Genomic DNA, 241,255 nt, shown 5'->3' with positions numbered 1-241,255 from the left:
TGTTTCTGCACAGGGACCAATGTTGCCAATTGGTCCCACAAAGCGGAAACGCTATTTTTAAAAGTGCTATCTCGGCGTTACGCATACCTGCTTTTTTAGTGGAATCCAGTAGCGTTTCATTCGTTTCCCACAGGTTTCCGGTCTTGCAAAAATCGCTAGCCAGGAAGCGATTTTTCCTGTGCTTTGTCCCGCCCCTGGCCATCAGTCAAACGAACAGCCAATGGGCGGTTGGTATCATGCTCCAGGAAAGCCCCTTTCCCTTTAAGAAAAGTTTTTAAAAAAGCACGTTGCAACGAATATGCGTTAATTCGTTGCAACAGAGAGCCCCATTTAGCTGGCAGCTGGCGTGTGAGCTGGCGATTCATCATTGCCACACTCCCCCGAGTGAAAAGAAAAATCCCCCCCATGCACGGGCGCGAATTTTGGCCGAAAATTAAGGGAACTGGCAAACGGGGCTGTGTTGTGCTTGGGGACTTAGGGGAGCTTTAAAGCACTTAAGTGGAGGGACTGTAGCCGGAGAAGCCTCACTAGGTGAATGAAGGCTCACCTGTTCGTTGCTTTCTGCTCGCTCCGAGAAAAAAAAAATGGCGATCGCTTCCCTGGAAGTTCGGAGGAGAGAGCCAGGGGGAGGGACTTTGTTGGAACCGCAACAATGGGAATGCACAGGTCTTTTTCGCTACTATTCCAGATTGGTTGCAAGAGTGTAGCGCTTTTTGGAGGGTGAATCCACTTTTCCCGATTTCCCTTTAAGCGCTACAACAAATCGCTTTTTGCAGGACTGTTTCAGGAGTGTGGCAGATTGTGTGCGACGTTTTGCAGAACTGCAAATTAGTAGCATTTACAATTTGCAACCCTTCTGCTATTTTGAAGTCGTGCGGAATGGACCTATGACTCTATGATTCTTAAAGACAGCCATTCATTGGAGTTGACTCCCCGTCTCCTCCCCCCCCCCCGTCCAGCTAGCAGTCCGGAGCTCTTTCCTTAGGAGTGAGGGTCCTGATCTCGCCGGCTCTAGGGGACCCTCTGATGATAATTCTCTTCTCAATAAAAGGGCTTTATTCTTTCAATCCACATGGCACATCTCTTTGCACATTTAGGCTCTGCCAACACCAACACAGCCGTTTCCTGCAAGGGAACTGGTCCCTGTAGTCTGGAGCCCGACTCACCCCCTGCAGTGCTTGCCACTACTTGACGTTGGGTGCCATTGGGGGACCCCTCTGGACTGGCCACCCTAAAGGTCACCCGGACTTTCCTTCCCCCCAGGACACCGGTGCATGTGCAAAGGGCAGGGTTAGCGTTTTGGGTTTTGTTTGAGTGCCCCTAATTAATTTTTTAAAGTCCTGTTTTCCTGCAGACCCAGGGTGTCTTAGGCTTGGAATGGAGAAGGGACAGCGAGGGCTATTCCATAAGATAGATATAGAGGGGGGAGCAGGTAGACAGAACGTAAGCACCCAGGAAAGGGGGGCTTGTCTCAAAGCAGCGTTGGTCTTCCCCCCAAGTAGCCCTGGAGCCTCAAGAAGGCCTGCCTGGACAGCCTGAGGTCTTCTCTCACACTCTGCTCTTTCCAGTCCATGTGTTCTCTCACCGGCCTCTCTGGCTTCTCGACTTTTCCATCCCTTTCTGCTGCGCTCCTCTAAAGTTGCCCCTCTGCCTCCAGGAAGCAGACTTGGATGTCTCCAATGCTCCCCTTTTATTTCTTCCCTGAGGACATCAGAAGAGCCCTGCTGGATCCGACCAGTGGTCCTTCTATTCCGGCATCCCGCCTCACCAGCGGCGGACCTGGAGAGCCAACTACAGGGCTTAGAGACCGAGGCCTTCCCCTCATGTCGCCTCCTGGTTCTGGGAGTCAGAGGATTAGTGCTCCTGAACATGGTCACCTCGGTCACCTCGGCTAGTAGCCATTAACAGATCACTCCTCCATGAAGCTGTTGACTCCTGAGGTCGCCACTTACATCCCTGGGCAGTGTATCCGTATTTCAGCCCCTCCCTGTGTAAAGTGGTGCTTCCTTTTGTCCCTCCGGAACCTACTGCCCATCAGTTTCATGGGATCCCCTCGAGTTCTAGGTGTAAACTACACAGAGCTTTTATTCCAACCCCAGATTGATTCAGTCCCTGCCCTCTACACAGAATGCGATTTCCGTTTGGATTTGGGGCGATTTAAATTTTCCTTCTGCAGCAAGAAGGATTGATCCGGAGTGACCCTACCTTTATTGTGCGATATCTTGGAGTGCTTTTAATGCTCAATATATTTTAAAATCCGAATTGGGAAACCAAGCTCTGTGGTAGAGAGCCTCTGATAGGCCACACCTGGCCATGTGACAAGCTTGCCTTAAAGGAGAAGCCCCTAATTTCTCTCAACTTCTGTCGGTCCTTGATTTTTCCTCCCTCCTCTGCCTTTTTCGATCTTCTCTCTCCCCTTCAAGAAAAGAAAGAAAGAGGCTTGTTTCCCCTCCCTTCTGAACTATCCTAACCATGTGCAGAAGACTTTCCTTTTTCAAAGGGGGGGGAGAAAGACCTGAGTTCAAAGCGATCTGAATTCAACAGGACTGACAATGGAATAAAGAAAGTAAGTGCAGACTCTGCCCTGATCTTTTGATAGAGGGAGAGAAAGTTCTCTTTGTCAACATGCAGCAACAGGTAGTCTGTCAGGGAAAGGGCAGAAACCGTCACAGATATCTTTATTTCCTTTCTGTCACGCCCCTATTTGTCCTTGTTTCTTTAATGAATTTCTTTTCTTGTTTAAGGAGCGTGTCTCCCTTCTTTGCCTTGGCAGATTGGGCAGCATCTCAGCTGTGGTATAAACAGAGGTCCAGAGCTCAGCAAAGAATACTAAAATGCCCATCGTGGACACCTGGGTGCTGTGAAGCCCCTACCCACTGATGGTGACCCCGTCCAAGAGAGCTGTGAAGGCTGTGAGCGGCAGGGGTCGTTTGCCCTGGCCTCCCTCAGCAGGGTCTTTCTCCCACCCCATCCCAACCAGGGCCAATCACGCTTAGCGCCTGAGGTCTGGGGAGGGTGAGGTAGCCGGGGCCGTCTCAGTTAGGGTGTCCCAACCACGTAGCCGTGTCGAGTGCGCCCAAGTTGCAGCCGTTCCGTCCTGGGATGGGAAGCGTCTCTCAAGGCGGCAGAGGTGGTCGGCCGTTGCCTTCCTCGACGGAGCCTCCCTCTGCGGTCTCCCCTCCGGGTACGGACCCTGCTTGGCTTCAGGGATCCAACAAGAAAAGGAGAGGCTGCGCCACCCGCCCTAAAGGCCCCCAAAGGGGTCAGTCCTGACTCCCACCCTACCCAGCCCTACGGAACCCTGCCCTGCCACCCTGCTCTCGGAAGGGATGGCCTTTGAGCGCCAGCCTCCGCCTGCCTTTGGAGAATGATTTGCCCCAAGTTGCCCAAGTTGCCCGCTCGGCCCAGCCTGGTTCTGGCCCCCTTGCCCCCATCCCCTGCCAACGGGCAGGGTGGTCCCGGCAGCCCCAGGATTCAGCCCCTCCTTCGAATCACCACTCAAGAGGAGCCACGTGCATCTCCATTTTTATTGACAGGCTGGTTCTGTTTCCTCGGGCGTCCTTGGCGTCCCCATCCAAATCCTCTTTGGCCAGTCAAATGAGAAGCCTGGCAAAACTCAAACGAGGAGAGAGCAGATTGGATTTTTGGGGAGTGCTGCGGGACCCCCTTCTAGGGGACAGGGACTGCCTCTGCCCCTTCGATGGGCTGCTGCGTCGCAGCCTGGACGCTGTTGATCCAGTCAACGTAGGGCGGGATCCGAGTGTAAATGCCGGGCTTTTTCCAGTTGCCGCAAACGCGGGAGCCCGTGGCCACCACGCCTTCTGCCACCCCGTTGCAAACGAGAGGTCCGCCAGAGTCTCCCTGCAAAAAGAAACCAAATGAGCAAGGTGGGACTCCCAAGGGAGCTCCCCCCTAGTTTGTGGGGCACGGCTACGCTTAACAAGAGCTGTTCCGATAGGCAAGCCCATGGCGGTCGTCCCCCACCCCCACTTCCAAACGGGGCTGTATTTGTGGGCAGAGTTGGAACAGGCAGTGAGGGCCCAGCACCCGGCTGCTTAACCAACAACTGGTGAAGAGAAACCGCTATGCATAGAAAGAGAGAGGCCAAACTAGCTAGCCGTTCTTCTGCTCAACTGCTGTTCTGGAGGCAAGCAGGGAGGGAGTGCGCTCAAAAAGTCTCCTGTTGAGCCAATCAGGGCAGTGGAGGAAATAATGTGAAGATCATCCATAAACTCCTACCAACTTATCCTCAAAGCCAGGAGTAAGAAAAGAGAGAAAGACCGAATTAGACCTTTGGTCAACCAAGGCTGGGATCGTGTATTTAGACTGGCAGGGGCTCATGGCAGGGGCTCATGGGGCTCATGGGAACGGTAGTCCATGAACACCTGGAGGACCACAGGTTGACTACCCCTGGGCTAAGACACCTACCCAAACATAATGGCTGCCACCGTTTAACTACAGGGACGCAGCACAGATCCTGGCGGTGCGGGGGACCTGCTGCTGTCCAAGCCAAATTCTGCACAGAACAGGACATCAAATCTCCAAGGGTCCAAATCCTTGTTGGGCAAAAGCCGAAAACAGTGTTCCGAAAACACTGGGCGGGTGCCAGACAAGGTGTCTGTGGACATCACAGCCGGAGATCTCTGCCCTAGAGGATCACCTCGGTTTGCTCGGTGGATGGATCAGCCCCGACTATCGATAGACCGGGTCCTCCTTCAATCCATGGAAACCATCTCAGCCAGACCTCTTCCTGCAAACGTTGGGGCTGGCCTCTGTGGCTAGATGGGTCTGGTTCTAGCTGGGCGGCTCTGACACTGTCAGCCCTCATGGCTAAATGGAGCTTCCACACACTTCGGCAGTCTACCTTTGGGTTGTCCCTTTCACTCCCTGATTGCACACTCTAAGAGCCCACTAGGGCCGGCTTTCCCCACATGGTACCACAAAGGCCCCTCAATGATAACGCAGCGTGGCTGGGGAGAGCACCTGGAAGAAAACGTTTTAGGCTTTTTAAAATTAGATTCTACCCTTGTTTGGGCAGGTTAATCTGCCCCCTCCCAATGATGGGCCTGGAGGGAGTGGGGAGGGAGGGGGCCCTGACCATTAAACCTTTGCTCCCCCTCTCTCACTTTTGGGAGGGGGGCGTGGCCAGCTGATGTCACTTCCTGGGACCTTGACGTCTGGACAATATTTCCGTGGTGCCAGTTCCTAGGTGCTGCCTGGAGAGTCTCTGGAATTACAATTTCTTCCCCTGGAGAAAATGGCTGCCATGGAAGGGAAGTGGACCCGATCCGTCATCCCCCACTCAAGTCCTTCCGCTCCTCAAAGCCCTCCTCTCCAGGATCCACCCCCAAAACCTCCAGGTATTTCCCAACACAGAGTTGGCAATCTTCTTTCCCCAGGCGGAGCTGTTGGGGGAGGGGGGGACGGTTTCTGCCGGACCCAGTACCTTGCACGAATCTTTCTTCTTGGATTCGGTACACATCAGTTTCTCTGTAATGCTGCCATCGTAGTGGATCCGTGTGTTGCAGAGGGTCCGGCTGATGACGGCCAGCTCCACGCGATGCAGCTTATCTGGAAGCCTGCCGGTGTTGCTGATTATGCCCCAGCCGGCCACCTCGCACTGGGTCCCCACCGGCACCTCCCTGTCTCGCCTCTGGAAAGGCAGGATCTGCACATGGGCGTTGGTTGACACTCTCTCTTCCAGCTGGTTTGGAGAAGGGCACAAGTGGCAAGAGAAAGAAATTTTCCTTACAAAAACAGAAGCATGTCTTACATCAGTGGTCCCCAACCTTTTTGAGGCTGGGGACCGGCAGGGCAACTGCCCGCCTGCGCATGTGTGGCCGGGCCGCGCATGCGCAATGCGAAAGTGCTGCACATGCACGATTTTGGCCGCGCATGGCGCATGTGCGCATGCGTGATGCGCGGGCACAGCCCTCATTCCCTCTCCCTCTCCTCCCACAGTAAGAAGCTTCCCGGGTCGCAAGCTTGCGGCCTGGGAAGTTTTTTACTGCGGGGGGGGCGGGGAGAGGGAGCCGCGGCCCGGCGCCATGGCCCACGGGTTGGGGACCACTGTCTTACATCACATAGTCACATTGGCACCTTGAACTTATTGTGAAAAAAAAAGGTTAATTTGCTAAAGCTCCAAGCCCAGGTAAGAGAGAGAGAAGAAGAAAAGTCCTATATAAGAGGAAACACAGAAATCAAGCAAAGACCAAAAGAGCTGCACAGCAGGGCCAAGTGCCACATGCACCTCAGTGAGAAAAGTCTTTAACCCTTTCCTTCCCAGTTCTTTTTGCTTGCAGTTACAACATCCGACACTTACAAGGATGCAAGGAGTTCCCCTTCTCCCCACGTGCTCCCTCGGTAGTCCAGATATCTTCTTCCAGATAACCATGCATAAATTAGTGGCCTTCCTTACCTAAATAAGTACTCTGTCACCCACCTGTTCGTTTCAGGAAAAAAGAGAGTCTGACTTGGGCAGAAAGGCATCTAATTAACACGTGAATTATGTCTTAAGTAACTAGCTTCAAATCCCGTTCCTAAGAATGGGCCCTGAAAGGGTCCCCTCCCCTGGCCCCTGGCCAGGCAGCTTAAGGTGGCTTTGGGCCGCAGCTGCAGCCAAATCAATTGGGGCAGGCGGGGGCTGGGCAGTTCATAAGCAGGGCTGAGACAGAGCTCCTTAGCAGGCAGTCAGCAGGCCGGGAGGCCCTCGTCAGCAGGCCCAGCCTTGCAGGCCAAGAGGCCCTCATTAGCAAGGCCAGCCTAGCAGGCCAAGATACCCTCGTTCACAAGCCCTCCACCATGACCCTTTGCCCAGGGCCCTCTCCCCTTACCTGCTGCTGGCTCCATGCACTGAGGCATCTGAGAGCAAAGAGGCTAGAGTCCAGGGATGGAGGGTGGGAACCACAGGGGCAGGGCCAATCAGGGCAAAGCTGGCTGCACCCTGATTGGCCCTTTTCCAACTTGGACAGCCAGACATGTCCCACCCCCTAGGCTGTTTCACAAATATATAGAGGAACAACAATGGATATGGCAACGTAATAATTGCCTCTGTTTCACTAGTTATAAAGGAGAACCTTTACTGACCAAAAGTTATTTGGAAAAATCATAACAAGATCCATAACTATATAAAGAAATAGAGGAAAGCCTCGGGCTATGATATAAACCCAAGGGTTTAGTCTTACCTACTATTTTGGGTTGCCAACTCCAGGGTGAAACCTGGGGAGTGCTGGGTTTGAGGAGAGACAGTGGGGTTCGATGCCACAGTCCACTCTCCAAAGCAGTCATTTTGTCCAGCAGAAGCAATTTCTGTCCCCTGACAACCAGGTCTAATTCTGGGAAATCTCCAGGTTTCACCTGGAGGCCGGCAATCCCATATGGTTCTGAGTGATCTTGGGCAAGTCCAAGTTCTCTCAGAGCTCTCTCAGCCCCACCGACCTCACAGGGTGTCTCTTGTGGGGAGAGGAAGGGAATGTGGTTGTAAGCTGCTTTGAAGTTCCTTCAGGGACTAAAAAGTGGATAACAAAAAAGCAGCCTTTCTTCTTTTAATCCCCCCCCCTTCTATATACTCTTTTGAGGGATAACACACCTAATATATAGAGCCTCTTGTGGCGCAGGGTGGTAAGGCATCAGAAATGCTGTCTGAAGCTGTCTGCCCATGAGGTTGGGAGTTCAATCCCAGCAGCCGGCTCAAGGTTGACAGCCTTCCGTCCTTCCGAGGTTGGTAAAATAAGTACCCAGCTTGCTTGCTGGGGGGTAAATGGTAATGACTGGGGATGGCACTGGCAAACCACCCCATACTGAGTCTGCCATGAAAACGCTGGAGGGCGTCACCCCAAGGGTCAGACATGACCCGGTGCTTGCACAGGGGATACCTTTACCTTTTACATCTAATATATAATAGTAATGGCATTTGTCCCCGTTCGCCAAGGGATGATTTTCAAAAGAGTGGCTGGGGAGAGCCCTCCTACCCAGTGCCTGCCATTTCCAGCTCCAAAACCGAGGCGCCGATTGTACCCTCATTTGGAAGGCTGACCCGACCCCTCCCCAAGTGGCCAATGAGGGACCTGGAAGGTGTCGGAAGGGGAGGAGCCCCAGGCATTTAAACCTTTGCAGGCTGGGGCCATGCTGACTTCTGGGGGATGTGGCAGGGAGGCGTGCTCTGCTCTCCACTTCTGGGTATCTCAAAGCCTGAAAAATATTTCATCACTGCATCCACAGTCAAAAGATCAAGAAGTGTTGGTTTTTATACCCTGCTTTTCAGTGCCCGAGTGAGTCTCAAAGCAATTCACAACTGCCTTCCCTTCCTCTCCCCACAACAGGCACCCTGTGAGGGAGGTGGAGCTGAAAAGCTCTGACAGAACTGCTCAGCGAGAACAGCTCTAACAGGACTGTGTCTAGCCCAAGGCCACCCAGCTGGCTGCCTGTGGAGGAGGAGCGGGGAATCAAACCCAGCTCACCAGATTAGGAGCTGCTGCTCTTGACCATGACAGCATGCTGGCACTCTTGAAAAGGGCTGATTCATGGTATCCACTACCCCGTGCAAAGCACTTTATGGCCTTGGCTCTCATATCCATCAGAACACATCTCCTCCTATGATCCGCAAAGGGGACAACAACCGCCTGAACCTGTGGCCCCCTCTATGGGGTGGCCCCCACCTTGTGGAACGGCCTGCCCAAGGTGGTCAGGAAGGCTCCTCCTCTCCTGGCCATCTGCAAGCTGTGCAAATCTGAATTATTCAGGGGACAATAGTGCGTATAGCATGCTAATAGTCGTATCTTCCTAGGTAATTATGGTTCCTTGACCAGATTTCCATGGGGCCGTCCACCAAACTCTGCATCATTTCCCTTAAAGCCCAAGTGAGAAAGAAGACAAGTGCTAAATAAAGAAAACTTTAAAAAATTATCGGGATGGCAGAAGACGAGTCCGTCGATGGTTTGGATAGCCGGGCGGAACCTCCACGTTCAGAGGCAGTCTACCTTGCAGAGTCCTAACGGGAAACCAAAGGCGGCTATCATCCTTGTGAGCTTTGAAGCAGGGTCAGGGGAGGCCATTGCTGGAGACAAAAGGGTAGAATCACTGGACCTCCAACCGGCACGGGACACTCCAAAAGGAATATGGATCTTGTACCTGCTTTGGGGTCTGGGCCATTGTCTGGAGACGCTAACCTGAAGGACACCCACCTGGATGAGCAAGAGGTCGTCGTGGTAGTTCTCCACGCTGCTGTTAGGGTGAGGGAAGAGCGCTCGGACTCCCAGCAGGCGCTTGTTTGGTTCCACCTCCGAGAGGGAGTGGGCCCCCACCAGGACCTGTAGTGTTTCGTTGCCCCTGCGAATGGTGCCAGAGGTTAGCTGCTTGCACTTGGCATACACCCGGGCTGATTCTGCACTTACTTTGCTTATTCTGTTGTGGATCCTGCTGAATTCAGATCGATTTGAACTCGGGTCTTCCTCTATCCCCCCCTCCCCATTGAAACAGAAAATGTTCTGCACTTGATTGGGGAAGCTCAAATTGGGGAGGGGGGGGAAGACAAGCGCAGCAGGAGTCTCTCCCTTTCTTTTTGTTAAGGGGGGGGGAGAGGATTGGAGACAGCAGAGGAGGGGAAAATAAATCCAAGAGGCAAATCTCCGCTAACAATGGGCTGCACATATACTCATGGCCGTTTTTGAAATATCAAACCTTATATCCACCCCAGGATATCACAGGGGAAAGGTAGGGTCACTCCAGATCAATCGTGCATGTTGTGGGGGGAGAATTTAAATCTCCCCAAATCAAGATGCGAATCGAATTCAGTGTAGACGGGAGGGATTCATTCGAATTGGGACTGGGTCAAAAACCCAGTGCAGACTATACCAAGGACTCCAAATCCAGAGCAAAAAGCCACCTCTGTTTCCTTACCTCAAGAGGAACATAGCATGCCTTAGTCCCTAGGGTTGCCAGACTCCAGGTGGTGGCTGGAGATCTCCAGCTATTGCCACTGCTCTTCAAGCAACAGAGATCAGTTCACCAGGAGGAAACAGCATGATACTCCTTAGAAATCCCTCCCCCCTAAAAAGCTGTGACCTCCTCCGATGCCAACTCCAAAATCTCCAGGTATCTCCGGACCCAGAGCTGGCAACCCTGTTTGTCCCCCTAGCTGAGGCTCTCCAAGGTCTGGGAGCAGAGGAAGATGGTGGGTCCCCAGCACCCCAAGACCCCTCCCCAGGGCTGTGCCCACCAGCCCACCCCAGAGGGCAAGCGGGAAATACTCACGCATCCTCCAAGCAATGAGCCGCGCTCAGCACCCACTGGTCAGCGATGAGGAACCCCCCGCAGATGTGCTTCCCTGCCACTTGCAAAGATGCCATGTGCGGTCGTTGGTGGGGGAGCGCTTCCTGCCCCCGCAGAATTCGGCCTCGGGGCCGGGCCTCTGTGAGGGCGGCAGCAGAAGAGGGCAGCACATACACTTAACCATAAGGCAGCTTTTTTCAACCTTTTGACCACAGAGGGACCCCTGGAATGTTTTCCTGGCTTTGAGGAACATTGAAAGTGGGGCCATGCCCCTTCCGAGAAGGAAGATGCGGAAGCCAGCCAACTGGTCAATTGATTTACCATTTTTCCCTTGTGGAGAAAGAGACAGGGCCTGTCGAGCAACAGGGGACGTAGAGGTCCAGTGACCTCTAGCGGTGTTGGTGGCCATCTGAACTTCTGGGGAAGGCTGTGGAACCCCTGGAAGCTCTTGTATAACCCTGGTTGGGAATCCCCACCATAAGGCTTAGCCCTTTCACCCAACTACAATTCCCAGGATCCACTGGGGAAGACAGGGAAAGCCAAATTAGTTAAACACATATAAAATCCATACTGGTCTGCAGCAGAAATAAACCTTCTCGGCCACTGGAGCACAACCAGGAATGCATTAATTGCATTCTTCAAAAGCATCCTGTGACCCTCCAAACCACTGTGGAAGAGTACCTGGTCCCCCCTGGCCACCAGTGCAGGATGGGAGGTGGAGGTGGCCAGGTCCAGGCTAGAAAACTCTTGGTGATGTGCGGATGGAGCCCAGGGAAGCCGGGACAATGGTGGCTTGCAATGCCATAGAGCAGCGGTCCCCAACCCCCGGTCTTGTGACCGGTACCGGTCCATAAATCAGTTGGTACCGGGCCGCAGCTCCTCCTCATCCCCAGCTGCTGGCGGGAGGGCTGCCCTGCCACTCTGCCACCGACTCACCTTTGGGCTCTCTCTCAGCATGGCACTGCGCAGCTGCTGCTGGCAGCGCCTCCCAACGGGCAGCGGGAAGTCAGAGGTGCTGGCGGGAAAGCAAGTGGAGCAGGGGCTCAGGTGGCGGCAGCGATGTCCCTCGGCAAAAGACTACCCCCACCTCCCTGGGCCTCAGTAAAATTGTCAAGCACTGACCGGTCCCCGATGATAAAAAGGTTGGGGACCACTGCCGTAGAGTCTACTCTCCATGGCATCTGTTTCCTCCCAAGGAATGGGTCTCTGCATGCTGGGGATGAGCTGCAATTCCAGGGGATCTCCAGGTCCCACCCAGAGGTTGGCATCCCTGGTCTATTTCCATCCAATCCCAATCTCCTGCTAGGAGGGCATTTTGATGTCCGAGCAGTGAGGTGGCGACTCAGGGACATTCCGCACAATGAAAAAACAGCGAGACTCTTACCTTCCGCAGATGCACTTTTGTTGTGTGGTTTTAAATGATATCACCAACCTCCCACCTCCTCCCAGCGCTGCTCTCGATTTGTAGCAAGATCAGGGTAATCCCAAAAAGTGGATTCCCCTGGGGAAATCCTGCCAGTTGCCGCAAGCAGCCAGCCAAGGGAGAGTCAGGAGGCGAGGATAGTAGTTGTCACACAAGGAGATGTCCCACCCTCGTTTCCACCCTGTTTATTTCTGGCAGCGGGGTTTTGCTGTGTTTTAAAAATGGCAAAGCTGCTGGAGCAAGAAATTTAGGGTGCTTTAGGATCCATAGGGCTGATCCTGCGCTGAGCAGGGGGTTGGACTAGATGGCCTGCATGGCCCCTTCCAACTCTATGATTCTATGATTCTATGAATAGGCATTTGTGAAGCTGCAGGAAGGTTTAAAAACATGTCCCAACCAATGCATATGTGGATAAACGGATTCTCGTTTCATCCCATAATTCATATTTTTTTATTTTAAAAAAAGAGTTAGTGGCAAGCCGAGGGGGGTGTTTAAAGCGCCATGCTGTGAGGTGATTGGTTGTCAGGAGTGATTGATGGGCGCAAGCTGGGGGAGGCGCTGGAAGCTCGTAACGTGTTCCTCACTCCTCGGAAGGAGGTAAGGAACCCTGAAATTGCTATGATCGCATAGAGAAAGCGGGAGGGCTCCCTAGTGTAAAATGAAGGTAAGACGCTATAAAATGTCATAGAATCATAGAATCATAGAATCATAGAGTTGGAAGGGGCCATACAGGCCATCTAGTCCAACCCCCTGCTCAACGCAGGATCAGCCCAAAGCATCCTAAAGCATCCAAGAAAAGTGTGTATCCAGCCTTTGCTTGAAGACTGCCAGTGAGGGGGAGCTCACCACCTCCTTAGGCAGCCTATTCCACTGCTGAACTACTCTGACTGTGAAAAACGTTTTCCTGATATCTAGCCTATATCGTTGTACTTGTAGTTTAAACCCATTACTGCGTGTCCTCTCCTCTGCAGCCATGTCACACTGGCCCAGGCAGCACCGATCACATTACTTTTTCCATTGTGCGGAATGGGCCTCAGTAATGCAGCAGAGATGCCCCAGACTCTCCAGTTGCATCTCTGCATGAATCATTCTGAGTTCCCTTGCAAAGAGGAGCTTGCTCAGGGAACCCTACAGGCTGCCGTCCTCTGAAAGTGGGCAGTTGAACAGGAATTGATCCTGGCTTGGGGGAGGGGTGCTCGCAGTTCAAAATCACTGCTTCATGTGCTCCTTGGGGAGAGGGATTTCGAAGGGAGCGAGGGCGGGCACCGTGCCTGTGTGACAGAGCAGGTTCCAGGCATGCGGGGCAGACATAGAAGGGCGGGAGGGAGTCCTTTGGGGCCCAGAAGACTCCACGGGAGTTGTGCGCCAAGGAGAGAGGGCAAAGATCAGAGAGCATGGGACACATCAGAACAGGGCTGGGAGAGATGCTTGTTTTGGTTCCAGTGGGGACAGCCAAACAGTGGGTGAGGTTGTGGGGGGGGGGGGAGATTTGGATAGCAGAGCTCTGGACAGAGGTGTAAAGCCGGTAGAGTAGCAAAGAGGAGGGTCTGGAGGCTGTAACTGCTTAGGGGAACGCAGGCTGGCAGCTGGCTGTAGTTTACAAAGAGGCGTGCAGAAAGGAAGACTGTGTGTTTGCAAAGTTGTTAGGAAATGACAGGATTCGGGTGGCTGGCAGCTGGAAAGAAGAAGGAGAAGAAGAAGAAGAAGAAGAAGAAGAAGAAGAAGAAGAAGAAGAAGAAGAAGAAGAAGAAGAAGAAGAAGAAGAAGAAGAAGAAGAAGAAAAAATTGGTATTTATACCTCGCTTGTTACTTCCCAAAGGAGCCTCAAAGTGGCTTACAAACACCTTTCCCTTTCTCACCCCGCAGCAGACACCCTGTGAGGTTGGTGGGGTTGAGAGAGCTCTGTAAGAACTGCTCAGTAAGAACAGCCCTAAGAGTATTATGTCTGGCCCATGCTCACCCGGCTGGCTGCATGTGGAGAAGTGGGAATCAAACCCAGCTCTAGATAAGTGACCACCACTCTTTAACCGCCACGTCACGCTGGGACACAGCCTAGGGGGTATGATGGATGGTGAGCCGGGCAGGGGCTGATAGTGCCCGGCATTGCCAAGTTTTGCAGAGGATCCACTGACTCACCGCATAGACCCATGATGTCTGCCCAGAGGAAAAATGTCCAGAAGAAAGAACTTCCCATCTCAACTTGCTCTTGGTCTTCTGCAGAGCTCTCCAGGAGTCAGTGTCTCCCCTTTGCAAGACAGCCTAGGATAGACAGCGGGGAGGGGAGTGGCAGCAGGATGCATGCGCAGATATTCAAGAAAGAGGCTAATCTGTTGGAATTTTTCAGTACAAACATCCAGAGGGGGGTGGCATGGCCAGTCCCAGTTGTTAGCTTTGGCAAGAACAGAACTTCCTCCTCATCTTGTGAAATCTGACCAAGCTGTGCATTCCCCTCCCCTCCCCCACCCCACCTTTGACATTTCTGAGCAGTCCTGGGATGGTTCTGGGATGGCTTTTTCCCCAGGCTCCCCTACCAATTCCCCTCCCTGGCCAAGCCGATGTCCAAAGACACTTGGTATGTAAATTAAAAATCGCTTCTTTGAGGGGAACAAAATCCCCCAACAGAAAGTGTAGGCAGTCAAAGGGTAACCCTTACCGATACGAATAACTTTGTGTCTTAGGGAGGCCACAGAGGTTTGTGGGGCTTTGTTTTTCTTAGGACGGCTACATCATGCTCTGTTGAGTTTCCCATAAGCAGATCCATTGTGAAAATAGAAAGCTATTTACTGAAGAAGATGCTGAACAGAAGCAAGCGTTTTCCTTGCTGAAACTGGCAAACAAAACAACAAACATGCTTTTAGGCATCCCTACAGTTTGAATTGATTGTGATTGTGTGGAGCAGAACAAATCGTGGCAAGTTCTTAAAGAGATAAGAATACCAGAGCATCTTATTTGTCTCTTGAGAAACCTATATGCAGGTCAAGAATCAACAGTGAGAACTGAACAAGGAATCACTGATTGGTTCAAAATTGAGAAAGGAGTTCGGCAAGGCTGTATACTGTCGCCTTGCCTATTTAACTTGTATGCGGAGCACATCATGAGAAAGGCGGGATTAGAGGAGTCACAAATTGGGATCAAGATTGCAGGGATAAATATCAACAACCTCAGATATGCAGATGATACCACTCTAATGGCAGAAAGTGAAGAGGAACTAAAGAGCCTGTTGATGCGGGTGAAGGAGGAGAGTGCAAAGGTTGGCTTGAAACTCAACATCAAGAAAACAAAGATCATGGCATCCGGCCCTCTCAATTCCTGGCAAATACATGGGGAAGAAATGGAGGTAGTGACAGATTTTATTTTCCTGAGGTCCAAGATCACTGCAGATGGGGACTGCAGCAAAGAAATTAAAAGACGCTTGCTCCTGGGGAGGAAAGCTATGGCAAATCTAGACAGCATCCTAAAAAGCAGAGACATCACCCTGCCAAGAAAAGTGCGTTTAGTCAAGGCTATGGTCTTCACAGTTGCAATGTATGGCTGCGAAAGTTGGACCATAAGGAAGGCCAAGCATCAAAGAATTGAGGTTTTTGAACTCTGGTGCTGGAAAAGACTCTTGTGAGTCCCTTGGACTGCAAGGCGAACAAACCGGTCAGTCCCAGAGGAGATCAGCCCTGACTGCTCCTTAGAAGTCCAGATCCTGAAGATGAAACTCAAATACTTTGGCTACCTCATGAGAAGGAAGGACTCCCTGGAGAAGAGCCTAATGCTGGGAGAGATCGAGGGCAAAAGAAGAAGGGGACGACAGGGAATGAGGTGGCTGGATGGAGTCACTGAAGCAGTCGATGCAAACTTAAATGGACTCCGGGGAATGGTAGAGGACAGGAAGGCCTGGAGGATCATTGTCCATGGGGTCGCGATGGGTCGGACACAACTTCGCATCTAACAACAACAACAACAACAACAACAGTTTGAATCTTATCATGTTCTCCTAGTTGCCATGCCCCCACTTTCCCGGGCCAAGTTTCTTATCAAGAACATGTGCTAACTTTTTAGGCATTACATGCATTCCTAAGAGCATAGATCAGACTGGCAAAAGCAGGCTCACGAAACACCTGCCAGCAGAGGAGCTGTGAAGAAACCCTTACATAATTAAGATGCAGGTTACATAACAGGGGAGAGGGAACATGGCTTAGCCAAAGCTTAAATACATATAACAAGGCAGAACGCATCAGAACATTCTGTTCTAGAAAACATTCCATAGAAACGGGTCAAAATGATAAAAACAGGTGGGTTAGCCCAGCCTTTCTCAACTATTTTACCATTGAGAAACCCCAGAAGTGGCACAATCGTGCAGAAAATGGTTGGGAAGCAGAGCTGTGGACACGCCCACCTGGGGCCCCTCCCCTTCCTGCCCCCTCCAGGCCCATCATTGGACATTTTGGGAAGGAGGTGGGTCAACTTTGTCAGGAACCAAGACCCAGCTGATTCTCACCACAGACATCACTCTCGGGCTGGGGGTTGAAACTTTAAGTACAAGTCTTTTTTTGGAGAATCGGGACAGAGATCAGCACATTGCATACGCTCTTAGACAGGAATCTTGACAGAGATGCTGGACAAGGGGGCTGCAGAGCATATTTACCTTACTGAGGCAAGGGGGCATAGGGGACATTTGGTGGGAATGCTGATTCTCACGGAAAGAGCTCCCAGTGAGAACAGCCTTGAGATGAGAGAGTGAGAGCAGGATGAGTTTTTAAAACGCAGGCGAAGATGGGAGGGGCTCTTTAGAGCAGGCCTGAGAAGGTCCCACAACAGAGCGGGAGATCCAGGAGCATAAACAAATCAAGCAAACCTCAAAAGAGGGTGAGAACTACAGGTCAGGAACGAGGGGTTCATGACAGACATGACTATACATGGTCACATCACCCAATAAATTTTTAATACATTTTTAAAAGACGTAAAAAATGAATTAACACCCACCATTCCGGAAACCCTTCCAGGACCATGAAGAATTCATGATACCCTGGTTGAGAAAGGCTGGGTTGGAGGGTCAATACATAGCAAACAAACAAACGAACAAAAAAACCAGGAGAGTTACACATACCAAGCAGCAACAATGAATAGGGTGCCTGGGAGAGCTGGGACCCAGGGTGCTCAACCCATCAATCATAAATGCTTCAGGTGCAATTTTGTAGCATGAGTCTCTATAGTAAATACACTCTGAAATGTGTCACAATTTTATCTGCCTTTATATACCTGTTAATAGTTTAGCAATGGGCAATGTGAAAGATCCAAAAGACCCGATGCCCCACCCAAGAAGAAGCAGAAGGAGGAGAAGGAGGAGAACTGATCCCTGAGTGGGGACCCTGAGTGGCTGATGTCATTCCCCACTCCTCTGTTCTATTTTCACAACAGCCCTGTAGACAGGTCAGGCTGAGAGTATAGGATGTGGCTGGGCCAAGGTCACCTAGCAACCTTCCACTGCTCTAGCGGGGATTTGAACCTGGGTTCTCCCGGATCCTAATCTGGCGTTTTAACCACTGCACCATTCTGGCCCTTGATATTACACATTGATCTTCCAATGCCAACATGTTCGTGCTCCTGGTCCTGAAGTAAGTACATCTAGCCTCAAAGAATGGATGGATGGATGGATGGATGGATGGATGGATGGATGGATGGATGGATGGATGGATGGATGGATGGATGGATGGATGGATGGATGAATGGATGGATGGATGGATGGATGGATGGATGGATGGGTGGGTGGGTGGGTTGGAGGGAGGGAGGGAGGGAGGGATTCAGATGAGTAGCCATGTTGGTCTGAAGTAGCACAATAAAATCAGAGTCCAGTAGCATCTTTAAGACCAACAAAGGTTTATTCAGGGCGTGAGCTTTTGAGTGCAAGCACTCTTTGTCAGAATATGAACTCCTTACATGACACAGAATGAATGAATGAATGAATGAATGAATGAATGAATGAATGAATGAATGAATGAATGAATGAATGAATGAATGAATGCTCCATTTAGTCATAAGATGCACCATGCTGGATCAGACCACTTGTCCACCTAGCTGATCATCCTCTTTCCCAGTGGTCCCCAACCTGCGGGCCGCGGGCCGCGAAGGCCATGGCGCCGGGCCGCGGCTCCCTCTCCCCGCCCCCCCCCTGCAGTAAAAAACTTCCCAGGCCACAAGCTTGCGGCCCAGGAAGCTTCTTACTGCGGGAGGGCGGGGAGAGGGAATCAGGGCCGGGCCGCGTGGCCGTGCGGGGGCGTGCTTTGTGAAGGCGCGATGCATGGGCGTGGCTTGTGCGGGCGTGGCCCACGGGCGCGGCCCGATGCGTGGGCGTGGCCCGTGGGCGTGGCCCGTGGGCGCTGCCCTGCCGGCGCGGCCCGATGAGCGGGCGCGGCCCGATGCCCTGCCGGTCCCCAGCCTCAGAAAGGTTGGGGACCACTGCTCTTTCCCACAGTGGCCAATCACATTCCACTAAGAAACTCACAAATAGAGCAGGAGATCCTCTGGCTCCTAGAAGTTGGCACTCAGGTAGACTGCTCCTAAACACTGAGCCATCTTACCTGCTCCACCTCAGGTACACAGAGATTTATTTAAACAATGGCATTCCAGTGGAGCTCTCCGATTGTGCTTGTTGAGAGAGAGATACAAGACAGAAGCTCTTTTTTCACGGAAATACAAAATCAAGCTGGGAGCAGGTTCTTTTTCTAGGGCAGGGTGGCCAAACTCTGGCTCTCCAGATGTCCATGGACTACATTTCCCATGAGCCCCTGTCAGCTGCTCTAGGGGAAACTGAAAAGCACCAATCCTGGTTGATGGGATAGGGATGGGGACTTGCTCTCTCCAGTTTTACCACTAGATGGTGCTGAGAAACCTCCATAAGCAAGTGTGGACTTAAACAGTCCACTTAAACAGAAAACCAACGCAGCACATGCTTTTTCAGGGATTCTGGCCGGACTTCGCTGGTCTGATCCAGCAATGCAATTTCTGATGTTCTCATATGGGGCATTTCCACAACAAGAGTTGGATGGAGCTTCCTTGTGGAAGCACAGTCTACCTCTGAGCACTGGCCACAGGATAATCGGCAAGAGGTGCATTTTCTGCATGCCCTGGCTTCCCAGAGGCAGAACGTCACATTCAGTACTAATGACAAGGACCAGGGAACGACCAGGGTGGAATTCAGGTGTCTCCCCTTACAGGTGCTCCACCACTATGTATCTATGGGTCAGGTTTTCTTGGCATGCTCGCTCCCAAATTAAAACGGCCGGAAGAAGCTGCAAGAAAAAGACTCTGCTGCAAGAAAAGGAGTGTGACTTAGGGCCATTCCGCACTCGTCCAAAATAGCACAATGGTTACAAATTGAAATCACTAGTTTTGCCATTATGCACAACGTCGTTGACAATCTGCAACACTCCTGAAACCGATCCGCAAAAAGCGCTTCATTGTAGCGCTTTCAGGGAAATTAGAGTATGCAAGAATGAGGATTTTGTTGTTGCTTATTGTCGTTCATGGGAAAGCAGCATGGTTTATTTCAAATTCAAACATGCAAAAGCAGACACATAGCCAATACTTAAAATCTAAGGGAAATGTTTCTAAAATTTATAAATCATGCAGAAACTCCCCCTCCAACAAAATGTGCATTTATCAGGGTCTAAAAAAAACCCTTTCCCAATATTAATGATCAGCTTTCTATGATGACTTTCTCTGATTGACTTAAACAGTCTTTACGACTTCTTTCCCTCTAAGCTAACTTTATTCGGAAACTTCGTTATATTTTCAAATAGATTTCTCATTCAGGAGATTTGTTAGTTGCATAGTTCTATTTTTCCCATATTTTTAACTATTCAGGATAGGTGTTAATATGATTAGGAAGTGAGTCTTGTTAATATTATTAAGCCAAATAATTAGGTCTGGAGACTTCTTTTATTTCCAATATGTGGCAAAATTAAGTCTTGCTAACGTTAACCTGTAAAGTACTAAAGAGGGCTGCTCTGTTTGTATTCCTGGTAAATAATTCAGTGATATATTCTGTGGATTCAGTGGTATCTAACTCCCTCCACAAATCTCTTGAGAGTATTTCTGAATGAATTACTGATTGAGGTATGATTCTTCACTCCTCTTCCAGCTGGGTGACCTTGGGCTACTTCGTACAGAGCAGTTTTCTCAGAGCCCTTTCAGGCCCACCTCCCTCAAAGGGTGTCTGTTGTAGGGAGAGGAAGGGCAGGTGACTGTAAGCCGCTTTGAGACTCCTTCGGGTAGAGAAAAGCGGCATATAAGAACCAACTCTTCTTCTTCTTCTTCTTCTTCTTCTTCTTCTTCAGTGATATCAGGGCTCTCTCAGCCTCCCCTCCCTTACAGGGTGTCTGTTGTGGGGAGAGGAAAGGGAAGGCGATTGGAAGCCACTTTGGCCCATTATGCACGGCCGCCAAAACGGTGATTTCGGGTCACATGGAAAACGCGGAGGGGGAAGACGCGACGCACACCAGTTATGCACGGGGCAGGGCGCAGCGGCAGCAAAACCCAGAGTAACCGATTATGCACGCAGCGATCCGGGCGCTGCTTCTGGTTGCGCCCCAGTCACCCGGAAGCTGCGCTTTCTTCCGCGTTTCACTGACGCGGCTTTTTCGGCAGCATGCACTGAAGCTGCTGCCGGTTGCAGTCAGCTCCGTGCGTTATCGGTAATTTTAGTCGCCGCCATTCCACCCCGAATGTGCGTTATTTCCCCCATGCATAATGGGTCTCTGATACTTCTTCGGGTAGAGAAAAGCAGAAAGCTTCACATCCAAGTGGACAGAGAACTTGTCTTTATCCATCTTGACCTCCGAGAGCCCGGTGTCCGGGATGTGAGGGACGCGCGCGTAGTAAGGGCTGAGCGTGTTCATGCCGGAGAACAGGTCGGACTCCAGCAGCCCCTCGCCGAAGCGCTGGTCGAAGAGGCGCGGCGGGAAGAGACTTCTTCGGGTAGAGAAAAGCCTTCGAGAGCCAGTTTGGTGTAGCGGTTAGGAGTGCGGACTTCTAATCTGGCATGCCGGGATTGATTCTGCGCTCCCCCACATGCAGCCAGCTGGGTGACCTTGGGCTCCCCATGGCACTGATAAAACTGTTCTGACCAATCAGTAATATCAGAGCTCTCTCAGCCTCACCCACCTCACAGGGTGTCTCTTGTGGGGAGAGGAAGGGGAAGGCGACTGTAAGCCGCTTTGAGACTCCTTTGGGGAGAGAAAAGCGGCATCTAAGAACCAACTCTTCTTCTTCTTCAGTAATCTCAGGGCTCTCTCAGCCTCACCCACCTCACAGGGTGTCTCTTGTGGGGAGAGGAAGGGGAAGGCGACTGTAAGCCGCTTTGAGACTCCTTTGGGGAGAGAAAAGCGGCATCTAAGAACCAACTCTTCTTCTTCTTCAGTAATCTCAGGGCTCTCTCAGCCTCACCCACCCTACAGGGTGTCTGTTGTGGGGAGAGGAAGGGGAAGGTGACTGTAAGCCGCTTTGAGACTCTTGACTCTTGGCTCCTCGAATGTGCTTGTTCAGAGAGAGATACAAGACAGAAGCTCTTTTTTCACGAAAATACAAAATCAAGCTGGGAGCAGGTTCTTTTTCTAGGGTAGGGTGGCCAAACTCTGGCTCTCCAGATGTCCATGGACTACATTTCCCATGAGCCCCTGTCAGCTGCTCTAGGGGAAACTGAAAAGCACCGACACTGGTTGATGGGATAGGGATGGGGACTTGCTCTCTCCAGTTTTACCACTAGATGGTGCTGAGAAACCTCCATAAGCAAGTGTGGACTTAAAACAGTCAGAATCTCAGGGCTCTCTGAGCCTCATCCACCTCACAGGGTGTCTGTTGTGGGGAGAGGAAGGGAAGCCACGTAGAAGCTGCCTTGAGACTTCTTTGGGTAGTAGAAAGTAGGATAAAAACGTTCTCTTCTTCGATTTTAAACTGAATGAATTTTCAAATTTTAAACTTTATATTGTATGTTATAGCTGTATTGTATTTTTAACTTGTGTACGCTGCCCTGAGCCTTTGTGGAAGGAGGGCATAAGAACGAACAAATGAATGAATGAATGAATGATGGGCATCCAGCTAGTTGGAAAATGGTTCCCGAGCTGGACAACCCCACTTTGGTGTGAGGGAACAGAACAATCTCTGGTTTGAAGATAGATTCAGGAGGGTAGCCATGTTGGTCTGAAGCAGCAAAACAAAGTTTGAGCCTGGGGGCACCTTTGAAGAAGAAGAGTTGGTTCTTATATGCTGCTTTCCTCTACCCGAAGGAGTCTCAAAGTGGCTTCCATTCGCCTTCCCTTTCCTCTCCCCACAACAGACAATCTGTGAGGTGCGTGAGGCTGAGAGAGCCCTGATATTACTGAAGAAGAAGAAGAAGAAGAAGAAGAAGAAGAAGAAGAAGAAGAAGAAGAAGAAGAAGAAGAAGAAGAAGAAGAAGAAGGAGTTGGTTCTTCTATGCCGCTTTTCTCTACCCGAAGGAGTCTCAAGGCAGCTTCCGATCGACTTCCCTTCCTCTCCGCACAACAACTTGTGAGGGAGGGGAGTCTGACAGAGCCCTGAGAGAACTGCTCCGTGATAACAGCTGTAACAAGACTGTGACTAGCCCAAGGATACCCAGCTGGCTGCATGCAGAAGTGAGCAATCGAACCTGGCTCTCCTGGCTACTACTCTTACGCACTGTGCCAATGCAATGCCCACAAAGTTGTATTCAAGGTATAAGCTTTTGCATGCAAGCACACTTCTTTGGAAATCTCAAAGCTCATACTTTGAGCACAGCTTTGTTGGTCTTAAAGGTGCCACCACGCTCTCAAACCTTGCTTCAAGAGTTGAAAGGAAGGGACCACAGGAGGCTCCTTGAAAACCTTCCCAGTGCTGGGAAGGAAAGAGCCTTCCAGTTGCCGTCTCTGTTGGACTTTCAAGGCAAGAGGCGGGTTAACCACATCCTGCCTTGCTAGAGACCGGGACTTCCACAGCTATTTCCCACCCCAATACTAAGGGGGGTCAACCCTGCTCAGCAGCTACGGTTCAACAAGGGCCATCCAGAAGCCATGCAGAAAGCTGCCTCCTCCCCGCCTGACATTCCCAAAATCAGCATCTGCTTTTTTAAAACAGGTTTACAAGACCCTCGGTTTGGTTTGCCTGGGCCTGCAACACCCCCCTCCCACACACACACACACACATCGAATCATAGAATAATGGAAGGTACCTCCTGGGTCATCTAGTCCATCCCTCTGTGGTGTGCAGGACACTCACATCCCAATCGCTCATCCCCTGTCACCTGTCACCCCCTTGAGCCTTCACAGAATCAGCCTCTCCATCAGATGGCTATCCAGCCTCTGCTTAAAAATCTCCAGAGATGGGGAACCCACCACCTCCCGAGGAAGCCTGTTCCACTGAGAAACCGCTCTGACTGTCAGGAACTTCTTCCGGATGTTTAGACGGAATTTCTTTTGCATTAATTTCATCCCATTCATTCTGGTCTGTCCCTCTGGGGCAAGAGAGAACAACTCTGCTCCATCCTCTACATAGCAGCATTCTAAATACTTGAAGATGAGTATCAGATCCCCTCTCAGTCGCCTCCTCTCCAGGCTAAACAGACCAAGCTCCCCCAACCTTCCCTCCTCCATCTTGGTCTCCAAACCCCTCCCCATCCAAAGATGGAGAACCACACACTGGACGTTTCTTCTCTGCTACCAGCCAAAGCGACGGAGCGGTTCTGCAGCTTCCCAGGACAACGGCTGCATCTGCTGCATCGTTGGGATCGGCCTTGGTGTTGCTAAGCAACCAGGCAGAGGGCTTTCTGGCGAGGTGTGTTTGCAACCCGAGTCCTCTCGGTGGTGCCTCCGTGGGGGGCCGTGGGGGCCCGGTGTTCCAAAGAGGGGCCCATGCATCTCCAAAGGCGAAGCTGCGCACACATCACAGTCCTTGCTGAACTCTTCGGAGGCTCCCTAAGAACTAAAATTACCAGGGATCGGCATCCCTGCCTTGCAAGGAGAGGCTGAGAGAGCTGGGTCTGTGTTGCTTGGAGAAGAAGAGGGCCAGGGGGAAGGACAGCTGTGGGTTGAACTACGGAGCAGGTGGATACGTTGAAGAGGGGCCAGCTTGTTTCCTGCGGGTTTAGAGACCAGGCCTAGGACCAAGGGGCTCAAATGACGGGAAAGGAGGTTCTGCTTAAATATTAGGAAGCATTTGTGAACACTCTTGCGAGTCCCTTGGACTGCAAGGCGAACAAACCGGTCAGTCCCAGAGGAGATCAGCCCGGACTGCTCCTTAGAAGGCCAGATCCTGAAGATGAAACTCCAATACTTTGGCCACCTCATGAGAAGGAAGGACTCCCTGGAGAAGAGCCTAATGCTGGGAGCGATCGAGGGCAAAAGAAGAAGGGGACGACAGAGAATGAGGTGGCTGGATGGAGTCACTGAAGCAGTAGGTGCAAACTTAAATGGACTCCGGGGAACAGGATGTCCTGGAGGATCATTGTCCAGGGGGTTGCGATGGGTTGGACACGACTTCGCACCTAACAACAACAATTTGCGGACAGCAAGGGCTGTTCGTAGCTAAGCCATGCTGCCTCGGAGGGTGGTGAGGCCTCCTCCTCCGCTGGAGGTTTTTAGGAGGCGGTCGGATGAACACCTGCCAGGAGAGTGTGATTTCTGAGTCCCCGAAAAGGGGTAGGGCTGCACTGGAGGTCCCTCGGTGCTCTCTTCCAGCTCTGTATGTGATTCTGATTCAGACTAGTCTTTCTGAGTCACAGAGCATTCCTTATTTTCCCACCCAAACGTACATGGCTGGAGCCAGTGATTCCCATATTTTGTACAAAGCTGGGGGGGGGGGGAGTTGTTGTTGTTGTTGTTGTTGTTGTTGTTGTTGTTGTTGTTGTTGTTGTTGTTGAGTCCACTTCAAATGCCGCAAACCCTGCATGGAGGAGCAGACATGGGAACACCACTGCATAGCTGAGTTCTCCGTCCTTGGCCTTTTGACCAACGGATTGTTTTGCGGAGCACGTGTGGTTCGGGCGGTAAGAGTATCTGGGAGACCCAGGTTCAAAACACCCTTTATTTCATGGAAGTTCGGAGGGTAACTTTAGGCCGCCTTCTCTCTGCCTAGCCTACCCCCTAGGGTTGTTGTGAGGATAAAAGAGAGGAGGGGAAACTGATGTTCCCCCTTGGGGATAAAGTTGGGCTGTAAATTAATTAAAACACCACGTAAAATGTCCTGCTTTTGACATTATTTTCTAGCACACAAAAACTCCCAAACACGACATTAAAAATAGACACGGTTTGTCGTTAAGCACATGACAGCTTTGTATATCTAGACATGGAAGCTTGGCTTTTGGCCTCAATCCTAAGCCGTCCCCCATTGTGGCTGCTTTCAGCTCTGTTGGTGTTTACGGGCCCACACAAGCCCTTAAGAGGCAACACATTTGTCATCATGTTATTTTATTTTTATTTTTGCTACTCAGTCAGTTTATATACCACCGCTCACTGTGACATCTCTGGGTGTTGTACAAAAAACTGGTAAAGTCAGAACATACATCAGCCTAATTTGGAATTGTGTAAACAGATCCCAAACAGTCGTAACCGTCACAATAATCAAAACCAAAACGTAATTTGGAAACATTGAACAGTAAGAGCTCCCTTTTGCAGGCCCCAAGGAAAGGTTTAAGTTCCGTCAGGGCCTTGATATCATCGGGGAGCTCATTCCACCAGGTTGGGGCCATCATCTAAAAGGCCCTGGCTCTTGGTGAGGCCAGGCGGACTTCTTTGGGGCCAGGAATCACCAATCTGTTAGCGTGGATACAGTGGCTCTCCAGGGGATATGGAGAAGCAGATGGTCCTTGAGGGATGCAGGTGCCCCTTATGTCATAAAACAATCCTGTAATATAGGGATTGGCCTTGAGGAAGAGTGATCTTCCCAAGACCCCGTGGATGTTGATGGGAGGGGAGGGGGCACATCGGTACCCCGAACTTCTTGTTTAGTGGCTCAGTGTCTTTGCCACAGAGTCAGACCTGACATGAATGAGTAAACATGAACCATTTTTGTTCCCTTCTAAAGTAACAAGGACGGTTCGGCTGGGCTCGGCTTGGTTCGGCTTGGTTCGGCCACCTCGGCGATCAACAAAGCCCAAAAAGGCACATAGGAGGCCAGCAGTGCGGAGAGGAGGGGTGGCGGTGGTAGCGACATGCCAGCTGGCGGCCGCACAAGCAGCCGCCAGCTGGCGCACTGCTGCCACCACCACTCCTCCTCTCCACGCCACGGTGCTGGCTGCCTCGGGCTCCGGTGATCACCGAGGCGGCCGAACCACCCGAACCACACACCCTACACCAGACCCAAAACACCTCAATGCGCCAACCAAAAAATGATAGTTTGCAGCCTCTTTAGACTCCTAATTGCTAATGCTCCTGAGCATATACAAGGTCTAATCGTACCCTGAGAAACCACAGCGCAAACTTCCATTTTGCATTGTGGGTAGGAGGCTCCCCAGCTCAGAAAACATGTCAGGGCAGGGGCCCAAAGCTCTGAGGAGCTAAATTTGGTTGCTAAATGCTGTCAAGAAGCTAAATTCTCTATAGCTGTCTTCAGTACTCTGCTGGTACCGTGACCTGGATCGTTCAAGCAAGCCGGATTTCAAGAGATCCCGGAAGCTAAGCAGGGTCGGCCGTGGCTCGTGTTTGGATGGGAGACCTCCAAGGAGCACGAGGGTCATGGGGTGGAGGCAGGCAATAGTAACCCACTTCCAAATGTCCCGGATCTCCTGTCTGCATAACACATGCCGTACAATAAATAAATTAATGGCTAGTCTGATCTGTGCTTAAGAGCTGAAATGGAATATTTACAAACATTCTGCTTGTGCTGCCAGTGGGGACCTTTGTGAGAACGTAGATTAGCCCAGTGTCCTGTTTCCCAGCCTCCTGCTGTTTGCCCTGCCCTCAGCAACTGGTAGTGAAATCAAGGTAGACTATTCTTAAACAGGAGGGCTCCCCAGCCAGACCAGATTAAAGTCCCATAAAATCTTGTTTCGGGGAGTGAGAGCTAGATTGTTATTCTAAGGTCGAAAGCACTGAACATGGTGGCATGACCATTCAGAGGAAGAAACCTGGCAAGGTGCTGCCAGATTTGAAGAAGACTCCGGTTTTTACCCTCACTTTTTACTACCAGGAGGACTCTCCAAGCATCTTAGACTCGCCTCCCTTTCCTCTCCTCACAGCAGACACCCTGCAAGGTAGGTAGGGCTGAGAGAACTGTGACAGGATTGCTTGGTCAGAACAGGACTATCAGGGCTGTGACCCGCCCAAGGTCACCCAGCTGGCTGCATGTGGAGGGGGAGTGGGGGAATCCAACCCATTTCTCCAGTTTACAGGCTGCCGCTTTTAATCACTAAACCAAGCTGGCTCTCCCCACAACTGTGGGGAGGCAACTTGTGAGGTAGGTGGGGCCGAGAAAGAACTTCTCTGCGAGAACAGCTCTAAAAGAACTGAGACAAGCCCAAGGTCATCCAGCTGGCTGCGTGTGGAGGAAGAGCGGGGAATCGAACCCGGTTCTCTATATTAGAGGCCCCTGCTCTTAACTACAGCACTGAGCTGGCTCTCTTGCCCAAAGGACGCCTTCTGTCTGTGCCAAGGGCCAACCTACGTACACTTCCTTGTGCATGCATTGATGGGAGCTAATAGTTGTAGGGGCCGGGCACTCTGCAGAAGCTCAGGAGCTCTTGTCTTCCGGCAGAAGTGTTACAAACAGGCTGCAAACTTCAGGAAGCCCTCATCCCCCATCCTACAAGGGGAGGCAGGTCAGAAAATAAGGTTTCCAAGTCCAGGTTGGGAAATCCTTGGGCCTTGGGGGGCAGGGGGTGGGGAGGGGAGAGATTTCAGTGGGGCATAATGCCCTGGAGTCCTACCCCCAAAGCAGCCGCTTTCTCCAGGGGAGCCCGTCTCTGTAATCTCCAAGTATTGAAAAGGCCGCCAGGTAGAGGATGGAGAAGAGTGGTTCTCTCTGGCCCCGGTGGGACAGACCAGAACCAATGGGAGGAAATTAATGCAGAAGAATTTTCGGCTAACCATCCGGGAGAAACTCCCGGCAGAGTGGATCTCCACTTTGGGACCTGGAGGCCAATTTCTTCCAGGCCATATTGGCCAGAGATTCTGGGTGGGTGGGTGGGTGGGGGAATTTCGGGGGGGGGGCATCCTCTGGGCCTGGAATTGGGGTCCCTGTGGGTGGGCAGGGAGTCGGGAGCGTCCTGCCTCGTGCAGGGGGGTGGGGTGGGGGGTTGGCCTTCCAACCCCGGGAGGCTTCTGTGATTCCGGTCTGCAGACCGGGACTCCCCCGGTGGCGGCTGGAGGTTGGCAAGGCGCGCGGCCCCAGTCCCAGTCCCAGCTTGCTCTCTATGGAAACCGGGGCGAGGCGGCGGAGATCGGCGCCCCCGCCCAGAGCCCTCCCCCTCCCCTCCCCTCCCCGCCCTCCCCTCCCCTCCCCTTCGCCTCTTTGTGCTGGAGCCCGCAGCAGCCGGAGGCAGGCAGGCGGCCGCCGAGGAGGAGGAGGAGGAGGAGAGGGACCCCCGACCCCCTCCCCGGACCCTCCCTCTCACCCACCCATCGCACCGCAGCGCAACCCTTGGGTGCTCCTTGGGGGCTCCTGGGCGGCGCCTGGCGCGGGGGGCGCTGCCGGCGGGTGGGCTGGCTGGCTGGCTGGCGAGCAAAGCCCCCTCCCCAGCTCCGGCGACAACGGACGGACGGACGGGCGTGGCGGCCCGGCTGGCGCTGCAGATGCCGGGCAGGTGAGCGGCCCTAAGGGAGGGGCGGCGGGCGGGGGGCTCGGGGGGGACAGAGCGCTTGCCCGGGAGGGGGGGTTGGCCTCGGACACGAGCTTGGCCCCCTCCCCCGAGGGCCTGCGGCTGGGCTGGGCTGGGCTGGGCTGGGCTGGGCTGGGCTGGGCTGGGCTGGGCAAGGGAGCCGGGCGAGGACTCGCCCGCCGCCACCACCTGCGGAACTCCCGGCCGCAGGACCGCCCTCGCCGCCCCCTCCTTCTTTTCGGGGAAGAGACGAAGGAGGGTTGCCAACCTCCCGGAGGCAGCGAGAGACCTCCTGGGATGACAGCTCACCCGGAGAGGGAGGCCCCTTGGGCAAGTGGGCTCCAGGATCCCGTCCCACCCACCCCACCTGCACCCCCAAATCTCTAGGGAGCTCCCAAGCCAGAGTTGACAACGCTGTTTCCCTGAAGCAGAGCATCCAGGCCCCGAGAGAGTTTACCCCGGAACAGCAGGGGCTAGATACAAACTCGAGGGCGTGCCCTGCTCAGGGAAGGGTTCAAGGGACAGAGGGATGGACCCTCTTTGGTCTGATGTGCCTTCTCTATTGCTGGTCCTGGGAAAGGCCAAATGGAGCCTCCTCGCCCAAGACCACTCTACCCCTGATTCTCTTCGGGGACCAAAGGACAGGGAGGAGCGGCTGCCCTGCTTGGGGGCGGTGGGGGAGGTCACTCCAGTTATGCACGCAGCTGCCTGTTTCAACCTCTCGACTGTGTAGGAGCCTCTGGACTATTTTTCAGGCTTCCAGGATCCCCGGAAGGGGTGCCATGACCCTCCTGAGAAGCGGGCGGGGAAGGAAGAGGCGGGAGCCAGCCGATCGACTGATCAGGCATTTAGTGTTTCCATTGTGGAGGTTGAGACTAGGCCTAGAGAGCAACTGGGGAGGTGGGCTCCAGTGACGTCTAGTGATGTCAGCAGCCATTTGAACGTCTGGGGAAAGCCATGTAACCCCCCCCCCCCGAGTCCCTGGGATCCTGTTTGGGAATCCCTGGATTAGAGGACCCCAAACTGAGTGGTCCTCAGGGAGACCCTCCCCCAAATAAAATAGTCCCAGTGGTGTAGCTCAGGGGTAGTCAACCTGTGGTCCTCCAGATGTTCATGGACTACAATTCCCATGAGCCCCTGCCAGCATTTGCTGGCAGGGGCTCATGGGAATTGTAGTCCATGCACATCTGGAGGACTACAGGTTGACTACCCCTGGTGTAGCTGTTTTGGTCGGCATTACAGGAGCTGGATTTGAGTCTGTTTGCGCCTTTGAGACTAACAGGATTTTGACATAAGTTTTCGGGACTCAGATGTAACAAAGGGAGCCTTTGCCTCTCTGACGCTGACACTCTCAGGTCTTGCTGGCTCCTGCTACTGGAAATGACTCCAGCAAACAATCCGTCAGCTTGTTGGGGAACATTTGAAATGGTTGACGTCCGTTCTCTTCCTTCGTCCTCGTCTGCAGGATGGGCGACTGAGGCGGGGATGCAGGGACCCACTCTTGGTCGCCCCCAAGTCCGTGGCTGAGCACCCAGTGAGAGGTGGGGAGTCTAATCGCTCTGGGTTTCTACAGACAGACCATTCTTAGCGGAAACCTTCAGCCAGGAGAAGAAGGGACGTGGTGGCTGTCTTTAAGGCTTTGAAAGGTTGTCCCTTGGAGGAGGGCAGGGATGGGCTCCTGTGGGCAGCAGAGGAGAGGACCTGCAGCAATGGCTTTAAACTGTGTGTAGAATGATCACGACTAGATATCAGGATGAAGTTTTTCACAGTCCAAGTAATTCAGGAGTGGAATGGGCTGCCTAAAAAGGTGGGGAGCTCCCCCTCACTGGCCGTCTTCAAGCAGCGGCTGGACAGCTCCTTCTCCTGGATGCTTGAGGCTGATCCTGCATTGAGCAGGGGGTGGGACTAGATGGCCTGCATGGCCCCTTCCCACTCTAGGATTCTGTGAGTCTAGTTCAAGCAGTGGAATGGGCTGCCTGAGGAGGTGGGGAGCTCCCCCTCACTGGCCATCTTCAGGCAGCAGCTGGGCTGCTACTTCTCATGGATGCTTTGAGAGGTGGCCAAATGTGCATGCTGGCAGGGGCTCATGGGAATTGTAGTCCATGGACATCTAGAGAGTTTGGCCACCCCTCCTAGGCTGATCCTAGGAGTTGGACTAGATGGCCCTTATAGACCCTTCCAACTCTATGATTCTATATGCCTGGTGTTCTTTTCTCTCTCTTTTTTTAAATTATGATGATGATGATGATGATGATGTGATTTATTCCCCGCCACTCCCGAAGCCGGCTCGTGGCAGGTTACAATGGTCCTTTTGTTTTAAAGCCACCCTGTTCCCAAAAGACATCCAGAAAGATGGGAATTTTAAAATTACAGTCCTAGAATGAAGGGGGAGATTCCCTGTTGAAACCACGGAACTCACCGCTGCAAGGTTGGGAGGATGGGAGAAGCCCTCGGTCAAACACGGCCCTGGGATCTCCCTGGAGAAAGGGCCGGGTAAAATGGGTCAGGTAGGGATTGAGCGATTCTGTTAGTGGTCATTACAGCTAAATGGAGCCTCTTTGTTCAGGAGCAATCTACCTCTGAACCTTCGTTGTTGTGGAGGCCTGTTGCCCTCTTATGAAAAATAGGGGGCCGGATTACGCAGACTTCAAGGAATGATCCACCTGAGTTTTTGTTCAAGAAGTCTGCCATGTTGGCACTGCATTGTATGCCTCTTGCTGGGATGGCCACAGGGCCTGTCGAGGGATCTCCTGTCGTATTATGGATGCCCCTTAGTGGAAGAGACCACCCATGCCTCTCGACTGTCAGGGGCTACTCTCCACTCATGAGCAGAACCTGGAGAAAAGTGTGGGGAGGGGAGGGGAAGATCAGTGTCAAATCTGCCAGGCTTCATTCAGCTTAGGTGGAGAGTTTTGAAGAAGAGTCAGTTTTATAGCTCACTTTTCACTGCCCAAAGGAGTCCCAAAGCGGCTTCCCTTCCTCTCGCAACAACAGACACCCCATGAGGTAGGTGGGGCTGAGAGAACTTTGACAGAACCGCTCTATGAGAACAGCTCTAACAGGACTGTGATTAGGCCAAGGTCACCCAGCTGGCTGCGTGTGGAGGAGGAGTGGGGAATCAAACCTGGCTCTCTAGATTAGAAGCTGCCACTCTTGGTCACTACACCAAGATGGCTCTTAAATGAGGAAGACTTGGTTTTTATACCCCACTTTTCACTTCCTTCCTCTCCCCACAACAGATACTCTGGGACAGGGGTAGTCAAACTGCGGCCTTCCAGATGTCCATGAACTACAATTCCCATGAGCCCCCTGCCAGTATTTGCTGGCAGGGGGCTCATGGGAATTGTAGTCCATGGACATCTGGAAAGCCACAGTTTGACTACCCCTGCTCTGGGAAGTAGGTGGGGCAGAGAGCTCTGAAAGAACTGTGACTGGCCAAGGTCACTCAGCTGGCTGCCTGTGGAGGAGGAGTGGGGAATCAAACCAAGCCCTCCCGATTAGAGGCTGCCTTTCTTAACCACTGTCCCAGGGGCGGTCAAACTAGCTCTCTAGAATGTGCTGGCATGGGAATCGTAGACTGTGGGCATCTGCAGAGCTACAGTTTGGCCACCCTGCACCACACCAAGCTGTTGACAAAAAGGGGACAAATCCTTCCGATATATGATAAATATTGACAACTGGATTGTAAAAAGGCTCTTATGCCTGCAGTCTGTTTTCCTCCAGAAAGTGTGGGATTTGAGACTGAGAAATGCATTCTTGGAGGTGGAGCGAAGGTGACAAAGTGCAGGGAAAGTAAATAAAAACACAGTGGGGGTGTGAGAGAGAGAGAGAGCATGTGAGTGGGGGACTAGGATGGCCGCACTGTAGCTCAGTAGCAGAGCCTCTGCTTTGCGAGTGCGAAGTCCTGGGTTCAAGTTCCTCCACTCCTCGCTTCCTCTCCTCTGGCAAAATGAACCATGACGGGTATGACTCAGCCCCGGATGTCTCAGGCAAAGAACAGGGTGGTGGGAAAGGCTGGACCTGCTAATCCCTTTAGCATTAGAAGGCACACACTCTCGTATTCTTAATGCTGCACCTCATCTGTAGAGGATCCTCCATATACAGATGCAGCCTACCTTGGAGTACTGATTACTCAGGGACAGTGACGAAACAGGATCATTGCCTTCCTTTCTTATGGACTTCCCACTGGGATGTTCGGCTGTCCTCTGTGGGAAATAGGATGCTGGCCTAGATGGGGATTTGGTACAATGTTCTCGTATGTTTTTACGGGGACGGGTGAGAGAGAGGCAGGATGTTTTGAAGCAGAGGCTAGATAGCCAACTCTCGGAAATGCTGATTCTGTGAACTCAGGTAGATGGTGAGTGGGTGGGCAGAAGGGACTGTGTCTGAGCTTGGCTCTTGTGGCCCTTTCTTGCACACCCTAGAAAATGCCAATCGCCCCTTTGGGGTCAGGTGGCAAATTTCCTCCAGGCCAGAGATTCTGTTCTTCTTTTTTTTTTTTTCGGGGGTGGGGGGGCATCATCTGGACATAGAATTGGGATCACTGTAGTTGTGAATTTCCTGCATTCTACAGACCCTGGAGGCCCCTTCCAATTCTATGATTCTAGGATTCTACTTGCCCTTTTGGTGCTGCAAAAGAAATTGCCAGTAGAGGAACAATTGGGAGTCCCTAGAACCCTTAAGTCCAACAAAGTGCAGTTCTGGGGGTAAGCCCTTGTGTGCACACACATAACTTTGGATGCACTGAAAAAATACTTCCCCAAGCATTAGATATGGAGGGAGGGGGGTCTAGTTGCCAGGAAGGGCTAGTTGGAATCCAGAGGCGTAAAGAACTGGGCTAAAATTGGAATCCGGCCTTCGGTCTCCTTGTTCAGCTCTTGATGCACCTTTCATCCCTTCCTGGCCACTAACACCCCTCCATCTCCATGTGCTGGTCCTATTTCAGCGCATCAGAGGAAGTGTGCATGCACACGAGAGTTTGTATCCAAAGTTAAACTTTTGTTGGTCCTAAAGATGTTTCTGCTTAAGACTGACATGAATCTCACTAGGAGATACTGTCTTTTGGCAGGGCGTGGAAGCATACTAGGGAAGCTTCGGTGGGTGCCACAAGATGTGCCCAGGTGTAATTTCACTATTATTTGAAAGGGGATGACCAAACTTGACACTGAACAGGAGTCAGCTCGAAAAAGCCATATCACTTCCCTTTGGCCTCAGACATGTGCCATGCGGCTCCCAACTGACCACGAACCGCGCATTGATGGGCCACGCACGGTTTGTTCCGGTCGCTGAGCTTGGAGTGGCGTCCCTGTTTTGGAAATGCACAGCTGCAGCTGTGAGCATGTGTCTATTTCGAGGTGGCGCAGAATGTTATGTACATATAGGGGGGCGTCTGTGGGTAGATTTCGCTTGCATGACTCAACCCCTGGCAGAAGGAGAATCGAAATACGGCCCCCTTTCGCTGTGGTGGATTCTGTTCTGGCAGGAGACGAACCAATAAGGAGCCTGAGCCATGGGTGCAAAGCCACCTACCCCACCCTCCCTCCAGGTGCTAGGTGAGGACTAGTGAAACTAACCTGAAGCAGGACTGGCTAGAAAGGAGCAGAGCCTTGCAGAGTAAAGGGCTGGTTGTCAGGCAGCCATTCGGGGTCAGGACCTGGGACAGCTCCCCGGAGCAGGAGATGTTGCACCAAGAAACCCTGCAAGGAAGGAGCTTGTGATACATTCAAGGAGGCAGGGGTGGCCAAACGGCGGCTGTCCAGATGTCCATGCACTACAAATCCCATGAGCCCCTACCAGGGGCTCATGGGAATTGTAGTCCATGGATATCTGGACAGCCACCATTTGGCCACCCCTGGTCTCAGGTCTCCTACTGGAAACATAAAATGGTGCTGGAGTCATGCATCGTTGGCACCACAGAATGAGACTGGATTGTGCACTCCGCCTTCTCCAGCTGAGAAGATGTGAACAGGCTGCCTCGGGAGGCTTGGGGGGGAGTCGTTGGAGGTCCTCACCCTAAAGGACTAGCAGGTTTAAGTCTTGGCTCGCTTGCCTTTCTTCTCTCCCAAGGAAACCCGCACTGAGTCGTTCCACTACCTCCCTCAAGACTTGATCACTTTCAGCGTGCAAGAGATGGGCCAGTCACAGCTGGACTTCTCGTTTTAACAAGCCAGCATTGTCGGAGGGAGGGAGGGAGGGAAGTACCAAGAGCTGCTTCCAGTAGCAGCTGTTCTTCTCTTGGCAATGCCACATTGCAGTGAATTCCATCCTTCTCTCTGTTTTTGATCCTATTCCCCCACAGAACCTGAAGTAAGACCCCACCCCTTCCTCTGGATCCCACTCCTGACACCATGATTGCTGCCAAGGAGAAGTCAAAGGCCCCCAAGGACAGCATGACACTCCTTCCCTGCTTCTACTTTGTTGAGGTAAGCAGAGAAGGGTTTCCCAATGTTGTGCCCAGGGACACCATGGCAACCTGCCAAGCTGTGAGGAAAGTGGGCAGGGCCGTTGTAAGTCAGGACTTGTTATTGGCTGCCCTCACTCAGATGGGTTTCCCACTGGAGCATGACGAGAACTGGTGAGCACCTGGGCTTTCCCAAGTTAGCGTATTCTTCCTTCCTCCTTCAGACTTTCCTTATTCTCAGGAAGCATGAGGAGAGAGGAATTCCAGTTGGCCCCACCTCCTAAGGCAGCCATTTTGCATTGCCCCTGCTAACAGAGTTTGAATATGCAGAGAGTATGGAGCACCAGGCTGCTTAAAGAACAAAATAGTTTTATTTGGAAGAAAAACAACTTGGGGGTCGGGGGAGGGAGAGAGAGAGAGAGAGAGAGAGAGAGAGAGAGAGAGAGAGAGAGAGAGAGAGAGAGAGAGAGAGAACTAAATTAACTATTCTCTGAAGTCATTCTGTCTGTTCATCTACTGTTCTGGAGGCAAGCAGGGCGGAAGTGTACATGAAAAGCAGAACAGTCCCCCACTCCTAAGACTGCCCTTTTGGTGTGGCACTCTCCACCACCCTGTCAAAATCCCAGAAGTACCCACAGGACTCCCCCCCCCCCCAAATTAGGAATACCTGAAATAGAGAATTTATAGGAGACACTCCAAAATAAAAGCTTGGGAGCAGAATAGCAAGGGAGGGGGGCTGGCTATCTTTTCTTAGACTAAGCCCCACCGTCCAGCCGTGGGGTTCCGAGTTCAAATCCCAGGGTCCCCGACCCCGATTCACTCTGCTGTAATCATTTCTGATCTTCTTCCAGTTGCCCATTGTGGCCTCCTCTATTGTGACTCTCTATTTCCTGGAGTTAACTGACCTCTTCAGGCCTGCCAAGGTTGGCTTCCAGTGCTATGACCGAGCGCTCTCCATGCCCTACGTGGAAACCAACGAGGAGATGATCCCATTGCTCATGCTTCTCAGCCTGGCCTTCGCAGCTCCCGCAGCATCCGTGAGTAGCCATGCGGCTCCCAACTGCAAGTCTCCGCACAAGGAATCTTCAATCTTCAAAACACAATTTCTTTCCTAGGAAGTAATCTTTAATGATTCCCAAAGTGTTTTGCTTTGTTGTTGTCCGACCCATCGCGACCCCATGGACAATGATCCTCCAGGCCTTCCTGTCCTCTGCCATTCCCCGGAGTCCATTTAAGTTTGCACCGACTGCTTCAGTGACTCCATCCAGCCACCTCATTCTCTGTCGTCCCCTTCTTCTTTTGCCCTCGATCGCTCCCAGCATTAGGCTCTTCTCCAGGGAGTCCTTCCTTCTCATGAGGTGGCCAAAGTATTTGAGTTTCATCTTCAGGATCTGGCCTTCTAAGGAGCAGTCTGGTCTGATCTCCTCTAGGACTGACTGGTTTGTTCGCCTTGCAGTCCAAGGGACTCACAAGAGTCTTCTCCAGCACCAGAGTTCAAAAGCCTCAATTCTTTGACGCTCGGCCTTCCTTATGGTCCAACTTTCGCAGCCATACATTGCAACTGGGAAGACCATAGCCTTGACTAGATGCTCTTTTGTTGGCAGGGTGATGTCTCTGCTTTTTAGGATGCTGTCTAGATTTGCCATAGCTTTCCTCCCCAGGAGCAAGCGTCTGTTTTCCTTAACAGCGTTTTATCACGGGGTTCCAGAATCTCAAATGTAGGAGTCTACAACCTAGAATATTTCAGCAGCCAAACAAAGACTTAGGGGGTTGGTCAGGGAGTCTGTTTTTTTGGGGGGGTACAGGGCCTCATCTGGGCATGGAATTGGGGTCACTGTGGATGGGCAGGCAGTTGTGAATTTCCTGCATTCTGCAGAGGGTTGGACTAGATGACCCTGGAGGTCCCTTCCAACTCTGTGATTCTAAGTTTCCATGAAAACAATTCCAGAAGCAGGTACATAAAGCTTGCTGGCGTTCTAGATGTCCAACTTTACCATCCTTTTGTTTTCCGTTTTGTAACGGACTTCCTGGGAGGTGGAAAGTTATCGGTCTCATCAGATCCTGCTGATCAGCGCTGGTACTTGGATGGCAGCTGACCAGAGCCAGAAATCGTTTACTGGCATACAAAAGTAACACAGCAAAATTAGGATAAATAAGTGTCCAGGTCGCTGCAGTCATTCCGTTTGTCCAACTGTTTTCTGGAGGCAAGCAGGGGCTCGTGGGAATTGTAGTCCGTAGACATCTGGAGAACCACAAGTTGGCTGCAACGAAGGTTGCACGCTCCGGTGCATTTTGGCCACTTCGGCAAGCATCAAAGCCCAAGATGGCCAGCGCCGCCATGGGCCAAGTTTGAAAGACCTATTCTGGTTCCTGGCCTGCCTCTAGCGGAAGTCTCCCTTGTCAGTGGGAGTCTCCGAAGGTAGGAGGAAGGCTTCCCGCCTGGCCAAGCAGAAGCACAGGAAACTTGCTGCCTTGCTTACGTACAAGTAACCCTGGGAGACAGAGTGTCTGTTTTATAGAGGGGAGCTGGAGGCGAGGAAACGAATCAAAAAGGCACGGATAGATAAAGGGCAGGGAGCTCAGTTCAGATCAAGGGAGAAATGGCATTGAAGCTGAACCGCTTCCTGGTGTAGCCCTGACAACTGGGACCTGCGAATCTTAGGGACAGCTTCTCCGACTATCTCCCCCCCCCCCAGCACTTCCTCTGCTAGTGGCCTCCAGCCTTGTGGAAAGAATTGCCAGCCAAGATCCGGCCCCTTCCAAATGGCCATAGTTCCAAAGGGCCTGCAAAACGGGTCGTTCTCCCACCAGGCTCATGGTTGAGTCCCAGGCTAAGCACTTACTGTCATCTGAATGCCCCCCCCCCCCGTTCCTGCCACCCCTCCTTTCCCTTTCTGCCTGAGTCTGGGAGAGAGTCACTTCCGCCATCCCCAGGCCTGGCTTGTTCTCCTGTTTTAGACGGTTCTCTTTGTATTTGAAATGTGTATGTGAAATGTTAACGGTTGGAAACCATCCCAAAATTATGACAAGAGAGCTGCAGCCTAGAAGTAAAAATAAAAATATTAAATAAAGCAGGGGTAGTCAAACTGCGGCCCTCCAGATGTCCATGGACTACAATTCCCATGAGCCCCTGCCAGCGAATGCTGGCAGGGGGCTCATGGGAATTGTAGTCCATGGACATCTGGAGGGCCGCAGTTTGACTACCCCTGAAATAAAGGAACGTCCTTCGGGTACTTTGGAAGACAATAGTTGCCTCCCAGTTATTGACCAAAAAGGTATGAAACCCATGAGAGGTTGTTCACCTCCTCTCCTGTCGGGTCTTTCTTTCTGTCTCCTCTGAGAAAGTTCCCTCAGGACTAGTCATCTCTCCTCTTTGTCTCTGCTTTTCCTACTGCCCACCGTCTCTTCTCAGTCCTTTTGGCCTCCCATTTCCCCTCCTCTGTGCCCATCTCCCAGCCTCATCCTTCTCGCAGTAGTTCCACTCAACGCCAGGCAAACACCTTCTCTGTGACATCACAGCAGGTCATCCAATCAGAATCAACAAAAGGTTTCACTTTCTGAAACAAAACCCTGCTTGTCCGGCACGCAGCCCAAGAGCAGCTGGTGGAGCGGGGTAGCTTTTGCACTCGGGTCCCTGATTCTTTCTCCTCCCTCCCTTGCGCAGATCATGGTAGGGGAAGGCCTCGTCTACTGTCTGCAGTCCAAGCTGAAAGGACGCACTGGATCCGAAGGGAGCATCAATGCGGGCGGATGCAATTTCAACTCCTTCCTGCGCAGAACTGTAAGGTTCGTGGGTAAGTTTGGCAGCCTCTCCCCCCCACCCTGGAGGCCTGGGGCAAATGGTCAGGTGCCGTTGGCCATCCTGTCTCCGGGTCCTGGTGACCCATGGGGTTCGTGAACTTTGACTCTCTGCCCAAGAGTCATTCATGTGGGGAACCATGTTAGTCAGACTTAGGGGTGTCCGCTTCAGCTTGGTTCGGCTGCCTTGGCAATCACCAAAGCCCGACGGAGAGGAGGGGTGTCAGCACTGCACCAGCCGGCAGCCGCACGCAGGCACAGAGTTCTGTGCCTGCGTGTGGCCGCCGGCTGGTGCACTGACGCCGGCCCTCCTCTCCGCACCATGGCGCTGGCCTCCTACGCGCCGCTTCTGACTTCGGGGATCGCCGAGGCGGCCGAACCGAGCCGAAGGACACAACCCTAAGCAGCAGAACAAATTTCGAGTCCGGGATCACCTTTAAGACTAACCAAGTTCTATTCATGGTAGAAGCTCTCGTGTGCACACACCCTTCCTGAGATGCAATTAAATGGGAATTGCCAGTCCACATCTAGGTGGAGGCTGAGCAGTAAATTATCATACAGCATGATGAAGATGTGGGGCGGATTTAAGGATAACAAGCTAAGACTGTAGGGGTATCATTTGCTTGGGTTTGATTCTGGGGTGGAAAGCCTAGTGAAGGAAATACAGAAGTCAGAATTGGAGATTAATGGGCAGATGTGTTCTTAATTGTGGAATGCTGAGAGTCATTAATTGAGACCCTGGCATCATGCTCCCCACCCGTCTCCTCCCAAACATGGAGGCACTCTTATGTGGGATGAGGTGTGATGCCCAGGTTTCAGTCAATTACTCTCAGCATCCCACAATTAAGGATACATCTACCCGCTGATCTCCTATTTTGACATATTCCCTTCACTATACTTCCTCCAGAAGTAAACTCAAACAAATGATACCTTTATATACTAATCTTGGGTCCTGGAATCTGTTAAACATTTCCATCATGCTGTGTGCTAATTTACTGCTTCATCTCTTCCTGCATGGACTGGTAAATCCCATTTCATTGTCATTGGGGAAAAACATCGCTAGACTTAAAGGTGGCCCTGGACTCCAGCTTTGCTCCCAGAGTCAATGGAAGAACGGGAGCCAGTCCCTTTCTTGCTACTGCTGGGAACCGCATGGGTTCTGAGACACTCACAAGCAGCAAGGCAGGGGAGCTCCCAGACAGGGCCAGGAACGGGATCTAGGGCCAGTCAGGCAGGAAGAAGCTGGGCTCAGCTCTGGCACTTTGTGCAAACCCAGGCTGGAATCGACTCCCCTCCGCTCTTGTTGCAGGGGTCCATGTTTTTGGCCTCTGCGCCACTGCCCTGGTGACCGACGTGATCCAGCTGGCCACTGGCTACCACGCCCCCTTCTTCTTGACCGTCTGTAAGCCCAATTACACTCTCCTGGGCATCTCCTGCGACTCCAACCCCTACATCACGCAGGACATCTGCTCCGGCCAAGACCAGCACGCCATCCTTTCTGCCAGGTAAGTCTCCAGGTGAATTCTCTCTCCACCGTCCCCCTTGAGGACAGGTGCTCGAGGGGCCGCCCACCTCATTATCTAGGGACCTTGTTCTGACATGCTGGCAGGCCTCGGAAGGCTTGCTAGAGGGGAGTTTGCTGGAGTCTGTGGCGTGTTTGTGGCCACTAGAAAGAGCCCCTCGATCTTCGAATGTCCTGATTTGGGGCACGTGTCTTCAGGGCGGAGGCCGAGGAGAAGACCCTGCAGGCTACCTGGGGGCTTGGGAGCCAGGATGGGTTGCTGTGCTTTGCACACCCAGGTTTGTCCTGTATTGTACTAACACAGGGCCTACATCTCTGTTATTAGAGTGCAGATAGGTTTTCGAGACAAAGAGACATTCAGAGGTGGTTAGCCAGGGCCTGCCTCTGTTGCTCCTCCGGGCTTCCTCAGTGGTCTCCATCCAGATGCTAACCAAGGCCAACCCTGCTTAGCTTCTGAGATCTGACAAGATCAGGCAAGCCTGGGCTACCAGGGCAGGGCAGGTGTTTAATTGTCATGCCAGATGGATGGAAGGAAGAAAGAAATTTATTATTTGTTTATTTCTCATATTTATCTGCCGCATGAGGGTTAAGACCAGCGGCCTCTAATCTGGGGAACCGGGTTTGATTCCTCACTCTTCCACACAAAGCCTGCTTGGGTGACCTTGGGTTAGTCACAGTTCTTCCAGAGCTCTCTCAGCCTAAATTACCTTACAGAGCGTCTGTTGTAGAGAGAGGAAGGGAGGCATTTGTAAGCTGCTTTGAGACTCCTTTGGCGTGGTAAAAAGCGGGGTACAAAAAAAACAGCTCTTTTTCTTCTCATGCCACCTCTCTGCCCATTGCTCAGAAGCATCCTTCTCCACAGAGACACACCCCGGCTAGCTTCATGGTGTCTTCCTGCGCATTATTAATTTTTTCCCACCTTAGAGTCACAGGCTCCATTGCAAGGGACAACAAACAGTGTTTTTTCCTTTCAGGAAAACATTCCCCTCCCAGCATGCCACGCTGTCTGCTTTTGCCGCAGTCTACGTTTCGGTGAGTTTAACCCACTCAGCTAGTTAAAGCTGTCGGGGGAGATGGACCGGCAAAAGGTCTTGTGGGGATGCACACAGGCCCTAAAAGGGCATACAGCAGAGGTCAAACGATACGATTCGTTTTCGAAGTCTCGGCTCCCAAATCCGCACACGGAGCCATGAAACTGGCTTATACTGAGGCCCATTCCGCACTCGTTCAAAATAGCACAATGGTTACAAATTGAAATCGCTACAGTTTTGCCATTATGCACAACGTCGTTGACAATCTGCAACACTCCTGAAACCGATCCGCAAAAAGCGCTTCGTTGTAGCGCTTTCAGGGAAATCCCGAAAAGTGGATTCACCCTCCGGAAAGCGCTACACTCTTGCAACCAATCAGCAACACTAGCGGGAAAGTTCTGTACGTTACCATTGTTGCGGTTTCTGCAAAGTCCCTCCCTCTGGCTCTCTCCTCTGAACTTCTGGCGAAGCGATTGCCATTTTTTTTCTCCGAGCGAGCGGAGAACGCACCGGCGAGCCTTTGTTTACCCAGCGAGGCTTCCCTGGCTGCAGAGCTGTTTTAAGTCACCAAGCACCAAACAACACACAGCCCCGTTTGCTGGTTTATTTTCCCTTTATTTTTTACTGTATTTTCAGCCGAAAATCGCGCCCGTGCCGGGTGGGGGGGTTATTTTTTTGTTTCACTCGGGGAGAGCGTGGCAACGATGAAACGGCAACTCAAACACCACCTGCTAGCTAGATGGGTCTCTCGTTGCAACGAATCAATGCAGATTCGTTGCAACGTGTGTGTTTTTTATTTAAACTTCCTTAAAGGGAAAGGGGCTTTTTGGGATCATGATAACGGCCGCCCATTGGCTGCTTGAAGGCCAGGGGCGGGACGAGCTCGGCAATATCGCTTCCTGGCTAGCGATTTTTGCCAAGACCAGAAACCTGTGGGAAATGATAGAAACTTCTTAACTGGATTCCACTACAAAGCCAGGTATGCATAACGACGAATTCCACTCTTTAAAATGGCGTTTTTTTGTCCCGCAACCAATTTGCCACATAGATCCTGGTGCGGAATGGCCCTCAATCTGACCCTCAATCTCCTCAGACTGGGAGCCACTCGCCGGGTTCTCAGATGGAGGCCTTTCCCAGGACCCACGCCATGGCCAGCACACTGTAGTGCAGGGGTAGTCAAACTGCGGCCCTCCAGATGTCCATGCAGGGGCTCATGGGAATTGTAGTCCATGGACATCTGGAGGGCCACAGTTTGACTACCCCTGCTGTAGTGGTTAAGAGTAAGAGTGTACCACGAAAAGAGCACGGTTCGAAATGACTATGATAACAGAAGAAAGAACCTACCCTGGCCTATAATAAGCATTTAAACGATTTAACAACAAAATAGAAATAGAAATGTCTTATCTCGTCTTTTAATTGTCATAGAACAACCAAAACGGCCTCCAGATTTAAACCGTTTTCAAAGGTATTTTCATCAGTGGTTGTTATGGGAGGTTGTTTTTCCAACTTGGTATTTGCTGGTGAAAATGGTTTAAATCTGGAGGCCGTTTTGGTTCTAGTCCCACCCCTGCTCAGTGCAGGATCAGACTGAAGCATCTAGGATAAGGATCTGTCCAGTTGCTGCTTGAAGACGGCCAGTGAGGGGGAGCTCCCCACCTCCTGAGGCAGCCCCCTCCACTGCTGAACTAGACTCCTAGAATCCTAGAGTGGGAAGGGGCCATGCAGGCCATCTAGTCCCACCCCCTGCTCAGTGCAGGGTCAGCCTCAAGCATCCAGGAGAAGGATCTGTCCAGCCCCTGCTTGAAGACCGCCAGTGAGGGGGAGCTCCCCACCTCCTGAGGCAGCCCCCTCCACTGCTGAACTAGACTCCTAGAATCCTAGAGTGGGAAGGGGCCATGCAGGCCATCTAGTCCCACCCCCTGCTCAGTGCAGGGTCAGCCTGAAGCATCCAGGAGAAGGATCTGTCCAACTGCTGCTTGAAGACGGCCAGTGAGGGGGAGCTCCCCACCTCCTTAGGCAGCCCATTCCACTGCTGAACTAGACTCATAGAATCCTAGAGTGGGAAGGGGCCACACAGGCCATCTAGTCCCACCCCCTGCTCACTGCAGGATCAGCCTCAAGCATCCAGGAGAAGGATCTGTCCAGTTGCTGCTTGAAGACGGCCAGTGAGGGGGAGCTCCCCACCTCCTGAGGCAGCCCCTTCCACGGCTGAACTAGACTCCTAGAATCCTAGAATGGGAAGGGGCCATGCAGGCCATCTAGTCCCACCCCCTGCTCAACGCAGGATCAGCCTCCAGCATCCAGGAGAAGGATCTGTCCAGCTGCTGCTTGAAGATCGCCAGTGAGGAGGATCTCCCCACCTCCTGAGGAAGCCCATGCCACTGCTGAACTAGACTCCTAGAATGGGAAGGGGCCATCCCAGCCTCCTTTGGCAGCCCATTCCCCTGCTGAACTACTTGGACGGTTAAAATTTCCCCCCTGGTATCTAGCCAGGACCATTCTACATGTAGTTTACTGCAGGTCCTAACCTCTGCTGCCAACAGAAACTCCCCTTCTGCAGACTGAACAGTCCAGGTGGGGCCTGACCAATGCAGTACACACAGTGGGATGAGGGGATCTTACGATTTGGATGGGATGCCTCTGTTGATACAGCCAAAGTCTGCATTTGCCTTCTTTGCCGCCGCATCACCCTGTCTGCTCTTAGTTAGTTTACCGCCCACAAGTCCCCCAAGATCTCGTGCTGCTGCCCAGAATGTCTCTCCCACCCAGTCTGCAGCCTTCTCGTGTCTGTGACCCTGACGGAGAACTTTGCTATTCTCCTTATTGAACTGCGTCTTGTTCTCATTGGCCCACTTTCCCAGAGTGTTCAGATCTTGTTGAACTCTGTCTAGCAGATTCTGTAAAGGCTCAAGGTTGTGGCCGGTGACAGTGGATGAGTGATGGGGTTGTGAATGTCCCGCATAGTGCAGGGGGTTGGACTAGATGACCCAGGAGGTCCCATCCAACTCTACAGTTCTATGATCTTCTGGCGTATTTGCTACTCCTCTGCTTGGCACACAGTAAGGCCCATTCCGCACACACAGGATAATGCACTTCCACTGTGCTTTGGCAGCTGGATTTTCCTGTGCAAATCTACTTATAAAGTGCATTGAAAGTGCATTATCTATTGTGTGCAGAATAGGCCTAGGTCCCAGGTTCAGTCTCCCGCATCTCCACTTAAAAGGTTCACATTGGAGGTGCTAAGAAAGACCTCAGCCAGAGTCCCCAGAGATTAGGCTGCCAGTCCGAGGAGACAATCCTGACGTGGACAGGCCGAGGCTGTGATCCAGCAGAAGGCAGCGTCCCCCGACCCCTCACCAGAACGCCTCCTTCTTTCCAGATGTATTTCAACTCCATCATCTCGGACAGCACCAAGCTCCTCAAGCCCATCCTGGTGTTCACCTTCGCCATCGCAGCTGGCGTCTGCGGCTTGACACAGATCACTCAGTACCGCAGCCACCCCATCGATGTTTACGTGGGCTTCCTGATAGGGTCCGGCATTGCAGCCTACCTGGTAAGTGCCTGCGTCTCCACAGCCCAGTGGCTGGGGGACACGAGATTCACTGCTGCTGGTCCAAGGCCGAATCCAGGAGTGCCTTAAAGACTGACAGAAGTTACGGCAGGGGACGAGATTTCGTGAGTCCGGAAATACCGTGAGGCGCGATTTCTGAAGGAGTATCTGCAGAAGCGAGCACAAAGCTCCCACTCTGCCACAAATTTGGTTAGCCCTTCAGGTGCTTCTGGACTCTGGCTCTTCTCTGCTGCTTCAGGGGTATCTGCAGAGGTGAGCAGTGACTCATGAGAGCTCATACCTTGCCACAGATTTGGTTAATCTTTCAGGTAATTCTGCATTCTTCCTCCTCAGTCTCCCGCATCTCCAGTTAAAAGGTTCTGGAGTTAAAACACTCCCCAGGCTCCAAGAAACCCCAGAAGTGGCGCAATTGTGCAGAATAAGGTTGGGAAGCAGAGCTGTGGACACGCCCACTCAGAGGCCCTTCCCCTTCCCACCCCCTCCAGGCCCATCATTGGCCATTTAAGGGAGGTCAACATGACCATATGTGGTCATGTCACCCGATAAATGTTTTTAAAATATATTAAAACTCCCACCGTTTGGGAAACGCTTCCAGGGCCATCAAGAAACCCCAGGGTTTCACGAAAGCCTGGTTGGGAAAGCGTGGCACAGAGTAACACGGATATCCATCTTGATCTAGTAACGAAGCATGCTGCTGGTCCCTCTTGGTGATGTGGAAACAAATTTCTGGAGCGGGACAGAAATGAATCCGGATGGGACGTACGAATGTCCCACCCCAGGCCCTGGGACAGTCAGCGGGGCCGGCCGTCAAACACAGGCAGAGGAGGCAGTGCCCAACCAGGCTTGGTGCCAACTCCTGCTCACTGCGGTTCCTCTGCCCGTCTTCCACGGCTGCAGTGCAGGGCCAGACGCAGAAGATGGGCGGCAGAGGTGGTAGAGGCAGCGCAGAGAGCGGGACTCAGCACCAGCCCCCACCAGCCCTTTATGTGGAATGTGCTTCTGATCTTTGCATGTTTTCTCCGCTCTGAATCTGCAGCACCTAGGAGCTTCTGCATGTACAGAGTGTCGTGGCCTCTCCCATCATATAATTATGATAACCCTGGTTAGTGCCTGGATGGGAGACTGCTAAGGAAGTCCAGGGTTGCTATGCTGGGAAAGGCAATGGCCAACCACCTCTACTCATCTCGGTTGCCTCACCACAGGCATTCATTCACAGGCAATTGCTCTGCAGTTCACATAACAGCCCTGCAAGGTAGGCCAGTATTGTACTGCAGATCGGTGGCCAAGGCAGAAGCCTTCCTAGGGTTGCCTCAAGAGTGTCCTGCATAGAGCAGGAGGTTGGACTAGATGGCCCAGGAGGTCCCTTCCAATTCTAGGATTCTATGATTCTAAGAGGTCTGGGGCAGAGAATGATCCGCACCCGGGACCTGTCAGGTTTTTCTCTTTGCTGCTATAGTTTATGCCTCTACAAGCCTTCTTTGGTTATTTAGAATATTCATATTTCCGCCTTCCTTCCGGCCATAGGACACAAACTGAGTATCAGCAATATAAAAACGATCTGATAAGGCAACTAATGTTAAAACACACATGAAAGAGATGCAGAAAACCATATATCTGAAAACGTATGCCCTCATCAACAGGCTAGGTTATCTCCCCTTTGTCCCAAAACTCTGGATCAGTTTGGTTTTCGTAACTTCACTAGAAAACCAAGTTAGTAGGAGCACCTCTCCCAGAGTTGCCAACCTCCAGGTGGTACCTGGACATGTCCCAGTATTACAGTTGACTACAGAGATCGGTTTACCTGGAGAAAATGGATGCTGAAAATGGAGGGTGGACTATATGGCATTATACCTTGCTGGGGCCCTTCCCTTCAATACACCATGCCCTCCTCAAGATCCTCCCTCCTCCCCAAATCTCCAGGTATTTCCCAACCCAGACCTGGCAACCCTAGGACAGTGGTCCCCAACCCCCAGTCCGGGGACTGGTCCCGGTCCGTAGATCAGTCGGTACCGGGCCGCGGCTCCTCCTCGTCCTCCTCCCCGGCTGCTGCCTCGGGGGCTGCCCTGCCGCTCTGCCGTCGACTCACCTTTGATGCCACTGAAAATGCCCGAGCTCAGACTGCTCTACACTATATATCCCATTTTGTATTTTCCAAGTCCAGACTCTGGCAGAACGTGCTTTTGAAGGAGTTGTATGGGGCGGGACCAATAATAAGCCTTGCCGAAGCTGCAGGCAGAGGTATCCCTTCAGGCAGGATGGCCCCAGGTAGGCCTAACTAATCAGGAGCCAGTGATGAGACCTCCCAAGAGAAGAGACACAATCCTGCCAGCTCAGCCCCCAATAACAGGGGAGCTGATAATGACGGGATGATATGTTACCCTTGAGTCTACCTGATACGGAACCGGACTCATGGCCCTTCAAGGTCGGCCTACTCAGACTCACAGTGGCTTTCCAGGGTCTCTACCAAAGGACTTCCCCATCCCCTCCTGCCTGGTCCTTTTAGCTGGAGATGCTGCCTGGGATTGAACCTGGGCCCTTCTCGTATGCTGTGCAGATGCCCGGCCTTTGAGCCACACACACACCTCACTCTGGGGGTTTGCATCTGCCACGGCTCCTGGATTATTTTCCGGGGCAGCTTCACATGAGTAGAATCACTCCAGTCTTCATATTGCATCACGCAAACCTGCTGAAGCTTTGAAATGCAGCTGGAACAGGGCTCTGGACCAGCATTCGTAGCACAAAGCATCCCTGCTCATACAAAACCAGCATTCTGGGGAAATGCGAGGCTGGGGGGGTGGGGAGAACCAATCCTTCCCATGCTCACAAGGACCTGCCGTCAGTGAGTCTTTGACGTGGACAAACATTTGGACATGCTGTTGCCCCATGTGGAGCAGTAGAATTATTGAGGTCTGTTCTCATTCATTCATTCATTCATTCATTCATTCATTCATTCATTCATTCATTCATTCATTCATTCATTCATTCATTCATTCTCTAACCCACCACTCCTGGCTCATGCAACAGCTTAAAAATGACAATATTGAAACCAACCTTAAAACTTTAAAATAACCTAGTACTATAAAACAGACCCAACAGCATTTATAACAGTCTGCAGCCAACTCGATGTTCCCTCTAGCAGCAGAAGGAGTTTAAAGGTTTAAAGGAGAATTGTCAGCTCGCTTTCCCCACTAATGCTCACCTTTTCTCGCCACACGTAGGCGTACCACGCAGTGGGAAACTTCAGAGCGCCAACGGAGAAGGCCCCTTCCAACCCCCCTGCCAAAGACGCCCTGAGAGCCCTCACCCAGCGTGGCCACGATTCCGTCTACCATCAGAACAAGTCCGTCAGCACGGATGAACTGAACCCCCAGACCCGGCTGGAGGGGATGAACCGGCAGGTGCAGAGGGAGAAGAATTCGTTGGGTAGCCTGAAGAGGGCGAGTGTTGATGTGGACCTCCTGGCCCCACGTAGCCCCATGGGCAAGGAGAACATGGTCACCTTCAGCAATACGTTGCCGCGGGTCAACACCCCCTCCATGGATGACCCTGCCCGCCGACACATGACCATTCACGTGCCCGTCGACGCCTCTCGCTCCAAGCAGCTGATCACCGAATGGAAACAGAAATCGGTGGAAGGACGGGGCATGATGCTCGCCGAGGAAGCAGCCCGGCGAGCCTCCGATTCCATGGTTGGCGAAGAGGAAGACCACATCCCGCCGTCCTTGTACCCCACAGTCCAAGCCCGGACTGCTGAACGAGCCTCCATGGGCCCACGAGTCCTCATCCAGCCGAGGCCTGGGGCTTCCCAACTGGTGCACATCCCTGAGGAGAGCCAAGCCAACGCCGGGGCCAACATTTCTCCCAAAAGCAGCTCTGCAGTGAGGGCCAAGTGGATGATGATGGCAGAAAAGGGGTCGGGGCAGCGGGTGGCCAACCCACCCCGCCTCATGCAGGTCATCGCGATGTCGAAACAGCAAGGGATGGTGTCGGTGACCCCCAAGCACTCCGAGACCTCCTCCTCTTCCACCAGCTCGGACTCCTCCCAGTACCGTTCTCCCTCAGAAAGAGACAGCTCCAGCGTCGTCACCATCGACGCCCACGCCCCGCATCACCCCGTGGTCCACTTATCGTCTGGGAACGGGCCTTGGGAATGGAAGGCTACCCAGAAATCGGCCGAGATCCAAGATACTTACGAGCTCAACGAGATGAGCAAAGATTATCGCGGGTTCCGGCCCGCCAAGAGCGCTGGTGTGTCGCCCGGCTCTTCCGTCAGCGACATCGAACAAGACGAGCTGCGCTATGGGAGCGTGGCCACCATCAACATTGCCACAGGAGTGGGCGGAAGCGCTCCGGTCGTGTCCGCAGAGGCCAGCCCTGCCGAGAGCATGATGGGGGCCGCCAGCCGGGAGTCGACACTGCGGAGGAAGCCGACCACTTTGACAGTGGCGGAAAAAGAGGGGCCAACCGAAGAGACCGAAAATTACTACAAGAAGATTCAAGCCAACCGAAGGTTTAAGGAGTAATTCTTTCCGCCGAGCCTTCATCTTTTCCGCCCAGGGCATTTTTTTGTAACGTGAATTTATTTAGGATGGTGGGAATCTTTGAGGCAAGATTTCTAGGGAACAAAATCTGTGCAGTTTGACCGGACGACAATGCCGATGAAATAAGAGGCTCCAAGACCAGGCAGACTTCTCGGACGACAACAGGGGAGCTTCTAGAAAGTGTTTCAAGCCAAGGAACTGGGCCTCCTCATCCAGGTTACCTTTCCTCAACATCCTGCAAGTTGAAAAATGAATGAGGACTTCTCCGAGGAAATGAGCAGGATTCTCCAGTAGATCTCTCCCCACCCCCCTCCATGGTGCTCAAGGCATTAAGGATAAGCAGTAATTTACTGCAATCAGGGACTCCAAGAACCAGCAACGGCAGGAGGACAGGGGTGGGAATTAGATAACACAGGAATAATTCATGTGCTGGATGACAAAAAGTGTCAGAGAGCCCGTTACCATGAGGTTAGAAACGTGTGTCATATAGAAAAGAACATGCCGGGTGCCTCTGAGAGTTACCTCCTCTACTGTAAGAGGAACCTTCTTTTCCTGTGGTTGGTTTAAATGGGGTGGGGAGGGAGGGAATTTGTAAATATCCGGGTCCTGCACAGAAGAAAGCAAGGCCTCCTCCCAGGCAGAAAGGCGGGAAGGCCGTTTTACTAAGGATTGAGGCGGATGGCGCGGTTGAACTTGCCGTTCCATCGAAGTGCAGGACTCTAAAACCTAGACCGGGATCCGGTCAAAGTGGTCTCATCGGAACCGGGTATCTTGTTTCCCCAGAAGAATCCGGGAAAAGTCTTCAAGGAGGACCTTCCCTGGTGGTTTGTATTTGCCACTACGAATCCAGCATTCTTCAGACAGTGGAGTGGGACAGCGTGTCCGCAGCCGAATGTTGAGAGCAGCTCAGTTTGCAGGATATGAGCAGCCCTTGGCCAGCTGCAGAGTGGCCTCATCTGAGACACTCTTTCCTTGCTGTTCCTTTCCTGTCGCTTCAGCCTGGATTTAACTCCCTGTTTTGGATTCACCGGTGCTGTCAGAAGGATTGGGGGATTTTCCAGATTTTCGAGTGCCTGCAGAGAACCGGGGATTCGTGCAGTCTGGACTGAGTGTTCCTGGACCACTTCAGAGCTGCGGCCTCCTCCTCACGGCGGTTGTTGATTTGGGGGCAGAAGCCGAAAGCAATGGCAGACTTTTTCTGCCGCACCCGCAGGACGCCTGAGGGGGAAACGCTTTAGGGGTGGGGTTAGACTGCCAACTCTGATGTGGGAAATTGGGGGGTGGGGGTGGAGTACAGTTGCGCGCTTCGGCCAGTTCGGCAATCATGGAAGCCCAAGGCGGCCAGGGCTGCGGAGGGAAGGGGAGGTGCCAGCAGGCACACCGGCGCTACCCATCCCGGTGGTGCTACCCATCCCCTGTGCCGTGGTGCTGGCCACCTCAGGCTTCTGTGATCGCCAAAGTGGCCGAAGCACACCAAAGCATGCAACCCTGGGGAGGAGCCTAAGGAGCAGAGGGGACCCCAACAGTGTATAATGGTAGCCATTTTCTCCAGGGGAACTCACCTCTGCAGACTGGTGCTCGGTTGTTGTCCTGGGAAAACTTACTGGAGGCTCCGAACCCTGGGGTGGGGTGTTAAGGCATGAATGAGTTCGGGGGCAACAGGAAGGAATGTATAGTCTTATGGGACAATAGGAGGTCTGAGTGGGGGAGAAGGGTTCAACGAATGGGTGCCCCCCTAGTCCTGAGTCCACGACACACTCCTGGAGGAAAATGAATTTCTTCTCCCCTAGAATGAACGGAATATGAACATGACCTCGAGGGGGGCTCCTTGGGGGTCAGCTGGGAGCCATGCATGCTCTATCTGGAGCACCTCCCCAAGGCCATGAGGAAGCAAAGAGTCTGGTTATTTGGCTCCATTTAGAAAGATGGAGCAATTTAGTTAACTATTGGGAGATTATTTCGCCCCTCATTCAGACAATGGATTTTGGGGGGCTATGTCATGTGTTTGATTCAAGGGAATGTAATCTCATTTTTTAAAAAATGACTGCCACTCCTCACGATTGCTTGCTAGAAATGCAGCCTACGCCGTCTGAGGCGAACAGGCGGCTTGTTCCTTGCTTTCAGTTGTGCTCCAGGATTCAGGCTGCCTTTCTGACAAGGCTAAGAGGCCCAGATTAGGGTGCTGAAGACACAAAGGCAGGCCAAAGGAAGGAAGGCGCCTTCCAAACTGGCAGCTCACTTGAGGTAAAATGAAGACCCTCTCCCCAGTGGTTTCTGGGTCTTTGCAAGCAACAGCGGATGGGGGCCCAACTCTACAGTGGGGAATTAGCTGTTACATGGGTTTGTTGGCATGTATGCAAGAGGGTTGGGGTGTTTGTCTAAATGGATGGGATATGTACTCTGTGGAGGTTCTAGGGCAGTTCAGCCAGCAGAGGCATGAGGGAGTCATTTTATGTAGGAGGAATAGTGGTGGGGAAAGCATGGAGTAGCAGGGAGAGGGGCTTAGATGAACAGTATTTATTTCCAGTCTGCAAGGGTTGCCAACTCCAGGCTGGAAAATTCCTAGGGATTTGAAAGTACAGCCTGAGAAAGACCAAGTTTGGGAAATGGAGGGACCAGCCCACCAAACAACCACATCCTCCATGGGGTCTGCAGCCTGGTAATTTGGGCCCTACCAGGAGATTGACAAGGGTTCGCCCAACCACTTTGCAGTTGGCACTTGTAAAAAAAGTCACTGAACTCCTTCTGTGTTTGGACTCTGTTAATATTGTGAACAATGCGTTTTTCTCTCCTAAGGCGGGTTCAGAGAATGGGCAAGATCAGACAGCAGCGAATCCAGGAGCAAAGAGCTACGTGGGTAACCAGGGAAGTATGTTTTAATATTTCACTGTGGGCAGTTTTGCCCCAGGGACCCAATCAGGATTTAATCCCAGCGGTCGCAGACAGAGCCCAGGATGCTTTTGAGCAGGGGGAGTCAAACTGCCGCCCTCCAGATGTCCATGGACTACATTTCCCATGAGCCCCTGCCAGCATTCCCAATTCATGGGAATTGTAGTCCATGGACATCTGGAGGGCTGCAGTTTGCCCACCCCTGTCCTAGGCCAACCGTGACAGTTCTTCCCACGATTTGGGAATTGCCGAACCCAGAGAGCTGTACAGAAGCTCAGCTATGTTTGGTAACCAAAACATTTAGTCCTGGTCCCTTCATGATGTGCTTAAATCCACACCTGGGCACCTGAGGATTGACCCCCCCCCAATGTATCTCAGTCTGCTCCAGAGTGTGTGACTCGCTCTCATCCTGAAAACCTTGCAAAAGCGGCAGTCCCGCCCCAGCCAAGCGCGCTTGGAGGGCCACACAGCTCCTGAGCTCATGTGCACCGACCCACACCCCTGGGGGCTGCGACATCTGCTAGTGAGGCTTTCGGCGGGCAATCCACAAGCCGAGTTGCATCAGCTGGGTGGATGATGAGATGTCAGTCTAGGTCACGCCTCTAGCTTTCCTTCCCTGTTTCCATGGCGGCCAGAGAACTACCGTAGCTTTCTCTTGCTGATTTACTCATCCCCAAAGCTGCTAAGCTTTTAATATCGGCTCCATTATGCTCCCTTTCGCAGCCCAGCCGTCGATCTGCAAAGCCAATTAAACGTCCACTCCAAAAGGGGAGAAATCCCTTTTAAAAAACAGCTGCTGGAAAAAACGACGCTCGTATACCGCTTGCATCCCTCTGCTGCGGATCTCAATTCTGCACCGGAGACCCGCAAATGCTATGCTGCTGGTTGGTGTTGCAGAAAACTCTAAGACCTCTTGTCAGAAAGCGCCGAATGTCTCTCTCCAGAAATACTAAAACCAACCCTCTCGCGGAATGAGGGCTACCTGGTTTTGCATCGGGAAAGAACAGAGTCTGTTGTTGCATGAGCAGGATTCCTTTGAAGATCTTTTCCCTTCCCCCTCTCCCATTTTCACTTATGTCTCATCAGGGTTGTTTTCAGCATTACAGGACCTATCCACAGGTTGCTTGAGGGTCCAGGAAAGGTTTCCTGAATGGATGGGGGTTAATTTTCATATTTTTAAACATTTTTAAGACATTTATCAAGTGGTATGAGCATACAAGTTCATGTTGACCTGCCCCCTCCCAAAATGGCCAGTGATGGGCCTGGAAGGGGTGGGAAAGGGAGGGGCCCCAGGAGGTCATGTCCACAGCTCTGCTTCCCAGCCCTATTCTGCATGATCACGCCACTTCTGGGGTTTCTCCAAGCCTGAAGAATGCTTCAGAGGTTTCTCAATGGTAAAAAATGTTGAGGAAGGCTACCTCACGGGAATAAACACGTAAATTATCAACAAAATTAAGCTTAAACATTGCATTCTACAATGTTCACATCTGTAACCGCTTAGTGAGCGGTATCATATTTGGTTAAGGGCCTGGTGGGCGGGGCCAGTCTGGGTGAGGACCCAATCAGAAGGCGCAAAGTCCCTTCCGATTGGGCCCTCACCAGGACAGACAAGAGTTCTAGCCAGTTGGGTGAGGGCCCAATCAGAAGACGCAAAGCTTCGTGCCTCCCGCCCTGCCCCTCCTCCCCCCACGGGGGGGGGGGAAGTCATGGGCTCGCTGGTGGGGTGGGGGCGAGGGATGGATTCCCCGCACCCGCCCAGCACACCTGCCACCTCACTGGGCCACTGGGTGTGCTGGGCGGCTGCAGTGGTGGGGGGGGGGGAGGCTTTGAGCCTAGTCTTAAATAAACAGCTTGTCTGTTCACATCTCACAAACTATCAATACATGTATAGATTAGCATGGGGCCCCAGCCGTTAGGACAGCCCTGCATCTCATGGCTGATTAGCCGGAGGCTTTAGAAGGGGGGACAACTGACCTCTCTCCTCGGAGACCCTTCTGGTTAAGGTCCCACCAGGGCCTGTTGAGCAACCTTTTTGTCACACGGATGCTTGGCCAGCAATGGAAGATGGGGAGGGGAGAGGCAAAGGGGCTTTGGATATGCAGAACGCACGGGCTGATCCAGGTCCTCCCACTGCCCATTGGGTGTTACAGCTGAGAAGGATCAGCCCATATATTTAGCCAAGAAACATCTGGGCTGGGGGATTAGCAGCACGCAAGAGGGACTTAGCGACAGCCCCAGCCGGCATCACCCACCTATGCTCCCCCCTTCCTGTCCTCCCCACTCTTCCATCTCTGCACTGCAACTAATTTCCTCTCTTTCTGGCAAAATTCTGGCAGCGTTGCTTCCCATGCCCCCGAGAATTCCGCCGTCTTGGAATCTGCACTGGCTTGTCCAAAGGGATCGCAGCTGGCATGAAATCCCAGCTCAATTTCTCCCTGGAGAATGAAATCTGCCCACTCAGAGCAAAGCCCCCGAGCTGAGACAGGTGTCCTGAAAGGCCTCCCAAATCAAAGCATATACAGGTGTGGAAACACAGAAGCAGCAACACACTGAGGTGCGCAGGTAGTGTAACAGCACCATGGATGCGCAATAGAAGGCGACGATGTGTTGGCAGGGTGGGCATGCAACATGCTCTGCTGCAAGTTCTCATTTGCCCACTTTTCCAGCATGATCCGATCTTGTTGAACTATCCCCCCATCTTCTGGGGAGTTCGCTACTCCTCCCAATTTGATGCCATCAAACCTGATCTGGGGCGGTACTAAAAGATACAACCAAAGCCACACATGCCAGATCCTTTAAAGCTGCTGGTGTTATATTGAACTGTGCGGTGTGCAGTCCACCTTCTGACAGGAAAGGCACAGTTGTCAGTTTTGCTGGGATTAAAACCTCAGATAGTGATAGGTAAGCACAAAGGTAGCTGCAAGTCCAGGGGGCAAGGAGGGTAGTGGGAAGAATGCAGAATGCACTGAGTGGTCTTGGGAAGGAGGAAAACAGCAGGGGATCTACAGGGGACTACTAAAATTGAAGCAATTCCTTGAGAAATGTTGAACTGAAGGAACTGCCTTTTCTCACCAACCTTTAGTTCCAAGGTTCCTTGATGTGTGATTTCTTTCCTGGGTTGGTGGCCCAAGACCCGCAGCACGTTCCCATGACAGAGTGGGGATTTGACCCCTGGGATCCTGGATCCGAGTCCAACGTTGTAACCACTGCAAGCCTTCTCTCCCAGTGCTAGTTCTGTATCGACAGGAAGCTTTCCCCAACTTAACGCAAAGCAACTTTCAAAATCCAGCACCTGTTGTCCAGCGTGGCACAAGACTTCCCCCCTGAGTGAGCAAGGCCTAATGCTCTTCCGGAAGGTGTGGCTAAAGGCATTTTGAGCTCATCCCTCCGCCTCCAGGGACCCCTCCTCCCAACAGTATGTGGAGGGGAAAAGGCTTTCCCAGTTATTTTTTCCCCTTAAACAAAGGCTCAGCTGCAATGTTTGCCCACACCAGGCAAATCAAGGGCTTCCAAGGAGTGACTAAGCTGGCCCAGAGCTGCGTTCAGACAACTACATGGAGGGTCACGCGCAAGATGCTGGCTGGGATCCGAATTGTGCTGTTGGGAGAAATGAGTGTTCAGAACCAAAGGTGGGTGGAACACAGTGTGGAAGAAGCAACGCTTGATGGACTGACATGGGTCCCCTCTCAAGTGACGATTCCATTGCAGGCCACGCCGCCTGCTGAGTACGTGCTAATTGGGTAGCCTTAGCTTTGCAAGCCCTTGGTGGGTCCCAGGGGAAAAAGCTACCCCCCCCATAGCCCCCTCTGCAGCTAGCCCCGTTTTCACAGCTCATTAAAGTGATGAATGGGCACATCTCTTGCTGCTGACCTTGCTGTTGTCATAGTGACAGCCTTTGGCACCAAACCCCCCCCCCCATGACTTCTCTCAAGCCATTCTCCCTGGTCAGAATGTAGCTGGGCCATCACGGCCTCTGAGCATGTACAGGGCACGTTTGTTTCCCTTTGTAAGCTGAAATGCACACTAGACACCTATTGCAGAGAGCAAGGAGCCAGTTAGGCTGCTAGCGCCCCCCCCCCGTTCCTATGGCAACACAGCTCATAAAACTGAACGCATGGTCAACGGAGGGGGCTGCGGAGAAATAGAATCCTGCTTTTCCCACCGTTGCCACAGTGATGCTGTGTCTATCCAGCCCCCCTCCCTAGCCAAGCAGCATAATTACTCCAGACAGACCATAATAAACAATTCACTGCAAGGGAAGCAGAAGAATACCCAGAGGACGACATAGGATATTCTCCCTGATAGAGTTTGGGCTTTCTCTTAGACACACTGACTTTGCCACGATACACTTGCACACAAGAACAAGGAGATACTATCAGCACAGGGGAGACAAGCGATCTAGACCTTCTCTCCCACAAAACGGTGTTTGCAGAGAACCAGCCGAACTCCAAACGTGGAAGGAAGCCTAGGAGAAGGCTGCAACTTTCAAGCAGTTCAATCAGAGCTTTTAGCCGATACAGCGGCAGGCAACCCAGACTAGCCTGATCTCATCAGAGCTCAGAGACCAAGCAGGGCTGGCCTTGGTCAGTAAGTAGACAGGAACCCACGAAGGTGTGCCCGGGCTGCTGTGGAGAGGAAGGCCATGGCAAACCGCCATTTTGGCTTGTGCCTTGATGATAGCACTTCAACACACAGCAGTAGGGAAGCCTGGAAGGCAACAGGTTTTCCCTCTTAATGGGGAGAGAAAAGCCAGGACTGAGATGTTCTACACTGGACAGGGAGTGCTAAACAAGCCACTTGGGTGTGTGCGTGTGTGTGTAAGATTCCAGCCTGGCGGATTAAGAATTAAACACGTGGGCCCATGCAGCTCATATAGGGGAGAATCCTCCCCTCTTTCCTGCCAGGACAATGCAACCTGTGTCAGGGCTGTGTCAAGGCTACCAAGTTCAATGCCAACAGGGGACTCCTTTTTAGCCCAGCGTAGGCCTCCCCAGCTCCTCCTCCAGCTGACTTCAGAACTGGGACAGGCCTGGCTGCTTTACTGCTGCCTTGCCAAATATGCTTCACTACAGAGAACGCAAACCTTCAATATTCCTTGCCCATGCACAGAAGACTTTTACACTTGGGAGGGAGGATTTAGCCCCCCGTTCTTTTGTTGATTTCAGATTTTTCTGCTAACTTTATGCGTTCCTCAAGCTTTCAGAGATCTGTTTAGTGCAAGTGTGGCCCCAATCTGCAAAATTAGATACTCACAGATAGGAAATAGACCCGTAGATACACTTCAAGCAAAGAATTCGAGACCCCCGGCAAAAAAGGCTGCAACAGAACTTGGGAGGCAGATGCTTGAGATCACACCTTTCGAATGGCGGCCATCTGTGGCACATCTGCCAGGCAGCAAGACACACTTCTGGCCACAGCTGAGGGACCATCTAGCCTCTCTGCAACGTTTGCTCAAACAAAAAGCTTCTTAAATGGTTACTTATAATTTTAATAATTGAGAAGACTAGCAAGGATCACCCATCATCTCACAAGCCTGTGCTGCAGCAGTACGACTGTGAACTCCGAAAGTTCTTCAGACTTTCCCTTCAGCAGCCATGTGTACGGGATAGTGTAAGGCAGGGGTAGTCAAATTGTGGCCCTCCAGATGTCCATGGACTGCAATTCCCATGAACCCCTGCCAGCATTCCCATGAGCCACACACACACACAACTTGTGAAGACCTGCAAATTCCTCTCATGCCCAGCCATTTAATTGGCCGTTATCAGACGTTCTATCTCCAGAGCAGAAGAGCCACAGAGGGTGTTACGTAGCCAATGGGAAGATGTGTTATTCCATGGATCAAGACAGAACTTATGAAAAGTCAGGGAAAGGGCTGGACAAAAAGCAGAGGTGGGACCCCCCTTTTTGAGCTAAATCCTCTGACCAAAACATTAATTGCAGAAAGGATACATTATATTCCCCTGAGTAGGTGAGGTAATGGCACAGGTCTTTGCAGCCATCTCTACAACACCCTTAAAAAAATCTACTGTGGGGAACGGAAAAGAAGCTGCTCCCCCCCCCCCCGGAAGATAATGAAAAATGGGAGGCAACTGGATTAAATGGGGAGAAAAGTCAAGCACAAATTTAAAAAGCACAATAAAAAAAGATAGGGGAAACAGAAGCAAAGAATACAGAAGACATTTATTGAAAGCAAAAAGAAAAAGAAAATAAAAGGAAGTACAGACAGGCCCACTAACTGCCTACTACAAATCTCAACGTCAAGAACTATATGCTACAGGAAATGGTACTAAAGTTCATTATAAAATAGTTTTAATTTTCCATTTTTTGTTTGTTTGTTTGCATTACATTCTTTTTAGCCAGGCAATGAATTCTGATGTTTCGCATACAATCAGCCCCCACCCCCAATACTGAACCTGTAATAGCTGGTTATCAAAAATATACAATACATCCGTTTGCTGTAAAAACCTGGGTTCTGCTGCCCCCTCATGTCTTACAACAGGTATAAAAAATCATAAATATTTACACCTTTTTTCATTACATTTACATGCAACACACAGGATCAAAAAAGAGAAAAAGAACAAATGAACTCCACCCGCCCCCCCTTGTTTGCTTGGGTCTGGGCCAGGCCTCTTGCACAAACCCAAGAACAAACACACCTCGTGGCTGCTGATGGAACCCAAACTCAAAAATGTCGGGAGAGAGGGGCTCCGCTCCAACCAGCCTCTGAGAAAGGGCTGCCGAGAGGATTTCTGAATCAAATCGTCCTCAGCAAAGTTCTGCTAAGGTCTAAATCAGGCGCAGTCAACCTGTGGTCCTCCAGATGTTCATGGACTACAATTTCCATGAGCCCCTGCCAGCAAACTCTGGCAGAGGTTCATGGGATTTATAGTCCATGGACATCTGAGGACCACAGGTTGATAACCTGGGGTAGAGAGGTTGATCTTCCCTTACTTCTTCTGGGGGGAAGAAGAGGAGAAGTTAGTCAGCCCTCTCCTGTAATGCTGGCCTGTCCAACCAAAAACACACTAATGGTTGAGATGGGTCCAACAGGCCTGAAGCTTGTACAAGTGTGGCCTGCTTTAAGCGGCCTCCCTATCACTCCCGGTGGACCGTGCACACGGAGGGCCAGGAGAATATGAGAGGACGTGCAGGATGCTTGCATGGGGAGGGGCGTGCTGTCGCCTGCTGGCTGCCTCCATGGCCACAGTTGGGGGGGGGGGGGAAGGCAACCACAGGTCCAAATACTGAATGGCCAGTCTGCAACAAAGCTCTGCCGTTACCCCGGATAGCCAAGAGGGTAACGGATATGGGGGGGGGGGGAGACACCTGTGATGCAGAGCAGTCCTTCAAGAGCTCCCACAGGGTCCACTTAAGACAAGGTGACAGCCACAAAATCTTCTGCAGCTTCTGAAGATCCAAGCAGATGCCTCTTTTTCGCTGCCTGGACCTGACAAAGGCAGCAAAGGAAGGCTAACCCACAGTGGGACAACAGCACCAGCGTGAGACTGGCCCTCTCCTTGTCCAGGAAAAGGAAGTTTTAAAGTTGAAGTAGTGTGAGGACTCTTCCACCCCACTCCCAAAGCCCATGCAGGTCAGTGTGTCTTGTGAATCAGCAGGGGGTGGGGGAGATGGGCAGAAAGTCAACACCAAAACACAACGCTGCTGTTTTTTTAAAACAAAACAAAACACTTTGGTCCACATATTCAGAAACAACCCTGATATTAAGTACAAAATTCTGGTTCTTCTAAAAATCTCACACAAGTTCAGAGGGCAGAAGTAAGGCAACTCCGGAATATAACAAAGGCAGATCGGCACAAACAGTTAAAGAGTTGAGAGGAATAGTGTTGAGATATGATCAGGAAAAGTTGCATTTCTCTTTAAATAAAGTAAATGAACTTGGGCCAAGTAAAAAACCACTCTTAAAATCTGGGTCATTTTCTTCCTTTTGAAGTAACTGTTGTCTACGAATTTTAAGTACTTACTTCTTTGCCATATAAGATTAAACTCCAGCCATGACCTTATCTGGCTCAACTACTGCACTATTTCAGGTTACAAAACAAAACAAAAAAAAATACAAGAATACAGCATACAGGTAAGAGAACAAAGATTAAGTAGATACATTTTATACCATCTTAGCTATAAAAAAGTTAAGCTATTTCTTCTTGCATATATATGCATATATATGAACCCATTACAATATTTGGTCAACTGGAGATATTGCTAGGCAGAGAAAAGACTGCTTTGTAAAAAAAAAATACTTGTAATAAAAAGATTTAAAAAGAAAAGGCTTGAGGTCACTAGGAGAGCAGAGATGCCGGTCTTAGGGTGAACTCAGGAGGGGGAGGGGGCAGGGCAACTTGAACAAACCTTCCCTCCCCACCACCACCCCCAAGTCTGAGCCCAGAAGCCACCACGTGGATGCAGACCAAGAAGGCAGACTCTCCAGTACAAGCCATGTCTGATGCTCTTGGCTCAGTTTCCACAGGCCAGGAAAACTTGTTTCTAAAGCAGTAAATGGAACCTGCCCGGCCCTGAGCAAAGCAAGTGTCGCTGGCCAAAGGTTTGTCGTGTCGACTCCAGTGGGCGACATGCAGGACTGAGGAAGTCAGTTCACTGCCCCGCAGGTTAAGACAATTCCCCCCCAGAAAGACGCTCAACTGCTTAAGGAGGCAGACCGCTGTGGGCCCTGCCCTACCCCTCTGCCAGCCAAGCAATCTGATCACCAGAGGATGAGTCCTCTGTATTTTGTACTAGTGAGGCTCCCCAAAATTAGCAGAGAAAGAAGCTTCTAAGGCACTGGATACTCAATCCAAGGCTTAGGGGAGACAAGCTGGTCAGCCCTAGGGAGGTATCTGTGCTCCGGAGGGTTTAAAGGAAAGACTCAAGGCTAGGCAACTTGGGGTCCTCCAAGGCTCAAAAAGAAATAATAATAACAAAGGCATTATTGTAAAGAGTTTCTGGGACTGGGCATTGGTATCTGTATTTTTAACTCCGCAGGGAGGGGAAGGAAGAAGAGGAATGTTCCCAGAGCAGTTTAAAGATTGTAAACTTTTATGCTTGTGACCCTGCCCCCCCCCACCAAACAGTCAAGATTGTAATCCCACAAGCTGCAAGAAAGGTTATAGCAATGTGAATTAAGATTTATTTTTTGTTTAAAAAACCCAGTAAACTGCTTTCCTCTTTAAAAAAATAAAATCTGTTGTGTCTCTTAAGGTCACTTCAGCTGCTTTTTTTTTCTCTTTTAAAGTGGCTTATTTTTTTTTCTTTCTGGAATGACGGAAGTTGTCTCACCCCAAGCGGGTCTCCAGCCTTCGCGATGCCATGCCGAAGCCCGAGGGGAGGGGCCATGGTGGGGTTTTGCTTCTTGCCTGCAGTCCAGTCCATCATGCTTCCCCCAAGGCGCTTTAAATGGTAGACTTGGAAAAGGACACACGCAAGTGGTGGCTCTCCCCCAGGTCGTGGTTGTGGAGTTCGATGAGGGACTGGATGGCTTCTTCCACTGACCCCATCTGGATCAGAGCCATCTTGCGGTCTTTCCTGCCAAAGGGAACATGCAGCACATTGGAGACCAGCGGAGGAACCGAGTGGTAGGGTCAAGTGGGCCAGGGGCAGAACAGAGGGAAAAGGCTCCAGGCTCACAGTCTCTGTTATCTCCACTTAAAGCAGGGGCGGGCCAAACTCTCTATGGACTACAATCCCCACAAGCCTTGCCAGCACATGCTAGCAGGGGCTCATGGGAATTGTAGTCCATGGGCATCTGGAGAGCCACGGTCTGGTCACCCCTGACTTAAAAAGATTGTCAGGCCTGGGAAAGGCCTTGCTGTGCCTAAGACCCTGGGGAGCTGCTGCCACTCAGAGCTGCAGACAACACTGGGCAAGCTGACCAGCCAAGTGGGGCACAAAAGGCAAGGCACAGAGAGAGGGACCAGCCAACGGGAAGGGCAGCTTTCAGCCAGGGGGTAGAATTTATTACCCGTCTGGATTCTTGAAACATCTCCGTCTTGGAGACAGCGGGGGGAAAAGCCTTGGCAAAGACCATCTTCTGTACACACACAGCAAGGCCTCATGGGAAGTCACTACCTGCCAGCAATCTCCTTTTTAACTATCCGAGAAGACCTTTAATACCGCCTCCCCTCGCTAGTTAAGCTAGAAGAAAGACTTACAGGAAGAATTTGAAGGCTTTCACCATTCCACCATTACTTGAGAACAGCAACTTGAGGTCCTCTTCAGTTACTGATGGCCTAAGAAGAGAAAATTCCCATCATGTTTAGACCTGACCAACACCACCTGGGGTGGGGGAGACAACACCCAAGCCTCCAGGAAGGGCCAACATGCAGAACGGGGCCACTTGGTCAACTCTTAACTCTGCTGTCATGTATTGCAGGGGTCCCCCCCCAACTTGGTGCCCACAGGCACTATGGATACCGCCAACATTTCTTCTGAGGCCCACCAAGTGGTTTTGGAAAATGGGTGGGTGGTGACAGGCATCCAGCAGGGCTTCTGACTCTGCAGACTGTCATGCGCCATGCCCCAAGTGCAATGGCTGTGAGATCTGGATACAAGGATAGGCTGAGCAATCCCAAGGGCTCAGTATCATTCACTCTACCAGCAGGGGGCACTTACGGGATATTGGAGAGGTGAAGGGTAGCAGAAGGGGGGAAGATGTTCTGAAAGTTTTTAGAGCCCGGCTTCTTGAAGCGATGGAGGGGAGAATTCCCATAGTCCTTGGTTAACCCTTGGTCTTCCTGCCCTTCCCGGGGCAGCTGCACCGTCTGGTGTTTCGACAGGGCGATACGGATTGGCTTGCCGTGCAACTTCTGACCGTTGAGGTGACTCATGGCTGCCAAAAGTTGAAGAAATATACAGATCTGGGTCACGAAAGCTTCATCCCCTCCCCGAGTGCTCTCTTGTTCCATGGCCCACAGCAAAGACCATTCCCACACATTCTGCTCATTGAACCTGCTCACTCCAAAGCCAGTGGGATTCCTCAGCTCAGGATTCAGAGCCCAGAAGGAAAGGCCCAGTTCATACATGGCCACCATGACAGTCAGCTATGCCTCCGCCCCCCCCTCCACCCCATCCACCACAAAAGGGAAACAGAGGGTTCTAGGAAGACAGATGCGTTTCCACCACAAAGCACTCGCCGGTTAGCTAAGGGAAACCACCACAACAAATAATCTAGGGGGATGGGGACTGATCAAAGGATTGAGGGGCAAGGGATTTATTTATTTATTATATTTATATACCGCACTCCCCAGAGGCTCAGGGCGGATTAGCCACAGCCTTTCTGCCCTGCCTGTCTAGACCTGACCCATAAGGAATACGCTGGCCAATTTCTTCAGAAGCAAATTTTGGTGCAGTAAGGCCTGGCTCTAGAGGTTGAGGGTGGTTACCAGGCATGGGCTCTTCCTGTTACTGTATTTTGGCTGTGGGGTGGCTGTTACAATGCTTGGCTAGGATCTAAGAAACCCAGGTTCAAATCCCCACCCTGCCATGGAAACCTGTTGGGTGACCTTTGGCCAGTCAACCACACTCGGCCTAACAGGACTGTTGTGAAAATGAAGTGGAAGGTGGCACAAAGTGTGTTAAGCTGCTCTGGACCCCCACTGGGGAAGAATGGAGGTTTCCCAATTATACACCCGGCTTACAATCAGGAGGTTCAGAATTTGCGTAGTTGTATTTGTCTCTGTGTGCGAAAATTATACAGTATTTTGTCTAAAGTGTTACTGGAAGTTTAAATTTGTTATATTGAAAGACTACAAGATTTGGAAATGTATTCTCAATAAAGTAAAAAAAATTATACACCGGGCACCCATTTTGTGGTTTTTAGCAAATCAATTTCTGCTAATGTCTTAGGGCATGGGGTAGTCAACCTGTGGTCCTCCAGATGTCCATGGACTACAATTCCCATGAGCCCCTGCCAGCAAACGTTGGCATGAGCTCATGGGAATTGTAGTCCATGGACATCTGGAGGACCACAGGTTGACTACCCCTGCCTTAGGGAAGACATTTTAAACTGTAGACTGCTTTTATTTCCACTCGGTATTATGAGGCATATTTTAAGCAGGCTTCTTAGTTTCGTACTGAGTTGATTTTTGTAATCTTAACTAGATATTCAATGATAGAAAGGTAACATTTTCTAGTAAATTCATATCCTTCTCTGTCAGTCCTGGAAAGAGAAATGGACACATTCATGGAGGCGGGCATGGGACCCTTCTCCACTCAATCCTAGAGGGCTGACCAAATCTGTTCTTGACCAGTGTCCGGGAACACTCTGGGGTCTACCTATCTCAATCACTTCCAGATCTTTTTTTGTGTGGAAGTGTTTACATTGCTCTCCAAAGGCATTCAAAAAGGAACCATGCAAATAGAGGTAAAGGTAAAAAGGTAAAGGTATCCCCTGTGCAAGCACTAGGTCATGTGACGCCCTCTAGCGTTTTCATGGCAGACTCAATACGGGGTGGTTTGCCAGTGCCTTCCCCAATCATTACCGTTTACCCCCCAGCAAGCAAGCTGGGTACTCATTTTACCGACCTTAGAAGGATGGAAGGCTGAGCCAACTTTGAGCCGGCTGCTGGGATCGAACTCCCAGCCTCATGGGCAGAGCTTTCAGACTGCATGTTGGCTGCCTTACCACTCTGCGCCACAAGATGCAAATAGAGGTAACCATCCACAAAGCACAGTAGCCCCTCAATGCCTAGCAGCAAAGGGATGTTGGTCTTTCCTAATTGTCTCCTGAAGGTGATTCCAGTGTTGCACCTTCTACCAAAACCTGCTACCAGCAGTAGGGTTTGGAGCCTGTATCTTAGTGGGCATGTGAAACCCTAAGGGGTAAAGGCAGACCCACAGATATTCAGCTGCAGGATAAAATGGAAGTCAAACTTGAAGCTTACCTAGCTGGGCTTGATTGCTATCTGCCATTTGAACCAAGGCATTCTCCTTCTTGTTAAACAAGATCTTCACTCTTTGCACATCACCATATACCCCTTAGGGAAGCGAAGGAAGAAAACAAAAGGGAGTCCTTCAGGAAGAATCCCTGTTTATCTGCACACCATCTAACACAAAGACATTCACACCCAGAATTTGCTCTCAATTCTAGAAAGGGTTTGTTCCAGAGTTTAAGCTGCTCAGGATAAAATCTGAGAAGCAACAGAACAATCGGGGATAATTGAGAAGTTAAAAAGCTGAGCTACTGTCCCCAGGGCGGTCAAACTGAACCCTTTCAACATGCTCTCTGCTCCTGACTCAACAGGCATGCAAAGCAGTCAAAATCATGCAGAACAATACAGAAAAAAAGGAAAATAATAAAAGTAAAACTTTAAATAGCATGGTATATAAATTGTTTTTCTTAAAAAAGCATTCAACATAACTGCAAAAACACAACCGTACTTTTTTTTTTGAAGTAAAATCTCAAAATGAAAAAAAGATAATAAAAGTGTGAATGATAACATACCGAAAAGAATAAAGAGGCATTGGGGTGTAACTCTCTTTAGAGAACAGCAGAGCAAGGCAGCGGAGGGACAGGGAAGAGGTAAGGAATCGAGGGAAGAGCGAAGGTTGCGCAAAATCGTCGACAACGAAGGAAGGGCAGAGTCCCCGCAGGAAATGGCGAAATTGGTTGATGGATGATGAAGTTTTCAAGATGGTTAATATTGAAGGGCAGGTTGGTTTCCGAAGAGCAGGAAGGTTTGGTTTTTTTGTTTTTGTTTTTTTTTGTTTTTTGGAGGGGGATTTTTTTATTTTTTTTATTTTGTTTCAAGCAACAACAGGAAGCAGAAGTACCGTGCAGGTCAGTTGGCAAAGAAATTCCGGAACGGGGAGAAGGGGGAGAAAAAAAATAAAATATTCAGGGATGGGGAGGAGAGAAAAGAAAAAAGTAGCAAAAAAACATAGGTCAGTCAATACATAAAGAAAATGTCGTGTTCCATCAGTAAAAGATTTATAGATTTTTCTAAAAACGTACAACACTTCGTTTTACGGGGGGAGGGAGACTAGTTAATAGGTTTTTAAACCTAGTGGAACACAACGATAAAAGGAGAGTACTTCACTTAAGATATAACTAAGAGGGAAGAGACAGTATTGCAACAGAGCAACTTACAGGGGGGGGGGAACATCCCCAGAGCCTCGGGCACCCCGGAGAAGCAGCTTTGGGCAAGCCTCAGCCCTTGACCAACCACAAGGGGAGGCTCAAAAGTGAACACAAAGCTTCATGTGTGCCACCCAACTACCCACATCAAGGACTAACAAGCCAATTCCATGAAGTCCAAGGCTCTCAAGCTGCACATCTGCGTTTTCAGGCACTTCTTGCTCTTTGTAGGAAACATATCAGTCAAAAAGTTGAAGGGAAGTGCTTCAAGTGAGTACCAATTGGATGAAGGGGGAAGGGGGATGCAGCCGGAGCAACTGGTAGAGTCAGCGTGTAGTGTCCGCAGGCAAATTTGAATCTGGAGGACAACATGGTGGAGTTCCAGTGTCAGAGTCCCACTTATTCGGCAGAAGATCCCAGCATCAATTTTTAGTTAAAGGATCTCAACTGACAGCAAATGAAATGTTCTGCTGTGATAACTGATTGCAGGGTCCCCTGAAAACTAGCTAATGTCTAAGTAGCCAATGCTGAGCAAGATTCACCAAAGGCCCAACATGGCAAAAGGCACTTCATGTAGACCTCAGGTCAGGATGTCTTGACTGCACAAGTTGTAAAAAGGTTGGCTTAGTTTCCACTTCTGTGAACATTTGGGGCCATTCCGCATGACTTTAATATAGCACTAGTCTTGCATTTTGTTTTCACCACTAAAACTATGTTCCGCATGACGTCATGAGCAATCTGCCATACTCCTGCAACACTAGCGTCAAAATCGCTTCGTTGTAGCGATTTCCCGGGATTCACCCCAAGAAAAGCGCTACACTCTTGCAAACAATCTCCAAGAGTAGCGAAAAAGACCTGTGTGTTCTCAATGTAGCAGTTGCAACGAAGTCCCTCCCCCTGGCTCTCTCCTCTGAACTTCCGGCGAAGCGATCGCCATTTTTCTTTTCCTCGGAGCGGGTAAAGCAACAAACCAGTGAGGCTTCTCCGGCTACAGTCTCTCCACAGAAGTGCTTTAAAGCTCCCCTAAGTCCCCAAGCACAACACAGCCCGCTGTTCGCCAATTCCCTTTAATTTCGGCCAAAAATCGCACCCGTGCTGGGGGGGGGGGATTTTTTTTCCACTCGGGGGAGCGAGACCGGAAACCTGTGGGGAACAAATGAAACGCTACTGGATTCCACTACAAATAAAGGTATGCGTAACGCCGAGATTCCACTATTTAAAATAGCGTTTCCGCTTTGTGAAACCAATTGGCAACATTGGTCCTTGTGTGGAATGGCCCTTGCTCATGAAGGGCACAAAGCCAGGTGCTGTGTCCAAATCTACAGGCTGCCCCTAAAGATTTCTGCGGAGGCAAATCTCCCGGGGAGTTCTTACTTGCCTCAGAGACATCGCCAGGTGCCTTGGGAATGGCCAGCACCAAATGAGCTGCTGCTTCCCACTCAATCAAATGCAACAGAGAGATTTGAGAAGGTGCTTCCTTGTTTGCTGGGGTAAGATAGGTGGAAGGCAGAACAGAGAGAACTCCCCATCTCCTCACAGGTGGCAGACAAAACAGCCAAAAACACACAAATCAAAAGTCTGCCCACTGGGGCCCTCTTGTTAGCACTAACTAGGGAAGGCAGGCCCTGGGTTGAGGGAGTGATTTTTCACCTGCTCTGCAGACAGCCTGAGGCTAACTCGCACTTTGAGAATTTCGCCTTTAGAGTTTATGGGGAGTTAGCATGGATCTCAAGTAATGGGGTCCCCCTTAATCAGTACCCAAAACAAGACCTGGGAAAAGTCAAAACTGCTTTCTATCTGAACACCAGTTCCCCTCCTTTCTGGCTTCCAGGCCCCTGGGACAGCATGGCTGGCGGTTCAGCTGCCAACTGGCTATGCCAAGGACCTCGAGATCTGATCTCGCAGCTTCGGGCCAGTGTGCAGCAGCAGCAGCAGCAGCCTTCTCGTGCCATTTGCAAGTTTTTCAATACTCTCCCATCCAGAGTCCCTCTGGAGAAATACTGTCTCTTCCACTTTGCATAGATAAGTTTTTCTACAACACTGATTACACAAGCAATGGAAATAATTAAAAAAAAAATAGTTGGAGTCTTTGTTAGTTCACAGCTTCACTACAGGGATCAAAGTGTCTAGCCCAAAAGAGAAGCTTGATGGATGAAGGGAGGAGTTCATAAAAAAAAAACAACAATGCAAAGGCATGAAGTTACATTGCTCAGCAATTTTCACTTTACTCCACCACAGGGCCCAAGTCTGAACTAGAGTCCTCTCTCAAGTGAAAGCGGGGGCCACTGACTTCCAGGATGACAGGCCTTGGCTGGGCATAATGAAAGAGGGGGGTGAACTTAAGAGGCCTTGGAGTCCATCGTTTCCTTTATTTTTCCTTCAGTGCAGCATCCCTTTTTGAAAAAACCCAGCCACGCTCCCACAGAGACCTCTCACTTTATCTCGTGGTGCTGGAGGGAGCAAGAAAAGTGAGTTATTCAGAAAGGGGGGGTGCTCTGTCCCGTCTCCCCCCCCCCACTAACAGGATAGGGCTTACCAACCTCCCTTTCCCTACCACCTACGTTCTTCCTCAATAGGGAAGAACCCAAACTTCTCCTACATCACTGACCAGAGGGCACCAGAAGGGGGAAATAACTGGAGAGTCTGAACTTGTTGTGCATTTGTAGTGTGCGAAAAGCACTGACCATAAAGCCCCCCCCCCCAATACTTCTTTGGGAAGCAGAGTTGCTCTTTAATGGGCATGTAAATGTAAGACCTTGCGGCAACTTTCCTTTGCAAAAAGGTTTAAATGTGCAGCTCAGGTGGGGGAGACAGAGGCCTCCTTGGGAAGAAGTAGTTAAAACCGACTATCCCACGTGTCTGCTTTTTTGATAAAAGGGGAAGTCCTGGTCACCAACGTCCTAACAGCCCAGCGAGGTCAAGACTATGCAGGGAGCAAGGCATTGCTGGCAAAAAAATCTCATGTCCTGAAGAGAACAGTTATAAATGGACAGAAAAAGAAAACAGCAAAAGATTAAAACTGGTTAATTTCCTGTAAGTTTTACATTGATAGTGGTTCTCTCATCCATGCCTCCCTTTTAGAGCTTCAGACATAAACAAGGTCGGTGGAAATTCAGTTTCAGGTACAGGCTATCAAGTTACTTTAAAGCATCAGGGACCCAAGCAATGGAAGAGGCTCCACTGCAGAGAGAAACCTGGATGCAACATATGCTTGGCGCACAAATCCAAATCAAGGACAAGAAATATTCTGCAGACTCCCAATTGTAGCATCCCTTGAACATGTAAAAGCAACCAAATGTTTCAACTCAAAGGAAAAAAAATGTTAAATGGAACTGAAAACACAATTCAGAAGTTATAAAGAGCAGAAACGAGGCACACACAATTTAAAGGAATCTCATAAAGGGCGAAAAATGTGTCAATGCAGGGCAAAAGAAATGTACTCACAAAAAAGTAAAACAAAGCTAAGCTGGCAAGGGAAGGGGGAATGGAGAGACCCAATGAAGAGGACAGGATGGACCCTGTCACTCCTATGTAAAGCATTACCACATGCCAAAGGAGAACTAATGGCTCTTACTGCTATGGAGAGGAGACCCAAGCAGAGGCAAAACCACTGGGAGATAAAAGTGGGGGGAGGTTTCCAGAAGAAGTCACAATGAACTTCAGCTCTGGGGAATGAGAGCAGGTCAGCAGTAAAATAAAAAACATAAAACAAAGCTAGGCTGGCACAGGAGGGGGGGACCTTTATAGGTCTCTTGACCCACTTGGAATTGAATTAAGTGGGGCTGCTAACCTGCTTTCCTGATGACCCCATTTCAGACCTGCCTCTCAAGGCAGGACAGATTTAACCCTTAGGATGGCTTCAGCACAACTCCGGTTTTAAAAAGTGGTTCAGAAAAGTGAGAGCGGAAAGTCATTGGAAGGAAGCAAAATATATATATATATATGAGAGAAGTTGAACAGAAGAGAGTACAACAAGGCTTCCACTAACCTCGGGGTTCAAATTGCTAACCAGCAGAACGGAGTTCCCTGCCCCGGTGAGGCCAGGAATAGCAATCCGTCCTGCGGCAGCGGCGGCAGCAGCTGCTGATGGGATAGCCAAAGGAGCAAGAGCTCCATGTACATTTGGAACTGAGAGGCCTGAAAAACCAAAACATATTGACCAGTGAAGAAATCGACTTGCGGGTTTCTTAAGAATCCAGAGAAGGGAGTCCTTTAGAGCCCTGGTCCTTCCTTACATGAGCCTTCAGAAGCCAGACAGCTCAGTCATTAGGAAATCTCTCCAATTCTGCCTTCAGGGCGCCAGCCATTCTCTGCTTCTGACGTACAGAAGGTGGAGGGGGGACAGGGAGTGAGGGCATTTGGCTCTCCTTGGGTACTGGGCAAATGGAAGACACCTCTGGACACGTGGTCTTTAAACAGCTGCACAACTCCACAGGCTTACATAGGCAAATCAGTTATAGGGGAATGCAGGGGGAGGGATGATCAACACAAGCATTGCATTCGTCAGGTCTTCCCGCCAATGCATGCCAGAAGTGCCTCATTCTTTTATCATGCATATACCAAGCCACAACTGTGCACATTCCAGCCATTCCCACATATTCATTTGGAATGGGTACCCTTCCCTCCCAGCAAAGGCCTCCACTCTTGCACAGGACAACCTGGAGATCCCTCCATCTGCCGCCCCCTCCATCTGATGCACACACATGTCTTTGCGTCCTTGCATATGCAAATACACACTACAGAATGCTGTGCAGGAGCCATGTCTGGTTCCTGTACACTCCCGAGTTGCACAAAGGGTAAGAGACATGTGCGTACTTTCGCAGCTACCATTGTGTAGCCTTTGTAACGGGAGCCCATTAGTGAGCAAGTTTTGGAAACCAAAGAATTCCATCCAATAAATCCCAAGGGAGTCGTACTGCAGACATTCTGGCAGGGCGTTATCACTGGAACCCCACCCCACTGAAAGTCGCAGCAGTCAGAAGAGGAATGAACCCTAGAGCCTCCCTTGTGACCTACCTCTGCACTCAGTCTTTTGTGCCCCCCACACGCTCCTGCTGCCTGATCTCAGAATGGATTTTATAAACCTACAAAACGGCTATGAGCCCAGCCCTCTGCAGTTCCAGAGCCAGGAAGAGATGCTGAACCTTCTGCATCAAGCTCCCAAGGCAACCGATGTCAAGGCACTCTGGTTTGGAGCAGCAGCTCCTCCCAAGGTTCACAAAGGAGCTCAAAATAAGGACACGTTTTTCATGATCAAGGAGCCCGGCAGAGAGCCTTTTAAACGGCTGTGCTCCCAAAACAGTCTGTGTGGCTGGGAGCCTGAGTTGCAAAAGGCCACCAAGCCTGACTGAAATCAAATGCCCTTGCACCCCAACTATGGTGCTCCGTTGGTAAATGTTCTAGATCACCAAGTGGAGGGAAGGGAAGGGATTCAACTTGTCCAAAGAGAGGAAGAAGAGGGTTAGCTGAATGGCAAAGTCATGAGCTTCTGGGAAAGGCAGCATGGAGGGGGAACAATACCTGCAGCCTGAGGAATGGCAAACGCAGGAGGGAAGCCAGCCCCTGTATATGGAGAGGCAGAAATTATTCCTGGAGCACCTACAGGAAAAAGCACAGAGGCATTTTGTCATTAGAGCCAGGAGAACTAACATATTTAACTGCCAACGCCTGCATTTTTTTTAGAGTACACCTGAGCTCATTTCAATGCAGCCCTGGAGATCCACTTTTTGAAGGGCAGCTGGTCCAACCCAACCTCTCTATTTTTAACAGCACATCTGCACCAGTTGTGGGCTTGTCTCACATACAAAATGAGCCGCCTGTCATGGCCAATGCAGCTACACTATGGTGCCAGGAGGGAAGTGAAGCTGCCTTAGCACCAACATGCAACAGCTATCATATTCCTGCAAGTGTGTGTGTGGGGGGGGGGGGGGGTAAGCAGCAAAGAGAGGAACTGTTGCAAGTGCTTTAAGGCCTAGCCCAGGGGAAGTGCTCTCCACATGTCCACGGACTACAATTACCATGAGTCCCTGCCAGCATAACATTGAGAGGCTTGTGGTAATTGTAGTTCATGGACATCTGGAGGGCAATGGTTTGGCCACCCCTGGCCTAGTCTGACATGCAGGGACAGCAGGTGATGCTAAAAGGACCCAGCAGAAATCTGCAGGGAAGGAAAACAGCTGAAGAGGAAAGCAAAACTCCACTGATGTCCGGAGCTATTTTGTGAGAGTGAGAAGATCATCAGTACCCTGATCTGGCTCCTCCCTGCTGTCCTCCCCCTCCTCAACAGTATTCCAAGGTCAAATGGTCTGAAAACACCAAAAATACTGCAGTGGAATCATGTGAAACTACACCAGCCAAAGGCCTGTTTTTTGGATACACAATTCGTATTTTTCCAATGTTTATTTGGGAACTGCCATTAGAAATGGAGGTAGCACTGACACTTTGGGTGCAGAACGACAGAGGGGATTTGAGAACCATCTTCAAGTATTTAAAAGGCTGCCATATAGAGGATGGAGCAGAGATGTTCTCTCTTGCCCCAGAGGGACAGACCAGATCCAATGGAAGGAAATTAATTCAAAAGAGCTTCTGTCTCAGCATCAGGAAGAAGTTCCTAACAGAGCGGTTTCTCAATGGAACAGGCTTCCTCGGGATGTAGTGGATTCTCCATCTTTGGAGATTTTTAAACAGAGGCTGGATAGCCCTCTTGATGGAGAGGCTGATTCTGTGAAGGCTCAAGGAGGTGGCAGGTGACAGTGGATGAGCAATAGGGTTGTGAGTGTCCTGCACAGTGCAGGGGGTTCGACTAGATGACCCAGGAGGTCCCTTCCAACTCTATTATTCCATGATTCTAGGACAAGGGGAGAGCCTTGACCCCAAGCAACATACACTTTGGCAAATACAGTTACTTGCAACAGGCAGTGGGAAGGGGGGGGGGGAGATGGAATAAGAATCCTTGGAAGTTATTCTGAATACACTATTCAAGCCCCCGGGGGAGCTTGGAAGATACGTTCAGAGGGTGGTACCTCAAAGCACAGCCTCTCAAGCTGAAAGTACAATAATATTCACATTTCTTTGTGAGACATGACATTATTCTCACTGCCATTTGTCATGCCCCAAAATTACAGTGTGGGGTAAGGAGGGGAGTGATGTCAAGAGACAGTTGGTGAGATTCCATCCCACCCCCTTTCCCGGCTCAATCCCTTACCAAAGGCAGCTGCCATCGTCTGGTCAAGGGAGGGCTGGCTGTCCCCACTAGGCAGGTCTGGCCGTGTGTAGTCCCGACTCTTGTCGTTGTTGTACTTCACGTTAAGGCTGGTAAGCTTAGAGAAGTCAATGCGGAGTGTGCAGCAGGCATTGTAGATATTCTGCCCGTCCAGGGACTGCAGCAAAGACACCGACACAGGAGTGAGCCACTTGTGCTCTCAGACACAGGCTCAAAATGTCACCCACAACTGCGCGACAAAATGTGTTTAGTGCGTCTTGCAGGCTGTGCCAGAGTGGCTGAATGTTTGGAAATCTACACGCCCCCTTTTTGCTTACTCTCTCTCCTGGCAACAGTCACTGGACTGTCCCATACATAGCATGTGGACACACAAGCTATTCCACATTGTAGAAATTCTACAAGGTCTACATTTCCTGGCTCTATGGCATGGAGGGATGAGCAGGCACCCCAAGAAACCCATGCTCCAGGCAACAGTGCAAAGAATGGCCCGCACTTCAACTTGCTCTTCCCACTCAAAGCTGCTCTTGTGAACCAGCTCAGAATTTGGAGGCAAAACTACATCAAACCCATGGCAGGGGAGACTGAAGTCTACAGTGACCTTCTTAGGAGAAAGGCACACTAAAAAGATCGTTCAGTAAACCGGAACATGGCAAGGGAACCTGCGACACTGTTCATCCTCCGTGCATACTGTGAACTCCTGTGTGAGATATGCTTGGCTTTGGCAAGATGTTGTTGTCATGGATCTTGCCACACAAGGACCAAGGATCCCTGGTATGACTCAGTTCAGACCCCAAATGGGGAATTGTGCTCACTGCCACTCAAACAATCCAAACCATAACCATGGTTCCACACCCACCTTCCTGTCCCATCCACTGGGTACTTCAGTCTCTAGGCACAAGGGCTTCCTGGAGCCAGGACAACAGTCTTAAAGATGGCCTGCTAATGCAGAGTTCACCTCTACTGTGGCTGGCATCTGAACTCGAAGCTTAGCAACTCATTCCCCCTCCAACTGCATCATGTCCAGTTCACCCACTCCAGAAGATCAAGCGGTACTGCCGATTACAGGCCTGACACCCACACAAAGGCAGGTTTTCCCTCCAGTCACCCCCACCTCTTTAAAATATGGGTTACAGAATTCTTCCACTGTGGTTAAAGCAGGTGTCTGCCCCATGGTCCTGCACACTGAGGGAAACTCACCAATTTGGCGTGTTGAGAGCTCATGGGGTCTGCATACTGCAAGAGGGCCTGGAACTGGTTGTTCTTGGTGAACGTGATTATTTTCAACACCGAGCCAAACTTAGAGAAGATCTGCCAAAAGAAAAAAAAAGTTGAGCTGCCAACGTGACAATTCTGGAGGCGGCTCCCTTTCCCGAGGCGCTTCCTGCAAAATGATGGTCTTCATAGCACAGCTGTATGCAGAGCAGGGAGGTGCCTCTGCTCTCTTGCACACAAGCTGCTCAAGTCCAGACAGCTGCGTCCCAGCAACTCCCACATTAAGTCTAGGGCTGGCAAGGACCACTGGGTATTGCAGCTGTCTACAAGTCGCCAATCTGGCAGCCAGGACAGGATGCATGCCTTTGATGGAGCGTGGGAATTCTGTGCAAGGAAGCTTCTGCCGTGCTGCTGAAATCAGACAGACCTCCTCAGCTGAGATGCATCAAGATGAAGGAGCCTAAGGGGCAACCTAGATAATCAGTCCTGCCCAACCCATGTTGGCCTCCCGGATTTCCCTCTGCTACATTAAACTGCTGAACTTGCTTTCCTCCTGAGGGACTCTGCTGCTCAGGAGCCCCCTGTGCAGCAAGGGCCAAAAGAGCCAAGCACTCAGCTGGCAGAGGGTTTTGGTCTCTCAGTACTGCTACTCGACTGCTGCCAAGCAAGGCCTGAAGAGGCAGTTGGCAGCACTCTCCTTACCAAAGTAGGCCCAGGGTTTTGTCAGTAGTGTGCATGAGGAGGGAATGAAAGCAATGCTCAGGTCGTGCAGCATCTAAAACCACCCCTCTGGATGACTGGTCTGCTGGGTGACCAAAGTCTCTTTTGCATGAAAAGCTTGCACTTCAAGATAAATACTGTTTAACACATAACCCATTCATGTGCTTCAGTTTCTTTCTACAAGGAGCACGTATGCCCTACAGAGCATGCATACCCTACTCCTGAATCTTTTTTCATGTGGAAGTTGCAATTGTGGGGAAAAGTACAGAGGAGGAAAGATGACAAAGAGGCTGGAGCACTCCTTATGAGGATGCTGAAGAGGTAGTGGCTCTCCAGCCTAGATGGTTAAAAGGAGACATTTATAAATATGCCTGGGGTGGGGAAGGTAGCTAGGTTTTCCCTCTTTCCCACAATACAAGACCGGGGGGGGGGGGAGAAGGAATTTATTAAAACTGTTGGGAAATGGGTTCAAAACGGACAGGAAGAAATGCGTTACTCAACAAATAATTAAATTGTGCAATTCACTTCCAGTAATTATGAGCACAAAGGGGAATCACAGAAAGCGGTCAATCACTCATTACTAACCATGATGACTAAAGGGAACCCCTTAGTAGCAGTCAACCTCTGAATCCTGGAGGCTAGGAGGCAGGATCAAAGTGGAAGGCCGTGGCCACTAAGACTTTTGTGGGCCCTCCTGAGCAACTGTCTGGCCACCGAATGAAACACAAAAGCTGGGCGAGATGGCTGTCCGGCCTGATTCAGCAGGGATCCACACTGCTTTCTTCCCTGAAGAAGGGAAATGTACGGAAAGCACACCGGAGTACCTGAGAATGATGCTTGCAGATGCAGGAGGAAAAGGCCTTCACTGGGATCAAAGACTAGCAAGCAGGAAGACACCTGCAGTCCAGCTAGAGTTCTATGCAGGCAGGCATCTTCTCTCACTGGCCTACAGTCAAACTTAACATATCCTGTGTGGTGCCCTGGCTATGGGTCAGCCCTTGGGTCTTCTCAGCCAAAGTCCACAGCACTGTCTAACCCTAAGCTACATGGCTCTCACCAAGCTGTCACGAGGATTTAAAAGAAAAGCATCACCCACATAGAGAGAAGAGCAGGATAAAAACTCAGTGTTAACAATGGGAACATATATCCTTTGACCAAAGCCAACTGCAGCCAAAGCTTTTAGGGAGAAAGGCAAAAGGGACGCAATGCATTCCATAATTCACTATAAACACTGCTTCTACCAGATAAGGGCCGGTCAAACCATCAGAGACAGTCTCTTACCTGATGCAGAACATCCAGGGTAACTGGATAGAAGAGGTTTTCCACAATGATCCTCAAGACAGGGCTTTGGCCAGCCATGGCCATCCCAGCATCAACAGCTGCAGCAGAGGTAGACAAGGCCAGGTTGCCAGAGTGAACAGAGTTCACAGCTTGCAAGGCTGCTTGGGCACGCTGGGGAGTCAAAGGACACGGGATGGTAAGCAAGTGTGGAAATCCACACTTTGTCCACCCCTGCATGGCAACCTGTGCTCTTCCATCCCACAACAAACTTTCTCAGTAACCAGCCTGAAGTACCCACCAACATCACTCAGTTATCTCACCAGCAAGTCCAAGCTGTGCTACTGCTTCATTTCCAGCCACACCAAGATGGACACACTCATTCCCCTCCGCAATATCCCACGCTTACAAGGCAAAAAGGCCCCAAATCTGAGTCCAGACATCCACTGCTAGAACCATCCAACAACCCTCTGCGGGAATCGGAAGAATGAGGTAAGCAAAGCCAGGATGGCGGCCAAGCATAGCTCACCGCCTGGTTTGGAGAGTTATCAGTCTTGAGCTCTTTGTGGTTGGAGAACTGGATGTAGATGGCCTGGCTCCGGAGGACTGGAGTGACTGTCGTGTAGTAGCTCACCATTGTGTTAGCGGCTTCCTCTGTGTTCATTTCTATGAAAGCCTAGTGAGAAAGACTTTGTTTCAGCTCAAGAAATTCCCAGCCCACATGTCAGGCACTAAAGAGGTTGGAAGTCGGGTTGTGTGCTTCAGCACAATTCAGCCATCTTGGCGATCACCAAAGTAGCGTGTAGGAGGCTAGCGCTGCAGCATGGAGAGGAGCAGCCGCTGGTTGGCACGCCACTGCCACTCCTCCTCTCCATGGCGCTGGCTGCCTCGGGCTTTGGTGAAGCACACAACCCTAGTTGGAAGCTGGCCCACATGTAGCGCCAACTCTATTAACAGCACTAACCCTCAATAATAATTGTATGATATAAAAACCGGGAGATACAAACATTGCCTGACAATGGCCAACATGTGACCCTATGCCACACTCTTGTTTTCAATGCTGTCCTAGAAGGTGTATGCTTTAAGCAGTGCCTTCCCTTTTCCTGCCTGTAACCCCTTTCTGTGTTTTACAGGAGAAGACCCAATGCAGTTTCTCTTAAAGGTGGGAAGATATTCCGTTGAGTCTTCACTAAGAACAACAGGTCAGTCCACGCACTGCAGAGCAGGTGAGGGGTCACCTTCAGAAACAGCGTTTTAAAACACCACGGCAGCATATTGTTAACCGTTAGCAACAGTAGTCCTGCCTGGTTTTGCCTGTACTGGAATTTCAGCTCTCAGTTAAGAAGGTGGGGAGCTCCCCCTCACTGGCGATCTCTAAGCAGTGGCTGGACAGATGCTTATCATGAATGCTTTAGGTTGATCCCGCATTGAGCAAAGGGTTTGGACCAGATGAACTACATGGCTCCTTCCAACTTTATGATTCTTTGCAATGGGAGACAGAAACCAAGAAAGTTACTAGATCTGCTTAACAGACAAGAAAGGGAAAAGATTGGCATTTAATGTAATTGGCATTATAGCATTCAGTTTTTATTTCTAAACAGCTGTCAATCAGGCTACTTGATTTAAAGGGGACAGTGCAGTCCTGGAGCTCAACAGGGCTGCTGTTCTGCAACCTACAGCACAAGCAAAGTACCTGGTTCTTTCCTTTCAGCATCAAGAGGTTTGTGACCTTGCCGAAGGGCAACCCCAAGGAAATCACTTCACCTTCAGTGACCTCACTGGGTAGTTTGCGGATATGGATTACTCGTGACGGGACTCCTGAGCTTCTATTGTCCCCTTTGAATTTCTTGCTGTCGTTTCCATTGGCTGAAAAGAGATTGGATAGACGTGCGTTAAAATCTCTGTCACAGTCCTATCCCAACTAGCCCTCCACGTCTGGCTACTGTTCCCATGTAGCTGAGCACACAAAGTCATATTCTGTGACACTTAATTGCTTTCCCAAGTCCTTGGTTGTGAAAATGGAAGGATAAACAGGTACACAGCAAGTAAGTTTTGGAATTGGGGCAGGGGGAGAGAAGTTCTGATAACACTTAATTCTCTCAGCTGATCTCCAGATACCACCTGTAGACGCACAATAACCTTTAAATCAGATCATCTCTTTGACTAGGGTCAATACTGCCAATTGCTCCAACAAAACATATTTGTTTAATTCTGAAGGTTGAGCCACCGAGGGCAATGCAGGGAGATGGGAAACAGCCAAACCCCACCATTCTGTATCACCACCACCATAAACGATAAAGTGGCTCTACCACCCCGCCCCCCATGGAAAAGAAGATTTCAGAGTTCTGGCATTCCATTTCCTGCTTTGCCCAGTTTGCAACTGACAAAAGAGGACCACGCCCAGCCTCAACACACTCCAGCAAGTTACACAATCAAAGGCAACAGCTTCAGTAGACTTCTCCACTGCCTCTTTTTTTAACCCATAGAATACAGACTTCCTCCTAGCACAACTGGGACGCATCTCTTCAGAAGTGCACACCCTATATTTCCAGAGATATTGTCACAGTGACCAAAGGTTAATTTTTATTGCACACAATTATTTTCAAAAGTCTTGACAGACGCTAGAGTTATTTGCATCTAAAAAGCTCTTGTTTGGAACTATTTTTAGGCAAACTCATGCATATGTGAAAACAGGGAGCCAGCTTGAAATCGTATCCCTTTTTGTGCAGTGGCTTCTTCCTCCCAGCCAAAGGAGACTCAGTGTCTCTTGGACAGCAGGAGCAGATTCTGTATCACCACAGGAACAAGCCATGTCACGAGCCAGGCTGCACAGCTCCAGAGACAGCACCACAAGGATACAATGTCCAAATAGTAGGTAACAGAAACATCAAAATTGCCTCCTTCAAATGTGATTTTTGTTTGCTGAAACAAATCTCACTGCTTTGAAGTTGAGGACCAGTTTGAAAAGCAATTTTGGGGATGCTCGTTACCATTATTTGAAGCGTTTATATCAGGGGTAGTCAAACTGCGGCCCTCCAGATGTCCATGGACTACAATTCCCAGGAGCCCCCTGCCAGCATTCGCTGGCAGGGGCTCTTGGGAATTGTAGTCCATGGACATCTGGAGGGCCGCAGTTTGACTACCCCTGGTTTATATACTGCCTTTCCATACAATACAGAATCTGCATTTCATTTTCAAAACAGGTTTACCCTATCAAGAGGATAAGAAACTTTTATTCAGATAGAAAATTCCAATAAGAGCCCATGGATTGCCAAGTAGCATCTCTGAACTGCACTCTGCTCTAGGCTGACCCTGCATCAAGAGCTAACCATGAACTCTCTCTTCTACCTTATATCCCCTTCAGCAAGTTCCAAGGTCTGCAATTCAAACAGGCAGCTTCTCCAAACTTCATCATGGCTTACCTTAGGCTGTCACACTACTTCTGGGAAGTGTTTGGGTCATGGCAGCATTCAGTCAGAAGTCATTCTGTAGCCATTGGATGCTTAAGAATGTACACCTGCCTTTCTTGTGTGGAGAAATGCTCCAAGACATGTGGAGGCAACCAGCCAAGCAGTCTAGTTTTAGAAGCTGTTTCTCCAGTCTATAAACTAAACAAGCCTACTCAGTTCTCTACCCTGACCTGCTTTTCTAAGCTGTGCTGCATGCTTCATTAACTTAAGCAATTAGAAAAAAGACAAAGAGGAGCTCTGCTGAAACCCCATCCCTCAACAAGGCAGATCCTCATCTTGCCAAGTCAAATGGAACAAGCATGCAAATAGGTCTAAGCGAGCCTGTTCTAACCTCATGTGAAATTGCTCAACTCTTAGGGGCTGGCAAATTTACCTGCAGAAGCAGAGTTGCTGCTCATGATAAAGGGTCCGTTAGTGACACAAGTAGAGAAAAGCTCGTCAGATCCCCGCTGGAAGAGAAACAGAAAAGGGAAAAAGGTAAGTTGATAGCACGTTGCTACATTCTACTCAGGTACTGTGAGAACAAGAGGACAATCCAGAACTGAAATGGTAGAGGAAATGAGCAGAAGGGTGGGGAAAGCAGGAGGGGGGGTGCAATTTCTTTACCCCCCCCCTTCACTTGTCTCCATGAAATAGGATCAGAATCAAAGACAAAGGTGCAGAGCTAACCCAACAGTGCCCGAACCATGGGTTGACTTCCCTCCCTTAGAAGAAAGAATTGATATGTTGAAGCTTTTGTTGGAAACACTCAAAGGAAGGGAAGACTGAAAAAAAATTTAAAGCGGCTGCTCCAGATATTAATTTCTCCAGAGAGACTGCCAGCTGGAGACCAAACGGACAAGCAATGAACTCTGGAGGCACTGCCATAACTTCTTCCTGAGCAGCCCAATGGATTTAGATCAGGGGTAGGTCAAACGGTGGCCCGACAGATGTCCATGGACTACAATTCCCATGAGCCCCTGCCAGCGAATGCCACCGTTTGACTACCCCTGATTTAGCTCATCTCAAGCATGTTGTATCCCATCTGGTATTTGTTTCTCAAAACCCAAAGCCTCTTTTGAGCAGGCCTCTTTTTAGCAGACACCTATGCTTCCAAGTTCACACTCAATGCAACGTGAGAATGGGCCAAAAGCCTGCATCTTAAATAGGTACACTTATCAGTCAGCTGAGGTTGGCTATAGTGAACAAACCTCAGGTTGCATAGCCTATCCTGCTTCTCCATCAAGTGTGGAACGCCCTACAGGAGGTGTGGTTTCCTGCAAGGTTGGCATTCCACTATCTGTTTCCTGTCCTTATGGCGATAAAAGGGGAGAGTTGGCAGCAGATGTAGCAATTGTTTACGAGGTCTATTTTGAAAGATGGCACGCTCCCTTCTTTACTGCAACACAGAGCCGCCATTTGCTTCTTGCCAAGGGATTCAAAACAAGGAATACCTTTGCATCCAAGTCCAGCAGCTGTGATGTAGTGTAGGAAAAGTAGAATCATAGAATTGGAAGGGACCTCATGGGTCATCTAGTCCAACCCCTGCACTATGCAGGACATTCACATCCCAATCGCTCATCTATTGTAACCTGTCACCCCTTTGCCTTCACAGCAGAAGGTAACAGAATGCTACTGTTATTTGGAAAAGAATACGCAAACAGCTCTCCAGTTGACTTTCTGTGCTCTGACTGGGCTGCAACTGAACAATTCTGTTAATGTGGTTTACAATAGAACTAATATTTACAATAGAACTAATAAAAGAATACGCAAACAGCTCTCCAGTTGACTTTCTGTGCTCTGACTGGGCTGCAACTGAACAATTCTGTTAATGTGGTTTACAATAGAACTAATATTCTATAGAGACATTGCTTTGGAGCTAAATGCTTAAGTAAAGGAATACAATTGTTTTGGAAAGAACAATTACTAGGATAAAAGCTCGGGCTCAGAGATGGGAAGGAGGAGAAAAACTTGGGAAACTGAGTGCTACTTCCTCCTATTTTCAGTGGAAAAACTAGGCAATCGAGAACATTGAAAAACTTCCCATGAAGTGCACTCTTTTGGAATGATGAGCTTTAAAGCCAAGGTTTTACTCACTCAAAGTGTTACTTGACAACAAGCAGTGTTAAATATTAGCCTGCTGTGCTAAATAATGACCAGCAGGAGACCCCATTGGGACTCTTCCCTCTTTCCCCTCTCCACAGCCAACACTTCCTTTCTCCGCAATGAGGACCAAAAGCAGCCCCAACCATTGGATACTCACTGAGAAGGGCCCTTCTCCTCTGAGGCAAGGAGAACATCCTGGTGGGTGTTTCCCACCTCTTTGAGGGAGGCAGGACAAATTCAAACTTCCTATCTCCTGGTGGGAACGTCCTCCTCAATTCTGGTAACTCCGAGAGCTAACTAAACAACTAAACTTATGAACTTTTTGACTGAACATTATGTGAAATACAAGCAGGAGAAAGGAAACAAAAGTGGTAACAATCCAACTTATCTTTAAAATAAAGTGCCAACAGTTTATCAAGGTGAATTTTTTCCCAATTAGAGAACTTAGACATCCCTTCAATGTGCTTTTTTTCGGGGGGGGGGGGGGTGAAGGATTCTGATTTTAGGGAGAGACAGGATGTCCTCCTGTCCTCAGAATAGGAAGACCCTTCTTGGCTAGTATCCAATGGTCGTTCTCCCTCTGAGGCAACAGAGACATCCTGGTGGGACTTCCAAGAGCAGTTCCATCAATAGGGTGGGTAACTTAGTTGGAATCTATAGCGTGTTATAAGAGCCTCTTGTGGCGCAGAGTGGTAAGGCAGTGACTTGCTGTCTGAAGCTGTCTGCCCATGAGGTTGGGAGTTCAATCCCAGCAGCCGGCTCAAGGTTGACTCAGCCTTCCATCCTTCCGAGGTCGGTAAAATGAGTACCCAGCTTGCTGGGGGGTAAATGGTAATGACTGGGGAAGGCACTGGCAAACCACCCCGTATTGAGTCTGCCATGAAAACGCTGGAGGGCGTCACCCCAAGGGTCAGACATGACTCGGTGCTTGCACAGGGGATACCTTTACCTTTATAGCGTGTTATAGGATCTTATGTCCAAAGGCCGTGTTTGAATCAATCTTTGGTCTGAAGAGTGGGTTAGCTCTTATGGCAACCCTATCCCTATGAATTAAACACAGGTCCTTGTCAGTTGAAAGAGCCTCAAGCTCTGAAAGCCTTCTGGCCAAAGGAATGGCCACCCAAAACAGTACTTTCATGACCAAAAAATGGCTGAGCATAGTGCCAATAGGCTCGAATGGTGGTCGAGTTAATGTCATCAGGACAGTCTTTAGCTCCCATGTTGGAAAACGATGCCATGGTGGTTGCTCAGAGAGGGACACACCAGAAGATGCACAATATGCGGATGTTTAGATAGTGGAAGTCCATCCTTTAAACTGAGAATAGTGGACAATGCAGCTTCCTGCCTTCATAGAGTTCCCAAATGAAGACCTGCCCAGATACAGTCCTGCAAAAATTCCAGGATGCTTTTTATCTTGGGAAACATGCAGTCGATGGCTTTTCTTCTGCACCAGCCAACTAAGGGCTCCCAGGAGACATTATAAATCCTGTGTCAATGAGCAACATGATGCTAAGGTGGTCTCTGTGACCTCCAAGCCTTTATTCTTCAAAGCCATCCTTTCAGTCTCCAGGCAGTCAAATTCCACCATTCTGGACATGGATGGTAAAGAGGTACTTGTTAGAGGTCTGGAATTATTGGAAGTGTCAGGTATGGAAGATCTGAGCCTTCAGGGAGGGTGGTTTATAAATACAATAAATAAATAAATCTCCAATACAACTTTGCTTGACTTAGCCGGTTTCTCAGGCAAGCTGCTGACGACTGCGCCTGCCTAAGTCTAATGAAAATGACCACCAGGGATAGTGTGGGAACACCTTTATGCCCTGTGGCTCCCTGTCCTTGGTCCAGGCAGTAAAAAATTCTGGGAATGGGATATAGGTGAAATAGAAAAATAGGAAACAGAGCCCAACCATACGGGATTAAGACAGAAATAGTAAGGCACAAGAAAGATAAGGCCTATTCTCATTGCTCTTCCTCTTGAGGTAGGAAGAAGACTGGAGGAGGAAGGCGTTCCCACCTGAATATAGGAAGCTCAAATTTGTCCTGCCTCCCCTGAAGAGAGGTGGACAACACCCACCAAGATGTCCTCCTGGCCCCAGAGGAAGGACCATCCTTCCCCTCTATTCAATTTTATCTCCACCACAACCCTGTGAGGTAGGACAAAGAGGTGTATGATTGGCTCCGAGACACAGCAAACTGTATGGTAGCAATTTGCCCAATGGCTCCTGCTCTGTGAGTCCCCCAGCAAGTCCTCTCTTCAGGACAGGTAGGAAGGCACAGGTACACTGGAAGCTAAAATCGCCCCCTCCTCCCCCTGCCCTTTACTGACAGCCACCAAGGTTTGAAATATAGCAAACTGATGTGACTCCCTAGCAACCCTCACAATGTCTACCAAGATCTCATAGGGCATCCATTTTTTACAGGTACTACTTTTTCCCCCTTTTTTAAGATTTTAGATTTTTCTGCAAGCCTGGGTCTTTTCTTAAGTTTGTAGAAAGGTATGACCTGTCTCAATTCAATATCTGGATTTAAGTATAGGCATATTAAGAGATATACTGATAATTTTATGTGTACTGTGCACCCATGCATCACAAGCATCACATTTTCCAGGCTATGTTTAATGTGAGGTCAAAGAGCTATACCAACAAATAGTGAGTTCATCCCTTCATTCCCTCCCTGTTCCCCATTTCAGTCTCCTATCTGCATGGCTATTATTCCACCCTGATTCCCCAAACCCATGAATACACTTTTCAGAGGGAGGGGGTGGGGAGATAAAAGCTTCCTGCTGGCAAACTGCTGGACCCAACCAACTATTCAAGTTCAGCATTTTCAATGGTATAGGTTCAGCTACATATACATACATACACATACACACATTGGGACTAATAAACTGTCCAAAAATATTTCCCTCTACCTTTCAAACGGAAACAGTTAAGACATGCATGTTTAAGTTTTCTCTTTCTAGAACGTTTTCATAGAATCATAGAGTTGCAAGGTATCCTCCAAGGTTCAGCCCTCTTCAGAATACCATTTGATTAATAGAATTATTGATGAGGTGTTTTTATAAAACATTTTCAGAGTAAGAGATACTCTGTTCCTGTGTACTTAGACTGGCTACTCAAAAGCAAAACAATCTGAGCATCAACTTTCAAAGCAATATAGCTAAGCAGACAATTCCTTCTGTTTGGAGATATCCACACTGCCAGGACAAGCTAGAATCCTGGGTTCATACACAACATATAATCCCTCCCTGGGTCCTTAGTTAACAAGCAGCCTCAAAAAATAAATGGAAGCGCCTTCCTAAACAGAGGCATTTGGCTTTAGGCAAATCTTGGCGCAAACAGGTTGGAAAGCAGGATGCCTGACTATGTCTCCAGTAGCAGTTGAAGAAAGTTATGTATGTGTATTTGAAAATACAAAAAACAAAGGATGCCTGATTTAATCCAATAAAAGCAATTAGTGTGCCAGTGCATCCTAAATCCTCAGCTAAAAATCTAAGTGATGGAAGTTTTGATGCAGGTCCAGATCCAGTCAAGAAGCTTGGAGGTACAAAGTGCCAACTTAAAGTGACCCTGCAGAATTTTCAAGGCTTGTTCAGAGAAGTTTTTGCTGTTGCCTGCTTTTGCATTGCAACCCAGGAGACAAGATGAAAACAGAGAACCCTGGTTTTCTTTCTTGCTGGGGAGGCAAGGTCCGAAACCCACCCACAGAAAAGGCAGTTCAAGACAGCGTCAAGAGGTTATTTAATGAACACAACTGAAACATCGTGCAATTAACGTGAGACCAAAGAAAATCTTGCTGTTTAGCGAGATATAACATAACCAGGCATTTTATCATCTTCCAATGGAGTGTTCTTACTCAAGAATGTTTCAAAATGGCTGCCTTCACCTTCTCCGCTGTCACTTGTGAAATTCTGCTAAGGAACCAGACAGCTACACAGCAGACACGGAAATTGTCACAGTACCTACTGGGCAAATGCAAACGACATGATGGTAGTCTCACTTGCACATTATTTGTGGACATTTTGACTTGGCTAGGTGCTAAAGCATTCTGTAGCACTTCCTATGTGATATGTACTTAGGGAGGCCTGGGAAAATAATTTTCCAACAGTCCTTTTCCCCTCAAACCCTCAAAGCCAACGTCTCCACTTTTTATCAGCATCTTCTGGAAGAAAAGGCTTGTGTTCTATCTTTAAAGTTGGCGATCCCAAACAACAATCAGCTGTGCTTGTGAATCTGCAATTTTAATTCTGCAAAAAACAAAAGAATGCCTCAGCTATCAGATGCTTGGAACACAATGCTTTAAGCTTTGATTCTCTAGAGGAGGAGATGAACCACAATGGATCCAGAAACACACAAGCTTCAAGCACTTAATTATCTGTCTCCAAGGACCAGGCTCATACCGACATCTCCGCCTATTCCCTCAGCTCCATACATGCCCAATTACTGGGAACCAGGACTTTTCCCAGCTCTCCTCAGTCAGAGAGCATGTTTTCAGATAACCTAAGAATCCATGATGGAATTAGGAGGCAATAGTGAAAGCTATATAATAATTCACTATAATTATAAAACACCCACCCAAGGAGGCTTCATCTCTTAGCAGACAGAGTTTATGTTTCCTTATGAGCTACTGGAGAAATGCCTTCTAAAGAGGGACATGAGACAGAAAATTTTCCAGTGTTGTATTTTCCCATGGGAAGCTTTCTGACCCACATATATATAGTATAAGGGCTAAATATGAGCTCTGAGGTAGAGACAGTATTTATATGCTGTCTAGTTTGTACATGGTATATTTGTTTTCTTTTGCAGACATTAAATTGGGTAACATAATAAATATTTAAATTATTTAAATCTAAATTGGAAAAAAATTGAAAATTTTCTATTTCATTATCTTGCTTTAAAACCCACTGATTTGAAACAATGTTGTGAGATTCAATATTTCATAGCAGCCAAGAGTTGGTTCCTATATGGCGCTTTTCTCTAACAGTAGTCTCAAAGTGACTTACAATCACCTTCCCTTACCTCTCCCCACCCTGTGAGGGAGGGAAGGCTGAGAGAGCCCTGATATCACTGCTTGGTCAAACAGCTTTCTCAGTGCTGTGGCGAGCCCAAGGTCACCCAGATGGTTGCATGTGGAGGACCAGGGAATTAACTCATCTTGCCAGATTAGCGTTTCACACTCCTAACCACACCAAGCTAACCTTCCTTCATTAGTCAAAAACAAAGGTATCTGGGACAGCTGTTTCTATTACATTGGGAAAGAAGTGTGTTCCTAAGCTAGACAAAAAATCCTCGGACAAGATCCGATTCAATTTTCATGTGGCTGCATTAGACAAAGAAGCCCTGGCACAGATACTGGTAACCTTGAAACCTAACCGGCTTTACTCTAATTTCATCTGGTTTCAGTAAGAACTTGGGGCATTGTGTCAGGAATTTCCAAAAATTAATTAATTAATTAATCAGAAACCTTCAGAAGTGACAACCTCCTGGGTTACTTAGCAGAGTCCATGGTAATGCTGGTATGGACACAGATTAAGAAACCCAAAGCTCCTAAAAACGTGAAGAATTTCTCTTATCTCCAGGTGGTGGATATAACTGCTGATTTTAAGGAAATCAAAAAAGGTGATCCCTATCTCTGCCCACTTCTAAAGTAATCTTGCCCCAAATTTCCTAAAAGCCAAACAGCAAATTATTAACAGAACCTGGATGCTTGTGTTTTGAACCTCTCCAAACCAATCTGATAAAAATCTCACTCTTGTTACACTGCACCATTTAGCTGAAAGGCTATACTTCAGCGTGTATAGCGCACCAGACTCTCCCAGCTGTTACTGCTGCAGAAGAAGCCATTCATAGCTCTCCCCCAATGGCTTCAAATAAGATCACCCGGCCAAACGTCAGAATAAAAACTCTTGTTAGTTTAACATCCCTCTGCAATCCATTTGAGCGCTGTGTCAGGGAGTAGAACAAAGGTCTGTGAAACAGAGCAGACTTTTCACTTTTTTTCCATGCCTGAAGAGGAACGCCAATAAAGTCCTGCTCTGTCCTCTTCCCCAGCCCCCATCCAGACTACTTCCATCTGCTTTGGAGACAAGCCATGAAATATGCCTGCTCTTAGGGAAGATGTGGCTATTGTTGAACTGGGTGTGGCTATTGTGGAACAGCTTGGAATTCCTGAGCTCCAAACAGCCAGAGCAATGCAGTCATTCTTGTCTGATAGGGCACATGCTCCCCCCCCCCCAAGCAGACTGCCGTTTATGTTCACTATGATGGAACGCTTTTTGAAGGTCTCGAAGTTAAATATCTTTCTGCAAATCTCAAGACCCTTAACCAAAGTTTTAAGTTCAGTTGCAGAAGTGGACAGTAAAGTCTTCAGGCGAATTCTGGATACAGTCTGTACATCCAAGTTTACTAAATGCCTTTCAAACTCTGCTGAAAGCAGTCAGCAGTCCACTAGAACTGTGGTGCGGGGTAAATATGGCAGAATAGTAAATTTAAAGGAAGCTGTGCTTCAGGCACAGGTCTAAGGAATCTGCCTCTCCTCATAGGTCAGCAGGTTCCATAGACCCATTATTATCTTTATTTATATTCCATGATGATGGGGAAGGCCTTATTACATAGTGCTGAAATGTCAATTCCTTATCTGAAGTATACCCACAGCTTTGAACCAAACAGGTATCTACATCTGAAGAAGAGGAGGGAGATGCCGCCTCAGTCAGCTTGGAACATGTTAGCAGTTGTAAATGAGTAACGTGTCCTCCAGCACATGTGCTGTGCCCCCAGACTGGCCAGCCATACATTTTACACTACAAACTTTCCAGAAAATCTGTCAGGCTGAGAGAGAGTGACCAGCCCCATCATGAAGCTACCATCTTGGTCCCTCTTTTCTTAGCCAAGCTGCGTGGGTGCTTTTAACACAAAAAACTTAAGAGCACTGAGCATTTGGGAAGATAGAGGGCTTTAATAACTGTCACCTATACTAATGTATTTAGCTTGTTAAAACCAGGCTCCTTCTATGAAATTTTTGCATCATTTCATGTGTCATGTTACTACTTATGCTTTCAGTTTGGTTTTTGGATTTCTGTTTGTTTCTACAGCTGTGCTCGTACTGTTCATTGAATATTCCATCCTTGTTAATGGCAGTAACATGCTGCGTAACCCACCTGGAATCTAAGTAAGAAAGGCAGACTATGAATTAAAAGTGCAACAAAAACTACACAAGGATAAACAGCTACAGATGTTGCAGATTGCTAAGAAATGGGTAAGGGACTCAATTTCCTCCTGGAAAATGGACAAAATTGTAACAGCTGCTCCCCAGCCTTGAGGTGGGCTTCAGAATATGTTCTCCCAATTCTTCCCTCCTTGGCACACACACACTGGGTAGCCAGGCAAGCAGTATGAACCCTACATTTCCAGCTCTGTAAACCTGAGGGTTTCTTTAAACCAGGCTTTCATGAAACCCTGGGTTTTTTGAGGGACCAGGAAGGGTTTCCCAAATGAGTGAGTTAATTCTTTATATATATATTAAATAAAACAGTTTAATATTTAATGGGTGATATGACCATATATGGTCATGTTGACCCACGCACCCCTCCCCAAATGGCCAATGATGGGGCCTGGAGTGAGTGGGAAAGGGAGGTGCCCCAGGTGGACATGTACCCAGCTCTGCTTCCCAACCATCTTCTGCATGATTGTGCCACTTCTGTGGTTTCTCAAAGTCTGAAGAATGTTTCAGGAGGTTCTGGTAAAAAAGTCGAGAAAGGCTGCTAAACTCTTTCAAGTCAAGGTCCAACAACCAACAATTCCCTTGTTGTTAAGAGGAAATGTTGTGATGCCTGAGCATTCATCTTGCCCCTCAGGCGGCCCTGGCCCAGTTTAGGGCTCTAGTTTTCTCAGCACATTTGTCATCCTAAAGCTCCCTTCTCCACTGGAGTAACTTTAGAGAATCCCCTAAACTGTGTCCCATCCCATAAACTTGATGGTATCATATTTCCTCTTATTCCTTCATAGGCTTCACAGCAAAGCGGACTTCAATCCAGATCCTAGTCAAATGCTCCAACCACTGGTTTCCACTTCTGCAATCTAAGAAGGAAGCATGCTCTTTCCCTAAATGGACCAAATCACCAATGCTTTTGGGGTGACTTGACCATATTACACTCCACTCAAGCCTCATTGTGTGTTTTTTGGAGCCACCACACAAGAACTAAACGAGACTAGATGAACAAGGTCATGTGATTACATTCACCACCCAGGCACTTGAAGGTTTTTATAGAACTTGAAGCTTTACCCACATGGCCTGCTTAAACTATTTAAACTACTTATCCCATCTTGGTGGAGAAAAACTGGAAACAAGAATGAGTCACTCATCGCCCAGGGAAAAAGCATCACCTTCCACCGCAGCAAGCATGGAAATGTCTTCCCTCACCAGCATTTTAACCACTGGTTGGTCTAAAGTTATGGTCACCTCACAGGGCCAGCAGAGCTACACAGGCTGCCATCACAGGTTTACATCTTGATTTGCTTTATATTCAGCTTCTTGATCTATAATTAATACTCAAATGCTCCCTGGAAGGAGCAGTTTTCGCTTGCCTTCTAAACACCAGTGAAGTTTCCCTTGCAAGGACAGCTTATAATTTCAATGTTAACTCCATTATGTCCTCCTGCATGCCTCTTTCAGAAAGGGGGCATAGGAGAGGGTCTCTAGCATGAGCTATTTTATTGTGCAAATTCCTCTGAAGCAGCGGGTGCCAAACAGCTGAGAGCTTTAAAGGCCAAAAACAGCACCATGACTTGTTCCTGGAAACTAGTGTTGGGATGTGCGCTTCGGCTGGGTTTGGCCACCTTAGTGATCACTGCCACCTGAGGTGGTGGCACAGGAGGCTGGGGCCATGGCATGAAAAGGAGGGGAAGTGGCGGACTCTCACAGGCATGCCAGAGCCACCCATGTGTCAGTGATCACCAAGGTGGCCGAACCAAGCCGAAGCGCAGACCCCTAGCACTACCTGGAGTAATGTGAGCCATGTGGCTTTACTCGCCATATCCAGCAGCTGCATCCCTGAAGGGGTGAAGATATGGATTGACCGGTAATTTCCATAGACAAAAGGTATTTTCATCTATAGAACGTTATTAAATTGTCCAGTGTAGCCCCAAAGGCCCTTGAAATTCTGCTCCCAAGAGATAGGAGACAAGCTCCTCATGCTGCTCCTGGGTGTCAGAGATCTTCAGCTGGAATCCACAAAAACTGTTCTGTTTCCAGGAATCCTCTATGGCAGTGGTCCCCAACCCCCGGTCCGGGGACCAGGACCAGTCCATGGATCAGTCGGTACTGGGCCACAGCTCCTCCTCGTCCTCCTTCCCGGTTTCTGCCTCGGGGGCTGCCCTGCCACTCTGCTGCCGGCTCACTTGTGGTGCTCTCTGGTGGCTGCCATAGCTGGGGCTGCCCCTCGGCGTGGCACTGCGCAGCTACTGCTGGCAGCACCCCCAGCAGGCGGTGGGAAATCAGGGGCACCGGCAGGAAAGTGGAGCAGGGGCTCAGGCAGCAACGTCCTTCGGCAAAAGACTACCCCCCCCCACCTGCGGGCCTCAGTAAAATTGTCAAGCGTTGACTGGTCCCTGGTGATAAAAAGGTTGGGTCCCACTGCTCTATGGGATCCAACACATGGTTGCTAACGGCAGCCAGCGCCATCCCAGAGCCCATTATGGCAGACCAACAAGTAAACTTGGCAAGACTCTTCGTGCCTAAAACAAGGCACTGTTGCCAAGTGAAACATGGGACACATAGCTACCACCAGGACCATCTCCTGTACAGGAGCACAGCTGAACTGAAAAGCAAAGGTTTCTCAATACCTACTTGTCCCTAAAGCATGCTGCTTGAGAGAGGCAGACCATCTATTCATCTTGAGGAGAGTATTTTCTATTCTGATGTAAGGGAATAACTCTACGAACTTTTCTTCATGGAGTAGGTGAGCCCCCTCATCACTGAGCCATGACCCCCTTCCTTCAGGCGCATATTCCTGAATCAGATCTAGCTGATGAAGTGGGCTGTGGAAAGCTCATATTAAAACAAATGTTTTTAGTCTTTCAGGCATTATTGGATTTTCGTTTTGCACTGGCAAACCACCCCGTATTGAGTCCGCCATGAAAACGCTAGAGGGCGCCACCCCAAGGGTCAGACATGACCCGGTGCTTGCACAGGAATACCTTTACCTTTTTTACAGCAGGTTAACATGTCTCTCCTTCCTAACCAGTTATATTTCTGCCTAGCTGAAGCTTAACCTAAGTTGTTTACCCTCACTCAACTGTTGACCAACACTGATCCACTCCCTTCTTAAATGGGAAACACTAAAATTATCACACCATGCCCAGCATACTGAAAGTGCCTAGAAATAGTTGGCAGAAGCTAAAGTGTAGCCTAGGAGAAACCACGTAGCTTGAGGCCTGAGCTAGACAACAGAACAAGGCAGCAGCATGGCTTGTATTGTGTCAGACTGTGGCTGATTTGAACGCTCCCTCAAATACAAAGCCCCCTTGTCAAGCATAATCAGTGTTTTAGGGAGACCTGGCAGCACTGTAGGCTGCATGATACCAGATTTCAACCTGCAGAACTTTTTAAATCCCAGGCAGCGCTGAAGTGATAGCACACCACTTGCTACCAGAGGTACAGCTATCTACTCTACTACTTCAACTTGAGTCACTACAGGGGCAGGTAAAGGAACACCCCAGCACTTCTCTAATTCTGGTGAATTCAAAATCCACAAAAGGGCATGCTACCAATCTGGTGAAGACTGACCTTCCCTTACGTGTTGGATAATGCTAGTCACATACCCTACATGTTTCCCATATTTTCCAGACTGCTCAAGGGTTCATCAATATTCTTTTGTATGTGTCAGCACATGTGGCTTACATATGGAGCCAAGCCTGCTACCACAGGCCCACCAAGAGCCAGTTTGTTGCAGCCTTTGAACTGAAGCTGTAAACGAGAGCTGGAATTTCCTCTCTGCATTCTTGGCCAGCACCCAAAGCCATAATTGCTGTTCCCATAGCAAAGATCCTGGCCTCCCCACAAAACCAGGTCTAGCCAGCCAGGCGAAGCGTATCGCCTGTTAAAGGGACTTGTGAGGAGAGCACAATGAAGCACATTACAAAGCCCGTGCCACCTGCAGCCACTGCAGTATGCGAGAGTTCAGGCCAAGCCACTGAACAGCTTTTTCCAAGGTCAATGTTAGCTACGAGAAACAATTTTGCAGTGTTCTTTTTTTGGATCATTCTCAGCTAGGGCAGAGCAAGAAAAATATGTGCAAGTCCTGGGCATCAGCAGATGGCTTCTGTACCAGGATAGGGAACACAGAACTGTAGAACAACACCACCTTTTCAGCTGAGGAACCTAGTTCTTCACAACAGCAGATTCAAAGCTCTTGCATTTTAAATTGGTTATGCACAATTAAGACCATTCATCCTTCAAGTCCCTTGAAGTTTGCAGGCATAAGATTTTATCCCACAAACACTGGTCACTGGTTGCCATTCCCTGTAGATAAGGAGACTTCCCCAACATTTCTTTACACTAGGGTGGGGCTAAAACCAGCAGTACTCAAATTCATATTTCATAGTACAAGAGGAAAAGGAATTTTTTAGAATTGTATAATTTTCCCAATAAAAAGGCTGTATGTGTTAAAGAATCACAAGAAACCCAAAATTAGATTATCTAGATTTCCCTTCATTTTGGATCGCAACAGGAATTTCTGAGGAAACTCTTGATAGCTTACCTATCAAAGATATGTGTATTTTGAGAAGTGATCTCAAGTGTGCGCAGTTCCTGTATAATTGAAGCCGGGCCGCAGAACACATCCATCGCCAGCTCTTACAGCAGAGGAAAACTGGTTGCAGTGAATTTTAGGCAAGTTCACCTGTTTTTGCAGATTCTTCCTTTGACAAACCCCGTCCAACAGTCTGAATGACACCAGATTATAGTACCACACCCATGAGGCAATAAGCCAGAGAGCATACATACTGCCACAAAAAGCCTCATATATTTAAAAGAAGCTTGTTTTAAGAAGAACGTCATGGCCTGCAGGAAACATGAGACACCCAGAAATTAGAAAAGAGAGAGATGCCTACCTTTGTACCAACTGTTATATCTTGGACAATGCTGCAAAGGAAGAAAAAGGATTGCAAAGTTAGGAAGGTTTGTGCATGTATTCAGGACAATTTACAGAAAGAAAAATAAAGGCAGACATGTAGTTCCCATCACGAGAGCCATGGACATTTAAAACAGTGCATGTTTCAGAATGGTGATGGAGTTCCCAAGAAAAAGCAAATGAAGAAGAAACTACCCTTCCTACATGCCCATCTTGCTCCTGTGAGACAGAAGGTCACAATAGCCTGTGCTCCTCCAAGAAAAATACTCCTGCAGCATTCTATATCAGGCATTCTCAGCCAGGGTTTCGTGAAACCTTGGGTTTTCTTAATGGGTGTGAGTTAATTTTTTTTTAAATATATTTATAAAATTTGTTAAACATTTATTGGTTGATATGACCATATATAGTCATGTCAGCTCACCTATTCCTCCACCAAAATGACCAATGATGGGCCAGGAAAGGGAGGGGCCCCAGGTGGGTGCGTCCACAGCTACACTTTCTGACCATATTCTGCATGATCGCGCCACTTCTAGGGTTTCTCGAAGCCTGCAGAATGTTTCTGGGAATTCTCAATGTTAGAGGGTTCACATGCTATATAGCAGGGGTAGTCAAACTGCGGGCCTCCAGATGTCCATGGACTACAATTCCCAAGAGCCCCTGCCATTGAACGCTGGAGGGCCTCAGTTTGACTACCCCTGCTATATAGCAAGACCTGACATAGACATACCAGAGTTTGTAATAACTGTCATCAGCCCAACACACTTACATCCTCAGGAGAATAAGCTGTTCCTTAACATATTATTTTAGTAAAACTTAAATGTAGGAAAAACCTGCTTTAATTAGTTTCCATGCTTCAGCCCTTGTACACCTGTGTTCTCCAAGGCATTTAACATTATTGAGAAAGCTGTAATAAATTAGTTTCTCAGCTGCCATCAAATCTATCCTGTGGGGCAAACACCCAGCAATTCTCCTGAAACCTTACCTCTAGTCACTCTGCATAGAGTTGCACGGTAATTTTAGCATATCTCAAGCACTATGCTCAAAATGCCCTAAATGTGGTTGTCCATGCATCCATTTCAATTCAACTCTTCCACAGAGATAATGGGGCACCTCAGACTTACTGTCAATCTCAGCTGCATCACTTCCCTTACTTGTTAGTTTCACATCAGATTTGTCATGTAACAGGAAGCATTGGATTTAGCCTGAAAAGCCAATCAGCTTCATGTATTCTGTTAGTTTGTTGTAGCTGCGGCTGTATTTCTCTCCCTCACCAAACCCATAAAACATTTAGACTTATATCCCACTTTTCTACCCAACAGGGACCCAAAGCAGCTGACAGTATCTTTCTCCATTTAATCTTTACAATCACACTTTGAGGTGGGTTAGCTGAAAGGTGAGTGATTAGCCCAAGGTCACCCAGTAAACTTCCATGGACGAGTGGGGATTAGAATTCAGGTCACAGAGATCTTAGTCTGGTACTGACCACTACCTACACATACTCTGAAAAACATTAGTAACTTAGATCCAGCAGTGGGTTTCCATAGAAAGGGCAATTTTTGCCAATTCTCACTCTGCAGACCTCCTACTCCTGTCTAATATTATTCCTGGGGCTTCACTGTCACCCAGGAGCAGCATTTTAGCAGGAAAGGAAAGCAAGGAGACTGCTTGCCTAACACTGTATTAGCAATCACTGTCAGTTTTATGAAGCGGTCAGAAATGGGAGATTTCCCTCTCCGTGTCCCTGGCGATAAGCACAGCCCAAACCCCACTTAGGGTGGCCTGCCCAACCTACACCCCTTCTTTGGCTCACCACAGTTTGAATTCTGGGGCAGTACAGACAGCACTCTCCCATGCCAGTGGGCTGAATACCCAGTCACTACAGAAAACACATTTGGGTCTCTGATAAACTTTCTGCCAATAATACGCCACCTTTGTGAACAGTTTCACCTTCCACCTAAGTGTTTACCATTGCCCTTGTGACTCCCATACAGCAATTTCTAAGAAGCCAGACAGCATCTACACTTACAGCAAAACTCCCTAGTTTTCCTTGTCTCCAATGGCCTGTTTCTTTAAAAGCAGCTCTTGCCATGTCATCATAACCCAGTAGTTCACAGTTGGTGCTCAATCCACCTTAAGAACGACTGCCAGGAAGCTTTAAGTCCCCTTTTGCTGCTTCAGACCATTGCTAAAAAAAGCTCAATGAGGGAGCACAGCATTTTTACAATCCCACTGGTGTTTACAATTGCCAGCAGAGACAGATGGGTTTTTGTTGAGATCCTGAATGCCAGCTCTAGTGAACTAATTAAACCCATCTGCGTATCAGTGAAGAAGTCCAACTAAGGGATGTTTTACATAGCCACTTCACTGTCCAAATTATATAAGGGCTAAAGGCATATGCTGGGAAACAGAACACCATTTTATTCCTCTTATAACCAGTAGAAGGGAATTCCCAAAACCACTTGAAATTCAAGAGCTCTCAAAGTTACCCCCCTGCAAGCAATGACTTGTTCCTGTTTTTTCTCAGGGGACCTCACACAAGTAACATTTTACAGCAAGGAAACTGATCCAGGAATGCTTCAGTTCTGGAATGCTTCAGCAGTCTATCTGAAATCGTCAGAGAGGTGTAAATTTGGAAATTACTTTCTAAAACCACCTTGCTTTTTAGAGTTTACCAAAAGCTTCCAAACAGTAGCAGCTCCTGGCTAACAAGCCTCTCTGCCAACAGCCAGCTACGTCTACTCAAGTAAGAGGAAGAGCCTCCATGTCTCCTCCAACAGGGCAGCCAATATAATTTACATAAGGCCCAGATGCAAAACCTGATCTCTACATGGTAATGAATTATTCAATCTGGTTATCATTTGTCTTAAGGCCAGACTTCTCCGCAGGAAATACCTCAGTCTGCAACAGTTCAAATCAGCAGCACAACATGAATACTTTCACAAGGCAGATTATCAATTACAACTACCAGGTTTTTTAAAAAAAACCTTCTAGCAAATTCCACTTCAAGTATATGTTTGGCAATTTGTTCAGTGTTATGGCAGGACCAATCTTGCCAGATCTAGATGCAAGTGATAAAAAATTTTCAGGACAGTAACAGTATCCCTAAATTATAAATTTAATTTAACTGAGTTGTCTCAGAACTGTGCTCAAAAAGTTGGCAGCAATCAAGGCGTCCAAGAAGGATCTAGTTACACTGTTAAACAAAATGCAGGTTGAGGCCAACAGTTTCAAGTTAAATATAAGTCTAGCCACAAAGTCTTGAAAAGCCATATTATCCAACCCCTGCCTCAGTGCAGAAAATCCATAGCGCAAGTTTTACAGATTAATATTCAATTGCTGGCTTGAGCACCAACTTCAAGGGGAGTTACTGGTGAACACTTAGGAATACTGTTCACTCACAGCAATGTACCTTACACCCATGGGTCTTTAGGATCACAAACTAAGCCATACATATAGATGGGTTACGTTTTCAAGCAATCAAACATCACAGAACAAGAACAGCCAATGGAGACCCACCTCATTAAGCAGAAAAAATCTGAAAAGCTGTCTGAACAAGCCCACCATGACTGCAACAGCCCTAGGCATCCCATGAAAATTTAATTGTGGGGTCAGAGCCTTGGAATTTAACTATCTCTGCACAGGGCTAGATTAAAAACAAAAACCCTCACTGTTGGCTCTCAGGATACTTTCTAGCTCCAATCTGCAAGCTCATCAAATTTTCATGGGTTGATAAAAGTAGCACAATTCCAAAAGAGAAACTTAACCTGACTTTATAATGGCAGCACAGTAACTGTGCAAACCAGGCTACTGAAGCAGAAGACCAACAGCCAACTTCCATCAGGGAGGACGTGCATCAAGCCATCTCTCTTGTAAATGATTCAAAGGGAGGTATGCTCAGAACACTTTGGACATCATCAGTACAAATAATTATGCCTTCTTTCCTTTGCCCTTAAAGTCACCTTTAAGATGCCTCTTTGTAAACAATACGGCTACACTGATCACCACACCCAGGTAACAAGCCTCCACTCATCTGAGCCTGCAGGGGAAGCCCTGATTCTCATGCAAGTGTAAGAGGGAGAATTTTCTCCTGGTGCATGGAAAGGAGCGGCGTCAGCAGAACAGGGCGCCCTGCCCCATGCCCCTCAGCATGCTCAGAAAAGACAAGACAAGCTCCTTTGTGGATATGCAAAGTTGAAGGAAGAACAGTCTGTGCTGGGGCAAGAAGCACACAATTACAACAGTACAACAGCCAGTAACTAGCAGGAAGGGAGGTAGCCCTGAACAAGTTTTTGTTTCCAAACGGGAGGCAAACATGGTAGCAACAAAAGAAACTCTTGCAAGAGCATCTCTTTTTCCACAGGCAACAAAAAAGCAGCTTGCAAAAGGCCAGCAACACTTTAAGGTGCTCCATCAACAGAGGGTGGCCAGAGAGGCAAATAAGTGAACCAGGTGCAAAGAACAGCAATAACTGAAGCAAGTTCCAACACAAGCCTTAGTAAATTAGATCCAAATTTACTAACCCTTTCACATCTACAGACACCCCATGTTAGTCACTTGAAGCTGCTGGACACAGAGTCATACTTTTTCTACAGTACTGTCTACTCTGGCAGAGTTTTCCACAGAAGGCACTCTCAGTCTAACTTTAAACAGAACCTGAGACCTCTATGTGGGCTTCATTAATGAGATTTCCACCTCATAGATAAAAAGCTAAAAAAACTGCACACACTCGGACATATCAAAGACTACCTTCTGTTATGATAAGAAAGTTCATTTTAAACCAGGATGAGTGGCACCCAAGGAGGCATAAACAGCTTCTCTCCTACAGATGGTTAAAAATTGAACAACATCTCCAAGGGGGGGAGGGAATGGTGCTGTACTCAGGCTATGAAAGTGAACATACCGCAAATTCTAGTGGCTACATTTCTAGTGTCTGGGGGAAAAAAGCTCTAGCTAATTAACAGAAAAACAAAGTCTTTTTCGAGGAGGCATGGTTAGATAACTACTTTATCTTTGGAAAAGGAAACAAATGAAATGTTACCACCACCACCCCCCCCCAAACCATCAGGCCAGGTGCATGGAGAAGAGAATGAAATGATCTACTACAATAGATCGGTCAACACTGAAGGCTACAAAATGTAATAATAATAACCCTGTCAACCCACTGCAAGCTGCACATCAGAGGGACAGCCATGGAATGCCGTGTGAGTTGACTGCCTCCTGCCCCCTCCATTTTCTCACACACTCCCCTCTCCTGACATGTGGAGGCAAGCAGAAAGGGAGGGTGATATCTGAGCCTCTTCACTTCCCCTCCTCCACAACTTCCCTTTTTAATGTAACATGAGGGGGAGGGGAAGATAAAAGGACCCGTTCAGGCCACATCCGGAGGACGGGGAGAGTGGGGCGTGGCCAGGAGAAGACGACCACAGCAAACACACCTCGAAAGTTTCAAATGGGTCGCCGTGTCGGTCTGAAGTAGCACAATAAAATCAGAGTCCAGAGGCACCTTTAAGACCAACAAAGATGTATTCAGGGCGCTTGCACTCGAAGCTCACGCCCTGAATAAATCTTTGTGGGTCTTAAAGGTGCCCCTGGACTCTGATTTTATTGTACACCTCGCGAGTAGGAGCCAAGACAGGGAGGGGGAAAGCGTCCCGAGGAGCGCATGCTCAGTTCCAGGTGGGGCTTAGAACTTTGGAGAGACGTCGGGGGCGGGAGGAGAGGAAGAGCGGGGGCCTGGAGCGTGGCGAGGAGGACACCAAGCGCGCGTGCGCAGTCCAGGTAAGCAAGAGCGCGCGGCTAGAACGCGACGGACCGGGGGAGGGGGAGGAGGAGGAGGAGGAGGGGGGGAGAGCGCGCGGCCAACCAGGTGGGTGCGCCGTTTCGAACGTGAGGAAGTTGAGGCGGGACGGAGATGGGGGGAGGGGGTGCGGCCGCGTCGCGCGCGAGTGCGCCCCTCCCCCAACCACCAGAAATGACCAGAACTCCCCCCGCCCAAAACAAAACAACTAAGGACCGAATCGGAAAAGTTATTTTAAAAGGAATCGAGCCTCCCCTCCCCCCTCTTTTTTCCCCCGCCCGTGACGGAAAACGCCACGGCGTTTTCTCTGAGGGGAAAAGTGACTCCAAAAGTGACGGGGCCCCTCCCGGCCGAGCCCAGGTGACCCCCCCCCGCCGCTCCCTCAGGTAACTCGCCCCCCCTTCAGACCGAGGCGGTGCCCCACCGCTCCTCACCCGTCCATTGCACACGAAGGCGGCCCGAAGGGAACTGCGTTGAGGCGCTGGAATAGCAGGAGCGAACTCAACGGCTACGTGTTATATAGACTCACAAAATGGCGGCGCGGACCGGCCCCGCCTCTCCTCCCCCTCGGCGCCGAGACCTCATTGGCTCGCGGCCGCTTCGCTCTGCCGAGGCGGGCTGCAACGATGGAAGGCCCCGCCCGGCTCGAGCCGCTGCGTGGGATCCCATTGGCTGTGCGTTGGGGCAGGGGGCGGGGCCAGGATCCAGCGTGCTGTGCCATTGGATGGTAGGCTCACCCGGGCGACCACTCTCTGCCTGGCCTGAAGAAAAAGCAGCCATCTTAAAATGGGGTTGCGTGGGGATGGGCGGCGGTGGCAGTCAGCCATATTGAATGCGGGCGGCTAGGTGCTTCATGGGCTCGTGAGAGGCAGGGCGCTCATATTGGAGGTGGGCAAACGAAGGCTCCTGTTGTAATATGCGCAAAAGGCGAGAACTGGGTCTTGGGTGGCCAACTTCCAGGTTTGGCCTGGAGATCTCCCGGAATTGCCACCGATCTCCAGGATGGACGCTATGGAATTATACCCTGCTGAGATGAGATTTTTCCCCCTACCCAAACCTTGCTCACACCAGGCTGTAGCCCCAAATTTCCAGGAATTCCTCATCCGGGAGTAGGAAACAATTTGGGAATGGTTGATTGCCTTCAATTTCCCCCCCTCCCCATTGCAGATCTGCAATGGGATCTCCCCCAGCAGCGTTTCTGGGGCGGGAGGGGGGCACTGTCTGCTCAAGTGGGGTGGAGAGAGAGAGCTGAGGAAATATGTTTCACTTGAAAGCTCACACTTTGAATAAATCCTTGTTGGTCTTAAAAGTGCTCCTGGACTCTGATTTTATTCTGTTGCTCTGCAGGCATCTTAAGAATGGAAAGATGATGGCTACAACACAGGATCGACAGCTCTAGTTTGGGGAATACCTGGATATTTGGAGGGAGCGGAGCCTGGGGAAAACAAGTTTTGGGGAGATCATAGAGCCAAGAAAGATGAAATCATCAATGAATGGATATCATCATCATCATCATGCTGAGGCCTAGGCTACACCCCTGAAATTTTCAGGAACGTCCCCACCCACAGCTGGCAACTCTAAATTAGTGGGGAGTCAAACCGAAGTCTTTCACTAATAGTCTGACCGTCTTAAGCCCCTTTATAGTCTTTACGATATTTGATATTTTATTATGACTGGAAGTTCTGTTTTCAAGACTGCAGAGAGCAGTTCCTCTGGAGCGAGTGGCAGCTTTCCTGGTCGCCACTCCTGTTCTTCCTTGCAGTTGCAAACGGCTTGTAATACAGCTTGTGTTCAGGCTGAACTCAAACATCCAGCTTGTTTTTATGCGTGAAACCCTCAGGATACAATATGAGCTGCTTTCATATGTTTCCCCCCCCCCTTTTTTTTTTTAATTTTTCTTGCTTATCACCAGGCAGCAAGTTGTTGCACAATAGACAGTTCCCTTTTTTAAAATAGCTTCCTTTCAGGCATAATCTTTCCTTGTGACCCCTTTGCTATTTATCTGTAAGGAACACAGAACTGTGAAAGGCAAAGTATTGTTCTCTTCTCTCCTCCCTCCCTTTCTTTCCTTTTTTAAAAATTTGGCCTACAGTCCATAACCTGAATTCTGTTTTGTTTTGTTTTTGCAAACATAACATTTTCAGCTTGTATTGAAGGCAGATGGCTATATATCTCAGGGCTAGCTTCAGCATACCCTGGATTTGGGCAGGCTGCCGGGGCTTAGGGCTTCTGGTGGGGCCTCATCCTGCTGCCTCCCCTTCCCATCTGTCTTACCCGTGCTACCAACTGCCCAGGGTCATTGAGGAACGGTGTGGGTAGTGCACAGTGGCGGTTTGCCTGGTGGTAATAGTGACTGCACCATCTGCAAACATTGACCAGCAGCATCAGAGAAATGCTATGCAGATGGTGCAGCAACAGAAAGCTGAACAGGGAGGTGTGTGTGTGTGCGCAGATGGGTGGGAAAGAGAGCATGATAGGCAGATGGGAGTCCCTGTCTGCCCAGGGCCCCCTAGAACCAGGAGCCGAACCTCATATATCTCATCTCACGCTGACATAATTTGGTATTGCCATTTGTGCTCAGTGTTTCAGCCCCACCCCATATCAAGAAGCCACACAGATGCCTCTACATCTCCTGCATGGTTAGCCGTGTTGGAATATACAGGATCTGCTCTGTGCATCATTGAGCAGAATATAAATTGTCTTCTGCTTGGGGCATCAGGGGAGATGTATATTTAGCATAGGTAGGATAGAAAAAAACAAAAACAAATCAAACTATTCTGGACCAAATTAAACCTTACTGCTCTCTTGAAGCAGTGATCTGTAAACAAAATCTCTCCTACTTGGATGACCTAGTGCATGCAAATGATAGATTAGAAAAGGTGATAATGCTTGGTAAGATTGTAGGGAGCAGAAGAAGAGATAGACAAAGAACAAAATAGAGGGATAGAATCAAAGACATAAGGAGATTGACCGTATAAAAAACTTTGAGAGTTAGATGGCAGATTTTTGATCGTAAAGTCACCATGAGTTGGAGACAGCTTGACAGAACCCGGCAGCAAAGGATAGGAACTTCTTGATGATTTTCAAATTATCTCCTCCAGTGTCCTAATTGGGTCACTTCTTCCCTGCTTGCCTCCAGAACAGCAGTTGAACAAAAGAATGACTGCAGACAACAGCTCAAAGTCTCTGTTTCTTTCTATACATAGTTATTTCTCTTCATAGAGAAAAACTGTTTTATTCCAAGCAACCTGGTGCTTGGCTCTCTCTGCATATTCAAACTCTGCCAACATGCAGGACACCAGCCAAGATAGTCTACAGGCCTTGGTTCGGGTCCAGTCTGGAGGGTTGTGGGAAAGGTCTCCTGCTGCCCCATGCCAGACAGGGTTCATATGGCAAGCCCAAGATGGCACCACAAGGGCAACACCCGGCCAGCTGCCATCAGCCGCAGCCACAGCTTCCATGTCCTTGCCCCCAGCCTGTCTGTTTCCTAACAATCTCCATACTGCAGGGAGCTTGCCCCATCATGGCTGAGAAAGAAAGGTTCACAGTGCTTGTCAGACGGTCACTGGCATTCTTCAAGCAAAGGTTGGATACACACTTTTCTTGGATGCTTTGGGCTGATCCTACGTTGAGCAGGGGGTTGGACTAGATGGCCTGTATGGCCCCTTCCAACTCTATGATTCTATGGTAGTAACACCTCGTAGAATGTGGCCTGCTCCAATTCGCTCAACTGTGCTGACCCTTCAGAGCCCCACGTGGCCTGGACCACCCACTGGGCTACCAGTGAGACCTACTGGCTCAAGACCATTGTGCTGGCCATTGCACCAACGGGTTGGGCAAGTCACACTGGACAGCATTGCAGTGGGATCGCCAGGACCTGGTTGGGACACGATCCGGGGGGCAATCGCCATTGTGGTGCTTGGCCGAAGATATATGCCCAGACCCAGGCCTACACGATGGGAAGCTCTGCTGCAACTCATCATGGCTGGGCTCCAGTTCTGGCTTTTGTTGACAAGCAGTAGGAATTGTGGAAGATGGCTTAGATGGCAAAGTGCTTGGTCGCCTTCCAAGATTACATGGCCCTGCGTTCTCCATCACCACGTGATCTACCTCCCACTTGATGGCCATGGTGATCCACCAGTGGGCATGGTTATAGTGTTGTCATCTTTTGGAAACAGAGTGCTTTCGCTGGGCAGTGCTTTTGTCTCCACACTTCCAGCCCCATTGGTGTAGGTTAGGGGCCTTTGGCAGCATCCCACAAGAAGCCTTATGGCTCACAGCTGGGGGTGCCACAGATCCTGCTGGGCAGGACTATGCTGAGGAACTATGTGGATAAGTGGGAACAAAGAAGAAGAAAAAGTAATTCAGCTATCACTGAATAACACGTGTGTGTGTGTGTGTAAGTTGTTGATCACTGACCATATGAGTTTGGAGGAAGAATATATTTGTGCACTTTGCATTTTTGAATGTGTCTTTCTGGCCTATTTCAGTTTGAAGTTGCTGATCAGACGCTTGGAATGGACATTTCCTTTCTCCCTCGCAGAAATCAAGGGTCAATTTCAGTCATTTTCCATTGTCTCATTTCATTTCGGAGGGTTGGTGGTGTAGAACAAGTCATCCTTCTTTTCTGTGCCTGTGGGAAAATGTGTTTTTAAAAGATCAAGAACCGGAAGGGAAAGGAAGGGTTAGGAGGAGGAGGAGGAGGAGGAGGAGGATGTGCAGGAAAAGCAAGAAACAATGCAAAAGATGCAATGCAGAGAGTTGTAGAATAGAAAGTTTCTAGTTCCTGAGAGTAAACCGGTGCTGGAGTAATTGAAAAGCCAGTTCATGGACATCTCCAGTTTGCTTCCATCGTGTAATCTAGACACACACACTTATGCTGTAAACTCAGAGCTGGTCCCACTTTCCTCTCTGCAACAACCTTCGGCAGGTCTGTCTAACCAAAAGCTGTTCCTTCTTGTGTCAATAAAATATTCCTTCTTGTTTGTTTTCAGCAGGTGGGGCTTGGAGTTAACAGCTTCTGGACTACAGAGATTCCATTTAACTAGGGTTGTCAGATCCCCTCCCCCGGCCACCGGTGGGGGGTAGGTTTGCCAGACGCTGGTTGGGGAAACTCCTGGAGGTTTAGGAATGGAGCCTGGGAAGGCCAGGGTCTTCAGTGGGGTACAAGGCCATAGAGTTCACCCTCTCAAGCATCCATTTTCTCCAGGAGAACTAATCTCTCAAGTCTGGACTTAACCTGTAATTCCAGGGGGTCCCCAGGTCCTAACTGGAGCCTGGCATCCGTACATCTAGCCATCACAGCAAAAAAGCTACTATAATAGCCCACTCTTCCACGAATTTGCTTAAGTCCCATTTTCAAGTCAGCTAGGCCAATTTCCACTGGCCAAGACTTGAGCCAAAGGGTAGAATGAATAATTGTGAATATTATTCCTTCTCCCTCTCATAGAATCCTAGAGTGGGAAGGGGCCATACAGGACATCTAGTCCCACCCCCTGCTCAGTGCAGGATCAGCCTCAAGCATCCAGGAGAAGGAGCTGTCCAGCCGCTGCTTGAAGACCACCAGCCGCTGCTTGAAGACCCACCTCCTTAGGAGCCCATTCCACATCTGAACTAGACTTGCACACAGGACTCAAGGTGGGGCCTGACCAATGCGATGGACAGCAGGATTAGGACATCTTGTGATTTTGATGTGATGCCTCTCTCTATGTGTATGTGTGTCTTTTTCTCTCACACACACACGTCTTTCTAGTATTCTGCAAACAGGACATTTAAAGTTGTTTTGCTGTTCTCTTTGTATTTCATTGCAACCCCTTCCTGTCTTCTTTGCTCCCTTAGACTTTTTTCTGATTACTCATTTCCCTGTGTGCACAATGGGAAAAAGCCAAAAAAAAAAAAACCCCAGCCATTTCCTGCCTCCTTTACTGAGGAATTTTGTTCTTACCACAATGGCTGTGTTTCTGACAGCCATGTATGTATGTGTGTGTGTGTGCGCGCTGTCCTTTTTCATCGCCCTCCCCCTGACGTGGCTGGAATCAGGACTTTGGAAGGCTTTCTTTGCTAAAAGATATATTCATAAATAATCCTCATCAAAGTCCCCCTCCCTGGTTTCCTTCCTGCAGGCCTCTTTCTCCCTTGCTGACTACACAGCATCTCCCGAATGGTTCAGCTTCCACCACACATAGGCTGTTAGGAATGTGGTCAAAGTTTAAATATGCAAAAGAGAAAAGAGCACTTGGATGCTTAAAAAAAAAAAAAAAAGGAACATAGCTTTCTTTAGAAGAGAAAACAAACTTGGTATAGACTCCGGAGAGGCACACCTGTTTGTTTTGTTGTCTTTATTCGATCTGTTGTGTTCTGGAGGCAAGCAGGGAGGACGTATTCTCAAAGGACCAAGGAGTCAATGAATAAGCCCAGGGGGCTATTTTAAAAAGTGATGTAGCCAAGCCAAATACACATCTCCTCCAATGCTCCCTGTAGAATATTCGTCATATGTTTTTGAATCATGCACACCACAGATCTTGTACCAACAAGGGATGCCAGCCTCCAGGTGGGACCTGGGGATCCCCCTGGATCACAAGCTCATCTCCAGCACCATGGGCTACTGAAGCAACATCCTCCTCCCCAAATGGCAATTGATTGTATGTTCACTTCTGCTTGTTTCAGTCATTTCTAAGTTTGAGATTAAAAACCATGGAAATTAAATGGAGTACAAAAAAAGTACTAGAACAGGAATTCCAGACAGCTCCCCCTAGCGAGGGTGAGGTTCCCCCACCTCTCCACCATGGATCACCCTGGCTGGCAGGGTGGAGGATTACCCCCGAAATGGAAGAAGAACACCCAACATTTCAGCAACATGCCTATGTGACTTCAATGTGACCCTGACGTGATGTAGGCATATTGGAGAAGTCAAAGTGATGCTCTGGTTTTTGGGCAAAAACTCTATAGTAGAATGAGCTTCTACCATAGAGTTTTTGCCCCAAACCCAGTGTCAGAAATTATATGGACATGACGCTGAAATGTATGAAGAAATTCCAAGCTCCCAGTAAGCGCAAACCCCCTCCCATCCCTCACTAACTTCCCAGAGGGATCATGAAGCCACGGGAGTAAAATATGGGAAATCCAGCCTGGAAATCTGAAAATAAACATTATAAACACTTCCAGGCTACCAGACAGTTGGCATCCCTGTTGAAGAAGGCCCATCGTGCTGAAATGTGTTTGGTCTTGTTTGCTGTGATTGCGATCTTGTTTGTACATCATCAGCTTTGGGTGATATCCATGTGTCCTATATTATACATTGAGGAATACTTAGTCGGGAGACTTTCCATCTAGTGGCTAAATTCAAGCCCTGTGTTTTTGTTTTTATTTTTTAAAGTACTGTCTAATATATTAATTTATTTTAATTTGTTCTTATATTGCAGGGCTTTCCAACCTTTTCAAGCCTGCGGGGGCCTTTTGAATTTTGACATGGGGAGGGGGGTTTAAGGGAGTGGGACCAGGTGAGGCTTTTGACGAGCAAGGGCTCTGATTGGCCACTGGAGCCGTGATTGGCTGTGCAGATTTTTGGCAGGGGCTGCCACCCCACCCCAAGGATGTTCATTGTGCGACTAAAGAAAAAGCCACAATAGCATCTTTGGGATTGGCCCAGCTTCTTGCGGCAGCCATTTTGTGGTTGTGCCCACCCCCCTGTCAGAATCCCAAAAGTCCCTGTGGGTTCAAAAAGGTTGTAGACCCCTAACCTAGAAGAACCAACAACCCGAGTTAGTGTGAGACAAGTTCATGTGTTCAGCGCTAGCCTAAAAATGAAATTGCTTAAGCAGCTTGTGAATTCCCTGCTCCCTCTTCCTTGAATGATTTATAACAGGGGTAGTCAACCTGTGGTCCTCCAGATGTTCATGGACTACAATTCCCATGAGCCCCTGTCAGCAAACGCTGGCAGGGGCTCATGGGAATTGTGGTCCATGAACATCTGGAGGACCACAGGTTGACTACCCCTGATTTATAACACCCCATTTCTTTTGTGATGGGGGCAAACACCGCTAAAGTCAAGCTTCAGAGGGCATCTTTGTTGGGCTACAGTAAAGCAGATAGATTTACACCCAGTTGCATCTTAGAGACCAACAAGGGGCTTCGACTCTCAAAGACTCTTATACCCCCCCCCCAAAAAAAATCTTGTTAATCTTGACTAGACTCAAATCTAGCTGCACTAAAGCCAATTCTCACAACTGCATGTGGCTTACTTGGGCCAAGATCCATCTCTCTTGGTCCGGGAGCCTCCTCCCTCAAGCCAGGCATTGTCTCCTCTGGGCTGGGCTTGCTCAAGGGAGTGGTGGGGTCAGCTCATCGGTCCACTGAGAAATTCCCGGATGGCTAGTGTGGCCAGGGCTCCCTTGAATGCCGTCCGTCAGACTTCATTGGCATCTGGCATTTCCGTTTCCCAGCTGTGTCCCACACAGGGATGCGCTGGAGAGAGCAGAAACCCTTGTGCTTCAGAAGCATCACTGAATAATTCACAACCTTGATGCCTTATTCATGCCCGAGAACTCAGGTGTCGCCTTTCTTTTTTGATCCCTGCCGAATGTCATGGAAAGTTCCCCGTCAGCCCAATAAACTCAGAAGTCACCCAGAGCTGTGCCCATCCAATATTGCTGCACGACAACTTCTTGTTGTCGATAGGTTCCACCAAGTCACTCGTGGTGACTCTCTGAACAAAGGCCCGCCATCCGACTGTGTCTACAGTCATGTCTTTCAGTGTCCGTAAGGTCAGTCCAGGTACGTCTTTTCTTCTCTCCATCCGTATTGCTGTTCGTCTGCCTCTTCTTCTGCTCCCTTCAGTCTTGCCAGGCGCAATCATTTCTCCCTAACCCATCACTTGCACGCCTTACGTGACCAAAGTCTGAGTGTTTGTCTCTGCAAGTCATTGCCTCAAGAAAACAGCTGGGTTTACTGGGGCCAGAACAGTCCGATTTGCTCTCCTTCCCTCTGGACCCATTCTGCACACTTTGGCAGCTGGATTTTCCTGTGCAGAACAGGAAAATCTACTTCTAAAGTGCATTGAAAGTGCATTATCTATTGTGTGCAGACAAGGCCCAGGTCCTCAGTTCAAAGACATCTTTCCCACCCTTTCTTAATGTCCAGCCTTCGCTTCCATACGTTGCCAGGGGAAAACACATTGCTGTGGCCATGCTGATCTTGGTTGCCAGGGCCATATCTTTGTCCTTCAAAATCTTCCCGGGGTGTTTTCCCGGGCCTTTCTTCGTTGGATACACACTTTTGGGGATGCTTTAGGATGCTCTGGGCTGATCCTGCGTTGAGCAGGGGGTTGGACTAGATGGCCTGTATGGCCCCTTCCCACTCTATGATTCTGTGAGTCCTTGACTTAGCCTTCTCTTCCTTTCTCCAGCACTCCATCCATAAGTGTCGATTCTGGAACCCAAGAATACAAAACTGCCTGCTATTCCCAGTCCTTCCCCATCAACTGCAAAGGCTCTTGCAAGCTAATTTGACATTACTTTTGTCCTCTTGATACTGAGTCTCAGGCCAAATGTTGCACTTTCCACATTTGACTTCCTGATGAGTTCAAGCAAATCTTTATTTTCTGCTAAAAGATTGATTTTCCACCCCCTAATATAAATGCCAGCTGCCATTTCCAGTAGTCCGCTAGTCTTATACGACACCTTCCCTCCCACCAAACCTGCAAGGTGGAAACTCACATTCAATTTCTGGCAAGGAAAGAGTCCTGAGTCCAATTCAAAATGTTTAACTTGAAAACTGAGCAGATTAGTAGCCGGGTGCAGCAGCATTGGTGTCTGCAGGGTACCTTTCTCCCTACTTCCCGTTACATTTCTCCCTACTGGAAGCATCTCGCACTAGTCTTGGGAACTGCCAGTGCAGCACAGCTAAACTTGTGCTCAGGGAAGTTTGGGCTCCTATCCTCAGCGACCAAGATTTGCAATGCTGTCAGTGAGCATGTGTTTGCAATGTGTTCCTGGCGCTTAGTGTGCACAGATGCACTGTGACCTCCTGACAACTGTTGCAATAGATACCTTGTCCACCATAACTATGAGCATTTTGCTAGCAATACTGATAATTTCTTGGTGTAGTGGTTAGGAGTGCGGACTTCTAATATGGTGAACCGGGTTTGATTCCCCACTCCTCCCCCATATGCTGGGTGACCTTGGGCTCACCAAGGTGCTGATAAAGCTGTTCTGACTGAGCAGGAATATCAGGGCTCTCTCACAGGGTGGTCTGTTATGGGGAGAGGAAAGGGAAGGCGACTGGAAGCTGCTTTGAGACTCCTTCGGGTAGAGAAAAGCGGCCTATAAGAACCAAATCTTCTTCTTCTTCTTCTTCTTCTTCTTCTTCTTCTTCTTCTTCTTCTTCTTCTTCTTCTTCTTCTTCTTCTTGAACCAAACGTACAGGCAAATCCACCACTTGGTTGGAAAGAAGCACATTCATGCTCCTGTATGTGTAGGGGGAACCCTTCAGTCAAACGTCACATCAGAATCTTTACATCTCAAAAATGTATAAGAAGACTTTTCCCAAAAGTACACTCAGAAATTTTCCTGCCTCCCACCCTCCTCTAGTATATTTGGGTTTGTTGTTGTTGTTTTTAGCCCTTATTCCGGCCTCCCCTTCCATCTGCGGCCTGCCTCTTAGGCGGCATAGTCAGGATTCTCCTCTCAAGGAGGAACATTTTATTGACACAAACAATCTCTTCCTTTGTTCATCTCTCCCCAGCAGTCTCTGTTTATATGGCCTCCCTCTCTTGAGCAATACAGCTCATAAATATATACTATTTCGCTTTATGTCATTGAACTTTTTGCTAGGCAAAGGTCACTGTGAGCACAGAGCTCTGAGCTGGACTTCAGACTCTGATGGGCCTTGAGAACCACAGTCTAAGTTCAGTAAGGGCTGGCTGGTGGTGAATTTGAGTCTTCGCGGACAGAGCCTGGAGTCAGAGCCAAACCTACAGCTGAGACTCGGAAACCCACGGACTACCAGAGCAGGTGATGCAGGGTAAAGGGACAAAGGTGTGACTGGACACAATAAATGCTACTGGATGCTCCTGGACATAATAAAATCAGAGTCCAGTAGCATCTTTAAGACCAACCAAGATTTATTCAAGGTGTGAGCTTTCGAGTGCAAGCACTCTTCTTCAGTCTGCACTCGAAAGCTCACGCCCTGAATAAATCTTTGTTGGTCTTGCTACTGGACTCTGATTTTGTTGTGCTACTTCAGACCAACACGGCTACTCATTTGAGTCAGTATAAAGCAGTTTCATATGCGCCAAGATGCAGCTATAAAAAAAAAAAATAGTTGCATGTTAAGTTGCCAACCTCCAGGTAGCACCTGGAGATCTTCCAGAATTACAGACAAGAGAGCTCAGTTCCCCAGGAGAAAGGGGTTGCTTGGGAAAAGGGACTCTGTAGCAAGACACCCTGCTGAGGTTGCTCCTCCTTAGGGTTACCAACCTCCAGGTAGAACCTGGAAATCTCCCTGTATTGCAATTGACTATACCCTGATAAAATCCTGCTGTCCCCCAGTCCAGAGCTGCCAACCCTACTCCAGCTTCCTCCTAAAACCTCCAGGTACTTCCCAACCCAGAGTTGGCAACCTATGGACAGGGCCTCCATGACGACCTCAAGACCTTGGGGCTCCCTTCTGAGGTTTGCTTGGCTTTTTCCCTCTCGGAACATTGATATTTAGCTCTTTCAAAAGGCTTGATTAAAAGATTGATTAAAAATTCCAAAATACTTCATAGACCAGGGGTAGTCAAACTGCGGCCTTCCAGATGTCCATGGACTACAATACCTACAAGTCCCTGCCAGTGTTCGCTGGCAGGGGCTCATGGGAATGGTAGTCCATGGACATTTGGAAGGCCGCAGTTTGACTACCCCTGGACTGTCATATCATTTGCTGTATTCAAGCTGGATGGTGTTTGTGCATTGCATATTGTCGTTAGCTTAACAGCTGGTGAACAGGGAGGTGGAATATTGATGCAAGGCTCCCATAAAGTTGGAAAATTGGGAGGGGGGCAGCATCAAGGACTAGGAGGGATGCCAACAAGCCTGGAGAAAACCAGAAGGGTAAACCTGTGAAAACAGGAACCTGAAAGTTTTCATGGTAACTTCTGGCAAACAATGCCCCCCTATGCCTCTATTAAAGGAACAGGACATGTTTCTCCAGGCGTGTGGGCATCCCCAAGAACTACTGTCATGCCATGGGTAGAGTTTTGGATGGGGAGATCCGGGTTCAAGCCATTGCCCAATTGTGAGCCTGCTGGAAATCTTGGGCCACGTCTCTCATCCAAGCCTCCCTCACAGGACCATTGTGCAAGTAAAATGGGAAGCCCAGAGTGCTTTGGGGGGGAGAGTGCGGTGCAAATATTCTCAGTGAATACATTACCAGTGAGGGGGTGGGGAAGCATCAGGCAGCTGGAGGACGCCGAAAAAGGAGACATGCAAGCAAAAGCTTCATGCATTATTTCTAAGGGCTCTCTGCCTCTCACCTGTTAGGCCAGGAAACCTGAGCCGCTCACCTGTGTTGCAGCTGCAATTTAATTAGGGATCATCCTGTTCCTGAGGTATCGTCAAGGAGAGGCCTGGATGTTCGGATCTCGTCCTGGTTCCTGCTTTCTCTGCCTGAAGGGCTTAGAAAGGCCTCTTTTGGAGAGACCCCCCCGAAGGGGCTATCAGTGGAGGGCAAGGTGGTCCCTTGCTAGGTTGCCATGCCAACTGCCAGGTGGAGTCTGGTGACCTCCTGGAATGACAGCTTGATCTCCATAATTCATTTCGTTCTTGTTTGCAATGTTTATTCCAGGAGTAGTCAACCTGTGGTCCTCCAGATGTTCATGAACTACAATTCCCATGAGTCCCTGCCAGCAACCACTGGAGGTAATGACTGTTTTGGAAGAGGGATGGCATGGCATTGGGTCAGGGGGGGCCAAACTGTGTCTCTCCGGATGGCCATGGACTACAATTACCATGATCCCCTGCTAGCATGGGGATCCAGTTAGCTAGCATCTGGAAAGCCAGTTTGGCCACCTCTGCATTAGACCCTCCCAAAGTCTCTTAATAAAAGGCTAAGGGCTAAAGGGGAAGAGAGAGGGCGGGCTGAGTCCATGATAAAAATGCGAAGTGGCTCCTGATTGGCCCCTCCGAGTGGCACTCGAGGGCCAAGTGGCCAATTGGCCAATAGGGCGATCACCATTGGCTACTTGGCCCGTCCTCTGCTGAGTGCTCCGGCGAGGCGGCCATCCAGCGAGGCGGCCATCCTTGCCTCTGCGCTTGCCCTCAGGTAAGTCCTCCCCATCAGGAAAGGGCTCCCCGCCGGCGAGTCTGCTCCTTTCCTGCCGTCCACCTACAGCCCTTGCCCGGGGAGGGGGTTGCCGCCCAGGGAGGGGGTGGTGGCACAGGTCCGTGCCCTGGGAAAGAAGCAGGGCTGCAGCGTCAAAGACACGGTGGCCCTGCTTCTTTCTGTGAGCCGAGCAAGCCACCGGGCCCGGGGACGGGCCTGCCCGCACGCAAGCAGGGCTGCCGCGTCCACATGACAGCCCTGCTCTTTGCCTGCCGCCGACACACCCACCTTGCCGGCGAGCGCGGCAGGGGCCTGTGCTCCCGGCCGAGGCCGCGCCCTTCGCAAAGTGCAGCCGCCCGTGAGTGCAGGGCCCCACCCCACCTTTGCCGGCCGCCTAGAAAAGTCCATTTTTATAAATGGGCTTTTCTTCTAGTATATAAATATAATAAATAAAAGAACCTCGGAGGGGGGGCTCAATTCGAATCTCTGCTGTTTCTTGGAGGTTATACTTCACAACAAAAGTGTGAAGCAGGGATGGGCAAACTGTGGCTCTCCAGGGCCTATTCTGCACACAATCGGTAAAGCACTCCCAATGCACTTTAGAAGTAGATTTTACTGTTCTGCACAGGAAAATTCAGCTGCCAAAGCACAGTGGAAGTGCATTATCCTGTGTGTGCAGACTAGGCCTAGATGTCCATGGACTACAATGCCCACCCCTGGAAGTGAACGGATGGCTGGGACATCTATAGCTGGAGCTTTTTAAAAGCAGGTCAGGTTCACATCAGGCTGTGCTGAGAGAGGAGAGGGCTTTCAACTTTATGCCTGGCAGGGGGCTGGCCTATGCAAACTGCCCCCCCCCCATCAGGAACAGGGAACAGAATTTCCTCCCCAAAACATTTGAGAAGTACTGATTACGAATCTGTCAGGATTTTGACCCTGGGACTGATCGGGAGGGATAGAGTTGCCAGCTCTCGGGTGAGAAATCCCTGGAGATTTTGGAGGTGGAGCCTGGGGAGGGCGGGATTTAGGGAGAGGAGGGACTTCAGCCTGGTACAGCGTTATAGAGCCCCACCCTCCAAATCAGCCATTTTGATTGAAGAACTGTAATATTTATTTATTTATGTCTGAATTTATATAGCGCTGCTTACCATAGTCTCACGGCGGTTTACAATAAAACAATAAAATATAATAGCCTTAAAACTGAAACGGCTCTGGCCCCGGTTGAGGCCAGGCAAACGTCTCAGGGACCCGGGAGAGGCAGCAGAGCGAAGAGCCCTGCAGGGGGCATAAGCAGATAGGCGGTCCTGCAGATACACCGTGTAGAGCCTAGAAGGTTAAAACCAATACCTTGAACTTAATCCGGAAACAGACTGGTAACCAATGTGCGGAAGATCTTCTGCCACATGGAGATTGGCAACTCAGGAGGGGAGGAGGTACCTTCCGCCACAGTACTCTGTGGGGTTCTTTTGTGTGTCTCTTTGGAGTGCTCAGTGCAATCCTTGTAACCTCCACAGCAGTCCTGTAGGGTAGGCCTGGAGATCTCCCAAAGTACAGCTGATCTCTGGCTGCCTATGGCATTATAACCCACTGAGGTCTGTCTCCAAGCCCTCCCCTCCTCAGGCTCTGGGCCCTGGGTCACCAGGTCCCGTCCCCCTGGCCACTGGCATGTGATGGAGAGTTTGGGTTGCCGGATCCAGTGGGGTCCGATGCCTTAGAGCCCACCCACCAAAGCACTGATTTTCCCCTGGAGAACTGATCTCTGTCGTCTGGAGAATTCGCTTTAATTCTGGGGGAATCCCCGGGTTCCACCAGGAGTTTGGCAACACTATTGGGACCCCAGATCTCCTGGAGTTGGCAGCAGCAATTATAACAAGTTCCCTTAAAAGTCTTTGCTTTCTGAAAAGCCAGTTCAAAGACAAAAGTGCACGAGGGATTACCAAGGAGAGATACCGAAAAGCGGGAGTCCGCCCCAGGGCTTCAGTGATTGAAAGAAGACAAAGCAGGTAACTCTCTATGCCCCACGCAGAGTGTGCTGCCCTGTGAATTTAAACAGGTTGGTGACCCTCGGCCCACAAGAGGTACGCCTGGCCTCAGCCAGGGCCAGGGCCAGGGCCAGGGCCAGGGCCAGGGCCAGGGCCTTTTCAGTCCTGGCACCAACCTGGTGGGGTGAGCGAAGGGCTCTGTCTGAGCTGTCACAGTTCGGCAGGGCCTGTAAGACTGAGCTCTTCCACCAAGCGTTTGCTTGAGGCCAGGTGGTGGAACATCGACTGGGTCCCTCCTCCGGAACACTATATAGAGCAGGGGTCATCAAACTGCGGCCCTCCAGATGTCCATGGACTACAATTCCCAGGAGCCCCTGCCAGCGAATGCTGGCAGGGGCTCCTGGGAATTGTAGTCCATGGGCATCTGGAGGGCCGCAGTTTGACGACCCCTGATATAGAGAGGTGGCAGGTGGTGGGTGGGGTTACACAGCAAGCAGGGAAGGGAAGGGGAAGTGGGAGGGTTGCAGGTTGGGATTGATGGATTGGATATTTTAACTGCTGTTTCCTGTGTTGTGAATTGCCTCGAGCCAGCTGGCCAGGAACGGCAGTAAGTACATAAGTACGGGAACGAACAAACAGACGGACGAATAAGTCACTCGGTTCCTTTCCTTTCTGTTTACATACGCAGAGAAAGAGAAACAAAACCAATCGTTGCTTATTTCCTGACGTTGTACTCCCCAAACTTGCACGTGACAGACCATAGGTCCCCACCTGGGACCAGGTGGGCTGTTGTCCAGCACAGCATCTCTTTGTCTCTCGGAGACTGGATTGGTTGTGCAGATTGTTTAAAGTGTGGCTTTGGCAGCTGCTGAGACCACTGCACAAAGATCTGCACCGTGTGACTGAAGTTAAGCGTAGGCAGCCATCTTGTAGTTGGCTCCTCCTTCTGTGGCAGCCATTTTGTGGCCATGTCGTGTCAGAATTCTAAACGTGACTGCAGCTTGAGAAAGGTTGGGGGCTCCAGGGAGGGCAAGGGCCTTGTTGGGTGATGGACCAACAAACGAGCAAAGGCAACTTCCTTCAGAAACATCCACTGGGAAGCAGGGGAATAGCTCACCTCAGCGCTCTTTACTTAGTTCATTCATTTACATTTATGCATGGCCTTTCTCCCCAAGGAGGGGACCCAAAGTGTCTTGCAGTGTCTTTCCCTTCTCCATTTCATTCTCCCAACAACCCTGCGAGGTAGGTTAGGTTGAGAGCGTGCAACTAGCCCAAGTTCACCTTGCAGGCTTCCACGACAAAGTGGGGATTTGAACCCTCGTTTCAGCCACAAGCATGCCCCCCCCTTCATCTCCCTGGTTGCAAGTGAGTGCTAATTGTTGGTTGACCTTCCAGGGCTGATGTGAGGATTTTCTGTGAATTGCACTGAACTCTGAAATGCTTTGCCTCTTGAAGAGCCACTGTGCTTCTTTCTAAGAGGGCGTCATGGCTGAGATTAAAAGTCCGCACTCATAACCACTACACCAAGCTGGCCCTCTTAGAAACCCCATGTTCAGAAGCAGTATACCTTTGAAGACCAGGTGCTGGCATGCTCGGGCCTCTGTGCTTTGCTCACCGTTGCACGAACCAAGACAGGGCCTGCGTGGACCTTGGGTCTGTTTCCCCACAGTCACTCTCAAATCTTTGCAGCCAAGTTTTGCCGTTTCTTATTCCCAAATATTTGCAGACAATCTTCCTTTCTGGGATTTAACAAACAGAATTTACAGGCCTTGGATTTGGCTGGCAGCTTGAGCCTAAAACAGCCTGGTATAGGCTGAGCTACAGAAGAAGACAAGGGGGTGAGGGCAGAGAAGGAAGATGGAAAACCCTGAAGCCAGGCAGGGGTCTTGCAGGCCCCGTACCCTGGGGCAGCTGCACGGGCCGGAGTCCTCCTCAGAAGTCAAACAGCGGCAGCTCCGGATCAGAGTCTTCGCCTCGTTTGAGAATCTGTCCAGCCTCCCAGAGCTGAGCTCTCAGGCCTTGATGCCGAACGACTTTGGTGGAATTCACAACCTGTGGACAAAGCAGCGGCTGCGTCAGTCTGCTGCTGCATACACAAGATCACACACACACCTGTGTGGGTACCGTAACCTCCGTGATGCATTTTCGCATCTCCTTCAAGCGGCATGCCACCCTCCAGGTGAGACAGAATCACAGAGTCACAGCATCACAGAGTTGGAAGGGTCCATAGAGGCCATCTAGTCCAACCCCCTGCTCAACGCAGGATCAGCCCAAAGCATCCTAAAGCAATGGGGATCCCCTGGAATTACAGCTCATCCTCCTACTATGGAGATTGGTTCCCCTCGAGACAACGGGTGCTCTGCAGGGTTGTTGCTAGGGCTTGTGTGCTTCAGCAGCTGGTACCTCTTGAGTAAGGAAGAACAGTGTGGGTCTGAGAGAAATGCCATGGGGGGATAGCAGCCAAAAAGCTGGTTGGAGGGCCACACAGAAGAAGCTGGGGGGTTGCATGGGCCACAGGTTGGGGGACAGCTACACTTTTCACCACCACCTCTAGCCCACCCATCACCACCACATGGTGGGTTTACTTTACCTCAGTGTCAATCTCATCCATTGGTTCAATTCCAGCATACTGAAAGAGGAAAAAGACAGATCAAAGGATGGGAAACTGTAGGCAGCACTTATACACTTGCGCTTTAGAACTTCCCATGTTCATTCGCATAGAGCTGTTCTCACAGAGCAGTTCTGTCAGAGCTATCTCAGCCCCACCTCCCTCACAGGGTGTCTGTTGTGGGGAGAGGAAGGGCAGGCGATTGGAAGCCACTTTGAGACTCCTTCGGGTAGTTAAGGCAGGGTATAAAAACCAACTCTTCTTCTGATGCTGCAATAGATGCACAGCAGGGACAATGGGGTAAACGCACAGCAGTTCCTTGCCTCAACACACCCCAACTGCTGTCGACCCCACTCTTTACCGGGGGCCTCTTTTCAAACTTCTTTAAAAGAAATCCTTCACTGATTGATCCCCATAGGGCAGTGACATTTTAATAATCTATTGCAGCAATATACTGGCCCATTCCGCACAAGTTTAATGTAGCAGGAGTGTGGCAAATTGTAATCGCTACTAAAATGTAGTTATGCATAACGTCGTACACAATCTGCCACACTCCTGAAACCGATCAGCAAAAAGCGCTTCGTTGTAGCGCTTCCAGGGAAATCCCAAAAAGTGGATTCACCCTTTGGAAAGCACTACACTCTTGCAACCAATCTGCAACACTAGCGAAAAAGTTCTGTGCGTTACCATTGTTGCGGTTTCAGCAAAGTCCCTCCCCCTTGCTCTCTCCTCTGAACTTCCGGCGAAGCGATCGCCATTTTTTTTTCTCGGAGCAAGCGGAGAGCAACGAACCGGCGAGCCTTCATTCACCCAGTGAGGCTTCTCCGGCTGCAGTCCCTCCACAGAGCTGCTTTAAGTCACCAAGTACAACACAGCCCCGTTTGCAAGTTCCCTTTATTTTCAACCAAAAATCACGCCCATGCCGGGGGGGGGGGGGTTCCTTGGGGGAGCATGGCAACGATGAAACGGCAGCTCACACGCCAGCTGCCAGCTAGATGGGTCTCTACGTTAGGAGGAAGCAAGGAATCGAATCAAGGCATATTCGTTGCAACGTGTGTTTTTCTTTTTTTTTTTTTAAACATGTTCTTAAAGGCGAATGGGCTTTTCTGGAGCATGGTAACAACCGCCCATTGGCTGCTCATTTGATTGACAGCCAGGGGTGGGACAAAGCACGGCAAATATCGCTTCCTTTCTAGCGATTTTGGCCGAGACCGCAAACCTGTGGGAAACGATTGAAATGCAACTGGATTCCACTACAAAGGCAGTTACGCCAAATTCCACTATTTTAAATTCCGTTTTTTCTTTCCATAATCAATTTGCCACATTGATCCTGGTGCGGAATGGGCCATTGATTCCCATCATTCATTTTTCCTTGCAAAGATATGATTAAATATGCAGTCTGTACTTTTTCCCTCATAGAATCACAATGAAAGTCTAAAGACTTGCTCTTTAAAAAAACAGATGTCGAGAACTAGTATATTGTTCCAATAGATTCTTATTACCTTTATTACACTATGGGGATATGTTAATTGTAAAAGTCTGGAAAAAATCCCTCTGGTGTGTTTTAAGGGAATGGTAGTGTGTGTTTGGGGGGGGAGGGGTCTGCAGGAGAAAAATGGGCAGGATCTGCCATGGCCTTTTGTCTTCTACTCTCTATTTATTACTCATTCCTGATACTTTTCAGTTTGCTCTGTTGTCATTTTGCCTGTCCTGCAGTCAAAGAGGGTGCTTATTCTTTGACTAGAATTCCCCCTATGACATGTTATCCATAGAATCATAGTTGGAAGGGGCCATAAAGGCCATCTAGTCCAACCCCCTGAAGGATCAGCCTAAAGAAGGGGTAGTCAGCCTGTGGTTCATGGACTACAATTCCCATGAGCCCCTGCCAGCATTTGCTCTGCAATTCTCCTTATTGACTTGCATCTTATTGTCATTTGTCCATGAGAACAAATATTTTCCAGCATGTTCAGATCCAAAGCTCTGCAGCTTTGGGATGTGAAACAGTGTGCATACACACTGGAGACAAGGCGCATTTACACAGAAGGTATACACCATGCTGTCCTAAGGAGCATTGCATCCCTTGCTGACTGTTGAATGCACACACACACAATCCCCCTGCCTCGCCCCAAAGCCACATCAAAACATTCATGCACCACTCGGGAATCAGTTTTTAAGATCCAGGGGGATGCAGCACAAACCAAAGCAGAAAAGGAGCAGAATGGGCTTCTTTGATGGGGGGTCCCTAATCTTGCAGGGCACTTTTGGAGTTTTGGAAATGGGGTGTGGCCACCACTTGTAAAGTCTGGACATTGCTGTTTCATATCTCCTCTCCCAGAAGGCAGGGAGGTTGCTGATGCATTTGACATCTAGGCAAAAATTCAGGAATCTGGAACTTTGAACCGTTTTCAGATTCTGCTTGTGCAATCAGGACAAATAACGTTGTGTAACTAGGGAAGGCGGATGAAGATTTGGGGCCAGACACCTGGCGATGACGCAGCTCTTACCTTCCCTTCTTCCCGCTGCCTCCGCCTCTTCTCCTCTTCTACTGGGGATTGCTTCTGACTGCCGGGAGTCTTGCTGTCGGGCTCTGAGGGGGTCCTTTCTGTGTGCAGAGGAGAGGTGGCAGTGCAAAACAGTTTCCCCCCAAACCGAGGACCAAAGGCTAACAAAATAGCTACCGGCCCTTATCTCCCCCGTTCAATAGGGGATGCACAGAACCGATGCCAACTTCAGGTTCAGAAATGCCCAGAGATTTAACCACAGCAACAATAATAATTTTATTCTCCTAGCCTACCCTTCCCTGGTGGCTCAGGACAGGTAACATCGAGATTAAAAAAACATTCCATGTAATACATTCTAACACAGGGGTAGTCAAACTGCGGCCCTCCAGATGTCCATGGACTACAATTCCTAGAAGCCCCTGCCAGCAAATGCGGCCCTCCAGATGTCCATGGACTACAATTCCCAGGAGCCCCTGCCAGCGAATGCTGGCAGGGGCTTCTGGGAATTGTAGTCCATGGACATCTGGAGGGCCGCAGTTTGACTACCCCTGTTCTAATACATCAGAACAGTAAAACATTAATTAAGTCTGATTTGAGGGTAGAGCCTGGCTGGGTAGGGTTTAAAGAGGGGAGGGCCCACCTTCCCAGGTAGCCACTTGAGTTTCCAGCCCTCTTACCTGAGCTTTGAGCCGGCGGGGGAGAGTGGAATCCCTTCTCCTTGCCCTGCTCTGTACCTCCGCTTCCGGCCAGCCTCCCTCCCCTCCGCTGCTCCTGCAGCTCCTCTTCTCTTTGCAAAGCGTCCTGGATCTCCTGCTCGATCAAGAGTGAGATCCGGGCCTTGGCCGTCTTCAGTGTGTACAGCTCTTCCCGTGGGGCTGCCCACCGGGGCCTCCCTTCTGTTCTCCTGGCATCGGGAAAAGTCGGCTGGGACCTCTGCATCGGGACCCCAAAGCGTTCCTTCCGCAGCACCAGTTGCGCATCTGGGTCTGCGGCCTCCTTCATGCTCCGGAGCTTGGGCCCTGGAGACTCTTGCAATCTGCTCTGACCGGGTTCATCGCCCAGCCCGGGGCGCAATGCAGAATGTGACCGGGTGGGTGCAGAGCTTTGATTCATATCCCGGCAAACAGTCCTTTCCCTGTCATTGGCAATGGAGTGACGGGACAGGCACACTGGCGGGAACTCCTGCTCCACTCCTGGATGCTGCAGTCTGTGTGCAGAAGACAGCTGGGTCCCGTCCTGCTCAAAGATCCTCCTGCGTTCCCCGAGCTCTTTTGGAGTCCCCTTGTCATACACTCCGGGTAGCCTCCCTTCCTTTTGGAGGTCCTCCTCACGCTTGATTTCCTGCTCAATCTCCCGCTGGACAAAAAAGGAAACACCCGCTCGGTCCTTCCTTTTCCTGGAGGATGCCGGGGCAGAGAGGGGTGAGGAGAGGAGAGACTTGGATCGGACCTTGACCAGCTCGTCCCTGCTGCTTGGTCTCAGGACCCCCCTCTCCCGCCAAAGGGTCTCTTCCCTCTCCACGGACAAGCGGATTTCCCGTTCAATGGGGGTCTCTTCATGGACCTCCAGCTCTTCAGTGGGATCTTGGCCACAGGCCACCAAATCCAGAGCGTCCCCTGGCTCCTTCTCAGGTAACCTCCCATTATGAACCTTGGTCCTTAAATGCCCGCCTGTTTCCTCCGAATGCAGATTTTCTCCAGGAAAGTCTTGATAAATCGCAGCCCTTCCTTCAGAATCTGGTTTTTGGGGAATAACTAGAGCGGCCTTCTCATGAGTGAGGTCTGATTCTCTCTGGTTAGGCCCGTCAGGATCTCGAGCGTCCTTCAGAACTGCGGGGCGGCCCAGACACTCTCTTTCACAAACATTTTGGCTGGCAGGCAACCTTGGAGGCGTCACCAGCTTCCTTGGTCCCAAGAGCAGGTTTGGGTTCCTCTTCTCCAGGGCCAGGAACTGATGTCGGGCAGCGGCAAAATTGATCTGCTCCGTATCGATGTTTTCAGGGTCAATCACTGTCCTCTCCCATCCGGGGGAAGGTTTGTCAAAACACACCGCAAAGCTCATGGTATCTCTCCTGCAGGTCTCAGCCTGTTCTCCGCTGGGCATGGCTGGGCTTGGAGCTCCCGGCTTGTCCACAGAGGTCCCCTTTTCTGCTGTCGTGGTGCTTTTCTTCATTGCTTGACTTCTGATGACCTCTTGCCTTTCTTCTTCCAGCTCTTTGGCTTTCTCAGGCGAGAGGTTTTTGGGAGGCAGCTCATAACGCAATTCTCCTTCATCCTCATAAAGTCGGGAAGGCTTCTTCTCCCCTTTATAAGCCCTGACGTCATACCGTGGCCCTGTCTTCACCACCTCCAACTTGGATTCTCTGTCGGTGGATGGCGTCCAGAGGTCCCTTCGGCCGTTGACAGCATCTGTCGTCGACTTAATTTCGTCTTCCAAGAAAGTGATGGTTTCCCGCCGATTCCCCGTCTTCTGATGACCGTGGACAAAGCTGAAATACTCAGTCTCCCACTCTCCCGGTGAGACCGTTCTGTCTCCATTCTGTCCTTCGTATTTGGGACCTGTGTTCTGTGGCACATCACGGGTCCCACTGCTGGACTCTGGGTCCATTTCTGGAGTGGAATCCAGTGGCACTTTTTCCTGGGTTCTGTCCATTGCAGGGGCTGCTTGCTGAGTCTAGAAAAAAAGGAAATAAAAAACGCACACGTTAAAAGTGGTGCAAGGTTCTCCGTCAGCGGCTGTGTGAATTTTTGGCCGTTCTGGGAATTCCGGATCTTCTAACTGGTTACCAGTGACCATCCCTTTGTCCTGGTCCCCATTCCTGGAGAGACACTGTTCCCATTCTGGGGTGATACACGCACAAACGGCTGACTTGCCCGTTGTTTTCGTGTGGGAAAGAGAGCCAGCGAGGCCGAGGCAGTGTGCTGGTTGGGAAGGCCTCTCCCAGATTCAGCACCCGGCTGAGGATCGATTGCGTCTTGCGAAGGACAGGTTCATGGACACAAAGTCTGCTTCCTTCGCCAGGTGCCTTAGAACCACTTGTTTATAAATATTTGATCGCCATTCATAAGTACAATACCAAAGTCTCAGAAATGAATGGAATAAGGAGCTGGATCACCCATCAGCCTGATGTCACAGAATCATAGAATCATAGAGTTGGAAGGGGCCATACAGGCCATCTAGTCCAACCCCCTGCTCAACCCAGGATCAGCCCTAAGCATCCTAAAGCATCCAAGAAAAGTGTGTATCCAACCTGTGCTTTAAGACTGCCAGTGAGGGGGAGCTCACCACCTCCTTAGGCAGCCTATTCCACTGCTGAACTACTCTGACTGTGAAAAATATTTTCCTGATATCTAGCCTATATTCTTGTACTTGTAGTTTAAACCAATTACTGCACGTCCTCTCCTCTGCAGCCAACAGAAACAGCATCCTGCCCTCCTCCAAGTGACAACCTTTCAAATACTTAAAGAGGGCTATCATGTCTCCTCTCAACCTCCTTTTCTCCAGGCTGAACATTCCCAAGTCCCTCAACCTATCTTCATAGGGCTTGGTCCCTTGGCCCCAGATCATCCTCGTCGCTCTCCTCTGTACACAGTACTCCAGGTGTGGTCTGACCATTGCCGTATACAATGGGACTATGACATCTTGTGATGTCCCCGTGAACCTCAAATTATTCGACTTATTCAACAAAACATTATGGTTAGGATGCTCCGGACACCACAGGGACTTGTTAGTAAGGCCCTAAGGGGTCTAGTTTTAGTCCTGGGATTTGCAATACACCTCTTTTAGACTGATACTCTGGGCTGCTATTCAGTTTTTGGGGGAGGAGGTAATTCTCTAGGCCAGGGGTAGTCAAACTGCGGCTCTCCAGATGTCCATGGACTACAAATGTGTTGGCTGGCAGGGGCTCATGGGAACTGTAGTCCATGGACATCTGGAGGGCCACAGTTTGACTACCCTTGGATTAGAAGAAAGCAGCCGACTTCATGCTCTGCCCTCTGCAAAAGTTGGTCCTGGTTGCCCTCTGCTGGAAGAAATCAAAATTTTCACTGGAGGCGGGCCGGTGGTGGGGGGGATTTGAACTCTCCCATCTCAGGCTGTCATATTTGTCTAGAAGTGCCAAGCCACATAGATGCCCTGGGCTTTTTGCCAGTGTTGATTTTGTAGGCATGGGGAAGAGGCGTGGGTGACCAGTGGCCTCTCGTAACCCATCGATGATGGTAGACCCAAGTGCTGCGCCAAAATCAGGCAAATGCCCAAATCGGAACCCAGGCTTTTAGAAGAGGCTATGGAGAGAGGGGGTGGCAGTGGATGCTTTGGGAGAGAGAGAAACCAGGCTTGGGAGAGTCCAGTCCAGCACCCTGTTCTTACAGTGGCCAGCCAGATGCAGGGGCATGGTATCATAGAATCCTAGAGTTGGAAGGGACCTCCTGGGTCATCTAGTCCAACCCTATCGCTCATCCACTGTCACCTGCCACCCCCTTGAGCCTTCACAGAATCAGCCTCTCCGTCAGATGGCTCTCCAGCCTCTGTTTAAAAATCTCCAAGGATGGAGAACCCACCACCTCCCGAGGAAGCCTGTTCCACTGAGAAACCGCTCTAACTGTCAGGAACTTCTTCTGGATGTTTAGATAGAATTTCTTTTGAATTAATTTAATCCCATTTGTTCTGGTCTGTCCCTCTGGGACAAAAGAGAACAGTTCTGCTCCATCCTCCATATGGCAGCCTTTTAAATACTTGAAGATGGTTATCAGATCCCCTCTCAGTTGTCTCCTCTCCAGGCTAAACAGACCAAGCTCCCCCAACCTTTCTTCACATGTCTTGGTCTCCAAACCCCTCACCATCTTTGTTGCCCTCCTTTAGACACACTCCAGTTTGTCAACATCCCTCTTCAACTGGGGTGCCCAAAACTGAACACAGGACTCCAAGTGAGGCCGAACCAGAGCAGAGTAAAGCGGTACCATCACCTCCCGTCATCTGGACACGATACTCCATGTCTGCAGAGAGGCCAAAACTTCTCCCAGGTCCTGCAGCTGCTCTCCTGAGGTAGACTGTCTCTGAAAGTGGAGGTTCCATTCAGGCTTCGCAGCTAATAACCTCTCTGCTGCTGCCCTGGATTTAAAATCCAGCTGCCATTGCCCCCTTCAGTCACAGTGAGGGCCACATTCTAATCCTGTAGGGTTTCCAACATCCAGGTGACAATTGATCAGCACCCATGGAGAAAGTGGCTGCTTGGGCAGGTGGACACGTTGCCCTTGTAACCTCCCAAAATCTCCCAAGTATTTCCCAACCCAGAGCTGGCAAACCTATAATTCTGTGTTGAGAGTGCAAGGGGGATGAAGTCTTTGGGCTGTCCTGAAACTCCAGCACCTGCCTGCCAACCACTCCCAGAAAAATAGGAGATGGAGGGGGAAAAGGGGGGGGAAGAGCAGCCAGTTCTGGTCCCAGTCGGAGAGCATTGGGGAGCTGGGCTTTTGCAGTGTAAACAACCCTTCCCCCCCCCCCAATTAAGAGTAGAATAGCAGTCATTTCCTCCTGTACCCCCACCCTCCAAGAGCATTAAAATCACCAGTTCAACATCTGCTCAGAATCCCTTGCCCAAAGGAGGTTAAATTAGCCTGACCAGGGCCAGGGCTTTTTCGGGCCTTGGGGAACGCTCTTCCAAAAGACAGCAGGGCCCTGTGGGACCTGAACCAGTTCCGCAGGACCTGTAAGACGGAGTTGCTCCACCAGGCTGATGGCCTCCCAAGGAGGACCATCAGGAAATGCTGGCATCACCACTGAAAACTGCTCCAAAACTTTTCCCTCCCCTGTCTGTTTCCATTGGGGCTCAATGGCAGAAGATTGCAATTCTGACCGGCTGTTTTAATAGGGTCGTCACCCGCCCTGAGCAGCACAGGAAGGGCTGGTTAGAAAAATAAAGATGTGTTTCTTTTATTTATAATCGTGGAAGAGGTTAGGCAGCTTCTAGATGGACTGACATTTCAGGCCTGTAGTCCCTGTGTGTCTTTCCTGTGTGCCTGCTCCTACAGGGGGGCCAAACAACATCTAAGCCGGCAGGAGGGGGAACGGAGAACAAAGCTACCTGGCAGAATTGCCTTTGGGGAGCCCCAGATTCTCCCACCAGGAAGTACAACGGAGGCCTTGTCGGACTAGCTGATCTCAGCAGGTCTCCTTTGCACATCAGCGTCAGCCGCAGAATGCTTCGGCCGAGTGGAAAACAGATGCAAAGAAACCAAGGAAGTTTCTGGTCCTCAGGGGAAACCCTTTGGGAATGCAAAAGAAGAGGGCCTGGAATGGTCATTTTAATTGCGTGCAGCCTCTCCTGCACGCAATTAAAATGAAGGAACAGAATAAGTCTTTAAAAACAAGCCAGGTGTCAAAAAAGAGGCATCAAATGACATGCCGCATGCTAAGATGATATTCGTAAAACCGTCCATGGGTTAAGTGCTGGCTGTAAAACATCTGAGATGGATGGGACCAGGGTAGGGCTGGCGGCTCTGTCCTGGAAAACTTATGGAGATTTGGGAACAAGACTGTGGGGGGCAGAATTTGGAGAATTTTTATTTGGCACCCACCAACACTTTTCTCACCATCTGTGTGTGGGCAGAGCCCGTGAAATTCCAAGTTCAAGATCAAGCGCCATTCTGGGAAGACTCTGAAAGCCTTGTAAATTTAAACGTCACACTGATATCTGGGTTCAAAATCCCTCTTGAGTTGGGGAAGCTTCTTGGGTGGACTTGGGCCAGTCACACTTCTTGCCTAACCTTGTTGTGAGGATGTTGTGAGGATGAAAAAGAGGAGAGGGGAGGGGAATGATGGAAGCCACTTTGGATCCCCATGTGGGCGAAAAGTGGGATAAAAATCAACAAACAAATCAACAAACAAATGGTCTCTGAAAAGCTAAGGGAGGCGTGGAAATTCCCTGTTAGGATTGGCATCTCAGATGTGAACTGCTTCAAAAATCACAAGAAGAAGAGTTGGTTCTTATATGCCGCTTTTCTCTACCCGAAGGAGTCTCAAAGCGGCTTACAGTCGCCTTCCCTTTCCTCTCCCCACAACAGAAACCCTGTGAGGGAGGTGAGGCTGAGGGAGCCCTGATATTACTGAAGAAGAGTTGGTTCTTATATGCCGCTTTTCTCTACCCGAAGGAGTCTCAAAGCGGCTTACAATCACCTTCCCTTTCCTCTCCCCACAACAGACACCCTGTGGGGTGGGTGAGGCTGAGAGAGCCCTGATATCACTGCTCGGTCAGAACAATTTTATCAGTGCCGTGGCGAGCCCAAGGTCACCCAGCTGGCTGCATGTGGGGGAGCGCAGAATCGAACCTGGCATGCCAGATTAGAAGTCCGCACTCCTAACCACTACACCAAACTGGCTCTCTGTAGTTCCTGTGAATGCAGGGGGGATGTCTCAGTGGCCCACATAAAATTCTTGGGGGATAGGGTGGGAATGGGCTGGTATGAGCCAGCTATAAGTTCACACATTGTCGTGTGACAATATAATAACTGCATGTAGGTAAGTACGGGACTTCAAGGTGCTATTGGCTTATGAAGATCCCATGGCCGTAGACTCCTTTCTGTGTACTGATCCTGCTTTCCTTGCAAGATCTGACCATCTGTGTACACCCCTGCTTATTAGCTCAAGAGCACCTTCTCAAGCACCTCTGAGCCAGAAAAACTTTATTTCCAAAGCCAAAGAGCAACCAGAACGGATTCAGGGTAGTAGAGCAATTAACCCAAGGAGGATGGTTTAGCAAGCAGGAGACAGGAAAATGGGTAATTCAAAAAATATCTGCAAGAAGATGGAAAGAGATTTTAAAAACAAATAACTAAATTGGCCTAAAACACTTACTGCATCAATCCCTGGACTTCGCTGAAGTAAACAGACTTGCTCTGAACTTCGAGAAGTCAAAATTTGTGGTTTTGGGAAATGCATGGAAGTCTCTTAAATGGAACATAAAGAGGTAACATAGTTGAACAAGTTAAAAGCTTCAGTTACTTGGCGGAATATATTTTCACCATAATGCAAAGTGGGTTGCACAGAGGAAATATGCAATAACACCTGCAGTAACTGGTGCCCTGGCAGTTGCACATTCCTTCTCCACCAGAGGTCATCAATATGTGCCCAGCTGCTCTATGGCATCCCTGTTTGGATCAATGCTTTTAAAGTCTCCAACCTGTCTTCCTGTGCAAAATCCTTGGGACCCCAAACTGTGTCACTTACGCAGTCCTATGTCTAGAAACCAGCCAAGGCCTACTGGAAACCAAAGCATGGCTGTCAACAATCAAGTTGTGGCTTCACATGCATTTCAGATCTGGCCCTAATAGTCTAATTACTCTTATGCTAGCTGAACATGAATCATCTACATCAGCGGTAGTCAACCTGTGGTCCTCCAGATGTTCATGGACTACAATCCCCATGAGCCCCTGCCAGCATTTGCTGGCAGGGGCTCGTGGGGGTTGTAGTCCATGAACATCTGGAGGACCACAGGTTGACTACCCCTGATCTACATGGCTAAGACACATTAAGGGGGAAATTAAATCTATAGGAATCTCTTTAGACGCCTTGTACGTGATATCTGAGAAGGCAGCTGCATTTGATTTAATGAAACACAGACCGATAGACATAGAACTGCAGGAGCTTAGCAATAAAGATAGAAATACCTGGGGCTTTTCTGCACACCATGAATTTAACGCTACGCTTACCCAGTTTGGAGAGCCAATTTGGTGTAGCGGTTAGGAGTGCGGACTTCTAATCTGGCATGCCGGTTTCGATTCTGCACTCCCCCGCATGCAGCCAGCTGACGAAGAGCGCTTGCACTCAAAAGCTCCCGCCCTGAATAAATCTTCGTTGGTCTTAAAGGTGCTCCTGGACTCTAAAAAGTGCCCAGAAACCTTTGAGACAGCTGGAGAGGTGTGGAGTGCCAGTGAGTCGCGATTATTTCTTGCACTTCGCCATACAGCAGGCTTCATGTGATAATGCCCAATGTGCAGGAAAGCCCCTGTTCTGCAATGAGCTTGGGGATCTCACCAAGCTCTCCGTCCCTAGCTGCATCTCTCTATCATCTAACCAAGTGGTCCCCAACTGCCGGTCAGGGGACCGGGACCGGTCCGTGGATCAGTCGGTACCGGGCCACGGCTCCTCCTCGTCCGCCTCCCCAGCTGCTGCCTCGGGGGCCGCCCTACCACTCTGCCGCCGGCTCACCTTTGGTGCTCTCCGGCAGCCGCTATGGCTGGGGCTCCCCCTCGGCGTGGCACTGTGTAGCTTCTGCTGGCAGCGCCCCCCAGCAGACGGCCGGAAGTCAGGGGCACCGGCGGGAAAGCAAGTGGAGCAGGGGCTCAGACGGTGGCAGCGACATCCCTTGGCAGAAGACTACCCCCCCCCCTCCGGGCCTCAGTAAAATTGTCAAGCATTGACCGGTCCCTTGTGATAAAAAGGTTGGGGACCACTGATCTAACCATCCCGCAACAGCGTAGAGCATTACACTGGCTAGAACTAATGTTCTGCCTTCTGCTGCACACTATGGGAGATTTCAACAGATCCTGCCTTCAGCTAAGCTTCGCCCCTGTGGACAATGCTGCATAGAATCAATCACACCTGCTTTTTTCCCCCCATTGCCCATTTTATCTCTCGATCCGAGCTAAATTTCCTAGCTCGCTGCTTTGTAAAAGAGAACTGCATTCGGATGAATTGAAGATTCATTCTGATGTCCCAGAACCCTGATATAACTGAACCAGTTGTAAAGTTTTTATATCCCGCCCTGAGAGATCGTGAATGGATTTTGTCCCACCCTAAAGCATGTTATCTGCCCTCGTTTACTCCTTCTGCACTTTTCTTCCTTATATTATATTTTTTAATATGCTATTAAAGGCTTGTCAACGGAGAACTGGTTCCAGGTTCCTTTGACACTCATCTGGATTCAACCCAGATCTGTGGGAACAGCTCCACAGTCTGTTCCTTATATGCTCAAGGGGATCTCATGCCCTAGCGCAGGGGTAGCCAAACTGCGGCCCTCCAGATGTCCATGGACTACAATTCCCATGAGACCCTGCCAGTGACTGCTGGACATGGACATCTGGAGGGCCACAGTTTGCCCACCCCTGCCCTAGCACTTCGGGTCTGTGCTGTCAAGGGGAGGAACAGACACAGATGAAGGGAGGGTATTGCTAAATAGGCCTGGCCAAAGGGAGAAGGGCCACTAGGTCTACAAGAAACTTTTACTAGACTTTAGGAGCCGACAGACTTTTTTGTGGCCAAATTTAAACATGCAAAGTAGGGGCAGAGTCTCAAAGTGCCTTACCATTGACTTCCCTTCCCCCACAACAGGCATCCTGGGAGAGAGCTGTGACAGAACTGCTCTGTGAGAACAGCTCTAAACGGGATTGTGACTAGCCCAAGGTCACCCAGTTGGCTGTATGTGGAAGAGGAGTGGGGAATCAAACCTGGCTCGCCAGATGAGAGGCTGCTGCTCTTAACCACTATATCAAGCTGGCTATGGCTATGTGACAAGAGAGGAGAGAGATAGTCATAACAGTCTAACTGACTAATTGTTCTGGAGGCAAGCAGGGAGGAAGTGTGCTCAAAGGAGTAGAACTCACCTGTTGAGCCATTTGGGAGACTTTTTGCAAAATACCAGAAAGTTCCTAATCTGAACATGCTAATTTCACATCTCCTTCTTACGCCATTGAATAATGCAGACAACACATCTTGCATGTCTCAATGCTTTTTATACACCTGCTTTGCCAGAGGTGCTTATATCACTTGTGTGCAGTTTTTCTCCCATTTATTAAGCCTGTCCCTAGAGCTGTCAACCTCCAGGTGAGGCCTGGAGACCTCCCACTATTACAATTGATCTCCAGCCACCAGCAATCAGTTTCCCTGGAGAAAATGCCTGCTTTGAAAGACAGACACTATGGCATGGGGCCCTGCCCAAATCCCTCCCTGTCCCAAAGTCTCCAGGCATTTCCCCACCCAGAATTGGCAAGCCCACCCATCCCTGAGCCTGCTTGCTTGGGATCCTTTCTAGCTTGCCATCAGTAACCTCTGGAGAACTTTTGACCAGCTTGCAAAAGGGGGGAGAAGAGGCCCTTCCCTTCCCATCCAAGCGCAAGGAGGAGGGAGAGCCGCCTCAGGAATTCTCTCCCCAGACCCATCCCGGTATTTGCAGCGGGCCGAATTTTTTCAGCTGGGCTCATTCCAACCACCCCTTGTTCTCGCTTTGGCTTATTGAACTTTGGATGTTCTTTTTACGACCAGGCGCTTGTCTCGTGCCAAGAGGTCAGAAGTCCGCCGGGAGAGGGGTGTTGACCTCGTGGAATGAAGCCTGATGTTTGCCCACCACTGGCACAATTGAAAAATAGCCCCCCCCCCTCCTCCAGTTGCCCAGGCCTAGTTCCAAATCTGGAGAACTCTTGAAAGCGCCGTGGGCTGGAACAGAATTCTCCACTTTTGTCCCGGTATGTAAGACGGTCCTGGATAATTTGGGTCCGGTTGAGCTGACAGCACCGGCCAGGAATTTGTGCCCGGCCAGAGATTAGCAAACTCCTCCCTGTTTGCGAAGAGTCCAGCGCCATGGGTGTGGGAGGCTGTGTGCATGCCAACTCCAGGAGGGGAAATTCCTGGAGATTTGGGGCAGTTTTGGAATGTGCAAGAATCTAGAGCAAGGGAAGTTATAATAGCACTCTATTCCACATTGGGTAGACTTAATTTGGAATATGGTGTCCAGTACCGGGCGCCCCAGTGCAAGAGGGACCTTGACAAGTTGGAGCGTGTTTGGAGGAGGGCAACTGGGATGGTCGAGGGGTTGGCATCCCTGCCTTGCGAGGAGAAGCTGAGAGGTCTGGGTCACTTGGAGAAGAAGAGGGCCAGGGGGTAGGACAGCTGTGGGTTGAACTACAGAACAGGTGGTTACCTTGAAGAGGGGCCAGCTTGTTTCCTGCAGGTTTAGAGACCAGGCCTAGGACCAAGGGGCTCAAATAACGGGAAAGGAGGTTCTGCTTAAATATTAGGAAGCGTTTCCTGATGGGGAGGGCTGTCTGCAGATGGACCGTGCTGCCTCGGAGGGTGGTGGATTCTCCATTGGAAGTTTTAAGGAGGAGATTGGAAGGAGTGTGTGATTTTTAAGTCTCAGCAATGGGGAGAGACGCTCTTAACTACTACACCACGTTGGCTCTCAGGGGTAGTCAAACTGCGGCCCTCCAGAGGCCCATGGACTACAATCCCCATGAGCCCCTGCCAGCGTTCGTAAAATTAATGAATTTTAGCAAGCCTCAGCAATGGGGAGAGACGCTCTGCCAGCGAGCTGAACCCACAAACTCCTGAGTAATCTTCAAACCTCAAAGGGAAACGGGGGGACGGGGAAGTATATCAATACACGCACACATACACCCTGATGCAGACCGGCACAGAGATTAAGAAGCCCTTCTTCATGTTGCATGATATCGACTGGTGGAGCTCACAAGATACAACCCCATTGTTTTAAGAGGGGGCATTGAGTAGGCAATTCCCCAATGACACCAAGGGGCTGTGGGTCGTGAGTGTGGGGAGGGGTCTTCCTTCGGATTCAAAATATCTGAGCATAACCAGGGTGGTCAGTGGACCAGTCCTGCTGGGAGGCATCCGGGAGGCATCCAGCTCACCCATGTTGGAAAACTGGGGCTAGACTGAACTGATGCCCCTTGGCTGGATCTAGCAGGGCTCCTTTCTAAGGGTTGCCAACCTCCTGGTAGGAAAAAATGAAGACCCACCAGCTGACGAAAGTCCCAGATGAGAAGAAAGCTGGCGAAGCAGCTAGATGCAAACAAAGTCTCTTCTTTATTCTTAGACAAAAAGGCTCAAACGAGATCTGGTATATGACCCGTTTTCAAAAAGAAGACTCTTCCTCAGTGACTTGTTTCTGAAATTCCGAAATTCCAGCACTCTGCACTACTCAGGGTGCCATTTCTGCGGGAGAAAATCTCCCGACTTGGGTCTCCTCGGAAGGCAAATGGAAGTTTCCCTCCCCAATCTCAAAATCAGCAACTTTGGGGGGCTGGGGGAAGCGTTCTTCACATGCCCAGAAATGCTTCCTTCTTCCTCGGAATGTCCCAGGAGGCTGAGCCTTGTCCTGGAAGGAGACCCTGGAGAGGGTTCAGCTGCAACCCACATTCAGGCCCCAAGTTTTATGTCAAACGTTGTCCCTCTACCCTGAGGACTAGAAACATGGTTCAAGGCAGCCACTTCACGGCATCGCGATAGCACGCACGCACGCACTGCGAGACCTTGGCCATCTCACCGCTCCAGCCCCCCAAGTCTGAAAATAAGTGGCCTACCTCACAGGGCTGCCATGGGGGCATATAGTGTTTACTCAGTTTGTAAGCCATTGCATCCAATAAAAAATATAGATTTTTAAAAGGAGGAAGTTTTTAGAGTGACAACAGTAATTTCTTCTTTTTTTGCCATCAAGTCACAGCCAAATTATGGGGCCTTATAGGGATTTTGAAGGCAAAAGACAGTGCCATGGCCTGCCTCTGCGTTGTGGTCTCCCATCCAAGTACTAATCAGGCTCAGCTCCCAAGGTTTGACAAGATTAAGCTATCCTGAGCAGGTTTTCCAGGTCCCTGAGGCAGGCTGGTATACCCCATGGGGAAACTCCCAGAGAAATGGGGATTTAGGCCTGGGGAGAACAGGGACCTCTGTGGGGTACACCCTTCAGAGCATTCCTTTTCCTCCTAGAAAACTGAGCTCCGATGTCTGGAAGGGAGCTGTAAATCCAGGGGATCCCCAGGGCCCACCTGGAGGCTGACATCACATCCAGGTCAAGGTGCCAAAAGGCATTCCTGACATTCCAGGGTACAAGTCCAAGAAACGTCCATTCCCAAACCATTCGGGAACAGCACCCAAAATGACACCCTCTTCTCACAACTGCCGAGGCGCCTCTGACGCCACGCGTCCACCAACCTGTTCAGCCTCCGTTTGGCCCATCTCTGTGCTGCCCGGGGCTTTTACGGAAATCCATCCCTCGCACAGGGAGATGGAAAGGCACCGGCCGGCCACGCTGACATCAGCCCTCCTCCCAGCCTGCAGAGAGAGAGAGAGAGAGAGAGCCCGTCTCTTCCCCAGTGGGGCCAGCTAGGGGGCATCTGGCCAGGGAACGGGTGGCAAGAGAGATGGTAAACAGGGAGGGGCATTCCCCTGCGGGCTGCGCCAACCTGATAAGCCCTTCCTCTCCGTCCAAGCGAGGGAATTCCAAGAATCTGACATGTCAGAGAGATCAGGCAGAAAAAAACAACAGCTTTTATGGCAAACGTTCTAGGTTGCCCCCTCCAGTTTGGGAAATTCATGGAGATTTGGGGACAGTGCTTGGAGAAGACAGGGGTGCCATTTTCTCCAGGGGAGCGGATCTCTGTTGTCTGGAGATCAGGTGTCAATTCCAGGGGAACTCCAGGCCCCACCTGGAGGTTGGAGAAAGCCAAAAGGCGTTAAAGGCATAATATAGAAAGAACATTTTATCCCATTTTTTTTTCCAAAGGAGATGTCTTTTGATTTTTTGCCACAAGAATGTCAGAGTCTGGCTTCCTTGAATTTCTCGACTTGGAAAATGCGCTCCTGAAGAAAACACGTCAAAAAGAGGATGCAGAACATAAAGATAAATGGAAAGTCGAAGAGCAACTTCTGGTCAATGCTGTTTTTCGACATAAAGGCTTCACCAGGACGTCTGTAGTCTGCTGCATCTGAATCATGTTTCATCTGAGCATATGATGTACGCATGTGGGCAAAATATGAGACCTTTCCTTTGAAAAAGAATTGATTAAAAATGTTCTTTGCATATCTGGCCTCAAGCATTTTTTAGCTTTTTCCTACCCACAATTTTTGGCCTTTTTACGTTGGTTTTTCTCACCTGGCGGTTGGCAGCTGTTTCTGCTATTTCCGCTGCTGCAAACCGAGCAACCTTGAGGGGTAAGTGGCCAATAGTTCATTAAGGAGAGGACATTCAGGCAATGGATAGAGAATTTGAGCATCTCTGCCCTTGGCCCTCCGTGACTTCATGCCCCTCACTTAAAAGATCCTGAAAGGCCAAGGTTCTTTCCAGTCAGTGTTTGCTCAGATAAAGGAAACCATTTCTCAAAAGCAGAGCATGTCCACTGCATTTTGTTATTGGAGCTGAAGCTATACGAGGGATGAAGCCAGAAGTGCCAAAGAAGGAGGGTAACAGAAGTGCCCATGAAGTTACCCCAGGAGCACAACAGATAGATAGATAGATAGATAGATAGATAGATAGATAGATAGATAGATAGATAGATAGATAGATAGATAGATAGATAGATAGATAGATAGATAGATAGATAGATAGATAGATAGATAGATAGATAGATAGATGTAGTTCTCACCCTTCCTAATGCCGCGACCCTTTAATCCAGTTCCTCATGTTGTGGTGACCCCCAACCATAAAACGATGCAAGTGTTCTTTCACAGAAATTAAACCGAAAATGACCAGTGGCGTGAAGATCCATTTTTCAGGATTGGATATAAATTGTTTTTTTTCCGGGGTTTCCCAGTTCAGTTCTGCCTCTTGTCCCACCATGCCGATCTCACTCTTTTCCACTGCTCCAGACAGACGAACGCTCTATCTCGATCTACCCCGCAAGGCTGTTGTGTGGATGGCGGCCCCTCCCCCACCAAGCTGCTTGCCCTGCCGCGACCCCCAGGTTGAGAACCACTGATCTAAAGGGACCTTCACAAGTACGCAGCTCAGTGACTTCAAGCAAGTCTATCCCCCTTTTTCCATTCTTGTGGTCCACAAGCCCTGTGAGCATGAAAGCCCCCCTAACAATCCCACTGTGAAGGTCCCCTAACTGTACAGCAGCACAGGGCTCCCGGAGCCACGGGGCACATGCTACGTGTGTTGCCAAGATAAACCACTTCTGAACCTACCCCAAATTGTCCAGCCTCTTGGTTCTGGACTTGTGTGCGGCTCCAGGATTTTCGTCCCAGGATGCAGAATTTGTGTAGAGCGCTAAGAATCTGGACAGGTGAGTCCTAACAGATAGCGATTGTCTCGTTTCGATTATCTGCTTGAAACAAAGTCCACCAATTACGGTGAAAACCACCACACCCTCAAGGCAAGCAATTCCACCGTCTTGGTCGAAACTGGCCACAGATCGCAAGGAGCATTCTGAGCCATTTCTCCCTTTGAACTTTTAAAAAACATTTTTACAAGTAAATAGAATAAAGGTAAAGGTAAAGGTATCCCCTGTGCAAGCACTGGGTCATGTCTGACCCTTGGGGTGACGCCCTCCAGCGTTTTCTTGGCAGACTCAATACGGGGTGGTTTGCCAGTGCCTTCCCCAGTCATTACCGTTTACCCCCCAGCAAGCTGGATACTCATTTTACCGACCTCAGAAGGATGGAAGCCTGAGTCAACCTTGAGCCGGCTGCTGGGATTGAACTCCCAGCCTCATGGGCAGAGCTTTCAGACTGCATTTCTGCTGCCTTATCACTCTGCACCACAAGAGGCTCATATGTAAATAGAATACAAACTGTAAATTAAATCCGCACTATACTATTGTTACATTTTTTCTCTGCAGCCATTCTTAGGAATTAACAGCAATTCTTTCAGTTCCAAAATAAAGTTGACTTGAAATATTTTGCCTTTCCTCATATATCATTTAGCTAAATTAAAAAAAATATGACTCTCAATTTTTACCTGGGTCAAATTTCACCTACCTAATCTTTCTTATCTTTTGAACATATTAGTCCAGAATAGTACATAAACCATTAACAGAATTTTGTTACCATCAACCTTATCATTATAACATATCGCAATTTTTTCCTGTTTTTATCCTTATTTGCAAATAATATGCTTTTATAAATCATTATATAGTAACATAATAAAGCTGTGCTATTATTAATACATCTTTTAAAAAAGGGGGGGGGAGAAAACAATAAGAAAAAACTCCCCCATATTCAAATTCCCCCCCATCTAAGATAGTTCTCATATAAACTTAAATTTTCACGTTTTCCCCCTGTCAAATTTCATATACCTGAATTTACTTATCATTTAAAAGTGTAATTACAAAATAGTACATAAGACCAAGGGAAATTGTTGGGGGCAGCAACCAGAGTCGACCTCAGCATATCTTCAGGTGGGGGAGCTGTGGGGCCCAGGGCTTCCAGTGGGGCTGCCGACCCCCCAGCAGGGCATCCAGCCACACCCTCTGCCCAGTGCCCCCCAGAGCAGGTGGCAGCAAAGAATCCAGGGGTGAGTGGGTGGGAAGGGGCCGCCTGGGAACTCCCTGAAAGATACCCCCCCACACACACTAAATCTGGAGCCAGTCCTGGCACAGCCTGTCCCCTCTACTGCATTTGGCACACCCAAACAAGTCAGGCCCCCAAACTGATCCTTCGGCCTTTTGGTGCCTGCGTATGGGCTGTCTCTTCCACGCAAATCCCACCATGAGCCGCCCCTGAAGCTGTGCTGGAAAGAACCACATGAGTCAGAGGGAGTGATGGTTCTGCCGCTGCCATCGAAAGAGGCAACTGGACAATTGGGAAATGGGTGTTTGGAAAGGCCCTCCCCAGGCTCCTCCCACAAATTCTGACCTGAGTTGGCAACCCCAGCCCAGCCAGCAGCAGAGGTGGGGTGGCAACCCTAGTGGTTACCCACCTTCACCCTCCACTCCCTCCTGCCACAGAGGGCTGAATTTCAAATCTAGCATAATCCTTGTGGCTGCCAGTCTCCAGGTGGGTCCTGGAGCTTCCCTGGCATTACAGCTGATCTCCAGCCAATAGAGATTATTTCCCCTGGAGGGAATGGCCGCTTCGGGTGGTGAACTCCACAGAGGTGCCTCTGCAGGCCCTGCCCCAAATCTCCAGGAATTCCCCGACCCAAAGTTGGCAAGCCTCTCCTGTACCCACGCTCCTCACTGTTCTCCTGGGGACCTGGCGGTGGAGAGAGCGGACCGAGGAACCAAGAGGGGGGGCGAGTGGCTTCCCATTGCCCTCTCGGGGGCTGCTCCTTGCTCAGAGGCCCGCTCTGCAGGGAGAAGAGCAACAAAGAGGCCAGGCCCTTTCTGCTGACACAGGAGCCCTGTCCAGCCTGGCAGAGAAGGACTGATGAGTGTGTCCCTCTCCCCCTCCCCCAGGCTCCTGTTCTGCTGCTGATGCTGAACCAACCAGTCTGACCAGGGAAAGCCGAGGCCCCCCTGGGAGGTAATGAAAGCCAATCTGGCAGCCTAGCAGGGGGGAGTGGATCCAGGAGAGGCAGATAAGATGCAGGGCCAGGTGGGGATGGGGGGAGAAAATCTGAAATCAGAGTGACACCGAGACCAAAAAACACACCCTTCCCCAGCACTGGAGCTACACCCGGCTGGCTGGGGAGCAAATCCTGGCTCCTTGGCTCGGGTGGCCACATGGTGGGAAACTGCCAACACCCCACATGCTTTCCATCCCTCCCCACCCCCACCCCCCGCCCATCTACACAGGGGTTTTCGGTACCCCAGTGTAAAGAGAAAGCGCAGCATCAGAAGAGAGACAGTGTGGTAGAGTGGTCAAGAGTATTGACCACAAATCTGGAGAAGCCGGTTTGAGTCCCTACTGCTCCACAGGGGGGGTGACCTTGGGCTGGTCACAGTTCCATGAGAGCTGTTCTTGCACAGCAGTTCTCCTAGAGCTCTCTCAGCCCCACCTACCCCCCATCAGCCAAACAAAGGCTTAAGAAAACAATTCCACAAGCAGCTACGCAGAGCTTGCTGGTGTTCCGGACAGAATAATCTTGGTTGTTGACTATTACATTTCAGATTTTTGGAATCCCTTGATAAAGTGCTTTTTAGCAAAGCACTTTGGGAATCATTAAAGAATACTTCTAAGAAAGAAATTGTGTTTTTGAAGACTGAAGACTCTTTGTGCATCTACTTACTACGCTGGAATTGTGTTACCAATTGTGTGTCCCCTTGTCCTCTGGTTTGCTTACTGTTTGTTTATTTCACTGGGTCCCGCCCTTCTTTCCCTGTAATTGCTAAAGACGAGCAGCAGCAAACCACCCCTGCATGTCTCTTGCCTTGAAAATCACAGAAGAAAACAATGAGTCACTGGCTGGGTCTTTTTAAAAAATCGTCAATTGAATATCATTATAGCAATCAGGTTCTCTGAATCGCCAGCCCTCCCTGTTAAAAAGTCCATCTCCAGCCTCTTTTGTTGTGGAGATATGAGGGGAAAGGCACATCTCCACAATGAAACAGGCTAGAGACTTTTTTTCTTAATGAAGACTACCCAAGTCGCAAAGCAGTTTTCTCTTCCTCTCCACACACCCGGTAAGGGAGGAGAGGCCGAGAGAGCTCTGAGAGAACTGGGACTGGCCCAAAGTCACCCAGCATGCTGAGGAGCAGTGGAGAAACAACCGCTGCTCTGAACCACCTCACCAAGCTGGCTCTTGACCTTTCAGATACACAAACTGTTATAATGTTATGACAATATGCAATAGTTATGCTTTTGTAAAAAGCCATCGTTGGCAAAGGGTGGGAGGTTCGGGAGGACTGGCCATCGCAGGAGGGCTGGGGCAGGGAACCCCACTCATACTGGGCAGGAGTTATGGGGAAAGCGCCCCCGCCCCGTCGCCGCGTGGAAAAATGGCAAGCGCGCCGCAGCAATGCCCAGCAGAGGCGCTAGATGGCGCTGCATGATAAAAACCAACCTTGCCAGGAGGCCTGCGGGGAGATTTCCTTCGCGGTTCCGCTCCTTGTGACCCGCTTGCCCCACCCCCGCTGGGTCTCCAGAGGTACCTTTCTGGGAGCAGAGAAGCCAAGCCCGGGATCAGACAACCACAAGGTTGCAATGCAAACGCCCTTCTCGTTTTCTTGCAAAGGGTCTGGTGTGAGGTTGCCATCTCCAGGCTGGACAATGCCTGGAGATTCGGCGGCAGAGCCCGAGGAAGGCGGGGCATGGAAAGCAGAGGGAGCGACCTGGAGTAAAATGCTGTGGGGCAGGGGTAGTCAAGCTGCAGCTCTCCAGATGTCCATGGACTACAATTCCCATGAGCCCCTGCCACTCGAGGAGATGGCAGATTCAGGCACCCTGCGAAGTAGGGGAGGCTGATATTACTGAAGAAGAAGAAGAGTTGGATCTTATATGCCACTTTTCTCTACCCAAAGGAGTCTCAAAGCGGCTTCCAATCTCCTTCTTCCCTTCCTCTCCCCACAACAGACACCTTGCGAGGGAGGTAAGGCTGAGAGAGCTCTGCCAGGCATGGCATGGAGGCTGAGGCCGTCCCCTGATGTTGCCTCCTGGCCCTGGGATTCAGAGGATTGGTGTCTCTGAACGTGGAGGTTCCCCTCAGTCCCCACAACCAGCAGTCCCCCTTGGCCATCACAATGCCCTCTGGCAGCGACTCCCACGTTTTAATCATCCTTGGTGTAAAGTATTATTTCCTTTTGTCCATCCTGAAACTACTGCCCGCCAGGCTCCGTCGGGTGCCCTCGAGTTGGCAGGCATTAGGAGGCAAAGCTAGCTGGGCACGCAAGACCCTTGCAAGCCTCTTCCAGTCTTCCTAGAACAGCCTCAGAACTGCAGGATCCCTTTGGGAGGAGAATGACGGACATGGCAGCATGCAGGGGGGCGGCAGGCTGCCTCACTCGGGAGGTGGGCATTTGGGGACTGTAGGGCAGATGATCGTTTTACTGGGCTGGGGAATTACCGAGCCAAAGGCGGTGATCTGGAATTCCCCACTAGGAAGACTCTGTTTTTGGGGGATTTCACCACAGGATGTGGAGAGTCCCTTGCTCACCGCAGCATTTGAGGGACGCTGTGTTGTTAATCCCAGGAGGTCTGTGGAGTCCTTCGGGACTTTTCTAGGCTTTATGAGCTACACAGGAGCGGGCGGGAACTAAAGCCCTCCTAAGCATCGTGGGCGAGGGCTGACAAAAGGGACGGGGTGGGGGTGGACCGCTGACCGGGCAGAATGTGGCCACCGGAATGTTGCTGACTGGCCGGGTCGAAGAGAGGAGAGAAGCAGAACGGCAACAAGGTGCCGGGAAAGCTAGGCCCTGGGAGGGGGGAAGGACACGATTCGGGGAAGGGGCTTCTCGGTTGAGCACCTCCACGTGGGTGACGTAGTGGCTAAGCAGGTGCTTCGGGGAGTCTCTGGTGCAGCTCTCGCCTCCGCCATGAACAGTGCCTTTGTTGGATCAGGCCCAAGGCCTCGCCACGTCCAACCTCCTGCTTCCTACAAGAACCACCCTCATGCTTCTGGGCTTGTCCGAGCTGTGTGGTACTTGGTGGTAGACTGCCCTGACAGGTGGAGGTTTCATTCAGCTATGGCCTTCAGCAGTTGGTTGAAACGGTTGGCCATCATGTGGCAGTGAATCCCCCAAGCTGTTTGTGCATTACAGGAAGCAGGTCCTTCTGTCGGCTTGTCCTGAATTTGCTGCCCATCATGTTCATCGGGTGATCCCTCATGGAGCGGAGAGAAAGGTCTCTTCCCCCACTGTCTCCACAGTTTTGGGAATTTTGCAGACTGCTGTCCCGTCTCCTTTTGAACTGCAGAGCCCACCTTACTTAGCCCTTCCTCATAGGGCCAGCTCCACAGCAGCCTTCCTGAGTCGAGGCGGAAAGGAAAACAGACTCAGAAAGGCAGCCATAGACAGGTGGGGAGGCAGGGAGGAAAGAAACCAGGGCTGATTCTGCATTTGCTTTGTTTATTCCATTGTGGATCCAGCAGAATTCAGATTGATTTGAACTCGGGTCTTCCTCTATTCCCCCACCCCAATTGAAACAGAAAGTGTTCTGCACTCAATTGGAGAAGCTCAGAATGGGGGGGGGGGGTGTGTGCCAAGCACAGCAGAAGTCTCTTTTCTTGAACGGGGGGGGGGATTGGAGACAGCAGAGGAGGGGGGGGGAAACCAAGAGGCAAACCGCTGCTGAGAGAAGTTAGGGCTTCTGGAGCGCAGTCACTTTAAAGGAAGCCTTGCAACCAGGAACCAGGAAGATTTTGAACTGATGCCCTGGCCAATCAGGGAAGTCTGCTTTGCTCCGAGGCGGAGGAGGGAGTTAATTTGCTTTGCTACAGCCTTGGAGGCACAAGGCAGGAAGTTAATTTGCAAAGAGCAGAGAGCTGCACATGTACTCATGGTGGTTTTGGAAATATCAAGGCTTTTATCCACTCCAGGATATTGTGGGGGAAAGATAGGGGTCACCACAAATTAATCATGATTGTTGCAGAGGGAAAATTTAAAGCACCCCAAATCAAAATGCAAATCGAATTCAGTGTAGACGGGAGGGATTCATTCGAACTGGGACTGGGTCAAAAGCCCCGCGCAGACTACACCTTGGAGTAGAAATGGAAGCACAGGGGAAGGAAGGGAAACGAAGGCACAGGAAAGGAGGGAGGGAGGGAATTGGGAATAGAAAAGGAAGGAAGGAAGGCGGGCAGCCAGCCAGGGAGAGGAGAAGCGCAGGAGGCAAAAACCAAACGGGACCCCGCTTTTTGAGGTTATTCACACATTTTATTTGCTCTGTTCAGGTATATTACAAACCAACAACGGGGCAGGGGAAGAGGTGAAATTCCAAACAGCTCAGGAGGAAGAGGGAAGTGCACTTCAGCGAGGCAAAAAGGGCCAGGAAGAGAAGTTTGGCAGCCAAAGGCATATGAGCACAAGGGGCTGGGGAGGGGGCTTCACCATGTCTAATACACCAGATGAGACAGAGACGGACGGGGGGGGGAGGAACAGGGTGGGTTTTCTGTTGCGGGTCAGCAAGGGGGGGATCTCTGGCCCCAGGGGAGGCCGAGGGCAGGCCCTCCCTTCAACGCCAGGCCGCCTGTCCCTCTGGTGGGTCTCAGAGGTCTCCGGAGCGGGTGGGGGCTGTTTGCTCAGGCGAGAAGGCCCGGCGCTGGTTCTGAGGAAAGGGGTGAGGTGGAGGCATTGCTGCTGGTGCGGATGATCGAATGCCAGGCAAGGTGCTGAAAGTGAGCATGTCCCTTGTTGGGGGTGTGAATGCCACCCCATGTGTGCTCCCCACCTCTCCCCAATGTCCTTGGTGACCAGGTGGTCCTGCTCGCATGAAGACGACTCCTGGAAGGGGGCCAAGGGAGCAAGGCAGCAGGCCTGGCCTAGGGTTGGCAGGTCTCCTCCTGGCCACTGGCGGAGAATTCAGGGTTGCTCCTGGAGATGACGTCTGGGGTGGGCCGGGGCCTCAGTGGGGGCCACCCTCCGGCGGAACTGATCTCTGCGGTCTGGAGATGAGCTGTGATTCCAGGGGATCTCTTGGCCCCACCTGGAGGCTGGCATCCCAAGACCTGGCCAAAAGGCCTTGCTGGGCTCCGCACCTGGCTGGCGATGGGCCATCAGGTGGACGTGGAGAGAACTTCACAGGAAGAATTCAAAAGTTGTATACTTTGCCTCCGGCTCTGGCCTGGCAGTCCCCAGGCAGAAGGGATTTGATCTCCCCTCCCAACAAAGTTTCAGTTCAGTGCCCTCCCCCCATTCTCCCTTACTGGGGTTTCCTGCCTGCCTGCTCTTTCTCTCCACTCCACTGCATCAAAAGACGAATCTGGCCCTCTGGTCCTTGAACCCTCACAGCAGCATACAGAGGTCCACTGGAAACCAGCTGGGTGACCTTGGGCCAGTCCCAGTTCTATCAGAACTCTCTCAGCCCCACCTCCCTCACAGGGATTCTGTTGTGGGGAGAGGAAGGGAAGGTGATTGTAAGCCGCTTTGAGACTCCTTTGGGTAGAGAAAAGTGGAGTATAAAAACCAGTTCTTTGTTTACGGGCTGGCTTGGTGTAGTGGTTAGGAGCTGTGAGGTCTAAGCCAGAGAACCGAGTTTGACTCCCCCTTCCTCCTCCACATGCAGCCAGCAGGGTGACCTTGGGCCATTCACAGTCCTGTTAGAACTGTTCTGGGAGAGTTCTCTCAGAGCTCTCTCAGCTCCACCTACCTCCCAGTGTCTGCTGTGGAGTGACGAGGGGTAGGCGATTATAAGCCACTTTGAGACTCCTTCTGGTAGTAAGAAGCAGGGTATAAAGCCCTACTTATCTTCATCTACAAGCTGACCCATTCTGCCACTGCTCCTCATTCCAGCTCTCTATTTGGGTGCTTCCCAGCAATACCATCCGAGGCATTCTGTCCCTCCCTGGTTCTCCACGGCAATCCATCACGGCTGACGTTTTCAGGTTGAGATCCGCTGGCCAGTGCTTTCAGGGTCGGGCACCTTGGCCCTGCTCCGCAAGTAACATTGCTGGAATGGTAAAAGCCACCCCAGAAAACACGATGCCATTTTTCAGCCCCATTCCCACGGAGCCCTGCTTTCTCTCCCCATCGGGAAACTGAAATTTGGGCAGGCTGTGCTGCCTTTTGTAGGCCACCTCCCCACTGGGCAAGCCCGGTGCTTTGCGCTCGGCTACCCCTGACCCCAACGGGGGGGGGGGGGAGAGGGAGGAGGGGCAGAACACTTTCTAAGTGAGCTGCATTTTGGAGAGAGAGCAACTGGGAGACTGCCTGGCTGGGTCCCGGAGGGTGGCGTCAGGAAACAAAAGGGAAGAAAATAAAACCAAGTGCCATTACCCCAACACCCCCTCCAAAAAAACAAAACAAAAAAAAACTGATTGTCATCCCAAGCAGAAATGTGCAAAAGAAGCTGGGGGGGGGGGAGTTCTGTGAGAGCCTTGAGGGGGGAGGAGCTCCCAGCAGGGGCTCTAGCAGCTTCCTGGCACCTGGCTGCCGGGTCAGCAGCAGCTTGAAAGCGGCCTTTCTTGGGAGCACCCTGTCCCCAACCTGGTGCCCGCCACAACCTTCCCTGGTGCCCAGCAAGTGAGTTCAGAAAGTGGGTGGGGCTGGCAGGGGAGCTTCTGCCCAGCAAGATTTCTGATTGGCCACTGGGGATTTGATAGACTGTGCAGGTTTTTCTCTTCTTCTTCAAAAAAAAATGTTTTTCTTTGCAAGTCCCACCACAGTGTGTCAGAATTTAGGAAGTGCCCTCAGGCCCAAAATACTCAGGGAGCGCTTCTGAAATTAAGCTGCCAACCCACCCGGTCCTCCCCTTTGCTCCCCTTGAAGTGGGAAGATGTTGCGCCCTGCCAATTTCCCACGGCCCTCTCTGACGCATCCCAACACAGAGTCAGGGTGCCCCCGAATTATCTGCAGGGCGCCCAGATCACAGAACCATCCTGCTGGAAGGGGCCATTGCAGGCTGTCCAGCCCCTCCGCCTGCTCAATGCAGGATCAGCCTCGAGCATCCATGAAGCCGGTATGTGCATCGACCAGACCCTTGGTCTCTCTCGTCTCCCCCTCTCCAGGGTTTCAGGTGTGGGTCTTCCCTCAGCTGCCCAAGGTGGTTTTAGCTGGCGAGGGGCTTTGGATCTTGTGCAATCAATCAATCCAATCAACCAATCAATATTTTATGGTCATTCAGACCAAAATTGAATCTTGTGCAGGTACTCTATGTCAGGGGTAGTCAACTGTGGTCCTACAGATGTTCGTGGACTACAATTCCCATGAGCCCCTGCCAGCAAATGCTGGCAGGGGCTTATGGGAAATGTAGTCCATGAACATCTGGAGGGCCACAGGTTGACTACCCCGGTCTATGTGACCTCCAATAGTATTCCCTTAGCTTCAGTTGGGCCATGGGTAACCCAGTCCTGCAAGTGTTCGCCAGGGACCAAAGCCAAGAATGGCCTTGCCCAGCTGATGTCTGCAGGAAGAAAGTTCTTCACAGCTACAGAGATCCGATCATGGGGGATTGAACCTTAGACCTTCTAGAATCACCCCCCCCTTGCCCAGAAAGCAGGTTCGAACCCAGAGCCTTGATTGGCTGGGCAGAGGGGAAAGGTATGACATCAGAACATTAACCGGGCTATCCTGTGTTTGATAGGAGAGTGCCTGTCTATGACTTAGGGAGCTGTCTAGGGCAGAGGATGTGTATATCAGCTTTTCCACATTCTCATTTCCCTTCCTTGTGTGTCCCTATCAATTCTGTTTAATTTCATTTTCTGTGCATGTTCTGCTGCCTCTAGTGGCCGATTTGATATTACATTTCTGTATGTCCAGCAAAAAAAACCCTGCCACTTAAAATCTGCAGGGAGATACACCGGACATACAGAGATGTAATCTCAAATTGGCCAGCAGAGGGAGTGAGATGCATGCAGGTGGGGGGGGGGAACGCAAAATAATATGCGGAAGAGCCCTATATCTCTTTTCAAGGGGGCTTCCAATCAGAAATTTAAAAACTGAACTTGAGTTGCGCCTCACTAAAGAAGTCTGGGAATAGTGCTTTGGAAACATGCGCACACCCCCTCCATACATTCCCTTCTCCTCTTCTTGGAAATCACCCAGAGCTGCCCTATCAGGACACTGGGAGAGCCCTGATGGATTGTCTCATCCATCACCCTCTTGGGGTCAGCCAGATTACCACGTCCATGACATTGGATGATGCACTTTCAACGTGCTTTTCCAGCTGTATTTTCCTGTGCAAAACAGGAAAATCTTCTAAAGGGCACTGAAAGTGTGTGATCCAACCTGTATGGAACAGGCCAAGCAGGAGCACAAAGTTTGCTGTTTCAAAGCAAACTGCCACTGGATGTGGATGCTCCACATTGCCCTCACAGCTAATAGCCACTGATAGATCCCCTGCCCCCTTCGCAGTTTGTTCCAGTTCCCCTTTTAAAACCCAGAAGAAGTCCTCCCTTCTGTCTACCCCTGAAGTCAAGGACTGGTAGTTCCAGGGCAAACCACAGGAAGGTCCCCCACAAGACACATAGTCCAAGGTGTGGCTTTCAAATGGATAAACTGTGGCTTCAATGTACTTGGAACCGACGCTACGTACTTTGTGCTTAAAAAGCTTTGCCGAGGGAAATCAAAGCTGCCTCCCTCCAAAATAACCCCCCCCCAAAAAAAGAAGCCAGCCTAACCATGCTTATCCTCAGCAGCAATAAGGAAGAAAATGGGTCCCTCCGGAGAGTCATACGTGCTTCTACAGACAACCCCCCGGCCCTCAAGCACTGGCCAATCCTGATTGCGGTGAAGGACGCTGGAAGGGGTTCTTTGGCAGGAACCAAGTAAGAAGGGCCGGGCCGAAGCAGCAGGGTCTGTTATTGCCAAAGATGCCCCGTGGGGAAGCATTTTAAGGCCAGCGGCCGTCTGGGCTGACACCAGGCACGGAAGTCTCTTCTGGAACGGAGCTGGGTGTTTTTTCCTGCAGGCCTCAGACTGAGCCCTGCGGATCACACGGCCCTTCTTGGTTCCCTGACCCACCAGAGAAAGAAACCAGGGGGTGCGAGCCACATCTTAGATGCCCGTGCGAAGCCTCCCCTCTCCACCCCCCCCCCCCGGTCTGGCCTTCTTGCCACTTTCACGTGGCTTCCCGGACAGTCACCTTAAACTTCTACCCCCTAGTCAGTTCTGCAGCCCGTCCAGACACAGCGGATTTCCTCAAGCTAGCCTTGGCTTTCCAACAGTTGTGTCTGCCCACTGGCCCAGCCTGGGGGCCTCTGTGGACATGCAGGGCCCTGGGACCAGACCCCCCTCCTAGCAAACGGCTTCCACGTCTGTGCTGGAATCCAAGGACTGAGCTCCTTTTGCAAACTAGCTGCAGTTGAAGCAGCATGGTGAATCAGCAGAGGTCTGTCCCCTGGCCACAGAGTCCCCGTCGAGCATGCTGGAGAAGTTCCCATTGGCACCTCCAACAAAACAGGAGAAAGATCCTAATTCGGCCTGCTTCTGTTTTGTAGCCATCACATCCTCCTTGGCCAGACCTTGGACAATCAAACTTACAATCCAGATATCAAAATGAAGCCAGCATTGAAACTCAGAAGGCCTGGTGGTTTTCTCTGGGGCCCAAGGCATGGACTGGTGTCTTTTCAGAAGTCAGATTGCACAAGGACAGGTTTCCGATTGTAACACTTCACAGAACTGTACAAAAGCCACGCCTTCCAAAAGATCTTGACAAACTGGCAAGATCCCAAAGCCCACTTGAATTTCAAAGGCTGCCAGAGCACTTGAAAAAGCAACACACAGGGGATTCCCATTAGCAGTTAATTTTCGTCCCCAACGAACCTTCAGATGCCTTCGCAGGATTTGTTTGCCGAGATTCGGGAATGTCGAAACTTTTTTTTTTTTTTTTAAGTAGACCTCCATGAAATTTGACTGTGCGGAAGTTTTAAGGTTCCCCGATGCGTCTTGCCTGGATGACTTGAGCTAATAAATACAGCATGGCATCCGTTGTGTTTGTGAAAGACCGGACAGGAATGTTCGACAGACGAGCGGGTGAGGAGGACGGGCAGCCCGGAGGAGGCAGTGTGTAGACGATACACTTTTCACCAAGGCCACAATGAAGTTCCCGGTCACTTAAAAATAGAAAAAAAGGCAACCCTCCTGAAAATAATCAGAATAACACAACCGCTTGTCTTGCTCAGGTAAATCAAAACAACAAGGAGCTGGTCTAACTTAGAAGGTATCGGAGGAGGCGGAGTCAAGGTATCCCGGTGAGGTGACAGGAGCAGAGAGGAGGAAAGGTAGTCCTGGTGGGCTGTAGGGGTGAGGACTGGCGCCTTACATGATGGAACAGCATTTGCAACGCTGTTTTTTGACGTCGAGATCCGCTTCTTTGGGGTCGGTGTCGTTGGCGGACGGCTTCTCGCCGGCCTGGTTCTCTTCCTTCTGTGGGAGGGCTGTCACGGGCTCCACGGTGCTGCCGTTGGGCGGGGCGTGGTCCTTCCCCGCGCTATCCACCGTCGGCTTGTTCTCCGCGTCTTCGATCACCACGAGCTCGGCCTTGATCGTACCTTCGAGGCCCAGCACTTTTTTGGTCTCGTCCTCGTCTTCCACGTTCTGGTAGCCCATGAAGATCATGGTGACTGGCTGATCCTTGCTCGGCTCCGGGCCTTTGGGACTCTCCACCGGCTTGGCCTGGACGCCCGTGATTTCCTTCCTGGGTGTGCCCTTCTGGCTGGGCGGGTTGCTCTTAGAGAGCTCTCCGATGGCCTTCTCAGAGGCCTCGTCGGCCTTGTGGATGAGTTCGTCTACCTCAGAGGAGCTGAGCAAGTGGATGCCGTTCCCAATCGCCCCGTCCTCGGCATGGACCGCGTGGACCACTGCAAGGGAGAGACAGAGAAGGGGCATAGTCAAGACACAGCAACAGACCCTGTTCCTCCTGGGCCAAGGGGTAGCTTAGAACCCCCCCCCCCCAAAAAAATATCCCTTATTGTAGTACAAAGGGTGAGAACTGGCCGTTTCTTATCTGTTTGGACTCTCATCAGTAGCCTAAGTTGAGATCTTGGTGTCTACTAAGTGCTTTTTATAAAGTGGGTGGGGCCAGTTCAGGCCTTTCAACCAGCATGCCTTCTGATTGGCCATGGAAAATCTCTTTTTGGCTATGCAGATTAAAATATTGTTTCAGCGGCACTTGCCACAGAGTATTGGCTTTATTCACTCTCAGTCCTCTTTCCCGGTACATTTTTAAATTACCCCTCTTCTCTATTGGGCTTTCTCTGTATGTGCAGCTCTGCCTCTTGGGGCAGCCATTTTGTGGATGGCTCCTCCTCCCGGTGCAGCCATTTTGTGGTTGGCTCTTCCTCCTCCTGAGGCAGCCATTTTGTGGTTGTACTCAACATCCTCCGTTCAGTACTCTAAAGGCGCCCGCCGCCAGGGCCTACATAATACTGATTAATCCCTGAGGAAGTACAAAAGCAATCCTAGAACATGAATCTCGCTTTGCCCAAGGATGTGTTCAGGGACTTAAAAGCACAATTTGGATTTTGGCGAAGAAAGAGGCAGGAGATTGAGGAAGCCATGGTGGGACTTCAGAAAAGAGACGATTCTACAGGACAAGCAAGACCAGGTTGCTCTCCACCCACATAGCCACGCAAGACCCCCACCACCCTGCAAGTCAATGGGGTGTTCCCTTGGTAAGGATCCAGGAAGGGTAGCCATGTCGGTCTGAAGCCACAGAAAAAAGTTGGGAGTCCGGTGGCACCTTGAAGACTGACAGTCGGGGGGCAGAATGCTTCTGAACATGAAGGCCACGGATGGACTCAGCCTCTGGGAACGTGCCCACTCTTTTTTAAAGGCATCTAAAACTAGCAGGTAACTGCTACATCTTGTAGCAGGGAGTTCCACAGCTTTAGTCATGGACTGTGTGAAGAAAGACTCCCTTTTGCCTGGCAGAAGCCTACTCCCCATCGGTTATCTCACTGGGCGTCCTGACCTTTCAAAAGCCTCCTTTCTTTTGGATATCTCCAATACAGAAACAGAAAATGGAGCTCAGTTTCTGCAAGGTGCCATCAAATCGCATCAGGACCATTGGGAAGGACCATCTCTGTATATTTATCGATTTCATGGCTTCTTTCTTTCTTTCTTTCTTTCTTTCTTTCTTTCTTTCTTTCTTTCTTTCTTTCTTTCTTTCTTTCTTTATCATTCATCTATCTATCTATCTATCTATCTATCTATCTATCTATCTATCTATCTATCTATCTATCTATCTATCTATCTATCTATCTATCTATCTATCTATCATATTTGTCCTTATTTTTACCCATTCTAATTCTAATATAGTTTTATATGGCAATAAAGAACGTGTGTGTGCATGCCCTCCTAGTCTTATGGGAAAGGGGGTTGTTTTAACCAAGCTGTCACCCACCCTGAGTTGTACAGGAAGGACGAGTTGCAAGAATAAATATTATCATTATTTAAAAGTTCTCTGCTTTCTGTCACTCTCTCTCTCTGCCTAATGCCCCTCTGCTGTCCCTCCGTCTAGCTGCCTTTTCTGCAGCCATTTCCTTCACTTCTTCCCTGCCTTTCTCCCCAGAGGAAGCCCAAAGTGGTATGCGCTATTCTTCGTTTGATCGGCCCAACAACCGCGTGCTGTAGATCGGGCTGAGGGTCTGTGTCTGGTCCCAGGTACCATAGCGGAGCAAAGGTTCAATCCCCAGGCCTTCTCAATCAGGGTTTCATGAAAACCTGGGATTTCTTGGCGGCCCCAGGTTTGCTGGATGGGTGGGAGTTATTTTTATTTTTAATATCTTTTAAAAATAGCTTCCTCGGGAGGTGGTGGGTTCTCCATCTTTGGAGATTTTTAAACAGCGGCTGGAGAGCCATCTGATGGAGAGGCTGATTCTGTGAAGGCAAAGGGATGGCAGGTTACAGTAAATGAGCGATAGGAATGTGAGTGTCCTACATAGTGCAGGAGGTTAGACTAGATGACCCAGGAGGTCCCTTCCAACTCTTCCATGATTCTAGGATTCTACGGCTAAGTGAAGATCAAATTGCGGTAATGAACTACAAATGATCGAGGCCATGCTCAGCTTGAAGGACTGTGCTTGACTGCCCAAAGTAGTGTTAAGGTTTAAAACTCTCGTCCTGCTAAAATCGTAAGTCATGCATTGGTGTTCTTCTGCATATTTCTTTGAGCGCTGGCTTGAGCTGTGTTTATCTGTTTGTATTTTAGTTCTCTTTCATGCCCTTAAAGGTCATCCGTATCTGTAGGCCAGGGCTGCCCATGCGCCTGGGGTGCTCCGTGGGTGCGTACCTTTCATCTCGTCCTCGTACACTTTGACCCCCTGGACAGAGCGGTCCTTGGGGAGTCTAGTGGTGCTGGACAGGACCTTGGTCTCCCCAGTAACTTTGTCTTTTTCCACCGTGATTTCCACAGAGTACATAGCTGGGACACAAACAGGAGAGTGAGCACCCAGATCCCTCACACCTCCGCCCCACCCCGGGCTCAGCAGTGAAGCGGCTGGGGGGTGGGCCAAAGTGCGGTGCAGCGGGATCTGGGAGGCACACCAGCAGGCGCAAAGGGGGAAATGGGGCAAGCAGCTGCAAAGAGGGACGGTGAGCAGCAGGGGTTTGTCATCCTCAGTTGGGCGTTATGCTCCTTCCCAGAATCCTTTGTGGGCCTACAGGTCAGTCGGACACTCCTACCAGCTCCTTGGAGCCTCCAAACGAAATGAAAACAGCCGGAGAACGACTCTCTCCTCTGTCTTCTAATCAATCAAAGCGCAGATGGGTAAACAAAAGTTTTCGTTCTTCAGAACTTCATCGGTGACTCAATAATCGAAAGGATTCTCGCTCAATACTTTCTTGTGGCTCCATCAGTATCCAACTATTTTCACAGGAATATTTGTTAATGGGGGACCGGGTAGAAATGCACAATTGTCTGACTCCCGTTCGTCCGTCTACCCGGTCCCCTATTTAAAAATATTGCAGTGAATATGGTCGGATACTGATGCAGCCACAAGAAACTGTTGAGCGAGAATACTTTCGATAACTGAGTCACTGATGAAGTTCTGAAGAACAAAAACGTTTGCTTACTGGTCTGCATTTTGATTGATTAGAACAGCGGTAGTCAACCTGTGGTCCTCCAGATGTCCATGCACTACAATTCCCATGAGCCCCTGCCAGCAAATGCTGGCAGGGGCTCATGGGAATTGTAGTCCATGGACATCTGGAGGACCACAGGTTGACTACGCCTGGATTAGAAGACTCAGAGAAAGACTCATTGTCCGGCTTTTTTCTTTTTCTTCGGGGAATCAACCAGGCTGACGAGTCTTGGGTCGCGTTATCTTTGGAGCAGCATAACAAAACAAAACAAAAAAAAAGACGAAAACTCTCTGTCCCAATATACTTACAATGAGGGTTGCCAGCTCCAAGCTGGGACATTCCTGGAGATTTAGGGGTTTCAAGAGGGAGCTCAGCAGGGTGTCATGCCCCAAAGCCCACCCTCCCCTTTTCTCCACAGGAACTGATCTCTGTAGTCCAGAGGTTTGTGGCAAATCTGGGAGAACGCCCAGGCCCACCTGGAGGTTGATTTGGCAAAGGGGAACCCGACAAGAGAGCAGGCTGCCACCTTGCTTGAGCAAGGAACCAGAGGCAGAGTTTGGGCTGGGACCGAGCGGGCTGAGGTGTAGCAAAAGAAACCCAGAGGGGAGGGAGGTGTGGCGATCGAGGGAGGAGACAGCCGGAGAATCCGAGGCCCCCACCCCTTCCTGGCAGACAGCTAAAATGTCCGATTGCAGAGATCCCGCCCGTTGTCCGTCCCTCCTGGCCTTGCCTAAGGCGGCTCGTGACATCTGATTGAGCGGCTGCAGTGAAGCAGTGGCAGCGCTGCAAAAGGTAAGAAGCCCATGCGCTGCCAGGCGGGGTTGTGTCAGCCGGCGGCAGGAAAGTGTGCGAGGGACAAGCATGCTCTTTGCTGGGAGAGATTTTCCTTCAGAGGCGGTAGGAGGCCAGGCGGTCAGCAGGCAAGGTGGGCAAAAGGAAATGAAAAGCAATTCTACAGGGCAATCTCCGGACGGAAGCAAGCTCTGCGAAGCTCTGAAAACTAGTTTGACCTAAAGTTCCCAGGCCACACAGAGCTCAGTGGGGACGTCCCTTGGAGACAGGCTTCCACATTTTATGTAAGCCAAGAAATGGCAAACCTTGGTATTTACAACAGTCAAAGCTATGACATACCCAGGACTCAACAAGGACATAGGTTTCTTATCTCATTATTCATGCTAATCTTGTTCAATTCATGTATCCTCACTATTTTATTTGCGATAATGTGACTCTAAGGTAATGGCAATGTAATGGAATTTTGAGTTTGATTCCCTGGCCTTGGGTTAGTTACCAGCAATTCCCTGGCTGGAATGTCTCACAGTTGTACGGAGACAGATGGGGCAAGCAGCATATGTGCTTGTTCCCGCCCCTGGCCGTCAATGAAACGGAACAGCCAATGGGTGGTTGTTATCATGCTCCCGAAAAGACCCTTTCCCTTTAAACACAGTTTAAAAAAAAAGCACACATGTTGCAACGAATATGTGTTGATTCGTTGCAAGGAGAGAGGCCCATTTAGCTGGTGTGTGAGCTGGCGATTCATCGTTACCACGCTCCCCCGAGTGGAAAATAACCCCCCCCCCCGCACAGGCGCACCTTTTGGCCAAAATTAAAGGGAACTGGCGAACAGGGGGCTGTGTTGTGCTTGGGGACTTAGGGGAGCTTCCTTGCTTTCCCCGCTCTGAGGGGAAAAAATGGCGATCGCTTTGCCAGAAATTCGGAGGAGAGAGCCAGGGGGAGGGACTTTGTTGCAACCGCTACATTGAGAACACACATGTCTTTTTCGCAAGTGTTGCAGGTTGTTGGCAAGAGTGTAGCATTTTTCTGAGGGTGAATCCACTTTTCTGGATTCCCCGGAAATCGCTACAACGAAGTGATTTTCGCGCTAGTGTTGCAGGAGTGTTGCAGATTGCTCACGACGTCATGCGGAACGTAGTTTTAGCGGCGAAAACAAGATGTAAGACTAGTGCTATATTAAAGTCGTGCGGAATGGCCCTCAGTGTACACCATTGGGGGCGGGGGGGGAATGACAACGACAATTCATCCCGTTGGGATTAATCTGTGAGGCATTCCTGAACGGCGGCAGGCCGGCTCCCTGCCTTATCTTGTGATCCTGACAAAAGCCCTGCAGGGTGTGTCTGGAGAAGGTGGGGTAATGCATTGGTGGAATAACCGGTTAACTGCTATGGCTCTTTTTCACCCACCCCTCGCCTGTCGTGGATGTGGGCTATGCATGTGCCCTGCTCCCCCTCCCCCCCCCCGCCCATGAATCAAGGGGAGACCGAAAAGGAGGTTATATAAATAATGTTGGCCCCTAAAGCAGGGAAAGTGATCGACTGCTGCAGCTGCCCAGCCAGCCTGGTGCAAAAGGGGCCGCTCCACCCTTTATCACCGAGGGGCTGTTCGTGGCTCCCAGCCACCAGTCAACCCTGCTTTCCCAAGGCTGGCTCCATTTGCCGTCCCATCCATCGGCCTTCCTTTGACTTTGCAATGGCTGCAGCTCAGCCCTCTGTCCAGGCAAAAGCCGTTCTGATTGGTGCTAAAGTGAAACGGGACGGAGAAGGGGGAATGCAGTTGGGGGCACTCTCTCTCCAACCTTCCTTCCCCTCCCTAAGCATTGGGCCACGGAACTTAAATTTCGGAGATTTCTCTGACGGAAAAAGGAGGGAACGGCAAAGTTTTACGGGCAAGTGGGCCCAGAGTTTAGGGCTATGCTCTCCTTACGAAATACTCCAGGAAACAAATGAATGGGGCAAGAATGGCACCAGATCCAAATTCAGAGTGGCTGGCCCACAGAGCAAGGCAGAAAGAGGCAGGGCATCTCCCCCCAAGTTGCTCATCTCCCAGCACCTGCTGTTTGATGGTAGACTGCTCTTGAACGTGGAAGACCCATTCAACTAGCTCCTGGGACTTCACAGCCACCCACAGGTGATTGGCTTCTACAGGTGTAATAATTAAAAAAAAAATTTTGTCATCAAGTTGTGGTCAACTTACAGCCTCATGGGGACTGTAGTCTATGGACATCTGGAGAGCCACAGTTTGGCCACCCCGGCCATAAGGTTTTCGAGGCAAGAGACATTCAGAGGGGGTTTGGCCTTGCCTGTCTCTGTACCACGACCCTGGACTTCCATGATGGTCTCTCATATAGACACTGGCCAGGGCTGACCCTGCTTGGCTACGAGTATCTGATGCGATCAGGCTAGCTGAGGCAGCTAATTAAATTGTGCCGTGTTCAGAAGAGGCAGAAGAGTTGGTTCTTATATGCCGCATGTCTCTACCCAAAGGAGACTCAAAGCAGCTTACATTCTCCTTCCCTTCCCTCTCCGCACAACAGACACCCTGTGAGGGAGAGGAGGCTGAGAGAGCACTGAGATTACTGAAGACGAAGAAGAGTTGGCTCTTATACGCCGCTTTTCTGTACCTGAAGGAGGCTCAAAGTGGCTTACGGTCGCCTTCCCTTTCCTCTCCCCACAACAGACACCCTGTGAGGGGGGTGGGACTGAGAGAGCCCTGATATCACTGAAGAAGAAGAAGAGTTGGTTCTTCTATGCCGCTTTTCTCTACCTGAAGGAGGCTCAAAGCGGCTTACAGTCACCTTCCTTGGCATCTCTCCACAACAGACACCCTGTGAGGGAGGTGAGGCTGAGAGAGTCCTGATATTTCTGCTCAGTCAAGAACAGCTTGATCAGTGCTGTGACTAGCCCAAGGTCGCCCAGCTGGCTGCATGTGTAGGAGCAGGCCAACAAACCCGGCTCACCAGATTAGAAGCCACCACTCTTAACCGCTATACCAAGGCTGGCTCTCTTAATTTCTTTCGAAAAGGTGAAAAAGAAATATTGGATATCAACTCTTCCCTGATACCCTTCTCTTCTTATCCCTGATGTTTATATAGCTCCTCAAAGGGTAGAAGAAATAGCACTCTGGACATGCTCAGGGCACTTCTGTCTTGTCTGTCCATTTAAATCCTGACATGGAAAACATCACCTGTGGCAGAGTCCCAGCACAGGTTTATCACCTGGCAGACTGAAATTAATGTACGACAATCCACTTAAAGTGCATGTCACCTAGCAGCAAGCGACACAAAATACAAAACAGCAAAAACGACACTGCCGGAGTGCAGACATCGGGGCCCGTGCCCCGCCCACTGTTCTTGCAGCCTGAGGGTCGTTTCCCCCAGGTGCTGGCAACCGCAGGCCAAGCATGCCAGGTGAAAAGCGCAAAGCCTTGCCCATCCCTCAGGCAACAGGGTTAGAACAAGCGCCTGGTGGGGAGGAGAGGGGAGCTGAGGGACAAAACGCAACGTACCTGCCTTCATCATGCCACCGGCTATGGGGCTGTTGGAGGCTTTGGGTCCACATGGAGGAGGGGGAAAGAAGAGAGAAAGGGAGTTATTCCTTGGAAATGGTCAGGGGGCATCTATGCCTACTTGCACATCCGTGAGAAACTGCTGAGACCCTGGGAAGGGATCCCCCATGGGGCAGAAGTGACGGCTGCCACGCCTCTCTCGTCAACTGGAGCCAGAAGTGGGGTTGGTTGGAGCTCCCTTGCAAAATCCTACCACCCTGAGCATGCAGGGCTCCAACTTAGGGACTTGCACAGCAGCCCACCCCCTCCCCTCTCTCCTTTTTCTTGTCATACCCAGCCACCCCTTGCCCGAAAGGAGCAACTGGACACTTGCTCTCCACTGCCACCGTTGTGGGTGGCCATGGGTGGTACTGCAGCTAGCTGAACAGCACAGATTTCCCAGGAGATAAAGGGTTTGGCTGCCCCCCTAGACAGCTTACCTCTCTGTTCTCAAAACGTAGTGTGTGGTTTTTTGTTTTTTTTTAAGAGTACAATTCATGCAATTAGACTTACGCTTGGCTGAGCCCAGAGGAGTCTGCAGAAAGAAAGAGAAGACGCGTTAATTGTGTGCATCTGGTTTCACCCTCACAGAAGTCTTGTGACGTAGGTCAGAGAGAGAAGCTATCCCCAAAATAGCTAGGTTTGAGTCCATTAGCACCGAGACCAGGCGTGGCCAAACCTTAGTTCTCCAGTTGTCCATGGACTACAGTTCCCATGAGCCCCTGCCGGCGCATGCTGGCAGGGGCTCATGGGAACTGTAGTCCATGCACCCCTGGAGAGCCACCGTTTGGCTATCCCTGACCGAGACCAACAAGTTTTTGGAGGTATAAGCTTTTGTGAGTCAAGGTGCCATCGGATATTTACTGGCCTCGAATCTATTTCTCCTACTCCAGTTCAAGATGGCTACAGCCATCTTCTCTTCAAAAAGCGCTGTGCTAGCCGTTGCCCCCTGAACGAACTGCACAGTAAATTGTTTCCCTTTTGCTACTCCTCAGTCTCCCGCAAGTCGGGTCTACGGGGGGCTTCCCTCCTCTATCGGCAAGGCTTTGAGAAAGGGAGAAAATGTCGGCCTGCTCCCACCACGTGAACATAAACTGAGGCCTAATCCAGCGCCGTTTCCCACAGTGGCTGACGAAGACGGTCCCACTGACAGCCTAGGCCACAGCCTCTCTCCCTGGCAACAGAGGGGCATTGCCTCTGGACACGGAAGGCGCTTTAAGTAGTGATGGATAATAGCCATTGATAGCAATATCCCTGGTGACCTTTCTCAATCCACTGGCAAAGCCATCTCAGCCAGTCGTCATGGCGACGCCGGGCGACAGTGAACTACGCACGTTAATCATGCCTCGGAGAAGGGACGCTTCCTTTCCTGCGCCCTGAATAAAGTGCCTATTGTGCCACTGGGAGCCCACAAGTTCTAGGATTACAGAATGTTTTTCCACTGCACCTATACAGAATACGAAACACCTGTGGGGTGCGGAATCGGGGGTCCTAGGTTTTGGATACTCAAATGTACACTCTATCAGGGTTGGAAATGTTACTGGGCGGGGGAATTTAGGATGGCATTCATGTTTTGAGAGCCAGTGTGTTGCAGTGGTTAGGCCAGAGATTCCAAACCAGGATTTCGGGGACTCCTGGGGTTATGCGGCCTTTCCCAGAAGCTTGGATGGCCACTGACATCACGAGACGTCACTGGAGCCCACGTCTCCTGTGGCTCTACAGGCCCAGTCTCTCTCTCCACAATGGAAATGGAGCCAGCTTGGTGGAGTGGTTAGGAGCATGGATTTCTAATCTGTCAAGCCGTGTTTGATTCCCCGCTCCTCCTCCACAGGCATCTGGGTGACCTTGGGCTCACCACAGAAATCATAAAGCGGTTCTGGCTGAGCAGGAATATCAGGGCTCTCTCAGCCTCAACTCCCTCACAGGGTGTCTGTTGTGGGGGAAGAGGAAAGGGAAGGCGAATGTAAGCCAGTTTGAGACTCCTTCAGGCAGAGAAAAGCGGCATCTAAGAACCAACTCTTCTTCTTCAGTAATATCAGGGCTCTTTCAGGCTCCCCTGCCTCACAGGGTGTCTGTTGTGGGGAGAAGAAAGGGAAGGTGATTGGAAGCCGCTTTGAGACTCCTTCAGGTAGAGAAAAGTGGCATATAAGGACCAACTCTTCTTCTTCTTCTTCTAAATGACTGATCAATCTGTTGAATGGCTCCCGCATTCTCTGGCACATCACCACATCAGGTGATATTTCAGGGATTCCTCCACAATCAAAAGGTTGGGAAATGCTTTGGACTTGGATTGTGGAGAGCCAAGTTCACACCTCCACTCAGCCTCTAAGCTCCTTGGGTGACGCTGGGCCAGGCGATCTATCTCAGCCTAACCTACCTCACAGGATTGTTGTGAAATAAAATGGCGGAGAGGAGAATGACATAGGCTGCTTTGGGTCCCCACAGGGGTGAAAGGAGGAGACGAAATACAAGTAAACGGAAGGCAGCCTCTTTGGAGTAAGGGTAGGAGTACGAATATCCTAAGTTGAAACTCCTGACCTTTGGTGAATTGGTGACCTCCTCCGACAACGTGTCTCTGGTGGAAGATGCCGAGACTCCATTTTCAAATAGTTCCAACTCCTTCTCCAACCTGGAACGAGAGGAGATTTGGCTGCTTAAGAGCTCCTAACTGGAAGACAGCAAGATGGAGTGAATTCTAAAGTGTCCTGGGTTCACACCAAACAGTAGACCTTCTACAGACTTGGATGGGGACAGCCACCCCTGCTTCTCCCACGAGGAAGCCGTGGACCTGGTATAGGTGTCTTAGTTCGCAAGGTAACGGAGGCAGAATTCATGCCAAAGGAAATCACTGCACCCAAGACTTTTTGAGGGACATCCAGGAGGGGCATAACAGTAACCGCCATCAAGATAGCTGGGCCCAGTGGGGAGGGTCCTAGAACGCCAATTATAAATTAAAGAATTAAAAACTCACAATTGATCTATGGCAACCCCCATGGGGTTTTTAAGGCAAGGGACGTTCAGAGTGATGTGTGATTCCCTCTCTTCTCACAGCAAGACTTTGGCTCTCTTCCCTCCAAGTCCTCACCAGGGCTGACCCTGCTTAGCTCCCAAGACCTCATAAAGCGTGGACTAGCTTGGACTGCCGCCCTTCTAAAGGGGTACGGGACTGTGGTAAGTCTGCCGTGTCTTGTGCATGATGTCCTATATTCTTCCCTCCAGTGATCTTAGCTGCTCCTGGAAGGAAGCTCGCTCGCTGGAATACTTTGGCTGCTACAAAATAACCACAAGGAGTCTTTATCCTTTCGCTCGTTTATTTGATTTTATTATTTCGGTAGTTTTGCAAAGTTGTTCACTGCGCCTCCTTTTTTCTTTCTTTCTGCTACCCTCTTTTTAAAAGTTATGCACGTTTTCATTAATAGCACTCATGCGCCAACACACGCACACCAACAAAACAATTGGGCTAAGTTGTTTTTGTGCGTGTAAACGGCATCGGGGCAGGTGACTGCCTTTCTATGCAGAGTCTTTGGTGGGCTCACTTCAGAGTAACGACCCTGTTTAGCCTCCGAGATCAGATGAGATCTGGCTGTACTGAATCACTTTCCCTCCTTGCCACGTTGTTTACAACCACAAAAACATCCGTTTCAAATACCAAGCAAGCAGCTACCTAGCTTGGTGTAGTGGTTAAAAGTGGAGGCCTCTATTCTGGAGATCAGGGTATATTTCCCAGCTCTTCCTCCCTCTGTAGCCAGCTGGGTGACCTTGGGCCAGTCACCATTCTCTCAGAGCTCTCTTGGCTTCACCTCCCTCACAGGATGTCTGTTGTGGGGAGAGGAAGGAAAGGCGATTGGAAGCTGCTTTGAGATGCATGAGGGATGCTTGGTGACCTTGGGCCAGTCCCAGTTCTCTCGGGGCTCTCTCAGCCTTCCCTATCGCACAGGGTGTCTGTTGTGGGGAGAGGAAGGGAAGGCAACTGTGAGCTGCTTTGAGACTCTTTTGCATAGTAAAAAGTGGGGTACAGAAAACCCAGCTGATCTTCTAATCAACAGGAGGGAGGAGTTTAAAAAAACACAACAACAAAGGCCCAGATTTTCTATGCCAGGTCAAAAATAGACTTTAAACAAAGTACAAGAAGGGGAGAAATGTTGCATAGAACAGAAAGCTGTAGACTTGAAAGGTTTGATAGATTGACATTTTCTTTCTGATCCATTTTGATTGATTGTGTCACCCTAAAAAATAAGTAAGCCTGATGATTTTATATTCTCTCTTGCTACTGACTGGAGTTGCCTGGATTCATAGCAATTATTCCATTCTCTTATCTTTTACAGGTTCTTATATTCAGAGCCTCCTGTGGCGCAGAGTGGTAAGGCAGCCGTCTGAAAGCTTTGCCCATGAGGCTGGGAGTTCAATCCCAGCAGCCGGCTCAAGGTTGACTCAGCCTTCCATCCTTCCGGGGTCGGTAAAATGAGTACCCAGCTTGCTTGCTGGGGGGTAAACGGTAATGACTGGGGAAGGCACTGGCAAACCACCCCGTATTGAGTCTGCCATGAAAACGCTAGAGGGCGTCACCCCAAGGGTCAGACATGACTTGGTGCTTGCACAGGGGATACCTTTACCTTTATAATCTATTCATTTTGCTGGCTGCCTTGTGTATTTCGTTTTTTGTCCATGTATGTGTGTCAAAATTGGACCCAGCTTTTTAAAAGCTGCGCAACAATAAATGCTTATATAATTTCATAACAGGTTGTCTAAACTGCACAAACTTCCAAATCTTCTGATCCTACCTAATTCTAGTTAGGTTTTTTTGCTTTCTGTTTCAGAGACAGACTTTTCCAGCAGATGTTTAAAAGGAGATGAATGAGGGCCCCCAACATTTTGCATACAGAGCTTCAAAGCTACCGCCAAGAAGTCCCAAGTTCTTGGGCCTTGCTTGTGAAAAGGCAAACAAAACAGGGACTTGGGTCACTAGATACAAACAGCGTTCCTAACTGGGGAATTCTGGCAAAGATCTGTTTGCCAGAAAATCCCAGGAAGTGTTACATATTTGCAACGGTTCATTCCAATTGGTGCAAGAGAGCTGTTTTTGTTGAACTTCGACTGTCCCCGCCCCACTGATGCGCCTGGACAGCCTCTTGAAAGGACTCTGGGGAAACCTCTGGGTCTGATCTGCACTCAGAGATCTGAGAGAAAGAGAGAGAGAGAGCACATTTCCACTGGCTTGGGGCGGGGGGGGGGGGCTTGCTCTGGCTGCTCTTTCGGAGCAACGCAGGAGTTGCCAGGAACACTCTGTGACGGATCATCGTGCAAAGGGACGTGCAAAAGAAGGGGCGGGGCAGAGGGTCAGCTGCATTGTTGTTCCGATTTCATTTCCAGCCCGGTGCTTCGAGGAGCCAAGATCTCACTTTTGCAGGCTTGCTGCTACAGAGATGTGGACAGAGCTGAAGAGAGGGGCCAGGGTGAGAAAGGGGACCGCCTTTGGCTTGATGAATTTTGACCAGGGGAATCCAGGTTTCAATCTTCCACATGAGGGTACCATGCTCCTGGAACTGGTACAGCTCTCCAGACAAGGGGTGTCAGTTCCAGCTTGGGAGGATGGGCTCGAGAGCACCATAAAAGTCCTTTTCCTCCCCAAATTCCGTTCTGCCTAGGCTTCACCCCTGAATATCCAGGCATTACGCAAGCCAGCGTTGGCACCTGCCCCACTATGCAGTTAACTGGGTTCCTTGCCGCCAGTCGCTAATCGCTCAGCAGAGTCTACCTCGCAGGGTCCTTAGGAGGATAAGCGCTGCGTGCAACTTTCAGCGCTCCGCTGTGAACGGGATGCAAACGGCTGTGGCGTGCTCATTCTTGAAATGCAATAAAGCCACAAATTGTAACTGCAAACAAAGTGTGTCCCAGCCCCTCCCATCTTGCCCCTCCTCTGGCATTGTCCAATGTGGGCACTCAGAGGAAGAGATGAGCCATAGAAAAATATATATTTGTGAGACGGTTGATAGAATCCTGGCCCCATCCTGAGAAAGGGCAGCCAGGTTTACAGATATCTGTGAATTAAGAGGAGGAAATTAAATCCTGGCAGAAGGGATCCATTTTAATCTCCCCGTTTGGTGCCTCAGGGGTGGACAGTGCTGATAAGCCACCCCTGACCCCATAGGGCTTGTCCAAGTTCTCTTAGAGCTGTTCTCACAGAGCAGTTCCCTTACAGCTCTCTCAGCCCTGCCTACCTGTCTGTGGTGGGGAAAGAAAAGGAGAGGTGTTTGTAAGCTGCTTTGAGACTCCTCTGGGCAGTGGAAAGTAGGGAATAAGAAACAAGTTCTACTTCCCTACTTCCAAGGAAAACCTATAAGAAGAGCCAGTGGTACAGCACAGGGGGAAATGCTACTAGGCTACTGCAGATGAGGTTGTTCTGCCATGCGCTCATGGGCACAATGCATGCTCAACGAGCAATGTGCATGCTCAGTGAATAACAGAGCACAGATGTTGCCCTTTTTTTGTTCTTGGGATCCGCAAGTCACATAAGTACAAAGACCCTCTATCACAGTGTGAAGCCCCCCCCCCAGGCCATGCAGCAGTAGGGGGACCCTGGAACCACGGTGCCCGTAGCACAGGCTCCAGGTGTTACTAGGGCCCGTTATGCACACATAGGATAATGCACTTCCACTGTGCTTTGGCAGCTGGATTTTCCTGTGCAGAACAGGTAGATCGACTCCTAAAGGGCATTGAATGTACATTATCGATTGTGTGCAGAATAGGCCTAGGATAAAATTGCTCCGGGGTCTCCCTGGGGAAGGGCCGGCCTGCGAATTACCTCTGGATGCTCTCTTCCAGCTCCTTCACCTTCAAGTCGTCCTGGTCCATCTGCTTCTTCATGGCTTCCCCTTCCTCCGCAGTGGATGAAGGAGCTCCTTCCAGCAGCCATCTTTCCCGCAAGGTTTTGGACTGGGAGGGAGAGCAAACCAAAGCGTGGGTGTCTGTGGGGGTGGGGAGCAGCCCGCTATTTTCCTTCATGCAAAACTGGTCGGGATCCAGGCCTGGCTGCATGTTTTGGTGGACCCAGGAGGAAAAAAGTGCCCATCAAAATTTTTGTATCCACACCCCACCGCCGCACCCACAAGTTGTGGCCATTGTGGGGCTTTTAATGCCTGCGGGACTGGAGTGTTACGCCCCCACGTTCTTTTGAGGCTGTTTGATGCTGGGGAGGGAAGGGGAGAGATAGAGCGCCATAGCCCCCCCCCCCCCTCTGAAGTGTCCCTTCCCTCCAGGGCAACTGATCTCTGAAGGCTGGAGAGCCAGGGGGGTTCTGGGAGGCCCCAGCTCCACGGAGGCATGGAGGCAAATAACATCACGGGGTCACACTGAGGTCCTTCCCCGCCCCAAATCCCACCCTCCCCTGGCTCTGCCCCCAAAGTCTCCAGCTATTTCCCAGCCCAGAGCTGGTCAACAGCATCCCACCAAGTCACTATTAAAGGGCCCGGCCTGTTTTGTCTCCAGGCTGTTGGCAACCCCATCTGCAAGGGGGATGCTCTCCGGAGGGGCTGCTTGCTCTGCTGCCCTCTCTCTTTACGAGACTGACCCACATCTCGGGTCGGGGTGGGCGCCAGATGGGAGTCTGATCATGCCGGACCACCCACCCCACCCTACCCCACCCCACCCGACTCTGGCCCTGCACGCTTGAAGCCGCCACCCTCCGTGTTCCTTGCTGAAAGGATGAAGAGACACGCTCCGCTCCGTGGGCGTTGCTTACGACGGCTCGTTTTTCGAGAAAGCAGATCCTAAAAATACACCGTGAACAGCTTGCCCAGCTGACGCCTCTCCCCGTGTCACGTCCGGGGGTTTCTTCAAAGTTGGCGCCGTGAGACACGGGAGTGTTAACACATCCCCCCAGCCGCCTTGGTTTTCCAGGTTCAGCTTTTGGAGATTATTCCTCCTTGAAGCTCTCCCTGCTCCGTTTCTGCCCTCAGAGGGTGATCCCCACCCTCCCTCCCTGGGGGGACCTCCCGCACCCCCTGGGCAGACCCCCCTGGGGGGACCTCCCGCACCCCCCCCGGCCTCATTCCGCTTACCTTCAGGTGCTGCAGCTGGCGACGGTCGTCTTCCAGCTGCCTGCGTTTGTTTTCGATCTCTGTTTGGCGCTTCCTCTTTTCCTAAATGATGGGGGGGAGGGGTGAGAAACAAGGACAAAGAAACAGGATTAGTACAAAGCAAAGTGCCAGGGGGCTGTAAGAATCCAGAGCAGCCAAGGAGACTTCAGGCTGGGATGGAATACGGGAGAAAAAACTACCCAGCGATGGGCATGGGAGTCGTTTTCTTTAAAAAATCCAGTTCTGTGTCGTCGTCCTCCACCTCCCCCCACCTCCCCCTAATGCTTAATTAAAGAAGAGCTCATGCCAGTTCTGCCTAGGGAGCAAAGGAGAGAGGGAAGCGAAGGAGGATGGAAGGGAAGAAAGCCGGTGAGAAAGCTCAGTCATCCCGAAAGCTGCGGCCTGAAGCAGTCAGGGGGGTTTCTCCTTTCTCCTTCCTTCCCCAGACCCTCTTTCCTAGTCCAGGGTCATCCTTAAGGGCAGAGGAGAAAGCTGCTCTTTGGGAGACACACAGCTCTCGGGAGGATGTCTTGCCACATTCTGAAGAAATCATTTCCATGTGCACTTCAATGCACTTCACGGTGGTTCAGTTGGGTCGCGATTCCACCAGAGGAGGGCTGGGTTTGGAACTGCCCCGCCACAGGCCATGACGAGCTAGAGAGGGAGAAAGGCAACCCCCCCCCCAAATCGGCTGCCTTGATTTCCCCATGGAGTTCAGTGGGGGCAGGTGACGGTTCGTGGACTTTAATGCCTCCTGGATAGGAGAGCTGGGATTTGAACCCGGGTCCAGGCCGCTCCACGGCAGTGACTGGTGACAGGACTCCTGACAATGGTGCCCGCTCTGAGTTTGGGGAGGGGATGGAGCTCAGGGAGGATAAAAGGTAGGGTTGCCAGGTCCAGGTTGAGAGATGCCTGGATATTTGGGGAGGGGGTTAGAGATTTCAGTGGGCTACAATGGCATTCTGTCCACACTGTGGCAGCCAGCCAGTTTCTCCAGGGGGACTGACCTCTCTAGTCTGGAGGGGAGATCTTAAACCCCCCATAGATAGAATACCTCAGGGACCCCCTCCAAATTAGCCATCTAATGCAGCACAAGAACCGCTGAATAATCTGGAGACCGGCTGCTGATCTAGGAGAGCTTCATTTCCCACCTGGAGGTTGGCGCCTTAGCCTCCCCTAAGCAAGCTCTGCTGGCTGGACTCTTGCACCCCGACCCCCTCTCCCAGGGGGATTTAAATCTAATTAGGGTGAATGGGCCCCTTCCCCTCCAGTGGGAGCCGATGGAAGACATTGGACAACAGTGGCTTTTTTTTTTTTTTGCCATAAATTATTGCTCTCCTTTCAGCAGGGACTTCCAAGGCAGAGCTGCTCAGGAAGCAAGCCTAGCCGGATGCGGGGCGAAACGCTCTCCCCCTCTCCCAAAGGCAGACAAGAAAGGCTTGAGGAAAGTGTTTTCCTGCCTGAAGGGCTGCAGGAGAGCTCCATGGAATCGGTGCCCGGGTTTGTGTCAGCAGGGGTGGCCAAACTGTGGCTCTCCAGAAGTCCGTGGACTACAATTCCCATGAGCCCCTGCCAGCATGCCCTAAGGTCTAAGCCAGGGGTGGCCAAACTGTGGCTCTTCAGACGTCTGTGGACTACAGTTCCCATGAGCCCCTGACAGTATGCCCTAAGGTCTAAGCCAGGGGTGGCCAAACTGTGGCTCTTCAGACGTCTGTGGACTACAGTTCCCATGAGCCCCTGCCAGTATGCCCTAAGGTCTAAGCCAGGGGTGGCCAAACTGTGGCTCTTCAGACATCTGTGGACTACAGTTCCCATGAGCCCCTACCAGCATGCCCTAAGGTCTACGCCAGGGGTGGCCAAACTGCGGCTCTTCAGACGTCTGTGGACTATCATTCCCATCAGCCTCTGCCAGCACAGTAGGGGCTCATGGGAACAGTAGTCCACTCCTGAGCTAGGGGAATCACCTTTGAGTTACAAGATCTGAGTTCAAATCCCAGCACAAAGCTGGTTGGAGACGCTGGGCATCAGTCACTTCAGCCTAACTACCGCTACGTATTGTAACCCGCCTTGAGCTGGTATGCTGAGGGTGGTGCGTAATTATTATTCTATTCCAGGGGTAGTCAAACTGCGGCCCTCCAGATGTCCATTCTAGCAGATCTCCACCTGGAAGTCGGCAGCCCTAGAATAGACTCTCTCATTCTTTCTCTCTCTCTCTGGAACAGTTTCCGGCCTGAAAAACATCCCCTTCCAATTCCAGCCCTGAACTTTTCCAGACCTTGGGGAAGGCTGGAGTCTCTTTGACTCTTCTTGGCGACTGGAAGTTGGCTGGGCTGCTTTGTCCCAGCGGCCTCATCCGTGTCCCCAGAACCCTCCAGTTCCTCCCCTCCTCCCTCCCGAACAATCCCTGCCTTTGTGCAGCCTTGTATCGGGCAAGGAGATTCGGAAAGCTGGCACCATCCGGTAGGGATGCTTCAAGGTGCCGGCCTCTAACCAAGGGCAAAGCCCACGGGTGGGGGAGGCGCACAAATAGCCGGGCGGAAGTCCCTTATAAGGTTGCCAGCCTCCAAGTCAGGCCTGGAGATCTCCTGGAACAACTATGAATCCCCGGACGACAGAAGGAACTGGGCTGCCCCCTCACTCCAAAAGCACCCTGCAGTTGCCTGTGCGGAATTCATCTAATGGGATCAGCCCCCTGCAAGCAACGCCAAGTGGCACAGAAGTCGGAATGAAAACCAGGGTCTCACCGCAATGGCCTGCAGTCTCTCCTGCTGGATGCTGCTACTGTCGGTCACCCTGGAAGGAGAAGAGGAAATGCTTCAGACCATTTGGAAGTCCAACAAAACAATGACAACATAGCAATAATAATAGTAGTCGTAATAAGGTTTTAAAGAGCCTCTTGTGGCGCAGAGTGGTAAGGCAGCCGTCTAAAAGCTTTGCTCATGAGGCTGGGAGTTCGATCCCAGCAGCCGGCTCAAGGTCGACTCAGCCTTCCATCCTTCCGAGGTGGGTAAAATGAGTACCCAGCTTGCTGGGGGGTAAACGGTAATGACTGGGGAAGGCACTGGCAAACCACCCCGTATTGAGTCTGCCATGAAAACGCTGGAGGGCGTCACCCCAAGGGTCAGACATGACTCGGTGCTTGCACAGGGGATACCTTTACCTTTACCTTTAATAAGATTTTGGTGTTGACCTGTAAGGCCCTTCGTGGTCCTGTCAGAATGAGTTGCTGTCTGAGATCAGGGCCCTGACTGAGCTGTGACAGTTCCGCAGGGCCCGTAAGACAGCGCTCTTCCGCCAGGCCTGTGCCTAAGGCCATGCAGGCCTCCCGCCTTTCATCCGCCCCCCTTTCTTCTCCGCTGGACATTCACTCCTGGCCAACAGCCGATCGGCAGGACAGATGGAAGGCGGCTGGGTGGGACAGGGTGGGGTACGGTGGGCGGGGCGAGGGGAGATTTAGGTTCGGAATTTTAATTGTAATATGTTTTAAATTTTGATTATGAACTTCTTAACTATTTTGGAAACAGCCCTGAGCCTGCTTGCAGAGAGGTGAGGTCTATAAATCTAACAATAATATAGTAATAATAATAAAATAATAACAAAAATATTACCATTCATCTCCATATGACCACGATCAGGAGAAAATGGTTACTTCAGAACAGGGGTGGACAAACTGTGGCTTCCCAGATGTCCACAGCTTGGCCACCTCATGAGAAGGAAGGACTCCCTGGAGAAGAGCCTAATGTTGGGAGCGATCGAGGGCAAAAGAAGAAGGGGACAACAGAGAATGAGGTGGCTGGATGGAGTCACTGAAGCAGCCGGTGCAAACTTAAATAGACTCCGGGGAATGGTAGAGGACAGGAAGGCCTGGAGGATCATTGTCCATGGGGTCACAATGGGTCGGACACGACTTCACAACTAACAACAACAATGAATTATAATTACCATGAGACCCTGCCATGCTGATGGGGGCTCATGGTTGTTATAGTCCACGGACATCTGGCTAACCACAGTTTAGTCAAGGTAGCCTCTATGCAGGGCTTGCTAAAGAGTGGCTCTCCAGGTATCAATGGACTACAATTCCCATGAGCCACTGCCAGCATGGCACTATGCCTTCCTGAGGTCCCTTCCTTCCCCCTCACCCCCCAAAAATCTGGTCTTTCCCAGCCCAGAGCTGGCAGCCATAACACAGGAGCCTGTGGGAAGAGGAACACCGAGAGTTCGAGCTGGATGGTGGGGCTACCGGGCACCCTCCTGACTGGGGTCCCCTCCCTGCAACCAGCGTTTTCCAACCGAAAAAAGAAGCCATTCCCAGGGAGCTGCAAACAAGCTGGCTTCAAGAGCTTAGTGCGACAGAGGCGAATTGCAGAGGGGCGGGGATGGACACTGTCGTGCGCGTCTGTGAGGAGGCCCATTGTGCTTCACAATGAACCGGACACGGAATACACACAGTGTGTGGCCTCACATCTTCCCTTCCTTCCCTGTCCCGTCCCTTTCTGCTGCACATTCCTTGCTGGAGGCCCTTCCTTCCACAGCCTTGTTCTCTTCCACAGGCCGTCCGGGGTGGGCGTGCGGATCTGTGCCTCTAAGGAATTCTTTTCATTCCCAGCTGAGAAATGCTTTTCCCTGGGGTTGCCAGCCTCCTGGTGGCGACTGGAGCTCCCCACCCACCATGGAATCACCGCTGATTTGCAGACTTCATTTCCAGAATTTATTATTCATGTATTTGGTTACAGCATTCATTTCACTTCTGAAGAAAAGGGCTGCTTGGGAAAGAACACAGGATGGGGCGGTATCCTTCTGAGGTCCTCGTCCTCCTGAAAGATTCCCAGGCTCCACCCCACCCAAGTCTACAGATCTTTCTGACCCTGGAGATGGCAACGCTACACTTCCCCCAGCCAGACAAGAGATGGGCACTGCCCTGCCCTGCCCTGCCCTTCCGTGTCCTGCCCTGTCACCTATCCAAGTGCAGAGCTCTTCAACAGCAGAAATAACTATAACTGAAAGCAGGATTGGTCAAACTGTGGCTCCCCAAATGTCCATGGACTACAATTCCCATGAGCCCCTGCCAGCATCACAGGGGCTCATGGGAATTGTAGTCCACAGACATCTGGAGAGCCACAGTTTGGCCACACCTAGAACCATAGAGTTGGAAGGCACCTCCTGGGTCATCTAGTCCAACCCCCTGCACCATGCAGGTCACTCACAACCCTATCGCTCATCCACTGTCACCTGCCACCCCCTTGAGCCTTCACAGATTCAGCCTCTCCGTCAGATGGCTACCCAGCATCCCTTTAAAAATTTCCAAAGATGGAGATCCCACCACCTCCTGAGGAAGCCTGTTCCACTGAAGAATCACTCTAACTGTCAGGAACTTCTTCCGGATGTTTAGACAGAATTTCTTTTAATTTCATCCCACTGGTTCTGGTCTGTCCCTCCAGGATAAGAGAGAACAATTCTGCTCCATCCTCCATATGGCACCCTTTTAAATACTTGAAGATGGTTATCAGATCCCCTCTCAGTCATCTCCTCTCCAGGCTAAACAGACCAAGCTCCCCCAACCTTTCCTCATACATCTTGGTCTCCAAACCCCTCAACATCTTTGTTGCCCTGTATAGAGGAGAGGAAAGGAGGCCAGCGCCCTCCTCTCCGCGCCATGGTGCTGGCTCCTACGTGATGCCTCTAGAAGACTAGAACTCAAGAGAACTAGTCTAGTATAGACTAACTGGTTGGCTGGACCAGATGGACCACTGGTCAGATCCAGCAGGGCTCTTCTTACATCCGCATGGTGAGAGGACTGGGTGAAACAATAGCTACAGACAAAATAACTGAGAGGGGTTTATCACAAAGTTAAAACTTTCCAAGTAGCCAAAACTGAGAGTTCAGAAGGACAAGCTGTAATGTGGTTAATAAAAACAACTCCGAGATTCGCATAAGGTGGATACTCGAAAACACCAGGCAAGGAGGGGTCAATTTTACCTAAAGAACATGGTTGTGTTTGGAATACAGGATGTTCATAAATCTACTCTGGCCAGCCTGAGAAGGATTCTCAATTATCCGAGCCAGGCAGAAGGCCCCTGCATACTGTCATACGGTCAAATGGGAATTCGGGGCTGCCGGCTTTGGGTTGGGAAATATCTGGAGGTTGGGGGGTAGAGGCAGGAGAGGGCGGGATTTAGGGAGGGGAGAAACCTCAACGGCGCATAATGTTATCCATTCACCCTCCCCAGGAGCCACGATCTGCAGGGGGACGGATCGTGAGCCTGTGAAGAGCAACTGTAATACTGGGAGACCTCCAGGAGCAACCTGGAGGTTGACCACCCTAAATAATATACATATGATGGAATTTCTTTGGAGGAGAAATATTAAAATATTGAGCAGAACAAACAGAATGTTATTTTGACAGTCGGTGGGGGCATGTTTCGTAGGTGTTGGGAGGGGCTGTGGCTGAGTGGCTGAGCATCTGCTTGGCGTGCAGAAGGTCCAAGGTTTGATCCCCAGTGTCTCCAGTTGAAAGCAGGTGATGGGAAAGACCTCAGTCTGAGACCCTGATGAACCAAGGCCCTGATTCAGTAGGCAGCTTCACTAATTCTTAACCATAGAATCATAGAATCAAAGAGTTGGAAGGGGCCATACAGGCCATCTAGTCCAATCCCCTGCTCAGCGCAGGATCAGCCCTAAGCATCCTAAAGCATCCAAGAAAAGTGTGTATCCAACCTTTGCTTGAAGACTGCCAGTGAAATATTAAAATATTGTTTCACATGACTTTTGATCTGATGCTTTATCAAGGGCCCTCAACTTGGGGCTTCATTTTCTATGGACTTGTGAGCAAACAGCATTAGACTGGCCCAGTTCCCCAGATTGTTCCACCCTATGCCCAGTTATCCATCCACTCCCTTCTGCCCATCCAGGGATCCTGTGTAGGAATAGTTTTATTCAATTGCAATCCTTGTGAGCGAGTCACTGTTTATAGGGTTTTTTAGTGGGGAATTTTCATGGGTTTTAATGTACTGATTTGTATTGAAATATTGTGAACCGCCACGAGCCGGTTTCCTAAAGTGGCAGTCATACAAATTGAGTTAATAACAATAACAATAACTACTACTACTACTACTACTATTACTACTACTACTAGTAGTACAATAACAACAATAAACTGATGTTGGGGGAGGGGGACAATCCAAGCCAACAAGCCCCATTTGTTCTAGGGTTGCCAGCTCCAGGTCAGGAAATACCTAGGGGTTTTGGGGTAGAGACCAAGGAGCACACAATTGGGGGGGGGGGACTTCAATGGGATATAATGCCAGAGTCCATCTTCCATAGTGGCTGTTTTCTCCAGGGAACGGACCTCTGGTGGTGAGCTGTAATCCCAGGAGATCCCCAGCCGACACTAGGAGGTTGGTAACCTTAATTTGTTCAGATAATGAAATATATGCAAGGAATGGGTAGCCTTAAACCAAGCAGAAACAAGTAGTGAGGAACTGAGGCAAGCTTAGATTTTTTTTAAAAAAGGGTTTAAAACGGCCCGTCTCTAGTTTCCAGATAATAAAACCATTTTGCAATTTCCAGCAGGCTTAGCAACAGGATAAAACATTCTGTTTTGCAAAGATTGCAAAACTCCAAAGTGATCCATAGAAAATCCCATCCCCACCCCAAGACCGGCCAGATTCAGAGAAAACGACGGAATTAAAAGGAAAACAACGCTCCCAGTTGGTTCCTTTCAATTCTTTCCTGGAATTTAAGGAGTTTTTACATGCCCCTGAAAAAGAGGCCCAAAAGGGACATGAACAAACCTCTCTCTCTCTCTTTCTCGCACTCTCTTTGGAAAGATTTCCAGACTTCTGGATGGCCAACTGGCCAGGAGAAAACAATATTAGTCTAATCCCCCCCCCCCCTCTGCCTTTAAGAGATTTCATCTGCAGAAATTTGCTAACTTCTGAACACCACAACGGCTGCTGGAAGGCAAGCGAGGGGCCCCCAATTAAAATGCTGGCAGGCCACCATGGCCGTTGGTCGATGGATGGCATGGGACGTTAAGGGACATTCCAACAGCTCACAGAACAAAGCTGTTGGAATGCAAAAGGTCAGAAAGAGGGTATCCTTTCCGGAGAGGGAAGCAGGGCTGTTTTGTAGACTGGCCAGGCGGGGTGGAAAAGCAAGGGGGCAAACTAGGCCATGAACATGAAAAGCAGGGTGCTGCCGGAACAATGGGTGGCAGAAACAGGGAGCTGAGGAAAGATGTACAAATCTGCATGCAGTATGCTGCAATGTATGGCTGTGAAAGTTGGACCATAAGGAAGGCCGAGCGTCAAAGAATTGAGGCTTTTGAACTCTGGTACTGGAGAAGACTCTTGCGAATCTCTTGGACTGCAAGGCGAACAAACCGATCAGTCCTAGAGGAGATCAGCTCTGACTGCTCTTTAGAAGGCCAGATCCTGAAGATGAAACTCAAATACTTTGGCCACCTCATGAGAAGGAAGGACTCCCTGGAGAAGAGCCTAATGCTGGGAGCGATCGAGGGCAAAGGAAGAAGGGGACGACAGAGAATGAGGTGGCTGGATGGAGTCACTGAAGCAGCCGGTGCAAACTTAAATGGACTCCGGGGAATGGTAGAGGACAGGAAGGCCTGGAGGATCATTGTCCATGGGGTCGCGATGGGTCGGGCACGACTTTGCAACTAACAACAGCAACAATACTGTAGGCCAGGGATTTCTAACCAGGGTTTGTGGACTACTGAAGGTCCGTAAAAGCTCCAAAAGGGTCCGTAATCAAATTGGTGGGAGGGAGCAAAAGGAGGGTGAAGGTCACATGTAGTTATGCCACTTTGGGGGGCACTTTGCTCTGCGGGTCTGAATTTGCTGGCTGGCCCAGGACCCCCGGGACTTCCGCCTGGCCTCGACCATGGCCAGGGCTTTTCTGGCTCTGGCCCCAACCTGGTGGAATGAGCTCCCAGAAGAGCTACAGGCCGTGTCGGAACCGTCAGCTTTCCGCAGGGCCTGTAAGATGGAGCTCTTCCGCCAGGCATATGGTTGAGGCCAGTACAGGGTCCTAGAGTTACTTAGTAATAGTTAGATCTGGACCCTCTCTCACAATTGAGAGAGAGCTTTGACCGCTAGTTGGACAGAGGGCGAAGAGGGTGGGAATTGGAACTCTTTTATCGCCGTCTTGTAATATTTTATGCTTAATGTTAATATTTTTAGGGAGGTTTAGGGGTTTACTGGTTGTTATTGTTTTGTTGTGAACCACCGCAAGTTCAGATGGAGAGCAGCGGTATATAAATTTGTAAATAAAATAAACAAATTAATAATAATGGCAGGGACGTGTGGCCAGCTGGCACCTCTTCTGGGGGTCCTTGAAGCATAACAATTTATTTTAGGGGTTCCTTCGTACAACACAACTAAGTAAGAGTTTGTGCAAGATGGGGAAAGTTTATCCAGTGCTTTAAAAGCACAAACACACCATGGTAATGCTACAAAAGGGTGTAACTGTAGGAACGTGGTACCTTCCTCGGTCTTCCTCATGTTTTAGGGGTTGTTACTCTGCAATAAAATCATGAATGTTACCCAAAGGCCTCCAGAGAAATGCTAGTTTTACCTGTTTCTTGTTTGGATTTGGGATTTCCAGTGGCATCCCTACAGTTGTTGTTGTTGTTGTTATTATTATTATTATTATTATTATTATTATTTGGATTTATAGCCCGCCACTCCCCTAAGGCTCATGGCGAGTAACAGTTACACACTCTGGGAGTTCTGTTCGTGCTTTTAAAGCTCTGGATAAGCTTCTTCCCCACGGGATAAACTCTGATTTAGCGGTGTTGTTAATACACAGTGGGTTTTCATCTTTTGTGGGGCCTGGAGATCATGGGAACTGTAGTCCATGGACATCTGGCGAGCCACGGTTTGGCCACCCCTGTTGATCTTCAGGTTATAGAGATCAGTTCCCTGGCAGAAGATGGCTGCTTGGAAGGGGGATTTTGGGACATTATATTTTGCTAAGGGCTCTCCCCTTTCCAACCCCCACTTTCCCCAGACTCCACCCCCAAACTCCGGGTACAAAGGTTGCCAGCTTCCACCTGCAGACTAGAGGTCAGTTCATCTAAACCAGGGGTAGTCAAACTGCGGCCCTCCAGATGTCCATGGACTACAATTCCCAGGAGCCCCCTGCCAGCATTCGCTGGCAGGGGGCTCCTGGGAATTGTAGTCCATGGACATCTGGAGGGCCGCAGTTTGATTATCCCTGATCTAAACAGCCATTTATGTAGTCTGGAGTTCTGTTGTAATTCTAGGGGGTCTACAGGCCACACCTGGAGCTTCTGGATCAGGCTCCTGGCCTACTTCGCCAGGCTGTTGTTAACGTTATGGAGTCAGATGGGTAACCGTGTTGATCTGAATCAGTAGAACCAAGCACCTTGAAAATCCACTGGGCTTAATTCTGGGTATAAGCTTTCATGTGCAAAGTGGAACAGATTTTTTTAGCTCTGTTGCCATCTGGAGGGGGGGGGACAGAATACATCCTTTGGGGTCCTTCCCTGGATCACAGAGTAAGCTATGTGCAGCTTGAAAAATCACCATGGACAAGTCCATTATTTCATTTTTGGGAGAATTCTTCAACTTTTGCCTTCCCTTGAAAAGCGTGTTAATATTATTACTTCTCCAAGCTCTGTGGCAGAAGCCACCTTGCAAAACGGGGGACTAAAAAATCATGTTGGGACTTCAGTTGGAACTAACCTGTTGAATAAAATAACCTGAATTATTTTATTACATCACGCTGGTTGAATTGCTGCATTATTACACACATATTTACAACTGTGTTTGGTTATTATGATACTTTAAAAAAGATTGTTTTGCACCTTTGGGAGCCACGAGGACACAACCTCCAGGTGGCAGCTGGAGATTTCCTGGGATTACATCTAATCCCCAGGTGACAGAGATCCGTTCACTTGGAGGAAAGGACCGCTTTGGGGGGTGCTGGCAGGATCTGGCTACTGGACAGAAAGTGTTGGGAAAGATCATTCCGTTCAGGAAACTGGGGGTCCCAGGACTCTTCATTTGCTCCAGTTAATGCAAAGCCCGTTTTGGGCAGCTGGAGCTCCATGGGTAAATTGCAGGTCTCAAATCGATCTGTGGCTTGGCTACCCCCCCCCCCCAAGAAGCCCCCGGGGCTTCCCATCTCCAGCCCCTCCCCGGCTTGCTCCTTCTTCCCATACATCCGGCAGTGGCAGCCAGAGTCTCTTCTGCCTCCCCAGCCCAGCTGTGGACTAACATCCTTCTCCAGCCTTTGATGGCCAACAGCAAAAAACAAGCCTTTAACTAGGTTTCCCAACTCTGGGTTGGAAATACCCAAAGATTGGGGGAGGGAGAGGCTGGAGCCTCAGTGGCATATAATGTCATAAAGTCCACCCTCGGAAGGTGCCCCCCCCTCTCTCTTTTGCACCTTATTGATAATTTTATTAATAATACATTTCCAAGTTAACAAATCTTGTAGTCTTCCAATATAACAGATTTAAACTTCCAGTAACACTTCATACAACATATGGTATAATTTTCGCACACTGAGACAAATACAAATACACAAATTTTGAACCTCCTTTCTCCAGGGGAATTTCTCTCTGTTTCTTGGAGATTTGTTGGCATTCTGGGAGACCTCTGGCTGGCTGGAGGCTGGCCACTCTATGTTTACCTAACGCAGGGGTGGTCAAACTACAGCTCTCCAGATATCCATGGACTACAGTTCCCATGAAGCTCCTGCCAGCATGCAAATGAAAACACTTTTGCGGGCCCCTAAGTGTATTGTGGGCCCTAGGCACGGTGCCTAATGGATAATATAGCCCGGAAGGTTCCCTTCTCCCTTCTCCTAGGAGGCATTCTTCCCGGACCATTTTTAATGTCATTCGGCTGGCTGGCAAGGCAGCTGGCCCATCTCCTCGGAAAGCCGGCAAAAGAACAAGCCCATATGCAAAACGCTTGGCACCTTTGCCCCTGAGCCGGCTTTGCTGCATGAGCAACCCCAAGCAAAAAACCGCTAGTTTGGAACTGCAAATGCCCAACAGCGCCTACCTCTGACCACCCCCACCCCCAACTTTGGCAGCTGAGATCATGGGAGGAAAGGGCTTGGTGGAGGGGAGGCACATCTGCTCAGATCTCCCCGGGAGACTCACATTGCAACTTTTAGCACCAAGCGGGGGAGAGGGCAGAGAAATCCTCAGAACCTGCGGCCCACCACCCCAGCAGCAGGCCTGGATCCTGGGAGACAGCAGTGCATTGGACAGCACCGGCCCTGAATGCTGTAGCCAGCCAGGGAGGGCACAGCCAAAGTGGGGGCACAATGCCAAGGGAGACGAAATCTCAACACGGCACAAAGCAAAATGAAATCAAACGTAATGTTGACAGTTTCACGGCTGTCCAAACAGTCCTTTGACCGTGCCTGACTTCCGAGGATCTCCAGAGTTAAAGCTGCCTGGAAGAAATTATCTCCGTGCTCACAGGCCCCTTTCTCATGGATTTACAGTGTGCAAGCAAGGACGGCCAACTGGGAGGGTGGTGTTCACTGGCTGGAATCTGGCCTCTGCCACAGACTTACAACTAGGCATGCACATTGTGGAAAGTTTTAGATAATCATCCAAACCGGACCGGAACAGCCAGCCCCACGGACCTGTATGGCAGAATCACAGCCTTCCGGATTTGCTGCTTCCGAGGAGGCCGTTTAAAATGTAAAGGGACAGAAAAAGAGCACCATGCGACCTCAGGCACATATCCCTTCTCTCATTCTCCCCAGCTGCCACGAGGAAACTGGCCTACTTTACAAGGCTGTTTAAAGGGACACTGAGAATGAATCAGCTAGATATTGGGGGGGGGGACTGTTCACAGTCTGAGTAGTTCAGCAGAGGAATAGGCTGCCTCAGGAGGTGGGGAGCTCCCCCTCACTGGTGGTCTTCAAGCAGCAGTTGGACAGATCCTTCTCCTGGATGCTTGAGGCTGATCTTGCACTGAGCAGGGCTGGATTGAGCAGGACTGGATGGCCTGCATGGCCCCTTCCCACTCTAGGATTCTAGGGGTCTAGTTCAGCAGTGGAATGGGCTGCCTAAGGAGGTGGGGAGCTCCCCCTCATTGGTGGTCTTCAAGCAGTGGCTGGACAGATCCTTATCCTGGATGCTTGAGGCTGATCCTGCACTGAGCAGGGGGTGGGACTAGATGGCCTGCATGGCCCCTTCCAACTCTAGGATTCTATGAGTCTAGTTTAGCTGTGGAGGGGGCTGCCTCAGGAGGTGGGGAGCTCCCCCTCACTGGTGGTCTTCAAGCAGCAGTTGGACAGATCCTTTTCCTGGATGCTTGAGGCTGATCCTGCCTTGAGCAGGGGGTGGGACTAGAAGGCCTGCATGGCCCCTTCCCACTCATAGAATCCTAGCGTCTAGTTCAGCAGTGGAATGGGCTGCCTAAGGAGGTGGGCAGCTCCCCCTCACTGACCATCTTCAAGCAGCGGCTGGACAGATCCTTCTCCTGGATGCTTGAGGGTGATCCTGCACTGAGCAGCGGGTGGGACTGGATGGCCTGCACGGCCCCTTCCAACTCTAGGATTCTAGGAGTCTAGTTTAGCTGTGGAGGGGGCTGCCTCAGGAGGTGGGGAGCTCCCCCTCACTGGTGGTCTTCAAGCAGCAGTTGGACAGATCCTTTTCCTGGATGCTTGAGGCTGATCCTGCCTTGAGCAGGGGGTGGGACTAGATGGCCTGCATGGCCCCTTCCCACTCTAGGATTCTAGGAGTCTAGTTCAGCAGTGGAATGGGCTGCCTAAGGAGGTGGGCAGCTCCCCCTCACTGACCATCTTCAAGCAGCGGCTGGACAGATCCTTCTCCTGGATGCTTGAGGGTGATCCTGCACTGAGCAGCGGGTGGGACTGGATGGCCTGCACGGCCCCTTCCAACTCTAGGATTCTAGGAGTCTAGTTTAGCTGTGGAGGGGGCTGCCTCAGGAGGTGGGGAGCTCCCCCTCACTGGTGGTCTTCAAGCAGCAGTTGGACAGATCCTTTTCCTGGATGCTTGAGGCTGATCCTGCCTTGAGCAGGGGGTGGGACTGGATGGCCTGCATGGCCCCTTCCAACTCTAGGATTCTATGAGTCTAGTTTAGCTGTGGAGGGGGCTGCCTCAGGAGGTGGGGAGCTCCCCCTCACTGACCATCTTCAAGCAGCGGCTGGACAGATCCTTCTCCTGGATGCTTGAGGGTGATCCTGCACTGAGCAGCGGGTGGGACTGGATGGCCTGCATGGCCCCTTCCCACTCTAGGATTCTAGGAGTCTAGTTCAGCAGCAGGATGGGCTTCCTCAGGAGGTGGGGAGCTCCCTCTCACTGGTGGTCTTCAAGCAGCGGGGGGGGGGGTTGGACCTCATCATGGGTATGATGCCACAGAGGTCCACCCTTCGAAGCTGCTATTTTCTCCCAGAGAACTCGACAGCTTCGAAATCGGTTCTAACCCCATGTGGCAGTTGCCAACTGTTGTTGTTGTTGTTAGGTACGAAGTCGTGTCTGACCCATCGCAACTCCATGGACAATGATCCTCCAGGCCTTCCTGTCCTCTACCATTCCCCGGAGTCCATTTAAGTTTGCACCTACTGCTTCAGTGACTCCATCCAGCCACCTCATTCTCTGTTGTCCCCTTCTTCTTTTGCCCTCGATCGCTCCCAGCATTAGGCTCTTCTCCAAGGAGTCCTTCCTTCTCATGAGGTGGCCAAAGTATTTGAGTTTCATCTTCAGGATCTGGCCTTCTAAGGAGCAGTCAGGGCTGATCTCCTCTTGGACTGACTGGTTTGTTTGCCTTGCAGTCCAAGGGACTCACAAGAGTTTTCTCCAGCACCAGAGTTCAAAAGCCTCAATTCTTTGATGCTCGGCCTTCCTTATGGTCTGAATTAAATTCACCCGTTCCTGTCCATTTTAGTTCACTGATTCCTAAAAGGTCTATGTTCAGTCTTGTCATCTCTTGTTTAACCACGTCCAGCTTGCCTTGATTCATGGATCTGACATTCCAGGTCCCTATGGAATAAAAGTCTTTACAGCATCGGACTGTCTTTTCGCCACCAGTTACTTCCACAACTGAGCGTCCTTTCGGCTTTGGCCCAGCCGCTTCATTCATTCTGGCGCTACTCGTACTAGCCGTCTGCTCATCCCCAGTAGCATATTGGACACCTTCCGACCTGAGGGGCTCATCTTCCGGCGTCATATCGTTATGCCTATTGGAACTGTCCATAGAGTTTTCATGGCAAAGATACTGGAGTGGTTTGCCATTTCCTTCTCCAGTGGATCACCTTTTGTCAGAGCTCTCAGCTATGACCTATCTGTCTTGGGTGGCCCTGCACGGCATAGCTCATAGCTTCACTGAACTACGCAAGCCCCCTCGCCACAACAAGGCAGCGATCCTTGAAGGGGGTGCCAACTGTAGCCAGGGGCATTTTCCCTCTGCATGAGGGTGGCAGAGGCCAGGGGCTCTTTAAGCCCCCCGTCCCTGGTTGAGAGAGGCTTTGGGCATCCCAGCTGACCTCAAGGCAGAAGGCATCTGCCACAGTGGGGAAGAAGGGGCTAAGGAGCCCTTGGGCCCTGTCTCCAGGGAGAAGGTGACTCAGGGGTAGAGAATTGCTCGGGTGGGGCTGTGCTGTAGCCTCTGGAGGCTGGATGGGGCCTCCAAAACGGATTCTCCTCTCCAAGAGCCCCTTTCCGGCAGCCTGTCGGATTAGTTTAGAGTCCTGCTCTGCAATCTGGAGGCCAGAGGCGTGCCCTTTGCCAGTGCCCTTTGGCCTTTGGATGGGTCTTCTCAGGCCTCCGATTTCCCAGAGCCCTCCCAGCTTCGAGCACTCCTGTCTTGATTTTTTAGTCACAGGTTTTGATTCTGTGCCGCTCAGGAGCGATCAATGCTGAAAAGGCCATTGGCCGCCTGTTTCCATTCCAATGCGGGGCTTTCCGGCCCGAGCACTGGGAAATGGTGCCGAAGAAGGGCTCGCATTGGTTTGATTCCTGCGGCGGAGACGGGCGATCGAAACCTGGGCGGGAAATGGAAAAATGCGAGGCAAACCCTGTGGAAGACCCAACGCCAGGGACAGCAGCAGCCAGCGCTGCGCCAGAATGTGGCAAAGAGGAAAGCACATCTGCCTGTGTGGGAGAGAGCATGAGAGGGGGCTGGGCACACAAGATGCTGCCGAACGAAGCCATCCCCCTCCCCCGGCGCAGGGCACCTCTGGGTATATTTATTTCTACGGCAAGATTCATCTCGGGCCTCATCTCCGCCACCATTCCCTCAGCATCCTCCTTGCTGGGCTAATCTCGGTTGCCACAGCAACAGCATCCGCAGCACCCACCTCCTGTCCTCAGAGCATTACAAATCACTCCTTAAGTGGCTTCTTTGCAGAGCCCAGACGGAACCGGGCAGCCAGCCTCCAGGTGAGTGGAGCTAACTCCACCTGGACCGCTGCCTGTGGTGGTGGAAAGAGGCAGAAGCCAGAACCAGAGCTGGCAGCCACGGGAGAGAGAGCGTCACACAGCTGGGCAGACTCTCCATTGTTGGTGTAAGAGGTGGGAGATGCAGGACGGGAAATTCTCTCTCTCTCTCTCTCTCTCTCTCTCACACACACACACACACACATACACACACACACAGACACACACACACAAACACACATCCCCGCTTGCATTTTAGTTTTCTCCATCGCGCATCAAAGCAGACCTCTATTTTGGTGGCATTTTCTGTTTTGTCACATCCATTACTTTCCCCCATGACATGTTTTTATTTTTAACGCGGCCCCGCGCGTCAATAGAACAGCCTGCCTCCCGTCTGAATCCTACATCAAAGCAACACAGTCCAGGGCTGCGCACTCCCAGATCCTCCGCGGAAAGCAGAGCAACAAAACTGCAGCGAGAAGGCCAAAGCGGGAACGGCTTCTCTTCCCCTCTGAGGGCACTCTGTCAGGAGACTGGACTCGGGGTGCCAACCGGTTCCGGACTCTGACCTCAGGATGGGAGGGGAAGCAGAACACCTGATCCTGGCAGTCTTGAGCCAAGCAGAATGGAACCTCCAGCTTCAAAAGCAGTCTATCTCAGCAGCCTGTAACCGATGGCTTCAGAGCCGAAAGAGGTTCCGTACTGGAGCCAGAGGGCTGCGTTTAAAGTGCCGTCAATTCACAGCTCGCTTAGGTGACCCCAAGTGGGGGGCTTTCAAGGCAATTGGTGGCTGGCCATGGCCATCCTCTGCAGAGCCTTTCTTGGTGGTCTCCTATCCAAGTACTGTCTCCGCTTAACTTCAGAGATCCAAAGAGATCTGGATATACCATGCGTCCTTAAACTATGCAGGAATGGTTAAGGATTTACAGAGCAGAGTACAATTGTGTCAGGAACAGCCAAACTGAGGATGGAAGGCACTGCACAGTGGAATGGGGTGTCACTCCAAATGTCCTTAAAGAGGAAAAAGGGGGGAGGAGGGAGGCTACAGTGGGGAGAAGGCATCACGCAGGGCTCCTGAAAGTGCAGGGCCCATAGCAGGTACTACGTGTGCTGCATGGATAAACCGGCCCTGTTCCCATAGAATCATATATGAGTCTTCAAAAAGGAAAATTAAATCTTTAAAGTGTGACCCTGCATTGAGTACAGGGCTGGGCTAGATGGCCTGTATGGCCCCTTCCAACTAGGGTTAGACGTGATATCAGAATACCCACTAGATAAAAAGGAATGGCGGTCAACGACAGAACTAAAGAAGAGAATTATTTTTATACCCTGCCTTTCTCTACGACGAGGAGTCTCAAGGCGGCTTATCAACACCTATCCCTTCCTCTCCCCACAACAGATACCCTGTGAGGGAGGTGAGGCTGATATTACTGAAGAAGAGTTGGTTCTTATATGCCGCTTTTCTCTACCCGAAGGAGTCTCAAAGCGGCTTACCAACACCTATCCCTTCCTCTCCCCACAACAGACACCCTGTGAGGGAGGTGGGGCTGTGAGAGCTCCAAGAACAGCTCTGCGAGAACTGGGACTGGCCCAAGGTCACCGAGCTGGCTGCATGTGGAGGAGGGATGAGGAATCAAACCCAGTTCTCCAGACTGGAGGCCACAAAGAAGGCTCTCTAGCTCTGATACCGCCTCCTACTGCTGTTTGCCCTTTGCAGAGTCGACTCCAAGAAAAATGGCAATTTAAATTTAAATTTCAATCTGATAATTTCTCTGCTCCAAATTTCTTTTAAAATAATAATTTCCTCGGGGCATGTGCAGAGTTCTCTGTCCCATCCCCTCCCCCCACACACACACACACAGGAAGCAGACACTGGCAGGCTGTATCGAATCTCTGCAATGCCTGGGTGTAACCTCACATCCTCCCCAAACGCCTGATTCCACCGCTCAGCTGACTTGCGAAATGTTTTCCCCGAGTGCTGATGTGCGGCATTTTCATTTCCATGACTGAGAGAAAGGCCAAGTGACCTTCCGTTCCCCACCCCTGACTTGGAACCACCCTGTTTGTTTGCTTTTCGGCAGCTCTCCCCTGATATCGTCCCAGACAGCAGTCTTTCCTTGTTGCCCTTTCCGTCGCTCCCAGATTCCCACGGCAAAGTTCTGTTCACCCCACATGAGCTAACAGAAGTGGGTCCCAGATGCCCCTGGTTTGTGTTACTTTAGGGCAGGGGTAGTCAAACTGCGGCCCTCCAGATGTCCATGGACTACAATTCCCAGGAGCCCCCTGCCAGCGTTCGCTGGCAGGGGGCTCCTGGGAATTGTAGTCCATGGACATCTGGAGGGCCGCAGTTTGACTACCCCTGCTTTAGGGAAAGACAAGAGAGCAAGACTACCCAGGCCCTTCAGCGGCCAGTTCTAAAAAGCATCCAGCCTTAACGGTTCATAACTTCTAGATGAAATTGTGAGCTTTCAGGTTTTGAGGCAGTCTACCTTTTAATGGCAGATTCTGGGAGGGCTTCACCTCCCTTTCCCTCCCCTTCTAGTCATTCCGAGGGATGGCTTTCTCCCCCACCCCCTTTCCTCTCCTTGTCGTAATTCCAGGGCTCTGGTCCAATCCATTCGGACGCTTCAGTTGTCCTTCTGATTGCTAAGAGAGCCTCCAGGTCCAATGTTAGTCTATCTAACAGCTAGTGGCCAGCCAGATGTTTCTGACCTGCCATTAATTCCTACAGCCTCAGCAAAGGACAGCAGGGTGGCTTTCATCCTACTTGGCGTGGCTTTCAGCCGGTCAGCGTGAGCACGAGTCTATGAGTGGACGGGATAACCAAAGCAGGCCTTGCAAGATACCAGCTTGCTCATTTGCAACCCGTCTCCCTCCCTTTTTCAAATTACACAGTCTGCCTTTGCTCTTACAGCTGAAATGGAGCAGAAGATCCTGTGCCAGTCTCCTTGGGACAGAAGTCCAACTGAGGTCAGCGGAGCTTTACTCATGTGTAAGGGCAGCTAGGGTCAGACGTCCTCACCACGTGGAGGACCCACCAGACTCTGCTACTGCTCCAGAGTCTGTCATTCATAAAGATTTTCTGCCGGGTGGGGAGAAAGATGAAAGGCCTTTTAGAAGATCATTTCTTCCCATCCCCTCTTCCCCTCAAAGCAGCCCCCCCCCCTTCTCAGCATTTCCTATCAAATATTCATGGCATCCATTTTCTCTTGGCTTGCTTGCTCTCTTTCCCTCGCTCTCTCTCTCTTCCCCCCCTTTCTGCCTTCCTCCTAATGCTCCCTTCGCTAACAGAGAGAACTGTCAAGTTCTCTGGGCCTCATCTTCCCCCTTTTTGGCTTTCTTTCGGGACCAAGAGCAAAACAGATGTGTGAAGAAATGGGCGTAGGCACTGGAGAACTCCAGAGAGCCTACGCTGTCCACTGTGGACCTCTCTGGCACATGACACTCGGGTCCTGAAATCAGACCCGATCAAGACACAGCTGTTAATCATAGCAGCTAAATGAAACCTCCCTGTTCAGAGGCAGTCTATCACAGAGGGCACGAAGCAGCTGTCACTCTTAACGCTTATTTAGAAAAAGAGTTGGTAACCGAGGGAGTCTCAGAGCACCTGACAATCACCTTCCCTTCCTCTCCCCACAACACCCTGTGAGGTGAGTGGGGCTGAGAAAGCTCTGAGAGAACTGCTCTGTGAGAACAGCGCCTGCTCTTTGCCACTGCACCAAGCTGGCTGTCTCTTGATTTGATTTCATTCGTACTCCCCTTTTCTCAACAGTGAGAACCCAAAGCAGCTTACATCATTCTCGTCACCTCTGTTTTATCCTCACAACAGCCCTGAGAGGTAGGATAGGTTGAGAGATTCTGCTTGCAGGCTTCAGCGCGTTGCAGCTGAAGGCCAATTTTCAGAGGCACACTCCTCAGAGTGAAGTGTGACCCATTTCTCTCAGAGTTGTTCTTGCAGGGCAGTTCTGTCAGAGCTCTCTCGGACCCACCTACCTCACAGAGTGTCTGTGGTGGGGAGGGGAAGGGAAAGGGGTTTGTAACCACTTTGGGACTCCTGCAAATAGTGAAAAGTGGGGTATAAAAACCTGCTTTCCTTCTTCTTCTGCACAAGGAGGTCCCAGACAGCCCTTGTCGTTAACAGCTGCCGTGTATCCTATTAAATAAATGAAACTGGTACCCACCACGTTATCCTGGGCCAGTGAATTCTGTGAGTTAAGAAATGCAGTGCGTGAATGAGCCGTGTCTGAATTCCCTGGAATCGCCGCTTAAATTGGAAGAAGGGCCCCTGGCCCCGAGGAGGGTTTCCAGCTCGGCTTCGAAGTTTAGCAGGATCCGGCCCTCCTCTTCCATCCCAATTTGACTGACTGCCTGCCGGTGCTGTTAGGAAAGGGGGGGGGGAGCTGGCTTACATCTATCGGTATCGGAGAAACTCACAGCCTATATCAGGACTGGGGGACCCGGATTCAAATCCTCCCCCCCCCCCCCGCTGTGGAGCTTGCTGGCCAGTCTCTCTCAATGCTGCCTACCTAACAGCGTTGTTATAAAGACAAAAGAGGGGAGGACCCCCTCCCCTTCCAAGCTCCCCAAAAGAAGAGAGGGCTATAAGGGATTATTATTATAATAATAAGCATTATTATTAATTAATAGCTAGAATCTGCTGGTTCCTGTGATTCCTCAGTTCGTACATTTTATTTAAGAGCGTGAGGACAGCGCTGTTGGATCGGGCCCAACGTTCATCAGTCTTGGGCTCTTTTCCGACGGGACAGCCAGAATCCACATGTACATCACGGATCTCTCTTTCTAAATCTCCTTGATATAGCCGACCAAACGTCAGAGCCAACACTCTGCCAGGGCGTGAAGCCGAATTTCTTTTTTAAAAACAAAACCTTCACAGTAAAATGCTTCCCAGGTGGAACACAATCATTTCAAAACTCAGAGAAAATACAAACGCATCCATCCTTAATATAGCTCCAAAATAGCAATAAACATAGAGTAGCAAGTAGCAGACCGCTCTGGCCTGCTTTTTCCCCCACAACTGGAGCCCAGGGTAGACTGCCTCTTGACAAGGAGGCTCCATTGTGCCACTGTGGCTCCTGGAGATGTCCTCCACAAATGTACCCAGTTTTTTTTTAAAGGCTTACAGGAGTTTGTTGGTTGGCAGCTTTTCCTTGGCCCAGTTCCTGCACTTTACTCGGCAGGAAAGAATGCTGATCTTTGCAAAGGGAAAAGCTTCCCTGGCTGAATTCTGCTGCCGGGGGTACAGGAGCAGCCTAAGCAAACCCCACTGACGAGAGCTCTTCTGAGCATCTACAGAGTGCCGCTCCACATCAACAGAGCCTTACGATACATATGCAGATTGGGGCAATGCTCTAGGGCAGGACGGTCACTCAAGCATGCAGGAGGTCCCCTACCCCACCAGAGCCAGGAGAACTAGGGTTGCCAACTCCAGGAAGGGAGTTTCCTGAAGGTTTGGGGGTGGAGCTAGGGGTGGGCGGGGACTTCAGCAGACTACAAGGCTGTACAGCCAATATCCTGGTTGGGCATTTCTCAGAGGCCACTGGGCTTGACCGGATGGACCTTTGGCTGGATGGGTCACGGTGATTTAAAAAGAAAAGACAAATTCATGCACGTTCATGCTGTTTCCTTCAGAGGAACTACATCACCTGGAGGTTGGCAACCCTAGTCAGGAGGCAACGCTGACTCCGTTGGGGGCAGGCCAAGGAGAAGATTGGAGGGGAAGTCTTGAAGCCCCCAAACCTCTCTTGATGCAGCTCACATCCTGCTTGCCTCAATACCTTCCCCAAACAGGACCAGGCTGCCCCGCAGGGATGGCTGGAGAAACAAACGGTAGGAAACTTTGCATCTCCCCCCCCCCCCCGCCCCTGCAAATAAGCCAACTCCCAGTTTTGGAACCAGGGATTGTAAGAGGGGAGGTGTCCAGAGTACAGCAGTCATTTCCTACACAGGCAGCTGGACGGGGTCATAGAATCATAGAATTGGAAGGGGCCATACAGGCCATCTAGTCCACCCCCCTGCTCAACGCAGGATCAGCCCTAAGCATCCTAAAGCAACCAAGAAAAGTGTGTATCCAACCTTTGCTTGAAGACTGCCAGTGAGGGGGAGCTCACCACCTCCTTAGGCAGCCTATTCCACTGCTGAACTACTCTGACTGTGAAAAATCTTTTCCTGATATCTAGCCTATATCCTTGTACTTGAAGTTTAAACCCATTACTGCGTGTCCTTTGCAGCCAATGGGAACAGCAACCTGCCCTCCTCCAAGTGACACCCTTTCAAATACTTAAAGAGGGCTATCATGTCCCCTCTCAACCTCCTTTTCTCCAGGCTGGTCAGCGGAGCCCAGGTCAGAGCTGGTTTACAGTGACCCCCTTCAGGTTTTCACGGCAAGAGTCCTGCAGGGGAGATTGACGTGGCCTGTTCTCCCCCCCAAGAACTAGCCAGGCCCGACCCTGCTTAGCTTCCGAGACCCGACCAGACTTGGCTGAGGACAGCAAGGCAGCCATCTTGCTAATAAGCCTGGCCAAGCGACTAGTCCACAGTAATGTTTACGTGCTTGCATTGGCCAGGCATGACCTGAAAGATCCTGCGTCTACATGCATTTACTTTCTTCTTTTCCAATAAAAGCTCCCTGATACATGGATCTTGAGTTGGGATCATTTTGTCCATCGCTTATCACCCAATAGGCAAAAGGAGTGAAAAAATGTTTGCTACCGCTAGAGTTCTTTTCACATCCCAGTCTGAAAGTTAAGAGGTAACAAAGTCATGGGAATATAGGTCCTAAAGAACCTCGTAAAACAGAATGCCTCCTGAGATTAGCGTCCAAAGGAGTTGTACTATCGTTGTGATCTTACTCAAGGGACTGGGGCAGATGTCTTAAAAATGTCTCCTATACTAAACGTCAGTTCTGCAAATCTGGGGTGCATTATACAGGCCAGTCCTGTCTGGACAAAGTCCCTTCCCAATCCAAGCTGTATTGGCACTATTTATGGATGCTCGATAGGAGTCAGCCTCCGGGTGAGGCCTGGGGATCCCCTGGAATTACAGTTGACCTCCAGACTGCAGCTCCCCTGGAGAGAACGCATGCTCTGGAAGGTGGCATGTAGGGCATGGTACCCACTGAGGCCCGTGTCCTTCCCAAGCTCCATCCCTAAATGCCCAGCCTGCAGCCTGGATCTAAGAACCAGAAGACCTAGCAGCTGTAAAAGCCAATAAAAAAGAAACGTATGAAGTCGACGATGGCGAATTTATTGAATGTCCACAAAGCTGTCAAAACGAGCTCCTAGGTTTACATCCATTTTCGCGGAACTTCTTCAGTGACACGGTGTCCGTTTCCATTCCTTGTTTTTCAGCATCCAAATGGTTTTAAAATGATAACAAACTTTTACAAGTGAAAACGAAGTATGCTCTTTTTTCTAAATATTTTCCGAATCTTCTCTCTCTGCAAGGTCTACTAATATCCAGCTCACCTTATTTGGATGTTGAAAAACAAGGAATGGGAACGGACACAATCACCCTCCAATGGCAACCCGATGACTCGAATGCTGGCAGGGGCTTCTGGGAATTGTAGTCCATGGACATCTGGAGGGCCGCAGTTTTGACTACCCCTGGTGCACATGCTCAGAGCCACACGGCAGGTCTCTCTGTATTTTCCAAACAGGAAGGTTCCATTCTCTCTAATCACAAACATTGTGAATTTACCCTGGTGCTTTTTATGGATGCCTTTGTGGGTTGCGAAGGGAACTCACCAGCTGGACCTCTCAGATCCCTAGTCCTAGATTTGTGGCAGCTGCTGGCAGTTAAGAAGGCCACGCTGTACATGCCCAAAGGCACCCACGTCTCTGCACATTGTTGCACTGAACATTGGCTGAGAAAAGCTTAGCCCTGACTCAAGAGGAGTGCTGCAATGGTCCGGTGAGGTTTTCTGCTTACTTTGGAACTCTGGCAGCTCAGGTTCTGCAAAGCTCACCATAATTAATTACCAATTAATTACAAAGGGCCAGGGTTTGGAAGCCATTGTGCTTTGGTCAAACTGCTCAGTTTGTTATGTCTAGTAGTGAAGTTAGCCTGAGACAAAAGGGCTCTGGTTTCATCATCTTCCAGCTCAGGTTTTGCAAAGCTCACCTTCATGTGCAAAGGAGCTGATCTTGGGACCTTTGCATGTGCAGCCCTCCCCAGATTTTTTTTTTGGGGGGGAAACCCCACCCTAGGAAAAGCAGGTGCACCTCTCTGCATCTTGGGCATCTGGATTCCAGACAGCCCGTTCCTCCAGAAGAGGGGTGCTGCTTTCCGGAGAAAAGGGTGGGGGGGGGGGAGTGCATCAAAGAAGCAGATGTCTGTGATCTTCGCCAGAGGAGAAGCTGCTTGTTGTAGGTCCACTGCCAGGAAAGGGCCCCAGAATGGAAACCTCAAAAGGCAGGCTGGCCTCTGGAGGGCGGAGGGATGCCAACCTCCAGGTGGGACCTGGAAATTCTGTGTAATTACAGCTCCACTCCAGACTACAGAGTCAGGGAGGAAATGGATGCTTTGGAGCAGGGGTAGTCAAACTGCGGCCCTCCAGATGTCCATGGACTACAATTCCCATGAGCCCCTGCCAGTGCTGGCCACCCTAGGCGGGACCCTCTCCAGCAGTTTTTGACAGCTGCTGGATTTTCCTGCCATGGAATCGATCTCCATTTGCCAGGTGGCATCTCCAGCAAGGTGAACTCTGAATGTCTCCATAGAGAGGGAGGACGTATCCCTGCTGGTAATTTTTTTGGCCCTTCCTTTCTAATGCAGACGGCATGCTCCTCGGGGCAGGGACCTGCCCCTTCCCCAGAGGCCAATCTGCAAAGCTCCACCCGCAGTCCTGACCCAGATTTGAGTCCAGCAGCAGGTTAAGAGCAACGCATTTCCAGGGTTCCTTCATCACCGCTTTGACTCTTGAAAGCGTATATCCTGGAAATGTTGTCGGTCTTCCAGGGAATGCTGGATTCGAATCTTGCTCATCTATTGCAGACCGACAACACTGGGCTCCTGAAACCACTTCCAGTGCAGCAAGAGAAAATCTCTAGACCCCAGACCAACTGGCAGAGCTACACGAAAGTAATCTTTGAACCATGTTTACCGCAGGTGTCCTGGGGAGGCCAGGGAAGGAACGCTGACTTTGCCAGGGGAAACGATGGCATTGCCCCACAAATCAAGCCAAATCACCCAAGATTTGAACCCCAAACTCAATTTGGGCCAAAGTTGGTGACACTTCGGTAGCTACAGATCCATTTCAGTGGATGGGCAAACTTCCTGAACCCACAGCAGCTATAATTTGGGAGGGAGCCAAAGGACCAACCGCACAGAGGATGTGGGAACGGGATGAGAAAGAGCGCACGAAATGCATGCTCAGTTGCATTCTTTTGCATGTATCCCTGCCCCTTCTGTCTCATGACGCTTCCTGAACTTTTTCAAACATGTTGTCACCCGCTGTGAGCCTTAGGGGGGCGGCGGGCTAGAAATCCAATAATATAATAATAATAATTTTAAAAACCTGTCCTTCAGCTCTTGTCACGAGGGAGCTGGAGCAATCCACCAACATGCAGAGGACGCAAGGCTCGAACCTAGACCCATGCCCGACTCTGCCCCACGGCCACCGGACACACGCATTGATGCAAAATCCTTTTTTGCATTTACTAGAGCGGAGGCAATTCCAACCACCAGCCAAACACAATCGAACCAGCGCGGCTGGCTGGGGGTGAGAAGTGGTCACGGAATGCCCATCAATATTCCGCTGGCTGAGAAGGCCGGGTCAGGCAGGGAACGGGGGGCCAGGGGGGGCCCATATCACCACCGCAGCCGCTGGAAAGAGAAATCCTGGCCAAAATCAAATCCCGCTTGGCTGGCACGTCCCGGCAGCCCTCCTGGGACACCCTCCCGGCGCCAGCAATTCCTAGCGGAGGCCGCTGAAAAAAACACAGCAGGGCGGGGGGCTCGGTAGCCCAGGATCCAGCCCTGCAATAGCATCCCCCCCCCTGCCCCGCTCCAGGAGGCCCTTTGCTTTCTGCAAATCCTCCGGGCAAGACTTTACCTTGGAAGGAGGAAGACTGGTGGTCTTCCAACCTGGTGCACAAGGGAAAGACCCTGACGGAACAGCCCCATGTCAGACCCACCCAGCAGGGATCTGGGGGTGCCGGGGGTGGGTGGCTGTCCAATTGTGCACGGGAAGGGCAACGCTGCCCGACGACCCCAGAGACCCTGCCCTCCTTGCACGGGCGCCCATCCCATGCCAGGCCAGGCCATCTGCTCCTTCCCATCCAGGCGGTCCCAAGACATTTCGCCTGGCACCCCAAGGCTTGCAGGTCCAGCGCGCTCGGCCAGGCCGGAGGCTCCCCTCGGGCGGGGGAGGACCCTAAGCGGGACCCCCCAGGCATCCTCGCCGAGATCCAAGCCCCCTCCATCCTCCCCCACCCTGGCCCAGGCGGAGGCGTCTCGGGCGGCCTGGCTGTCTGCGCGGGGGCCGCGGGAGAAGGGCTGCGCCGGGCAGGGGCTGCGCCAACAGGTCCGCGAACGGCTGGGGGGCCTCTCGGGCAGGGTCAGCTTTGCCCACCACACTGGCCGCGCCAGGTTCGAGCCCGGGGAGGGGCACGGGGGGGGGGGGAGCCACACTCACTCCATCTTGCAGGCTCCGCGGGGCTCGCCCTTCGGCCGGCGGGCGGGCCAAGGCGCTGGGCTGCTGCTGCTGCCGCTGCCGCTGCGTCCTCCTCCCTCCTCCTCCTCCTCCTGCCGCTGCTGCTGCTGCTGCTGCTGCTTCTGCGGGGCTTCAAGCGCGGGGCTTGGCAGCGGGCGGAGGTGGCGGCAGCGGCCGCCTCCACATCCCTTCCGTCGCTCGGCGGCTCCCCCGACCCAGCCCAGCCCAGCCCAGCCCAGCCCTGCCCAACGCGGCCCCCCCGGCCCGGCCGCGGGGATGGACGGCGCAGGCTGGGGCGAGCGCGCCGGGGTTGGGGCGTTCGGGTCCCGGCGGCGCCTGCTGTTTCCAGCGCCGCCGCAGCGCCTCCTGCCGGCCGCCAGACGCCTAGCGCCCGCCCGGGCTCGCCCACCCCGAAGGCGCCGACAGCTGCGGCAGCGCCCGCTCGTTCGCTCGCCCGGCCGGCTGGGAGGGAGGGAGGGAGGGAGGGAGGCGGCCGGCGCGCGTGACTCCCACCTGCGACGCGCGCTCCCGTGCGCCTGGCGAGTTTGGGCGCTGCCAAGGAGACACCCCCCCCCCCGGGAGGAAAAGTCGGGCATCCAGAGACAGGGAGCGGGGAGGGGGCAGCCGGGGGGGGGGGGCTCTCTGCACCTTGGCCCTCCAGAAGAACTGCTTGGCCAGGGTGGGAGGCAGGAGGCTGGACTAGGTGGACCCTCACTGGTCTGGTCCAGCAGGGCTCTTCTGATCTGAGAAGGCCTCAGCCTCCCTATGCCATCTTGCTGCCCCCTCCCACCCAGAAAAGCTGGGGAGCCCTTGTTGAGGCAGGATGCTGAACTAGGTGGACCCTCCCTGGTCTGGTCCAGCAGGGCTCTTCTGAGGTCCTTATCAGGAGAAGGCCTTTCTGCCCCATTGCTGGCCCTCCAGAGGAACCTGCAGGCCCCTGTGTGAGACGGTAGGCAGGACTAGATGGACGCTCATTGGTCTGATCCAGCAGGGCCCTTCTGATGTTCTTAGGAAGGCCTGTTGTTGGCCCTCCAGAGGAACTGGCTGGCCCCTGTGTGAGATGGGAGGCTGGACTAGATAAACCCCTGGTCTGATCCAGCAGGGCTCTTCTTACATTCTTATCAGGGAAGGCCTTGGCCTCTACGCCGTCTTGTTGACCCTCCAGAGGGACTGCCTGGCCACTGTGTGAGGCAGGATGCTGGACTCGAAAGACCACTGATCTGATCCAGCTGGGCTTTTCTTTGGTTCTATGCCCTGTCGCTGGTCCTCCAGGCTCTTCTTATATTGCTAAGTCTCACCACCAGCCAAACTCCTTTTTGGGGTTCCTGAGACTTCCAAGAGAGACCAAATTTTCAGCAGCTCTTAGGGTCAACATAGGCCCGAAGAACCTGGGATCAAATTTCGACTCTCTTGTGAAGCCTGTTCTCTTTTTCCTCTCCACCTTACAGGTGGTTGATGGGAGCGGCACTTTTCATGTGCTGCCACAACTCAAGGATGAGACAGGGATCCCCACCCACCCCTGCCATCCGTTGACTTATGGTGACCCCTATTAGGCTTTTCAAGGCAAGAGATGTTTAGAGGTGATCTGCTATTCCCTGCCTCTGTGTCACAGTCCCGGATTCCATATGTTTGAATATGCAAGATCCGTAGTGTGCATGATTCAAAAGCATATGAAGAATATTTATTACTACTTAAATATCCTACAGGGGGCATTGGAGGAGATATGTGTTTTTAGCATAGTCAGAATAGGAACTTTTTTTTAGTACTCTGCAAAGGCTTCCTGCTCCTTTGAGCACACTTCCTCCCTGCTTGCCTCCAAAACAGAAAGAATACACATAGCCGCTAACATCAGCTTTTCCTCAGTTTGGCGAATCTCCTGGGGTGAGCGGCAGTATTCCTTCGACTGTCAGGTGGGGGAGGGGTGTGAGGAAGGGGTGTTGTCGGCAGGCCGTGCTGGTGGGCATGCCCAGCAACTAGGATTGCCAACCTCCAAGTGGGGCCTGGAGTTCTCCTGGAGTGACCGCTAATCTCCAGACTTCAGAGCCTTGGAGAAAATGACAGTGAAAGGGCGCTCTGTGCAGGGGTGTCAAACGGGGCTCTCCGGATGTCCATGGACTACAATTCCCATGAGGTCCTGCTGCTGAGCTCCTCCCACTCCACAGGTTCTGCCCTCCCCTGGCTGTGCTCCCAAATCGCCAGGAAAGTTGGCAGCCCTATCACGAGGTCATTTTTATAAAGCGATCAGCAGTAAAATGAGAAGTTGCTTTTATAAGGGCACAGCATTGTAGCCTATACGGCATGGTTTCTTGTATTTTAATCCCCTTGCCTTCTACCTTTGAAGCCCACTTTCTGCATTATGGGATATGAGGCCTCAGCGGTTTTCTGTTTGCATTTGAGGAGGGGGGGTTCCCCCGTTCTAGAATCCTAACCCTACTGTAGCCTTCAGTTGAACATCTCAGCACTGTCTTGTAATATCTCAGAAGCTAAGGAGAGTTCGCCTTGGTCAGTAGAAGAGAAGAGCTGGTGGGCCTTGTACCTGGTTTTTCACTACCCAAAGGAGACGCAAAGCACTTACCATCACCTATCCCCCCTCTCCTTACAACAGACATCCTGTGCGATTGGTGGGGCCGAGAAAGCTCTGACAGAACGGCACTGTGAGAACAGCTCTAACAGCACTGTGACTAGCCCAGCCTGCTGCACATGGAGGAGGAGTGAGGAGTCAAACCCAGCTCTCCAGATTACAGGTTGCCGCTCTTAACCACAACACCACGCTCGCTCTCAAGTGCTTAGCTGGGAGACCACTGAGGAAGTCCTGGGATGCTACAGAGGCAGAGACTAGCAAACTACTGTGTCTGCCCTTATTTGGATGGCCCAGCCAAGCTTCATCAGATGTCAGAAGCAAAGTGCAATTCAGCTGGGGCTGCCAGCTCTGGGTGAGGAAAAGCCTGGAGACTTTGGGGGTGGAGCCGGGAATGGGTGGGATTTGCTGTGGGCTATAATGCTCTGGGGTCCCCCCTCCAAAGCAGCTGTTTTCTCCAGTGGAACTGATCTCTTTAGTCTGGAGATGAGCTACAATTCCAGGGGATTCCCTAGGTCCCACCTGGAGGCTGGCCTCCCTAGGTTCAGCCCCAGTTAGTACTTGGATGGGGGACCCATCCAAGAAGTCCCAGGTGGCTACACAGAGGCCAGTTTGGTGCAGTGGTTAGGAGTGCAGACTTCTAATCTGGCGAGCCGGGTTTGATCCTGCACCCTTCCACATGCAGCCAGCTGGGTGACCTTGGGCTTGCCACGGCACTGATAAAGCTGTTCAGACCGAGCAGTGATATCAGGGCTCTCTCAGCCTCACCCACCCCACAGGGTGTCTGTTGTGGGGAGAGGAAAGGGAAGGTGACTGTAAGCCGCTTTGAGACTCCTTCGGGTAGGGAAAAGCGGCATATAAGAACCAACTCTTCTTCTTCAGTAATATCAGGGCTCTCTCAGCCTCACCCACCCCACAGGGTGTCTGTTGTGGGGAGAGGAAAGGGAAGGTGACTGTAAGCCGCTTTGAGCCTCCTTCGGGTAGGGAAAAGCGGCATATAAGAACCAACTCTTCTTCTTCTTCTTCTTCTTCTTCTTCTTCTTCTTCTTCTTCTTCTTCTTCTTCTTCTTCTTCTTCTTCTTAGCATCTCTGGCCTGGAAGGGCTGGGGGGGGGCACCACAAACCTGCTGCAACCGGCTACCGATCCTACCGCCTTTCCACTGATGGGTTTTGCTTCCCGGTGGAATCGTCTTTTCTATTTCGCAGCCTGCTTGGAATCCCTGCAAGGAAACCAGGTTGAGCCCAGAAGGAAGCAAGCCAGCAGGCCCTGTGGTGCTGTTCCTCTCGCATTTTAAGCCCCGGGGGGCGGGGGGGTTCAGTGGTGGACTAGAGCCAGGCAGATTGGAGGGATTTCAGTTTCGTTTCTCTGTTTGCCTTTGGAGAAGGTTTGCTGAAGTGTTTCCTGTCGCTGGGCCAACATTGCTCCTCCAACCTTTTCTCAAAACACCACCGGATTTCCTGGCAATGCTGCTAGTGGGGCAGAGGAGGAGGCCGTCCCACAAACACCACTCTGGACTGTAGAGGGACAGGACAAGCTCTCCCCACAGCCTCGGCAGACACCTCTGTGGCGAGACTGGACAGATGGGTCAAAAAGCAGGCTATCAACCTTGCCCCGTCTCTCCCAAGAGATTACAGATGAGGAATCTTGTTCCTGGCCTTCTGGTGGCCCTCCTCGTCCTGCTGGTCCTCTTCGCCGTGTTCTTGGGGCTCTACGTGAGGCAAGCGTCTTCGGAACCTGCCAAGCAGCTGCAGGAATGCCGGTCGCAGATGCAGAACCAGTCTACCCAAATGCGTGCCCAGATCGCGTCCCTCGCGCAGCACATGGAGGAGGCCCAGAAGGCAGCTCAGGAAAAAGCGGGGAACTGGACCCACAAAGCGGAGGCCATGAACAAGACGCTGGCAGAGACCCAGAAGAATTGGCGCTCTTGCCAGGAGCAGCTGGTACAGTATTCGAATTCTCTCATCGGGGGAGGGCAAGGGGGGGGGCAGGTGCCCTCTGGCAACTGGGACATAGAGTAGGGATGACAGCAAGGGTTGTCTGGGTTGCCAACTTCAGCTGGGGAAATTCCTGGAGATTTGGGGGTGGGACTTGGGGCAAATACTTGCTGGGGTAAAATGCCGCTGTCCCTCTAGAGAGCCAGTTTGGTGTAGTGGTTAGAGCACAGACCTCTGATCTGGTGAGCCGGGTTCGATTCTTCACTCTACAGGGCTATAGCCTGAAACAATTTCTAGCAGTTCAGTTGGCACGCTAGGAAAGAAGGAGAGGAAGAGTTGATTTTATACCCCACTCTTCACCACTCGCAAAGTGGCTTCCAGTTGCCTTCCCTTCCTCTCCCCACAACAGACACCCTGAGAGAGCTCTGAGAGAACGGGGACTGCCCCAAGGTCATCTAGCTGCCATGGGGAGGGAGAGCAGGGCATCAAGCCAATAGAGTGCCAAGTTGAAATTGGAGGGACTTCCTCACCCTTATGTTTTCTATATATAGATTTTAAAAATATGGTTGTGTCTAGATATGTTGTTGTTGTTGTTGTTGTTGTTGTTGTTGTTGTTGTTGTTGTTGTTGTTGTTGTTAGTTGCAAAGTCATGTCCGACCCATCGCGACCCCATGGACAATGATCCTCCAGGCCTTCCTGTCCTCTCCCATTCCCCGGAGTCCATCTAAGTTTGCACCGACTGCTTCAGTGACTCCATCCAGCCACCTCATTCTCTGTCGTCCCCTTCTTCTTTTGCCCTCGATCGCTCCCAGCATTAGGCTCTTCTCCAGGGAGTCCTTCCTTCCCATGAGGTGGCCAAAGTATTTGAGTTTCATCTTCAGGATCTGGCCTTCTAAAGAGCAGTCAGGGCTGATCTCCTCTAGGACTGACCGGTTTGTTCACCTTGCAGTCCAGTGTCTAGATCTAGAAGGCTGGGATCCTCTACATCAGTGGTCCCCAACCTTTCTGAGGTTGGGGACCGGCAGGGCATTGGGGCGCGGCCTGCGGCCCGCACCCGCGTGGGCCACGCCCACGCATCGGCCGCGCCCGCGCATTGGGCCGCGCCCGCGAGCCGCGCCCACGCATCGGGCCGTGCCCCGTGAGCCGCGCCCGCACGTCGGCCGCGCCCGCACGGGCGCGGCCCGGCCCTGATTCCCTCTCCCCGCCCTGCTGCCGTCCTGGGAAGTTTTTTACTGCGGGGGGGGGCGGGGAGAGGGAGCCGCGGCCCGGCGCCATGGCCTTTGCGGCCCGGCACCGGGCTGCGGCCCGCAGGTTGGGGACCACTGCTCTACATTTTTGAGCTAGTGGGTACCTTTGGAAATCCAAGGCAGGGCAGAAGGCACAACCACAACATGGCTGCTGGAGGAAGCAAAGCCAGCCTCACAATGTCAGAGAGTTTTAATGGGATTTTATGTCAGGGGTTTTAATAGGATTTTTTAGATTATATCTGACATTCGTAACCTGCCACGAGCCTTTGGGAAGTGGTGGGAAATAAATTAATAAGAGTGAGGTAATGCTTAGGCACAAGCTCTGCTTCACAGGATGCTCTTTAAAATATTTCCTTTCGTGCACTCAAGTATTCGCTAAGAAAGACACGCCCGGCAGGACCTGTTAGATCTCCCGTGGCCAATCCAAATCTCCAGTTGTTCTGCCTGGCCCCTCGGGCTTCCAAAAAACACTTCGTAGGTACCAGGAAACGCCTTCGTGGACACCCTGGGGCCCATGGGTGCCGCCTTGGGGGATCCCCGCTGTAGGCGCTTCCAGAACACAGATGTGCCTACCAAAGCAGCAGTGAAAAGCAGCAAATGACAAAATCTAAAGAAATGTGGGGAGGGGACACAAATAGCGGCCCTCAGTGTACTTTCCGGAGAGAACACACTTCATTCCGTGCCTCCTAGCCTCTGCTCACCTGTCAGGTTGCAGGGTGCCCCATGGGGCTGGTCACCCCTTGGAGTGTGTCCCTAGCACTGTAAGGCAGGGGTAGTCAACCTGTGGTCCTCCAGATGTCCATGGACTACAATATTTGTAGTCCATGGACATCTGGAGTCCATGGACATCTGGAGGACCACAGGTTGACTACCCCTGCTGTAAGGGCTCATGGGAATTGTAGTCCATGGACATCTGGAGGACCACAGGTTGACTACCCCTGCTGTAAGGGCTCATGGGAATTGTAGTCCATGGACATCTGGAGGACCACAGGTTGACTACCCCTGCTGTAAGGGCTCATGGGAATTGTAGTCCATGGACCTCTGGAGGACCACAGGTTGACTACCCCTGCTGTAAGGGCTCATGGGAATTGTAGTCCATGGACAACTGGAGGACCACAGGTTGACTACCCCTGCTGTAAGGGCTCATGGGAATTGTAGTCCATGGACATCTGGAGGACCACAGGTTGACTACCCCTGCTGTAAGGGCTCATGGGAATTGTAGTCCATGGACATCTGGAGGACCACAGGTTGACTACCCCTGCTGTAAGGGCTCATGGGAATTGTAGTCCATGGACATCTGGAGGACCACAGGTTGACCACCCCTGCTGTAAGGGATCTGTAAGGGGTGTTAAGTCACACAAGGATGTTTGCCCAGTTTACTAGGCCCTCTTCCAATTTCACCCTGACCAGGTTAAAGTCTAGGAAACTTATAATAATTAGCCATGACGGATAAGTGGGGCCCATTCGATCTTAGATCTGAAACATACACCGTGAGATTACTGAAGAAGAAGAGTTGGTTCTTAGATGCCACTTTTCTGCAACCCGAAGGAGTCTCAAAGCGGCTTCCATTCACTTTTCCTTTCTTCTCTCTACAACAGACACCCTGTGAGGGAGGTGGGGCTGAGAGAGCCCTGATATAACTGAAGAGATGGCTCTTATGTGCTGCTTTTCTCTACCAGGAGTCTCAAAGCGACTTACAGTCGCCTTCCCTTTCCTCTCCCCACAACAGACACCCTGTGAGGGAGGGGAGGCTGAGAGAGCCCTGAGATTACTGAAGAAGAGTTGGTTCTTATATTCCACTTTTCTCTACCCGAACAAGTCTCCAAGCGGCTTACAGTCATCTTCCCTTCCTCTCCTCACAGTGGTCACCCTGCGGAGAGAGCTCTGACAAAACTGCTTTGAAAGAACAGCTCTGACAGGACAGTGACTAGCCCGAGGTCACCCAGCTGGCTGCATGTGGAGGAGGAGCGGGGAATCAAACCCGGTTCTCTAGATTAGAAGAAGAAGAAGAGTTGGTTTTATATGCCGCTTTTCCCTACCCGAAGGAGGCTCAAAGCGGCTTACCTTCACCTTCCCTTTCCTCTCCCCACAACAGACACCCTGTGAGGGAAGTGAGGCTGAAAGAGCCCTGAGATTCCTGCTCGGTCAGAACAGCTTTATCAGTGCCGTGGAGAGCCCAAGGTCACCCAGCTGGCTGCATGTGGGGGAGTGCGGAATCGAACCTGGCATGCCAGATTAGAAGTGCACACTCCTAACCACTACAGCAAACTGGCTCTCACCAACTATGAGCTATTGGTAATGGGTGAAGAGAATGTCACCAGGAAGGGCCAAATGGAGCTAAGATTGGATTAAGGCAATTGGTAAAACCTGTGAGTATTATTTGTATTAGCTAATGTCTATACCACCACTCCCCCTATGGGCTTGGGGCTATTCACAGCAATAAAACCACAGTAAAAATACAATAGTAACATTGCAATAAAACACTGTGCTAAAGCCCAGTTACAAAACCCATCCCTGCCCCCCCCCCTCGCCCTCTTAACACTCTCTGCCGGCTGCAGGTCAGGACATTGCATCATAAATGTTTACAACAAGAGAAAAAAAGAATCTGTTCAATGGCTTCATCAAATAATATTCAAATTATAATTTATTTTGGACCATCTCTGTAAGTCTTGTAATTATTTTTGGACAGACATTTCAAGTCTTTATCTTCTATATAGACTCCTAAATACTTTACTTTGGCTGGATTAATCTTGCCTCCCATTTCTTGCTTCATTTCTTACACTTTCTTTCATTTCTTGTTCAGAGGCAGCTACCAAGAAAATGTTAGTTTTAGACTTAACAATTTTATATCCAGAAACTCTTAATGCACATTCTCTCAACCATGGTTTTGTGATACCCTGTGGTTTCATGATGTCTCAAGAAGGGTTTTGCTGATTGGGGGAGAGTTATATATATATATATATATAATAAAGGTAAAGATATCCCCTGTGCAAGCACCAGGTCATGCCTGACCCTTGGGGTGACGCCCTCTAGCGTTTTCATGGCAGACTCAATACGGAGTGGTTTGTCAGTGCCTTCCCCAGTCATTACCGTTTACCCCCCATCAAGCAAGCTGGGTACTCATTTTACCAACCTCGGAAGGATGGAAGGCTGAGTCAACCATGAGCCGGCTGCTGGGATCGAACTCCCTGCCTTTCAGACTGCATGTCTGCTGCCTTACCACTCTATACTAGAAATTAAGCCCGCTGTAGAAGAAATACAGCGGGCGCTAGCAGATGGGGAGGCAGACTGTAGGAAAGGAAGGAAGAAGAGGAAAGGAGGTGTATGGGAGGGTGAGAGAAGGGCAAGGGGTGGTTGAAGGAATGGGTAGAAGGGAGAAAGAAAGGAAGTAAAGGAGAGAGACAGGAAGCAAGTGAGAGGGAGAGACAGAGAGACAGGAAGGAGATGGAGAAAGAGAGGAAGTCAGGAAGTAAGAAGGCAGAGAGGCAGGTGAAAGGGGAGGGGGCAGGGGGTGTGTGAAGGTTGGGGGGGAATCGCGGGGGGGGGTGAATCGGGAGGGGGAGGTGGGGAGGAAAGAGGGGGGTAGAGAGGAGTGTGTGTGTGGATGTGGGGGAGAGGAAGTCAGGAAGGAAGAAGGAAGAAAGGAAGGCAGGCAGAGAGGTAGGTGAAAGGGGAGGGGAAGGGGGGGTGTGAAGGTGGGAATTGCGAGGGGGGCGAATCGGGAGGGGGAGGTGGCGAGGGAAGAGGGGGGTAGAGAGGAGTGTGTGCGTGGGTGTGTGGGGTGGGGGAAGGGGTGGGAGAGCACAGTGGGTGGGTGGGTGGGTGGCTGTGTGGGTGGGCGGCGGCCAGGGGGGGTTGGCTGGTGAGGCTGTGTATGTTTGTGTGTGCGTGTCTGTGGGGGTTGTGTGTGTGTGTGCCTGGGTGTGGGGAAGCAGCGGCGGCACGATGGCCATTGGGAGGGGACCCCTAGTGGGAAAGAAGCTCCTTTCGCGAGGGCAAGAGGAAGCCAGCGGGAGTACTCACCGTCGAGGAAGGCTGCTTCTCTTTGTGTCCGGTGAGTTCTCGTCCAGGCAAGGCAAGGCTGGGCCAAGCAGCCAATGGGGAGCCGCGTTTTGTGCAGCTCTCCATTGCCCGCTTGGCCCTGGAGTTTTGCAGCTCCTGATTGGGCCCTCCGAGTTTTTATCCCAGACAGAGCCTGCCCTTTCTCCTCCCCCTTAGGGCTTACTCTTTTATTTATTCCGCTCGACAGGAGCGGTTAAAGATATATACAATGTATCAGGTGATATGGTCATGTCAACCCGCCCCATACCCAATCATGGCCAATGTTGGGCCTGGAACGGGTGAGAAGGGGAGGAGCCTTGCCTTTCCAAATCCTTGCTGGCCATGGCTTGTGGCACACTCATTCACACCCATAATAAAACTTGGCTGGTCTCACAGAGGCCACTGGATAGTCTCTGTGCCAGTTGTGCGGGATGGAGTGGCTTCAGGAGCGAACTCCCACCACACCCGTGGGGATGCCCCTTTCTATGCCAGCACGGTGGGTGCATTGGCATATCTCAGGCCATGGGTGGGTGCCTACTGGGGACGAGTGGCTCTGGTGCTGCCCCGGAGCACTACACCAGTGTAACCCTGGAATACAGTGCAGTGCCTATTTGACTCCCCGAATGTCTCCCCTGCCCTTCAGGACTGCTGTCATGAATGAAATCCCAGGAATGGAACCCACAACAAACATCATCCGAGATTTGACGTGCTGTAAAGTTTTCTGGATCGAGGGTGTCGTTGTGTGACCAGTGTGTGTTTTATTTCAGGGAGGCTGGGTTCTCCTGAGAGGGAATGTGGCTTCTTTTCCACAAGATCTCTCAAGAGCCGTTCTTGGTCATCGGGACAGGGCATGAATGTTTAAAAAATCAGTGCCTACAAATAAATAAACCCAGCAAGGAAAGGAAGCGTTCAGATCTCATCTTTGTCCAGCTGGCTTTCCACTCCTTTCCTAAGCACTTCCTGTTGAGACGTTGGCTGCAGAACTGGATTCCTTTCTATTCATCTCAGGGGGGGGAAAAACCCTTTGTTTGTAACTCCCTTGGGCCTTGACCTATGGGCTGGGTTATCACTTACCGGATAAAGGCCCGATTAGGACCTAAACAGAGTTGACCTGTTGACCTCAACGGACTTAGAGGGGTCTTATTCTGTTTAGGATGGCAACAGCAGTGTCTCTTTAGCAGGTCAACCTTTTCTGAGCTGGTGGCCAGTGCTGAATTTCTCTAGGGTTGAGTGCTTTGCCTTGGTTTGGCCGCCTTGGCAATTACCGAAGACTGAAGTGACACATGGTAGGCCAGCAGGCATCAGTGATCACCACGGTGGCCGAACCAAGCCAAAGCTCTCAACCCTAGTACTCACACACCAAGGTGGGCAGAGTCACAAACTGGTGGTCCAAAATGGCTGCCGTAGGAGGCGGAGCCTGCCACAGGATGTCTGCTGCAGCTTACCTTCAGCCACACATTGAAGGCGATTAGAGTTGCTGGCTCTCGAGTTGGGAAATACCTGGAGACTTTGGGGGTGGACCCGGGAGTGGGTGGGATTTGAGGCGAGGAGGGGCTTCAGTGGAATCTCATGCAACAATACAATGCAAAACCTTTAATGGCATTCACAATATAAAACAATATACAATCGGTTCTGTAATAAAAGTCTAAAAAACTGTGAGGTTACAAAAGGCAAGGGAGCAGCAAATACAAAAAGATGAAGCCAGTGACGTTTACTTCTTTACCCTGTGGGTCATTACTATAGATAAAAACTTGGCTACCCGTTCAGTGGTCTCCGAGCAATTATCAATAAGCAGCCATTCAAGAGCCCTGCCATCTGAGGCATTAGGGAAGGGGAGAAGTGGGGAGATCAAGTCAGAACGTTTGTTGTTATACAACTCACATCGCAGAATGATATGGCAAACTGAGTCTGGTTCTGTATGGCAATACCTGCAGATTCTTTCATTGCGGGGAATTCTCCTATACCTGCCTTCAACCATTGCAGAAGGAAATACGTTTAGTCTGGCTAGCATAAACGCTCTGCGGTTTGAAGGTATTATAAGGTTGGAAAAATAGTGTGCCATAGTGTTTGGGGTATAGGACAGACCAAAAGCTTGTGGGGAGCACGGTCCCCCTGCACCAGCATAAATTATTTGGAGATCAATATCCTGGATTCTTCTCTGGATAGTTTGAAAAATATGATCCTCTCCAGAGTTAGCTAAAGAATCAAGGTCAATGCCTATGGATTTAATTTTAGAGGCAATGGCCTGGGACCATTTCAAAGTATAATGGTCAGATGGAAGAAATGCAAGGAGACTATTTGGCGGACTAAAGAAAAGATTCCAAAGGATCTAATGCTATAGAGTCCCCCCTCCAAAGCAGCCATTTTCTCCAGGGGAACTGATCTCTTTTGTCTGGAGATGAGCTAGGCTGACCAGACGTGCCCTTTTGAACGGGACAGTACTCTTTACCCCACATTTCGTGGTCAATCCCTCATTTTATTAAAAATGTCAGTTATGTCCTCTTTTAATACAAGATATATACTTGATCTAGTGCAGTCTTTTCCAATTTGTTGACCCTGGAGGAGCTCCTGAAATAATTTTTCAGGCTTTGAGGAGCCCTGGAAGTGATGTCAGCTGGCCACGCCCATGCCACATCCCCGGAAGTGACATCACTACCCACACCCTTAGCCCTCCTCTTGCTCCCTCCCCCCGCCTTTGATTGCGCTATGGTAGCTTTGCCTCATGTAGGCTAGAAAGAAGAGTAGGCGCTGAGAACACAACCTGGACCCCCCACACACAATACCATGCCACTTCAGAGCTCCCACGGACCCCCTTCAAGAACTCCCACAGACCTCTGGTTAAGAATCCCTCCTCTAGTGTTAGTTCTTGATTTGTTTTGCTTGCATGCTAATGCAGCCCGTGTCATTTTCATTCATGTTTGATTTCTATTGAACAATTAAAATTTAGGCTGAGGGAGCAAAACGTCATGGAGCATGGGTAGTTGATAGACTTGTAGCTGCATGAAACTCTCCCCCCCCCTGCAAAAAGTTCTTCTGGCCTGCAGAGAGAGAGACACAGAGAGAAGACAAGAACTGTTAAATCCATGCATTCAGGGGAAGACACTGATTTGAGCTATTAGGACCCCAGCAGGGCACAAGAAGAAATCAGAACTGAACCAAGAATCCCACAACCAACCTCAACTTCTAAACATAAGCTCCACAATAGATCTTCCCGCCAATGCTTGCTATTGGTCAGTTTCACTTTAAACTGGATCCAGCAGACGGGATCTAGCTGCGCATTGGTCAATTACAGTACAGGCTACTGATCCTGCCTCTGATCTCAAGCGTGGTCCTTGGGAGAACTCCGGACACAATAAGGACTTAAGGCTTGTCAGAGGTCCAGTAACCAGGGAAGAAATTCTATTTTAGCATTTCATTTTCGGGGCTGCTTTAAAAAAGGAGTTTTGTAATTAAAGATAGGGTTACAAATTCTTTCCCCTGGCGGAGTTCTTCTGGCCTGCAGAGAGAGCGAAGGCCAGGACTTAATGTATTTGCAGGCCCAAGAATAATAGTAAGAGCAATATGTTTATAAAAAAATTTGGGGGGGTTAACCCCTATCCTGTTTTTGCCATCCCAATGTCCCCTTTTAGTATGAAGGAAATATGGTCAGTGTTAAATCCACAGGTTAAGGAGGCACAGATACTGTCACCTTTTCCGCACAAGGAATTTGCCCCTGGACAGCCTCAAGTTGCTGGCGAGTTTTAATGCTGCTTCCATATGACATCGTCAGCAGCCCGAGGCTGTCTAGGGGCTGGCACGAGTTACTGCGGGGACTGCAAAGCTACATTCCCAGGTTTTGTGACTGGGCATGAATGGGTCATTCCCATTCATGTTTTCTGGCATTTGGGTTTTAATGGGAAAGTGGGGGGCATGTGATGAAGCAGCCCTTTCCCGATCAGCTAGGCGTCCATGCTCCTTGTTTCTAAGCCTTAATGTCCACACAAAATCACTCATCGGGGTCCAGTTACCATGTCCAGCCTCTCACAACTCTACCTGAACATAAATAGAAATGAAAACACCATTGAATCCCAAAAGGGGGAGGGGGTGCTTTATTGTTGTGGTGTTTCTCCATAGCAATGCTGAAGTGTCAATTTTTTAAAAATGCTCTTGTGTTGTGGCATTACTGCACAGTAATGTAGAATTGCCCTTTAAAAATAATAATAATTTAGGGGCTCGGAGGAAAAGGAAGTTTGAGTCCCTGAAACAACCGCTGTGTTGGGATTGGTGGCTTGCGGTGATTGACAAGCCGAGGAATGGGGGGAGAAGTTCACTTTGTTTTCCCTTGCCACCTCATCAGGAGGCAAAAAGCCACGACATGCTGCTTCCGACCATGTGTTTGCAAGCAGAAGGAGGCTGTGCGACTTTTAATACCTCCATGCGGAAACAATCTGTAAATTCATTTCAGTTCTTTATTGACTCTGCTCTAAGGAGCTGAGCTGCAAACTTAAATGGACTCCGGGGAATGGTAGAGGACAGGAAGGCCTGGAGGATCATTGTCGCGGGGTCGCGATGGGTCGCGATGGGTCGGACATGACTTCGCATATAACAACAACAAGGAGCTGAGCAAGCCCCCCCAAAACTAGTCGACATACATAAAAGAGAAAACAATCGGAAATTCACACCAGTGTGCACTGTTGGTCAGTTTCACTATGAACTGATTGGGTCTGGCAGCGGGGATCCATCCGTGCGTTGGCCAATAGCAACTGGAGAATTACTATCCTGCCTCAGACCTCAAGCTCTGGTCCTCAGCAGGACTACATACATGTCAGCCTAGCTATAATCCCGGGGGATCCTTAGGTCCCTCCCGGGGATTGGCGTCCCTAAAAAGGATCCTTGTACAATGATGGCCAAAATAACATCTAAAGAAAAACTGGCACAGCCAATCAAGTCTCCAGTGGCTGATCTTGCTGGGCACAAGTCCATCCGGCCCCATTTACTTTTTGGAAATGCTTGGTGGTCACCAGGAAAGATGCTAGCAGGTACCATGGCATTTTGGAGAGGCACGTTGGGGACCCCTGATCACCTTACCCATCATGCGTTCCCATGCACGGGGTGGAATTGGGACAAATACACTGCAGTGTTTCTAAACTGGCATTTCCCTTCTTTATCTGCAGAGCAATTGTTGCATTCAGAGTTAAACGATTCGTTAGCTACAAAATTTTCTGTGACGAACCAATTAAAGAGGTCTTCCTGCAGGTCTCTACCCTAACGGCTTCCTTTCCTCCTTCTCTGGCTAGAGCGCCTTGCAGGACAACTACACATCCTTGGAGGCCAAAGACCACTCCCAGAAAGGTAAGAAGGCTCACTCCCAAAACTGTTCAGCCCTGAAAAACTTTCCCTGATTTGAGAGTTCTAACTACTCTACTCTGATTTCTGGTGTGGATCTGACCCATTACGACTCCTGCATGGCTTCCATTTTATAATTCCATGGGCGTTTCCGCACATTAGCTAAAATAGCGTCATGCCCGTGGAATGGCAAAGCACAAAATTATATCGCACCTCCCAGGCCCTCCTCACCTTTTTTCTTGCCTCGCCTTTGTATGCTGTCTTTTCATGCGTCTTACCCTCCTGATCTGCTGCTGGAAAAGGTGGAAAAGAACAACGCGCCTTATATGCATCGCATTCCTGCCTGCCAATCAAACCAGGCAACCAATCCCCTTCCTCCATTTTTTAAAGCAGTTTAAAGGTCCCGCAATGCCTGTTATTTTTTTTTAATTCAAACTTATCCATTGCAATGCCTGTGCATGGAATCATAGATGCATAGTTCTTTTGAACACCACTTTTGAGAGCTATTCTTTGTGCCACAAACAAATATTTATTTGTCTTTATTCATCGCTCAGGACCCCCCTCCCCTGCCTTCTCTCCCCCCACCATGTCTGTCTCTGTTCAAGGTCTTTTATTTCTGACGTCACCTACACGCATGTCCGCCTATTCGTTGCTCCAGGCATGTTGCCATTTTAAAAAAGAAATTCTCATCCCAGGTGTGAGGGCGGGATGATACAGACAACTCGAGTGCATTTGAGCCTTCATACCTTCCTTCTGCTGGTTGCCTGCTGGTTGCTCTCCCTAAGCTAGCGCCTTTTAGGTTGGTGAATCCACTTTATACGATTCCCAAAGAAGGGCTTTAAAATGGAGGGTGTAGCGAGCTGTCAACTGGCCAGACGCTGGATGTGGGCGACGTCATGTGAAGGGGCTGGATTATAACACCTACATTCGATTAACATGACGCTACATTTAACAGGTGCGGAAATCCTCCATATTTTGCTAAGATTGTCAGCTCCCAAGTGAGAAATTTCTGGAGATTTTGAGTCTGAGGACGCAACCTGGACTTTCTTTTTTCTTTTCAAAGAGGCAGTTAAAAACCTGCACCAGCAGCTCAATGAGAAATCCAAGCAGTTGGCTGATGAACAGCGCAGGATCCAAGAAGAACGGTAAGGACAAGAGGACAGAACTGAGCGTGTTCAGTTCAGTTCACTGAAGGACACAAGAATTTCCTTGCTGGATCGGATCCTGGTTTGTGGACAGGCAGAGGATGAAGCCAGTGTGGCACAATGGTGAGACGAGGATCTAGGAGACCAAGATTCAAAGCCCGATTCAGCCAAGGTAGCTCAAGCCAAGGCCACCCAGTCACTCAGTCTAATCTACCTTGCAAGGTTGTTGTGATAATAAAATGGAGGAAGGGGAAACTGTGCTGTATGCTGCTTGAGGTCCCAAATGGGAAGAAGGGCTGTGAGTACATTAAAATAAGGACCACAAAAGCATCCCCCCTGGTCCTTTTTGGGTTCCCCAGTATCTATTGCATTTGGCCTTGGTAGGTTGATTTAACTGGCCTTGCTAATATGAGGCTCAAAAGGTCCATCCCCTCAAACATCCTGTTTCCAGTAGCAGCAGGGCTTGAGAAAGCATCTTGGAATATTCACAATCGGCAGCATGCCTAACCGAGCAGAATATAAAGAGTGTCCTGCAGGGGGCATTGGAGGAGACGTATATTTAGCGTAGAAAGGATAAGAACCTCCTGTTGATTTTCAGATCTCCTCCAGGATCCTGATTAGCTCAACAGACTTTCCACTTTTTGAGCATATTTCCTTCCTGCTTGCTTCCAGAACAGCAGTTGAACAAAAGGAGGACTACATACTACAGCTAGGCAGACAGTTCTTTCTACACATAGTTGTTTCCCTTCTGAATAAAAATTATATTATTCTTTATACATCCTAGCGCTCTGCACTGTCTGCATATTCAGACTGTGCCAGGAAAGCACAGACTCCAGGTCCATGGTATAGCCCCTCCCTAGAAGTGACAGGGTTGCCAGCCTCCAGTTGGGGCCTGTACATCCCCTGGAATTACATAGAACAGATCTCCCTAGAGAAAATGGCTGTCTCAGAGGATGGACCCCATGGCATTATACCCTAGGCGGTTCTCCCTCCCCAAACCCTTCCTCCCCCAGACTCCAACCCCCAAATCTCCAGGAATTTCCCAATTTCTGAAACCCTAGTTATCACCCCTTCCCTCTTTCCCACCGGGACCTGGATGTTGCTGGGGAGAGGGAGGGAGTTGGACTGAGATCCTTGGCTCAGTTGTGCTGAAGGGTTGCTAGTCTTGCTTCTAATGGACTCATTCTCATTTTCCCCAGAATACACCATCGAGCAGAAGTCCAGCGGCTGGAGGAGCAGCTGCAGCAGAAGCAGCAAGCCAAAGCCAGCGCTAGCAGCAGCAGGAACGTTGCTGGTCTCACCCTCATTCTCCTTGAGCTCCATATTGCTGGACTCCTAAGCATGTAGCACCTTGGGACTCTGCTGCCCCCCACCCCAACAGCCACCCAGCATCTTTCCCTGCCCTGCAGTCATGCTGCATCTGTGTAGCCTCTCCGCCTCATCTGCCTGATTCTTTCAGACACAGGTCTCTCCTCCTTGAGTTAGCCCACCATTCTATGGTATTCAGCAGGGGTAGTCAACTGCGTTTGCTGGCAGGGGTTCATGGGAATTGTAGTCCATGGACAGCTGCAGGACCACAGGTTGACTACCCCTGGTATTCAGGATTCTGGCCCCTGCAGGCCCTCATCAGCTGTGCTCTGCTCCTTGTCACTAAGAGACTGGATTTGAGTCTTCCTAGATGGAGACCAGAGCCTCTTGTGGCGCAGAGTGGTAAGGCAGCCGCCTGAAAGCTTTGCCCGTGAGGTTGGGAGTTCGATCCCAGCAGCCGGCTCAAGGTTGACTCAGCCTTCCATCCTTCCGAGGTCGGTAAAATGAGTACCCAGCTTGCTGCTGGGGGGTAAACGGTCATGACTGGGGAAGGCACTGGCAAACCACCCCGTATTGAGTCTGCCATGAAAACGCTAGAGGGCGTCACCCCAAGGGTCAGACATGACTCGGTGCTTGCACAGGGGATACCTTTACCTTTACCTTTAGATGGAGACCAGAAGTTCTACTGCTATTCCTGAGCATCGGCCCAATTTCAGCCTTTGCAGTTTTCCACAAAGGTGACATTTCGCTTTCGGGGTTCAATTGAACTTCCAACTGTGGTGGAAAAGAATGCTGGGGGAAATTTGGGGAAGGGGTCTCCTATTGCTTTGGCAGCTCTGATGCTACCCGAATTGGAGATCTCCTGAATTTAGCAAGATTTGCAACAGGTAGGTCAACTACAGGATCACCACTTATTTATACTGCGTTGTTCCCTTAAGAAAATGTTAAATAAACCAGCCCGGTGTAAACTGGAAAATTGTTTTATTGCGAAGACTTTCAAGGGTAGAACCAACAAGCATGCAGAAGGCACCACAACATACTCACAAGAATGTACCTGAGGCAAGCAGAGCTGAATAGGAATAGCTTTGGGAAAGGGGGGAGCAATAGTTACCGTCACGACGTGAAGAGGAAGTCCCTGGGTTCAGTGAAACTGCCAGCCCTTTGTGTAAAGGAGGGATAAGTCTACATGCAAGTGGGCGGGGTAGGCAGGGTACCTGGACTCCTAAGTACCCAGAGAACACACTCACACAGACTGGTGCCAAGTGCTCTACTTTCATGGGGAAATTGTATCCTTGGGCTACAGCTGACATGCTACCCCCTCAAACGATATACTGATGTGATTTCCTGTGTATGAGAAAGAAACTAGAAGGAGTGTGGAGGGTTGGAGTAAGGACAATACCCAGACAATAAACATGATTCCTAAACTAAAGACGGATTCAAGTGGGTTGCCGTGTTGGTCTGTAGTAGCACAACAAAAACTGAATCCAACAGCACCTTGAGGACCAACAAAGCTTTATTCAAGGCGTGAAGCTCACGACTTGAATGAATCTTGTTGGTCTTAAAGGTGCCATTGGACTCAATTTTTGTTAAACTAAAGGTGTTTTCTTGACAACCTCTAGATTGCTGGAAACTGCTTAGGTGGGGCGGGCTGTTAGTGATTGCTTATTGAGTTCCATGGGTGTGAGGGGAAGGAGACAATGGGAATGGATGAGATTAGTCCCACCATTTCTCCTAGCGGTCATTGTCCCAAAGGTATAACATCCCATTCTGGGTGGGGAGAGAAAGCCAATCTAAGTGTCCTAGAGATGCGACACCTGGCTGGCATCCGTGTCCAACCACAACCTTCTGAATTTTGCCCTGATGAATGACTTCAACCAATCCCATTATCCCTACTTCTTCAAGCATTTCCACAGGATGGCATGGTCTCCTTTATGACTAGAAATTAAGCCCGCTGTAGAAGAAATACAGCGGGTGCTAGAGAATGGGGAGGCAGACTAGGCAAAGAAGGAAGAAAGGCGGTATGGGAGGGAGAAAGAAGGGCAAGGGGTGGTGGAAGGGATGGGTAGAAGGGAGAAAGGAAGGAAGTAAAGGAGAAAGACAGGAAGGAAGTGAGAGGGAGAGACAGAGAGACAGGAAGGAGGTGGAGAAATAGAAGAAGTCAGGAAGTAAGAAGGAAGAAAGGAAGGCAGGCAGAGAGGTAGGTGAAATAGGAGGGGACAGGGTGTGTGTGAAGGGTGGGGGGAATCGGGAGGGGGAGGTGGTGAGGAAGGGGTAGAGAGGAGTGTGTGCGTGGATTTGTGGAGTGGGGGAAGGGGTGGGAGAGTGCGGTGGGTGGGTGGCTGTGTGTGTGTGCGTGACTGTGGGGGCGGGGAAGCGGCGGCGGGGCAATCACAGGGGGGCCGGGCAGGGGGGGTTGGCTGGTGTTTGTGTGTGTGTGTGTGTGTGTGTCTGGGCGAGGGGAAGCAGCGGCGGCGCAATGGGGGGGCAGCCAGGGGGGTTGTGTGTGTGTGTGTGTCTGGGCGAGGGGAAGCCAGCGGAGGGGACTCACCGTCGGGGAAGGCTGCTTCTCCTCGTGAGCGGTGAGTCACCTGCCGGGCAAGGTGAGGCTGGGCCAAGCAGCCAATGGGGAGCCGGGCTTTGCACGGCTCCCCTTTGGCCGCTGGGCCCTGGAGTGACACTCGGAGTGGGCCCGCTGATTTTTTATCCCAGACAGAGCCCGCCGTTTCTCCTCCCCCTTAGGGCTTACTCTTTTATTTATTCCGCTCCGCAGGAGCGGTTAAAGATGGGTAGACGATAAGTTGCCTTTGCCAGTTTGGGGTTTACTGGGCAGAGAGGCCTGCTTCTGGCCACCTCCAGGGTCCTCCTCATGCCTCTGTTTCCGTCTTGTCCATCTCTGCGTCTTCCCACCTGATTCGGACATTCCCTTGCTGATGTGGCCGCTGACCACCTGTGCTCCCAGCAGACTGCAGCACATCGATGCCCCTTCTCCAAAAGCACTGGACAGTGCGTGCAATGTTTCTGGCTGCCCTCAGTGCTGGAAAGATAGGGACATGGGGTGGTGGTGGGGGGAATTGTTACCTAAAAAAAAACTTTTCCTGAATTTATGATGGGGAATTAGCAATTCTAAGATACTGATTGAGCGAGAGTAGTAACCTGCGAGATTACAGGGGAAGGATCCTAGCCAGCAATATCAGGCAGAGGAAGACTTTGAAATGAATCATAAAGGATTTTTACTGGAGCACAAAAGTCCCGAACATACATTCTCACTAACTAAACTAAACAAGCATGCAAGGGGAAAGAAAAAGTTGATTTGGTGTGAAAGGAGATTAAATTTTGGGTCAGTAATGGTTTTAATATCCACCTTCCACAATGTGGAAAAGCCCAATAAAGATGAGAAAAGCAGCAAAATGAGCCACCGAGCAATGCCAGGTGTGTGTTGTAGGTCCAGGAACAGCACACACAAGACTGGATCTTGTGCAGTGTTTAAATAGCCAAATATGTAATCTGGGGCCAGGATTGGGCAGTTAGTCCCCAAAACAAGGTGTTTGAACTAATTACTGGTAGGGAATAAGGAAATGGAGACCAGCTAATGGATCCAGCTTGTCTATGACAAGAAAATGCTTGACATGGTTAAAGAAAACCTCCAGAGTGAGCTAATTCAAAAAGGGTGTTCTCAGACAGCTGCAAGATTAGCACACATACCTTGATAGGTAGTTGGGTGTCACTAAAAATGGGTTCCAACAATCCGGTGCACATGCACAGTTGGTACATGATTTAAGCTGCAAAGAAATTAGGGAAAGAATGAACACAGGAAACAGAATCATACAGAGCTGGAAGAGACCACAAAAGGCCATCTAGTCCAGACCACTCGCTTCTCTGGGATTTAAAAAACACACATTTCTGACAGGTGATCATCCAATCTCCCCTAAAACCTTCTAACAAAGGAGTCTTCACCATCTGAGGCAGCATATTCCATCTACGAACAATCGTCCTCGTCAGAAAATGCTTCCTAATTGGTGTCGAGAGACACCTTGGTGTAGTGGTTAGGAGTGTGGACTTCTAATCTGGCTAGCAACCAGCTGGGAGACCTTGGGCTCTAATAAAACTGTTCTGAAGTAATATCAGGGCTCTCAGCCTCACCTGCCTCACAGGGGGTCTGTTGTAGGGAGAGGAAAGGGAAAGTGAATATAAGCCGCTTTGAGACTCCTTCGGGTGGAAAGAACCAATTTTCCTTCTTCAGTAATCTCAGAGCTCTCTCAGCCTCCCCTCCCTCACAGGGTGTCTGTTGTGAGGAGAGGAAAGGGAAGGTGAATGGAAGCCACTTTGGTAGGGAAAAGCAGCATAGAAGAACCAACTCGTCTTCTTCAGTAATATCAGGGCTCTCTCAGCCTCACCCACCTCACAGGGTGCCTGTTGCAGGGAGAGGGAAGGGAAGGCGAATGTAAACTGCTTGGGACTCCCTTGGGTAGAGAAAAGTGGCATATAAGATCCAACTCTTCTTCTTAAGCGGAAACGCTTTTCCTGTCATTTGAACCGCTTGTTCCTAGGCCTGGTCTCTAAACCCGCAGAAAACAAGCTGGCCCCCTCTTCGACGTGTCCACCTTTACTGTACTTCAACCCACAGCTGTCCTACCCCCTGGCCGTCCTCTTCGCCAAGCAACACAGACCCAGCTCTCTCAGCCTCTCCTTGCAAGGCAGGGATGCCGACCCCTCGACCATCCCAGTCTCCTGGTTTTCAACTGGTTTTCTATTCTTACAGTGTTTAAGAGTGTTTAAACTTGATAACAAACATTTTCAGGAGAGTACATTTATAATCTCTGTAGGGGCTACACCGTTTACTTGAATTTAAGGTGTCTTGTGCATGTTTCTGCACAGGAAGGCTTATAAATGGACATTCCAGTCTGCAGTATGCTTAGCATGTGCAGGTCTTGTGGAAATTGCAACATATTATAGGTAATGTTACCTATTTTATAGATTTCCATTACATTGAAGTGCTCCACACACTGAATTGTGTCTTCTTAGTTTAAATGGGACATAAACCTGGCTTAAATTTATAGGGGGAGGGGAAGCCCCCGTGTAGTTGTCTAATGCACTGCCGGGGAAATGCATAATTCCTCCTTCAGCGCGACAGCCTAAGTATCAGATGTTGATCATGACACTTGGAAGGCGAGGGGCAATCAAACTGTCTTGACCCGGCAAACAAATTATTGTTATTATTCGAAAACGATCAGGCACTGTGCTAGTCGCCAACCGTATTTCGCGACGCGCGGGAGAAAGGACCCCGGGGGTAAACCAGGAAGCGACGGGGCAGGCGGCCGGCCTAGAGCGGCCATGGGATCCCGGTCCAGGTCCCGATCTTGGTCTCGGGAACGGCGGCGCAGGAGCAGAAGGCGGTCTGGATCCGAGGAGAGCGAGCGGCGGCGGCGGCGGCGGAGGAGAGAGCGGGAAGGCGGGTGCGGAGGAACGGCGGCGTGGAAGGGGGGGAGTCTTTAGCGGGGGTGACAGAGACGTCGGGTCATAGAGATTCTGGGATAGAGAGGACGGACTGGGTCCCCCTCCCCAATTTCTCCTTCCTTATATAGTGGTTTCCCTAGAATTGAGGATCATGAGCGGATCAGTCTTATGAATGTGTTTTTTGCAAGCTGGATTGGAAGAAGAGTTGGTTCTTCTATGCCGCTTTTATCTCCCCGAAGAGGTCTCAAAGCGGCTTCCAGTCGCCTTCCCTTTCCTCTCCCCACAACAGACACCCTGTGAGGGAGGGGAGGCTGAGAGAGCCCTGAAATTACTGAAGAAGAATTAGAGTTGCTTCTTAGATGCCACCTTTTTCTACCCGAAGGAGTCTCAAAGCAGCTTCTCTTCCCTTTCCTCTCCCCACAACAGACACCCTGTGAGGGAGGGGAGGCTGAGAGAGCCCTGAGATTACTGAAGAAGAAGAAGAGTTGGTTCCTATATGATGCATTTTTCTATCCAAGGAGACTTAAAGCAGCTTAAATTCACTTTCCCTGCCCTCTCCCCTCAACAGACACCCTGTGAAGTCTGAGAACTCTGACAGAACTGTTCTGTGAAAACAGCTCTAACAGGACCATGGTGAGCCTAAGGTCACCCAGCTGGCTGCATGTGGAGGAGTGGGGAATCAACCGCTCTTAACCATGGTACCAAGCTGGCCCTGGAGGGGAGCGACCACTAGAAATTTTCACTACCTCTTATCTAGGGGAAACTTGAGCCCTCAAAGTTACTTCTTATACTGGGCTGTTTTGTGCCTTGAGCCCCACCCCACCATGCATGATTCTCAAGATGGGGATTGTTTACTGGAGACATTTCATTATAAACTTTCACTGCCACAGACTTAGAGAGGACTGCTCCTCTTGAGATCTGACACTCCCCCACCCCTGTGCATCAAAGCCTGAATCAGTTGGGGGCTACAGAAGTATAATGTTTTTACAGTATTATACAGGATTTAACATTTGTATTGATTGCCAAATCAGTGTTGTTCATGCAGCCTGAGCATGCACAAAAAGCAGGTTATAAAAAATAAAATGTATTATTTGTTTGTTTATAGTAAAGATTGATGTTGAGCATACACAGAGTATTTTTGATTCTCTGGTTCTCAAGCACTGATGTTGATTTTCATCAACTGGTAGTATCCAAAGTTCCATTATACCATCGTGGTCAAGAACTGTGGGTGGATCTTTTCTTCCCAATGTTTCTGTGTTATCTCCTTTTATAGCAGTGGTTCCCAACATTTTGGGGGCTGCTGCCCCCTTGGCTTCCAGGTGCACATCTCTAGTGCCCCCTCTCCCAACACATACCTCTTTCCTGGTTTTAGGTCTACTGCAAATTCAAATCACACTACATTTCCTACAATTCTTTTGTTGTTGTTGTGTAGCAGCCATATTTAATCCGGAAAAAAATGCTTGATCGGTTTTATCTTTTGTTGTCCTTGTGAGAAGCTCCTGTTCTCCATTGCCGTTTCAAATGCACTTGTGCCAGTTTCCTTGAGCGGACCTCTGGAGCTTTTACCATTTCCTCCCTTTCAGCCTGGCGGAGGAGAGCCAAAAATGGAAAAAGAAGAAAGACAAAAGCGGAGACCGTCACCGCAAGAAGCACAAGAAACACTCTTCCCGGGATCGCTCCCCGAGTTCGGATTCCTCGGTGGGGAACCGGAGAGGCAGCAGCGAGCGGAGGGGCAAGCGTAGCCAGAAGCGTTCCAATTCTCGGTCTTCCGTATCCTCTGTTTCGTCGCCTTCTCCGTCGCGCTCTCAGAACTCCCGGGAAGACCTGGGCGAGCAGCTTAGCCTCCAGGAGCAGCTGCAACTGAAGGAAGAGAAGAGGAATCAGAGGGAGCTGATGAAGGCTCTGGAGACTCCCGAAGAGAAGAGGGCCAGGCGCTTGGCCAAGAAGGAGGCCAAAGAAAGGAAGAAGCGAGAGAAGATGGGCTGGGGGGAGGAGTACATGGGATACACCAATACGGACAACCCCTTTGGGGACAACAATTTGCTGGGGGCTTTCATCTGGAGCAAGGTGAGTCCCAAGCTGGCATTGGCAGCCTGAGAGGCTCTCAAGGGGATTGCTGATGCCTCGTTTAGGATGGGGTAGAGGATTTGGATGCTTTGGGTGCGTGAGGTTCTGGATTCGGTCTCCGACACTTTCACCTAAAGGATCCAGTGGCAAGGGCTAGGAAAGATCACTCACTGCTTAAGACCCTGGAGGAATCATGCCATATTAGTTGGACCAATAGAACGAAGCTTGAGTCCGGTGACACCTGTAAGACCAATTTCATGTACATGCTTATGCCCAGAATTAAACTGTTTTGGCCTTAAAGGTGCCACTAGACTCCAACTTGGTTCTGTTGTTTCAGACCAACCTGGATGTAGATGAAACAGCAGTGTGACTTGGTATAATTCAGGTTTCTAATTTTCTTGAGTAAGTCTCCTTGCCTTTTAGCTAGATGGTAGAGATCCACTTTTATATGCAGCACTAGCAAAAAAGCCCATTGCAACCAGGAATGCATTGGGCGCTAAGACTGGGTCTCTCTCTCTCTCTCTCTCTCTCTCTCTCTCGGCGGGGCTCTCTGTGTCTCTCTCACACACTGACTCCTGCAGCGTCTGAGAGCAAAGTGGCTAGCTTCCAGGGAGGGAGGGTGGGAGCTGTAGGTGCAGGGCCAATCAGGGTGCAGCCTGACAGTTTTGCTATTCCATTTGCTATTGGCCCTATTCCAACTCGGTCAGCCAGGACACTCTCTGCCCCCAAATATTCACAAATATTAAGAGGAACAATGGATAAGGATCAGGCAGATTCAGACTCTGACATCTCCAGTTAAAGATCCCCTGTAACCAGTCCTGTACTTGGGGAAAGAACGTTTTCTACCTGAGACCTTGGAAAGCTTTCCCCATCCAGAGGAGAGAATGTTGAGCTGGACGGATTGAGGTTGCCACTCTAGAAGGCAGTTTCTTATGCAGAAGGGACTATAACTGACTGGTGAAAGTCATGCTCAGCGTCACTGGTTCAATCCCAGCTAAATAAATCTTAATTATAACACTGAAGTTTTATTTATATGATGATGCATACCCTGCGTGCCTGTCCTCATCAGGGCTACCAAATAAAATATATATACAGAATGAAATCACATCTTAAAGTCCAGTAAAACCCACCTCTCTTTCTCTCTTCCCCCTGCCAGTCGGCTCAGGTAGAGGGGCTGGGGAAAGTCTTCTGCCTGCTGCCAGTCAAAGCAATCCAATTTTTACATGCAGTGCTGCCTCCATGGGGCTTTCCCAACTCCTGACCTCAATGTGATGTTTCTGTTGTTCCTAGGCTCTGGAAAAGAAGGGGATCAGCCACCTGGAGGAGAAGGAGTTGAAGGACAGAAACAAGCGGATTCAAGAGGAGAACCGCCTGGAGTTGCAGAAGGTGGGTACTGCGAGGAAGAGGAGGAGAGGATTCTGTTATGCCCCATACGACACAAAACAGCAGAAGTCAGCTCCTTTTCAGGGCTTTGCTTGGGCCTGAGGACCGTTTCTTGTCCCCTGCATGAATTGCAGAAAAATGTGGACTTGGGCAGAATGCCTTTTTCTCACACACAACCATCAAGATAGATTCAGGCGGGTCGCCGAGTTTGTCTGAAGTTCCAGAACAAAACCTGAGTGCAAAGGAACCTTTAAGACCAACAAAGTCTTATTCAAGGTGAGAGCTTTCGTGTGCTTGCACACGAAAGCTCACACCTTGAATAAGACTTTGTTGGTCTCAAAGGTGCCTTTGGACTCATGTTTTGTTACACAAATAACCAGAATGCCTTTTCCTTACATTTGTCATATTCCAGGCGAGGCTATAGCAGAAATCTCTTGATTAAAGGGTTAATGTACAGTTACATGAAAACCGTATGCCGAAACCGAAGTTTTAAGATGCTCACCCCCACCCCGCACTCCTTGGCGTCAAAAGTCAGGTGTCTTCCCAGCAGCCGAACAAGATTGCCTGGGAAATGCAAGGGAGTCAGCTCTGTCTGCTGGCCAAGGTCAGGACGATAACCAGAGAGGCCCCAGAAGAGGCATGTGGAATGCAACTACCAGCCCCCCTGGGTTATAAAGTTAAAACAACATCATTAACCTGAAACTCTGGTCAGGCTAAGCCAGCAAAAGCCATCCTAAACTTTAAAAAAGAAAGATTCAAATGAGTAGCCGTGTTGGTCTGAAGCAGCACAACAAAACAAAGTCAGAGTCCAGTCAGGCATCTTTAAGACCAACAAAGGTTTATTCACACCTTGAATAAATCTTTGTTGGTCTTAAAGGTGCCACTGATCTTGTTTTGTTAAAAAAAGAGAGGCCATTGCGGGAAGTGGCCAAACAAACCAATCTGGCAGGAATGCAGAATTAGGACACTTCTGTTAGAACATAGCGTGAACATGTGTCAACTTTCATGGCAAAGAACTACAGTCAGTGCCTGTCCTCCAAGGCTGGGGGGGAGGGCCTCCAAGACCAACGTTCCAGGCATTATTGTGGCCCCCTTGGGTTTATGGGATGGGCAGTTCAGAATCCTGACAGTGTAGTTCAAAGTCCAGCGTTTCAATCTTGGGCTCTGTCTTCTCCGTGCTGTTGAAATGTGTAGTGGCAGAAAGTGCTGTGAGGTTTCAGCTGATGTCTGGCGGCCCCAGAGGGTGTTCAAGGCAAGGGAAGGTCAGAGCTGGTTTGCCATCTGCCTCCATGTAGTGGCCCCGGACTTCCTTGATGGTCTCCCATCCAACTACTAACCAGGGTCAACCCTTATCAGCTTCTGAGCTCTGATGAGATCAGGCTTGCCTGGGCTAGACAGCTCAGGGCAGTTAGACTCCTAGAATCCTAGAGTAGGAGGGGGCCATGGAGGCCATCTAGTCCCACACCATGCTCACTGCAGGATCAGCCTCAAGCATCCAGGAGAAGGATCTGTCCAGACGCTGCTTGAAGACGGTCAGTGAGGGGGAGCTCCCCACCTCCTGAGGAAGCGCATTCCTCTGCTGAACTAGACTCATAGAATACTGGAGTGGGAAGGGGTTCTACAGGCCATCTAGTCCCACCCCCTGCTCAGCGCAGGATCAGCCCGAAGCATCCAGGAGAAGGATCTGTCCAGCCATTGCTTGAAGACGGCCAATGAGGGGGAGCTCCCCACCTTCTGAGGCAGCTTCATATGTGGATCCGAACCCAGATCCAACACTCTTAACCAGGACACCCCCCAGGCTGTTGTGCGGTGTTGGGCCAGCCCTTGAGGACTTCTCTTTCCCCCCTCCTCTTGTCAGGTGAAGCAGCTGCGCTTGGAACGTGAACGGGAGAAGGCCATGAGGGAGCAGGAGCTGGAGATGCTGCAGCGGGAAAAGGAGGCGGAGCACTTCAAGACGTGGGAGGAGCAAGAGGACAACTTCCACCTGCAGCAGGCCAAGTTGCGGTAAGGCAGGGGTGGAGCTGGTGGCAGAAGGCGGTCCTGGTTTGCAGGCACTGGAAGGGTGGATGTTTGAGAGCGGAGGTTTGGCAATGTGTCCAAAACAAGTTACTAGTCCACAACGTTATTGTGTCAAGGGATGGGCACCCGAGACTTGAGGTGTGACGACGCTCCCAGCTCCGGACATTGGCGGCAGGCGAGGCAACAGACCAGGGGCGGCGGCGAGCGGAACAAAACACCATGTCAGGAGAACCATCCTGGGCACATCAGAGAATCTGTCCCTGCAGGACTGGGCAACAGTGGGGAGGGGCACAAAGACAAAGGGGGATAGGAAGGCAAGAAACGACAGGGATAGACAGACGGGGGCAGGACGCACGGGAGACAGACTTGCCTAGAAGAATTGGAGACTGGGGAGTGAATGGGAAGCCTCAGAGAGCCTGCATGAAGAGCCCAGGGGAGGGGGAAAGTTACTAAACCCGTAGGGTTCCAACACAGGGCAAGTAAGAAAAGGGGCTTGGTACCTGTAGCGAAAGAGATACGTACTTACAAGTGGAGACCAAACAGGAAATGGACCACGCCCCAGATTTCGAGGGAGGAGGAAGAAGGGGTGCCATTTAAGGGCGGCGGGGCTCGAAAAGGATATAAAGTACAGCAAGACAAGCACAGGAGGGGGGGTGGTTGGAGAGAACAGAGAGACAGTAGAGGGAGGGTCACAAGTGATGTTTGTATGGTTGAGAGAAGACAAAAATAAACCAACAAATAGCAACGACTCTGGGGTCCCTTTGAAAGAAGAGGGGGTGCTGGCAAGACGGCGGAGGGGGGCAAAGGCCGAGAGGCCACGTCACATATTGTTGCTGCCTCACCTTCGTGCGCATACCTTTGTTAGTGTCTGACAGCAGCTATCAAAGCAGAGGAGGAAAAGAGCAGACCTGCCACCGTTTGCAGGAAGCTGTTAGTGAGTCAATTTAGAAGCCATCCTGACTCACCCCGGGTGTCTGGGCCTGCAGGCCTCTTTTTGGGTGCCCCCCCCCCCGTCTTTTAATTTGAGTCTCTCGGAGCTCCACTTTGCCGCGTTAAGGAAGAGAATCCTCTCAAACCTAGAGGGGCCTTTTGACTCTGTCGGCTCCTTTTCTTCTTGGGAAATGTGAATTCTTTTCCTTCCCTGCATTTTCCGGCAGCTCCAAAATCCGGATCCGGGACGGCCGTGCAAAGCCCATTGACCTCCTGGCGAAATACATCAGCGCCGAGGATGACGACCTGGCGGTGGAGATGCATGAGCCATACACCTTCCTCAACGGCCTCACAGTCTCCGACATGGAAGACCTGTTGGAAGACATCCAGGTAAGCAGGCAGGTGGGGCTGTTCTTCCCTGCGGCTGAAGCACTCTGCTGGATCAGACCGAAGGTGCAGCGTAATCTTGTCCAAGAGCGGCCAGCCAAACTTCTTCAGGAGCAAAGCCCGTGGCCCGCACTTTAGCTTTTCTTATTCTTCCAACCTTCAAAGCCCTAAACAGCCTGGGATCGGTGTATGTGCAGGACCTCCTTTTCATTTACACCCCCCAAAGAGTATTAAGACCATCAGAATATCTGACAGAGAGGCTGATTCTGTGAAGGCTCAAGGGGGTGGCAGGTTACAGTAGATGAGCGATTGGGATGTGAGTGTCCTGCATAGTGCAGGGGGTTGGACTAACTGATCCATGAGGTCCCTTCCAGCTCTATGATTCTAGGATTCTATCTGCTCAGGTTCCCTGGCCTGATGGAACGCTCTGTGGGACCTCAGTCAGTACTGCGAGGCCTGTAAAATGGAGCTGTTCCATCAGGCCTATGGTTGGGGGCCCAGAGAGGACCATCGAGAAGTACTGGCCTCACCACTGGCTGCAAATCCTTCTCCAAAGTCCTCAGCACTTCAAATCTGTTGCTTGCTTCTAGCCCGAAAAAAATCTTCCAGCTTAATTTGTTCAGTCGGACGTTGCCTTTCGCCTCCAAGAGGTTGTCTGCGTTTAATTCCCCATTTCGTTTCATTCGAGGTGAGGAGTGATGGAGGAAATTATTAGAATAATTAAAAGGATTTAAAAAACAACAGTTAAAAAGTAGGGATTGTACAGGATGCCTAAAGAGAAGAAAATAGGGCAGATGTCCATGGACTACAGTTCCCACAAGCCCCTGCCAGCGAATGCTGGCAGGGGCTTCTGGGAATTGTAGTCCATGGACATCTGGAGGGCCGCAGTTCTGACTACCCCTGGTTTAAACTGTTCTGTGCTCAGCTTGATTACAGTGACCTTCATCCGCTACCGATCACTTCTCAAGAACAGAGCCCTTCAGAGGCCATTCCTATATAAACTGAATTGAAAATTCAGGCTTCAGGTTTTGGTAATCACCTTTAAGGCCATACGCGGTCTGGGTCCAGTGTACCTGAGAGACCGCCTCCCTTCCTACACCCCCCCAAAGAGCCTTATGCTCCACCATCTCCAATTGGCTGCAGACCCCTAGCCCCAAAGAAGTGCGTCGGACCTTAACCAGGGCCAGAGCCTTCTCAGTCCTGGCCCCCGCCTGGTGGAACGAGCTCCCTGAGGAGATCAGAACCCTGCCCGAACTCCCACAATTCCACAGGGCCTGCAAAAGGGAGTTCCGCCACCGGGCGTTCAATTGAGGCTGACCGACTCAACATCACCTACTGACCCCCCAGACATCCCTTCCCCCACATCCTGAACCCAACTGACCTCCCTGCAGGTTCTCGTTTAGGAAGTTGTTATTGCACTGTTCACGGTGAGAATATTGTAACTCAGTTTTGGTCCCCACTGTTAAGGTGTGGTTACTATGATTACAATGTTTAGCCCTATATTTTATGTAAACTGCCCTGAGCCTTAGGGGAGGGCGGTATAGACTACAACCAATAAAATAAAATAAATAAAATAAAAATGCAAATAACAGTTATAACAATTGTTTAAAAAACACAGGTTTAAGGAGGGAACACCCCCACACCCACACACAAATCTCACCGGGAGCTTTTCAAGCCAGACCCCCTATGCTCTCAAGGAGTTTTACGATCAGTCAAAACAGATGCCGTTTCCGGCTTCTCCTTTGACTGTCAGCAACGTGGGCTGCTTGCCGAGAGCACGAAATGAGCCAAAGATAAGAGGAGCTAAAATAAAATTCACTTCAAGAACTTCAAGAGGAACTAAGAAAGAAAAGGGAAATGTTCAGGAAATGGAGGGAAGGACAGAGCTCTAAAGAAGAGTACCTACAGGTTACTAGGCACTGTAGATCAATCATCAGAAAGGCCAAAGCTGAGAGTGAGCTACGATTGGCCAGGGAAGCCCACTGTAACAAAAAAATTTTCAGTTATGTGAGGAGCAAACGTAAAGTAAAGGAGGCAATAGGCCCACTGTTGGGTGCGGATGGACAAACTCTAATGGAGGATGCAGAGAAAGCAGAAAGGCTCAGCGCCTATTTTACATCTGTTTTTTCCCACTGGTCAAAGGGTTTAGGAACATCTAGAGATGGCAGTAGCCAAGAGATAGTGTCTGGGTGGCAGGTTGACATGGACAGAGAGGTTGTCGAGAGGCATTTAGCTGCACTGGATGAGTTCAAATCGCCTGGGCCAGATGAAATGCACCCGAGAGTGTTCAAAGAACTTTCCAGAGAACTTGCACAGCCCTTGTCCATCATCTTCGGAACCTCTTTAAGGACTGGAGATGTCCTGGAGGACTGGAAGAGAGCAAACGTTATTCCGATCTTCAAAAAAGGGAGGAAGGATGACCCGGGAAACTACAGACCAGTGAGTCTGACCTCTGTTGTGGGGAAGATAATGGAGCAGATATTAAAGGGAGCGATCTGCAAACATCTGGAGGGCAATTTCGTGATCCAAGGAAGTCAGCATGTATTTGTCTCCAACAGGTCTTGCCAGGCTAGATATCAGGAAAAGATTTTTCACAGTCAGAGTAGTTCAGCAGTGGAACAGGCTGCCTAAGGAGGTGGTGAGCTCCCCCTCACTAGTTAGAACACTCCAGAAGCAGAGAATGATTACAACACTGTTCTCAGCTCGCCTGCAGCATCACCTCGCCGCTGGAGATGGGGAAGCTCTGCTCCGTAAACGCTAGGAGCCGCTCCAAATCTTGGCAATGGAAAAGCGCCCGCATCTCTGCCGGCAGCTCATTCCACCAGGCCACAGGCAGGGCCTTCTCGCCGTTTTTGAGGCCAAGCGCATCTCTCTCGGGCCAGGAATCACCAGCAAGTTGGACTTTAACATGACCTGGGCCACAATCGGCAACCAATGCAGCTGCCTCAGCACAGGCTGGATACGGCCCCTCAATGGTGATCCCGTGAAGACCCTGGCAGCCGTCTTTTGTATCAGCCGCAATTTCTGGCTCAAGGCCAGGGGTAAGCCCGCATAGAGCGTGTTATAGAAGTCCAGAGGTGACCGTCGCATGGATAACTGTTTAAGCAGTCCGAGGGCAGGTAGGGCACTAGCTACTTTGCCTGGCGTAGATGAAAAAACGCTGGGCATGCTATTCCGGTGACCTGGGCCTCTGGAGACAGGGAGACATCCAGAAGTAATCCTGGCCGAGGGCGGGATGTTAAGTCGCACCCCTGCCAAGGAGGGAAGGTGTGCTTTCCTGATGTGTTGCCTTTCTGCCCAGCCACAGGACCTCCGTCTTGGGCAAAGGGTGCATGCACACAAAAGCTTTTATCTTGAAGAAAACTCAGTTGGTCTTAGAGGTGCCCCTGGCCCCCGAACGCTGTTCTGTTTCTTTCAGCCCAACACAGCAACCCACCTGAATCTATCATAGAATCCTAGAGTTGGAAGGGCCCTCCTGGGTCATCTAGTCCAACCCCCTGTACTATGCAGGACACTCACAACCCTATTGCTCCTCCACTGACACCTGCCACCCCCTATCTGGCAGTAGCCAAGGAGTAGTAAAAAACCTCTATAAAACATTGAGCCTGAGGGACTATTTATATAATAACCACTGAGGAAGAAAACAACTTTAAAAATGGGATATTGAAAAAGAAAAAAAAATGTTTATAAACCTGCTTTGTTTATAAACCTATAAACTTGTTTATAAACCTGTTTTGGTTTACGTTTGTACATCATGAAGGCAATATCTGCAGAATAAACTGGAAGAATTATAAACGAAAAAGATTACATTTTTGTACTAGCCCATTGGTTGAATTTTTCCAGTTTGGATTATTCCATTGGACCAGCCCTCTGTTTTACCCCCTATCTGAATGATGGGCCCCTGCTTGTCTCTGTCCTCAGGTTTACATGGAGCTGGAACAAGGCAAGAACGTGGACTTCTGGAGGGACATGACCGTCATTACCGAAGACGAAATTGCCAAGCTGCGGAAGCTGGAGGCTTCTGGGAAAGGGCCAGGTAGGCAGCTGGTGGGTTTTCTGGCAAGCTCAGAGGAGTCGGGCTGTGTGGGTGCACGTGCTGGCAGGGGCTCATGGGAATTGTAGTCCATGGACCTCTGGAGACCCACAGTTTGGCCACCCCTGCCCTATTTGAACACGTGAACCGACATGAAGCTGCCTTACATTGAATGAGACTCTTGTTTCATCAAAGTGGATATTTTCTATTCAGACTGACAGCGACTCAGCGACTCTTCATGGTCTCAGGCCATGGTCTCTCCCAACCCCTACTGCCTGGTCCTTTCAACTGGAGATGCCGGGGATTGAACCTGGGACCTTCTGCCAGCCAAGCAGAGGCCGTTCCCCTGACTCACAGCTCTTCCTGACTCATAGTTTCCCATAAGGATTTGGACACCCCATGTCACTGCATTGTGGCTTCTAAGAATCTCAACTTTGGGTCATTTCTGAAAAAAATGCAGCCCTCTAGCCCAGGAGACTGTGGGATCAGATAAATGTCCAAATATTTCCTAACGAGGATACTTATTTACAGTGACAGTCACCTATGGATCCTTTACACTTTTTGAATGACTGCAAGACAGACAGATTACCCTGGTGAAACCAGTGGGTGAAACGCAGAGTCAATTTTTGGAAATTTAATTGAGTGGTAAAAAAAATTTTTTTTTTTAATCTGATTTTTTTAAATCTCCTGGTTTGGGCTTAGTCTTGTTGTCTGGCCGTTTTGGCTGCCCTGCCTGGCCTTACCTTTTGGTCTGCATCCTGCAGGTGAGCGCCGTGAAGGGGTGAATGCTTCGGTCAGTTCGGACGTGCAGTCAGTTTTCAAGGGGAAGACCTACAACCAGCTGCAAGTGATCTACCAAGGGATCGAGGGCAAGATACGTGCCGGGGGACCCAATCTCGATATCGGTTATTGGGAGAGCCTTCTGCAGCAGCTGAAAGCCTACATGGCTCGGGCAAGGTGAGCGGGATTCCTTGTGGTTGATATGTAAGAGAGGCCATGTTGGATCATGTTGGAACAGCCCATTCAGTCCAACACTCTGTGTCACATGGTGGCCTGAACCCGGGTGCTATTAAGAGGTTGGCCAGCAGGGCCAGAACTTGTATATTTATGAAAGCCTCTGCCTCTGTGGCCTGTTGTTGGCCCTCCAGAGGAACTGGTTGGCCACTGTGTGAGGCAGGATGCTCGGCTAGATGGACCACTGGTCTGATCCAGTAGGGCTCTTCTGATGTTCCTCTAAGGGAAGGCCCCAGCCTCTCTGCCCTATTGCTGAGCTCTAGAATAACTGGTTGGCCACTGTGTGAGACGGGAGGCTGGACCAGATGGACCCTCCCTGGTCTGACCCAGCAGGGCTCTTCTGCCCTTTTGCTGGCCCTCCAGAGGGACTGGTTGGCCTCTTTGTGAGGCAGGATGCTGGATTAGAAGGACCACTGGTCTGATCCAGCAAGACTCTTATTATGTTCTCCTCAGGGGAAGGCTCAGCCTCTCTGCCCTGTTGTGGGCCATCTGGAGGAACCGGTTGGCCACTGTGTGAGGCAGGATGCTGCCCTAGATGGACCTTCACTGGTCTGATCCAGCAGGGCTCTTCTTATGTTCCTCTCAGGAAGAGGCTTTGGTCTCTCTGTCCTGTTGTTGGCCCTCCAGAGGAACTGGTTGGCCTCTGTGTAAGACAGGATGTTAGACTAAATGGACCATTGGTCTGATCCAGTAGGGCTCTTGTTATGTTCCTCTAAGGGGAAGGCCTCAGCCTCTCTGCCCTATTGCTGAGCTCCAGAATAACTGGTTGGCCACTGTGTGAGACAGGAGGCTGGACCAGATGGACCCCTGGCCTGATCCAGCAGGGCTCTTCTCTTCTTATCACGGGAAGGCCTCGGCCTCTCTGCCCTGTTGTTAGTGCCCCAGAGGAACTGGTCGGCCACTATGTGAGACGGGAGGCTGGACTAGATGGACCCTCCCTGGTCTGACCCATCAGGGCTCTTCTGATGTTATTAGGAAGGCTTCGGCCTCTCTGCCCTTTTGCTGGCCCTCCAGAGGGACTGGTTGGCCTCTTTGTGAGGCAGGATGCTGGATTAGAAGGACCACTGGTCTGATCCAGCAAGATTCTTATTATGTTCTCCTCAGGGGAAGGCTCAGCCTCTCTGCCCTGTTGTGGGCCATCTGGAGGAACTGGTTGGCCCCTGTGTGAGGCAGGATGCTGCCCTAGATGGACCTTCACTGGTCTGATCCAGCTGGGCTCTTCTTGTGTTCCTCTCAGGGGGAGGCCTCAGCCGCTCTGCCATGTTGTTGGCCCTCCAGAGGAACTGGTTGACCTCCGTGTGAGGCAAGATGCTGCCCTAGATGGACCTTCACTGGTCTAATCCAGCTGGGCTCTTCTTGTGTTCCTCTCAGGGGAAGGCCTCGGCCTCCCTGCCCTGTTGTTGGCCCTCCAGGGGAACTGGTTGGCCACTGAGTGAGACAGGAGGCTGGACTAGATGACCCCTCACTGGTCTGATCCAGGTGGGCTCTCCTGATGTTCTGAGATGGGGTCATTGGTACCTGATCATGCTCTAAAAATAGATTGGGAGGAGAACCAAAAGCTTTGAGCTTGGGCCTTTGAGCTTAGGTCCCACCTCCGAGCCCTAGGTGGTGACCGCCAGCTAGGCAGCAATTGTCCAGAACAGGTCATGTGATGAGGCCCGACCCCCACCAAAGAGCACCGCTTGGCGGGATCCTGGTCCGAGGCAAACACACTTCCCTTTCTCCCCCGTGACCCGCAGGTTGAGGGAGCGGCACCAGGACGTCTTGCGCCAGAAACTCTACAAGCTGAAGCAGGAGCAAGGGGTGGAGAGTGAGCCTCTTTTCCCCATTGTCAAAAAGGAGCCGTCCTCTCCAGTTGCCGGCAGCAGCAGGTAAGGAGTACGGGATAGTGGTTAGAGCAGGGGTCCCCAGCCTTTGGAATTCAGACCCAGGGGTGGTAGGCCCTGTCACGAAAATGGCTGCTGCAGCTGGCAGAACCAGCCTCAAATTGTCAGAGAGCGAGATTATATCCTAGCTTGGTGTAACGTTTAAGATCCGAAGAACCTGGGTTTGATTCCCCGTTCCTCCCTATGCTGCCAGCAGGGTTACCTTGGGCCAGTCACAGTCTTGTTAGAGCTGTTCTTACAGAGCAGTTCTGTCAGGGCTCTCTTAGCCCCACCTTCCTCACAGGGTGTCTATTTTGGGGAGGGGGAAGGAAGTCGATTGGAGGAAGCTGCTTTTCGAGGCTGCTTCGGGTAGTGAAAAGCAGGGCATAAAATCCAACTCTTCTTCTATAAACAAGTCTAATAGTGATTCTTCCACATTTTGGGCTGAAGCTCCCTTCAGCAGCTCCCTTCAGAACCCTGTTGGGGAAAAGCCCCAACTAGCACAGCCCAATTTCTACAAGCACTCGGAGAACATCCGGAAACCTGACGGTGGGCACCTGGGTGAGAGCAACGGGCGTTGTGAAGGGACACCCATACTGGACACAAAGCTCATTCGGTGTCCTGTTGCTCTCTTTTGTCCTGGCCTACTTCGCAGGGTTGCTGTGAAGGAAAGAAGTGCTCTGTTGGCCTGAGCTCCTTGGAAGAAGAGTGGGGTGAAAACGGAATGGGCTAGGAAAGTGTGTTGTTCCTTTAAACCAGGCCAGCAGCCTGCATTAGGCTTCCTGCCCTCTCCTGCCCCACGGAGATGGCCGTTTAGGTTTTGGGGAGGGAGTGGGGAGATTGCAGCAAAGGGGAAGAGAAGGCAAATGAGAACCAGTGTGAAGCTGTGGCTAGAAAAGGACACAAACACAATGAAGCTGCTGCATGCTGATTCAAGCACTTGGTCCATCAGGGTCACTATTCCCAACTCTGACTGGCAGCTGCTCTCCAGGCTCTCAGGCCAAGGTCTTTCCCATCACCTGCTAACTGAGCCTTTCAGCCAGAGATGCTGGGGATTGAACCCGAGACCTTCTGTATGCCAAGCAGATGCTCTCTTACTGAGCCATAGCTCCTCCCATTGTACCGAGGAGGCACAGGTTCAAATCCCCGTATTCACCCTAGAGCTTCCTCCCATTGCCCTCTCTCCCTGGGTGGCCCTACCTCACAGGGGTGTAGTGAAGATTTGAAGAAGGGAAAACGATATCTGCCACGGTGGCCTCAGGGGAAGCAGGGAAGGGAGAAAAAAACAGACTTATTCAGGGGTACAAATTATTCCCCTCATCCTCTTATTTCCCTCCCTTTTTTAATAGCTCAGGGCAGGTTACAATATGCTAAAACAACCAGTATCAATATTATTAAAGGCATCTATAATTTACTTGCAGCCACATTTCAATAAAACTTGGGGTATTCCAGCTTTTTCTTGGGGGGGGTCGACCTTCTGTTTCCGACAGTCAGGCCAGCTCTTCTTGGTGTTCGTCTTGTCTCAGCTGTAGGCCTGGTGGAACACAGGCCCTCCGGAACTGGTTAAGGTCCTGCCGGGACTTGATCTTTCTTGGCAGAGTGTTCCACCCGGCTGGGGCCAAGGCCGAAAAGTTTCACCTCTTTTAGGCCAGGGATCCTTGGTCAGATGACCTCAGTGTTCTTGGGGGGGTGGGGCATGATGGCCACACTATCTGTCCATTTCTTTGCAGGCTGGAGGCAGAGGAGAGCGCTCTGCCACAGGCCGGTCCCTCTTCTGCCGAGGCTGGGGGCGAGGCCGAGGGGGAGACCAAAGCGGAAGGGGAAGGGGAGGCCGTCCTGATGGAGGAGGACCTCATCCAGCAGAGCCTGGACGACTACGACGCTGGAAAGTACAGCCCCCGGCTGCTGACGTCCCACGAGCTGCCCTTCGACGCCCATGTGGTGGAAGCCGACGAGGACCTCCAGCGCCTCCTGCTCTCCCGCCAGCAGCTGCAGGTCACAGGTAGGGGACGCTGCAGAGCGGAATCCGAGGTCAGGGGACGTCTCTGATCTTAGCGACTCACACATAGCAGTTTGCAGTGCAGGGACCAAAGGGCAAGCCCCTGCCCCAAGGAGCTTACAGTCTCACACACAATGGGAGTGGAATGTGCGAATCCACTCAGACACATGGGCTTGGTTGAATTAAAGAACTTAAGAGAAGCCAGGATGGATCAGGCCAGCAGCCCATCCTGTCCAACATTCTGTGACTCCCAGGGGCCACCTGGAGGTCCAAATACAGCCATATGATAATTCTTTGCCAAAACAGCCAATCAGTCCCCTGGGATTCAGTTGTAGTTCACAAAAACATGGGAGAAATGTCAGTGATCAAAGGCCCCCCCCTTCACCATTTGCTGTTTGCCCCATCTCTCACCATACAAGGGTGAAACATTCCTGTAAGGGAATTGCTAGCAACTGCAGGAAGTCAAACTCAGAATTCCATTCCATTACCATTACTTTACAGTCACATTATCACAAATGAAATAAATTGTGAAGAATATGGATACCCGAGATAAACAAGGTTAGCATGAATAGTGAGATTAAAAAAACCTATATCCTTGTTGAGTCCAGGGTATGTCATAGTTTTGAGTGTTGCAATAACTTGCATTTCTGCAGTCTCCCTTTCTAGCCTGTGTGAGACCAGAAGCTAGATGGTCCACCGGTCTGATCCGTCAGGGTTCTGCTGATTTTCTCTGATCTCCTTGTTCTCCCATCCAGGCGATGCCAGTGAGAGCGCAGAGGACATCTTCTTCCGCCGAGCCAAGGAGGGGATGGGGGCGGACGAGGCCCAGTTCAGCGTGGAGATGCCCCTGACAGGGAAGGCCTACCTGTGGGCCGACAAGTACCGCCCCCGCAAGCCCCGCTTCTTCAACCGCGTCCACACGGGCTTCGAGTGGAACAAGTACAACCAGACCCACTACGACTTCGACAACCCCCCGCCCAAGATCGTGCAGGGCTACAAGTTCAACATCTTCTACCCGGACCTCATCGACAAGCGCTCCACCCCCGAGTACTTCCTGGAGGCCTGCCCGGACAACAAGGACTTCGCCACCCTGCGCTTCCACGCCGGCCCGCCCTACGAGGACATCGCGTTCAAGATCGTCAACCGGGAGTGGGAGTATTCCCACCGCCACGGCTTCCGCTGCCAGTTCGCCAACGGCATCTTCCAGCTGTGGTTCCACTTTAAGCGCTACCGGTACCGGCGGTGAAGAGGGGGTCAGGGTGTCCCGTTTCCGGAGCGGGCAGGGCCAGGCGGGTGAAGCCGTGCTGATACTGGTTGAAGGATGCCTGGAATCGGAGCAGAATCAGGGCCCCCTGAGAATGCTGACCGGGATGCATTGGTTTTCCGTGCCCGTATAAGGGTAGTCAAACTGCAGCCCTCCAGATGTCCGTGGACTACAATTCCCATGAGCCCCTGCCAGCATTCGCTGGCAGGGGCTCATGGGAATTGTAGTCCATGGACATCTGGAGGGCTGCAGTTTGACTACCCCTGCCCGTATAGAGTGGGCAGCTCACCTGTAAATATTGTACGAGACCAGCTGTTCAGCCTTTGTGGGGGATGCCATTCCTTCAGTGAACATTAGAGGGTAGCCCTCGTTCACCTAGTATTCTCCTCCATTGAGGCCGTTATTTTCCCCTCTGCTCTCTTTGGTGCCAGGATATATATTTTTTAATGGTTTGTAAGATTTCCGCATGCTGTGTTGGTTTCTCAAGAAGTCATCCGGTGGAAATAAAACCAGTTTATTGATGCTGTTTGGTTTTCCTGTTGCTATCGGAGAAGGCAAAATCTTGGTTTAAGAACATCAGAAGAGCCCGGCTGGATCAGACCAGTGAGGGTCCATCTAGTCCAGCCTCCTGCCTCACACAGGGGCCAGCCAGTTCCTCTGGAGGGCCAGCAACAGGGCAGAGAGGCCGAGGACTTCCTAAGAACAACAGGAGAGCCCTGCTGGGTCAGACCAGGGCTCCATTCAGTCCTGCCTCCTGCCTCACTCAGAGGCCAACTGGTTCCTCTGGAGGGCCAGCAACAGGGCAGACAGGCCGAGGCCTTGCCTGGCTCTGGGATTCAGAGGATTTGTACCTCTGGATGTGGAGGTTCAGGATTCTATCAAATCCCCTTGTAAAGCTGTTGATTCCTGTGGCCATCATCACCTCCTCTGGCAGCAAATTCCACATATTATTCGCTCTCTGTGTAAAGCAGTATTTCCTTTTGTCCCTTCTGAACCTACTGCCCTTCTGCTTCATTGGATGCCTTCGAATTCTAGTATTTTGGGAGAGGAAGGAGAAGTTCTCTCTTTCATCTCTCACTACCGCAATCAGAATTGTATAAGCCTTTATCATTCCTCCCCCCCACTGCAGAGTATTCCCACCTTGTAGGGAAGGGGCTCCAGCTTCTTTCTGTAAATTCCTTCAGCAGAGATTGTTCTAGGCAGAGGATATAAATGGGTTCCTAACTGGAAAATCTTGGTCTAGGAGCTGAAGTGTTCGTTGTCCTGTACTGCATATGAGAGTTCTGATGCAAACTGCCCTGAGCCGAATGGGAGGGCAATATATAAATATGACAATAAATAAATAAGGGCCCAATTTTGCCCTCTTCTGCCCCCCCCCCTCTCCCGGAACAAGGGAGAGAGAGGTGGGTGTGAGAGTGGGACGAAGCAGGTGACTTTAGTGCATCTGAGCCTCCATGCCTACCTTCTGGTGGTTGCCTGCTGGTTTTCTGCCAGTGGATTGCGCTTTTTATGTTGGAGAATCCACTTGATGCAGTTCCTGAACTCGTGCTTTAAAAGGGAGGATGTAGCGAGCAGTCAGCTGGCCAGACATGGGATGTAGGCGACATGCAGAGCAGCCAGAATATGACGCCTACGTTAGCTAAGCATTTCACTATATTTATCACATGTGGAAATCCCCTTAGACAGCAGTCATGTCTCCTCTCCACCTCCTCTTCTCCAGGCTGAATATTTCCAAGTCCTTCAGCCTTTCCTCCTAGTATTTGGTCCCCAGGCCCTGGATCATTCTTGTCCCCCTCTCTGCACCCTTTCCATGTTGTCCACCTCCTTTTTGAAGTAAATTATAAGCATTAAAACATGAATTAGAACTCATTGCCTGCTCTTCCTATCATGGGAAAGGGGTGGGGGTGGATTATACAGATGGCCATTTAAGTTGGCTGGTGGATTTGTTTGCTTCCCAGACTGTCCAGTTGACTGCCTCTGGAAGCGGAGATTTTGTATTGGGCTATTTTCGTTTTGCGCCTTGCCCTAACATTTTGGTGCTGTCTTTTGCTGTTATAAGATCTGGGGGCTCCCCCACTCTTCCAGTTCCACAAAAAACATTCTGGCTTCGGAATTCCCCCCCATAGAACTGCAGATGCATCCATGCGGTCCAGCCTCAACACTATTTGTGTCTTGAACAAAGATTCAGCCGAAGAAGACGAGTGAAGTTTCAAATCACTGGTGACTGAAAATCTCCTGGAAATACAACCAGCCAGGGAGAGGACACCTTGTGGATAGGTTATTCCCTTACAAGACTGCAGGATCCGTATAGGATGGCACTTGCTTAGCGTTCTTGCTGGACCTCTGAGATGGACCTTTGGGCTGTTCATTGCAGTCATGAGGACTAGAATCTTTAGTTGATTGTCGAAGCTGAAGCTGGAACGACCGACACACACCCAAACAGAAAATGCACGTCATGCTGGCAGGTAACAAACAACCACAATCTCACTTTGCCCACAATACACAGCAAGAATGAAATCAGTTAAAAGTTATGCCCAAGAGATGAAATAAAAACATTAAAATGGAAGAAGAATTCATGCCTCTGGCTGGAAACGAAGATCCCTCAGCCAATCCAGAAACAAGCCGTTTCCGAATAATTATGGCCGAGGAAATGAACGTAGCAACCCATAAGCCGTCAAGAGGAAACACGTCTGCCAAAAGGAATATCATTTTGTCTCCATCCGAATCAGAGACAGTGTACAATATTGAATTCAACTTAATTCGGATCATGTCATTTGAGGGGTAATATGAGACATAATGAATGAGATGGTCTCCTCAGTTGAGCGCCACAAGGGCAGAGCCAACGATCCGATGTGACCCGATTAAACCTGCCGTACAGGGGGTGTGGCTAAAGATGTCGTCCTGAGAGGGTGGCAGGGCATCTGCTCTGCTATCTCTGAAGCCTGACAGGGGTCAATTGTGCAAGCAATTGGCAGAAAAGAGGAGGGGTACGCAAACCCCACCTCACCTTTCTACCCAGGAAGTTCTTGGGGCCGTCTCCAATCCTTTAGGGAGTATATCTCCCTGGATTATAGGCTGTCAGCGTTCCAGGTCCAGAGGACGACTGCCATTTTCTACCTCGGACTTTCTTTTCTTTCTTTAATCTTAAAGTATCTGCTTCAACCCTACATGATGATTTACCACAAATGAACGCTTTGAACTGAGGGGAGGACATCGGCTGAGTTCCAAAACATCATTTACTGCAAGTATCTCTCGCTTTTTTTTTTCTCTACGTCTCTCTTCCTGCATCAAAGCCCTTTGTTTCCCCCCTCCTCTTACTCTGCTCTGCCTGAAGCCACCTCGTTAAGAGGCAGGCTAATTCTCCTAACTAAGCAGAAGAAGGACTCAAATCAACTCGAATTAATTGGCAAAAGCTCTTATTGTAATTGTTTTGGTTTTCGAAGATAAGATAAGCTGTGAATGGGAAAATCTCACGAGAACTCTGTGCCAGCACGAGTATCTCTGCCTTCAATACGTCACATGCCTGTGCCGGAACATTAGAGGATAAAACAGAGGACCTCTACTGGCCACTTGTAAAATTGTTTGGGGCCGGTTTTTTTAAAGTCAAAATCATGTCTATGTTAAAAAGATTGGCTCATCTAATAGAGATACAAACCCAAGATTACAAAGTATTTTTAGATGGATTGATCAAAAATATCTCCAAGGAGATCCAAGATGGCAAGGAAGAAGTCTTCAATAGGAATGATGGATCAATAACAGTGACTGATGACAGCTTTAAACAAGGTGGAAAACCAACAGCAGAAGAGAAATCTGAAATTCATATCTTCAAGGAGATCCAAGATGCCAAGGAAGACGTCTTTAACAGGAATAATGGATCAATAACAGTGGCTGATGACAGCTCTAAACAAGGTGGAAAACCAACAGTAGAAGAGAAATCTGAAATTCTGGAGACGGAAAATGGGATGCCGGAGTTCTGCAGCCCAGATAAGGACACCCTTTTTAAAAAGACATACAGCCATCTCAAAGCAACAGTGTACAAAAATCAATCAAAAGAAATGTGGATCTGCAGTGAAAGTAACCGATTTAAAGGATCTCTCTGGGGAAAAAATTGTATTGATACTGGAGTCCAGGAGGTGCAACGGCCTCAAGATTTATCGATGCATATTCTGCGGGAAAGAGTACAACTGCACTTTCTACGCCAAAGGCCAATGGGACAGAATATAATTTTACGGGAACGACAAGATGTAGCAAGCCTCGAGATGAGACCCCCTTAAGAAGACCGAAAGCTCATATTGTTTTATGTTTAATGTTATACTGTATTCTATATTTCCATTTTTATGAAAAAGGGGAAGCAGTGTCTCTCTCTCTCTTGTTTTTTTTTGTCTCTTTTCTTTTGTAGGCATATAGGTAATATAATCATTAGTGCTGAAAATGTAAAATGGGTTCCCCCCCCCCTTATTTTTTCTTTCTTCTATTAGGGTATTGTCCTAGGACTAAAGCCTACACTGACTTGTAGAAAATGTTTAATGTTAAGCTTTCAACTTAAATCTGAAAATATATCTGTCAGGATGGTTCTTAGAATGGGTCAAGCATAAATTGTTTTGTAGATGTATCAGAACCAAGGATAAGGAGAAGCTATAGAAGACTGAAAGCTTATATTGTTCTATGTTTAATGTTAAGCATTTAATCTAAACCTGGAAATCTTATTATTCTCTGTATTAACAACATATACTGTATCCTACATTGCTATTTTTATGAAAAAGGGGAAGCAGTGCCTTTTTTCTCTCTTGTTTCTTTTTCTTAGTAGGCATATAGGTAATATAATCGTTAGCATTGGAAATATAAAATGGGGCTTTCCCCCCTTATTATTATTTTTTTTATTGGTGTATTGTTATAGGGCCAAAGCTCATATTGATCTGTAGAAAATGCAAAGCTCTCAACTTATACATGTCAGGATGGCTCTTAGAATGGGTCAAGTATAAATGGTTTGTAGATGTATCTGTATTAAGGATAAGGAGAAATTATGAAATCCTTTTGTAATTTTTTTTCTTTGTACATCTTTAAGGCAAAGCCCTACTTTCCTCTCCCTTCATCAGGGTATTGATACAGGGCCAAAACTCATACTGTGCTATAAGAAATGTTTAATGTTAAGCATCTAACTCAAACCTAGAAATATCTGCTAGGATAGCTCTTAGATTGTATCAAGCAGTTAATGTGAGGTCTACGATCTCTCAAGTAAGTTGATTAATAATAACTTTTCTTTTGTATATCTAAACAGGCCTTTTTTTTTAATGTAGTGGAAATGTGGATGGCTCTTAGACTCATGGCTCTTAGAGTTTTGGGCAAACGTTTATATCACTGTGGAGTCAATGTGGGGTCGTATATTCTCAAATGATGATTATATTTCTATCTTTATGAAAATAAAAAAAAATCATTATTAAAAAAAAAAAAAAAAAACCTGCCGTACAAATCTGCTGAAGGACAAGTCTGGAACTTTACTCTGGTAAAGGCTTTTCTTAGCATTGGCATTGGCATTGTTTTAATACCCTGAGAAGGATCTGGCATTTTTAAATGCCATGAGTCATGAGGACTAGCAAGCTGCCTTTTTGTTTTAAGAAGGAAGTTTCTTTATTTGCTAGCTTTATATCCTGCCTTTCTCACCAATGGGAATCCCAAGCAGCTTGTGTCCTCGTCCCCTCCGCTACTGTATCTTCACAACAACCCTGTGGGTTAGGTCAGGCCGAGAGTATGTGACTGGTCCAAGGCCACCTGGGAATCTTCCATGGGATTCGAACCTGGATTTCCCAGATCCAACACTTGAGCTGCTCCACCACAAGTGAGAAGGACGTGTGGATTCAAACTGGGGACCTTGCCGTTCCCCAGCAGCCGAATCCCCTGCTGACAGCCCTGGATGTCCGCAGCATCCATGCTGCCCTTGCTAACGAGAACGAATCCACCAGCTTCTTTGTGCACGGCTGGAAAGCAATGCGATAATGCCAAAGAAACAATCAACGACACATCAGCTGATGAAGAGACGGCTCCATGCAGAATTACATAATGGCTTTCCTGGAATTGGGTTTCTCAGCCGTTGCCAGCGGAGGAGAGGGATTAAGGAGGCACCACCCATTCCAAATGAGTTCCTGTAAGTCGGCCCACTTTAAATGTGCCATCGAGCTGGCAAAGGGCCCCCAGGGCAGGGGAGATGAAGGCTTGAAGGCCAAGATGAGTGCCCAATTAACTTAGCAGCCTCTTAGCTTGGTGCCCCATGGGGCTGCCATCCTCTTCTGTTTCCCGGGCACAAGATAGGGCTGCCAACTCACAAATTACAATTTGTCTCCACATTGCAGGAGACAAATTGCCCTGGAGCAGGGGTGCACATAGCCAGCTTGGTGTTGTGGTTGGGCCAGCCACAGCCCTGTTAGAGCTGTTCTCACAGAGCAGTTCTGTCAGAGCTCTCTCAGCCCTACCAACCTCACAGGATGATTGTTACGGGAAGAGGAAGGGAAGGCGACTGTAAGCCGCTTTGAGATATAAAAGTGAAGTATAAAAACCAACTCCTGATCTACATACAAAAAGCTTAAAGAAAAAACATATCTAATATGATAGTGCAGTTCATTAAAAAAACAAAATAGGATTTTAGGCCATCTAGGTCGCATGCTGGGCAGTATACAGATTACCTACAATCCAGGATACTGATAAAAGCACGCTTTGCAGTACCTGTAAGATACCATGCAGAAGGGTGGCCAGCTCTGGGTTTGGAAATACCTGGAGGCTTTGGGGGTGGAGCCAGAAGTGGGCGGGACTTGGGGCACAGAAAGACCCCACTCCACCCTCCAAAGGAGTAATTTTCTCCGGGGATCTGAATGATCTTGGTCGTTCGGAGATCAAGCGTGATAGCATGAGATCTCCAGGGGCCAACCCTACACTTTAGGAAGGATTTTAATTTGCCTTCGGTCATGTAAAGTACGGTGGGGACATTTCGAAATTTATACTGTGGCCCAGAAATACTCCTTGAGAGTCGTACATCTGATGCCTGATCTTTACAGCCACACCAAAGGGAATGAGAGATGGTGTAATCAGACGGGAATACCAGCAGTTTCTTCACCCACGGCTTGCACCAGTAGAATCATAAAACCCTAGAGTGGGAAGGGGCCATGCAGGCCATCTAGTCCCACCCCCTGCTCAGTGCAGGATCAGCCTCAAGCATCCATGAGAAGGATCTGTCCAGCCGCTGCTTGAAGACCCCCAGTGAGGGGGAACTCCCCACCTCCTTAGGGAGCCCACCCCACTGCTCAACTAGACTCACAGAATCCTAGAGTGGGAAGGGGCCATGCAGGCCATCTAGTCCCACCCCCTGCTCAGTGCAGGATCAGCCTCAAGCATCCATGAGAAGGATCTGTCCAGCCGCTGCTTGAAGACCCCCAGTGAGGGGGAACTCCCCACCTCCTTAGGGAGCCCCCTCCATAGCTGAACTGGACTCCTAGAATCCTAGAGTGGGAAGGGGCCATGCAGGCCATCTAGTCCCACCCCCTGCTCCACGCAGGATCAGCCTCATACATCCAGGAGAAACATCTGTCCAGATGCTGCTTGAAGACTAGAAACCATCAAGTGCATTGGGGTTGCTGGGTGCATGGGCAGGAAACAGCAGACCAGTTTGAAACCCTATGCGGGGGAATCGCATTTCACCACCACAACCCCTCCACTCTGGAGAGCGTCATCACCCAAAAGTCTCTTGTAAATGTCTCACTTCCCTCCAGCCTTTCTGTGCAGCTAGCGGTGCATCCAGTAAATATGTGACGCCCCTCCGAAACCAGCCTTGTGCTTGGGACTGATGAATCCGCCTCTTGCATTTCATTCTGACAAGTCTCAGTCTTGGGGCTTTCCAGTCCTGCCCTGAAAGAACACATATCCCCCCCTCCCCAGGCACCCCCCCTATTTTCAGCTGGCAAACTGCGGCCCTCCAGATGTCCATGGACTACACTTCCCATGAGCCTCTGCCAGCGAACAGGGTCCCCAACGTGGGGCATTGAATAAATGCATAAATCAATGCATAAAATGGTGGGCAATCATTTTAGGACTGGCTCTGGCTCTAACTCCGCCTCCTGCGGCAGCCATTTTGCAGTAGCCATTTTGCTGGTGGGCCAATCCTGTGTCAGGATTCCAAATGGGCCCGGGGAGGTTGGTGCGTTCCCTGGTCCAGACTTCTGTTTCACGTGGACCTGGGGAAACAGCACCGAATTCGAGACGCAAGGGCAAGTTTGTCCCTCGAAAGAGAGAAGTGAGGTGGCCACGAGGGATTTGCCCAGCCTGCCAGCCGGCCAGCCAGCCAGCACAGCTGTGCCAGCCGGTAACCACCTGGATCTGTGAGGTCAGCAGTCCAATCTGTGGCAGAAAGGCTTGCTCCCACAGGATTCTGGTCCTTAGCTGGTCACTAAGAAATGCTGGAGCAGATGCTCCAGGATGGGCGTGTGTGTGTGTGCGGTTTTCGTGGTTTCCTGCTGGGTGTTGTTCTGCTGGTTTCGGCAAAACAAGACAGCGGACGGCCTCCTGGGGACCGACAGAATTTGCAATGCTGGCCTTCTGGTTCCGTAAGATAGACGGCCTTGGCTTTCCCTCCTGGGTAAGCAGGAAAGAGGACTCAAGGCAGCCGTACAAAGCTCAGCTCTCCCCCAGCTTCAGCTCCGGCTTGGAAGCATCTTGGTTATTCCCTGGTTGCCCTACATATGCCTGGCCTTTGGTGAGGGGTGCAGAATTCAGCATCCCAAACAATTCTGTTTTCAAGTTTTTTAAAGGGATAAGCCAGTTTCCAGTCCTTGAGTTGGTAAAGCTGATCTTTAAACATTGTCAGTCTAAACCAGGGGTCCCC

General features: G+C 50.4%; 7 protein-coding genes and 3 long non-coding RNA genes across 14 annotated transcripts; 6 read left to right on the top strand and 4 right to left on the bottom strand.

Annotated features, from left to right (window-relative positions):
* Positions 1 to 3,508: 3,508 nt before the first annotated feature.
* Positions 3,509 to 14,010, bottom strand: LOC143834903 (complement factor D-like). Its single transcript, XM_077331810.1, has 5 exons — positions 13,829 to 14,010; positions 10,252 to 10,408; positions 9,183 to 9,327; positions 5,447 to 5,704; positions 3,509 to 3,861 (listed from the first exon to the last, which is right to left on the bottom strand). Exons 1-5 carry the CDS (start codon positions 13,884 to 13,886, stop codon positions 3,670 to 3,672), a joined length of 810 nt encoding a protein of 269 aa, XP_077187925.1. The 5' UTR covers positions 13,887 to 14,010; the 3' UTR covers positions 3,509 to 3,669.
* Positions 14,011 to 28,150: 14,140 nt separating this feature from the next.
* PLPPR3 (phospholipid phosphatase related 3) lies at positions 28,151 to 50,609 on the top strand. 2 transcript variants are annotated; one of them, XM_077331798.1, is made up of 8 exons: positions 28,153 to 28,466; positions 34,780 to 34,903; positions 35,733 to 35,918; positions 38,546 to 38,675; positions 39,989 to 40,184; positions 41,176 to 41,233; positions 44,612 to 44,785; positions 48,022 to 50,609. In XM_077331798.1, exons 2-8 carry the CDS (start codon positions 34,829 to 34,831, stop codon positions 49,324 to 49,326), a joined length of 2,124 nt encoding a protein of 707 aa, XP_077187913.1. In that variant the 5' UTR covers positions 28,153 to 28,466; positions 34,780 to 34,828; the 3' UTR covers positions 49,327 to 50,609. The 2 variants fall into 2 exon arrangements, with proteins under 2 accessions (XP_077187914.1, XP_077187913.1); XM_077331799.1 differs by lacking the exon at positions 44,612 to 44,785 and having other exon boundaries at positions 28,151 to 28,466.
* Positions 50,610 to 58,394: 7,785 nt separating this feature from the next.
* PTBP1 (polypyrimidine tract binding protein 1) lies at positions 58,395 to 100,804 on the bottom strand. 3 transcript variants are annotated; one of them, XR_013229923.1, is made up of 16 exons: positions 100,665 to 100,804; positions 94,414 to 94,444; positions 80,595 to 80,670; positions 78,445 to 78,617; positions 77,281 to 77,427; positions 76,755 to 76,925; positions 74,739 to 74,849; positions 73,524 to 73,698; positions 71,840 to 71,917; positions 70,308 to 70,456; positions 65,687 to 65,720; positions 65,127 to 65,219; positions 62,857 to 63,073; positions 62,397 to 62,474; positions 59,156 to 61,770; positions 58,395 to 59,039 (listed from the first exon to the last, which is right to left on the bottom strand). XR_013229923.1 is itself a non-coding variant. In XM_077331801.1 (15 exons), exons 1-15 carry the CDS (start codon positions 100,670 to 100,672, stop codon positions 61,638 to 61,640), a joined length of 1,674 nt encoding a protein of 557 aa, XP_077187916.1. In that variant the 5' UTR covers positions 100,673 to 100,804; the 3' UTR covers positions 58,395 to 61,637. The 3 variants fall into 3 exon arrangements, 2 of the variants coding, with proteins under 2 accessions (XP_077187916.1, XP_077187917.1); XM_077331801.1 differs by having other exon boundaries at positions 58,395 to 61,770; XM_077331802.1 differs by lacking the exon at positions 80,595 to 80,670 and having other exon boundaries at positions 58,395 to 61,770; positions 100,665 to 100,793.
* LOC143834901 (uncharacterized) lies at positions 99,820 to 102,335 on the top strand. The gene is made up of 2 exons (XR_013229926.1): positions 99,820 to 100,211; positions 101,578 to 102,335. It is a non-coding gene; the product is annotated as an uncharacterized LOC143834901 (long non-coding RNA).
* A 7,469-nt stretch (positions 102,336 to 109,804) lies between these two features.
* MISP (mitotic spindle positioning) lies at positions 109,805 to 134,745 on the bottom strand. The gene is made up of 5 exons (XM_077331796.1): positions 134,559 to 134,745; positions 121,298 to 123,293; positions 120,624 to 120,721; positions 118,102 to 118,140; positions 109,805 to 117,563 (listed from the first exon to the last, which is right to left on the bottom strand). The coding sequence occupies exons 1-5, from the start codon at positions 134,580 to 134,582 to the stop codon at positions 117,444 to 117,446; spliced, it is 2,277 nt and encodes a 758-aa protein (XP_077187911.1). The 5' UTR covers positions 134,583 to 134,745; the 3' UTR covers positions 109,805 to 117,443.
* LOC143834902 (uncharacterized) lies at positions 111,122 to 161,873 on the top strand. Its single transcript, XR_013229927.1, has 4 exons — positions 111,122 to 111,239; positions 113,053 to 113,126; positions 160,289 to 160,408; positions 161,563 to 161,873. It is a non-coding gene; the product is annotated as an uncharacterized LOC143834902 (long non-coding RNA).
* On the top strand, positions 131,964 to 135,426 carry LOC143834900 (uncharacterized). The gene is made up of 2 exons (XR_013229925.1): positions 131,964 to 132,076; positions 135,130 to 135,426. It is a non-coding gene; the product is annotated as an uncharacterized LOC143834900 (long non-coding RNA).
* Positions 143,074 to 192,837, bottom strand: PALM (paralemmin). Of its 2 annotated transcripts, XM_077331803.1 has the most exons (9): positions 192,378 to 192,837; positions 168,057 to 168,105; positions 165,295 to 165,375; positions 164,040 to 164,170; positions 159,776 to 159,866; positions 157,751 to 157,772; positions 157,199 to 157,237; positions 152,109 to 152,240; positions 143,074 to 149,676 (listed from the first exon to the last, which is right to left on the bottom strand). In XM_077331803.1, exons 1-9 carry the CDS (start codon positions 192,380 to 192,382, stop codon positions 149,135 to 149,137), a joined length of 1,092 nt encoding a protein of 363 aa, XP_077187918.1. In that variant the 5' UTR covers positions 192,383 to 192,837; the 3' UTR covers positions 143,074 to 149,134. The 2 variants fall into 2 exon arrangements, with proteins under 2 accessions (XP_077187918.1, XP_077187919.1); XM_077331804.1 differs by lacking the exon at positions 152,109 to 152,240.
* A 3,515-nt stretch (positions 192,838 to 196,352) lies between these two features.
* LOC143834899 (uncharacterized) lies at positions 196,353 to 210,950 on the top strand. Its single transcript, XM_077331809.1, has 4 exons — positions 196,353 to 196,914; positions 207,473 to 207,527; positions 208,585 to 208,666; positions 209,866 to 210,950. The coding sequence occupies exons 1-4, from the start codon at positions 196,555 to 196,557 to the stop codon at positions 210,011 to 210,013; spliced, it is 645 nt and encodes a 214-aa protein (XP_077187924.1). The 5' UTR covers positions 196,353 to 196,554; the 3' UTR covers positions 210,014 to 210,950.
* A 4,304-nt stretch (positions 210,951 to 215,254) lies between these two features.
* On the top strand, positions 215,255 to 232,911 carry CACTIN (cactin, spliceosome C complex subunit). The gene is made up of 10 exons (XM_077331797.1): positions 215,255 to 215,427; positions 217,012 to 217,495; positions 218,786 to 218,881; positions 220,737 to 220,882; positions 222,055 to 222,217; positions 226,136 to 226,250; positions 227,012 to 227,204; positions 229,001 to 229,132; positions 230,857 to 231,128; positions 231,881 to 232,911. Exons 1-10 carry the CDS (start codon positions 215,306 to 215,308, stop codon positions 232,369 to 232,371), a joined length of 2,214 nt encoding a protein of 737 aa, XP_077187912.1. The 5' UTR covers positions 215,255 to 215,305; the 3' UTR covers positions 232,372 to 232,911.
* The last annotated feature ends 8,344 nt before the right edge of the window (positions 232,912 to 241,255 follow it).

Source organism: Paroedura picta, chromosome 4, assembly GCF_049243985.1.
Source record: "Paroedura picta isolate Pp20150507F chromosome 4, Ppicta_v3.0, whole genome shotgun sequence".
NCBI lineage: Eukaryota > Metazoa > Chordata > Lepidosauria > Squamata > Gekkonidae > Paroedura > Paroedura picta.
The sequence above is the reverse complement of the archived record's forward strand: the minus strand, read 5'-3'. Positions and strand labels throughout refer to the sequence as shown.

What these genes read in the sequence shown, in the direction of transcription:
- LOC143834903 (XM_077331810.1), bottom strand. Translation starts at nt 13,886, where the DNA reads ATGGGAAGTTCTTTCTTCTGGACATTTTTCCTCTGGGCAGACATCATG. An exon ending in GCTCATTGCTTGGAGGATGC is followed by an intron (nt 9,328 to 10,251) that starts GTGAGTATTTCC and finishes CACCATTCGCAG; the next exon opens with GGGCAACGAAACACTACAGG. An exon ending in AGAAGAAAGATTCGTGCAAG is followed by an intron (nt 3,862 to 5,446) that starts GTACTGGGTCCG and finishes TTCTTTTTGCAG; the next exon opens with GGAGACTCTGGCGGACCTCT.
- PLPPR3 (XM_077331798.1), top strand. Translation starts at nt 34,829, where the DNA reads ATGATTGCTGCCAAGGAGAAGTCAAAGGCCCCCAAGGACAGCATGACA. An exon ending in CCTGCTTCTACTTTGTTGAG is followed by an intron (nt 34,904 to 35,732) that starts GTAAGCAGAGAA and finishes ATCTTCTTCCAG; the next exon opens with TTGCCCATTGTGGCCTCCTC. An exon ending in CCGGCATTGCAGCCTACCTG is followed by an intron (nt 44,786 to 48,021) that starts GTAAGTGCCTGC and finishes CGCCACACGTAG; the next exon opens with GCGTACCACGCAGTGGGAAA.
- PTBP1 (XM_077331801.1), bottom strand. An exon ending in GCTCTCAACACGCCAAATTG is followed by an intron (nt 73,699 to 74,738) that starts GTGAGTTTCCCT and finishes TCTTTGCTGCAG; the next exon opens with TCCCTGGACGGGCAGAATAT. An exon ending in GACGATGGCAGCTGCCTTTG is followed by an intron (nt 71,918 to 73,523) that starts GTAAGGGATTGA and finishes TTTTTCCTGTAG; the next exon opens with GTGCTCCAGGAATAATTTCT.
- MISP (XM_077331796.1), bottom strand. Translation starts at nt 134,582, where the DNA reads ATGGGCCAAACGGAGGCTGAACAG. An exon ending in CCCGCCGGCTCAAAGCTCAG is followed by an intron (nt 120,722 to 121,297) that starts GTAAGAGGGCTG and finishes CTCTGCACACAG; the next exon opens with AAAGGACCCCCTCAGAGCCC. An exon ending in TGGATGAGATTGACACTGAG is followed by an intron (nt 117,564 to 118,101) that starts GTAAAGTAAACC and finishes CTTTGTCCACAG; the next exon opens with GTTGTGAATTCCACCAAAGT.
- PALM (XM_077331803.1), bottom strand. An exon ending in GCCAGCTGCAGCACCTGAAG is followed by an intron (nt 164,171 to 165,294) that starts GTAAGCGGAATG and finishes TCTCCCTCCCAG; the next exon opens with TCCAAAACCTTGCGGGAAAG. An exon ending in TCCTCTGGGCTCAGCCAAGC is followed by an intron (nt 157,238 to 157,750) that starts GTAAGTCTAATT and finishes GTGGACCCAAAG; the next exon opens with CCTCCAACAGCCCCATAGCC.
- LOC143834899 (XM_077331809.1), top strand. Translation starts at nt 196,555, where the DNA reads ATGGGTCAAAAAGCAGGCTATCAACCTTGCCCCGTCTCTCCCAAGAGA. An exon ending in CAAAGACCACTCCCAGAAAG is followed by an intron (nt 207,528 to 208,584) that starts GTAAGAAGGCTC and finishes TTCTTTTCAAAG; the next exon opens with AGGCAGTTAAAAACCTGCAC. An exon ending in CGCAGGATCCAAGAAGAACG is followed by an intron (nt 208,667 to 209,865) that starts GTAAGGACAAGA and finishes CATTTTCCCCAG; the next exon opens with AATACACCATCGAGCAGAAG.
- CACTIN (XM_077331797.1), top strand. Translation starts at nt 215,306, where the DNA reads ATGGGATCCCGGTCCAGGTCCCGATCTTGGTCTCGGGAACGGCGGCGC. An exon ending in AGGAGAGAGCGGGAAGGCGG is followed by an intron (nt 215,428 to 217,011) that starts GTGCGGAGGAAC and finishes CCTCCCTTTCAG; the next exon opens with CCTGGCGGAGGAGAGCCAAA. An exon ending in ACCGCCTGGAGTTGCAGAAG is followed by an intron (nt 218,882 to 220,736) that starts GTGGGTACTGCG and finishes TCCTCTTGTCAG; the next exon opens with GTGAAGCAGCTGCGCTTGGA.